The following is a 203,726-nucleotide window of genomic DNA, read 5'->3' as shown; positions in this document are numbered from 1 at the left end:
TTTTTTGTAGATTTTTAATTTCTTTGTTTTATTTTAATTGCAAGTGGTTACTTGCTTTCTTCAACCATAGTCCTGATGGATATATTTTGATGTAACTATGATAACACTTTGGAGACTTAGAGAATCAAAAGCAGTGAAACAACATTTGCGTCTCATCCTTCAAAATATATTCCATATACGTAATATGGTTAAATATTAATTTGGGGATAAGAAAGGGCTGTGTTTACTTTATTCTATTTGGATTTCATTTCTGTGACATTAGCCTATTTGTGTTTGGAAGGAAAGATGCCTTTCCTTAAATCCTTCACACTGGTTATTTCTTCATACCGAGTTAAGAGACTATCATCCCTTCAAACTGCTAAATAATTAAAATGTGAGCATAAGGGAGATGGTACTTTATGTCCTTTCCTAACATCATTCCATGATGTTGGAATGTCACAACCATTTGTGGGAGCCATATTGTGAAATTAAAAACAAATTGAGGTTTTACTAGCCTGGTGAGGAAATTTAAAATTTAAGACATTTAAAGAATACTTGCAGAATTTGAGGAGACTCAGCTTAGTAAACAGTGCATTAGAGCAAGATGCTCTATGGTTAAAAGAGGTGGAATGAGGTCCACTGAATGAGGCTATAGTGCCACAGATTTGGGCTCCTTGTGAATGGGAACATTCTCAAAATGTCATTTCAGCATGGAAGGAGTTGCCTCAGGTAATAGGTTCTCTCAAGCAGAAGCTAGAGATGAACTTGGCAAAAATGATGTAGAGAGAATCCTAGCACTGGCTGGGGATTAGACCAGATGATCCGTTTGTTAACCTAAAATTCTGTATTGCCATACTTTGGTTTTCATAACATGTTCAGTTAAAGGTCTGTTGACCCATCGCTAGTGATTTTTTTTTTTTTTTTTTTTTGAGGAGCTTTTCTCTTCTGCTGCCAGTGCATTCTGCTTTCCAGGGAGAAGGTTGGTTACAACTCAGTAGGCCAAGAACCTGGCTCACCATTATGATGTAGGCTATGATTGCCTTATCAGTCCATTCATTAATAACATTGAAATAACAAAATGGCTCTTGAGGCAAAAATTAAAAAAAAAATTTTGTTAGTAGACGTTACATGAAATTATTCATTCATCATTTGCCAAATATAGGTCTTGCTCAGTTTAATGAAGAATAGGTGTCTTTTCAGGATTTTAGGATAGGCATTTTTAGCACAGCAAAATCTGTTAAAGATCCCACAAATAGGGCGGCACCTGTGGCTCAGTCGGTAGGGCGCTGGCCCCATATGCCGAGGGTGGCGGGTTCAAACCCGACCCCGGCCAAACTGCAACCAAAAAATAGCCGGGTGTTGTGGCGGGTGCCTGTAGTCCCAGCTACTCGGGAGGCTGAGGCAGGAGAATCGCCTAAGCCCAGGAGTTGGAGGTTGCTGTGAGCTGTGTGAGGCCACAGCACTCTACCGAGGGCCATAAAGTGAGACTCTGTCTCTACAAAAAAAAAAAAAAAAAGATCCCACAAATAGACCAAATGAAGTTTTGCAACTACCATGAGAGAAGGGCTGTTAGGTTACCAGCATTTAGAAAAGTTTCCAATAACATTTGGTTAGCTGGTTTGATTTTCTTGAGAAAGTATGTGTTTAAAAGAACTGAGGCCAAATTCCTTCATACAGAAACTAGGACTAAAACATAGGATTTTGATTTGAAAAGCAGATATCAATTTTTGCTAATAAAGCCTATGACCCAAATGATTCTACTACAAAATAACTTTCACTTTTGTTAGGCTAATAAATGGCTCTTCATTGGTCTTAAAAAATAAAAAAAGTCTTTGGTCTTGAATCTGTATGGTGAGAAAGAAACATACTTGAGGGCGGCGCCTGTGGCTCAGTCGGTAAGGCGCCGGCCCCACATACCGAGGGTGGCGGGTTCAAACCCGGCCCCGGCTGAACTGCAGCCAAAAATAGCTGGGCATGGTGGCGGGCTCCTGTCGTCCCAGCTACTCGGGAGGCTGAGGCAAGAGAATCGCTTAAGCCCAGGAGTTGGAAGTTGCTGTGAGCTGTGTCATGCCATGGCACTCTACCCGAAGGGCATAAAGTGACACTCTGTCTCTACAAAAAAAAAAAAAAAAAAAAAAGAAACATACTTGAACTTGGGTGAGAATTTGACTCTTGGATAAGAGGTCAGAGCACAAAGGCTAGCCATTGCTTCTTTGATTTCCTAAAGTATGAGTCAAAATCTTACTTTCTTACTGATTTGATGTAGAATTTTTGGAGATATTGTGTTCTAGTTCCTGATGGAATCTTTGGTGAATGGTGACTTTGACAATTCAGAAGCAGGTGTGAGGAGTCTTAGCTGCAACTTTAGGCAAAGCACAATTTTCTCATCTATGAGATAGACATGTCATATTACTGTGAAAATCAGATGGGATAAATTCAAAGTACAATACACACTCAAATATTAGTTTTCGCTGATTAAGAGCAGGCTTAGGATGGTCTGTATATGAAACCTTCCTGGCTTCAAAGAAAAGAACTCCATTTCTGAAAGGGTGCCTTACAAGGAAGTCACTTATTTGATTCATCCTTTTTTGCCTTTGGCCTTTATAGTCAGAGTCACCCCTCCATGTCTTTAAATATTTCAGGAAAGTGTTTTTTCTGTCTCTCTCAATAGGCAATTCCAGGGTTGTAAATTCATCATTATCAGGAAATTTAATCTTATAACTGAAATACCTCACAGTGCAATTTAAGCCTCTCTCTTCTCCATCCCATTCTACATGGGAAGAAAGTGGTTTGATACCTATCTTCTTTTTAAGGGGCTACCTTTGCCATTTTTCATTGCCCCTTTGCCTAGTTAAAAAAAAAAAAAGTAAAACTCATTAAGGTGAACATCATTCCCTGGTGAATGTCAGAATAGGTGTTTATTAACTCTTAACTTCTTATTGCCACCAGCATTAGGCCATAATTTTACTGATTAACTCTTCAAGTATGTATTTTTATTCTTTAGTTATAACACGTAATTGCTAACAGTGTGCTTCTAAGTAATTATTCTGGTTATGTGGCTCTTGTTTCCTCCCATTAGTAAAAATCGAATTATGAACCCCAGTTTTGTGATCTGCTTTTGGAATTTAATTTCACATATAACATAATTTGATAGACATAATTACCAACACCAAAAAGGGTTTCTTTCCCTTTCTATGTGTGCACTAAGTTCTGAAATAAAAATTGGAATACCAATGACCGGGTGTGATGGCTCATGGCGTTCAGGGAGGCTGAGGCGGGTGGACTGCCTGAGCTCAGGAGTTTGAGACCTGCCTAACCAAGAGCAAGCCATCTCTAAAAAATAACTGGGTGTTGTGGTAGGCACCTATAGTCCCAGCTACTTGGAAAGCTGAGGCAAGAGGATCTCTTGAAACCAGGAGTTTGAGGTTGCTGTGAGATATGATGCCACGGCACTCTACCCAGTGGGACAAAGTGAGATACTGTCTCAAAAAAAAAAAAATTGGAATACGAAATACCAAATAAAGCAAAAATTCATGTACAGAATAACAAAAGATAAGAATCTGTTGTTAGGATAATTTGTCACTACTTGGTTGAATGGTGCACAGCTTTTGTTTAAAGTTACACAGTATGCCTGGATTAAATAATAATAGTAAAACTTGACAAGCCTTCTGCAAAACAGCTGCTAAACATATTGCTTCCTGGAATGTAATCATAAAGAATAAATATTTTCTTTTCCTATAAAACTGCAGTGTGCTAGTAGAACTTTCTTACAGACTATTTGACAATGAATGTCAATTAATTTATTTTTAAAAATGTTTTTAAGTCCTTTAAGGTTTATGAGGCTTTCATGTCCCTGGTATAGAAAATTTCAAATAACTGGAATGTTGGCTTCTAATTTCTACCCTCTGAAATGTCTTCTAGACATACCAGATGCTTGGAGCTCCTTTGATAGTATATGATGGCGCTACATAAAAGTATTCGGATCAGCACATAAGTAAAATTGCTGTTTTCAACAACGACAAAAAAAAATTCTCAATATTTCAGGTAAAAAAGGGGTAAGAGAGCTTTTTGATGAAGGGAAAAAAATATGCCCGATATATATTGTTGCACATACTTTTTTTTCTGAAGAGACAGAGTGTCACTTTGTCGCCCTTAGTAGAGTGTGGTGGCATCACAGCTCACAGCAACCTCCAGCTCTTGGGCTTAGGCGATTTTCTTGCCTCAGCCTCCCAAGTAGCTGGGACTACAGGCACCCACCACAACGTCCGGCTATTTTGTTGTTGTTGTTGTTGCAGTTTGGCTGGGGCTGGGTTTGAACCCGCCACCCTCGGTATATGGGGCCGGCACCCTACTCACTGAACCACAGGTGCCGTCCCTGTTGCACACACTTTAATGCATGACTTTTAGTATAGCGATGAAATAAAATACAAAATACATAATTCTGGAGATCTCAGCGGCTAGTTAAAATATTTAGAGAAGCAGCTTTATAAAGATTTAGAGAATCATGAGTTCCCTAACCCCCTTTCCTATCTCTCCATTAAAACATGGATCTTTAATATACACATAGGTTTAACAAACAAGTTAATTATTGAGTTTTATGGACTCAACTCTTAATATTTGGCTATTGGTTTTAAGCATAGGATCTCAGTAAAAATTTGTATACACCAGTATATATAAAATATAACCAACTTCAATACAAGAATAGTACTTGACTTTAAATGTTAATATGCAAATATTAATAGTATACTACATCATATTTTATGTTCATATATTGATTTTTTTACTTAACAAAAAACTTATTAGCCACTAATGACCTGAGTGCAATTAGCTGAAAACATTTGGTAGAAAGGTGGTTTTAAGAAAAATTCAATCAACATCTAAAAAGAAGGATGAAGAGGGAACAAAAAGTTCTGAACAAAATATTTTTAAATGAAGTTGCATCTCTTTTAAAAATTAAGATATAATTTACACACCATACAATTCACTCCTTTAAAGGTGAATTTTAATTACATTCACTAAGTTGTGCAATGGCACCACCACGTAACTTCAGAACATTTCATTGTCCCAGAAAGAAACCTGTACCATTAGTAGTTAGTCACTCCTCCTCCTTACCCCAGTATCTGGCAACCACTAATCCACTTTCTGTCTCTGTGGATTTGCCTATCCTGGACATTTCATATGAATATAATAATACAATATGTGCCCTTCTATGTCTGACTTCTCTTACTAAGCATAATGTTTTACAGGCATATCCAAGTCATAACATGAATATGTTCTTTTCATAGTTAAATAATATTCCATTGTATGTATACATCACATTTTATTTGTTCATTCATCAGCTATGTATATTTGGGTTGTTTCTACTTCTAGGCTATTATGTCATAAATAATGCTGCTATAAATATGTATGTAAAATTCTTTTGTGGGGGTGTATATTTTCATATCTTTCTCAAAAGCAATTAGTCTAAAAAGTCATTTGTCTTATAATCCTATCTGGAGAATGCAACTTACGATCTTAGTTCAAAGGCTCAATTAGGAGACCCCTGAATAAAAGCTAATTCTTCAATACATCCATAAGAATTTTTCTATGAGCCTATCGTTTAGATATGATAATCAATTTTATCAAGACTGTTTCACTCTTGTAGATATTGAATTGTCATCACATACAGAATTTTTAAAGTCCTTATTGTTTTAAAGGACAGCTACAAATCATACTGGAGAGGAGTATTCATTCAATCTTTTAGGATTCAAATAAGGAGCATTTTTTTTTTTTTTTTTGTAGAGACAGAGTCTCACTTTATGGCCCTCGGTAGAGTGCTGTGGCCTCACACAGCTCACAGCAACCTCCAACTCCTGGGCTCCAGTGATTCTCCTGCCTCAGCCTCCTAAGCAGCTGGGACTACAGGCGCCCGCCACAACGCCCAGCTATTTTTTGGTTGCAGTTTGGCCAGGAGCATTTTTAATATATAATTTCTTTTGTATATTAACTGTCTTTTAAAGTTTGGACTTTCTTTCTTGAAAAGAGTTTGTCAAATTGCCAAACCACCTGACTGTCCATTGTAGCTTAAGTTTTTATTAAGAATAATTCATACTGAGAGTAAAGAATATATTTTGTGTGCAAAGGATGAATGTATTAAAAATCTTTTTATTTGTAACAATTTTTTTAAAAAGCTGAATGGAAATTGCTTTCCCATGTACTTTATATAAATAAACATTTCCTCTTGTCCACATCTGGAGAGTCATATACCAAAATGTATGTTAAAAGCAAATAAGCTTCAAGTATACTAACGTCCTTTTGCATGATGTGGACTGTGCCCTGCATCGGGGGGATCTGGAGACCTGCATTTGAGTGTTGATTCTCTAACTGGATAATCTTAGACAAACCTAACATTTTGTACTAGGGTTTTCTCCTCTGTAAAATAAGGGGCTAGATTAGATAATGTAAAGCCTCCACCAATTTTAACATGAAATAAGACTACTTTGTTACATTCAGGATGTGAAAATTATTTGCAAATTATTTCTATTGGTGAGAAAGATGCTCTATCCTATGATATATATTGAAAGGAGTATTAGGCTCAGGACCAGGAATCATAAATTCTAGTTCCAGTTCTGACAATGAGAAACCATAAACTCTAGCTCCAATCAGTGTTACTTTAGGTTAGTCATTTCATTGCAATCCTTATTTTCCCAACTACAAATATAGATGCTAGATTAGTTATCTTCTAGGTCCCTTCCAATAAAAACACATTAAATGTTCCTATATAATCTTTAGAGACATCACTTAAGATGTTGTCTTTCATAATTAGGAATGACATTAATTACTAGTAAGACATTTATTCATTCACCCATTTTTTCACCATTTATTGAACATATACCATGGAGCAGGCATAGGAATCTGCCTGTTACATGCTTCCCACCTTGACTGCAGGAGTCATGGACTTGCAGCTTTTCTTGAAATTCACCCACCCCAATCCATGCTTCTCATTCTCTTCCTTGGGATATGCACTTGAGATGACATGTCTTAGATTAAGAGTACAGTAGGCCCTGGAGCAACGTAGAATTAACAGGGTAAGAACGAGATTGAACCTATGGCCTTGGGATCATGCTATGACTTCCCTAGCATGGTATTCTTTAGTTAATTGAACATAGGCAATCTGTAACCTTATCTGTCATTATCATTCAGCATTTGTAAAGTATTGGGCTTTGAAAATCATTTGCTATAAATTACTATTATTATCCAATGATAGCTTCTTTGCAGTTGGTATAAGACTCAATTTTACTATTTAGTACCTTCTTTAAAAGGATGTGCTTGCAGAAATTTTCCTGAGTTTGCACATGTTGTGCTTTTTAGGTTTCTATTATTAATATTAGTTTGAACCACATGAAATTGCTCTTCTTAGCTTGGCACCTGTAGCACAGTGGTTACGGTGCCAGCCTCATACACCAAAGGTGATGGGTTCGAACCTAGCCTGGGCCATATAAACAACAATGACAACTGCAACAACAACAACAAAAATAGCTGGGCGTTGTGGTAGGTGCCTGTAGTCTCAGCTCCTTGGGAGGCTGAGGCAAGAGAATTACTTGAGCCCAAGAGTTTGAGGTTGCTGTAAGCTGTGACACCATGGCACTCTACCAACGGCAACATAGTGAGACTCTGTCTCAAAAAAAAAAAAAAGAAAAGAAAAGAAAAGAAATTGCTCAGGGCGGCGCCTGTGGCTCAAGGAGTAGGGCGCCGGTCCCATATGCCGGAGGTGGTGGGTTCAAACCGAGCCCCGGCCAAAAAAAAAAAAAAAGAAATTGCTCTTTTTATAGGTCAGAAAGCAGTCAGATATTGGCAATTTCATATGATCTTGATATGATCTGGTAAGTAATAAGCAACAAAGACTGGCAGGTAAATACTATTAGCTGGAGAAAAAAACTTTTACATTTTTCTATTCTGGTTTTTCATTAAGGGAATTTGGACAAGTTAGTTCACCCTGTACATTTTTTTTTCCATTAGTTAATGGGGACAAATTGCAAACTTGCATAGATTTTGAAATTTTCGTTCGTATGTAAATGATTATAGATCACTGGACAAAAGGTGTAAGTATAGTTTATTCAGAAAATGCATTAAGTGTTCAGACCATAGTGCTTCTCATTTGGACAGTACAGTAATACTCCAGATACACAATTTTTTGGCAAATTGGAAAGCAGTGTTTTGATAATCTTTCAGGATTGCTATTATTAATTGACAATTACTCCATGTCTACAAACTGGTGGACTATACCTGATAAGTGTATATACCATCTACATGCCCCCAAACACATCTGCAACTGAAATATGAAGCTATTCATATATCTAAACCACAATCTTATGGGTGTGCTTTTGCCTAGGTGCTCACATCTAAGTATTTCAAGATCTGTAGTACATTTCAGGAACTGAAATATCTTATTTCCATTACTTGCAAGTTGTATTTTCATATCTAGATCAAACTAAGATGAAGAAACAGTCTTTGATCTTAGAGATGAACCTGTAAGACCAAACAACTGTGTAAGACCTAACATTCTACAAAGTTTATTGATGTACATATTTATATTTAGCCTTCATTACAACCCTGTAAAGTATTTTCAACAGCAGGAGTAGAAAGTAGACAGATTTTGAGGGTAGGCAAAGATGAAGAGCTTGCTTTGAATGTGGGAATATTCTGGGTAAGGAAATGAAGAGTACAAAGGCTTTAGGACAAAGTAACTGTATTACTTGGGCAATTTATCTAAGCTTATTTTATCTCAGTTTCCTTAGTTACAAAATAAGGATTTCCAGGCTTGCCTTCATTTGTCAGCCACCTTCTATGTACCAGATAGTTTTCTAGTCACTTAATAATAGCAGTGAAGAAAATTTAAAGAGATACTTTCATGGAATTTACATCATAGCATGGAAGGGATAAAAAATAAACAAATGTATAGTATGTCAAGTGGTGATAAATACAGTGGATAAAGTAAACCAACAAGGGAGAAAGGTCATGATGGTGATGTGTCGCTATTTTATGTGGGATGGTCAAGGGAAGGCAACAACTGATAATGCATTATTTGAAAATAGACCTGAGCAGAATCCAAGATGGCGGCCGAGTAACAGCTTCCCTGCAACAGGGCACCATGAGTCTAGGGAGATAAGACTCCAGGCATCTCTGGCTGGTGGCATCTGCCTATAATCATCCCTTTGAGGATACAGGGAGTCAGCAAGGGACTTCTGGACCCCAAGAGGAGGACAAAAACAGTGGAAAACTGGCAAGTGGTTGCGTGGGTTTGATCAACCTAATCCCACTGGCAGCTGTAAGTACAAGCAGCAGTGAGACTGCAAACCGGAAAGGCCTTACCTGTGAACTGTTTCGTTGTTTTTGGACTTGGCACTCAGCTGAACTGCCTTGGGAAGAGGTTGAGCAGAAGTGCGGAGAAATTTGGGCATTGTCTAGGGCCCCAGACTTAGCAGCTGAGTAGGATGGAGCTAATAGTGTTCGGCTGTGGGCCTCAGAGAGCCATTGTGAGAGAACTGCCCTGGCAAGCTCCGCCCTCAGGGTCACAGAGCAAGGATTGGGTAGGAGCTAGTAACCTAGTGACTGAGCAGCCTAAAGGTGGGGACTGAGCTGCCTTACAGCCTTAACCCTCAGGGGCAGAGTGAGACCGGTTTTGGCACCGGGCTGTTGCCCTGGGTAGAGTGCCGTGGCATCACAGCTCATAGCAACCTCAAACTCCTGGGCTTGGCGCCACCCAGACCTCCATAAGAGCTGCGCCACAACCCACGCTTGCCAGGCCTCCGCATGCCCTGACCAGGAACTGCAAGAGCCTAGCAACCCTGTGTCCTCCATCCTATACCCTCCCTGCCGCCACACCAGCCTGCTCGTCTGGCCAGGGACTCTGGTAGCCGCGTGCCCTCCGGAGCCCTCCCTGCTGCTGTGCAGAGCCCTTCTCCTGGCCAGAGACTGCTGGAGCCTTAGGCTGTCTGTGCCAAAGTCACTGGATGCCAGGCACTCCCAGAACCATGCACATCACCTCCCGCCCTGTTGCTGGATCTGGGTGTGTCACACTCTGGAGCTGCTTCCACAACCAGAACTCCCTGGCTGGGGCAGCCCCAGAGGAACTACACAGGGTCACTCCCTATAAAGATCCAGCAACAATAGAGTGAGCCCACTGGGTCGAATCTTGGAGAGACATCTCCCCAACTCTGAGGATGGCCAGAGGCAATGGCGAAAAACAATCATGAGGTAAAATCAACAGAAAAATTCTGGCAATATGAATAATCAGAGTAGATCAACTCCCCCAAGGATCAATGGGGCAGACACGGCACAAAATCCCATGCACAAACAAATAGCTAAGATGTCAGATATCGAATTCAGAATCTGGATAGCAAATAAGATCGAATTAGAATTCCAAGCAGAAACCCAAAAGATATCTCAAGAATTCAACAAATTCAAAGGCCAAATGACCAAAGATTTTGACACATTAAGACAAGAAGTTGCAGCCCTCAAAGACCTGAGAAACACAGTAGAATCCCTCAGTAACAGAATGGAGCAAGCAGAAGAAAGGATTTCTGACATTGAAGACAAAGCTTTCGAATGCTCCGAGACTCTCAAAGAGGAAGAGAAATGGAGGGCAAAAACAGATCACTCTCTCAGAGAGCTCTGGGACAATTTGAAGAAAACCAATATTTGTCTTTTAGGGATCCCCGAAAGCAATGAAGTGGCTTCACAAGGCACAGAGTCTCTTCTCCATGAGATTATGAAGGATAACTTTCCAGACATGCCAAGAGATTCTGAAATTCAGATAGCAGACAGTTTCAGAATTCCAGCACGACTCAACCCAAATAAGACATTCCCCAGCCACATTATAATCAATGTCACTAAAGTTAATGTGAAGGCAAAAATTCTGAAAGCAGCCAGACGAAAGAAAACCATCACCTACAAGGGCAAGAATATTAGAATAACTGCAGATCTCTCTTTGAAGCTAGAAGAGGATGGTCATTGACTTTTAATCTCCTAAAACAAAATAACTTTCAACCCAGGACCCTGTACCAGCTAAACTGAGTTTCATTTATGATGGACAAATTAAATACTTCAATGACATTCACATGTTGAAGAAATTTGCCATAACTAAACCAGCTTTCCAGGATATTCTCAGACCTATCCTCCATAAAGACCAGCGTAATCCTCCATCACAAAAGTAAACCCACCCAGAAAATTGTGATCAAATTACAACTCCCACAGTCGCAAAAGGATTAAAAATGTCCACCAGACTCTCGAAAGCCTTATCAATATTCTCAATTAATGTGAATGGTTTAAATTGTCCTCTAAAGAGGCACAGGTTGGCTGACTGGACACAAATGAATATAATATTAATACTATTTTATATAAAAGGCAAAATGTTTAAAGCAGTTGCTATGCCATCATAAGTATAGGTTTACTTTTGATTTTCTTCTCTAATGCTTTTTAAATTATTTGCCACATATGCAATTACCAGTTAAGCTAAAACTAATTCTTTTTTTTTTTTTTTATTGTTGGGGATTCATTGAGGGTACAATAAGCCAGGTTACACTGATTGCAATTGTTAGGTAAAGTCCCTCTTGCAATCATGTCTTGGCCCCATAAAGTGTGACACACACCAAGGCCCTACCCCCCTCCCTCCGTCCCTCTTTCTGTTCCTCCCCCATAACCATAATTGTCATTAATTGTCCTCATATCAAAATTGAGTACATAGGATTCATGCTTCTCCATTCTTGTGATGCTTTACTAAGAATAATGTCTTCCACGTCCATCCAGGTTAATACGAAGGATGTAAAGTCTCCATTTTTTTTTAATGGCTGAATAGTATTCCATGGTATACATATATCACAGCTTGTTAATCCATTCCTGGGTTGGTGGGCATTTAGGTTGTTTCCACATTTTGACGATTGTAAACTGAGCTGCAATAGACAGTCTAGTACAAGTGTCCTTATGATAAAAGGATTTCTTTCCTTCTGGGTAGATGCCCAGTAATGGGATTGCAGGATCAAATGGGAGGTCTAGCTTGAGTGCTTTGAGGTTTCTCCATACTTCCTTCCAGAAAGGTTGTACTAATTTGCAGTCCCACCAGCAGTGTAAAAGTGTTCCCTTCTCTCCACATCCACGCCAGCATCTGCAGTTTTGAGATTTTGTGATGTGAGCCATTTCCTCAATGTTTGTATATCCGTAAATGATTTGATTTCTCCATCAATTTTGAAGCTTAGCTTAGCAGGGTACAGAATTCTGGGCTGGAAATTGTTCTGTTTAAGTAGATTAAAGGTAGATGACCATTGTCTTCTTGCTTGGAAAGTTTCATTAGAGAAGTCTGCCGTCACTCTGATGGATTTGCCCCTGTAGGTCAAGTGGTGCTTACTCCTGGCAGTTTGCAGAATCTTTTCTTTTGTCTTGACTTTGGACAGGTTCATCACAATGTGTCTTGGAGAAGCTTGGTTAGAGTTGAGGCGACCTGGGGTCCGATAGCCCTCTGAAAGCAGTGTGTCAGAATCTTTGGTGATATTTGGGAAATTTTCTTTTATAATATTCTCTAGTATGGCTTCTATTCCTCTGGGGCATTCTTTTTCCTCTTCTGGAATTCCTATAGCTCATATGTTGGAACGCTTCATAAAGTCCCATAATTCTGACAGTGAACGTTCTGCTTTCTCTCTCTTCTTTTCTGCCTCTTTTACTATCTGAGTTATCTCAAAAACTTTGTCTTCTACCTCTGAAATTCTTTCTTCTGCATGGTCTAACCTGTTGCTGATACTTTCCATTGCATCTTTAAGTTCCCTAATTGACTGTTTCAGTTCCTTCAGCTCTGCTATATCCTTTTTATATTCTTCATATCGTTCATCTCTTATTTGATTCTGTTTTTGAATTTCCTTTTGGTTATTTTCCACTTTATTAGCAGTTTCCTTCATTGTTTCTATCATTTCTTTCATTGTTTTGAACATGTGTATTCTAAATTCCCTTTCTGTCATTCCTAACATTTCTTTATAGGTGGAATCCTCTGCAGTAGCTGCCTCATGGTCCCTTGGCAGGGTTGTTCTGGACTGGTTCTTCATGTTGCCTGGAGTTTTCTGCTGATTCTTCCTCATGAGTGATTTCTTTTACCTGTTTCCTTGCCCTAATTTTCCTTTCACTTCCTCTTGCTCTTTAAGTTCTCGTGCCTGTGGAAGTTGCGGGCGGGTTTAGACGGATTGAACACACCCGACCACATGCCAGTTTTCCACTGTTTTAGTCCTCCTCTTGGGGTCCAGAAGTCTCTCGCTGACTCCCTGTATCCTCTCAGGGGTGATGATAGGCAGATCCCACCAGCCAGAGATGCCTGGAGTCCTATCTCCCCAGACTCACGGTGCCCAGATGCAAGGAAGCTGTTAGTCAGCTGCTATCTTGCTCCACCGCTTTTGCTCAAACTAATTCTTTATATTCAATACTTATTTTAAAAAGTTAAAGGGAAAACATTGTCAATTTATTAAAAAATTTATTATATAACTATTCCTAGAAATAAATGTATTTGAAGTAAAAAAACAAACAATCAAACAAACAACAACAACAAAAAAGAAAATAGACCTGAAGGAAGTAAGGGAGATTGGTGTCTGGGACTAGTACTGTGGTCTCCCAGTGCTGTCAGTGACCTGGGCTCTCTCTCACTCTGGTCTCTATTTTCAAGATCAACTTAGGGTACACAATGGCAGCTAGAGCCCTATGTCATCCTGTCCTAGTCTCAGCAGCAGAAGAGAAGGGCCTGAATGCTTCATTTTAATGAGACTTCTTAGAAGTTCCATGCAACCTTTCTATCTGGCCAGAGTTTGGCCTGCAAGGGAGCATGGGAAACATTCTTTTAACAGAAAATATTGCTACCCTGAATAAAATAGTTTTGTTACAGAGAAGAAAGCAGAGAATGTTATTTTAGACAGTTAGCAAGTTTTGCCTTAACATTTGTGGGAAGAGCAGGGTTTTATAGACCATTTACTGATTATGACCTTTAACAAGTTATTTCACCTCAGGGCCTCAGTTTTTAATTCTGTAAAACTGAGCTAACATGACCATACAGGGAAAGAATCATAGTGTATGACATATAATAGGCATATACAATAAGTGGTAAGTAATACTATGTATATGAAATACATTATTTATCTAGCAGGCCCTTGAGAGATGGTGTCTAGTTCATCAGACTCACCGGTTTCATATCAGAGTCACCATACTCACTTCCCCTGTGTTATATAAGAAAGAAATGCCCCAAGAGCAAGGAAGAAGAGTTATAACATATTTTTAATGGCATTTATTGACTCCAATTAACTTAATCATGTCTGTTCAGCTTCTCCAAATTAATATTTGTTCAAATGCTTTCAATCAATCTTTCTTCATCTGTTAGCAGCAAAACTGAAAGTTCCTTAGACAGGAAATCTGTTTAAGGTCTGCTCAAATGTAGTTATATTGTCAAACATACCTTCAGTTTAGATCTTCAAAGGGCGGTTCTCCAGCCACTTGCTGGTTTGGGGGCCTCTGTTTTAGCCATCTTGCCTAATATCCATTTTCATGATTCTTTTGGTTAGCTGAATTTGCAATTACTAGAGTCAGAGTAGCCATATGCAACTGGACCAGATTATAGATGTTTTTGCATCTACAAATCTGGCCTTGAGCCCTTAAAATTACTTATGGAAAAATGAAAGGCTGCTGGTCAGCTTTAGGTTTTGCTATGTCATTAACATTTCTCACTCAAAGTAGGCAAAGGCTGGACAAACATTTGACTTTTGGAAGAGCTGATGCTGCTAGTCAGCAGAAAGAGCTTTAGCCTGGGAAGGAACCGTGACCCAGGAAGATGAGCCAAATGGCCATGCACTTCAGCGTGGCGCCTAGAGGGAACTGCAGAAAACAGACTGGATTTTATTGAAGGAAAGGTGAGATTTTTACAGGTGAATTCATTTCTCCCCCTTGGAGCCAATTCTTTAATCACATCAAAAATTACTTTAGGCTGAAAAGCAAGTGATGCATCAGAGGAAAACACTGCAGAATATTTCACCGATATTTGACCTTAAGTTATTCAAGTAGACCTTAAGTTATTCAAGTGGTTGCAACCATTAGTCAACAAAAAAAGTGTTTTACAGAGAAATGCCTAGCTTGAGAGATGGGCGGCTCATGCAGCATTTCTCCTCAACCTCATGAGAAGAAGTGCAGCATACTAGAAAAGTCAGTTCTTTGGTTCTGCCACTTGAGCAGAACCTTGAGTGAGTTACTTGACTTCTGTAAATTCAGTTAGAGTTTAGACTCTAAACCTGTGGGTCACGACCCCTTTGGGGGTCTCCTGCATATCAGATATTTACATTATGATTCATAACAGTAGCAAAATTACAGTTATGAAGTAGCAATGAAAATAATTTTATGGTTGGTGGTCACCATAACATGAGGAACTGTATTAAAGGGTCTTGGCATTAGGAAAGCTGAGAACCACTGGTTTAGAGGGAAGTTATTTTCCTCCATCCTCTTAGGCTACTTGCAAGGAATAAGTGAAAAAAATATGTAAAATACTTAAGAGATGGCTCAGAGGGAGATGTTCCATATGACAGTGATTTTTGCTTCCCTCAGTACAATGCACACATATTTAACTTCTTTAATATAAACTATAACATGAACACATTCAAAAAGTATCAATTAATGATTGTAAGGTAAACACCCTTGCATTTGGGTCAAGAAAAAGAACTTTGCCAGCCACTTCAGAATGTCTTCTTTCCTCCTCAAAGTATAGTAGAACCTCCGTAAGTTAACCACGAAAGAGACTGTAACAAACTGGTCATCACATCGTGGTCGTCAGCATAAGGATCTACTGATACTACATGTGGTGCATGTCTATTCTATAAGAATTAAGTCAATTTGTCTTTCAGCTGGAGATGCTATCTTCCAGTAATTCACCAAAATGACAAACACAAAGGGAAAGAGGAGAGGCACCCGATACATGTTCTCTAGGTGTTTTAGAAAACAAGGAATTGTTGCTTTGGCCACATATATGCAAATCTACAAGAAAGGTGATATTGTAGACATCAAGGGAATTGGTACTGTTCAAAAAGGCATGGCACACAAATGTTACCCTGGCAAAACTAGAAAAGTTTACAATGTTACCCAGCATGCTGTTGGCATTGTTGTAAACAAACAAGTTAAAAGGGCAAGATCCTTGCCAAGAGGATTAATGTTCGTATTGAGCATATTAAGCACTCTAAGAACCAAGATAGTTTCCTGAAACGTGTGAAGAAAAAATGATTAGAAAAAGAAGGAAACCAGGGTGGCGCCTGTGGCTCAAAGGAGTAGGGCGCTGGCCCCATATAATGGAAGTGGTGGTTCAAACCCAGCCCCAACCAAAAACTGCAAAAAAAAAAAAAAAAAAAAAAAGAAGAAGAAGGAAGCCAAAGAGAAAGGTATGTGGGTTCAACTGAAGTGCTAGCCTTCTCCACCCAGAGAAGCCCACTTTGTGAGAACCAACGGAAAGGAGCCTGAGCTTCTAGAACCCATTCCCTTTGAATTCATGGCATAATAAGCATATAACATAGCACACAGGAATACCAGTAGACCCATGTTTTTAGTTACAAGAACCTATTTATTCCCCATGAGCTCATGGCATAATAGGTGTACAGCATAGCACACAGGATAACCAATCGACCCCATGTAACAGTGACACAAGGTGCTGGAACCTATTTTCCAGGAATTCAAAAGTTAATCAACACTTTGTCACATTCAATGGCAAGGTGCCTCCCTGAACTACTGGAACCTCTCCCCTATGAATTCATGGCATGGTAGATAAAAATAATACCATAAAAATGTTTCTTGTTCATCCACTAAAAGTGTGATATTTTTCCCCCCAAAGAAGTATTAAAGCAAATTTTAATGTGTCAAAAAAAAAATTAGGTCAATGTAGAGAGGTGGTCAACTGTGGAGGTTCTACTGTAATGGCTATTTTGACTTTCATAGTAATTAAGGAAGTGATGCACCCAAGTGTACATCTCAAGTCACTTAATTTCTCATCTTTTTATTTTTTTGAAGTGACTTTGTCTTCTTTTTTTAATTATTTTTTATTAAATCATAACTTTGTACATTGATGCATTTATGGGGTTCAGGGTACTGCTTCGATATACAATGTGAAATGTTTACATTGAACTAAGTAACAAATTCATCACAATTATACTCATTTCTTAATAGTCTTTCTATTTTTTTTTTTGAGACAGAGCCTCAAGCTGTCACACTGGGTAGAGTGCTGTTACGTCACAGCTCACAGCAACCTCCAACTCCTGGGCTCAAGTGATTCTCCTGCCTCTGCTTCCCAAGTAGCTGGGACTACAGGCACCTACCACAACACCCGGCTATTTTGGGGTTGTAGTCGTCATTGTTGTTTGGCAGGCCCAGGCTGGATTCGAACCCACCAGCTCAGGTGTATGTGGCTGGCGCCTTAGCTGCTTGAGCCACAGGCGCCGAGCCTCATTTCTTAATAGTTTTGAAATGTACCATTGCATCATGTACATTAGGCGAGGTTCCTCAAATACCCTCCCTCCTCCCATGTCTCCCCTCCCCCTCTCCTCTTACCTTCTACTTTCTGGACTTTAGTTATGTTTTGCCATTCATGAGTATGTAGATGGCTATATATTGATTTCATAGTAGTATTGAGTACATTGGATACTTTTTTTTTTCATTCTTAAGATACTTTACTAAGAAAATGTTCCAGCTCTATCCAGGTAAACATAAAAGATGTGAAGTCTCCATCCATTTTTACGGCTGCATAATATTCCATGGTGTACATATACCACAATTTGTTAATCCGTTTATGGGTCGATGGGCACTGGGCTCTTTTCATGTCTTGTTTATTATGAATTGGGCTGCAACGAACATTCTGGTGCAAATGTCTTTGTTGTAAAATAATATTTGATCATCTGGATATTTACCTAGTAGAGGAATTGCAGGATTGAACAGTAGATCTACTTTTAGTTCCTTGAGTGTTCTCCAAACTTCTTTCCAAAAAGGTCACATTAGCTTGCATTCCCACCAGCAGTGTAGAAGCATTCCCTTCTCTCTGCATCCATGCCAACATCTGTAGTTTTGGGATTTTGTAATGTGGGCTAATCTTACTGGAGTTAGATGATATCTCAAAGTGGTTTTCATTCACATTTTTCTGATGATTAAAGATGATGAGCATTTTTTCATGTGTTTGTAGGCCATGCGCTTGTCTTCATCACAGAAGTTTCTGTTCAAGTCTCTTGCTCACATAGAAATGGGGTTATTTATTCCTTTCTTATTGATTAGTTTGAGTCATCTGTAGATTTGACCTTTGTCAGAAGCATAACCTGCAAAAATCTTCTCCAATTCTGAAGGTTGTCTGTTTTCTTCACTTACTGTGCTCTTGGCTTTGCAAAAGCTTTTTAGTTTGATCAGAACGCAGTAATGGATTTTTGTGTTGCTTCAATTGCTCAGGGGGCCCTCCTCATAAAATATTCTCCCAGGCCAATTTCTTCAAGTGTTTTCCTTGCACTCTCTTCTAGTATTTTTATAGTTTCATGTGTTAAGCTTAAATCTTTTATCCAGTGAGAATCAATTTTTGTTAATGGTGAAAGGTGGGGGTCCAGTTTCAGTCTTTTACAGGCCACCAACCAGTTCACCCAGCACCATTTGTTAAATACGGAGTCTTTCCCCCACTGAATATTTTTGATAGACTTGTTGAAGATCAAATGGCAATAAGTAGCTGGTTCATCTCTTGGTTGTCTAGACTGTTCCATAAATCTAACCCTCTGTTTTTGTGCCAGTAACATGCTGTTTTGATCACTATAGATTTATGGGATAGCCTGAAGTCTGGTAATGTGATACCTCCTGATTTGTTCTTATTTCTGAGTAATGTATTTCCTATTCAAGGTTTTTTTCTGATTCCATATAAAATGAAGCACTATTTTTTCAAGTTCTTTAACATATGACAATAATGCTTTAATAGGGATTGCATTAAATCTATAGATTGCTTTGGGTAGTATGGACATTTTATTTATTTATTTATTTTTTCAGTTTTTGGCTGGGGCTGGGTTTGAACCCACCACTTCCAGCATATGGGTCCAGCACCCTACCCCTTTGAGCCACAGGCACCGCCAAGGGTAGTATGGACATTTTAACAATGTTGATTCTTCCCAGCCATGAGCATGGTATATTCTTCCATTTGTTAACATCTTCAGCTATTTCTTTTCTCGGAGTTTCATAGTTCTTCATTATAGTGATCTTTCACATCCTCTGTTAGGTAAATTCCCAGATATTTCATCTTGTTTGGCACTATTGTAAAAGGAATAGAGTCCTTGAATACTCAGCTTGAGTATTGTTGGCGTATATAAAAGCTCTGACTTGTAAGTATTGATTTTGTATCCTAAGATGCTGCTTTATTCCTTGATCACTTCTAAGAGTTTTGAAGTTGAAAGTTTGATCTCCTCTGACCCTGTCTGGATACCCTTGATCACCTTCTCTTGCCTGATTGCGATGCTAAGACTTTCATTCCTATGTTGAATAGCAGTGGAGACCATGGGCATCCTTCCCTCATTCCTGATCTGAGTGGAAACGTTTTCAATTTTACATCATTCAATATGATATTGGCTGTGGGTTTGCTGTAGATGGCCTCTATTAGTTTAAGAGATGTCCCTTCTATGCCTATTTTCTTAAGAATTCTGACCATCAAAGGATGCTGAATCAATTGAGAGAATCATATGGTCTTTGTTTTTTATTTTATTGATGTGATGTATTATATTTATAGATTTGCATATGTTGAACCAACCGTGTAACTTTGGAATGAAACCAACTTGATCATGGTATATAATTTTTTTTTGATGTGCTGTTAAATTCTGTTTGCTAAGATCTTATTGAATATGTTTTGCATCAGTATTCATTAATGATATTGGTCTTTAATTTTCTTTTTTTGCTGGATTCTTTCCTGGTTTGGGTATCAGGGTGATATTTGCTTCATAGAATGTGTTGGGAAGTATTCCTTCTTTTTCTATGCTTTGGAAAACATTGTATAATATAGGTACTAGTTCCTCTTAAAAGGTTTGATATAATTTGGATGTGAAGCCATCTGGTCCTGGACTTATCTTTTTAGGGAGATTTTGTATTGTTGATGCTACTTCAGTGGTTGATATAGGTTTATTCAAGATTTCTAATTCTTTCTGGTTGAGTCTAGGAAGGTGACATGCTTCCAGGTATTGGTCCATTTCCTTCAGATTTTTATATTTCTGGGAATGGAGATTTTTGTAGAAATCATTGAGGATTTTTTGAATTTCTGAAGTGTCTGTTGTTATTTCTCCTTTATCATTTCTGATAGATGATATTAGAGATTTTACTTTTCTATTTCTGGTTAGGTTGGCCAAAGGTTTATCAATTTTGTTAATTTTTTCAAAAAACCAATTTTTTGTTTCATTGATCTTCTGAATGATCCTTTTGTTTTCAATTTCATTTAATTCTGCCCTAATTTTGGTTATTTCTTTTCTTCTGCTGGGTTTGGGGTTGCAATGGTCTTCTTTTTCCAGTTGCTTGAGATGATTCATTAAGTTGTTGGCTTCTTCTCTTTCTGTTTTCTTGATGAAGGCTTCCAATGCTATAAATTTCCCTCTTAGCTCAGGGCACCAAACTCGGCCTGCAGGTCTCAGGCCTCACCTGGTAAGCCTCTGCTCACCAAGCCCACTAAAGGCAATGGGCTATGCCTTAGCCCTCAGGTCTTGGTTCACACCCAATAAGCCACTGCTTATTGGTTCTGTTGGAATCAGGACCAAGCCCTTGCTCTCAGGTCACAGTCCATGCCTATCAAGCCTCTGCTCGGGGCCCAGCAGGGGCTGGGGACCAGCTCTGTTTACCAAACTCAGTTCACATGGGGCAACCACTCTCCCACTGTGGTTGCAGTCAGAGCCGGAGGTTCTACACTCTGTCCTGCCAGACACAGCCTGAATCAAGGGTCAACACTACCACTGGCCAGGCATAGTCATAACCAGAGGACTGTTCCTCCTCCCACTGAGTGTCCCTTTTTCTCTATACCTCTTTCTTCCCTATTAGTCTCAGATTCTGTCTTGATGGTTGGCAGTTCACTCTATGCCCACATCTCTCAGGATAAGACCAAACACTGTATGCTTTGCAGGGGGCAGAATGTCAGACTACCATGTGAGAGGGAAAGAGTGGACTGGGAGTTTGGACTTGTGGGGGAAAATATGTCTTCAATTTTTTGCCTGGTGGGGTGGTGGCTAGGTTCATAAGTGGGACCTCTCTGGAGAAAAAGACCTGGAGTTTAGCAGCTGTCTCTAGCAAGGTAAAACGAGAGGTCTTTTGTTCCCTGCTCATTTGCAGACAGCCTGAGGCAGGCCTCCTGCTTGGGGGAGAGGTCTCCTGTCCTCTAGTAAATAGGCTTTGTACCTGTAATTTGTTTTCTTGAATGCTCTTCCTTGGAGTTACAGCTTACCGAACTTCTTTCTTGGCTCAGCTCCCATCTTTGGCTTGATAGTCTGATTCTGTCCAGTTTTTCTTCCTCTCCTCAGGAGCCTCTGCTGAGGATTGCTACCAGTTGGCCATCTTCCCAGAATTTTTTTTTTTTTAGAGATAAAGTCTCACTTTGTTGCCCTCAGTAGAGTGCTATGGCATCACAGCTCACAGCAACCTCCAGCTCTTAGGCTTAGGTGATTCTCTTGCCCCAGCCTCCAGAGTAGCTGGGACTACAGGTGCTGCCACAATGTCTGGCTATTGTTTTGTTGTGGTTTGGCCAGGGCCGGTTTGAACCCACCACCCTTGGTATATGGGGCTGACACCCTACTCACTGAGCCACAGTTGCCGCCCATTCCCAGAATTCTTAAGTTCTTATCTTGCCCACTAAAAAGAAATTCACACAATAAAAATAAAAAAAAGAAATTCACATTACCATTTAAGTGAATTTAAAGATTTCTCCTTCATCCTTTTCTTCTTATAATAATTGTTTTGATGGACATCACATTCAGTATGTTAATGAACATGGGCTGAAGTTTGGCCTGAAGTTTCCCAGTTTGGATTTTATTTTTATGCTGCAGGTTCTGCCAGTTGTATATTTTGCAAATTGACAGCTGGAATCAAAGAAATGATAGACTCGTGTTCAATCCCATTGGCAAGATTATAGGAAGAGGTATATTCTTACATCAGGAAGCATATAATATATTCTTATCTCTTTTTGAAATGTTAGCAGCCATTAATGCTTAATGAGTACAGCCATTATTTCTTAGAGGTTGTAAAATGGCGATATTCCATTTCTATCATTTAATTAATGCATTGAAACATTTTTATAAAGAGAACCTCCCTTCATCTATTTGATTGTTCAATGGTACAATTTACATAATAAAAGCAAGATAAAGTTAAAATTTTTCCCTTGTTTTTATCAGTTAATGAATTGGCTCTGTACTATCTGAAGGTGACTAGTTGTTAAAATCATCATAACTCATGATATATATATATCTTTATGAAAGTACTATATATCCTGATGTCTAATTTTTTTCACCTGTTTTGGGGATATGTCTTTCCAGCAATATTCTGCACATATAAAATCCTTTATGCATGATGATGAATATTTGTTTTACTACTTTGCTTTATGGAATTTTTAAATACTTCCTCATGTATTTGTGGGACAACAAATTCCTAAATTCCCAGGAGCTCACCCATGTAGAACTCAATGAGCAATTTGCTACTTTTAATGAATAATATAAACTAACACAGGGCCTACCATATATATACGTATGTCCTCAACAAAAGAATGGTTATTGACCCTAAAGATCAGCAACTAGAAGGAAAATGTGGTTGGTCATAAATTCTGGTCACATAAAATTCTGATACCAATGGATAATAAGTCTGCAACAGAATAGATATGGCTTTAATTATCACAGAAAATTGGAAAAAAATAAATAATGCTGATGTAAAAAATCATGTATCTCACATTTTTCTTATAAACTTAGTAGTGTTTTATATTGTCCTTGGTAAACACTCTTATCTCTTTATCTCCCCAGCACTTGACATCTATTTTACTAGCTTTTTGTTTTTTTTTTATTTTTGAGATGATTCTCACTTTGTCACCCTGGGTAGAGTGCAATGGCATCACAGCTCGCAGCAACCTCAAAGTCTTGGGCTGAAGACTTCCTGTTGCTTCAGCTTCCTGAGTAGCTGGAACTATAGGTGCCCGCCAAAACACCAGGCTAGTTTTTCTATTTTCAGTAGAGAGGGGATTCTTGCTTTTGCTCAGTCTGGTCTCAAACTCCTTAGCTCAAGCAGTTCACCCAGCTCGGCCTCCCAGAATGCTAGGATTACAGGCATTAGCCAGTAAGCCCAGCCGTGGACTATCTTTTTAAATTTATATATACTCATACATAAATTTACCACTCTCTTTCAAAAATAATCTAAGCATTCTATAATAAAAAACACATACCATATAGTAATTTAGTAAAAAAAAATTTTTCTATTACTCGATTCTGCCATCTTTGTTATTAAATGTCAAATAGATTGGCAGCATCTCTGAATTTAAGAATTCATACAACAAACACCATTTGTGTTCTATGTACTTGGCACTAATGATAGACCAACCAAACAAAAAGATACTGTAGAAACATGATGTTGTAAAAGTAGCTGAGTCTACAAAGATTATCTAGTTAGTATGTGTTCCCTAAAGTTGAGGTAGAAGTTTCTAGTCTGGATCTTTTACCCAAGGTCCCATTAAATGTCTTGCTTAGAATTCAATGCTGGGGATGCCATAAAAACTATCTCCTATTAAAGCTGATGTGCTTAATTATATTCTAATAATGAGAACTCTATTTGTGACTATTTGCCCTTTCCTGCAAGAAATTACAAGCCAAATATGATGCTCAGTGATAGCCACTGTAGTACCAAATCACGTTAAAGTATTTAGGGGTGAAAATGTCTTGCCTAAAGCAAACACACATACAAAAGACAATTTTTCACAATGAAAAATTGGTATGGGACAAAGACTCAATAGAACAAGAATGTAAAATACAGGAGGGAATATCTGGTACAAGATTTCAAAGACGGGTGCAAAGAATCAATAGACCAAATAGAAAGATTAGCACTAAGAAGGTATGCATTATTTTCTGAGATTAGAAGACAGAAGCGGTTGGTAAGTACAAATATAGACAGGTGGGTAGTTATGGGTGCAAAAAGTTGAGGGAATATCAGGTGATCTCATTATTCTCCATGAAGACACCAAGGGTAGTAGATTGGTGACATGAAGAAAGTGATGATTTGGAGGAAAGGAATGGTGGCTCATGCCTGTAGTCCCAGCTATGTGGGAGGCTGAGGCAAGAGAATCACTTGAGCCTAGGAGTTTGAGGTTGCTGTGAGCTGTGACTTTACAGCACTCTACCAAGGGTGATAAAGTGAGATTGTGTCAAAGTGATGATTTGGGCTGGCACAGTGGTTCACACCGGTAATCTTAGCACTCTGGGAGGCTGAGTGTGGATTACTTGAGCTCAGGAGTTTGAGATCAGCCTAACCAAGAGTGAGACCCCACTCTACTAAAAATAGAAAAACTTGCTGGGCATTGTGGCAGGCATCTGTAGTCCCAGCTACTTAAGAGGCTGAGGCAAGAGGATCACTTGAGGCCAAGTCTGAGGTTGCTGTGAGCTGTGTTGCTATGGCACTCTATCCAGAGCAACAAAGTAAAACTCAAAAAATAAAGGGGCAGGGGATGAGTTGGAATGGCTGTTGTGGGGAGTAACCAAAAGAAGCTGCCCAGGGATATGTAAAAAGTTTTCACAGGGGTACAGTTGAGATGCCACTAAGACTCAAGTGTCTGAAAATTGCCCATTTTGCTCCTGTTAGCACTCCAAGTTCATTTTCTTTAATAAAATCTCCTGCCAGATTCTGAATATTCTAACTAAGGGGTCCTCAAACTTTTAAAAAAGGGGGCCAGTTCACTGTCCCTCAGACCGTTGGAGGGCCGGACTATAGCTTAAAAAAAAAAAAAACTATGAACAAATTCTTATGCACACAGCACATATCTTATTTTGAAGTAAAAAAAACCGGGAACAAATACAATCACACCACCTCACTTTGAGGACCCCTGTAAATCTAACTGACCTTGACTTTCATCTTTCAGTTTCCAGCACTGAGCAGTGCTTAGCAGGTAGTAAATATCCAATGAATACTTAACCAAATAAAATGGTGAGTTTCACACATAACTTCTAAATAGTTTTAATTTTTTTTCTAGATTTATTCTTTTTCTTTTATTAAGTTATATACATATAGATCATGAATAAGTAACTTTTTATTGACCTCTTTTAGCCCTAGATGATAACTGCTTTTCTTCCATGCTGCCATAGCAACGTGATTGCCATGTCCATTGCAAATCTGTGCCATGCAGTATTGAAACTAATCTTTAGGCTCAGTGCCTGTAGCTCAGTGAGTAGGGCGGTGGACACATATGCCAGGGCTGAAGGGTTTGAGCCTGGCCCCAGGCCTACTAAATAACAATGACAACTGCTACCAAAAGTAGCTGGGTGTTGTGGTGGCAGCCTGTAGTCCCAGCTACTTGGGAGGTTGAGGCAAGAGAATCATTTAAGCCCAGGAGTTGGAGGTTGCGGTAAGCTGTGATGCTACAGCATTCTACTGAGGGCAACATAGTGACACTCTCGTCTCAAAAAAGAAGGAAAAGAAAAGAGAAGAAAAGAAATTATAGATGTTTGTCTTATCCAGGAGAATAAAATATTTTGAGATCAGTGATCCTGTAGCTGTGTATCACAAACCCAGCACAGTACTTGGCCTACCAGGCATTTCTGGTCTGTACTGAACCATTAAGAAAGACTATTGTTCTGGTTTGAGAAAACTTTATTTCTGGTTGCATATGCAATTTTAATAAATACTTTAAAAAGCAATATTAACAATATCACTAATATACAATGAACAGTGCATAATAAAGTGCACAAATATTTGAATCATAGTGTTGTCAGAAATTGGGTTCAGGTGATTTTTTCTGAAAACAATTCTGGTGACCAAGAGCTTTTAGTTTCAGACATGGAAGGTGGACAATTTTCTGAAAATAGAAAGGAACGTTTGACTTCCGAACAAGAAAGTCCAAGAACAGGGTGCAACTGAGGTGCTTCTAAGTCTCGAGCATCTGGACATTTAGAAATCCAACCTGGACTTTTACAGTCATATTTTGGAGTATTCTGTTTTGTAACTGTTGCTGTAAGCATATTGTTGAACCCCTTTTTAAAAGATTTGCCAGTTCTCTGCCTAACACATTTTGATTTCTTTCTTGGTAATTCTTTTTGATCAGGGGAAATAAGGGTAGCAAAATATTTCCTTACAGCCGTGATTTGGAATCCATGCACATCTGAAAGAAAAACTTTTTGTGTAGTAGGAGGGATCCATTCATCAATACCAGTTTCAATGCACTCAGCAACAGGAGAGTGGTTAAAAACCTCTGATTCTGCAATACCAAACATAATACGGCTTCTGGATTGCTGCCCAGGTGCTTTTATATTTTTTTGACAGCTGGGGATGGGTTGCTGTTTGTCACATTCAGGGGAAATTCTTGTTTTTTCATAGTTAACATCAAAATCGATATCAAAGGTAGGTAATTTTTTGAAAGCTCTATTTATCCCATGAATTCTTGTTTGGTGGAACCCTGTAATTGGAGTTGATTGTGAACATGGAACAAAGTCTTGGCTGTCTTCAAAACTACATTCTGAATGTGAATGAAAACGGGGTGGTGGAGAGGATGTTCTTAGATGCCTGGGGGTAGATACACTTTGCAAGGAAAATTTTTGTGAAGGCAGACTGGAATTTTGAGAAATTGATCTCAGTGAAAAATCAGACTCTGAAGGATGACTTTCTGCCAAAGACATTCCACACTGTGACAAAATATCCTGTGATTTTTCGGTAATTTCTGTTGCAATGTTCATTTCTTTAACAATATCAAAGAGATCAGCAGAAGCATTGTAGCTACCTTCGTAATCAGTAGGATAGCTTTGTGTTATGTTACTACCAGTATGTCCACAAGGCTTTTCTTTCATTGTACTTGTACTTCTATTTAGACTATTACAAAGAGTTTCTAAAGGATATGAGAGTTTCCTGCAAACTGTAAAACTGTCATCTTGTTTCTTTGGCCACCTATAAGATTGTTTATTTTCTAATTTACGAAGATCAAAGAGGTTATTGTATTTCCTAGACCACAAAGTTATCTTTTCATTCATTTCTGAAATTGAGTTTTCTTGTGACCCCTTATATTTGATATTGAGAAAAGGATGGTCACTCTCTGAAGTACTGGATTTAAGTAGAATTTCATTCCTATGTGATAGAATTCTTACAGTTTTCTTAAGAGTAATTGCTGCTTCTGAATCATTTGAAGATGAAAACAGAGCTGACAGATAACTGTTTGGTAGAAAATATCCCAAAATATCTTTTCTATTGCTACTTATAGAGATAACCTCTTCTGTGTTATCTGATTGTGACTCCTTTTGAACATGAGGACTTGGATTTGCCTCACAGTTAAAAAAGAAGTTATCTTTGCTGGAGTTTGCTTTGATTGTTACTTGTGATGATTTTAAAGCTACAAGTGGTGTATGCAGTGCAGTTCTTTGGGGAGATATAGTTAACTTGCTGTGGTCTGCTTGCAATTTATTGATGTCATTATCTATATGTTCCCTACTACTAGCATTTGTCTGGTTTACAGGGATCTCACTTTCAATAACTGCCAGAAACTTGTCCAGGCTTTCAGAGAATGGTAGATCATCCCAAATTTCAGAGTCATAATTCTGGGAGCTGCTGGCTATCCCCTCAAATCTGAGTGATGAAAGTGGACAACATGCAGATCTCTCTTGAAGGCTGGTGGGGGTATTGACATCCTGGTAACATGGTATCTCATGCTGGGAATATCTATTTTTAATTTCCACTGCATTGTAGAAAAACTTTGTGTCACTTGACTCAAGGGGCTCTCCCATTTTCAAAGGTAATAAATTAGAGTCAGTAAATCCAATTTCATGATGATTGCTGTGACTTGCACTTGGATGACTAGCTTGTAAGTCAAATTCTTCACTCAACTTTTCTGCTGTACTCTTTTTATCCATATATGAAACAAGGCTCCATGAACCCTGAATGGGATCATGGCAGCTCTTAGATCCAGAGGCCTCTGCATTGGAGATGCACTTTCTGTTCTGGTGAAGAATACCAAAGACCTTGCTTTGCTCTGCAGCTAAAAAATCATCATTATCTGTTAGTTGTGAAATCATGGAAGTAAGTTCAAGTGATGGCTGCCAAAATCTTGAAAAATTACTTCTGCTGAACTCAAAAAAATAAGAGGTGCTATCAGAACCACATATGCTGCTGAGACCACTGTTTGAGTGATCTAAAGCAAGTAAGTGGCTATTAGGTACCTGGGAGCTACAGTGTAGATTCCTGAAAGTCTGCAAAAACTGATGGAAGTAGTCAATGACAGTGAAGCCTACAAGACTTGGGTCTGGTAGAACAATCTGGCAAGCTATCAGTGTTTTCACTTCTCTTTTGTGGTCAGGGCAAGGCTGTAAGAAGTAACTGACACCTGAAACTTGTCCATGTTCGTTTTCAAAATTCTGTGAAAGTGAACAAATAGGATAAAATGTTCTTTCTTTGACTCAAATATAAAACAGGGATTAAAAAAGTTAAAGCAGATATAACCATTACCCTCCCCCCATTTTAATTCCTTTTATGTTATGTGTATAGGCAAAGTAGCATACATAAAAGAATATAAATCTTGGAGTAAAAGCCTATCTTCAAATCCTAGTTCTGGTGTTTACTAGTAATTGTGGGACTTTGGACAAATTATTTCACCTCTCTGAGCCTTAGTTTTCTCATTTATAAATTAAAGATAATAATGTGTTAGCAATAATGTGGGAAAACAGGACTGGGCTCAATAAAAAGTATCTACTATTGTATTATCCATTAGCTTCCATAAACTTTGAGTGTTTAAGGAAATGTCTTCACTTGAGAAATAAAGGAAAGAAAGACAGGAAGAAAGAAAGGAAAGAGAGAAAGAAAAAGAAAGAGGGCGGCACCTGTGGCTCAGTGGGTAGGGCACAGCCCCCAAATACCAAGGGTGGCAGGTTCAAACCCAGTCCTGGCCAAACTGCAACAAAATAATAGCTGGGCATTGTGGTAGGCGCCTGTAGTCCCAGCTACGTGGGAGGCTGAGACAAGAGAATCGCCTAAGCCCAGGAGTTGGAGGCTGCTGTGAGCTGTGTGACACCATGGCACTCTAAGGAGGGCGATAAAGTGAGACACTGTCTCTATTAAAAAAAAAAAGAAAGAAAGAGAGATAAAGAGATAGATTAGGTTTCACATTTCTTTGTGTTTTTCTCGCTATTCAGTTACGCAGTGAGTTATTTCCCTTTTTAAAACATTGAGTTCAGTGTGAACAAAATTTCTATTTGTTTCCATTAGCATAGATGAAACAGAAAATTGTTACTCCTTCAGAGTCAGTACATTCTTTTACTTCTCACTTTTAGAATTAGGTAAAACTATCCTTCTTAATCTATTCTTTTTTTTTTTTTTTTTTTTTGTAGAGACAGAGTCTCACTGTACCACCCTCGGGTAGAGTGCCGTGGCGTCACACGGCTCACAGAAACCTCAAACTCTTGGGCTTATGCGATTCTCTTGCCTCAGCCTCCCTCCTGAGCAGCTGGGACTACAGGCGCCCGCCACAACACCCAGCTATTTTTATGTTGCAGTTTTGGCCAGGGCTGGGTTTGAATTCGCCACCCTCGGCATATGGGGCCGGCTCCTACTCACTGAGCCACAGGCACCGCCCTTCTATTCTTACCATTCTTATCAATACACAGATATTTTGCCTTCAATGTTAATTCCTTCTTATTTTACAGATAACAGAATTGAAAAGCTAGACAGTTGATGAAAGTTTTATTACAGAATTTGAACAATATTTGGAGAAATAACATGTCAAATCAAATATCTAAACATTTTGAATTTATAATAAATTTATATTTTTCAAGCTATGAAAGCATTTGAAGCAGCCTCTTCTGAATTTTGAAAGAGGAAGTTGTCACACACTATGTTTTAACAAATCATCTACAGGCTATTTTTATAATGCCTAAAAGTGCTTCTGTAGGTCTTCACACATATCCTAAACACTATTTAGAAAATTAAAATAATTGAATGAAAATGTTAACATACTAAGAAGAAAGCTAATCCCAATTACCGTCACTCCAAAAATAAAGGTTTGTCCAACAAAGCAAGTTTCAACTGCTTTAGTTAACAGGTTCTGAGTTATATCATTGTCCAATGTTTCTGAAATTTTTTTAGACTCCTGAAGGTACCTTGATTGGAAAGGACACAAAAAATGTTAAGAGATAATCTTTAAACTTTTAACTTTGTCATAAAGTCAGAAGATGTAATTAGTTTGAAAATGTAGCATTGAACTTTTTGAGTTATATATAGGGTGGCCATAAAAGTTCATGTACAATTTTAAACCAAACACTATTTTAAATTGCACACAAACTTTATGGTCACCTTGTATAGATAAAAACGTGACTTTTAGAGTGAGGCATTTTGTTCCCTCTAGTTTTTTATAGTATAGAAAGCCCAAACCCACCTGCCTAATCAGCAGTTATTTTAGGGAAAAATAAAAGTGGCAGTGGGAGTAGTGGTGGTATCTCTGGCCCTTCACTTAAAAGTAGATGGAAATCTTTCCTTGTCTCCAACAGTTCTGGCTGTGTGGTTCCTTTACTGTCCCTTTCTCAAGTTAGTTTGTCCTCAACTACTAGAACATGGATATGATATATTTTTTTTCTGCCAAGTGTTTAGGGGAGAAAGGCAGAAGATTGAGGGAGAGAAAAGCTTTAATTGCTTCTGTCTATCCTAATGCTCTCAGGCAACATCTTGCTAGGTCAAACCATGCAGATGACATGGCAATGAAAGTTAAAAAAAAAATAACAGAATTTCAACCTCTGATATGCAAATATTCTCTCAAATAGCTTCTCCTGCCTCAGGGGAGTTGAACCACTAGAATACTAACCGTTGGCTCTTCCTTCAATTTGAAATAATTTTATTTTCTTAGTCTATATTTCTTTAACTTAGAATATTATAATTTAATAACCCAATTACAGCTTAGTTACTCTGAATAAAAGGAAACTGGTTTAACATCCTCAAATATATACATACAGAAAATAAATTATGTTTCTTTTCCTCACTTGATTATATTTTAAAGAAACTGATGACCCAAGGTGGTAAGATAACTCTTTTCCAAATGGATATTTCCCTAAAAATACAGATCTTCAAAATCTATTGTCATTCTAAAGGAGCAGTCAGAAAAAAAACGCTTTAAATAATCTTACTTGTGCAAATCAGTGGCAGTAAGACCAAAAAATGTATCTAAGCAGCTTCCAAATATGGTAATGACAAACAATTTGTTTGATTCTACAACTTGTAAGGAAAGTTTGTATCTGTAGCTGGCATTTTCATCTTCACCAACAGCGCCACATTTTGGACAATTAGACCTGGAAAAGTAGGGGGAAAAAAAGAGTAGAGATGTTTAGTAATTTTGTGTGTGATGATAAACCTATCCAGACAAAAGTTAAAACATTTTGTGTACAAATACTCCTATAAAACCAGTATTATTCTTAAATGATTTCAGATCTAATTTTTTGAGTTTCTCTATTCATAAGAGATGGCCTTCCTGATTTAAATTAAGAAGACACAAATCAATAGAAAACTGAAGAAAAATCTGTATATGAGAATATTAAAATGTTTAATAAATATTTATATATAAACACTTTAATTGTATTTTTCTCGTTATAAAAGGAACTTTTATTATTTATTTATTATTATTATTATTATTTTTAAGACAGAGTCTCACTTCGTTGGCTTCAGTAGAGTGCTGTGGCTCAGAGCTCACAGCAACCTGAAACTCTTGGACTTTAGCAATCCTCTTGTCTTAGCTCCCCCAGTAGTTGGAACTATAGGAGGCTGCCACAATGCTAACCTATCTTTAGAGACAAGGTCTCGCTCTTGCTCAGGCAATCCACCTGCTTCAGCCTCCCGGAATGCTCAGGATTGCTGAGCCTGGCCCATAAAAGGAACTTTAATATAATTCATTGAAATACATGGAGAGTTTATCGGATTATAAAAATTAAATACAAAAACCATGCAATTTTGAGGACAATATCTATTGTGGCCAAAGGCTTTCTAGTCAAAAACTACCTATCAGTATTAACACTACTGACATGAACTTGTTGCTTTATAGTTACTAAATTCTTAAAACTTTTAGTTGTCTGTAAAATCTAGGATTGAAGACTACAACGAGAAAAAAAAAGTCTAGTGCAACTATTGTCATATTTGTAAGTGCTGATTTGCATTTCCCTCCTAATTATCTTAAATATTGTGAGAATTAATGTCACTTCTACTTAGTGTTTCCTCTCCTTTTTAGTTTGCAATGTTTTACAACGCCGATTTCTATCTTTCATGTATTTAATTTAGCAAATTGAAGGCTTGAAATATCTTATGGTAATAGGCTAATACTAGAACTTTGTTTTTTTCTTCATGTTACTAATGATCTGGCTTTAAAAAGCAGGCAAAAAAGCAAATAGAAGGGAATGTTTAAGATAGTTATGTAAACCTGATTGCGGCCAGATCACCACTAGGGGGAGTCTAAAATTCATAGCTCTGATTTTTTTTTCCACTAAAGTCAATACTTCATAAATTACTGATTCACTACCATTGGATTTGTGGCAATTATTTTTTGTCACACTAAGGATGGATCTGTACAACCCATTTCTGTAATATTACTCGGACTTGCTAGATTTTGTGCTATAGGTTGGCCACAGACTCTATTTGGGATGTAACTCTTTGGTAACAGATTCTTTGGTAACTCTTAGGTAACAGACTCTTTGGTAACTCTTTGGGACATAAAACCTCATTAGTACTAAGTTCTAGTGACATGAGTTCTGTTCTAAATGTGTGTGTGTATCTATTTAAATATATATATATGAAGGAAATTACCAAATTTTTGGAACAAAACGACAATGAAGACACGAATTATTAGAACCTCTGGGATAATGCAAAGGCAGTCCAAAGAGGGAAATTTATAGCACTGCAAGCCTTCCTCAAGAGAACAGAAAGAGAGAAAGTTAACAACCTAAAGGGACATCTCAAGCAACTGCAAAAGGAAGAACATTTCACCCCTAAACCCAGTAGAAGAAAAGAAATAAACAAAATTAGACCAGAATTAAATGAAATTGCAAACCAAAGGATTATACAACAGATCAATAAATCAAAAAAATTGGTTTTTTGAAAAGGTCAATAAAACAGATAAACCTTTGGCTAACCTAAACAGGAAAAAAAAAATAGTAAAATCTTCAATTTCATCAATCAGAAGTGACAAAGATGAAATAACAACAGACTCCTCAGAAATTCAAAAAAATCTTTAATGAACACTATAAGAAACTTTATTATCAGAAATATGAAAATCTGAAGGAAATTGACCAATACTTGGAAGCACGTCACTGTCCAAGACTTAGACAGAATCAGGTAGAAATGTTGAACAGGCCCATATCAAGTTCTGAAATAGCATCAACCATACAAAATCTCCCTAAAAAGAAAAGCCCGGGACCAGATGGCTTCATGTCAGAATTCTACCAAACCTTTAAAGAGGAACTAGTACCTGTATTACTCAACCTGTTCCAAAATATAGAAAAATAAGACTACCCAACACATTCTATGAAGCAAATATCACCCTGATCCCCAAACTAGGAAAAGACCCAACAAGAAAAGAAAATTATAGAACAATATCACTAATGAATATAGATGCAAAAATATTCAACAAGATCCTAACAAACAGAATCCAGCAACACATCAAACAAATTATACATCATGACCAAGTCAGTTTTATCCCCGGGTCTCAAGGCTGGTTCAATACACATAAATCTATAAATATAATTCAGCACATAAACAAATTAAAAAACAAGACCATGATACTTTCAATTGATGCAGAAAAAGCTTTTGATAATATCCAGCATCCCTTCATGATCAGAACACTTAAGAAAATGGGTATAGAAGAGACATTTCTTAAACTGATAGAGGCCATCTACAGCAAACCCACTGCCAATATCGTATTGAACGGAGTGAAACTGAAATCATTTCCACTCAGATCAGGAACCAGGCAAAGTTGCCCATTGTCTCCACTGCTCTTTAACATTGTAATGGAAGTTTTAGCCATCGCAATTAGGGAAGAAAAGGTGATCAAGGGTATCCATACAGGTTCAGAAGAGATCAAACATTCACTCTTCGCAGATGATATGATTGTACGTCTGAAAAACACCAGGGATTCTACTACAAAACTCTTAGAAGTGATCAAGGAATACAGCAGCGTCTCAGGTTACAAAATCAACATCCATAAATCGGTAGCCTTTATACATACCAACTATAGTCAAGCTGAAAAAACAGTCAAGAACTCTATTCCATTCACAGTAGTGCCAAAGAAGATGAAATACTTGGGAGTTTATCTAACAAAGGATGTGAAAGATCGCTATAAAGAGAACTATGAAACTCTAAGAAATAGCTGAAAATGTTAACAAATTGAAAAACATACCATGCTCATGGCTGGGAAGAATCAACATTGTTAAAATGTCCCTACTACCCAAAGCAAGATATAATTTTAATGAAATCCTATTAAAGCTCCACTGTCATACTTTAAAGATCTTGAAAAAATAATACTTTGTTTTATATGGAATCAGAAAAAAACCTGGAATAGCCAAGACATTACTCAGAAATAAAAACAAAGCAGGAGGAATCATGCTACCAGACCTCAGACTATACTATAAATCAATAGTGATCAAAACAGCATGGTACTGGCACAAAAACAGAGAGGCAGATGTATGGAACAGACCAGAGAACCAAGAGATGAAACCAGCTATTTACCATTATTTGATCTTTGACAAGCCAATTATAAACATTCAGAGGGGAAAAGATTCCCTATTTAACAAATGGTGCTGGGTGAACTGCCTGGCGGTCTGTAGAAGACTGAAAGTGGACCCACACCTTTCACCATTAACTAAGACTTTCACTGAATTAAAGATTTAAACTTAAGACATGAAACTATAAAAATACTAGAAGAAAGTGCAGGGAAAACTCTTGAAGAAATCAGTCTTGGCGAATATTTTATGAGGAGGACCCCCCGGCAATTGAAGCAGCTTCAAAAATGCACTACTGGGACCAGATCAAATTAAAAAGTTTCTGCACAGCCAAGAACACAGTAAGTAAAGCAAGCAGAGAGCCCTTAGAATGGGAGAAGATATTTGCAGGTTATGTCTCCAACAAAGATTTTTTTTTTTTATTGTTGGGGATTCATTGAGGGTACAATAAGCCAGTTAAACTGATTGCAATTGTTAGGTAAAGTCCCTCTTGCAATCATGTCTTACCCCCATAAAGTGTGACACACACTAAGGCCCCACCTTCCTCCCTCCATCCCTCTTTCTGCTTCCCCCCCCCATAAACTTAATTGTCATTAATTGTCCTCATATAAAGATTGAGTACATAGGATTCATGCTTCTCCATTTTTGTGATGCTTTACTAAGAATAATGTCTTACACTTCCATCCAGGTTAATACGAAGGATGTAAAGTCTCCATTTTTTTTAATAGCTGAATAGTATTCCATGGTATACATATACCACAGCTTGTTAATCCATTCCTGGGTTGGTGGGCATTTAGGCTGTTTCCACATTTTGGCAATGGTAAATTGAGCTGCAATAAACAGTCTAGTACAAGTGTCCTTATGATAAAAGGATTTTTTTCCTTCTGGGTAGATGCCCAGTAATGGGATTGCAGGATCGAATGGGAGGTCTAGGTTGAGTGCTTTCAGGTTTCTCCATACTTCCTTCCAGAAAGGTTGTACTAGTTTGCAGTCCCACTAGCAGTGTAAAAGTGTTCCCTTCTCTCCACATCCACGCCAGCATCTGCAGTTTTGAGATTTTGTGATGTGGGCCATTCTCACTGGGGTTAGATGATATCTCAGGGTTGTTTTGATTTGCATTTCTCTAATATATAGAGATGATGAACATTTTTTCATGTGTTTGTTAGCCATTCGTCTGTCATCTTTAGAGAAAGTTCTATTCATGTCACTTGCCCATTGATATAAGGGATTGTTGGCTTTTTTCATGTGGATTAATTTGAGTTCTCTATAGATCCTGGTTATCAAGCTTTTGTCTGATTGAAAATATGCAAATACAGGAGGCGGAGCAAGATGGCAGCCGAGTAACAGCTTCCTTGCATCTGGGCACCGTGAGTCTGGGGAGATAGGACTCCAGGCGTCTCTGGCTGGTGGGAACTGCCTATCATCACTCCTATGAGGATACAGGGAGTCAGTGAGAGACTTCTGGACCCCAAGAGGAGGACTAAATCCGTGGAAAACCGGCAAGTGGTCGCGTGTGTTCAATCCGTCTAAACCCGCCCACAACTGTAAGTTCAGTAGCAGCGAGACTGCAAACCAGAAAGGCCTTACCTGTGAACTGTTTTGATGTCCTTGGACTTGGCACTGAGTTGAACTGCCTTGGGGAAGGCCTGAGCGGGAGTGCGAGAACTTTGGCCGTTGTCTAGGGCCCCAGTCTGAGCCGCTGAGCCAGACGGAGCTAATAGTGTTTGGCGGTGGGTCACACGGATCCATTGTCAGCGATCTGCCCCGGCAAGCTCCGCCCTCAGGGTCGCAGAGCTAGAAACGGGTGGGAGCTGGTAACCCAGCAACCAAGTAGCCTAAGGGTGGGGTCTGAGCCGCCTTGCAGCCCTAACCCTCAGGGGCAGAGTGAGACCGGTTTTGGCACTGGGTAAGTGGATAGCCACTTCAGCAGTGATTCCAGCAAGAAAGCTGGGAAAGCTTCTGCTCAGCAAGTTTACAAGTTCAAAGTGCCTTTTAAGTAGGCTGAAGAGAGATTCAGGGTGTCTACCTGCTGGGGTTTGAGTAATCAGCAGCCTCCAGTCGTATCTGAACTGTGACTAACATCTCATACCCCAGAAGACCACGTGTTGCCCAGACAATATTCAATAACATATACAAACTGCTTTGTTTTTGGTTGTGTATTTTTTTCTTTCTTTTTTTGCTTGGTTGTTTTTTTTGTTTGTTTATTTTGACGTTGCTGATATTCTTTTGTTTTTTTAATTTCAATCTTTTCCACACAGATCCCTTTTTCTTTCTCAATTTTCCTAGTTTAATTATAATTTCCCATTGCTGCTTTTTTTAATAACTTCAACTTCATTTTTGCTAGTGTTTCTACCGATATAATTTGGTTTTTCACCCAATTTTATCCCTGTAAAGTTTTCTGTTTGCTTCTTTTGGTTTGATTTATAGCATTTTTGTCTTTCCTCTCTACTTGGTGGAGGTGGGATACTGTGTCTGATCAGGTTAGCAAAGAGCTGCTGACCTCAAGGGAACCACGCAACTGGGCACCCCCAGAAGGTGGGGTTTTTTAAGGTTGTGTCAAAGTACCCTACTGTACACCTATATTGCCCTGTCTCCCTCTTTCTGTGCCTCTCTTCTTTTTGTCAATATTCCTTATACCGACCCCCTCTCCTTTCTCTATCTTTCTTTTATTCTTATCACTCGGTCCTCCTTTCTTTCATCCCCTTTTTTTTTGCTCTTCAACCTTCTCACCCTTCTGGTCCTGTAACCTTTAGTCCACAGGCACAAGAACTTAAAGAGCAAGAGGAAGTGAAAGGAAAATTAGGGCAAGGAAACAGATAAAAGAAATCACTCATGAGGAAGAATCAGCAGAAAACTCCAGGCATCATGAAGAACCAGTCCAGAACAACCCCACCAAGGGACCATGAGGTAGCTACTGCAGATGATTCCACCAGTATAGAAATGTTAGGAATGACAGAAAGGGAATTTAGAATACACATGTTGAAAACAATGAAAGAAATGATGGAAACAATGAAGGAAATTGCTAATAAAGTGGAAAATAACAAAAAGGAAATCCAAAAACAGAATCAAATAAGAGATGAACGATATGAAGAATATAAAAAGGATATAGCAGAGCTGAAGGAACTGAAACAGTCAATTAGGGAACTTAAAGATGCAATGGAAAGTATCAGCAACAGGTTAGACCATGCAGAAGAAAGAATTTCAGAGGTAGAAGACAAAGTTCTTGAGATAACTCAGACAGTAAAAGAGGCAGAAAAGAAGAGAGAGAAAGCAGAATGTTCACTGTCAGAATTATGGGACTTTATGAAGCGTTCCAACATACGAGTTATAGGAATTCCAGAAGGGGAAGAAGAATGCCCCAGAGGAATGGAAGCCATACTAGAGAATATTATAAAAGAAAATTTCCCAAACATCACCAAAGATTCTGACACACTGCTTTCAGAGGGATATCGGACCCCGGGTCGCCTCAACTCTAACCGAGCTTCTCCAAGACACATTGTGATGAACCTGTCCAAAGTCAAGACAAAAGAAAAGATTCTGCAAGCTGCCAGGAGTAAGCGCCAGTTGACCTACAGGGGCAAATCCATCAGAGTGACCACAGACTTCTCTAATGAAACTTTCCAAGCAAGAAGACAATGGTCATCTACCTTTAATCTACTGAAACAGAACAATTTTCAGCCCAGAATTCTGTACCCTGCTAAGCTAAGCTTCAAAATTGACGGAGAAATCAAATCATTTACGGATATACAAACATTGAGGAAATTCGCCACAACAAGACCAGCTCTACAGGAAATACTTCAACCTGTTCTGCACACTGACCACCACAATGGATCAGCAGCAAAGTAAGAACTCAGAAACCAAAGGACAGAACCTAACCTCCACACTGATGCAAAAGATAAAACTAAGCAATGGACTCTCACCAAATAAGACGAATAGAATACTACCACACTTATCCATTATCTCAATAAATGTTAATGGCTTGAATTCCCCACTGAAGAGACATAGATTGGCTGACTGGATTAAAAAACACAAGCCATCCATTTGCTGTCTGCAAGAAACACACCTGGCTTCAAAAGACAAATTAAAGCTCCGAGTCAAGGGTTGGAAGACAATTTTTCAGGCAAATGGAATTCAGAAGAAAAGAGGAGTTGCAATCTTATTTTCAGATACATGTGGATTTAAAGCAACTAAAGTCAAAAAAGACAAAGATGGTCACTTTATATTGGTCAAGGGAAAACTACAACAAGAAGACATTTCAATTCTAAATATTTATGCACCCAATTTAAATGCTCCCAGATTCTTGAAGCAGACCTTACTCAGTCTGAGCAATATGATATCTGATAATACCATCATAACAGGGGACTTTAACACACCTCTTACAGAGCTGGACAGATCCTCTAAACAGAAATTAAACAAAGATGTAAGAGATTTAAATGAGACCCTAGACCAACTATGCTTGATAGACGTATATAGAACACTCCACCCCAAAGATAAAGAATATACATTCTTCTCATCACCCCATGGAACATTCTCCAAAATTGATCATATCCTGGGACACAAAACAAATATCAACAGAATCAAAAGAATTGAAATTTTACCTTGTATCTTTTCAGACCATAAGGCACTAAAGATGGAACTCAACTCTAACAAAAATGCTCAACCCCACCCAAAGGCATGGAAATTAAACAATCTTCTGTTGAATAACAGATGGGTGCAGGAAGAAATAAAACAGGAAATCATTAACTTCCTTGAGCATAACAACAATGAAGACACAAGCTACCAAAACCTGTGGGATACTGCAAAAGCAGTTTTGAGAGGAAAATTCATCGCTTTAGATGCCTACATTCGAAAAACAGAAAGAGAGCACATCAACAATCTCACAAGAGATCTTATGGAATTGGAAAAAGAAGAACAATCTAAGCCTAAACCCAGTAGAAGAAAAGAAATATCCAAAATCAAATCAGAGATCAATGAAATTGAAAACAAAAGAATCATTCAGAAAATTAATGAAACAAGGAGTTGGTTTTTTGAAAAAATAAATAAAATAGATAAACCATTGGCCAGACTAACTAGAAATAGAAAAGTAAAATCTCTAATAACCTCAATCAGAAATGATAAAGGGGAAATAACAACTGATCCCACAGAGATACAAGAGATCATCTCTGAATACTACCAGAAACTCTATGCCCAGAAATTTGACAATGTGAAGGAAATGGATCAATATTTGGAATCACACCCTCTCCCTAGACTTAGCCAGGAAGAAATAGACCTCCTGAACAGACCAATTTCAAGCACTGAGATCAAAGAAACAATAAAAAAGCTTCCAACTAAAAAATGCCCTGGTCCAGATGGCTTCACTCCAGAATTCTATCAAACCTTCAAGGAAGAGCTTATTCCTGTACTGCAGAAATTATTCCAAAAAATTGAGGAAGAAGGAATCTTCCCCAACACATTCTATGAAGCAAACATCACCCTGATACCAAAACCAGGAAAAGACCCAAGCAAAAAGGAGAACTTCAGACCAATCTCACTCATGAATATAGATGGAAAAATTCTCAACAAAATCCTAGCCAATAGATTACAGCTTATCATCAAAAAAGTCATTCATCATGATCAAGCAGGCTTCATCCCAGGGATGCAAGGCTGGTTTAACATACGCAAGTCCATAAACGTTATCCACCATATTAACAGAGGCAAAAATAAAGATCACATGATCCTCTCAATAGATGCAGAAAAAGCATTTGATAAAATCCAGCATCCTTTTCTAATTAGAACACTGAAGAGTATAGGCATAGGTGGCACATTTCTAAAACTGATTGAAGCTATCTATGACAAACCCACAGCCAATATTTTACTGAATGGAGTAAAACTGAAAGCTTTTCCTCTTAGAACTGGAACCAGACAAGGTTGTCCTCTGTCACCTTTACTATTCAACATAGTGCTGGAAGTTCTAGCCAATACAATTAGGCAAGACAAGGAAATAAAGGGAATCCAAATGGGAGCAGAGGAGGTCAAACTCTCCCTCTTTGCTGACGACATGATCTTATACTTAGAGAACCCCAAAGAGTCAACCACAAGACTCCTAGAAGTCATCAGAAAATACAGTAATGTTTCAGGATATAAAATCAATGTCCACAAGTCAGTAGCCTTTGTATACACCAATAACAGTCAAGATGAGAAGCTAATTAAGGACACAACTCCCTTCACCATAGTTTCAAAGAAAATGAAATACCTAGGAATATACCTAACGAAGGAGGTAAAGGACCTCTATAAAGAAAACTATGAAATCCTCAGAAAGGAAATAGCAGAGGATATTAACAAATGGAAGAACATACCATGCTCATGGATGGGAAGAATCAACATTGTTAAAATGTCTATACTTCCCAAAGCAATCTACCTATTCAATGCCATTCCTATCAAAGTACCTACATCGTACTTTCAAGATTTGGAAAAAATGATTCTGCGTTTTGTATGGAACCGGAAAAAACCCCGTATAGCTAAGGCAGTTCTTAGTAACAAAAATAAAGCTGGGGGCGTCAGTATACCAGATTTTAGTCTGTACTACAAAGCCATAGTGCTCAAGACAGCATGGTACTGGCACAAAAACAGAGACATAGACACTTGGAATCGAATTGAACACCAAGAAATGAAACTAACATCTTACAACCACCTAATCTTTGATAAACCAAACAAGAACTTACCTTGGGGGAAAGACTCCCTATTCAATAAATGGTGTTGGGAGAACTGGATGTCTACATGTAAAAGACTGAAACTGGACCCACACTTTTCCCCACTCACAAAAATTGATTCAAGATGGATAAAGGACTTAAATTTAAGGCATGAAACAATAAAAATCCTCAAAGAAAGCATAGGAAAAACACTGGAAGATATTGGCCTGGGGGAAGACTTCATGAAGAAGACTGCCATGACAATGGCAACAACAACAAAAATAAACAAATGGGACTTCATTAAACTGAAAAGCTTCTGTACAGCTAAGGAGACAATAACCAAAGCAAAGAGACAACCTACACAATGGGAAAGGATATTTGCATATTTTCAATCAGACAAAAGCTTGATAACCAGGATCTATAGAGAACTCAAATTAATCCACATGAAAAAAGCCAACAATCCCTTATATCAATGGGCAAGAGACATGAATAGAACTTTCTCTAAAGACGACAGACGAATGGCTAACAAACACATGAAAAAATGTTCATCATCTCTATATATTAGAGAAATGCAAATCAAAACAACCCTGAGATATCATCTAACCCCAGTGAGAATGGCCCACATCACAAAATCTCAAAACTGCAGATGCTGGCGTGGATGTGGAGAGAAGGGAACACTTTTACACTGCTGGTGGGACTGCAAACTAGTACAACCTTTCTGGAAGGAAGTATGGAGAAACCTCAAAGCACTCAACCTAGACCTCCCATTCGATCCTGCAATCCCATTACTGGGCATCTACCCAGAAGGAAAAAAATCCTTTTATCATAAGGACACTTGTACTAGACTGTTTATTGCAGCTCAATTTACCATTGCCAAAATGTGGAAACAGCCTAAATGCCCACCAACCCAGGAATGGATTAACAAGCTGTGGTATATGTATACCATGGAATACTATTCAGCCATTAAAAAAAATGGAGACTTTACATCCTTTGTATTAACCTGGATGGAAGTGGAAGACATTATTCTTAGTAAAGCATCACAAAAATGGAGAAGCATGAATCCTATGTACTCAATCTTGATATGAGGACAATTAATGACAATTAAGGTTATGGGGGGGGAAGCAGAAAGAGGGATGGAGGGGAGGGTGGGGCCTTAGTGTGTGTCACATTTTATGGGGGCAAGACATGATTGCAAGAGGGACTTTACCTAACAATTGCAACCAGTGTAACTGGCTTATTGTACCCTCAATGAATCCCCAAAAATAAAAGAAAAAAAAAAAAAAGAAAGAAAAAAAAAAAAAAAAAAAAAAAAAAAAAGAAAATATGCAAATATCCTTTCCCATTGTGTAGGTTGTCTCTTTGCTTTGGTTATTGTGTCCTTAGCTGTACAGAAGCTTTTCAGTTTAATGAAGTCCCATTTGTTTATTTTTGTTGTTGTTGCAATTGCCATGGCAGTCTTCTTCATGAAGTCTTCCCCCAGGCCAATATCTTCCAGTGTTTTTCCTATGCTTTCTTGGAGGATTTTTATTGTTTCATGCCTTAAATTTAAGTCCTTTATCCATCTTGAATCAATTTTTGTGAGTGGGGAAAGGTGTGGGTCCAGTTTCAGTCTTTTACATGTAGACATGCAGTTCTCCCAACACCATTTATTGAATAGGGAGTCTTTCCCCCAAGGTAAGTTCTTGTTTGGTTTATCAAAGATTAGGTGGTTGTAAGATGTTAGTTTCATTTCTTGGTGTTCAATTCGATTCCAAGTGTCTATGTCTCTGTTTTTGTGCCAGTACCATGCTGTCTTGACCACTATGGCTTTGTAGTACAGACTAAAATCTGGTATGCAGATGCCCCCAGGTTTATTTTTGTTACTAAGAACTGCCTTAGCTATACGGGGTTTTTTCCGATTCCATACAAAACGCAGAATCATTTTTTCCAAATCTTGAAAGTACGATGTAGGTACTTTGATAGGAATGGCATTGAATAGGTAGATTGCTTTGGGAAGTAGAGACATTTTAACAACGTTGATTCTTCCCATCCATGAGCATGGTATGTTCTTCCATTTGTTAATATCCTCTGCTATTTCCTTTCTGAGGATTTCATAGTTTTCTTTATAGAGGTCCTTCACCTCCTTCGTTAGGTAAATTCCTAGGTATTTCATTTTCTTTGAAACTATGGTGAAGGGAGTTGTGTCCTTAATTAGCTTCTCATCTTGACTGTTATTGGTTTATACAAAGGCTACTGACTTGTGGACATTGATTTTATATCCTGAAACATTACTGTATTTTTTGATGACTTCTAGGAGTCTTGTGGTTGAGTCTTTGGGGTTCTCTAAGTATAAGATCATGTCGTCAGCAAAGAGGGAGAGTTTGACCTCCTCTGCTCCCCTTTGGATTCCCTTTATTTCCTTGTCTTGCCTAATTGTATTGGCTAGAACTTCCAGCACTATGTTGAATAGTAAAGGTGACAGAGGACAACCTTGTCTGGTTCCAGTTCTAAGAGGAAAAGCTTTGAGTTTTACTCCATTCAGTAAAATATTGGCTGTGGGTTGGTCATAGATAGCTTCAATCAGTTTTAGAAATGTGCCACCTATGCCTATGCTCTTCAGAGTTCTAATTAGAAAAGGATGCTGGATTTTATCAAATGCTTTTTCTGCATCTATTGAGAGGATCATGTGATCTTTATTTTTGCCTCTGTTAATATGGTGGATAACGTTTATAGACTTGCGTATGTTAAACCAGGCTTGCATCCCTGGGATGAAGCCTACTTGATCATGATGAATGACTTTTTTGATGATAAGCTGTAATCTATTAGCTAGGAGTTTGTTGAGAATTTTTGCGTCTATTCCAACAAAGATTTAATAACCAGAATCCACAGAGAACTCAAATGTATTAGTAAAAAAAGAACAAGTGATCCCATCTCAGGCTGGGCAAGGGACTTGAAGAGAAACTTCTCTGAAGAAGACAGGCACATGGCCTACAGACATATGAAAAAATGCTCATCATCCTTAATCATCAGAGAAATGCAAATCAAAACTACTTTGAGATATCATCTAACTTCGGTAAGATTAGCCCATATCACAAAATCCCAAGACCAGAGATGTTGGCGTGGATGTGGAGAAAAGGGCGCACTTTTACACTGCTGGTGGGAATGCAAATTAATACATTCCTTTTGGAAAAATGTTTGGAGGACACTTAGATATCTAAAAAGAGACCTGCCATTCAATCCTATAATTCCTCTACTAGGTATATATCCAGAAGACCAAAACTCACATTATAATAAAGATATTTGTACCAGAATGTTTATTGTAGCCCAGTTCATAATTGCTAAGTCATAGAAAAAGCCCAAGTGCCCATCGATCCACGAATGGATTAATAAATTGTGGTATATGTACACTATAGAATGTTATTCAGCCTTAAGGAAAGATGGAGACCTTACCTCTTTCATGTTTACACGGAACATGAGCTGGAACATATTCTTAGTAACGTATCTCAAGAATGGAAGAAAAAGTATCCAATGTACTCAGCCCTACTATGAAACTGATTTATGGCTTTCATATGAAAGCTATAACCCAGTTATAACTTAAGAATATGGGGAAGGGGGAGAGGGAAAGGAGGGGGGAGGGGTCGGAGGGAGGGATTGGTGGGATTTCACCTATGGTGAAACTTAGTAAATGTAGAATATAAAATCTTAACACAATAACTAAGAAAATGCCAGGAAGGCTATGTTAACCAGTGTGATGAAAATATGTCAAATGGTATATAAAACCAGTGTATGGTGCCCCATGATTACATTAATGTACAGGTATGATTTAAAAAACCACAAAATTATGTCTTAGAATTATTATAAAAATAGGCTTGAGCTCAAAGAGTCTCTGAAATGATCTATCCGAAATATTATTTGTAATTTGGTATTTTTTATTTGATCTCAGGTCAAACACCAAGTTTCATTTACTTATTTTTCTGGTGTACTTTTACCAGAAGTAGAACTGATTAGATCAATGATCCTTTGTGTATTCTTGGTCGTAGAACCCTTTGAAAATGTGATGAAAGCATTGTACTCAGTCTCTCCCCAAGAAAAATGTACAGACCATAGCACACAAGATTTTACATATTTTGGGGATTGGAGGATTCATACCAACTATGACTTATTCAGAAATTCTAGGTTAAGAAAGTCCAGCCTAGATGATTATATAACATCCTTTCTAAGGTTATAAACCCAGATTCAATTGAATGTATATAAAGTAATAAACATTACAAAAAGAGCATCTCTACAGCTAGGCGCCTGTGGCTCAAGCAGTTAAGGCGCTAGCCACATACACCTGAGCTGGCGGGTTCGAATCTAGCCCAGGCCGGCCAAAAACAACAATGAGGGCTGCAGTCAAAAAATAGCCAGGTGTTGTGGCAGGCACCTATAGTCACAGCTACCTGGGAAGTGGAGGTAGGAGAATCACTTGAGCCCAAGAGTTGGAGATTGCCGTGAGCTGTGATGCCACAGCACTGTACCGAGGGCGACAGCTTGAGGCTCTGTGTCTAAAAAGAAAAAAATCTTTAAGGCTTCCATATACTATTTTCTCCACAAAAGAAAACTATGATCTGTATGTGTGAAATTCAATTGGAATTGCTTATGTAAATGATACAAACTTTTGGGGTGATTGGGATGGGGGAAGCATAGGTAATCTGTGAGCTATGATTCCCATTTAAGATAAGAAAAGGTAGTCATTAATGTTAGAGATAGATTTCTACACTAAACGAACTACAGGCTCCATTAAGTCACCCAGAAGGGCAATTTGCATGTTTGTGCTGGGTGGATAGCTTATCTAAATAAATATATTCCCTTGCTCATAATTTTTGAGAGAGTACACATATACATAATTTTGGGTGTGTGTCTATACAGTTAAGTACTTCATATCAAGGACGAAACTTACTTGATATACAGGTATTTTTAAATATTTGTATGTCTATATATGACAATACCCTTTTTCAAAAGAAATCTAACTTTTAACTCTAATGCAAGGATGAGAATAGAATGGTGTTCTTGCTGAAACTAAGATTGGGGCCCTAGAGGCCTATTTACCACTCAGCATTACCCATTATTGCTACTCTAATACTATCTCCCTCCAGAGGCACTTCATGGAGAGCCTAAGCCTCTGCAGAACATGTATAGTTTGAAAACCACCAGTGCTCTAATCTTAGAGGTTAAAAAAAAAGAAAAAAGCTAATTCCATAAAATACAAAATACCTATTACAACTGTAGTTACTAAGGATTTGGGGTTCAAAGAAATCTGGGAATAGTCTCTTTGCTCTTCAAAACTCTAAATCTTTTCCAGGGCTAGAACTCTGTCATAAATTTGCTGGGCTATAACAGTGGGGAAATGAATGTGAGGAATTTCTGTTTCCTATGTTAGCTTACAACTTTCCAAGTAAGGAAAGCAAAAACAGCAGAAGAGATAAGCACCAGAAATTATGGGAATTTTATTTTAGTATTGTCAATGTAATATATGCAGAGAACAGGTTATATTTCTGTGAGCTATGTTTCCACAGACAAATATCACATGCTGTGGGTTTTATGTGCCTCAATGGTCTAGTCAGAGATCCTTTCCCATGGCATCTTAAACTCTGGGAAAGATAACATTCTGAATACAAGTTCTACTGCTAATTTGGAGGTAATATGGTGATTATGAATGTAGATAGCAGTCACATTAGTTAGGCTTGAATATGTTTCTACCCCTAACTAGCTGAGTATGTGATTTGGGGCAAGTTACTTAACTTTTCTAAGCTGTAGTTATCTGCTTTAAAGGTTGGGCATTAGCAATAGCGTCCATTTCATAGCGCTGCTGTACTCAAAGATAAAACACCTACAAAGTTGCTAACACAGTGCCTATGTAGAGGAAATACTCATTTAAGGTTACGTATTGGTATTACCACTCTAAAGAGGTAACAACGGTATTATAGTTCAACCTAACATTTTGTTGCAGATTATTTTTAAAAGAAATAACTTGGAAAAAAGTTTATACACATATATGCATATATATAAAACACTGATAATGTACCAGACAATGTTCTAAGCATGTTATATTTCATAACTCTCTAACTTCACAATTATCCCACTTTACAAACAACTCACAGAAGTTAAATATCTTGTGCCAGGTCATACAGTTAATGAGTGTCAGAGCTCATCTGTAACACTGCTGGTTTTGTTTTGTTTTTTTACTGAAACAGAATCTCACTATGTTGCCATTGGTAGAGTGTGGCGTCATGGCTCACAGCAACCTCAAACTCTTGGGCTAAAGCAATTCTTTTGCCTCAGCCTTCCAAGTAGCTGGGACTACAGGCGCCAGTCACAATGCCCAGCTAATTTTGATTGTAGTTGTCATTGTTTTGAACCCTCCAGCCTGGCTGTATGTGGCTGGCCCCCTACCCAGTGAGCTACAGGCACCAGCAACACTGTTGTATTTTTAAAGCTTGAAATTGTCCCATTACAGTAAGTCTTCACTTTACATCACTGATAGGTTTTTAGACACTGTGACTTCAAGAGAAATGATGTATGGTAGGTCCTTAATGCAATTTCCTCATAATATTAATGAGATTAAAAAACTGGTTTCATTGTAAGTCATTTCACTTAAAGTTGCAGTGTCCAAGAACTTACTGACAACATTAAGTAAAGGCTTACTGTATACCACACTGCTTCTAAGAATAGATTCTGATCAAAGGCAAAGCCCACCATATTGTCATTTAACAAACATTTGTTGAGCATTTCTATGAACTAAGCCATAGGTTAAATGCTAGGGATTTAGTGAAGAATAATAAAAGTAAAGTCTTCCTGAGAGTGCTTATAAAAGAGTACTTGTGAAAGCAGCTCAATAAAGGAACAGTGATAATGACTGCAAGGATCTCAAGATCTAGATGTAAATTAGAACTGCTAATTCCAGTCAGCTTCCCTGTTTACTGCTAATGGTTAATACTGCTGGCATGCTACTCTTTCTTACATACCACTAGGTACTTACTAAATATCCTTATCTTTTCTTGATGAATTATGTGCAAAATACCTTTCTAGCTGCTGAAGGATACAGATTATTATAACATAGTCTGTGTCTCAAAAACTTTATTTATATTAAAAAATAGTCTGGGAGGGAGAGCAAGATGGCAGCTGAGTAACAGCTTCCTTGCATCCAGGCACTGTAAGTCTGGGGAGATAAGACTCCAGGCATCTCTGGCTGGTGGGATCTGCCTATAATCACCCCTTTGAGGATACAGGGAGTCAGCGAGAGACTTCTGGACCCCAAGAGGAGGACAAAAACAGTGGAAAACTGCCAAGTAATCGCGTGTGTTGGACAGGTCTAATTCCGCCAACAGCTGTAAGTGCAGTAGCAGAGAGACTGCAAACCAGAAAGGCCTTACCTGTGAACTGTTTTGGTGTTTTTGGACTTGGCACTCAGTTGAACTGCCTTGGGGAGAGCTTGAGTGGGAGTGCGGAGGCGTTGTCTGGGACTCAAGACTGAGCCACTGAGCCAGAGGGTCAGAGCTAATAGTGTTTGCCTGTGGGCCACAGGGAGGCATTGTGAGAGAACTGCCCCAACAACGTCCACCCTAGGGGTTGCAGAGCAAGGATCGGGTGGAACCTAGTAACTGAGCAGCCTAAAGGCTGGGTCTGAGCCGCCTTACAGCCCTAACCCTCAGGGGGAGAGTGAGACCGGTTTTGGCACACAGGGTAAGTGGATAGCCACTTCACCAGTGATTCCAGTGACAAGCACTTTCCTGGAAAAGCTTCTGCTTAGCAAGTTTAGAAGCTTAAAGTGCCTTTTAAGAGGGCTGAAGAGAGACTTAGGGTGTCTGCCCTGAGGGGTTTGAGAAATCAGCAGAGGCCTCCAGTCGTATCAGCATTGTAATTAACATCTCATACCCCAGAAGACCACCTATCACCCAGACAATATTCAACAAGATATATATACTGCCTTGTTTTTGGTTGGTTTTTTTTTTGTTTATTTTGATGTTGTTACTATTGTTTTGTTTTTTAATTTCCACCTTTTCCATACAGATTTTTTCTTTCTCCAGTTTTCTAGCATAAATACAATTTCCCATTGCTGCCTTTCTCAATAATGAGAACTTCATTTTTGCTAGTGTTTCTACCCCTATTATTTGGTTTTTCACCCAATTTTATCCTGTAAAGTTTTCTGTTTGCTTCTTTGGGTTTGATTTATAGCATTTTTGTCTTACCTCTCTACTTGGTGGAGGTGGGGTACTGTGTCTGATCAGGTTAGCAAAGAGTTGCTGACCTCAAGGAAACCACCCAACAGGGCACCCCAAAGGTTGGAGTTTTATAAGATTGTGTCAAAGGACCCTACTGTACAGCTATATTGTTCTGTCTCCCTCTTTCTGTGCCTCTCTTCTTTTTGTCAATATTCCTTTTACCCAACCCCTCTCCTTTCTCTATTTTCTTTTCGTTCTTTCCTTCTTTCTTTTATCCCTTCTTGCTATTCAACCTTCTCATCCTTCTGGTCCTATACCAAAAGGACTCATTGAAACCTTAGTCCACAGGCATGGGAACTTAAAGAGCAAGAGGAAGTGAAAGGAAAATTAGGGCAAGGAAATAGATACAAGAAATCACTCATGAGGAAGAATCAGCAGAAAACTCCAGGCAACATGAAGAACCAGTCCAGAACAACCCTGCCAAGGGACCATGAGGTAGCTACTGCAGAGGATTCCACCTATACAGAAACATTAGGAATGACAGAAAGGGAATTTAGAATACACATGTTGAAAACAATGAAAGAAATGATGGAAACAATGAAGGAAACTGCTAATAAAGTGGAAAATAACCAAAAGGAAATTCAAAAACAGAATCAAGTAAGAGATGAACGATATGAAGAATATAAAAAGGATATAGCAGAGCTGAAGGAAATGGAACAGTCAATCAGGGAACTTAAAGATGCAATGGAAAGTATCAGCAACAGGTTAGACCATGCAGAAGAAAGAATTTCAGAGGTAGAAGACAAAGTTCTTCAGATAACTCAGATAGTAAAAGAGGCAGAAAAGAAGAGAGAGAAAGCAGAACGTTCACTGTCAGAATTATGGGACTTTATGAAGCGTTCCAACATACGAGTTATAGGAATCCCAGAAGGGGAAGAGGAATGCCCCAGAGGAATGGAAGCCATAATAGAGAATATTATAAAAGAAAATTTCCCAAATAATCACCAAAGATTCTGACACACTGCTTTCAGAGGGCTATCGGACCCCAGGTCGCCTCAACTTTAACCGAGCTTCTCCAAGACATATTGTGATGAACCTGTCCAAAGTCAAGACAAAAGAAAAGATTCTGCAAGCTGCCAGGAGTAAGCACCAGCTGACCTACAGGGGCAAATCCATCAGAGTGACCGCAGACTTCTCTAATGAAACTTTCTAAGCAAGGAAACAATGGTCATCTACCTTTAATCTACTTAAACAGAACAATTTCCAGCCCAGAATTCTGTACCCTGCTGAGATAAGCTTCAAAATTGACGGAGAAATCAAATCATTTACGGATATACAAACATTGAGAAAATTCGCCACAACAAGACCAGCTCTACAAGAAATACTTCAACCTGTTCTGCACACTGACCACCACAATGGATCAGCAGCAAAGTAAGAACTCAGAAATTAAAGAACAGAACCTAACCTCCACACTGATGCAAAAGATAAAACTAAGCAATGGACTCTCACAAAATAAGATGAATAGAATACTACCACACTTATCAATTATCTCAATAAATGTTAATGGCTTGAATTCCCCACTGAACAGACATAGACTGGCTGACTGGATTAAAAACACAAGCCATCCATTTGCTGTCTACAAGAAACACACCTGGCTTCAAAAGACAAATTAAAGCTCCTAGTCAAGGCTTGGAAGACAATTTTTTAGGCAAGTGGATTCAGAAGAAAAGAGTTGCAATCTTATTTTCAGATTCATGTGGATTTAAAGCAACTAAAGTCAAAAAGACAAAGACGGTCACTTTTTATTAGTTACAGGAAAAATACAACAAGAAGACGTTTCAATTCTAAATATTTATGCACCCAATTTAAATGCTTCCAGATTCTTCAAACAGACCTTACTCAGTCTGAGCAATATGATATACGATAATACCAATAATAAAAGGGGACTTAAACACTCCTCTTACAGAGCTGGGCGGATCCTCTAAACAAAAATTAAACAAAGATATAAGAGATTTAAATGAGACCCTAGAACAACTGTGCTTGATAGACTCACATAGAACACTCCATCCCAAAGATAAAGAATACACATTCTTCTCATCACCCCATGGAACATTCTCCAAAATTGATCATATCCTGGGACACAAAACAAATATCAACAGAATCAAAAGAATTGAAATTTTATCTTATATCTTCTCAGACCATGAGGCACTAAGGGTGGAACTCAACTTTAACAAAAACGCTTCACCCCACACAAAGACATGGAAATTAAACAATCTTCTGTAGAATAACAGATGGGTGAAGGAAGAAATAAAACAGGAAATTATTAACTTCCTTGAGCATAACAACAATGAAAACACAAGCTACCAAAACCTGTGGGATACTGCAAAAGCAGTTTTGAGAGGAAAATTTATCGCTTTAGATGCCTACATTCGAAAAACAGAAAGAAAGCACATCAACAAACTCACAAGCCATCTTATAGAGTTGGAAAAAGAAGAACAATCTAAGCCTAAAACCAGTAGAAGAAAAGAAATCTCCAAAATCAAATCAGAGATCAAGGAAATTGAAAACAAAAGAATCCTTCAGAAAATTAATGAAACAAGGAGTTGGGTTTTTTGAAAACATTAATAAAATAGATAAACCGTTGGCCAGAATAACAAGAAATAGAAAAGTAAAATCTCTAGTAACCTCAATCAGAAATGATAAAGGGGAAATATCAACTGATCCCACAGAGATACAAGAGATCATACTACCAGAAACTCTATGCCTAGAAATTTGACAATGTGAAGGAAATGTTTTTTTTTTTTTTTATAGAGACAGAGTCTCACTTTATGGCCCTCAATAGAGTGCCGTGGCTTCACACAGCTCACAGCAACCTCCAACTCCTGGGCTTAAGCGATTCTCTTGCCTCAGTCTCCCGAGTAGCTGAGACTACAGGCGCCCGCCACAACGCCCGGCTATTTTTTGGTTACAGTTTGGCCGGGGCCGGCGCCCTACCGACTGAGCCACAGGCGCCACCCAATGTGAAGGAAATGGATCAATATTTGGAATCACACCCTCTCCCTAGACTTAGCCAGGAAGAAATAGAGCTTCTGAACAGACCAATTTCAAGCACTGAGATTAAAGAAACAATAAAAAATCTTCCAACCAAAAAATGCCCTGGTCCAGATGGCTTCACACCACAATTCTATCAAACCTTTAAGGAAGAGCTTATTCCTGTACTGCAGAAATTATTCCAAAAAAATCGAGGAAGAAGGAATCTTCCCCAACACATTCTATGAAGCAAACATCACCCTGATACCAAAACCAGGAAAGACCCAAACAAAAAGGAGAATTTCAGACCAATCTCACTCATGAATACAGATGCAAAAATTCTCAACAAAATTTTAGCCAATAAATTACAGCTTATCATCAAAAGTCATTCATCATGATCAAGTAGGCTTCATCCCAGGGATGCAAGGCTGGTTTAACATACACAAGTCCATAAACATTATCCACCATATTAACAGAGGCAAAAATAAAGATCATATGATCCTCTCAATAAAGGCAGAAAAATCATTTGATAAAATCCAGCATCCTTTTCTAATTAAAACACTGAAGAGTATAGGCATAGGTGGCACATTTCTAAAACTGATTCAAGCTATCTATGACAAACCCACAGCTAATATTTTACTGAATGGAGTAAAACTAAAAGCTTTTACTCTTAAAAATGGAACCAGACAAGGTTGTCCTCTGTCACCTTTACTATTCAACATAGTGCTGGAAGTTCTAGCCAATACAATTAGGCAAAACAAGGAAATAAAGGGAATCCAAATGGGAGCAGAGGTCAAACTCTCCCTCTTTGCTGACGACATGATCTTATACTTAGAGAATCCCAAAGAATCAACCACAAGACTCCTAGAAGTCATCAAAAAATACAGTAATGTTTCAGGATATAAAATCAATGTCCACAAGTCAGTAGCCTTTGTATACACCAATAACAGTCAAGATGAGAAAGGACACAACTCCCTTCACCATAGCTTCAAAGAAAATGAAATACCGGGGCGGCGCCTGTGGCTCAGTCCGTAAGGCACCGGCCCCATATACCGAGGGTGGTGGGTTCAAACCCTGCCCCGGCCAAACTGCAACCAAAAAATAGCCGGGCGTTGTGGCGGGCGCCTGTAGTCCCAGCTACTCGGGAGGCTGAGGCAAGAGAATCGCTTAAGCCCAAGAGTTGGAGTTTGCTGTGAGCTGTGTGAGGCCACGGCACTCTACCGAGGGCAATAAAGTGAGACTCTGTCTCTACAAAAAAAAAAAAAAGAAAAGAAAATGAAATACCTAGGAATATACCTAATGAAGGAAGTGAAGGACCTCTATAAAGAAAACTATGAAATCCTCAGAAAGGAAATAGCAGAGGATATTAACAAATGGAAGAACATACCATGCTCATGGATGGGAAGAATCAACATTGTTAAAATGTCTATACTTCCCAAAGCAATCTACCTATTCAATGCCATTCCTATCAAAATACCAACATCGTACTTTCAAGATTTGGAAAAAACGATTCTGCGTTTTGTATGGAACCAGAGAAAACCCCGTATAGCTAAGGCAGTTCTTAGTAACAAAAATAAAGCTGGGGGCATCAGCATACCAGATTTTAGTATGTACTACAAAGCCATAGTGGTCAAGACAGCATGATACTGGCACAAAAATAGAGACATAGACACTTGGAATCGAATAGAAAACCAAGAAATGAAACTACCATTTTACAACCACCTAATCTTCGATAAACCAAACAAGAACATACCTGGGGGGAAAGACTCCCTATTCAATAAATGGTGTTGGGAGAACTGGATATCCACATGTAAAAGACTGAAACTGAACCCACACCTTTCCCTACTCACAAAAATTGATTCAAGATGGATAAAGAACTTAAATTTAAGGCATGAAACAATAAAAATCCTCCAAGAAAGCATAGGTAAAACACTGGAAGATATTGGCCCGGGGAAAGACTTCATGAAGAAGACTGCCATGGCAATTGCAACAACAACAAAAATAAACAAATGGGACTTCATTAAAGTGAAAAGCTTCTGTACAGCCAAGGAGACAACAACCAAAGCAAAGAGACAACCTACACAATGGAAAAGAATATTTCCACATTTTGAATCAGACAAAAGCTTGATAACTAGGATCTACAGAGAACTCAAATTAATCCACCTGAAAAAAGCCAACAATCCCCTGTATCAATGGGCAAGAGACATGAATAGAACCTTGTCTAAAGAAGACAGATGAATGGCTAACAAACATATGAAAAAATGTCTATCATCCCTATATGTTAGAGAAATGCAAATCAAAGCCACTCTGAAATACCATCTAACCCCAGTGAGAATGGCCCACATCACAAAAATCTTAGAACTGCAGATGCTGGCGTGGATGTGGAGAGAAGGGAACACTTTTACACTGCTGGTGGGTCTGCAAACTAGTACAACCTTTCTGGAAGGAAGTATGGAGAAACCTCAAAGCACTCAAGCTAGACTTCCCATTTGATCCTGCAATCCCATTACTGGGCATCTACGCAGAAGGAAAAAAATCCTTTTATCATAAGGACACTTGTACTAGACTGTTTATTGCAGCTCAATTTACAATTGCCAAAATGTGGAAACAGCCTAAATGCCCACCAACCCAGGAATGGATTAACAAGCTTGGTATATGTATACCATGGAATACTAGTCAGCTATTAAAAGAAATGGAGACTTTACATCCTTCGTATTAACCTGGATGGAAGTGGAAGACATTATTCTTAGTAAAGCATCACAAGAATGGAGAAGCATGAATCCTATGTACTCAATTTTGATATGAGGACAATTAATGACAATTAAGGTTATGGGGGGGGGAGGAAAAGCAGAGAGAGGGAAGGAGGGAGGGGGTGGGGCCTTGGTGTGTGTCACAGTTTATGGGGGCAAGACATGATTGCAAGAGGGACTTTACCTAACAAATGCAATCAGTGTAACCTGGCTTATTGTACCCTCAATGAATCCCCAACAATTAAAAAAAAAAAAAAAAAAGTCTGGGGAAGGTCATGCAAAAATAAATAATAAACAAACAAAAACCTCCTACATTACTCTCAGGGATATCCCAGAAGTGACCTATGTTTTTGCACCAAGATTGGGACTTACTCTCTTGAGAAGTTATTTTTCTTCTCTGAGGCAGGTAATTAGTGAAGATTTGGCAGCAATTTAAAACTTTTCCCTAGTAATAGAGGATCATCACCAGCCTATTCTGATCTGGAATTTACATAAGAACCAACCCCTGAGAGAAATCACATGTCCTGGCAGGGTGAATTTAGTCCTTACTTGCCCTTGAGTGTACATTTGTATTTCCTCTCTGATTGTTTATAGGCTTTACTTTTACCTTTTGGAGACTAGAATTACCCGAGAGAGGCACTTTTGACACGAGGGATATATAAAACTGAAATTCTGGAGAGCAAGTACTGAGGCAAGAAGAAATTTTCTTCTTTTATTCATGCGGCCTGCAAAACAAAATAGCCATTTGGATGAATGGCAAATTGTTCATTGTACGCCCATACTCATTTCTTAAGAAAACCACCTAACCTTTACTGCAAATCCACTAAATGTCTTTTGTTTCACTTTCAAAGGGAAGGAAGTGTCAGTGTACTGGCACTTTTTTCTGCTTAATTAAAAGTATTAACAGAAAGATTTTAAACATATTGGCTTGACTTATATCTACCATTTAGAGGAAGGAAATTATTGGTTGAGCAGCCCTAACCCCCAAAATCCAAAATTTGAAAAGTTCTAAAATCTTTTGAGTACCAACATGTTGTAAGTAGAAAATTCCACACACTTGTATAAGTACTTAGTACAAACTTGGTTTCATGCACAAAAAAATTATTAAAACATATTGTATAAATTACCTCCAGGTTTACGAATAAGAAACAGAAATAAATTTTGTAGTTAGACTTGGGTTTCATCCCTAAGATATTACTTCATTATGTATATGCATATATTTCAAAATCTGAAAATATTAGAAATCTAAAATACCTCTGGTCCCAAGCATTTCAGATAAAGGATATTCAACTTGTATGTGAACATACCTGAATTTTTAAAAGAACCTAAATAGATGGGAAATGATTCTTTTTAGCTAAGAAGTCAGTTAAGATTCCAGTATGCACATTTTTTTTATTTTTATTTATTTATTTATTTATTTATTTTTTTTTTGTAGAGACAGAGTCTCACTTTATGGCCCTCGGTAGAGTGCCGTGGCCTCACACAGCTCACAGCAACCTCCAACTCCTGGGCTTAAGTAATTCTCTTGCCTCAGCCTCCCGAGTAGCTGGGACTACAGGTGCCCGCCACAATGCCCAGCTATTTTTTTTTTGGTTGCAGTTCAGCTGGGGCCGGGTTTGAACCCGCCACCTTGGTATATGGGGCCGGCGCCGCCCCCAGTATGCACATTTTATACAGCATGAAGAAAAAAAGACCAGATTTATTAGTAGAAATAGGAAAATATTACACAGTCAAAGGGAAGGTCAGTGTTTTAAAATCTTTGTATAAAACACATCAAAGTAAAATAATAAAATGCAGGTATACATCATTTTATTATATACTTTGTTTTACCGTACTTTACAGATAATTGCATTTTTTACAAATTAATGGTTTATTGCAACCCTGTGTCAAGCAAGTCTACCAAAGCCATTTTTCCAATGGCATGTGCTTACTCTATGTCTCCATTCCATATTTAGGTAATTCTCCCAATATTTCAAACTTTTCCTTTTTTTTTTTTTTTTGGTGAGAAAAAAAGAAAAATATGTTGCCCTCAGTAGAGTGCTGTGGCATCACAGCATTTTTTTTTGTTGTTACAGCTGTCATTGTTGTTTAGCAGGCCTGGGCCAGGTTCAAAGCCACCAGCCCCAGTGTATGCGGCTGGTGCACTAACCACTGAGTTCCGGTGCCAAGCCAGAACTTTTCCGTTATTATTACATCTGTTATGGTGATCTGTGATCAGTGATCTTTGATGTTAGTATTGTAAATGTTTTGGGGTGCCGTGAACTTAATTGAGAAATGTGTGTGTTCTGCTGGTTCCACCAACTGGCTATTCATACCCTCCATCTCTCTTCCTCTCCTCAGGCATCCTTCTTTCCTAACATACACAATAAATATTAAAATTAGGCCAATTGATAACCCGCCTCTATAAGCGTTCATGTCTAAGGAATAGTTTCATGTTTCTCAATTTAAATAAAAAACTAGAAATGATTAAGCTTAGTGAGGAAGGCATATCCAAAGCTCAGACAAGCCTAAAGTTACGCCTCTCACGCCACTTACCCAAGTGTAAATGAAGTTATTTGTAGTGAGAATAAGATTTAACAGCAACTTCAAAATCCTGAGCCCAAGCAATTCTGCCTCAGCCTCCCAAGCAGCTGGGACCACAGGCACCCTCCACAATGCCTCTGTTGCAGTTGTCATTGTTGTCTAGCTGGCCTGGGCTAGGGTCAAACCCGAAACTTGGGTGCATGTGTGGTGCTGTAAACACTGTGTTACAGACATCAAGCGAGAATCTTGCAATTTAAGAAAATTTTTATAACATAGGCATATACCATACAATACCAGAATTTTCTTCCTTTTCCATTTAAAGCCTCGCTGAAAGTATTTATTAACAAAAAGAGGAAGGCTTTTCTTCCTTTTTCTTTATCTTACACTACTGTACTCCTACAGTCCTACCTTTTGTTTTATCTATTCTACCCTATTGTCTATTTGGTTTTATTCTCTCTAATGCCTATTCTCTTGACTTTCTCCCTTGCTTTTGATGTGCTAGTAATTTATGCTCAAGGAAACAGCAAAAAGTAATGAGCTGTGTTTCTTGCTCCCCTGCATACATAGTATGGGTCACATTTCTGTGACTCTGCTTTGTATCCATTTTTCTCTCTAAAATGTCCTTTCATTCTCCTAGCTAATGCTCGTTGTTCTTTGAGAGCCTTCCTCAGGGACTGTCTTCTTCAGAAAGTTTTTCTAGATTAAGTGATTTTATTTTTTCATTTATCATTTACCACTTTGTATTAAATTAATCTGTTTACAATATATTTTTCCACAACCAGAGTAAGATCTTAGAACTGTTTCTTAGTATCTCTAGCACCAAGCTTCAAAATTGTCAACCTGACTTTCAACTATTAACCTTCTTCATGATTTCTAGTTTGCCACAGCTTTGCTATATAGCATGAAATATAAAACACAATTTTATAGCCGGGCGTTGTGGCGGGCGCCTGTAGTCCCAGCTACTGGGGAGGCTGAGGCAAGAGAATCGCTTAAGCCCAGGAGTTGGAGGTTGCTGTGAGCTGTGTGAGGCCACGGCACTCTACCGAGGGCCATAAAGTGAGACTCTGTCTCTACAAAAAAAACAAACAAACAAAAAAAAAAAAAACACAATTTTACCAAATCATAAAATACTGTTTACCTATCTTAATCATTATTTACATTTTATTCTTCTAATTTTTCTTGATTGTGATCATATTATGAGCTGAGACTATGGTCTTTAGGGCTATAAAACAGAATTTTATATTGTGCCACAACTATAAGGACATTCATCAAATCATATTCCTTAGACAACTGTTGTCAAAGTCAAATTTTAAGAAATGGATTAAACACGTAAGATGACCAGGATACTATGCTAAGTATTTTGGGTTAAACAATTAAAAATAAGACACTTTCTGTCTTAAGTTTACTGTTCAACTGGGAAGACAAGTCATCAATAAATGAAAAACTTAAATAAGTAGGAAAATTCCGGATTCCTTTCTACATAAATTGTGGTGGCACTAATTGCCATATTTTTAAAGAAAGTTTAGTTAAATTGTCTTTATTTACGGGTTTACTGCCCTCTGGTGGATCACATATGTCTAAGAAAACTACATGTCTATAACTATCTAAAAAAAAATAGTACCTTACCAGTAAATTTGAGAAGTAAAACAAAAGAGGTCAAATGGTTAAAAAACAGTGAACCCCAGCAGAAAGATTTCCCATTTATTGTCTAGTGGACAATAACACAAAAAGACCCTTTCAAACAGTCATTTAGTTACCGCCATTGTTATTTCTGGAGTATTTTCTTCATGATACTTGTCACCTAGTTTATCTTTTTCTACTGCTTGACTTGTATTATGGTGAATGCATCCAACTCCAAAGTTTGATTCAGTAAGTCTTGAACAACAGCCTGGAAATTTGCATTTCTCTAAGTTCCTATGTAATGGCCACATAAATTGTCCACACTTGAAAACCAATGGTCTAGCCATTGAGACTATGTGATGGTGAACATTTGCAATTAACATGGTTATAGTTAAATTCCAAGACCTAGAGAACATTTCAGCCTCTTTTATATTGTTTTGCTGTAATCCGTTATTTGGTGCTCTTTCAGCTTAATTCCCTCATAACCAAGTTCTTAGAAAAAACCATGCCCATACTTGCACACATACCAATGCACTATTTTTCTCCTTAGAAAATCTAGAATAATTCTTACTAAATGAAAGATCAGAGAGAAAAAATTCAATGAATTATTTAATGTGAACTGGCATTTGGGGATGAGGATGAAGAGAAGATAGAGACATGTAAGATGTGGATCCTATCTTAAGGTTTATAATCCAGTTGGGTTCATTTGCCTGCTTTACGGTTTCCAAAGTGCTTTTACATCATTATCTGATCCACTCCAAGAAATTAAATAACTTGTTAAAGGTCAAGAAACAGGTGGAGTCAGGTCTGGAATTCGAGCATTCTGATGAGTAGTTCATCATTGCTCAAGTTTCATATTAAAGAAACCATTTGTATTGGTTTTAAGACTCTGCCCAAAGGATGAAATCACCCCTTTCAAAAACTAGTCCCTAGTTCTAATGAGATAAGGAGGTATACCTAATCTCCCTCTCTTTCTTTTTTTTTTTTCTGTAAAGACAGAGTCTCACTCCTGTTGTTACCTTTCGAGAAAATCTTTGTCACCTTATTGCTCTCAGATTTCCTATTTCATATTTTATAATAGGTAAAGAGGCCACAGCTATGGGAAGGGTGGATATTTTGAATTGTTTTCTTTTTTTTGAATTGTTTTCTTAATACTCTCTAACAGTCTCCCATGTTTTGTCTAATTTTTCTAAATGCAGTCATAACAAATCCCTAAAAAATAGTTTACTGACATTAAAATGAAAATTCTAGAAAGAAAAGAGACAGGCAGGCAGAAGACCAAAAGTTAAATAAACAAAACTAAGGAGATAAAACCTTCAGTGAAGGAGGAAATAGTGGTAAAAAGTGCTTTTAAAACATTAACTAGGCTGGGTGTGGTGGTTCAGGCCGGTAATCCTAGCACTCTGGGAGGCCAAGGCAGGTGGATTGACTGAGCTCCTGAGTTCAAAACTGCCCTGAGCCAGAGAGAGACCTTATCTCTAAAAAAATAGGTGTTGTGGCAGGCGCCTGTAGTGTCAGCACTTGGGAGGCTGAGGTTAGAGAATCACTTGAGCCCAAGAGTTTGAGGTTGCTAATGCCACAGCACTCTACCGAGGGTGACAAAGTGAGACTCTGTCTCAAAACAAACAAACAAAAAAACCATTAACTAGGAAAATTTTTGTGTTTGTCAACTGATGCCATCATCAAGAATTCATAATACAATCTACTGGGTAAGATAGACCATGTGTAATCATCAATTAAAGGATATAAACAATATATGCAAACCAACTTCCCAGAAAGCCAACTGTACTTGGATGTCTCATAACCATATGAAGCTTTAATAGATTAAAAAAAAAAACTAAATTCTTGGTTTCCTCTCAAACATCTTTCATTGCACAAATGTCTTCTCCATCCTCAGTAAATGGTTCTACTCTCTAGCTAGTAACTCAGGCCAGATACTAGGAGTCATCCTTCATTTCTCCCTTTCTCTCACATCCCATATCACACTCATCAGTAAGAACTTGAATCTATTTCCATATCTAGAAACCATCATCCACTTTTCTCCCATATATTTTACCATTACCTTAATCCAAACCACCATCGTCTCTCCTGCTTATGTTGAGCATTAGCCTCCTAACTGCATGATCTTTGCCCATCTCCAGAATCATCTCCTACAACCATCCATTCTGAGTATGTTTCAGCAACACTGGTCTTTTCTTAGGTTTTTGGACATTAAGATGTAAAATTGTTGCTTGCCTCAGGCCTTTTTGAATGTCCTAGTTACTCTGCTTCTTTGAATGTTCTTCTTTTCCTCTCTAGCAAGGCTGAATCAGTTTCATCTTGTGGGCCTCAATTTAAATATCAACTCCGTAGAAAGGCCTTCCTAGACAAGTTTAACTAACTGTGTTATTCTCCTTAAGTCCATCTATAAAAGGCAAGTTCCATTAGAACAAAAATCTACTTTGTTTACCATTGTATTTCAGTACCTTAAAGTTCTTGGCACAGAGGAAAGAGGAACTTTAAAACTATGTGCAGAATAAATAATTACTGAGTGCTCCGTGATCCAATCTTGCCGGGTCAGGAGGCTTTGCAAAATGAGACCTAAGGAATGAGTAAGAATTAGGCAGATCAAAGACAGAGGTTAGAAGAGGTCTGGAGGTGAGAGAAAAGATAGTGCACTTGAGGAACACAAAAGACATTCTGTATGGTTACAGATGGTGTAAAACCACAGGAGCAGGAGAGGCAGGCAAAGCCCAGACAAGGAAGCTGTAAGCCATGTTAGGGGAAATAGTGTCGCAAAACAGCGCCGGGAAGGGGAGCGAACCAGAGTGGAACTGGTGGAGACTGAGAAAAATACAGCATAAGAAAAGACACAGAGACAAAAGATAGGATTGGGAGGACTGACTGAGCTGATGGCTGCAACCAGCCCCAAAGCACAAAATCAGCTTTATTTTATAGTATCTGTACAGGGTTGTCCAGGGGGAAGTGACATAGACAATAATGGGGAAATGGCTTAAGCAAATGATAGAATTTTGGTTTTACAGTACAATTGGAAAATGTAAATGACTTTAATAAAGACAAATCATCTTGTTAATTGTTTCTACTCAACTGTGTTAACATATGACAAGAAGTAAGAAGGGAAAGATCTTGAGGATCTCAGCATAGTTGACAAAACAAAGGAAGAACTATGTGACTTAGTGGTTTCTACCCAACTTTTTTAGCATATGACAAGGAGAAGAAAGGGAACAATTACAAGGATCTCTGCATAGTTAACTAGACAAAGAAAGAGCTTCTGGTAGAGGGAGCATGAAGAAAGGAATATGGCTGTTTTGGGAACCGAAGAGAAGCAGTTGGGGGTTCATTCCTTTAAAGTTCCGCAGGCTGTGAGGACCCTGCAGTCTCACAGCCCGCTCTCCACAAAAAAGGAAACGTTTTAAATGTGGAGTGTCTGGCCATATTTGAGCCTTATCAGCCGGGCAATGTGGAGACTGAATTGGAAGGTAGCAAGACTGAAAGTAGAACCAGCGGTGAGGCCACTGTCACAGCCACATAGCAGTCATAGGGTTGAATCAAGGTAATGTCAGTTAAAGTGGAGAGAAGTGAACGGATTTGAGATAGTCAGGAGACTGGTTTGACTGCCTAGATGTGAGCTGTGAGAAAGAAACCTAAAAACTTATAAGTTTCTGGTTTGAGTATATGGCTCAGTTAAGCGCTTTCCCTCTGGGCCAACAAAGCAGCTTGGGAAAGACCCATTTCCAGCAAGTACCGCTCTTCACAGCCCGGTGAATATGTCTTTGCAAATCAAACTACAGAAGCGAGAACTGCGCTTTTTCCTGTGTTTATCCTTTTAGGAGATCACCCCGAGTATACCTTGACGGCACAGTTAAGTGTCCAATAAGTGTTCGTAAAGTGATTTCAACAGCACTGACTAAAAATAAAATGAACTTTCACTCTCATGGCCACCCTTTTGTAGAGAATGAGTCCTGAAAAAAAACAGGAAAAAGTGCAGGACTCTTTAAGTCTCAATCATAATGAAGTTAAGGGCTTTGTTAGGAGTCTCCCGCCCTCGAGCGCCCCAAGAACCTCTCTACCCAGCTCCTCACCTGGGGCAGAAGACCCGGACCCAGCCCAGGAGGTCCTCAGGGCCGCAGACCCGCGGAAGACCAAAGCTCGCCCAGAGCCCTCCAGTCAAATCTCCCGCGTTCTCTTCCGCCGGACATGACGTTCTGGCCGGTGCTCCTCAGGGCCAATCAGGAGAAGGCGCCGTAAAGCGTGGAGAGGAGCCGGGAAACCCAGCCCACAATTGCAATCTTCAAAGTTGGGGCGGAGTCAGGATTTGGGGGATTTACACACACACACACACACACACACACACACACACACACACACACACACACACACACACACACACACACACACACACACACACACACACACACACACACACACACACACACACACACACACACACACAACAGTCGTGCAGTCTGTAAAGTTGGTTTGGAGGCAGATCTGAGTCGCCTAGGAGAAGGTGCCGCGGGAAGGCGTGGGAGAGGGCTGTAGCGTCCCCCCCTGGTTCGGGAGGCGTGACTGGAAGAGGGCGTGGAAGCCAACTCACCCGGGATGGCGGAGCCTTAAAGGCAGGAGGGGACGCTGTGCTGGAGGCAATAGTACAAACGCGGGCGGAGGGAGAGAGGCGGGGCCTGGGGTGGGTTACTGGGTGCCCGGAGAGGAAAGGGGAGTAATCTGAGGAACAGACTGGAACCTGCCCGGATTCATGAGACCCGGGAAGGATGAGTTGTGCCGGCAACAGGAAGGTTTTGGTAATTCAAGAACAGTACCAAAGGGGGTGGATGGACTGGCATAACGGAGGCAAGGATGCAAAGAGTGTAGTCTTTGGAGCCGGACCAAGCGGTCTGCGAAGCAGTGCTGCACTTTTGTTGTCTGAGTAGCTCACTGCAAGTCCCCGCATGTCTCTGAGTCTCTGTTTCCTCATCTGTAAATGGGAATAACAATCACACAGGAGGCACAGATTGCTCTGATCATTGAGTTAAATGAGATGATGTGTGTGCCATCATGCGTATGCTAGCATGTAGTGAACTGTCAAGAAATAGTCATGGTAGGCATGTTTTTTATTATTATATGGGATTTGCGGAGAACGGGGGGTATCCCCATGGAATCGAGGTGGCCAGGGCAGGTTTTGGCGGTGATGATAAAGGTAGCAATACAGGGTGACCCAGAGAAGAGATGGGCTTGGTGGGACGCCAGAGGTTAAGGATGGGAATACGGCGATGAGGAAGGAGGAGGCCCGGGCATGATAAGGGCAGACCTGGGGTGTGACCTCAAAGAAGATAAAACTCTAAGGAGCGGATGGCACGAGAGGGAAGTGAGTGAAGGCAGTGGCCTCGGGGGCGGGGGCCGTGTAGGTGGAGTGACTTGGTTTGGGCGGCTTGGTTGAGTAGATGGTTGGCTTTGGTTTTCCCCGGGGAGGAGCCTGTGGTGGCGGGCGGAGCTGCGGGCTGGGCCGGGCTTAAGGCTGGCTCTTCTGCCAGTCTCCCTCCCGCCTTCCCACCCGCACTGCGTCCGCCAGTCTCAACTATGGGCTGCCTAGCCCTTCAGCTCCTGCTCCTGGCTTTCTTAGCGTCCGGGTCCGTCAAAGCCCTCCAGCCGGCCTTAATAGCCCTCGGTAGCCTGCACTTGCCAACTAACCCCACATCCCATCCGGCTGTAGCCAAGGACTACTCCGTTCTCTACTTCCAACAGAAGGTAAGGGGGGAAGGGGCTTCGGGATCCCAGGCCCAACCGCCAGAACCTCCGCCCCGCAGAGTCCAGGCAGCGGAGGCCACGCCAAAATTCAGATCTCCTAATGCCTAGTCTTTGGCTCACACACTCTAGATGGTAGCCCCAAGTCCCAGTTCTGTTTAAAAATTCTCCTTTAGTTGCCGATAATTTGATATTAGTCCTGGCTCCCCATGCTCTTGATTCAGGTTCTTTTGTAATAGGCCACGATAGTAACTTGAACTCCCCCTGCTCCCAGAGGATGCGCCGGTGCAAACTCCCTTGACCACCCAAATTCAAATTATTGAGTGTCAACTCCAGCCCCTAGTATATGTCTAGAGTCATCTTTTGCCTAAAGGTAGCCCCTAAATACATATTTTACTATCTTTACCTATTAGGTAATATCAAATCTTTATCCAGCCCCAAAGCCATCGTGTCATTTTAGGATCAGTACAAAGTGATTTTATAGCCCTGTTACTAAGAATTGTTGACAGTTCTTATCCTCTGTAAGACTGAACATATGTAGCCTATACTTGTAAAGGAAGTTATAGGCATATGTCAGAATTTGGGGTGGAAATGACGTTAGCCTCTTTATGGTTTGTATCTTGAGTTTAGAGGTTTAAGAAAGGCTTGATGCTTTTGTGGTTGGCTGCAGTGTGGGACCTTCCCCACAGGACTGGATAGAAAAGTACATCCTTTGTGAAATGACAAGGAACCTTTACAGTTCTGCATTTCTGGAAGCCAGTATAGACAAAGAATTGGAAAAAGGCAGGACTAGAAACCAGTACAAGAGTCTGAATCTTGGCTTTAGGCAGTAAGATAAAACAGGATCCCACTTTGCTATCTCTGTGACTTTGGGCAGGTAATAGTACTTCCCTGAGCCTAATTCCTTGATCTCCTGGGATTATGGTGATGATTAAATGAGAGCAGGTGACAAGAGTATCTGGCCTCAAGTAGGCACCGATTATGTGGTTAAGACCTATCTGAATTTTGAGTAGGAATTTGGGATAGAGAGATATGAACCCAGAGAATAACTTAAAAGAAACAGTTTTAAAGCTAGAAATTCAAGTTTATGATGAAGAAAAAGCATTTTAGGGCGGCGCCTGTGGCTCAAAGGAGTAGGGCACCAGCCCCATATGCTGGAGGTGATGGGTTCATACCCAGCCCCAGCCAGAAACTGCAAAAAAAAAGAAAAAGAAAAAGCATTTTAATTTTAGCAAAAGTACCAAGAAATAAAGGTTTTTTCTGTCAGGCAACTTCCTTAAATCAACTCTCTGGGGCACAGTTCCCTCTTTTGTAAATTGAGAGGATGGGAAAGGGACCCATGTGTTTTATACTTTACTGAGAAAAATTAATGGGTCTCTGGGGAGCTGTCTCAGGAAGGTGAGTGAAAACTGAAGTGGGCCAGGCCAAATTAGGTGCCTCAAGAGCTCCTGCCTGAACTCTTTCAACTGGAGCTCTCTGCTTTGCTAAAGTAACATTGTAGGGGGAACTTTTGGAATAGAAGATCTCTAAATTACCACTGGGAATGATGTTAAAGAGAGAGCTGTCAGCAGAAAAGGGAGGGATAAAAAAGTAGAGGGAATGAGTGCTCTCCTAGTTTCTTTTTTATATTCTTTTATATTATAGATTACTTTGTTGGCCACTTCCTGTTTTAGGAATGTACTTTAAGGCTGTTTCTTTTTCCATTTTGGTAATTTACAAAATCCGTTTGGCTTCACCCAGCCACCTTTCACCCACTGGTTTATGTTTAGTTTGTATTTTAGGACACCGATTCCATATGTGTATTTATTTATTTATTTTTTGCAGTTTTTGGCCGAAAAAACTGCAAAAAATAAATAAATAAATACACATATGGCTGGGTTTGAACCCGCCACCTCCGGCATATGGGGCTGGCGCCCTACCCCTTTGAGCCACAGGCACTGCCCTCCTTATGTGTATTTGTTACCATAATAACAATTTCCCTTGCATAAACTCTAATTAGTTTTATTTTCTTTTTTGAGAAAAACTTTTAACATAAGTATTTGTTACTTAATCATAATAGTTGCCAATTTCTGGACCATAGACTTTTTATAGTTGGGGCTGACTGTATAAACTTGAAATTCTCTCTGGAATACCATTCCTTTTGTCTGCTAGTTAAACTCATACTTCTACTCCAGTGGAAATACCAGCACTTCTGTGAAACTTTGACTTGTGTGTGTGACAGAGTCTCACTGCATTGCCCTGGGTAGAGTGCTGTGGCATTATAGCTCACAGCAACCTCAAACTCTTGGGCTCAAGTGATCCTCTTGCCTCAGCCTCAGTCCCAAGGAACTGGGACTATAGGCACCTGCCACAATGCCTGGATGGGGTCTCTCTGTTACTCAGGCTAGAAACTTTGACTTCTTTCGGACAATATAGTTAGTCTCTTTTTTATCCTGCACTATTACTTTTTGTCTGTGTCCCTCTAGCTAGACAGCACTCTCCAATACCTAGAAGAGCCTAATTAAAAAGTATAAAGCACAGGGCGGCCTCTGTGGCTCAGTGGGTAGGGCGCCAGCCCCAAATACCGAGTGTGGCGGGTTCAAACCTGGCCCTGGCTAGCTAAAACAGCAGTGCCAACTGCAACAAAACATAGTCTGGCATTGTGGCAGGCGCCTGTAGTCCCAACTTCTTGGGAGGTTGAGGCAAGAGAATTGCTTAAGCCCGGGAGTTGGAGGTTGCTGTGACGCCACGGCACTCTACCGAGGGCGACAAAGTAACAAAAAGAAAAAAATATATATAAAGCACAAAATAAAGAATGCATGACTATTCAAAAATAACCTAAACAAAGCAAAGTCTACTATCATTTAATTGACATAAATTATTTTTAATTTCTCTGATCTTTTAATTTCATTCTTTATCAATTATTTTTATTCCTTTTTCAAGGGCCTTCAAATATTTTTGATTTAGTAGGAATATTTAATTTATTTTATTTGAAATAACTGAATCAGAAAAAAGATAGTATATCAGTTGGGTACATTAAGACTCTGGGTACCTGTCTGATCCCAGTTTCATAAAGGATTCTCTTGTGGTTACAATATTGTACTGCTTGTTACCTTCTACCTCCCACCTGAGTCCTTTAGGCTAGAATGTGAGCCTTGAGTCATACATTTCACTGTGTGGTGTGGTGGAGAAGGAGAATGGATCTTGTCATTTTTCTCAGTAAAATAGGGATAATATCTAAGGTGTTAATTAGGGTTCTTTAGAGAAACAGAACCAATAGTATGTGTGCATGTGCTTCTCTCAGAAACCACGAGGATGAGGAGAGAGAGATTGACTGAGAGATTTGTATTAAGGCTCCTCTACTTGTGGAGGCTTAGAAAGTCCAAAATTTGCAGGGTAGGCTGTCTGAAGACTCAAGGAAGAGTTGCAGTTGGGATCCATAAGCAGTCTTCTGGTAGAATTCCTTCCTGCTCAGGGGAGGTCAATCTTTGTTTCACTAAAGTCTTAAATTAATTGGATGAGGCCCATCTCAATTATGAAGAGTGATCGACTTGACTCAAAGTCCACTGAATTAAATGTTAATCTCATTTAAAAAAAAATACCATGTGGACTAATACTTCTAGACTAATGATTGACCATATAATCTAGGCACCATGGCCTGGGCAAGTTGACATGCACAGTCCTAGAGCATGGTAGGAATTTAAGAGATTTAGATCAAATGGTAATTCCTTCTTTATTCTCTCCTAAAATGACACTGTCCATAGTGGCTGTATATTTCGGATTGTTACAAATGCATGACAATTGTAGTAACGCCTTGCAGGAAACTGATGGTCAGCTGTCTGTACCCAGCTGTTCCTCTTTATCCACTGATCAATGTTTCTGTAAAAAGTCTGTATCTTGGCCCAGAGTTGAGCTTATTGCCACTGCAGGGTCTTCCTACAACACCTTCCTTGTCTGCTGTGAATTTTGTTGTGACATCACTGGGCTGAGCTGTTTTGATTTATATACATCCCTTAGAGTTCTGCTTTCAATTCCTATTCTTAGTTTCCCTTCCCTCCTTTGGTCTCAGTGGCCCTAAAGTCTTAGTGATGTTTAGCTCTGTTAGGCCCTTTGGAAGGGCATACTGATATTGATCTTTTTCTTCCTTCTCTTCCTTTTTTCTTTTCCCCCTTCTCCTATTCTTATTAATTCATCTATTGATGGCTTTCCCCTCAGGCCTAGAAAGTACTGTCATAAATACTGTGTGAATTCTGACCTGTTCTGTATTTTGTGACATAGAATCATTTTTGGAAGGAGTCTGAGAGATCATATAGCTGGGACTATAGGCATATGCTAATTTTTCTGTTTTTTATAGAGATGGGGTCTTGCTATGTTGCTCAGGCTGGTCTCAAACTCCCAGCTTCAAGTGATCCTCCCACCTCAGCCTCCCAAAGTGCTGGGATTATAGGCATAAGCCACAGCACCCAGCCCATGATACTTATAAATTAAGATCTTATGAACTGAAAAAATTGACCATAAATTGAAATGATTAAGAAGTAAAATGCAGGATAGTAAAACTATGCTTAAGTGTTTAATGCATTAGTAATGATAATAGTCTACTACGATTTATTTATTTTTAACTTAATCTGATTTTTCTTTTCTTTTCTTTTTTTTTTTTTTCAGAGACAGGGTTTAGCTCTGTTACCCATGCTAGAATGTAGTGGCGTGGTCATATCTCACTGCAACCTTGAATTTCTGGGCTCAAGTGATTCTCTTACCTTGGCTTTCTGAGTAGCTGGGACTACAAGTGAGTGCCTCAATGTCCAGCCAATTTACAAAGAGATTTTTGGTAAAGTTGGGGGTCTTGCTATGTGACCCAGGCTGGTCTTGAACTCCTTGGTCCAAGTGATCCTTCTATTTCTGCCTCCCCAAGTGCTGGTATTACTGGCATGAACCTCTGATAATGCCTGGCTCATTTGTTGGAAAACTTTAAATGCTAAATAATTAATAGGCATTCACTTATTTAATCCCTATAACTGTTCTATAAGGTAGATGTTGTTATTATCTTATTTTTTTATATAATTATTTTTTATTCAATCATAACTTTGTACATTGATGCATTTATGGGGTTCAGCGTTATTATCATATTTTATAGGCAAAGAATTATTGGGGAGGTTAAGTTACATATCTGAGCTACATTGTTTATCTGTCAACATTTTATTTTTCTGAAAATAAACTAGTGAATTTCTAGTTCTAAAGATATCATTGCCTTGCTTGTTGTACTAGTCATAATAGGCTAGGTTATGCTGCTGTTAAAAAAACAAAACTAAACTAACTTTCAGTTAATTAATCCAACAAAATTTATGACTTTTATTGTGTTTCCAATGGAACGAGCAGGGAGCTGTCCTTATTATATTCACTCAGACTGAGTGGCTGGTGGAGGCTTCCTTTCAGCATATGCTTTTATGATCACTAAAGCAGGAGGAAAAGAACATGGAAGGTCTTTTATAAATGCTCCAAATTCCTTGGCCAGAACTGGTTAAGTGACTACACCCAACCACAGGACTGGGAGACAAAAAGTATTGGCTTTGGGCGGTGCCTGTCGCTCAGTGAGTGGCGGATTCGAACTCCTCCTCAGCCAAACTACAACAAAAAATAGCCTGGTGTTATGGTGGGTGCCTGTAGTCCCAGCTACTTGGGAGGCTGAAGCAAGAGAATCGCCTGAGTCCAAGAGCTGGAGGTTGCTGTGAACTGTGACACAACGGCACTCTACCGAGGGCGACAAAGTAGAACTCCATCTCTAAAAAAAAAGTATTGGCTTTGTAATGCCTCAGCCCTAATGACTACTATAGTCAATCAGTTACTTACCTACCCACCCACCCACCTACTCTGCTCCTTCAATGCCTTTTATATGTCAGGCACTGGACTAAGTCCTGGGGAGACAGAGATGACCACATGCTGAAGAAGCTTAAATTATACCTGTTGACATTCTGATTGCACATACTTAAATCTGTATCTGAAGAACATGGAAAAGCACTGAAACCTTTGTAATGTCTTAGCAGTCCTGTGGTTACAACTCAGATTGTTTCAAAACACATCCTTGTGTTTTGAAGGGAGATTGATTTAATATTTTCTTGCTCAACTTGTCATTATAATAGTTTACTGACCTCATATATGTACCCATTAAAATGCACGATAAAAAAGGACTTATTTATTCATACCACTGTTCAGTAATTAAACATAGTTTTGCCTATCTTTAGTATATGGAACAAAATTGATGTAGAGATTTATATAAAAAAACCTTAAGTGTGCTTTGGTAGGTGTTGGGTATTCATTAAAAAGGAAAATTCTGCCCTGATAGTTTTTTTTGCTTACTTAGAAAATATGTATGTAATGGGAGAATTTATAAAAATCTTTTTATTTCTGGTTCACAATATAAGAAAAATCCTCGTTATTATTTATGAGCAATGAATGAATAAACATTTATTATCTACTCTGGCCAAAGTAGTATGCTAAACTTTATTGTGAGTCATATTTTAATCTATTGCCTTTAAAATCTATGATCTTTCTTAACATCATGATGGCTCTGTGTTCAAAGCAGTAGTAACAAAACTGATATCTCTGTATCTTTTTATATTCCATATTTAGTCTTTACAACAATCTTGTGGGGTAGATATTACCCTCATATTTAGAAATGGAACTACTAAGGCTCAGAAAGATCAAAGGAGGAAACATCCAAAATATGCCATTTGTAAATCTCTAGGTTTTTCAATCCCAAATAACTTATGGTATAGTCATAAAATAGAATATCATTAGTCCTTAAAAATTATGGTCTTAAAATATATCTGACACTGTGAGAAAATGTTCATGCATTAATGGTGAATGAAAAAAGCAAAATAGAAAACCAATGTACAATGTGTTTCCAAATTCATTTACCCAATTCTGTATTAAGCACCTACTATATGGTAGTTACTATTTTAGCACTAGGGAAGAGCACTCTAGGCATGAGGAAAAATATTCCAGGCACAGGAAATGTCTAGACAGGGAAGGTCAAGTAACAAATCCTGAGGTAGGTATGTGCCTGGCAGAGATAGTATGGCTGGAGGGACATGCCCATGGGGGAGAGAATTAGGGGAGGAGGAAGGCAGAAGGGAAAAGGAGCCAGATAATGGGGAGACATATAGACCATTGTAAAGAATTTGGCCTTACATCTAAATGCAATGAGAAACCTTTGGAGCTTTAGGGCAGAAGAAAGACTTATTCTCGGTCACGTTTTAATAAACATTGGCTGTTGTGTTGAGAATAGGCTATAAAGGGGAAAGGGGGGAAAACAGAAAGATTAGGCTGTTGCAAAAGTTCACATTAGAGATGATGGCAGCTTGGATTAGTATAAGAAATGCTCAGATTCTACATTTTTTGTTTTTTGAGACAGGGTCTCACTATGTCGCCCTGGGTAGTGCTGTGGTATCACAGCCTACAGCAACCTCTAACTCTTGGGCTTAAGCAATTCTCTTGCCTCAGCCTCCCAAGTAGCTGGGACTACAGGCACCCACCACAATGCCCAACTATTTTTTGTTGTTATTGTTGTACTTGCCATTGTTGTTTCGCAGGCCCAGGTCGAGTTCAAACCCGCCTGCCTCAGTGTATGTGGCCTGTGCTCTAACCACTGAGCTACAGGTGCCGAGCCAATTCTAGGTATTTTTGAAGGTGTAGCTAAGAGTTATAGTTGATGAATTAGATGTGGCATGTCAAAGACTCAAAGATGACTGTAAGATTTTTAGCCTGAGCAGGTGGAAGGATGGAGTCATCATTTACTAAGATAGAGAATGTCACAGGAGGAGTAGGTTTGGGGAAGGAGAGAGACAGAGATGATACTTAGTTTGAGACCTGATATTTGAGCAAGAGTTTAGAAGCAAGGTGAGGCAAGTATTAAAAAATTGAAGCTGTCAGTATACAGATGGTGTATAAACCATGAGATTGCAAGAGATCAACAAAGGAGTTAGCTAAAGTGATCTTCTCTTTTAAAGATGGTCTTCTGCGCTGTAGTCCCAGCTACTAGGGAGGCTGAGGCAAGAGAATTGCCTAAGCCCAGGAGTTGGAGATTGCTGTGAGCTGTGGCACTATGGCACTCTACCAAGGGTGATAAAGTGAGACTCTGTCTCTAAAAAGAAAAAAAGAAACAACAACAACAAAAAGATGGTCTTCTGAACACTGCAGTATTTAGTTATTTACTTTTAGTCACTTTGTTGTTGTTGTTGTTGTTTTTAGAGACAGAGTCTCACTTTATGGCCCTCGGTAGAATGCCATATCGTCACAGCTCACAGCAACCTCCAACTCCTGGGCTTAAGCGATTCTCTTGCCTCAGCCTCCCAAGTAGCTGGGACTATTGGCGCCCGCCATAATTCCCAGCTATTTTTTGTTGCAGTTGTCATTGTTGGTTAGCTTGCTCAGGCCAGGTTCGAACCCACCACCTTCGGTGTATGTGGCTGGCGCCGTAACCATTGTGTTATGGGTGCCAAGCCCAACTCTAATAACTTTTATAATGAAATACAAGGAAACCAACCTAGACAATTTTGACTTTATTTGATAGGAATTAACATCAAAGTAGTCTCCATTCTAACAATGCAAAATGTTTAAACAACAGAAAAGTGATTTTCACTTTAACAAAATATCTAAGAGAATCATTAGAGAATAAATCATATCATCAGAGTAACCTTTACTCTACCGAAATGACAACACCTATTGTCTACATGTGACTACTTCCTTATGTCTTCTGAGATAAACATCTTAACAATCATGGTGAATCCTTAACTAGGTAATCTCAGAAGGTGTGGAGGGAAGGCTGAGCAGACTAGATTAGCTGTACTGCTTCAGTTTAGCTTCTCCAATCCCATCTTGCAGGCCACTTTTCCGGCTTCATTTTAAAGTCTCATGCAAGATAGTAAGACCACTTGATTGTCTGTGTTTCTCTAGTTGCATTCAGTTTCTTGGTGTGGTTGTGGAGTTGGTGGAGAGTTCTTTTTAGCCAAGATTGCCGTTTTGCCAAATGAGAACAACAAAGTGAAAGAGACGGGTGTGTGAGGAGATATGAGGGTTGTATTCAAGGAAGTTATACTTCATTCAGGAGATTTACAGTGTGAGAGGGTTGAGGGATGGTGAAAAGTTGGATTATAGGTCACAGTGAGGCTTCAGGATTTGGAGAATCATAGTAGAAGGGGTGAATTGGAAAGGTCAGAGGAAGTGGAATGATTCTGTATAGTAGGATTATAGTTAATGGCAGTGGCAAGAGGGTTTAACCTTGGGTTAGTGATCAAGGTTAGTGGAGGACAACATCATTGGAGGAGAGGGGAAGAAGAAACTAAGGGACTGGGGTAATGAAATCATCAAGAATTTTGAAAGGAGTCAGGTTAGTGTGACAGCGAGCAAGGAGCTAAAACTGTCAAGGGGTAAGGAGAAGTGAATAGCGGTCAGGAGATGATTATGCAAGAGGGGTGGTGGGTGGCATAGCTTGATGACAATATTTTAAGGCAGAGGATTGTGGAGGAGAGTTAGGAACAAGAAGAATATCTACCCTATCTCCAGTATTGGGAAAGATTTGAGAGAGATATCATTCATCACTTGAGAGGGTCAGATATATTTACAGGTATGTCCGTGCATACTTTTTGTGCTACCTGACACCAAAAGTGTTTGGTAGCACAAAACAGGCCTCAAATAATCTGTGTGTGGCCCATGGGCCACATGTTGGACACCCCTGCATTCTTTTCTGTATTTTTATACTTATAATGGATTGTCATCATTTTATAATACATTAAAAAAGTATATATTTTTTTAAAGCAGTTGACCTGTCTGGCTAACCTGGGCAATGTGTGGCAGTATCAGAGCCTAGGCCCTTGAACTATAGTCTCTGTGCCCCACCAGGATCGCACTTCTGGGAAGAGACTTGAATGACTGTTGTTCCTCTTTTCACTGTGGCTGTGTTTGCCATCTTTCCCTTCCAGTATCTGATATCCTTGTCTTCTATACACAGCTGAGACAAGGATGGAGAACTCATTTGAGTGGAGTTGGGGGGAAAAAAAGAACAATGTCCGTTTCTACCCTATTTCAACCTAGGGTTCTACTAAATGTAAGAGAAGAAAGGGAAGGAAAGAAAGGTTTCCAGAGGAGCTTGCTCCTGTGTGGAAGATAGGGAGAAGAATAAGGTCACCTAAATAGGACCAGCAAGTATTTTCCCTAACCCTGCAAACCCTCCTATCTGTCTGCTCACGGTCCCTTTTGCTACCTGTAGCACACGGGAGCTCATACATTTAACTTCCATGGTTTCCTGCAGGACTGCTTTGCACATCATTTCCAAATCCATAATCATTGATCTCTCTCTTCTTTGATTCATTTCTCTAAGAATAATCATAATAGTAATAATAGATAATATTTGTTGAGGTCTTACTGTATGCTGGCAGTATTCTAAGCTCTTTACACACTCTAGCTCTTTAATTCTGACAGTGACCCTGCAAGGTTTGGTACTGTTATTTCCAGTTTATAGATGGGGAAACTAAGGCACAGCATGTTATATGTTATACCTCAATCTGCCTTTTAAATTTTCTGCCTGGAGGTTCTGTAGGTCTGACTCACAGCCAGGCTCATCTGGATTAGATGACTTGGTCTGATTTTCTTCTGGTGACACAATTATTTCCAAAAAATATTTATTAAGTTTCTTAGATATATGCCATGCATTGTTCTGGAGACAACAGATGGATTGCTCATGTTGAGCTCACTTTCTGGTTGATAAATAAAAGTATAATAAGCAAATAGATGTAAAATAAGATTATAAATTATAATGATTGCCTTGAAAGAAATAAGCAGGGTGTTATATGCGTGACTATGGTGTATGGTGAATGGAAAAGCCTTTATGTCAGGAAGGTTTCTCTGAGGAAGGTATGTTGGACCTGAGAGAGGGTGTGAAGTATGCTGTCCCTTGATAGATGACAGATAACAGGGGCTCTAACACTCCCTTGTAGGTCTGGTTTGGTTACTCTGTGGAGCTAGCAAGTTCAGCTGAGTGACAGAGATAAATGGGAGTGTGGAAATGAAGTAGCTAGGACTCCAATCCGTACTGAACAGTTTTTACTTAAAGCAAAGTATAGGTAAGCATAGACTTTTCCATTAGAAAAGGGTCCCCCTTGCAAGTAAGAAAAGACATTGACCCCCGAAATAACATACCAATATGCATGTCATCCAACTCCCCCCCATAATCATCTGTCAAAGTTTTTCATTGGTCCCCTGAGGTCTTTAGGTATTCTTGTCTATGTCTCACTGGTCACAGATTACCTCAGTTGCAGCATGTGCCCATTTTCTTTCTCTTTTTAGCCACAAATGCTACCTGTTATTTCCCTGACAATTGTATGGTGGTGTTTGTTAGTCTTGGGATGTTTGTGACATTTGCTGTGTGCACTATTCTGTAACTGTGACCATTACTCCACTTTGTGTTACAAAGTAGAAACTGCATTTTGTGGAGAATAGGACATACTTGATCAACTGAGTCACAAGGTTCCTGAGACTCATTGTTTGCTGTACAGCCCTTTTTAACTTTCTGGTCTAGGAGGCCAGACTTTTCTCTTACTTCCCTGTAGCCCCTTTCTTTCCTTTTTTTTTTTTTTTTTTGAGACAGAATCTCACTATGTTGACCTCGGTAGAGTACTGTGGCGTCACAGCTCACAGCAACCTCAAACTCTTGGGCTCAAGCAATCCTCTTGTCTCAGTTTTTTCTATTTTTAGTAGAGACAGGGTCTTGCTCTTGCTGAGGCTGGTCTCGAACCCGTGAGTTCAGTCAATCTACCCACCTCAGGCTCCCAGAGGGCTAGGATTATAGGCCTGAGCTACCACACCCAGCCAACTTTTTGTATTCTTATTGCACTTTCAAAGCAGAAATCCTGTTTTATAATTTTCCAAACTGTATAAATCTCCATACTATACATTGTTTTCCTGAGTATCATCTTTACAAATCTGACACATCTACATCTTTCCCCCTCTTTCTTTGTCTCACTTCCCTGCTTCCCTACACGTGGAGGTAAGGAAGACAGATGCATGCGTATGGAGGGGAGTGACAGGGTGGATCCCCTTTGTGTCGTGTTCTTTTGGACAGCACAGTAGAATGTAAGACAAAACAGACCTGTTAGCTTTCATTCTCTTATTTTGGTGCTCTGGAAGCTCTGGCAAGAAGTTTGTGCTGACACTTTTTTCCAATATTTCTACAGAGAAAGGTTATAGTAAGGCACTCTGCTGCATTTCTTGTTTTTTCTTTGTTTTGTGTATGGGTGAGGGTGGGGGAAGGGTAAAGACTGAACTTAAGAAAAATGACACCATAAAGGCTACTAATGTGGTACTGCCCGTATTTACTAGAAAGCTAACTTGGTGATTTTAGCTTTTCGTTTGCAAATGGAAGCCAATGAAATGTGTGCTTTATAAATCCTTACTTCCTGTGGTAATACATGTCTGTCAGTTCACCTCACACTGCAGCGCTGCTACTGAAGAGCAGCAGCAGCAATGTCTCTGTCTAGCCCATGAAGTTAATCTTTCTTGCTACTCAAGTCATGTGGATTGCCCAAATGGATGATGAAGAATAGATTTGTTAAAGACAGATTTCCTTAGAGATTCCTCTGAGCAGCTTTGCAATTTGGTTACATGATATGTAGGGGTGGAAATATGTGATACCTTTTCTTCCCCATCAAAAGGGTCATGGCTAATATTCCTCTACTAAAGGGAAGATTAATAAGAGAAAAGCATACCAAGTTTATGTAATCAAAGTTTTATGTGATATAGGAGGCTTCAGAAGCAAAGACCCAAAGATCAAGGGAAAACTTCATTTTTATGCTTAAGTTTGCTGAGAATGGACAGCCATGTAGAAATGTGATTGGACAAAAAGGGAATGATCTAATGGTAATAGACTGGGGAAGGAAAATCAGTAGTAAGTCTGTTCTGATCTTCTTGGTCTCTTTGTGTGGCATTCCTTTCTCTTGGGCATAGGACAAGACCCCTTCTGGAAAGAAGGTCTTTGAACCTGCTTTCAGATAAGGTAGGCAGAGAATTTCTTTTTGGCCAGCTCCTACACAAAAAGGTGAAGAAAGGTTAGGCTTAATGTTTCTAGGTTTTATGGCTAGCTTTTGGATATAGGAGTTTAGTTTGTATGTCCTACTATGAGAAAGAAAAGAGAACAGGAAAAAGAAGGATAGGAAAAGGTCAAAAAGAGTGTTTGCTTCCAAGGCCCTTCCAATGTCTTTCAGTTCAAAGTATGCCAAAGCACCATAGTTAGGGGTGTCATTTTCTGAGCCCCAAAAGATACAATGAAGTATCACTCTATTATAGCAGATATAAAATCTAAGAGTTACATGGTAAAACAACACAGTCCTCTAGTCATTTGACAAATAAATATTTAATTCTGTATGCTATGTGCTATATTACTAGCTCGGGATAAGTGGAAAGGAAAGACAGATTCATGGAGTTTGTAGTTTAGTGGGAAAGAAGATAGTCACAATGTGTATATTAAGGAAATAGAGGATGTCTGCAATGGGGTCCTGATTTTGGAGTGTTAGGAATCCTATAGGTGGCCATGATGTTGAAGCAGAGACCAGAAAGGTGATTAGGTCTTAGCTAGGAGATAAATGATAGAGATTTCTGTCTAGGCAGAAGGTGTAGCATGTACAAGATTCTAAGCTAGAAAAGATCAGGCCATGCTGGAGGAACTGAAAAGCAATCAGTAAGACTGAGATGGGGGTCAGAGATGATGAGGGTGGAGGTGGGCTCCCAAAGCTATTGTCAGTATTCCCATTTACCCCTTGTATGGGTATTCCTTCCCTGTAGTTTTCATTGACTTTTAAGAACATAAATTGGTGTTGAAATAGTGTGGGACATAACACAGTTGATTAGAGTGTGGTGGCTTTCGTATTTATCTTTTTACCTGCAAGGAGGGTACTACTCCTATTTTATAGAGTAATAAAGGGCTCAGAGCTGAAGTGATTTATATATGATCACATTGCTGATAGGTAATAGAATGAGGACTTAAACCCAGCTCTACTGACCTTGGAGCCCTGGACGTGCTTTCTCTGTACTGGCTGTATTTCTGAAATAGAGGGTTTTATAGTTCATGACTTACATTTAATTCATGGCTGGTTTAGATAGCAACCCGTATTAGACAGTAATAAAGTTGAAGAAGAATTGCGATTTTGATTCTTCTTCTTAGACCAGGTTGGATAATTTTAGAAAGCAAAAAAAGTCATAATGCGAGTTTCAATGTTATAGAACTTTTGTTCTGACTTTGGCTTTGTGTTATGGAAAGAAGAGCTTTAAGTTAATGGGAACTGTATTAGCAGCAGAAGGGAACTATAAAACTTTCTAAGGTTTTATCTAAGATAAAGCTGACTATGAGATATTTTGCATAGCTCCATGCATTCATAAAGAATATTAAGAGGCCTCCATCGATGATCACAAAAAGGGACTGTCCAAGGAAATAAAGGAGACTAGAGAGGTATGTGCTGATAATACTTGACAAAATATATTCATAATACATCAAGCCTTCACTTCCTGCAGGCCCTTGCTGGGAACCTACACATGAGTATTATCCAACTCAATCATCACAAGACCCCCTGGGATAAATATACAGTATTATTTTTTTTTCATTCTATATGTGAGAAAACAAGCCCAAAGACATGAAATAGCCTTTTCAGGTTCAAATAGCTGATAAATGGCAGAGTTGGCACTCAAAAGATAGATCTGACTTCAAATTTCTTTCTCTATTTCTGTTACATCCCAGAACATTTGTGGTCTTCAGAAGGAGGATAACAAATTTTTTAAAAGTGCTGTAGGTACTGGTTAGATTTTATCAGTACCAAAGTGTTTGTGTCTGTGTGTTTAAGCCTTGACACAACTGGCGTGTTTTGATAAGTTTTCCTGGTGGCTAGCATCATTGTGATTTAATAACCTAATTTAAACAGGGAACTACAACCCAACAATGGCTCTGATTAAGCAGATAAGAAAGTAAGGAAGTACTTGTTATCATTTGTCAATGAATTTTTATTTTTATGCAATTTGAACCACAGGTCACTCTGCAGACACTGTCCTTTAAAACTGTGGGAAACCTCTGCTACTTCCTGAGCACTGATGGCCTCTTCCTCTGAGGCAGCAGCTTTGGGAAAGCAAGGACTCTCTTCTCCTTAGTGTTGAATGCTTCCTTTCTCCTCTTGAACAATTGGCTTTAGATGACAATGACCGGTGCAGACCTAAACAGGCTTTTGGTTTGCATTTTTATGTAGCCTAATTTCTAAAAATTGACCACCCCTTAAAAGAGAAGGGAATTCTTGTTTACCACAACCTCTCTGTGATCTCCTCAAGGGCAGCCACTCATGTGGATTTCAGAGGCCTGCAGCAGCACCAAGGCTCATCTTTGCTCACACACCTCTACTTAGTGCAGGCAATGCTGATTGATGTTGTAGATTCCCTGTGTTTTTTTTTGTTTGTTTGTTTGTTTTGCAGTTTGGGGCTGGGACTGGGTTTGAACCCGCCACCTCCGGCATATGGGGCCGGTGCCCTATTCCTTTGAGCCACAGGCGCTGCCCTCGTGTGTTTTATTTTTAAATTCCAAACTGACTGACCCCTGCTACTCAAGATATCTTGAGTACCCACCCCTAGCTTAGATATAAAGGCTTATGATGCAAATGCATTTTAGGATTAACCTTTAGAAAACATAATCAGAGAAATATATCTGCCAGAAAAATATCTCTAATGTTCATTATTTATTGCTATTGATTGCTAATAACACTATATCCTAGGCATTACCCAGTATGCTGGGAAGTGGCTTACACAGTGCTGGTGTCTCTAAGCTTGGAGTAGTTTGTTTTTCTCCTCCCTGTGCCAGGTGAGCTCCTGTTCATTCCTCGCTGCTCAAGTCTTACTATTACCTTCTCTGTGAAATTTAATGAAACTGCTTTGCTTCCCTTCCACAGGCTGGGTAATCACCCACTCTCCTTTTTGGGCTTCACGTTGAACTTTATAGATGCTTTTTCTATACTGCTACTCTGGATTACAGTGATTTATTTATATGTTGGTGTACCCACTAGACACCAGCCTAAGTTGCAGCTTGAAAGCTGACACCAGTGGAGCCTCAGTGTATGTCCTCAATAGCTGTTAGGATGAAAAACTGGCTCAAGCTGAAGTTATTCTTCTGAACACTGTGAGCACTTGGTTTTATCATATTCTGCTAGTACCGTACCATCAACGTAGCACAGACACAGCCCAGTCGGAACAGAAGCTGGTCAGAGTGGTTTTATCATATTCTGCCTAGTTCTGTACCACCAATGTGGCACAGACACAGCCCAGTCGGAACAGAAGCTGGTCAGAGAGGTGAGCCTCAGGGTGCTCCAGTAATTTTTTTGCTACCTGGTGTGGAAATATTTCAATATTTGAAGAGCAGATTGAGTATCAGCTTTGGTCCTCCCAGGTAGAGAGCACCTAAAGAATTAGGATACCGTTTAGTGTCCCCAGTGTAGATAACTCAGTGTAACTCAAACGTGTAAGTATTCAGAACAGGTTAAACTTTTATAACAAATACCAATGTTATCATATAACACTTCTTTCTAAAAATCTGAATTTTTCACATTATTGTCAATCGCATTCCAGTTGACCCTTGGGCAACATGGGTTTGAACTGTCCATGTCCACTTACATACACAGATTCTTTTTCACTACATCTCTTCTGCCTCCCCTTTACCTCCTCTGCCTCTTCTACTTCTGCCACCCCAAGGCAGTAAGACCAACCCCTTATCTTCCTCTTCCCTGCTCAGCCTACTCAACATGAAGAGGATGAAGACCTTTATGATGAGCCTCTTGTACTTAATAAATACACTTTCTCTTCTGTGTGATTTTATTTTAATTTAATTTAATTAATTTATTTTTGGGGACAGAATCTGACTTTGTTGCCCTGGATAGAGTGCTGTGGCATCATAGCTCACAGCAACCTCTAACTCTTGGGCTTGAGTGATCCTTTTGCCTCAGCCTCTCCAATAGCTGGGACTACAGGTGCCCAGTTATTTTTCAGAGACGCAGTCTCACTTTTGCTCAGGCTGGTCTCAAACTCCTGAGCTCAGGGTGGCGTCTGTGGCTCAGTGAGTAGGGCGCCGGCCCCACATGCCGAGGGTGGCGGGTTCAAACCCAGCCCCGGCCAAACTGCAGCAAAAAATAGCCGGGTGTTGTGGTGGGCGCCTGTAGTCCCAGCTGCTTGGGAGGCTGAGGCAAGAGAATCGCATAAGCCCAGGAGTTGGAGGTTGCTGTGAGCCATGTGACGTCATGGCACTCTACCCAAGGGTGGTACAGTGAGACTCTGTCTCTACAAAAAAAAAAAACTCCTGAGCTCAGGCAGTCCACCCACCTCGGCCTCTCAGAGTGCTAGCATTACAGGCGTGAGCCCATACCCAACTGCCTTAGGATTTTATAACATTTTCTCTAACTTATTTTATTGTAAGAATATAGTATATAATATGTATTATATACAAAATGCATGTAATAGACTATGTTATCAGTTGTCAACAGTGGTCTGTTAGTAGTTAAGTTTTAGGAAGTCAAAACTTTTATACCAATTTTTGACTGTGCAGGTAGGGAGGGATCAGTACTCCAAACCCCAGTGTTGTTCAAGGCTTAGTTGAACTATCCTGGTCACACAGGAAAGAAAGCTTTGGAATCATCTGATTTCCTCACCTTCACATAAAAACTGAAGTCCTATCAATTGCCAAGACCTTCCCATGATTATTTCCTAGTTTCTATCCCTTCTTTACATTCCAAGGATTGCCAACTTGGACCATATAATTCCAGGCCAAATGATTATAGTACCCTTTTTAGTCTCTCAGCATCTTCAGTCCAGACCAGCTGGCACAATGGTTTTTTTCAGCTCTCTTCAAGTCCAGGCCTTCCTGGGCCCTGGTTAAATTTTACCTCCTCAGGGAAACCTTCCCTATTTCACCCAGCTGAACAAGAGCTGTCCTTTCCCTGGCTATCCTGTAATTGTAGCACTCATTTGGCTATTACTGTCCTCTACTTTGTGAGATTACCTGAGTTTTAATTACATCTTGGAATGTGATTTCATAGGTAGTTGTCCCTCAAGTAGTGAGCACACATGCCCTAGAACTAATACACTTGTGGGGGCATAATGGTTCAGACCACTTAGATTTTAAAAACTTGATAGAAATACTTTCAAATTCTGTTAGCTTGTTTGCTGAATAGCATGTAATTTTGTTAAATAAATTGAATTTCTAACCTGCTAATGGATCACAAACTCCCATTTTATAAAACCTGATCTAGCCCATACAGGCCTTACAAAGATGAATAGTTCTCTCATAATGGAAATGTAAAGCCTGGAAACAAAAATCTTTACTGTATCGTGAATGTAGTAAAATATTGCACGAGAGGTTTAAAGCATGAGAGTTCAGAGGAGAGAAAAATTACATGGTGAAAATGACTTCCTATTATAGAAAGATGATTTTGTGTAGGAGAGAAGGGACTTGGCTATCTCTTAGCAGTTTATAAATTTATTTTATTTTTATTTTTATTTTTTTTGAGACAGATCTCACTCTGTCACCCAAGCTAGGATATTAGGGCATCAGCCTAGTTTACAGCAACCTCAGACTCCTAGGTTCAAGCGACTCTTCCTACCTCAGCCTCCGGAGTCTGTGGGACTACAGGCACAATTCCTGGCTAATGTTTCTATTTATAGTAGAAATGGGGTCTTGGTCTTGCTCAAGCTGGTCTTGAATTCCTGAGCTTAAGTGATCCTCCCACTCCGGCCTCCCAGAGTGCTAGGATTACAGGCATGGGCTACCAAACCCTGCCTGATTTTCTCTTAATAATTAAATCATTTCTAGCCAGGTGCAGTGGCTATTGCCTGTAATCCCAGCACTTGGGAGGCTGAGGCAGGTGGATTGCCTGAGCTCATGAGTTCAAGACCAATCTGATAAGTAAGAGCGAGACCCCATCTCTAAAATGGGGCAGGCACTGTGGTGAGTGCTTGTATTGGGCACCTGTAGTCCTAGCTACTCAGGAGGCTGAGGCAAGAGAATCACTTAAGCCCAAGCATTTGAGGTTTCTGGGAGCTATGACGCCAGGGTAACTTGAGTGAGACTCTGTCTTAAAAAAAAAAATACGCATTCATTTCCTCATTTCTCATTTTTGTTAGACTTTTATTTATTCATCATCTTGTTTTCAATTCTCAATGTTTATATTCTTGCATAATATCGGGGCTTGTTGAGGTTTTCTGTCTTGGACTGTGTTTCTAAACTAAAAAAGGCAAAGCAGGATACTGTAAGGGAGAAGATTTATCTTTTGCTTAATACTCACCATTTGGGCATGATCAAAAGAGATGATTTAAAAAATGGGGAGCCCTACAAGGTTCTCCACTATGGGATGAGAACACCATCACTTGAAAAGAGCTATAATTATCTTCCCATTGTAGGTTGTTAACATTATAGTTTTAAAGGGAGGGAATGCCTTGTAGTAAGTAGCAGTTACAAACCATAATTAATTACCCATGAGTCCGTTTCCCACCAAATGTGCTGTTTTGTTTTCCATTGATTTTTCTTTTTCCCCTAACAAAACAAGCCTTTATGGTAAAGCTTTTTCTTGGTCATATTCTTTGTGGTAACTCTTTCCCTTGCAGGAGATCTTACTTAAAGTCTATCTTAAATTATTTTTATTGTCTAATGAGGACAGAATTGAACCTGGGGAAAATGCATCATCAAACAGCTTTTCAGGTTCTTCGGGGTCACATACCAAATGTAAAAGTATATATATGGTTGTAATGAACTTTTGTGTGTGTCAGGGGTATTTGCTATAATTCAAGTTTTGAACCTTTGCAGGGGTCCTCAAACTGCAGCCCGTGGGCCACATGAGAAGGTGTGATTGTATTTGTTCCCATTTTGTTTTTTTGCTTCAAAATAAGATGTGTGCAGTGTGCATAGGAATTTGTTCATAGTTTTTTTTTTTTTTTAACTATAGTCCAGTGCTCCAACAGTCTGAGGGACAGTGAATTGGCCCCCTGCTTAAAAAGTTTGAGGATGCCAGCTTAGTGTGATCAGGGACTTGGACACACACTACTCGGAATCTTTGCAACCCTGTAAGGAAGATAATAGAAGCCTCTTTTGTAGATGAAGCAACTGAGCTACAGAGATGTGAAAATGTTTTCTGGAAGTCACTTAGCTGGAAAGTGGCACAATTAGCTTTTTAACTTGGAACTTTTTTTTTTTGAGACAGAGCCTCAAGCTGCCACCCTAGGTAGAGTGCCATGACATCACAGGTCACAGCAACCTCCATCTCCTGGGCTCAAGCAATTCTCCTGCCTCAGCCTCCCAAGTAGCTGGGATTACAGGCGCCAGCCACAACATCCAGCTATTTTTTGGTTGCAGCTGTCGTTTGGTGGATCCGGGCTGGATTCAAACCCGCCAGCTCAGGTGTATGTGGCTGGCGCCTTAGCTGCTTGAGCCACAGGCACCAAGCCTTAACTTGGGACTTTCAGGCTATGAACCTGGGCTCTTTCCACTGTACTGAGGAGACCTTCAATGACAACACAACATGAGGGCCACTATACTAGAAGCTGGGATAGGGTCCAAGAAGGACACTCTCCTTTGGGCCCAAGGCTGTCCTAGGAAGCTTTGCAGAGGGGACAGTACTTGAGTGAACACTCAGGTCATTTCGTAATGACCGGAGAGAAGAAGGCATTCCAGGGAGGAGGAAATTCATGAGCAGAAGCCTAGAGACTTGAGAAAGCATATTATGTGCAGGTTATTTCTGAAACGTGAAGTGGGAGAGAGTGAGACCAGAAGAGAGGTGCGCAGAGTCCCAGGACAGACATGTGAGTGAAGTTTGCCTTCACTGCAGCCTGATGTGCTGCTGGTTGGTTGTGTGATGTCTCCTCTTTGTTGTCACAACAAATACCCCATTCCTATCCACACTTATAGTGTGCATTCTTTGTGTAGAAATAATTTCTTTGCTTGCTTGTTCCCTCTGCTAGACTGTGGGCTCCTTAAAAGCAAAGAGTGTGCCTTTTATCCTTCTATCTATTATAGCCCACCACACAGAGCAGGCACCAAGGAAGTGGTGGGAGGCTGAAAGGGCCTTCTTCTTGCTGAGGAGGGTTGGTACTGATCATAGCCACCTGTATGTTTAACTCTCCCCCCCTTTAAGTTGGAGATGGATTTTAAGTGGATGATTTTAGAATCTGTTCACATTTCCTGAGGCTAATCCACTTCTGAAAGAGAAGCTATTGGCCCCAGGGGCTTAGAACAGCGTTAACTGATATAGCCTAGGTCCAGCCTAGGTCACTTGGTTGTCTGGTATCACATCACACTTCACAGGGCCTCTGTGCATGGTCTTTGTGCTGTGTGGGTATAGAGATGACTAAGGCAGGGAGACAGTGTGGCATGGTGGAAGACACTTCAGAGGGTTCCTCTGAAGAACAAATGAGATGGTATACATATACCCCTAGGGCAGCCCTGACAGTATTATAGGGGTGACCTGGAATGATACACATGGGGTGATTAATACATTCTGACTCTTATTAAATAGGGTTTTATTTTATTAAATAGGGTTTTCTAGTCTTACAGTTTCTAGTCTTACAGATATAAGACATGCATATATAAGTAACTACAGTGCAAGGTTACATTTGAAAACCTTGAGAACAGATCAGAAGTGACCATGGAAGCCCAAAGAAGGCAGGACTATTTCATGTAGGAAGTAGCGATAAATAGAATCTCTGGGACCTTTTGGATAGTGGAGGGCTGGGGGGATTAAAGACTTAATTAAATGTTGCCTACTCCAACACCCCTTCTCACCACCCTATTCAGAGTAGGCCTGTCTGTGTTTTTCTCTATCAGAATAAAACCTGTACAGTTACAGTTTCTAAGTACTTATTTTTGTGTTTGCTTGTTCGTTGTCTGTTCCTTGTTTGTATTTTTGCTGTTGTATACGAATCTCTAGCACTTATCCCATGGTAGATACACAAGAAATACTTGTTCCATGAATGTAATCACTGGCTGTCATTTTTCTGTACGTCCTATTACCTCTGGGCAGTGGTTACACAAGCGGGTGATGTAGTGGCAAAAGCACCTGAAAGTAATCAAAGGAAGCAACTTGGTTGCATTTGAACTTGCTGTTATTGTTCTGAGCTTTTTGGTTCCAGCTAAGGATATCCTTTTCCTTTCCTTTATCTTTTTTACAGTGCCATTCTCATTTAGACCAGATGAATGCACAAAACAATGAATAGTCTGTAGAGTATATTTTTAAGATGATAAGTCCCTCAAGGCCATTTTACAGTGAAATTAGAAATGAAAATTTGACGGAGTTTCCCAGGAGGAAAAGACTTAGGCATTACTTTCCTCAGCTGCTTCCTTTTGTGGCTGCTATTCATGTGGGGATCTTGTCAAGTTTGATTTTTCAGAGTGCTTTAAAATCCTGTATTTTTCTTTTTTTTTTGCAGTTTTTGGCTGGGGCTGGGTTTGAACCTGCCACCTCCGGCATATGGGGCCGTTGCCCCACTCCTTTGAGCCACAGGCATCACCTTAAATCCTGTATTTTTCAATGTAATAAAAATAATTCATTTTAAAGCAATCTCTAAAAAGAGAATATCGTAGGTTTTATTTCAGTGGTTCTCACAGTGTGATTCATGAAGATTCTCTGTGGAGGAGGAGGAGTTGATTTTAGCATTATTATGTGATACTATGCTTGTAGGTGCTTTTTCTTTAAACAAACAAACAAAAAAAGGTAGTTATCCCAGTGCAGTGGCTCAGGAGTTTTGAGACCAGCCTGAGCAAGAGTGAGACCCCATCTCTACTAAAAATGGAAAAACTAGCCAGGCGTGGCGGCAGGCGCCTGTTGTGCCAACTACTCGGGAGGCTGAAGCAGGAGGATCTCTTGAGCCTAAGAGTCTGAGGTTGCTGTGACACTGTGGTACTCGTGTTACCCAGGGCAACAGAGTGAGACTCTGTCACAAAAAAAAGAAAAAGAAAGAAAAAGAAAAGAAAAGAGATAGTTTATTAATTCATCAGAGATAAAACAAGTAAAGACTATGGGCCCTGGTATTTTTAGTGTATTTTTAGAGTAGAACAGGGACCAAAAAAATTTGAGAGTAATTAGTTTATCATTCTCTATCAATTTCTTTGAATAGTTTTTAGAGAAAAATGTGGAAGAGGAACACGTACTATGAGCCTGATGGCCTTGGAATTCTTCTCAAGTGTAGTGTCGGAATGCCCACAGTCAGGGCCAGTGAAGCTTCAGTAATCAGTGGGTGGCAGAGGTGGCTACAACTGTTCCTTTTGTTAATTGTTGTTAAATCAATACTACTGATGTCATACACTGGGCCATTTTTCACTGTGGCCTTTCTTGGGTATATATGATGATTTAGGAAGGTAAATTTTGTTATATCTGTGGCTATTGAAGAGAAACCTTGATTTGAAACCTGGCTTGTTCTTACAATCATCTATCGTGTGGTCCTTTTAATAGCCTTCTATTTACTACCCGCACTCCCCTTTCAAAAATCACTTCCAGGCCATCTTTCACAGATCACACAGAGTGATCTTTTAAAGATGGATCAGACTAAGTCTTTTTTTTTGAGACAAGAGTCTCACTATGTAGCCCTCAGTAGAATGCTGTGATGTCACAGCTCACAGCAAGCTCAAACTCTTGGGCTTACACAATTCTCTTGCCTCAGCCTCCCAAGTAGGGACTATAGGTGCCTGCCACAACCCTGGGCTATTTGTTGTTGTTGTTGCTGTTGTTGTAGTTGTCCTTATTAAGCAGGCCTGGGCTGGGTTTGAACCTGCCAGTCCTAGTGTATATGGCTGGCACCCTAACCACTGTGCAATAGACACCGAGCTCAGAATAAGTCTTAAAACTCTTGAAAACATTCGATTGCCCTTGAAATTAAATTTCAGCTCCCCACCATAGCCCACTAAGCCCTAAGCCTCATCCCATGTGACTCTCCCTCTTGTCAGCCACTGTTTTCATTTCCGTTTCATCAACAAGCTCTTTCTAGCCTCTGGCCCTTTGTATTTTCTGTTCTTCTTTCTAAAGTTCTTTCCTTGGCTTGTTCCTTCAGACTTCAGTTCCTGAACCACTTCCACGGAGAAGCCTTCTGTATTGGTGGAGCTATACAGTAGGCCCCTCTTTTCTGTCGGGGATACGTTCTAAGATCCCCAGTGAGTGTCTGAAACCTCAAATAGTACTGACTCGTATATGTGCTATGTTTTGTCCTACATGTACATACCTATGATACGGTTTAATTTATAAATTAGATCTAGTAAGAGATTAACAGTAATGAATAATAAAATATAACAATTATGACAATATACTGTAATAAAAGTTACGTTAGTGTAGGGGTTTCTCTCTCAAAATATACTCACCTATTTTCTGACTGGTATGAGTTACTGAAACTGCAGGAAGCAAATAAATAATTGGCGGGGAGGGGGATCTCTGTATTTGTAAACATACTCAAAAGTTACTTATTCTTGGCCAGTGAAGACCAAGGCACTTCATTAGACCACATCACATGTATTTTATGCAATTCTGGACATACCATCAATAAAAGGGAACATTAATTGAACTAGGGTATGAGTAGAGTTATGAGGATTTTAGAAATATAAGTGTTATGTGGGAATTAGTAAAAACGGGGATTGCTTAGTTGGGAAAGAGAAGATTTGGAAAGTTATCACAGCCCTTGGCAGGAGCAGAGGTCATATGCAAGCCTGGATTGTTAAGTGACACAGATGTCTGAACTCGTGTATATGAGAAGCATGGTTTTGCCTTATTGGGGGTTTGGGGAGTCTTTATCCTTTTACAGTACACCAGATACCATGCAATTAAAACATTGGTATCAGGAGAACTATTTGCATATATAGAAACATTTAGAATAATAGATCATAAAGAAAAACATTAGTGATGCATCGTCTTATAGTTGACAAAACAGAACAATGTAAACTTGTAAGGCTTTGATATTACTTAGCCTTATATTACTTTTATAAGATTATCATTGAGGGCAGCGCCCATGGCTCAGTGGGTAGGGCGCTGGCCCTATATATTCAGGGTGGCGGGTTCAAACCCGGCCCTGGCCAAATTGCAAGAAAAAAATAGCTGGGCGTTGTGGCAGGCACCTGTGGTCCCAGGTACTCGGGAGGCTGAGGCAAGAGAATTACCTAAGCCCAGGAGTTGGAGGTTGCTGTGAGCTGTGTGAGGCCACGACACTCTACTGAGAGCGATAAAGTAAGACTCTGTCTCTAAAAAAATAAAAAATAAAAATAAGATTATCATTGAAATGGTTATGTATTGTACATATGAATTCTGGTAACATTTTTTACTCCTTAACATAAATACAACATAGTTTAGATTGTTTTGCAAATCGGGAAGCATATTATGGCAGTGCTTATATGTGGTGTAGGGGAACTTACAGTCCTGGATATTTAGGGATGGATGGAGATCAGGAATGACCCCATTCTTTTGTCACAGGCTATCTATGAAATTCTCATTCCAATTTATCCATTACTTTGATCTTCTGTGCTCCTACCTTGGTTGTGGATCTCCACCAAGCAAGCCCATAACTATAGGCAGGTTGTTATGCTTACAAATTCAGTCTCCAACCTCAGGGACTCTATAGAGGCCTGAGCATCAGTTCCTTCTTCCATGATACACTTTTAGCTCTATCTTCAAATCATTGCCACACTAGGCTATCTCTTAATCCCTCCCCCTTTTTAAAAAGTCAGATTAATATGAGGGTACAATTAGGTTATAATGTTTGTTGTTAGGTAAGGTCCCTATTGTAGTTTTGCCCCTCACCTAGGAGATGTGCCATATACCCTTACATTGTGCCTTTTAGGGAAGAGGACACCAGTTCCTCTTCCCTTCTCCCCTTTCCCCCCTTCCTCCTTCTCCCTTAATTCCTTTTGATAGATTACCTCACCCATCCCCACTTTACCAATTAAAAAAACAAAGTGTTCAGGGAGGCACCTGTGGCTCGAAGGAGTAGGGCGCCGGCCCCATATGCCAGAGGTGGCCGGTTCAAACCCAGCCCCAGCCAAAAAAAAAAAAAAACCAAAGTGTTCATTAAATCTTTTCCCAGGCTATATCATCAGAGTTTTTCCCACACTTTCTTCTACATTTTTTATTGTTTCGTGTCTTAAATTTAAATCTTTTATCCCACAAGAGTCAATTTTTGTAAGTGGTGAGAGGTGTGGGTCTAGTGTCAGTTTTCTACATGTGGCTAACCAATTCTCCCAGCAACATTTATTAAATAGTTCTTTCCCCATGTATGCTTTTGTTTGGTTTTTCAAAGATCAGATGGTGATATGTGGCTGGTTTCATCTCTAGGTTCTCTATTCTGTTCCATAGATCTATATCTCTCTTTTTGTGCCAGTGTCATGCTGTTCTGATCACTATAGACTTACAGTATAACCTGAAGTCTGATAATGTGATGCCTCTAGATTTGTTTTTATTTCTTAGAATTGCATTTGCTCTTTGGGGGTATTTCTGATTACATATGGAATGAAGTACCCTTTAGCAATTGCAGCAACACCAAAAATAAATAACGGGAACATGATCAAGCTAAAAAGCTTCTGCACAGCTAAGAGCACAACGACTAAAGCAAACTGACAACCTTTAGGATGGGAGATGTTTGCATGCTATGAATCTGACAAAGGGCTGATAACTAGAATCTGCAGAGAACTCAAACTAATGAAAAAGAAAAGAATAAACAATTCCATTTAGAAATGGGCCAGAGACATGAATAGAACCTTCTCTGAAGAAGACGGATGAATGTTCATCGTCCCTAATCAGAGAAATGCAAATCAAAACCACTCTGAGATAGCACCTACCCCCAGTGACAATGGCCCACATCACAAAGTCCCAAAGCTGCAGATGTTGGGGTGGATGTGGAGAGAAGGGAACACTTGAACACTGCTGGGGGCAACTAATATAGCCTCTTTGGAAAGAAGTATGGAAAATCCTCAAAGCAGTAAAAGTAGACCTTTCATTTGATCTATCTTTCTTTTTTGGAGACAGTTTCACTTTGTCGCCCTGAGTAGAGTACTGTGGCATCACAGCTCACAGCAACCTCCAACTCCTAGGCTTAGGCAATTCTCTTGCCTCAGGCTCCCAGGTAGCTGGGACTATAAGCGCCTGCCACAATGCCCAGCTATTTTTTGTTGCAGTTTGGCCGGGGCTGGTTTAAACCCACCACCCTTCCCACTGAGCCACAGGTGCCACGCCTTTCATTTGATCTTAAAATCTCATTACTAGGTATCCACCCAGAAGAAAAAAAAATCATTTTACCATGAGGACATTTGCAGTAGAATGATTATCGCAGCTCAGTTCACAATTGCCAAGATGTGGAATCAACCCAAGTGGCCATTAACCCATGAATGGATTAATAAACTATGGTATATGTATAACATGGAATACTATTTAGCCATAAAAAAGACAGAGACTTTACATCTTTTGTATTAATCTGGATAGGGTTGAAAAACATTCTCCTTAGTACAGTATCACAAGAACGGAAAAGAAGTATGCAGTGCACTCAATACTAGTATGAAACCAATAGAAAAACAACTGCATACCCACATGAAAAGAAAAACATAAGTATTTCAAGTGGGGGAGAAGGAGGGAAGAGAAAGGGGAGGAGAGAGAGGGAATTGGTAAACTCTCACCTAATGGGCACAGTGTAAGGGTATACAGCACACTCCCTAGGTGAAGAGCTCAACTATAACTTGGACTTTACCAAACAAATACAAACAATGTAATCTAATCATTTGTACCCTCATATTAATCTGGAAAAAAAAAAAACTAAAGTGTTAGATGGGAGACATTTTAGCTAGAACCCCTTCACTTTCTTCCTTCTCTACTTAGAAGGGTGACTCCTTCTGCACCTGTTTCCTCGCCTTGCCCAAATCAAATCCTTCCACGTGTGCTGTTGACACCATTATCTCCTGCCTCCTCAGGATCCCCCGTATGACATACCCACACTCACCAGTCATCTCAACTATCCCTCTAATTATTTTGTATCCTAGTGCATTATACCTCTCCCACGTTTTTTCTTTCTTCTTAAAACTCTACTATGGAAAGTGTATTTTGCACATTGATCAAATCAACATTTTGGGTTCACCAAACACTGGTATCTGCTAAATGGGCCATTTGTTAATCATTTTATAGGAATTTGATATGCAGGTCAAGATATCACGTCCTGGCTGAAAGCCACAGCTTTCAAGTTCTTTCAGCCATAACAACTTTAACTATGACCATGCCCCAAGGTCAAGTATATTTTAGGTAATATGCTTTGGTATAATACTGATTAGTCTTTCTCCTGCCTACACTCAGTGCCCTCTGTGTTACTGGTAGTTATCTCCATGTTTCTTACCCCAGCAGAAGACAGTTTTTGCTTGCTCAGTAGCCTGCAAAGACCAAAACTGTTGGTCTTAGATTTGGGGCTTGGATTCTCCCTTAGGTATGTATTTGTTACTGGGCAAAAAGCACATTCAACTATAGCATTGTGCAACTTTTCCAAAGCCCGTAACAGACCCACCCAATAAATAAGCCTGCACAAACTTGATTTTCATGGAAACTTTACCTCCATTCTCATTGCTGTAGGTCATGTTGTTCTCTGAAGTCATCTTGGGTCTGCTTTTATACCAACCACAGGGTCATGATTTATGCATGCGTTCACTTATTCTCTGTATGTCCATTGATCTACTGTGTGCCAGGCATTGTTCTCGTCACTGTGGACCTAGCAGTGAACAAAACAAAGCCCTGTCTCTAAGTCTCTAGTCCCAGAAGACCTATTTCGTTCACTATTGGTTTATAGAAACAATTCAGATTTTAGCTGGGTTTCTCTTTATAGGGAGATTTTCATCCAAATCTGTGGCAGCCCAGTGAATCTAATCTCATCTCCCATGTCTTCCTGTCATAAACCATATACCTTCTGCCATAAAGCAATTCTTGAATTTATGCTTGTTCTGCACAGTTCATCAGAGATTTGCACGTTTTTGCTCCCTTTGCTCTTGGGTCTCTTCTGTACCTGAAAAATTCTTGGTATCCTTCTAGCTTCAGCTCAGATGGAACTTTCTTGGTAAATAAGGTCTTCGGTGATTCCCCTAGGCTGAATGATAACTTTGGCTTCTGAGCTTCCACAGTGTTCTGTATATAGAACTGAACCAACCATTGTGTGATTGTTACTAAGTTCACTACTTTCATTACATTCAGTACTTGAGAGATGGAATTATATCTTACTCAGTTCTTTCCTTGATGTCTGCCATTTAGTGGATAATCCATAAATAGTTTTAAATGAAATTAAAGTTTAATACTGATGTGATTTAGTGTTATATGATTTACATATGACTGAATGGTGAAATAGACATGTAAACATATATAATAATCTTAAATGAAATTTTTAATGTTTGCAAATATGTTTTCTTTTTTTCCAAATGCTCTCAGTTTATTCTGAGTGTCCCTGGTTAGGGACTCTTCAAAAGTCTGGAGTGTACAAGTTATTTTTCAAGAGAAATCCTTCCGAGATGCAATGGTACATTTCAAAACTATTAAGAAATGAGTATAATTGTGATGGATGTGTTACTTAGTTCAATGTAAGCATTTCACATTGTATATCAAAGCAGTACCCTAAACCCCATAAATGCATCAATGTACAAAGTTATGATTCAATAAAAAAAAAATAATAAAAAAAAGTCCTTCCGAGACACAGTTGGTGTTTGGTAAATGCAGAGGTTAAAGAAAAAAATGGTGTGAAAAAATGGAGGATCACCATTTCCATCTGGAACTGAATAAAATGGGGTGAAAGAGAGAAATACAACTTCAAAAACTGTTCCCTGCTAGGAGAACATTGACCTGAGACTGGTGCTGCCCTCTCACTGCCACCACTAGCTTTAGAAACAGGTGCAATTAAAGGAAACTTAGGCCTTCATCAGAAAAGTAAGAGGATCCCCTAGAGCCAATTTAAGGAAATTAAATGGTCTGGGATAGGGTCCCAATATTGGTACTCTTTTTTTTAAGCAACCAAGGTGATCCTCATGGACAATCAGGGTTGACAATCATTAACCAAGATTGTCTCCAAGGTGTGTCTCCAGGTTCTAAAATTTTATTGTCCAGGTTTCTCTATTAATCTGTCACTTAAGTGAAACTTTTTTTTTGAGACAGTCTCACTTTTGCAAATATGTTTAATCATGTTACTATTATACATGTAGGAAAATGCACAATCCTAGCTTCAGAATCCCCTCATTGTCTTTTATTTTATTTAATTAATTTATTTTTTGAGACAGAGTCTCACTTTGCTGCCCTTGGTAGAGTACTGTGACGTCACAGCTCACAGCAACCTCAAACTCTTGGGCTCAAGCACTTTTCTTGCCTCAGCCTCCCAAGTATAGCTGGGACTACAGGCACCCACCACAACACCTGGCTATTTATTTATTTATTTATTTTTTTTAGCAGGCCAGGGCTGGGTTTGAACCCATCAACCCCGGCAGCCCTGGTGCATGTGGCCAGCACCCTACCCACTGAGCTATGGGCACCACCCCCCTCATTGTCTTTTAGAATCACTTTTTCCCTGCAATGTAACCAACTCTCCTGATTTTTAACAGCATAAATTTTTTTTTTTTTTTTTTGTAGAGACAGAGTCTCACTGTACCGCCCTTGGTAGAGTGCCGTGGCGTCACACGGCTCACAGCAACCTCTAAGTCTTGGGCTTACGCGATTCTCTTGCCTCAGCTTCCCGAGCAGCTGGGACTACAGGCGCCCGCCACAACGCCCGGCTATTTTTTGGTTGCAGTTTGGCCGGGGCTGGGTTTGAATCCACCACCCTCGGTATATGGGGCCGGCGCCCTACTCACTGAGCCACAGGCGCCGCCCAACAGCATAAATTTTGAACCTTAACTTTAAAAAGGGAGGTGATTGCCATATTTCAATGATCTATATTTATTTAGAAATAAATACTTCAAATAGTTGGTATCTGTGTTTCTCCTTTTTTTTTTTATCTAAGAGTTTGAACTTGAAATATAATTACCTTGTCCTAAAATTTTATGAATCTAATTGAAAACTTAATGGTCTCTCCCACTCTACTACTTATACAAGAGCGCCCTCTGATGGTGTAACATTTCCGAAAATTTATGTACCGTATTTAACAATTGAAGCAGCACTTAATCTCTAATTTGAGAGCTAAAGCTGTGGCCAGGTAATTCAAGCTTTCTGAAGCCATCAGAAATATTGTGGTGCTCTCGTGGAGCTGTTTGGCCAACAGTTGATTTCAGTATCTAAAATGATGAAACACTTCACAGTGATGAAACACTTGTTTGACAAAACATGCTATTTCTTGAGTACTGGAACATTCTAGGTGTCCTTAAGGACAGGATATCTCCACTTCTGTTTTAGCAGTAGAGCAGAAAGTATTTTATTTCATAACATTTTGGTAGTTTAGAATGTGATGCCCTCTCTGGGGCCCAGTGTTCTTGGTCAGGAAAAGGGTGGTTACTGAACATTACAGTTTTTGGAGAGGGTGTTTGAATCCATTTTCCTACCAAGCATATGCAGTTTTTTCAAATGTAATTAGTTGTTATGGTATTCATTTATACCAATATGGTATTTATAATAGATTTCATATTTTCTCAAGCACTGGGCTTCTAAAATATAATACATCTATTATAGTTTTAACATTAACAAAGGGACCTCATACTCAGAAACATGGAAAACTGCTGATTTAGATTTGAACTGCTTTCGTTTAACAATTATTTGTAAAGTGTCTGTCTTGTCTGAGGGCACTGTGGTAACTATTGTGTTCTTGCTTTTCAAACTACCCACTTATAAGCATAGGAGGCTGAGTCACCAGACTTTTTCCATGGGAGACTCTTCCATTTTTACTTCTTTTTTTCTATTCCTCATTTACCATCTTCTCTTTAAATAATTTTTTTCTAAGAGTCTCCTTTTTAAAATTAGCATGTTACAAAAGGCATAGAAGGAAGGGAATGCAGTTGTCTCTTAGTTAATATGAATGGAAGGATGTATAAAACGAGCAGTGTCTTAACGGCATGCAGAGATGATTTTATTTGAAGAATGTCTCTGAGGAAACTTCTACCTTCCTTGTTAAAATCTGAGCTTGGCAGTGAAGAGAGCATCCCTGTGGGGAGGGAGGGACAATTCCTGTTTCTTAGACTCATCTTCCTCTTGGAAGGACTTGTCATTATTTCCCTTTCTACCACCATGTTATCTTCAAGGGATACTATTTCTTCTTTAATTTTAAGTCGAATTTAGTCTCCAGTGCTTCCTGGCATCCCCATTGTACAAATGAGTAAACATAGAATATTTAAGCAGGGTTTTTGAAGAGCCCAGACATAATAAAATGGAAATAAACAGGGAGTCACCTAACAGCAGGTGGTCTGACTCAAGATTTGGCATGGTCTCTGATCTTGCCCTAACTCTGGGGCTTTCCCTGAATGACAGAAAACAGTAGAACCTTGTCCCTCACCATCCACCTTTCTTCAATATATATTTTTTTCAGATCGTTTTGATTGGGATTTATTGAGGATACAGAGAATTAGGTTACACTGATTGCATTTGTTAGGTAAAATCCCTCTTATAATTGTGTCCCATCCCCAAGAAGTGTGCCATACATCGTGACTCCCCATCCCCTTCCCTCCTCCCCTTCTCCACTCCCTCATTCCCCTACCCCCTACCTTGTATTAGATCATTTACTGCCTTCATATTAGAATAGAGCACATTGGATTCTTGCTTCTTCATTCTTGTGATGCTTTACTAAGAAGAATGTGTTCCACCTCAATCCAGGTTAATACAAAAGATGTAAAGTCTCCATCTTTTTAAATGGCTGAATAGTATTCCATGGTATCCATAAACCACAGCTTGTTAATCCATTCCTGGGTTGGTGGGCATTTAGGCTGTTTCTACATTTTGGTGATTTTAAATTGAGCTGTGATAAACAGCCTAGTGCAAATGTCCTTAAGATAAAGTGATTTTTTTTTCTTCTGTGTAGATGGCTAGAAATGGGATTGCAGGGTCAAATGGGAGGTCTAATTTCAGTTCTTTGAGGATTCTCCAAACTTCCTTCCAAAAAGGTTGTATTTGTAGTCCACCAGGGTAAAGGTGTTCCCCTCTCTCCACATCCACACCACCATCTGCACCTTTGAGACTTTGTGATGTGGGCCATTCTCACTGGGGTTAAGTGATATCTCAGGGTGCTTTTGCTTTGCATTTCTCTGTTGATTAGGGATGATGAGCATTTTTTTTCATGTGTTCACCCTTCTTTAATTTTAAACCTAGGTCCTGCCTACACGTCACCTGTCTTCCAGGTTTTGTTCTCCATGTAAGAACTCTAACAGAATATAACACCACAATCATCACATTAATACAGGACACACACATCAAATGGGAGAAAGATTTTTTGGTTTTTATTTATTTATTTATTTATTTATTTGAGACAGAGTCTCACTTTATTGCCCTTGGTAGAGTGCTGTGGTCACAGCTCACAGCAACCTCCAACTCCTGGGCTTAGGCGATTCTCTTGCCTCAGCCTACCAAGTAGCTGGGACTACAGGCACCCACCACAATATTCAGCAATTTTTTTTGTTGCAGTTTGGCTGGGGCTGGGTTCGAACCCCCCCACCCTCAGTACATGGGGCCAGTGCCCTACCCACTGACCCACAGGCACCACTCTATTTGTTTGTTTTAGCATCTCTGAATTAGAGTTGGAAATTGGAGAGCCCTCCTTCCTGGAACTTTGATTTATTGGAATTGCGAGTCCATTATTTTTGGTCATGAATATCTCTGAGTATGCTTTTTGTATCTTTTAGTAAAATTTCAGGGAGCTATTGTTAAATGTCTGGATGCCTAAATAAAATCAACTATATAGTGAGTTTTTTAAAACTAAAGGTTTCTGAGAAAGAGTCGATGTGATTTGTTTTTTATCAGTAGCCTAATAGCATTTAAAAAATAGTATAGAATGATTATTGAGTCAGGTTGGTGAAAAGATCAACATTCCACATATTCTTCAGTGTAACTGTTAACAAATGGCTGGGGTGATTTGTCCTTCAGTTTGCAAATTTAGGAGAAAGGTACTCATTCTAGTGTTCTTTTCTGAGGATTGAAGTTTAGTCTGTCATATCTGCAGAAGTGTGTTACTACGTAGAATGAAAAGAAGAGACAGATCAGGATTAGGAAGGTGTTAAAAGCTCCTGAAAAGAATCATACTTGTAGCTAGGTGTGGTGCTCACGCCTATAATCCTAGTACTCTGGGAGGCAAAGGCAGAGGATTGCTTGAGTTTAGGAGTTTGAAGCCAGCCTGAGCAAGAGTGACACTCTAGTCTCTACTAAGAATAGAAAAATTAGCCAGAGACTGTGGCCGTTGCCTGCGTTCTCAGCTACTCAGGAAGCTGAATCAGGAGCTTGAATTCAGGAGTTTGAGGTTGCTGTGAACTAGGCTGATGCCATGGCACTCTACCCTGGGCAACAGAGTAAGATTCTGTCTGTCTGGAAAAGAGAAGGGGAGGGGGGAGGGGAAGAGAGCAAAAAAGAATCATACTTACTTTGGGCAAGTTATCTGACCTCTCTGAGCATCAGCCTCCTAGCTGTAAAACTGGGGCAGTGGAAGTGCAGGTGGGGAGGGGGGAGGACATCTCCATAAGGCAGTAGTAGCACTAAGCCAGGCCTGAAGTTGGCTCTGTGTTATTTTTCCCCATCTCTCCCCCTCCCACTTCTACTGCTCCCAAATTGCCACCAAAACTGTTTCTAACAGATGTAATGTTCTTACTTATTTTTCTGAATGTGAAGTTTATTCTTCAGCAGTTTTAAAGTCCAAATAATTATTTTTGTCACAATGAACTTTATTTAAATGATGGTCTCTTTGTTTCTTCTTGCCTACTAGTTCCCACAGATACATTTCTTCACTCCATGGTAAAGGGGTGGGGGGGGGCGGATTTCTTGAACCACATTCAAGAAAGCACTGTTGTGCATGACTAGAGGTGTCTTTCCTTTTTGAGGTTATGCTTGTCTTGTTACAGCACTATTGTTTGTTTCAGTTTCAAAAAATCAAATTACAAAAATAATTTAAAGCTTCAGCTCTGACTCTGATTTGTAACCTTGGCCAAGTCACTTGACTTTCTCGAGCCCAGTTTCTTCAGCTGAACAATAGAGATTGTGTAGTGATTTATATGTGTAATGATTTATAAAATCGTTCTTGATTGAGGAGCCTGGAACTGGAAGTGGCATGTGGCTCCACTTCTCAGCAGCAGAGGGCGCACTGCCCCCAGTGTGCCTGCCATTAGGCTTTGAAAACTATTTCGTAGCTGAAAGTTGATGTCCGTGATGATGGAGAGGAGCAAGAAAATTTTGCAAATTAATATTGTGCAAAGAATATTTTCCTGTGTGTTTCTGCTTGTTTAATATTTAAGTGAAGCACTCACAAAACTGGGGATTTTGACAATCAAAGGATACTTCCTGTAATTCTGTAAACAGCGTCGTCATCTCTCTCCCATCTAAATACTCCGTGTTTAGGATTGTGTGCAAATGGGCTGAAGAGGAGAACTAATATTTACTGAGCAGTTTATACATAGGAACTGCACCTAGTACTTTAGGTACACTTTCTTTATCCTCAAAACAATCTTTTCAACCTGTATTATCTTAATTTTATGTAGGAAGATCCCAGGGCTCAGAGAAGTTAAGTGATTTACCTGAGGGCTCACAGCTAATAGAGATTCAAGTTCAGGTTTGTTAACTCGCCAACCTACTTGCTTTCTACCATACCAAGGTTCCTCCTCCTTTTTTCCCAGTCATAGCAATTAAGGCTGATTCCTGGAATGCCCTGGGGGTAGTAGCCACATGAGGGAATTTGGCTTTCCCTTTTCCTGAAGTTCTCATGGCCCTTGTAATTCTAAGATGAAAGCTATTTCCACTGGCAAGAATGTTTTACCAATTTAGCATAACATATACAAACACGTACCTATGTTTTCAAATTTGAATCCTTTTAGGTTACTGAATGTGTTTTCGTGTGGGCTGCTTTTAAAAACTACAGCAATATCTCATTTTATAAGGATAGGTTCTAAAGTTGGTGGGTAAGGTGAAAATCATTATGGCAGAATTGTCATCAAGAATCCAATGGGAGGTCAGGCATAGTGGCTCATGCCTGTAATCTTAATGCTTTGGTTGGCAGAGGTGGAAGGATCACTTGAGGCCAGGAGTTGAGACCAGCCTGGGCAACATGGGAAGACTCCCCCTTCCCTTCCCCCAGCCTCTCCCAGGGCCCATCTTTACAAAAGATATGATTTAGCCAGTGTTATGATAGTCCAAGCTACCAGGGATGCTGAGGCAGGAGGATTGTTTAAGCCCAGGAATTTAAGGTTATGGTGAACTATGATTATGCCACTGCAGTCCAGCTTTGGTGACAGAATATGATTCTTTCTCTTAAAAAAATAAAAAATCCCATGGGAAGGCATCTTATTAGAGAGCCAAGTACTTGATTTCTTTTTTATTTTTTTGCAATAGAGTCTCACTATGTTGCCCACAGTAGAGTGCTGTGGTGTCACAGCTCACAGCAACCTCAAACTCTTGGGCTTAAGCAATTCTCTTGCCTTAGCCTCCCAAGTACTTGATTTCTTAAAGGTTAAGACAGCCAGTGTTTCTTCCCTTGTTGAAAGCTGTTGAGCTTCAACAAGTCCTCTCATTTGCTTTTTTCCTGTCAAGCTTCAAATGATACAGTTGGCTTGTATTTGGGGCTGTCTTGGGTGATAATTCAAATCTTTAGACACCAGAGTCTCATTCAGCGTGATGGGGAGCTTGTACCATTTTAGATAGAAGAGAAAACTTGTGTCTTATTTTGGTGCTTATTTTTACTAAGTGGTTTTTAAAACGTTTGCTATATGTCAGAATCACCTGGAGGGCTTGTTAAAGTGCAGATTACTGGGTTCTGTCTCCATAGTTTCTGATTGCCGGAGTCTGGGATTTGGCCACAGGGACTGCATTTCTAACAGGTGTCCAGGTGATGCTGATGCTGCCAGTCTGAGGACTGCACATGGTCTAATAGAATGGAAACAGATGGGATCACTTGTTTATCTTCCCTTCACTATCTGTTTGTTTTTCTTGCTCTGTTTTATTTTTAGGCTGACTGGATGTAGATGAATTAGTTTAAGAAATACAGGGGCTATAGCCTAGCCAACTCTTTATCCCATTGCTAAGCTCAGTACTTGGCCCAGAATAGGAGTTCAATAGATGCTTGTTGAATGAGTGAGTAAATTAATATATACAGGCTTGGTGCTGTAGCTCAGCAGCTAGGGCTCAGGTCACATGCACAGTTGCTAGGGGGTTCGAACTTGGGAAGCAGAGGCAAGAGAGTGGCTTAAGCCCAAGAGTTTGAGGTTGCTGTGAGCTGTGATGGTACAGCACTCTACTGAGGGTGAGGCAACATAGTGAGACTCTGTCTCAAAAAAGAAAGAAAGAAAGGAACATATACAATGGGAGGGATTTATAGTACCTGGACATCATAACTATGTACCTGTTCCTTACAAACTGCTTATTTTCCTGAAAAGTAGGCAGTCTGTAGGTTAGAATAGCCTACATTATAGGACTACATATAATGATGACAGTGGATATCAGGAAGAATGCAGTTAAGGTAGTATTGAGACACCTGCATTTTAGGACGTGTGGTATGAATATGAAGTGTAACTGTGCGTGTTTGTGTATGTGTGTGTTGATAGAACTGGGTGCAGGGAGTCCATCTGTTTTACTTATTTCATTTTATTTTATATTTATAGATATGGTCTTTGTCACTCAGGCTGGAGTGCCGTGGCATGATCATAAAAAGTCCATAGTACAGTTTGAATATCCCTTATCTGGAATATTTGGGACTAGAAGTAGTTCAGATTTACTATTTTTTTTTTATTTTGGAATATTTGATTATCATTACTGGTTGAGCATTCCTGACCCCAAAATCCAAAATTTGAAATGAGTATTTCCTTTGAGCATCATGTTGACAATTCAGAAAGTTTTGGATATGAGAGCACTTCTGATTTCCAATTTTTGGATTAGACATATTTTACCTGTATCATTTAATACCTAGTCCATATTAAAATTAACCCAATTGTAGCCAGTGTCATTTGTATCTTGTTTGTTCAAACTAGAAGCTAATCCAGGATCATGCATTGTACCTGATTATGTTTCTTAAAATCCATTTGATCCCAAACAGTCCTTTTTTCATGACATTGCCTTGCCATTGTCTTGTAAAATGTCTCACCTTCAGATTTATCTGATTGCCTCTTTAGTGTGTTTTCAACTTGCTTTCTACCCTCTAATTTCTAGAACCTAGAAATTAGATCCAACGGCTGGGTTAAGATACAAGTTGAATGTTTTTGGCTGGAATACATCAAAGGTGATATGTGCTTCATTCTGTGCCACATCAGGAGACACGTAATCCCAGCCTACCCCACATTAATGATGCTGACACTGATCATTAGATTAACCCTGATCCTTCCATTATAAAGTTACGTTTTCCCCTGTGACAAGACAGTGTTTCTTTTTTTTTTTTTTTTGAAAAACAGTGTTTCTTATGGTGCTACATTGATACTCTATGAATGTCTGTCTTTCTGATATCTATTCTCCTAATGTGTCTCAGACCAATTAATAAGTTTTGCTTGAAAAGGCAAATTTAAATGATCATTTTTTCTAATTTTGTCATTCCTAAATTTGACCTCATTTGACTACACTCAGCTTTTCTTAATCAACTGGAACTATCTGGTAACCTCAAATATAATTCCGTTGGAAAGACAGGTTATGAATTTTTAACCTTTTAATCGCCAGTTTAAAGTAAGGAGTCTAAGTGAACATGTCAAATAATTTTCCTTCTTTCTTTTTTCAAAAAATATTTTCCTGACAAATGGGATTTATATGAATTGAATGTTTCAGTTAACTTCAATTATTATTCTTTTTAGGTTCAATTTGTTGGTGTTCAGTTTATTAAAATGTTAGCCAATTGATTGTCTCTTGTGGGTTGCTTCTGTGTCCGTTAGGTACTCCATTCTTGAGTACTTCCTTTCTTCCTTGCACAGCAAGATGTAGGCCTATCTTTTAGCCTCCTTGTCCCAAATATCAATCAGCCACTTTACTAACAAGCTCTACTTTCTTTTAGTGAGAATAGTATTAGACATCAAAATCCTGGCACTTGGACACTACCTGGGGGACAGGGTTTATCGACCTTTTCTATGGTCTATTTAGTTCTTGAACTTTTGTTAACTGAAAGCCTTTATTCAGATAGTAAGGGATATTTGTAGTTTGAAAAATAATGGGATGTACTCTATACTTGAAAATTTCTAAGTGAGTAGAATTTTTTTTTTTTCTTTTTGGAGGCAGAGTCTCACTCTGTCACCCTTGGTAGAGTGCCATGGCAACATCATAGCTCACAGCAACCTCAAACTCCTGGGCTCAAGTGATCCTCCTGCCGTAGCCTCCTAAGTATCTAGGATTACAGGTGCCAACCACAACTCCTGGCTAGTTTTTCTATTTTGAATAAAGATGGGGGTCTTGCTCTTGCTCAGGCTGGTCTCGAACTCCTGAGCTCAAGCTATGCACCCACCTCAGCCTTCGGAGTGCTAGAATTATAGCTGTGAGCCACCACACCCAGCCATGCTAAGTGAGATTTTTGTGTTCTCACCACAAAAAAGGATAAACATGTGAGATAATGCTTACATTAATTAGCCCTATTTAGCCATTTTACAATGTATATGTATTTGAAAATATCATGTTACATACCATAAATATATATATGCAACTTAAGAAATGAGAAAATAGGCCAGGTGCGGTGGCTCAACACCTGTAATCCCAGCACTTGGGAGGCCGAGGCAGGTGGATTGCCTGAGCTCACAGGTTCAAGACCAGCCTGAGAAAGACCTTGTCTCTAAAAAAAAAAAAAGAAAGAAAAGAGAGAGAGAGAGATAAAATATGGGTTTTTATTTGTATTAGCAATTCAATTTTTAACATGTTTTAAAAGCAGCTACCTAATTTTATAATTGTATCTTTTCTTTTCCTCTGAAAATCATGACCTCCAATAACAAATATTGCTTTTATATTACAATATAAAACTGTAATCCCAGCACTTTGGGAGGCTCAGGCTGGTGGGAGGATCACTTGAGGCCAGGAGTTTGAGTTGAATGTGAGCAACATAGCAAGACACTGTCTACTAAAAAAAAAAACAAAAACAAAAATTAGATGGGCATGGCATTGTATACCTACAGTCCTTAGCTTCTTGGAAGGCTGACGTGGGAGGATCACCTGAGTCCAGGAGTTCAGGGTTGCATCTATGATGATGACACTGTACCCTAGCCTGGGCAACAGGGCAAGACCCTGTCAAAAAAAGAAAATAATTTTAAAATACTAATATTAATATTAGTATTAATAGCAAAACTAATTTTTTGTGATTATTTTTATAATATAGGTTGATTTTTACTGGAAGAAGTAATTTAATTTCATTTATGTCCATCTCATTTAATTACTTTCCTTTAAATCTGTTTTGTCTATTTTTATTATAGATTGATCATTTTGGATTTAATTCTGTGAAAACTTTTAATCAGCGGTATCTAATAGCTAATGAATACTGGAAGAAAGATGGTGGGTCAATACTTTTCTACACTGGTAATGAAGGGGACATCATCTGGTTTTGCAATAATACGGTATGTGTAGATTTGTGAAATTCCAGTATCAATTTGCCTTTTATTATGATAATACGGAAAACTGTTCTGCAATATATTTAACCAACCATTTCTGTTCTTAATGGTAGTTCTTTAAAGTTAACAAAAAGATAAACTCACTAATAATAGAAAAATAGCAAAAGTAATAAATAGGCAGTTCATAGAAGAATAAATACAGATATCCAGTAAGTCTCCATGTTTAGCCTAAAAGAATTACAAATAAAAAGAATGACATACTATTTTTTGAAAATTGAATTAGAAATGTTTTATCTTATTTCTGGAGTGAACAGGGATATAAGGGAAATAGGCATAAGATTGTTTTTGCATATAGTTTGTTTGATTATGGGCTCTGGAAGGTAAACACAAGGGTAGGGATTTTTGTATGTCTGTTCATTGTTATGTTTTCGGAGTTCAGGACTGTATTAGGCACAAACTAATATTTATTATTTAACATATAATAAATATTGGTTAAATGAATGAATGAATAAAACTTAAAGCCAATTCAAATAAGAAAAAGTATTTAAGTTTGATGGTCAAACAGGGATGGGAAAATGTAAAGTGGTAACTATATTTTAGTTTAGCTTTCTGGTTCTACCATTTTCTTGTGTTTGTAAGGGTTAAAATAGAGTTGCCTGCTAGTTTGCTTCCTTGACTACACTATCAACTTCTATAATAATACTTTATTAACAAAATTTAAATTATAAGGACATGTGAAGGGAAGAAATTCTCCTTTTCAACGTGTCAGTGCTGTGACTAGAAAATGTCAACTCTTTACCAAAAAGCTAGTATGTGAAATGCCTTAAAGTGGGGACTGAATCTTATTATCTCCAATGCCTGTGTCTGGCCTGGTGCCTTGTATTCAGGAGGTCTTAGTCAATGTTTGTTGAACAGATAGGAATTGAGAGTAAAGATATTAATCCACCTATATTGTTAATGCATTCTTCATTCCTATTTTTTTTTTTTTTTAGGAATGTTAAGAATCTAAATATAGTACTTTACTTGAAGATAAGTAATTCCCTGAGACATGAGATCCTAAGATATCTTGTTTCTTTTAGATCAGTGACAAATGAAATCAGAACTTCTTTCCAGCAGATTTCTGCTCTGTTCTATGAAACAACAGAGGCTGCTTTGTCTCTTCTTTTTTTGGTGTGTGACTTTTCTTTTATGCCAAGGCCACAGGGTAGCTTCTCCTGTTCAGTGATTTTCCTAGTTTTTATTTTTCTTTATTATAGGCAGGTAGCTACTCCTGCCTCCCCCAGACTCCATAGTTCTGACAGGCACTATGGCAAAACGTAAGGCTTGCTGAGGAATCTCCGTCTTCAGAAGTGGCAGGAAGGAGGAGATACACAGTGCTGGAACAGTTTTAGGGAACTGACTAGAGGCAGACCCCAGAAGGGCAGATCCTGGCACTTCCACAGCCCCATATACCTTTCTTTACATACCAAAGTGTTCCAATGCACACACACTTTAGGACTTTAATTTATTGAGAGGCAGTGCAGCACAGCAGTCAAGAGTGAAGACTTCAACCAGACTAATGAGATCTGAATTTGGCACTTTGCTTTGTGACTTTGGGAAAATTTCTTATTCTGTGACTCAGTCTTGTCATCTGTTAAATGGGTATAGGAACAATATCTACTTCACAGAGTTGTTGTAAAGACTAAATAAGATCAAGGGACTTGCAAGCATATAATGTTCATAAATGTTAATATATTACATGAACCTTTTTTGAAAAATAAAAATACCCCTGAAATAGATGTAAGCAAATAATCATTTATTACATTGTGAACCAGTTTAATGAAATTGCTTCCTTTCAAAGCCTGAGGTCCATTCCACAGAGGTCTGGATATTTTAATGGAAAGTCTTTACTCTTAAGATTCTCACAATCAGATAGAGCAGCGGTTCTCAACCTGTCAGTTGCGATTTCTTGGACTGTGTTAAAGAGTTGCGACAATAGGAAGGTTGAGAACTATTGTGGTAGAGTAAGACACCCATGTAAGCAAATATTGTAACACAGTACTGTTAATCTATAGCTAGCTCGGTGGTGAGAAGGAGGGAGTGATCAGTATTGTCAGGGTTAGGCAGACAGAGGAGGGTGTGCTTGAGGTGGCTGCTGCACGATCTATAGATAAATGAGCAGGCATTGAGTACATCCTAAAGAGAGAAAGTGAGGGTCATTGAAACTAACAACAAAATAACTAGTTAAATTCTTTATCTTCTCATATATACAGCTCTTGTAATTGTTCATTTATTGATTGTAACAAACAAAAACATTCTGAGCTTCTTAGTCCTTGTTAGAGAGTAGTAACTCATTAAAAAGCAACAAGATACACTAGGAATGACAAATAGTTTTAATCTGTGCTAAATCTAAATCTAATCGATTGATGTTGGTTGCTTAGGATGCTTTATTGAAAAAGGATTCTGAGGCCATGACTGATATAAATGAAAAAAAACGTATTGGAACAAAGAGATTGAACAGCGCTTGGTGATCACAAGCCAGGCGACCTGTGTTTGTAACTTGGCTCTGTCAAAGGTTGTACAAACTCTGTGTCTCAGTGACCTTGTCCGTAAAATGGGGATCATCAAAGTACCTGTTTCTCATGGGCAGCGCCTGTGGGTCAGTGGGTAGGGCACTGGCCCCGTATACCGAGGGTGGTGGCTTCAAACCTGGCCCTGGACAAACTGCAACAAAAAAATAGCCAGGCGTTGTGGCGGGCACCTATAATCCCAGCTACTCGGGAGGCCGAGGCAGGAGAATCGCCTAAGCCCAGGAGTTGGAGGTTGCTGTGAGCAGTGTAATGCCACAGCACTCTACCAAGGGTGATAAAGCGAGACTCTTGTCTCTACAAAAAAAAAAAAAAAAAGTGCCTGTTTCTTAGATAGTTATGACAACTAAGTGAATTAATGCATATAATGTATTTAGAACAGTATCTGACACATTATAAGCACTCAGCTAATATTAACTATTGTTAGCTGTGACTTATTTTCCAATAAATAAGATTAATGTAAGCTTGGTGCCTGTAGCACAGTGGTTACCGTGCCAGCCACATACACCGACAGTTGGCAGGTTCGAACCTGGCCCCGGCCAGCTAACCAACAATGGCAACGGCAACCAAAAAAAAAAAAAACACACACACAAAAAGATTAATATAAAACCCAAGTGAGTTTAGTGTGCTTGTTTATACTGTTTTATCTTTTATCACAGGCATCTTACTTAGGTAAATTTAACCTTTTCCTAGAAGATTGGGCACATAGTGCAATTTGAAGACTGTTATAGACATAATGTTGATTCTAGGGCTAGTGTATTGAGTTAAGAAGAGTTGAAATGACTAGTGGATGAGGGATCTGGGATTATTTTTTATGTTTTACTCTAATACAATGTGAGATTGATGTGCAACAGTGAAACAACCATTATATCATTTATCTGTAGAACAAATGAATTGTGTAACTTTTCAGTGGTCTCTTATTGGTCCAGTTTGGTATCTATTTCATCCAGTATGCAAAAAGGTTCATTGACTTTTTTTCACTTCCTGATTCTAGCCTGTGTGTTTGGAAATTCTTCCTAGGGGTTCATGTGGGATGTGGCTCAGGAACTGAAAGCTATGTTGGTGTTTGCTGAACATCGCTACTATGGGGAATCCCTACCATTTGGTAAAAATTCATTTAAAGTAAGTATTCTTTTTACTTTTAAGTTTAAAAGTTGTTGTTTTTTTAACTTTATGATATTTTCTAATTACATGTGCCACTATGAGATAACTTTATCTTGAACTGCTTGAAATCTGAATAATTTGTATTTAACTTCCCTTTTCATATACAATTTGAAGAGATTGAGTTTTTTTAGCCATATTATTACAATTCCTAATGTTAGTTTTTAACTCAGTGTGCCTAGGCCAGCCTCAGCCAGGTAAATCTTGCTCTGTGGCTACAGAGACAGTATAGGGAGCTTTTCATTATTTAAAAAATATCAGCAAATAATTCTGCTTTATAAATTATACACTTAAATTATTGAGCTTTCCACTGGAAAAATATAATGAGTATATAAATATTTATCTACTAAAGTGATTTTCAATCTGTAAAATAAGGATAAATAAGTTCTATAATTCAGTGAGGCCAGTTGGCCACTTGGATTCTCTGTTGGCCCTTTCTGTACCCACAGGGAACTATGGCCTCTGCTACAGACTCTCTTCCTTATAAAACAGGATCCTTTTCTCAACTGAGTCACTCATGTACTACCCTTGTGTTTCTAGCTGTATTAATTTGCCACTTGTCCTGTTAGTTACTTAATGTTTTTCTTTAATCAATTATTTTTTAAACTTAGCATTATCTTTTTTTAGAGATAGAGTCACTTTTTTTTTTTATTAAATCATAGCTGTGTACATTGATATGATCATGGGGCATCATTCACTAGCTTTACAGACCATTTACCAAGTTTCACATATACCCTTGTAAGATGCACCCCTGGTGTAATCCCACCAATCCCCTTCCCTCTACCCCCTCCTCCCTCCCTCCCCTCCCTTTCCCCCTTCCCCCTATTCTTAGGTTGTAACTGGGTTATAGCTTTCATGTGAAAACCCTAAATTAGTTTCATAGTAGGGCTGAGTACATTGGGTACTTTTTCTTCCATTCTTGAGATACTTTACTAAGAAGAATATGTTCCAGCTCCATCCATGTAAACATGAAAGAGGTAAAGTCTCCATCTTTCTTTAAGGCTGCATAATATTCCATGGTGTACATGTACCACAATTTATTAATCCATTCGTGGATCGATGGGCACTTGGGATTCTTCCACGACTTAGCAATTATGAATTGGGCTGCAATAAACATTCTGGTACAAATATCTTTGTTATGATGTGATTTTTGGTCTTCTGGGTATATGCCTAGTAGAGGGATTACAGGATTGAATGGCAGATCTATTTTTAGATCTCTAAGTGTTCTCCATGTCTCTTTCCAAAAGGAATGTATTAATTTGCATTCCCACCAGCAGTGCAAAAGTGCTCCCTTTTCTCCACATCCGCGCCAACATCTCTGGTCTTGGGATTTTGTGGTATAGGCTAGTCTCACTGGAGTTAGATGGTATCTCAAAGTAGTTTTGATTTGCATTTCTCTGATGATTAAAGATGATGAGCATTTTTTCATATGTCTGAAGGTCGCGCGCCTGTCTTCTTCAGAGAAGTTTCTCTTCAAATCCCTTGCCCAGACTGCGATGGGATCCCTTGTTCTATTCTTGCTAATGCGTATGAGTTCTCTGTGGATTCTGGTTATTAAACCTTTGTCAGAGACATACTCTGCAAAAATCTTCTCCCATTCTGAGGGCTGTTTGCTTGCTTTACTTACTGTGTTCTTGGCTGTGCAGAAGCTTTTTAGTTTGATCAAGTCCCAGTAGTGTATTTTTGAAGCTGCTTCAATTGCCGGGGGGGTGCTCCTCATAAAATACTCGCCCAGCCCGATTTCTTCAACGGTTTTCCCTGCACTCTCCTCTAGTATTTTTATAATTTCATGTCTTAAGTTTAAATCTTTGATCCAGTGAGAGTCTGTCTTAGTTAATGGTGAAAGGTGTGGGTCCACTTTCAGTCTTCTGCAGGTTGCCAGCCAGTTCACCCAGCACCATTTGTTAAATAGGGAATCTTTTCCCCACTGCATGTTTTTAATTGGCTTGTCAAAGATTAAATAACGGTAAGTAGCTGGATTCATCTCTTGGTTCTCTATTCTGTTCCAGACATCTACTTCTCATTGGTTTTTGTGCCAATACCATGCTGTTTTGATCACTATTGATTTGTAGTATAGTCTGAGGTCTGGTAGCGTAATTCCTCCTGCTTTGTTTTTATTTCTGAGTAATGTCTTGGCTATTCGAGGTTTTTCCTGATTCCATATAAAATGAAGTATTGTTTTGTCAAGATCTTTAAAGTATGACAGTGGAGCTTTAATAGGGATTGCATTGAAATTATATATTGCTTTGGGTAGTATAGACATTTTAACAATATTGATTCTTCCCAGCCATGAGCATGGTATGTTTTTCCATTTGTTAATATTTTCAGCTATTTCTTTTCTTAGAGTTTCATAGTTCTCTTTATAGAGATCTTTCACGTCCTTTGTTAGATAAATTCCCAAATATTTCATCTTCTTTGGCACTACTGTGAATGGGATAGAGTCCTTAACCGTTTTTTCAACTTGACTGTTGTTGGTATATATAAAGGCTACCGATTTATGAATGTTGATTTTGTAACCTGAGACACTGCTGTATTCCTTGATCACTTCTAAAAGTTTTGTAGAGTCCCTAGTGTTTTCCAGATACACAATCATATCATCCACAAAGAGCGAAAGTTTGATCTCTTCTGACCCTATATGGATACCCTTGATTGCCTTTTCTTCCCTAATTGCAGTGGCTAAAACTTCCATTACAATGTTAAAAAGTAATGGAGACAATGGGCAGCCTTGTCTGGTTCCTGATCTGAGTGGAAATGATTCCAATTTAACTCCATTCAATATGATATTGGCTGTGGGTTTGCTGTAGATGGTCTCTATCAGTTTAAGAAATGTCCCTTCTATACCGATTTTCTTAAGTGTTCTGATCATGAAGTGATGCTGGATATTATCAAAAGCTTTTTCTGCATCGATTGAGAGAATCATATGGTCTTTATTTTTTAATTTGTTTATGTGCTGAATTACATTTATAGATTTACGTATATTGAACCAGCCTTGAGATCCTGGGATAAAACCGACTTGGTCATGATGTATAATTTGTTTTTTTTTTTTGTTTTGTTTTTTTTTATTGTTGGGGATTCATTGAGGGTACAATAAGCCAGGTTACACTGATTGCAATTTTTAGGTAAAGTCCCTCTTGCAATCATGTCTTGCCCCCATAAAGTGTATAATTTGTTTGATGTGTTGCTGGATTCTGTTTCTTAGGATCTTGTTGAATATTTTTGCATCTACATTCATTAGTGATATCGGTCTATAATTTTCTTTTCTTGTTGGGTCTTTCCCTGGTTTGGGGATGAGGGTGATGTTTGCTTCATAGAACGTGTTGGGTAGTCTTCCTTCTTTTTCTACCTTTTGGAACAGGTTGAGTAATATAGGTACTAATTCCTCTTTAAAGGTTTGGTAGAATTCAGACGTGAAACCATCTGGTCCTGGGCTTTTCTTTTTAGGGAGGTTTTGTATGGTTGATGCTATTTCCGAACTTGGTATGGGCCTGTTCAACATTTCTACTTGATTCTGGCTAAGTCTTGGAAGGTGACGTGCTTCCGAGTATTGGTCAATATCCTTCAGATTTTCATATTTCTGAGAATAAAGTTTCTTGTAATATTCATTAAGGATTTTTTTGATTTCTGAAGAGTCTGTTGTTATTTCATCTTTGTTGTTTCTGATTGATGAGATTAGAGATTTTACTCTTTTTTCCTGATTAGGTTGGCCAAAGGTTTTATCTATTTTATTGAGCTTTTCGAAAAACCAGCTTTTTGATTTATTGATCTGTTGTATTATTCTTTTGTTTTCAATTTCATTTAGTTCTGCTCTAATTTTGGTTATTTCTTTTCTTCCACTGGGTTTGGGGTTGGAATGTTCTTCCTTTTCCAGTTGCTTGAGATGTCCCATTAAGTTGTTAACTTCCTCTCTTTCCATTCTCTTGAGGAAGGCTTGCAGTGCTATAAATTTCCCTCTTAGAACTGCCTTGCGGAGTCCCAGAGGTTCTGATAGTTCGTGTCTTCATTGTCGTTTTGTTCCAAAAAATTGGCGATTTCTTTCTTAATCTCACATCTGACCCAGCTATCCTTCAGCATAAGGTTATTTAACTTCCATGTTTTTGTATGAGTATGCAGATTCCTGTTGTTACTCAGTTCAAGTTTTATTCCATGGTGGTCCGAGAATAATAATTTCTATTCCTTTAAATTTACTGAGGTTAGACTTGTGACCTAAGATGTGATCGATTTTGGAGTAAGTTCCATGGGCTGATGAGAAGTATGTGTATTCAGTTTTGTTGGTGTCTGCTAAATCCAAATGTTGGATGGTTAGGTTTAAATCTAAGATTTCTTTGCTCAGCTTCTTGTTGGAGGATGGATCCAACACTGCCAAAGGAGTGTTGAAATCTCCGACGATTATGGAGCTGGAGGAAATCAAGTTGCTCATGTCTGTTAGAATTTCTCTTATAAATTGAGGTGCATTCTGGTTGGGTGCATAGATATTAATAATTGAGATCTCATCATATTGAGTGTTACCCTTAACAAATAGGAGGTGACCATTCTTGTCCTTCCTTACTTTTGTTGGTTTAAAGCCTATTGTATCTGCAAATAAAATTGCAACACCTGCTTTTTTCTGATTACCATTTGCCTGAAATATGGACGACCATCCTTTCACCCTGAGTCTGTATTTGTCTTTTAATTTAAGATGTGACTCTTGTATGCAACAGATATCTGGCCTGAGTTTTTGTATCCAGTCATCTAACCTATGCCTCTTTAGAGGACAGTTTAAGCTGTTCACATTAATGGAGAATATTGATAAGTCTGGTGAAGTTTTGGGTATCGAGTTTTTCAAAAGTCCAGTGGCCATTTTTAATCCTTTCACCAGTGTGGAAATTGGAGTTTGATCCAAAGTTTCTGAGTGAGTTTACTTTTGTGGTATAGGATTGGGTTGGTCATTATGGAGGATAGGTCTGAGAATATCCTGAAGAGCTGGTTTGGTTATGGCAAATTTCTTCAACATATGAATGTCATTAAAGTATTTAATTTCTCCATCATAAATGAAACTCAGTTTAGCTGGATACAAGATCCGGGGTTGAAAGTTATTTTGCTTTAGGAGATTAAAAGTCGGTGACCACCCTCTTCTGGCTTGAGAAGTTTCAGCAGAGAGATCTGCAGTCATTCTAATATTCTTGCCTTTGAAGGTAATGGTTTTCTTTCTCCTGGCAGCTTTGAGGTTTTTCTCCTTCATATTAACTTTAGTGAAGTTAACTGTGATATGCCTGGGGGATGTCTTATTGGGATTGAGTCGTGCTGGGGTTCTGAAGCTGTCCGCTATCTGAATTTCAGAATTTCTAGGCATGTCTGGAAAATTCTCTTCCATAATTTCATGCAGAAGGGCCTCTGTGCCCAGCGAGGCCACTTCATCTGTTTCTGGAACCCCTATGATTCGGATATTCGCCTTCTTCAAATTATCCCAGAGCTCTCTGAGAGAATGATCCGTTTTTGCTCTCCATTTCTCTTTCTCTTTGAGAGTTTGGGAGCGTTCAAAGGCTTTATCTTCGATGTCAGAGATCCTTTCTTCTGCTTGCTCCATTCTGTTATTGAGGGATTCTACTGTATTTTTCATATCTTTGAGGGCTGCCAATTCTTGCTTCAGTGTGTCTAAGTCTTTGGTGGTTTTGTCTTCAAATTCGTTAAATTCTTGAGACAACTTTTGAATTTCTCCTCGAATTCCTAATTCCACTTTGTTAATCTTGTCTGCAATCCAAATTCTGAATTCGATTTCTGACATCTCAGCCAGTTGTTTATGAATGGGATCGTCATTTGCATCTGCCATATCTTTCTTTGGGGGGTTGATCAATTCTGGTTATTCATGTTACCAGAGTTTTTCTGCTGATTCCGCCCCATGGTTGTTTTACTCCCCTGATTTTTTCCCCTGGGGCTTTGTCGAGGGCCTGTACAGTGTTGTGGCCTGAGAAACTGGGGCCCTGTCTGGTGTGGTGAAGCTAAGTGGTTCTGTCTTGTTTTCAGCTGGTTTCTGTTCCACCCTAGTGAAACAGATACTTTGGATTGAAGTCTCAGCTGTGGAGAATAATCAGCAATTAAGTCACCCCGCCCCCCACTGGTAAACAATTGGAAAAGAAAAATCAAACCTTCCTATCACTGTGCACCCAGGGCACCACCTGATTTGTCCTCAGGAGATTGGTTCAGTTCAAAAAGGTCCAAATCAATTGTCTCAGTCTGCACCTGTCTCAGGTGAGAGAGTTTAAGAGGTCTCTGGGAACTGGATCACAGGGGTCTGGTGACTACTCTGGTGTGGCTTGCTCCAGTGCTGCGTGGAGTCAGGAGAAGCCACCCAGCCAATAAATCAGTCTGGGAAGGTTGCTGCCTCCTTCCCCACCTTGCACCACTTCACACCCAGTCACTGATAGCCCTGCAGTTGGCTGACCCAGTTGCCTGTAGTGAATCGGTACTCCAAGAGTTTGTACCTGCCTGAATCACAAGGAAGTCTGCCAGGCGGCTGCGCTCTGCCTCTCTCCAGCAGGAGGAGGTGAGGCCTGACAAACTCAGGCGCTTGATGAAGGTTGAGGGGTTTTCAGTCAGGTCCAGTCTCTCCCCTCATTAATGTTACTGACAGAACAGAACAGAACAACTCTGCGGTTCCCCTGCAGAAGAGAAGCTGAATTGAGCTCCAAATCAGCTTGTCTTTGCTCTTTTATTGTCTATAGGCTGACGATCCCCTGAGGGCCAGGTGAGTCTTAGGTTTAGTAAAGCAGACCTCTGGGTCAGCCCCACCCTGGGAGTTTCCCTGGTTTGCAAGTTGGAGTTGCCTCAGGCAAACTCAGAGACTCTGGTTGCCCAGGGAGACAGGGGGTGTGGCTTCAGAATATTGGGTAGTGAGCCGTATTGCTAGCAAAAGAGGGCTGCTGCTTTATGACTCAGGCAACTGTCGCTCCAGTGTAGCTCCCCTCCTCCGCTCCCGTACCCCAGAGTCTGCACCAACAGGCTGCAGCCCAGCACTGTCTACACCCCTCGAGCAATCTCCCAATAGTCTGGACCCCTGGGGGACAGGCCTCCAGACCTTGTAGCGACAGCAGAGGGGAGTGCAGGGAGCGCTGGGAGCCTGGGATTACGGGCAGAAAACACACAGAGCTTTACACAGTTTTATGCCTGGCCGTATACGGCTGTCGCACTGTGCCTCAGGGAACTGCCACTCCGGTGCTGTCCCTTCTCTGCCCACCGGGACTGGCCTCTAGACCCCAGTGTGAGCAAAGGGGAGCGCTGGGAGCTCAGAATTCCAGGTAGAGACTATATACAGTTTATACAGTTTTATGCCTGGCAGGAGGCCGCCGTGGCACCCTAGTAGGGGAGGTAGGTCCAGTTTTTAGAGGGTCTCTCCCGTGGAGTGTAGTGGGAGGACCTTTGAACTCTGCCCGGTTGTTTGTGGGGCACTCTGAGCTGTTCTCATGAGGGAGGGGACTCCCGTCCGCTTGGTGATGGATTTTGTACCTTTTGTTTGTATCCTTGTGGTTGCAGCTCGTCTCAGTGGGGTTGACGTGCATTCTACAACCTTCTCTCTTAGTGCAGCTGAAATCCACCAGGTTACTTGCTGAATTTTTATCCTTTAACTCTCCTTCTGGACGGGAGCCTCTGTGGAAAGCTGGCTTTAGTCAGCCATCTTGTGTCCTCTGATAGAGTCACATTTTGTCACCCTTGGTAGAGTGCTGTGGCATTACAGGTAACAGCAACCTCCAACTCCTGGGCTTAGGCGATTTGTTGCAGTTAGGCTGGGACTGGGTTTGAACTCACCATCCTCGGTATATGGGGTGGTGCCCTACCCACTGAGCCACAGGCACCACGTCTTAGCGTTATCTTAACCAAGGGCTTCATGTACTAGACTTTATCCCCTCCCCAAATTATATTAAAATAAAACGATAAATGTTACATTAAAAATGTTTGTGAAGGCCTGGGTGCAGTGGCTCACGCCTATAATCCTAACACTCGAGGAGGCTGAGATGACCAGATAGCTTGAGCTCATGACTTCGAGACAGCCTCTGGAGATCAAGACCAGCCTGAGCACCAGCAAGACCCCGTCTCTAAAAATAGGCATTGTGGTTGTCGCCTATAGTACCAGCTACTCAGGAGGCTGAGACAAGAAGATCACTTAAGCCCAGGAGTTTGAGGTTGCTGTGAGCTATAACACCATGGCACTCTGCCAAGGGCAACATAATGAAACTCTGTCTCAAAAAGAAAAAAAAAAATGTTTGTGCACTACCTACACCACCAGTATTCACATATCATGCTTTTTTGGAACTCTCAGCTAGGGGCTCTTTTTGGTATGCTTCTTTCCCTTTGCTCATGATGGATGTTACAGATATTATGAGAGGACTGGAAACAAAAATTGTACTGAACTATCCATAGTGCCATAAAAACTAGAAGCAAAGAATAGTAACAGTGGCTCAGTGACCATAGCACACCGATGGTAGCAGGTTTGAACCCAGCCTGGGCCAGCTAAAACAACAATGACAACTGCTACAAAAAATAGCCAGGCGTTGTGGCGGGCGCCTGTAGTCCCAGCTACTTGGGAGGCTGAGGCAAGATAATCACTTAAGTCCCAGAGTTTGAGGTTGCTGTGAACTGTGACACCATGGCACTCTACTGAGGGCAACATAGTGAGACTCTTGTCTCAAAAAAAAAAAGAAATCCTTGTGCCTTTTCAGTTCCTACCTCCTCATCTACCCAGCATTCATGACACAGTAGGACTCTGTCTCAATTAAAAAAAAAAGAATAGTAACAGTGAGAAAGGAAAACTTAGAAAGCATATATCTTGGATAAAGGGAAAGGTTAAAGGAGGAGGCAGCATAAACAGGAAAGAGGAAAAATGGGAGTTATGTGAATCCATAATAAGCCAAATGATACAAGGAATCAGAGTGGTGAGACCAAAGCATGAAGGTCAAATGGGACAGCCTAATACAGATATGTAGCTGTGCTATTATCTAACATCATGTAAAAGGTTACCTCACCCTCTAGAGGCTTAAAACAGCAATAAGCATTTATTACCTTACAGTTTCTGTGGGTGAGGAATTAGGGGTTGCTTAGCTAGGTAATTCTGTTTTAGGAGGTTTCATGGGGTTAAGATGTCAGCTGGTGCTATGGTCATCGAAAGCTTGACTAGTGACTGGAAGATCCCTCTGTGCGTACAGAGGACTACTCTCATGGTTGATAAACTGGTGCTGGATGTTGACAAGAAGCTTCATTTGAGGGCAAAGTCAGCAGTTTGAGAGAGCAAGGTGGAAACTGTAGAGCTTGGTTATGATCTAGCCTTGGCAGTCACATGTCACTTCTGCCACATTCTGTTCATTAGAACCAAGTCACTAAGTCTAGCCCAAGTTCAAAGGAAGTAGGCTTTACCTTTTAAAGGAAGGAGTGTCAAGAATTTGCAGACATATTTTAAAAAGACCTTGTTAGCCTCCTCAGCTCAGCAGGACTCTGAGCTTCACCTTCCTATATTGCAGGAGAGAAATTGTCCCCACACTGATAGCTAGACTGTCATGGAAGTCCCTTGAAGAATTTCTCTCAGGGATAATAATTGTGTTGCCTGTTTTCTTTCTAATGCCTAAAAATAGTATGTTTTTCCTTTTCAATTTTATACTAATTTACGGTAGACAGACTAGTTTGTTCCAGGGGTTGTTATGGCCTATATAAATAAATAAATAAATATAATTTATATAAATATAAATAAATATATAATAAATAATATAAATAAATAATAAATATAATCTTTCTGATGGGAGAGGATGAGTTTTATTTTTACTGATGATTCTTATCTAAGTTGTCCACAGGATTTATCTTTGCCTATAATGGTACACATTTTAATGTGTTAAAATTTGAAATAAAATTTATAATAGTTGTCTGTTATGCTTACTTTATATTCTATCACATTTGTTGTTAAATGTTACTTAGAGTTTGCTTCTACTACTTTATAACCTCAATAGGTTTTGGTAAATAGCATTTAATAGACATTACTTTTGAATGCATAACACGTTATGTTCTTCCACAAACTTAAAATCATTTTTCCATGATTGGGCATTTTTAGCTCAATTACCTAGACATTCTGTTTGGAGGAAAGCTTATCTGAGTCTGGCCCTTTTCTGGATGTAGAAAAGGGTACTGTGCCTGAGCTGCTATTATGTGCATGCTTATAGTTGTGTTCTTTGTTATTTTTCTTTAGGATTCCAGACACTTGAATTATCTGACATCGGAGCAAGCTCTGGCAGATTTTGCAGAGTTAATCAAACACTTGCAAGAAACAGTTCCAGGAGTTAAAAATCAACCTGTCATTGCTATAGGGGGGTCCTATGGTGGCATGCTTGCAGCTTGGTTCAGGATGAAATATCCTCATATTGTCGTTGGGTAAGTGCATTTGTCTTGGACATAAGCACTTCTCTTTTTTTTTTTTTTTTTTTTGTAGAGACAGAGTCTCACTGTACCGCCCTCGGGTAGAGTGCTGTGGCGTCACACGGCTCACAGCAACTTCTAACTCTTGGGCTTACGCGATTCTCTTGCCTCAGCCTCCTGAGCAGCTGGGACTACAGGCGCCCACCACAACGCCCAGCTATTTTTCTGTTGCAGTTTGGCCAGGGCTGGGTCCGAACCTGCCACCCTCGGCATATGGGGCCGGCGCCCTACTCACTGAGCCACAGGCACCGCCCAGACATAAGCACTTCTTAATGATTTTCAAGGCAAACTTAGAGATTCGTTTTGGGTAAAAGATGTTCCTTTCTATTGTATTGAGATTTGTAGTTTATGTTTCACATATTATTTTTCTCACCACTTTTGTTTGATATTAGTTTTGATTTTAAAAGTTGATTTAGATGTTACATATATATTCTTTTCTTTTTTCCTTTCTTGTTTTTCTTGCCATTTAGAGCTCTTGCTGCTTCTGCCCCCATCTGGCAATTTGAGGATTTGGTCCCTTGTGGTGTGTTTATGAAGATTGTAACTTCAGATTTTAAGAGAAGTGGTCCATATTGTTCCGAGACCATCCGCAAGTCCTGGAATGTCATTAATCAACTCTCAAGTACAAGTAAGCTTTTATTAAGAAAATAGAATTGTGGGGTTTTCTTAAACCTTGCATTTGTTAAATTCAACACTTCTCACTTTTTAAGTAAACATTTTATTAAAGTATAACATAGGTACAGAAAAGTACACAAATCAAAATGTGTAGCCTGATGAATTTTGACAAAGTGAGAACAGAATATAATGAGCATCCTGATTGAAAAAGAACATCGTCAACATCTTAGAAGTCTTTGTGCTTTTTCAGTTCCTAACTCCTCATCTGCCCAGCTAATTGCTCTCCTCACTTTTAGAACCATAGGTTAATTCTGCTTGTTCTTGACATTTTAGTCATTGAAGTTGCATACTGTGTGTTATTTTTGTGTTCACTGTACTGCTCAGTGCTATCTGTTAAATACATCCATTTGTTTTATTCAGTTGTAGTTTATGCATTTTCATTGTTCTGGAGAGTTCCTATTTATTTATTTATTTCACTAGTGTCTTAACAGTGAGGAATAGTTAGGAATACTAATTCTGGTAAACTCCATGAGGATAGGCAACTTATCCAGCAGGGTGTTCTCCATTTGCTCTAAAAATACTTTAATGAATGTTGAAAAAAGATTCTTAGAGAAGTGGTATGGAAGATTTGGTTTTTAAAAATCCGATGTGAAGAATAAATGATCTGTAAAGCCTTCTGTTGACTAGTACTTTTTAGATTCCAACAGTATGATCCTATTTCCAGGCAAAGGCTTAGAGTACCTTACTGAAGTCCTTCACTTATGCAGCCCATTAACTCCTCGGGACGTCCAACATTTGAAAGATTGGATCGCTGAAACCTGGGTGAATCTGGCAATGGTCGACTACCCTTATCCATCTAGCTTTTTACAGCCTTTACCAGCTTGGCCGATTAAGGTAATAGGAAGGTGCCCCCTCATCATTTTTAATAACATAATTTTTTTTTGTGTGTGTGTGTGTGTGTGCATTCACTGACTTTCAGCATCAGGGAAAATTTTAGTACCACAGGGGCTCTGGAACCTGGGTTGGAAATTTGGGTTCTGCTACTTTCTGGTTACATGACCTTGGTCATATTACCTTACTTTCCTGAGCATCAGTTTCCTTATTTGAAAAATGGAGACAGACTGTATTAATTATAATTTGTGTGAATAAGAAATAAGACCAAGCACTTTTGTGTGAATTTGAAATAAGACCCTGTGCTGTTAATGGAATAATTGCTATGTGTCAAATTCTGGGCTGTGCACTTTGCATACATAAACATAATTTACTCTCTGTTAATGCTGTATATAGGCAGTCCCCAGGTTATGGACAAGCTAACTTATAGTGTTCTGTACTTATGAACAAGCTCCAGGGCTCCCTTTAAGGATACTTTATAATTAAATTAATACACATAATTCAGGAACTAGGAATTTTGACAAAGTGAGAGTTTCTCCCACACTTGTGAACAAACCCATGTGGCATGAATGGTGTATTAGTGTAGCATCCTTATGCTAGTGGCAGTCTCTGTTGTCTGTTTGGTGACTTACACATACCATCATTTTTGTTTTTACTTTTTTGTTCAATTTTATAAATCTGTGTTTACACTTATGACCATACATCCAAAGTGAAAGCCCACTGCAAATCCAAGTGAGTTTGCAGTAAAGAGAAAGATGATTATAAAGGAAATGAAAGTAGAAATAATGAAATATTCAGAGAAAGGCCAGATGCCATCATTCACTGGGCAAGCATAAGGCTTCAATTGCTTGAATATCAGAACAGTTTACAAAGAATAAAGTGGGAATAATAGAACATGTGGAAAGCTGTGCTCCCATGAAAGAATTAATTATTACAAAGCAGAGTAGTATATTCATTATTGAAGTGGAAAGGTTATTATTGGTTTAGAAGATCAAAATAAGTATAATATTTCTTTTTTTTTTTTTTTTTTGTAGAGACAGAGTCTCACTTTATGGCCCTCGGTAGAGTGCCGTGGCCTCACACAGCTCACAGCAACCTCCAACTCCTGGGCTTAAGCGATTCTCTTGCCTCAGCCTCCCGAGCAGCTGGGACTACAGGCACCCGCCACAACGCCCGGCTATTTTTTTTTTTTTTTTGGTTGCAGTTTGGCCCGGGGCTGGGTTTGAACCCGCCACCCTCGGTATATGGGGCCGGCGCCTTACCGACTGAGCCACAGGCGCCGCCCAAGTATAATATTTCTATTAGCCCAGTGTTGATGCAACATTAAGTGTCACCCTTTAATATTCTTTCTTGAAATTTTTCTTGTCTCCTATATAAAATTTTTGAATGAGTCTGTTTTTATGTTTTATTTGTTTGAATTAAAATAAAAAGCACAATGGTTTCTGTAACTTATCATTATAGTACAGGGGTATCATTGTTATTACACTGTATTATTACAGTGGCTTATATATGACCATTATAGTATTATTATTATTGTGTATGTGCTATTCATCAGGGATCTGAGTTACATACAAATCCAACCTAAAGACATTCGCAGGAATGTAGCTCATCCGTAACCCTGGTACTGCCTATCTCTATGTGATTCCTGGATCTATGTAATACATGGTAGATGCTTAATAAATGGCAGCCTTTATCACAATACGATGTGATCCAGTCAGCTGCTAAAGCATTCTGAGTGCTACATGGTGTTGTGAAGGGGTGATCCCCGTGCAGATTGCAGTGGAAAGAACATTGAGTTGGATTCTGAAGGCAAGGGTTTGGTCCAGAACTGCCATTTACCAGCGATATGATCTTGGGCAAGGTGTTTTTCTTTCCCAGACTCTGTATCTTCCTCTGCAAAATGGGATAATAATACTTACATACTGACTAGGGTTGTACTGAGGATCAGATATAATACTGGAGGTGAAAACACTTTAGAAAGTATAAAAACACACTATACTCTGTATTTTAAGGTTTTTTTATATCAGAATTCTTTCGTGTATTTGTTCTTTATAAGCATTCCTTAGTTTTAAAAACAAAATGTTAGTCAACTTAATGGTAAAGTTTAGAGAATGTAACTGGCTCTACAGCTAGAATGGGTGCTGGGAGTGAAAATAGAATTGATAATATGAGAGACAAGTTTCAAAAGCACTTTAATTTAACTGTCTTTTTAAACAGTTATATATACACCTTACTTAAAGCCTAAAATGGAAAAGGTTTGAAATATGTATCAAATTGAATTGAATTTTGACATCACAGAGTTATTTAAAAGAACAGATCTCTCTCAAATTAAGGAAATCTGGATCAAAATAATGAAAGAAAACTAAATCTAGACCAGTGAGTTTCCATAAATGCCTATGTTCTAATAATGCCTTATCTGTCTATATTATTTTATTATTTTCAAAGTACTTGCATATATGCTGTCTCATATAATCCTTACAAAGATACTGAATGAGAAAAGAGGCATAATCCCAGATTTGGGGGGAAGAAATGGAAGCTCAACTAAGAGGTGGTGGAAGTGGGGTTGGAACTTAGATCTGCCGTTGTCCAGAGTCTGTATTGTTCTATGTTGCTCTGAATTAGGACACTTGACTGAGGTTTGAGCAGATTGCTGCTCACAGCGTGCCAGCTATCAGATTTAACTCAGTACTCTATGTGCAAAGTGAGAATTACATTTGCATCTTTATTTCTACTTGAAGAACAAATGAGTTGTCAGATGATAAAAACATATGGGAAATCCCCTTATTATTTAGAACAGAGGTTGGCAAACTTTATCTGTAAAAGGCTATATTTTAGGCTTTGCTGACCATATGGTTTCTGTTACAATTACTCAGCTCTGCAGCTGTAGCATGAGAGTAGCTATAGATAATATGTAAATGAATGAGGCTGGCTGTGTGCAATAATACTTTATTTATAAAAACAGGTAATGGGTTGGATTTAGCCTGGTGGTTACCAGTTTGTTTACTGCTGATCTAGAAAGAGAGCCAGAGGAGTATAGCTGTTTAGTGTTAGTTGGTTTATCATGATTTGGAATGGTGAGCAGTCTAACTTTTTCTCCTGACTTCTTCAGTGTTCCTTTTGAGGTATTTCGCTATTGAGTCTTAAACATAAATAATTATTTTATCCTTTGCTCTCCTAAATAATTACTCAAAACCAGTAGAATACACTTAAAATATTTTGTCATCTATTTTTGATTTAGCATAATCCTTTTTTTATCTTTTGCACACAATAAAAGTTTATTTTTAAAGTAACCTAACTTTGTGTCTTTCCCTCACAATCACTTTTTACTTTTTTTATCCAGGATTAATATTTGTCATTCTTTTCAGTTATTTCTTACCAATGTTACCCTTTCTATTGACAAATTCTTGACAAATCAAAGAATTCTTGGTTGCTTATATTTATGATTCTGTTTCTTGCCTGTACTCCACCAGAAGTAATCTCTCTTGCCTCTTGCCTGAGAACGTTCCATTGCTTCTCTTTCATCCAATAGTTAGTTACCCATCTGATTTTCAGAATTTTTCCACTACATCTATCTCCCAAACTTGTAACTTCGGATCACTTTCTTTCACTGTTCATTCTATATCTCTTTTCTTGACCTCCCTCTCTGTTCTCCCAACCCACTAATCTCTGGAACATTACCCAGTTGGGGACCACTATTTCACTTGATAGTTCCATTTAACCAGGACTCCCCCACCCTCTGACATACTTCCTCCTCTTTAAAGGGCTGACAAACAACGGTCCTTTTCTAAGTCTACAACTCAGGCTTAGGAAAGTCTACAACTCAGGCTTAGGATGGTGAGATAATATGTAACATTTGGTTTATGAAAAAAAGCAGGTGATTTCCAATTCTGTCTGGACCTTGCACAGTTCTGAAGGATCCATGGGCAGTAACTAAATGCCATTTTCTGTGTCAATTCAAGTATCATTCTTTTTAATTTGTCTTTGGGCTTTGCACACTCAGACTCCATTTGCTTTTGTTTACTGTTAACAGAAGCTGCAACATTCATGCAGAAATAATCATGGACTTGGCTGGTAGAACACAAGGAAGAAGAGAAAAGGGAAATAGAAAACCCCTCTGTCATTTGACTGTTCTGTCAGCATAAAAAACTACTAGGTTTCTTCTCAGCTTAAAGAGCAGTTTTAAAGGATACTGTAGCCTTTTCTTAATGTTGAAGTCAATTTTTAGCTGATAACTGATTAAATAAGCACTATGTCATGCAGATAGTAGAATGAAATAATAAGACATAAGATGGAAAATCTCTTCCGTTTGTCTTGATGCTTGGTAATGTATGCGACCTCTCTGGGTGGTTTAAGCGGTTTAGGTGCATTCTGTGAAAAGAGAGCTTTTAATGACAAAACTAATGTGATTATCTGAGTGAGTGTGAGAGGGGTATTGAAGCCTTAGAGAAAGAAAATCTGTTAGAAAAGCTGAATGTATCTGTTTAATCCTTTCTCTAATGTGGATGCACCACGTTCTCTGAGAGAAGATTGGTCTTTTTTTTTTTAATCTATCTTCTTTTCTTGCTCTTTTAAAAAAATTTCATCCCCCCCTTTTCTTTCTCTTATTCGAATGCTTAGGTAGCAACACTTAAAGCTTTTGAACAAATCATTATCTTTACCATATCTGCTGTTTGTGGGGTCAAAGGGCAAAATCTAAATATTTGGGTGTAGATCTGATTAGTGTAGTACTAAGATCGTGTGAATGCTCTACTTTTCCCACCATTTCTATGTTCTTTAAAATCCAGAATTATTAAGATGGGCATTTAATGTTCTTTTTAAAGATTTCCTGCGAGCTCATCTGTATTCTAGGAAATAGAAAGTGAGTTAAATCTGTCCATTTCAAGTGTTTATTCTTGAGCCTCACCTTAATCTACTATTTTACAGTTTTCCTCTTACTATTAAATATTTAGAAAGTTTTATGATTTTATGTTGCCACAGAATTCTTTCTAATTTTTTGCCTAAAATAAACTTAGGAAAATATAACGCACCCTAGGAATAAAAACAAATTTGTTAAAAAATTAAGCATGAGACTGCAGGTATATTTAGGTACTGTTTGTATTATTTTTCTCTTATCCTTTTCTAAAAGTTAATTTTCTATAACTTTTAAAGGTAAGTATGGGTAGTACAGTGGTTACAAATGGAAGCTCCAAAGAGTCTGCCTGTGAATTCCAGTTCTGCCGGTTTTTTTGCTGTGTGGCTTTGGGCAAATTTCTTAACCTCTCTGTGCTTTGATTTCCTCATTTGCAAAATGGGGGTAATAGCAATTGTAATGCTTGTTAGGGTCCTTATGAATATTTCATAGGATCTGGTGTATAATAGTAGGCACTAAATTAATGCAGGAAGGGAGTTATACGTCTCAAGCCGTGGGTAGAGTGTCGTGGCAGCACAGCTCACAGCAACCTCAAACTCTTGGGCTTAAGCCATTCTCTTTCCTCAGCCTCCAAGTAGCTGGGACTACAGGTGCCCACCACAGTGCCCAGCTATTTTTTTGTTGCAGTTGTCATTGTTTAGCAGGCCTGGGCTGGGTTTGAATCCGCCAGCTTTGGTGTATGTGGCTGGCACCCTGCCCACTGAGCCACGGGCCTGCCCTGCATATCTCCTTTTGAATTTCTATAATCTTTGAATAAGCATGAGAAAATGCTGGTCTTGCTAGTATGACTTCTGTATTTTTTTTTAAGGTTCATTCATTCTGCTACCAAAATTGTTAAGGAAATGCATAGAGTCATGAGCGATGTGTATTTTATGCTAGAGAATTATGCTCGGATCACAGAATCTTTGAGTTAAAAAAGAACTTTAAAACTATCTAAAATAAAATTTCCATGGTAAACTTGCAAATATTTTGCAAAAAAAATTATTGAGTGACATTTTGGGGGCTACCTATCTAGCAGGCTGGTAGAATTATAAATTGGTCCTTATACAGTTTGATGGAATGTACCAAAGGCTTTAAGAATATTTTATCTTCTTTGAACTGGTAATTCCTCTATGAGTTAATCACAAGAAAACAAGGATATGTGTAAAGATTTAGCCCTAAGGATTTTGACTGTAACCTTGTTTGTAAAAATGAAAGATTGGGAATGACCCAAATGACCAATTTTAGCGTTGCTTCAGCCATTCTTCAGCTCCTCATCCTGACTGCTGCCTTTGAGATTTTCTAACCTCAGTCAGAGCCCTCCTTAAGGTATGGTGCTCAAAACTGGACCTAGTACCCAGAGGTGATCTGACCTCCCAGAGGACAGTGGGCCTAGGAGTGCCCTTAATCTGGCCATGGAATTTCTATCAGCAGAGGCCAAGTTTCTGACCACGATGTTCTCTCTGTGTAACTGGGGCTGCCAAAACCCAAGTATTGTCAGCCAGTGCTGGTCGGTTTCCAGTCATGCTTGTGTCTTTTAAGGAGTGACAGTAACTGCTATTTGTGGAGATGGCTATTCATAGGGACTCCTTTTCTTTGCCTGACAGAGACTCAGTGTTCTAAGCTCTTAGAGAGGCTCTGATGCCAGCATTGAGTCACACTCACTTGCTGCTGTTCTTTTCCAGAATTTGGGGCCACTTGTTGCTGCATATCAGCACCTCCTTCCCCCGCCCAGCTTGAGTTTCACCCTGCCTGGTCTTCCATGCTGTGCTCGAACATAAAGCTCTCCTCTGCTCTTCTGTGCATTCCATGTGTCTACTCTGTAGTTTTATGCTATATTTTGAAAGAGCTGAATCCCTGCTGGTGTCCAGATTCAGAAAAGAATGCTGATCAACTGTTGGCTAAAAGCAGTTTAATAAATCTTGTGATTGGTTCTTGGTTTTTCATAATGTTTTGAGTACTTCTAATTGGCACATTTCTTAGGAACAGTTTTCTGGGAAAATTGCTGTGCAAATGTTGAGAGTTTTTTTGTTTGTTTGTTTGTTTTTTTACTTACCATGAATAATCAAGAGTTGTCAAAATAGTAAAATACTTTTAGTTTTTCTTTTAGTTTTTCTTCAGTTTGCATTTCCTTAGTGCTTTAGGCTGGATAGGTTTGTGAAGCTCTCAGTTAAACTCTATTCTTTTTATACATGAATAAAACCCTAGTATACCTCTTATGACCTCACAGCTACTTTTAACAGCATGTTCTATTATTTGGACATCATAATTTCTGACTTTTCTCACACCCAGCATTTTCTCCCACTCAGAATCTTATTGGGAATGATGTACATTCTGTCTTCCTTTTGGAAAGTCACATTGGCAATTGAGCCTGTTAAAGGCTCTGAGAATTACTGCAGTTAAGATACCCATTTGTGTTTGCTAATACAACATTTCTTAAAATTAAAATAATTTGACTAAGAAAAATTTTTTCATAAACCACCAATTAACATTTTATAGAAATATTGCTGTACCAAATACATTTTGGGAGAGGCATCGAATATCCCCTACAATTCATTTCTTTGTCTTTTCAAGTTTCCCCTTTTTCCATGAAAGTATTGCAGGCAGCTGGTACCAAGTAGAATTGGGTTGAGGGGCTGGTTTGCTTGTAGCTCCTTACTATCCTTTCTTAGTACCTTTCTTTCCTGACTGGGACCGTGTCCCTAGCCCAGGCCTTGGTATTGCTCACACTGCCAAAAATCTCTCTCTGAGATAGAGTAACTAACTGACTCTTTCTCTGGACTCATGTCCTTTTTTTCAGACCTTGTCTATTATATGTATATATATTTTTCCATATGAAATGGGAAAGGACCATATCTCTGAATTTATATCAAGTGTAAATTTAATGTGTTTCCTTGCCACGGGGGCTATTTATAGTTTTACAAGAGAATACTTCCTAAGCTGTGTGGCACAGTGGATAAGAAGTATATTTCAAAAAGCAGAGACATGGGAGGGGGCAAATCTGGATCCTACCATTTACTAGCTGAGTGACCTTAAATAAAGTGATTTAGCCTGAGAATCAGTTTCTTCATGTAAAATAGTGGATGATAATCTATCTGATAGTGCTTTTTGAGAATTAAATAATATAATGGTTGTAAACCCAGGGTTTATAATCAGTAGCTATTGTAGTTGTTATTATGTAGCTAGGATTCCATGTGCCAGCCTAGTCAGTCCCTGCCTTTACTCCTAATTCTGAGTATTGTCTGTGAGTTTTAGAGTTAGAATTTCAGGCACTGATTATGTGCTAATGATGGGAATATTTGGGCTCTGGGGAATTGCAGAATACATTTCTTTTGTCATAGCATAGGTATTGGAGTTTCATGTAGTTCTTCTATAAAAAAGTCTATAAAATTTGCATTTTCATAAAAATATAATCATAATATATCTTGCTAAGGGCTGGGGGAGACATTCTGGAATCAAGTGAACACGATAGAATGTTACAGGGGCTCTGATGGGAATAGGTACAGGGCATAGTGGAGGCACCAAAAGTGATTAGTTTCGTTCTTCTCAACTTGGACATGTAGGCACAGGTGCCTCAGAGAGGAGGTGATATTTGAGCTGAATATTGTAAAAGATGAGTTGGTGTCTGCCAGGCAATAGTGGAGCAGGAGAGTGGAGAAAAGGGCATTTCAGGGTGAGTAAGGGCAAAAAGGAAGGGGCTTGATGTGGTGGGAGTGGTTTTACTGGGCTGGAGCAAAGGCAGCAAAGATGAAGCTAGAGTGGTGGGTAGATGGAGAGGACTTTACACACCATGCAAATTCTGCAGCCTGGGAAGTAATTTCAGAGTTTTATAAAGGAGGTTATACTCAAGGAATAGAAATTGTTAAGCAGTGCAGGTAGATGCTTAAAAATGTTTTATGACCAATCAAAATCATATTTCTTCTCAGTGTCTAAACTGTCACTCATTTTATATTTATGTCCTCACGCTTCTCCCATTTCTCTCTCTAAAATGATAGGTAGTGTGCCAGTATTTGAAAAATCCCAATGTTTCTGATTCACTGATGATGCAGAATATATTCCAAGCTCTGAATATCTATTATAATTATTCTGGTGAGGCTCAATGCCTGAATGTTTCAGCGACAACAACTAGCAGTTTGGGATCCCTGGGTTGGAGCTATCAGGTAATTGTATATGTAGTTTCCCCACGAGGAACTTTCTTTTCACTGCAATTATGCTGCAACTAGGTACACAAGGTTTTCTTATCCAACCTGGATCCAGTTCTGGCTCTATTACTTAAAACTGTAAGACCTTGGACGAGTTTCCTCATTCATTCATTTAATTATTGCTGAACATATATAAAGTGCTTACCAATGTCGGACACTCCTCTAGGCTTCAAAGATACAAAGATAAATATTACATGATCTCACCATTAAATATAGCCTATGAGAAAGGTAGGTAACTGAACTAATATTGCAAAACATCTTGATAAGAGCTATTAAAGTAACATAAAAGAATGGGGGGCCTACTTTGTCTCCTTCTGAACTCCTATTCCTTTACCTGCACAGTGAGACTAATAACAATACTTTCCTTCCAGAGTTGTTGTGAGGATTAAATGTAACTGATGTGAAGGAAAGCATTTTATGAAGAAGGAATGTGGGGTGCCACCTGTGGCTCAAGGAATAGGGCGCAGGCCCCATATACTGGAGGTGACAGGTTGAAACCCAGGTGCAGCAAAAAACTGCAAAAAAAAAAAAAAGAAGGAATATGTAGTCCTAACTTCTGTGACTTTTCAGCCAAGTGTTTCTACACATAGTGAGAGGTTGGAAGACACAGAAAGAAAGAGCAGGGACTCGGGCGGCGCCTGTGGCTCAGTGAGTAGGGCGCCAGACCCATATGCCGAGAGGGTGGCGGGTTCAAACCCAGCCCCGGCCAAACTGCAACAAAAAAAAAAATAGCTGGGCGTTGTGGCGGGCGCCTGTAGTCCCAGCTGCTCGGGAGGCTGAGGCAAGAGAATCAAGTAAGCCCAAGAGTTAAGAGGTTGCTGTGAGCCATGTGACACCATGGCACTCTACCCGAGGGCGGTACAGTGAGACTCTGTCTCTACAAAAAAAAAAAAAAAAAAAAAGAAAGAGCAGGGACTCTGAAGCTGGCTTGCCTGAGTGCAAACCCTGGCTTTGCTACTTTCCAGCTATGACTTTGGATAATTTATTTAGCCTCTTTTTGCCTCATCTCCTCATTGGATCTTCTCTTGGCTTGGTTCTTAGGCTTGTACGGAAATAGTCATGCCTTTTTGCACTAATGGTATTGATGACATGTTTGAACCTCATGCATGGAACTTGAAGGAATTTTCTGATGAATGTTTTAAACAGTGGGGTGTGAGACCGAGCCCTTCCTGGATCACTACGACATATGGAGGCAAAAACATCAATTCACACACGAACATTGTTTTCAGGTGAGTGTTTGCTAGTCTAAAGGGAAACTTTGGTTGACAGAGACTTTGTAGAATAGCTGAGGAAACAGAACCAAGGAAATGCTGGGCAGGAAAACTATAAAGAATGCAGAATGGGGTGGTTCAGTGGGTAGGGCGCCGGCTACATATACTGAGGGTGATGGGTTCAAACCCGGCCCCGGCCCAACTGCAACAAAAAAATAGCCGGGCGTTGTGGCGGATGCCTGTAGTCCCAGCTACTTGGGAGGCTGAGGCAAGAGAATCGCCTAGCCCAGGAGTTGGAGGTTGCTGTGAGCAGTGTGACACCACGGCACTCTACCAAGGGTGATAAAGTGAGACTCTGTCTCTACAAAAAAAAAAGAATGCAGAATGGTACCCATCATGTCTTCCTAAACCTGGAGAGATGGAGGATACTGAGAAGAGAGATGATTTTATGCCCTATTACCAGTGTATTTCATTAAATGACTAAAAACCAACAACAACAAAATTTAAAAGTATTTTTAAAAAACTGTCCAACACAAAATGAAGCATCACCTGTTGTTCACAATTTGTCTTATTATTGTTACTATTATTAATGATAATTAAAAATTGCAGTATTTATTCAACAGACTTTTGAAATGCCCACTTCATTCTGTTCGTGACATCCTCAGAGCAACCCTGGGAAGTAGCTGTTATACTTTTTTTTTTTTTTTTCTGCCGTTTCTGGCCGGGGCTGGGTTTGAACCCGCCACCTCCGGCATATGGGGCCGGGCCCTACTCCTTTGAGCCACAGGCGCCGCCCTGTTATACTCCCTTTTTGATGAAGGTGGAAACTGCGGGTCATTGTGTTCAGTCACTTGCCAAAACTTAACCAGCTTTGTTTTAGCTACTAAATGGTAAAGCCAGATTTCTACCTTGGCTTGTTGGACTGTAAAACCCATGTTTGTTCTTCTCTGTTACACTGCTCCTCAAGAAGTGACATATATGCCCTTGGTTCACATTAGAGTGAATTGAATAGACTCTATGTGTATCAGACTACAACTTTGAAATGTTAATGTTCTGGCTTAAACATTAGGTTGTTACCTATTAAGATAACTAGTTAATCAAACATTTCTCCAAATCCATATGAAAATAGGAGAGAGATACCACTACATACCTGTTAACTAGAGCTGTTGTTTAAATTGTAACTGTCATTCTCTCACAAGCCCTTTTAATTGAGTCAGATTTGGCCCTTGTTGCCCAGGAGTAGCTTTTAGGAGGGAAGATTGCTGCTTGTCTGGAGGTGGGCTTTCTGAGGTTAGGCTGGTGGCACTGTCCACTTTGCAAAAAGCCTCTGACTTATTGGACTCTTGCTATTTTCTAACCTAGCAGGATACCTGTCTCCAAAATAAAAGATGAGACACTTTAGTGGAAAACTTAGAATCTATTTGCTTTATTTTCTTAAATTGTGTTTCTTGTCCTCTACAGAATTCTTCAAAACTGTATCCTTCAACTTAGTCATATAAAGTGATAGTCGAGCCAATTAATCTATTTAGGGTGTTTAAGGAAGCAGTGCCAAATTTAGCATGTTTGAAATGGGGAAAACATGAAAGGATTGAAGAAGACTACGGCATAAGCCTTTGTATCTCTCTTAGTCTGTTATTGATGCTATAACAAAAAACCTGACAGCTGGGCATTGTGATGGGTGCCTATAGTCCCAGCTATTCAGAAGGCTGAGGCAAGAGAATCACTTGAGCCCTGGAGACTGAGGTTGCTGTGAGCTATGACACCATGGTACTCTACCGGGAGCAACAAAGTGAGACTCTATCTCAAAAACAAACAAACAAATAAACAAGACCTAAGGCTGGGTAATTTATAAACAGCATTGAATTTATTTCTCACAGTTATGGAGGCTGGTAAGTTGAAGATCCAGGTCCTGTCAGGTTCAGTGTCTGGTGGGGGCCTGGTCTCTGCTTCCAAGATGGCACCTTAAAGGCAGCATCCCTCCACATGGCAGAAGGTCTAAGGGCAAACAGGGGCCTGAGCTGGTTTCCTCGAGCCCTTTAATAAGGCACTAATCCATCCATGTGGATGGATCCCTCGTCATTCCCCAAAGGCCTCACCTCTTAATACTACTATGGTGGGGATTAAGTTTCAGCCCATGAATTTTAGGGGACAGTCAGACCACAGTAATCTCCAAGCTCTCTTTGTCTTGTTAAAGGAAGTACTTTGTCAACGTTTTGTTCTTCTTTAGAAACATCTCCATGGCGTATTTATGTGGATTTTTCTAGCATTCTAAACTTCAAGCACATCTATCCACACTTTGACCCTACAAAACTAAAGTTCAAACTGAATTGTTAAGTGGAGTCTTTAGTCTTTGTATGAGGTTTTATTATATGAGCTTTGGTCAAATACATTGTCCTTTTTTGTTGGTTTTAACCCTTACAGATAAGTATTTTAGTTATCCATTTGCTCTTTTATATTATTTTTCTCAAGCTAGCAAAATCATCATCATTGTTATCATTAGAGGAGGGGGCATTCATCATGAGAAAAGTTTTGGGAATAGACCAGAAGTCAGTAAGTGGAAATTCTCTTTGTGACCAGTGTAAGAAAGGACTTTGAAAAACAGCTATGCAAACGTACAATCAGCTCTCTAAAATAAAATTTTTAAGCTAGATGCATGGCTCATGTCTGTAATTCTAGCACTCTGGGAGGCCGAGGCTGGTGGATTGCTTAAGCTCAGGAGTTCAAGACCAGCCTGAACAAGAGTGAGACCCTGTCTCTAAAAATAGCTGAGTATTGTGGTGGGCACCTGTAGTCCCAGCTATTTGGGAGACTGAGGCAAGTGTATCACTTTAGCTCAAGAGTTTGAGGTTGCTATGAACTATGTAAGTACCAGGGCACTCTACTGAGGGTGAAAAAGTGAGACTCTGTCTCAAAAAAAAAAAGAAAAAAGAAAATAAAATTATGTAAGTTCTTTGATCCTCAGTTTTATCTTCTGTAAAATGAGAATAATAATAGCAGTCACTCCATAAAGTTGTTCTGATGCTTAAAACAGTTAACCCAGGGCGGCGCCTGTGGCTCAGTGAGTAGGGCGCCGGCCCCATATGCCGAGGGTGGTGGGTTCAAACCTGGCCCCGGCCAAACCGCAACCAAAAAATAGCCGGGCGTTGTGGCGGGCGCCTGTAGTCCCAGCTACTCGGGAGGCTGAGGCAAGAGAATCGCGTAAGCCCAAGAGTTAGAGGTTGCTGTGAGCCATGTGATGCCACGGCACTCTACCCGAGGGCGGTACAGTGAGACTCTGTCTCTACAAAAAAAAAACAGTTAACCCAGCAAAGAACTTGGCCCAGACCTCGTAAATATATATGCTCAAAAAATATTTGCTGAATGAATTAATGGACATACACCCTTCACCTTGCACTTTACCTTCAAGCCACCAGGAACTGAGTATTTGTCCATGAATGTTCTTTTGTTTCCTCTTTTTCCCCTTTTTTTAGGACTCAAGACACCTCCAAGAAATCTTTCTTGACTCCTCCAGGGAAAGTAGGTTTCTCCCTCCTCCTTAGCTCCCCTAGCACCTGTGAATACCACTTATCACTCTGTGTGAAAATGATCTGTTTGTGTTTCTATCTGCCACATGAGATTGTGAACTTCTCAGTGTCCAGAACCTCATCTTCACCATCTCTGTGCCTGCAGCACGTGCAACAGTGACTGGCACATAATGGCTGCCCATTAAATGTGTGTGTGCTGATAAGGATGGGTAATGCAAAGCGCAGCTCAGGAAGTGTGTGAAGCTTTCAAGCTAAGACTATGTGAAGATGAAGGTTTATCTTTCTGCAGTGGCAGGTCTACTTTTACAAAGAAATCTTTTTCGAAGGCTGCTAGGTATCAAAAATCCAATGCCAAATGTTCAAGTCATTAAAAAATTCAAAATTCTCCTGCTTTGTTGAAGAAAGTACATTCCCAAAGTACAGGAGCAGCCTCAGGTGTCTCTGTTCTTTGGACTGAGTGGCTACCAGCTATATAACAGTTCTGGTTGGTGAGAAAGAAAATGTCGCACAGTGGAAAGTTTCTTTGTGACCAGGCTTCTCTCTTTAGGTTGCTTCACACAGAAGCTTTTCTGGTTGGAAAATTCAATTATTGATTGTTGGGTTGGAGATTTGCCAGTGAAGGCTTTGAAGTCAGGTAGACCTTGATGCCATTCTGCTGCCTTTCTGGATTAGCAGCATGGCCTTGGGCAAATTGCCAATTTATATACATTAAAAAGAATAATACTTCTCTAACAGGGTTATTTTAAGGAGTAAATAAATTGTTGTGGAAATGTACACCACGAAAGTAGGGATGTTGTCAGTTTTCTTCACTGCTAAATCCCCTGTGCCTATTCAGTGCCTGATATAGAGTAGGTACTCAGTAAACATTTGTTGAATGAATGAGGCCTTAATAAACAGTAGCTGTTTATTATAACAGTAGCAACCAGTAATGACAACAGAAACCTGTAGCTAGCTGCTAATGTCTGAGAACAATTTATTTATATGAATAAATAGTTGTAAACAAACAAAAAATAATAATAAATAGTAGCTGTTAGTAGTTTCACTTTAGCAATTTTTTTTTTTTTATTTCACAGTAGTTTTGTCAGGAAGATTTATTTTCTTTCCCAGCTTATAGACATCATTTTACCGATAGTCACTCTCAATTGTTTGAATATAAATCCAAAAGAGTATCCCCGAGGAGCTGATTAGTTTAATATCATTGCTCAGACAAATTAATTGTTGCCAGTGATTAGATGAGGCTTCCTGTTGGGAATTTTACCCAGGCATCTAGATACTCTCATGAAAGCAGAGTTTTTTCCTTTCTTTTTTTTTTTTTTTTGTAGATTTCCCAATGATTGGTTTAGCTTTCACATGTCTAGGACCAAAAAATTCAAGTCCATGTGCATTTTAGGTCTCTCAGCAACTCCAAACACTGTTGCTAAGCCACTAGGCTATTTCAGATGACCTTTTAAATCAAATGCAGTTTGCTTATTATGTGGCTGTTGGGATAGCTTTTTTGTTTTGCAAATAGTGGAGAGTTTTCTATCTGGGTTAGGCCTGTCAAATTGGAATAATGGTCTATGGCCATACCACCCTGAATGCGCCCAATCTCGTCAAATTGGAATAATGATAAAGGCTATTAGTTCACTTAAGAGAATGTATCTCCTTATGTAGTTTACTTTAAAAATATATCTGGTATTAGGGCTTCTATTTTGCATGGGAGTTTTTTCTTTTTTTGTTTTGTTTTTTGAGTTGAAGTCTCACTGTGTCACCAGGCTGAAATAGCAGTGGCTATTCACAGGTGTAATCCTGGTACACTGCAGCCTCAAATGGACTGATATTTTTCCAAGAAAGATGTTATTAAGTTGTAGTTGAATGGAACAGAGAATTTAAAAGTGTTTTCCTTTCTTTCTTTCCTTTTTTCTTGTGTTTTTTTTTTTTTTTTGTTGTTGTTGTTGTTGTTAACAGAGTCCCTTCTGTAGCCCAGGCTAGAGTGCAGTGTGGCCTCATCAGAGCTCACTGCAACCTAGAACTCCTGAACTCAAGTGATCTTCCTATCTCAACCTCCCAAGTAACTGAGACTACAGGTGTGTGCTACAACGCCTGGCTAATTTTTCTATTTTTTGTAGAGATAGCATCTCATTCTTGTTCAGGCTGGTCTCCAACTGCTGACCTTAAGCAATCTTCCTGCCTCAGCCTTCCAAAGTTTTAGGATTACTGGCATGAGCCACAACACCTACTAAAAGTATATTTCAAGCACACATATACTTGATGTACCTAAATGCTTATTTTCTTGTTTAATTTGTACATTTACCTAGAAGAAGCTAATCAATTAGTATTCTGATCAAATTTTTATGAGTGGCAGTCACATCCATTTTCATGATTCATTTAACTCTTAGAGGTGTTAACACTATCATACTTATAGAATATAATTATAATAATATTGTATATTTGTGTAGTATTTTATAGTTCACATCTATTTCTAGATATATCATTTAACTTGGACCTCACAGTATCTCTGTGAGGAAGGGGCATTATCTTTCTTTTAAAACTTTTTTTTTCCTGTAACCCACATGGGAATTGAGGTTCACAGGGCTACTTAACTTACCCAGGGCAATGCAGCTAATAAAGATGTAACACTTAGATCTGCTGACTTAATTTATTATTCTTTTCACTACTCCATACAGCTGAAGGTCAGTCTCTATATATTTATGTCATTATTTATGTTAATTCTGCTTTCCCATGTGAAAAGTACTGAAGTGATTTATAACATGTTCATGAACTTACATGCACGTAATTATAGATATCTATGCAAGGATCCAGTGCAAGGCCACAGACAACTAGGCACTTAAATTCTTTTTTTCATTCACTGGGTAAATACTTGTTTGGCTCCTCCTGTGACCCAGGTCTGGTTCCAGGAACTGAGGATATAGAAATAAACAAAACAGACAAAATAATCCCTGCCCTGTGGAGTTCTATACTTAGAGATAGGATAGGTAATACAAGATAGTACCTGTAAACACATTACAAATGTATAAATGCTAAAGAGAAAAAAATAAACCAGGAAAATGGGCTGAAATGTCAAGGAGGAAAATTGTTTGGAATTTTAGATTAGAAGGACAGGGACAACCTCACACAGGGGTGACTTTTGAAAAATTATGTTGGTAGGATGAGAGAAATAAGCAAGGGTGAAGGCCTTGAGAAGTAAGTGTCCCTGGCATGTTCTCCTGGTAGAGGAAGGAGAGGCCAGTATGTCTAGAGTGGACTCATCAAGGGAGAGAGTAGCCGAGATAAAATCAGGCAGAGGGCACAGGGCCTGGATCAGTAGAGACTTGATGGTTGTAGTAAGGACTTAGGTTTTCACTATGAACAAAGTGGGAAAACTTGTACTGTTTTGAGCAGAGGAGCCACATAATCTGGTTGGTTGCTTTATAGATCTAGATTGTAGATGACAAGAACAAAAGCAGGAAGATCAGCTAAAAGGCTATTGCAGTAATTTGGGGTGGAAAGAACAGTAACTTTGATCAGGGTGATGGCAGAGATATGGTAAAAAGTCAGATTCTGGGTGTATTTAAAGATACAGCTGATAGGATTTGTTCATGGATGATGTTAAATATTAAAGGGTGACACCATACTTTTGCCTGAGCCAGTAAAAGGATCAAGTTGCCATTAATAAAGAAAGGCTGGCTGGCATTTTGGGAGTGTTAGGAACCGAGTTTTGGACCTTATGAGTTTGAGATGTCTAATTTGACTTCCATGTAAAAATGTGAAGTAGACATTTGAATTTTGGTTCTGAAATTTAGAGAAGAAAAGTCCAAGCTAGAGATCTTATTTGGTAATCTTCTGTGTATAGATTATACTTAACAGCTGGAGGGTTTTTTTTTTTAATGATTATACAATTTGTGGGAATCTTGATATATGTGAAGATTTTTTATTTCAAGCTTTGTAAATAATACTGACAAAATGGAGTGTGCATTAAACAAATGTTAGAACACACATAAAAATGTTCCATAAGTGATTTCAACTGGTATGTAGATAAAGATATGCCAAGAGGTGTTATACAAGGGAAAAGTGCCTTGGGCCAAGTACACCAGTGTGTCTGTTTCTGAAGCTCATGCTCTTCTTACTCTGCACACCAGTCAAGAAGGTACAAGCTGTTGATTTCCAGCAGTAATCATGTGTTCACAAAATGCGATGTAGTATACAATTGCACATTAGACTAGGGTTATAAGACCTGAGTTTGCATCTCAGACTTGCCAACCTAAATGATCTGGGTAAGCATTTTGACCTTTTGGGGTATTTGTTTTCTCATTTATAAAAGGGTCATAATTAGGGCAGTGCCTGTGGCTCAGTGGGTAGGGCACCAGCCCCATATACTGAGGGTGGCAGGTTTGAACCCCGCCCCGGGCCAAACTGCAACAACAAAAAAATAGCCAGGCCTTGTGGCAGGCGCCTATAGTTCCAGCTACTCAGGAGGCTGAGGCAAGAGAATGGCTTAAGCCCAAGAGCTGGAGGTTGCTGTGAGCTGTGACGCTACGGCACTCTATTGAGGGCAATAAAGTGAGACTCTGTCTCTAAAAAAAAAAAAGGTCATAATTAAATCTACTTCATAGAGTTGTTACAATGATGAAATATGAAACGCTTTGTAAACTCTAAACCACTCTAGCATGTGTGGAATTACTAGGGAACAATTTAATTTACAGTTGTATCAAGAATGAGATACTTATGTCATCATCCTCTTTCAATAAACCTGGCCTGACCATCTCAAAAAGAAAGAAAGAAAGAAAAAGTAGTGTGATACTTAGGGACAAACTTAATGGAAGAAGTGTAAGATGTTTACATTGAAAAATGCAAAACGTTGTTAGAAGAAATTAAAAGTCACTTTCTTTAAATGGAAAGACATCTCATGTTCATGTATTAGAAGAGGAAATACTATTAAGATGGCAATACTTGGCCAGGCACAGTGGCTCATGCCTGTAATCCTAGCACTCTGGGGGGCTGACATGGGAGGATCTCTTGAGCTCAGGAGTTCGAGATCAGTCTGAGCAAGAGTAAGACTGCGTCTCTACTAAAAATAGAGAAAACTAGCCGGGTGTTGTGGTAGGCACCTGTAGTCCTAGCTACTTGGAGGCTGAGGCAAGAGGATTGATTGTTCAAGCCCAAGAGTTTGAGCTATAAAGCCACAGCACTCTACTTATGGTGATAGAATGAGACTCTGTCTCAAAAAAAAAAAAAAGCTGAAGAAACTGGATATTCACATGCACAAGAATGAAGTTGGATCCTTATTTCATACAACACAAAAAATTTAACTCAAAATAGACCAAAGACGTAAATCTAAGAGCTAAAACTACAAAACTCTTAGAAGAAAATATAGGAATAAATTTTCATGACTGTGGATTAGACAGTAGTTTCTTAGATACCATACCCAAAACACAAACAACAAAAGAAAATGTAGATAAATTGGACTTAATGAAAATGAAAAACGTCAGAAGGGAGGCGGAGCAAGATGGCAGCCGAGTAACAGCTTCCTTGCATCTGGGCACCGTGAGTCTGGGGAGATAGGACTCCAGGCATCTCTGGCTGGTGGGAACTGCCTATCATCACTCCTATGAGGATACAGGGAGTCAGCGGGAGACTTCTGGACCCCAAGAGGAGGACTAAAACCGTGGAAACCCGGCAAGTGGTCACGTGTGTTCAATCCGTCTAAACCCGACCACAACTGTAAGTTCAGTAGCAGCGAGACTGCAAACCAGAAAGGCCTTACCTGTGAACTGTTTTGATGTCCTTGGGCTTGGCACTGAGTTGAACTGCCTTGGGGAAGGCCTGAGCGGGAGTGCGGAGAACTTTGGCCGTTGTCTAGGGCCCCAGTCTGAGCCGCTGAGCCAGACAGAGCTAATAGTGTTTGGCGGTGGGTCTCGCGGATCCATTGTCAGTGATCTGCCCCGGCAAGCTCCGCCCTCAGGGTCGCAGAGCTAGAAACGGGTGGGAGCTTGTAACCCAGCAACCAAGTAGCCTAAGGGTGGGGTCTGAGCCGCCTTGCAGCCCTAACCCTCAGGGGCAGAGTGAGACCAGTTTTGGCACACTGGGTAAGTGGATAGCCACTTCAGCAGCGATTCCAGCGAGAAAGCTGGGAAAGCTTCTGCTCAGCAAGTTTACAACTTCAAAGTGCCTTTTAAGTGGCCTGAAGAGAGATTTAGGGTGTCTACCTGCTGGGGTTTGAGAAATCAGCAGCCTCCAGTCGTATCAGAACTGTGACTAACATCTCATACCCCAGAAGACCACGTGTTGCCCAGACAATATTCAATAACATATACAAACTGCTTTGTTTTTGGTTGTGTATTTTTTTCTTTTTTTTTTTTTGTTTGGGTGTTTTTTTTGTTTGTTTATTTTGACGTTGCTGATGTTCTTTTGTTTTTTTAATTTCAATCTTTTCCACACAGATCCCTTTTTCTTTCTCAATTTTCCTAGTTTAATTATAATTTCCCATTGCTGCCTTTTTTAATAACTTCAACTTCATTTTTGCTAGTGTTTCTACCGATATAATTTGGTTTTTCACCCAATTTTATCCCTGTAAAGTTTTCTGTTTGCTTGTTTTGGTTTGATTTTTTTTTTTTTTTTTTTTTTTTTAGAGACAGAGTTTCACTTTATTGCCCTCGGTAGAGTGCCGTGGCGTCACACAGCTCACAGCAACCTCCAACTCCTGGGCTTAGGCGATTCTCCTGCCTCAGCCTCCCGAGCAGCTGGGACTACAGACGCCCGCCACAACGCCCGGCTATTTTTTTTTTTTTTTTTTTGGTTGCAGTTTGGCCGGGGCCAGGTTTGAACCCGCCACCCCCGGTATATGGAGCCGGCGCCCTGCTCACTGAGCCACAGGTGCCGCCCTTTTGGTTTGATTTATAGCATTTTTGTCTTTCCTCTCTACTTGGTGGAGGTGGGGTACTGTGTCTGACCAGGTTAGCAAAGAGCTGCTGACCTCAAGGGAACCACGCAACTGGGCACCCCCAGAAGGTGGGGTTTTTTAAGGTTGTGTCAAAGTACCCTACTGTACACCTATATTGCCCTGTCTCCCTCTTTCTGTGCCTCTCTTCTTTTGTCAATATTCCTTATACCCACCCCCTCTCCTTTCTCTATCTTTCTTTTTTTCTTATCACTCGGTCTTCCTTTCTTTCATCCCCTTTTTTTTGCTCTTCAACCTTCTCACCCTTCTGGTCCTGTAACCCTTAGTCCACAGGCACAAGAACTTAAAGAGCAAGAGGAAGTGAAAGGAAAATTAGGGCAAGGAAACAGATAAAAGAAATCACTCATGAGGAAGAATCAGCAGAAAACTCCAGGCAACATGAAGAACCAGTCTAGAACAACCCCACCAAGGGACCATGAGGTAGCTACTGCAGATGATTCCACCAGTATAGAAATGTTAGGATTGACAGAAAGGGAATTTAGAATACACATGTTGAAAACAATGAAAGAAATGATGGAAACAATGAAGGAAATTGCTAATAAAGTGGAAAATAACCAAAAGGAAATCCAAAAACAGAATCAAATAAGAGATGAACGATATGAAGAATATAAAAAGGATATAGCAGAGCTGAAGGAACTGAAACAGTCAATTAGGGAACTTAAAGATGCAATGGAAAGTATCAGCAACAGGTTAGACCATGCAGAAGAAAGAATTTCAGAGGTAGAAGACAAAGTTCTTGAGATAACTCAGACAGTAAAAGAGGCAGAAAAGAAGAGAGAGAAAGCAGAACGTTCACTGTCAGAATTATGGGACTTTATGAAGCGTTCCAACATACGAGTTATAGGAATTCCAGAAGGGGAAGAAGAATGCCCCAGAGGAATGGAAGCCATACTAGAGAATATTATAAAAGAAAATTTCCCAAACATCACCAAAGATTCTGACACACTGCTTTCAGAGGGATATCGGACCCCAGGTTGCCTCAACTCTAACCGAGCTTCTCCAAGACACATTGTGATGAACCTGTCGAAAGTCAAGACAAAAGAAAAGATTCTGCAAGCTGCCAGGAGTAAGCACCAGTTGACCTACAGGGGCAAATCCATCAGAGTGACCGCAGACTTCTCTAATGAAACTTTCCAAGCAAGAAGACAATGGTCATCTACCTTTGATCTACTTAAACAGAACAATTTTCAGCCCAGAATTCTGTACCCTGCTAGGCTAAGCTTCAAAATTGACGGAGAAATCAAATCATTTACGGATATACAAACATTGAGGAAATTTGCCACAACAAGACCAGCTCTAAAGGAAATACTTCAACCTGTTCTGCACACTGACCACCACAATGGATCAGCAGCAAAGTAAGAACTCAGAAATCAAAGGACAGAACCTAACCTCCACACTGATGCAAAAGATAAAACTAAGCAATGGACTCTCACAAAATAAGACGAATAGAATACTACCACACTTATCAATTATCTCAATAAATGTTAATGGCTTGAATTCCCCACTGAAGAGACATAGATTGGCTGACTGGATTAAAAAACACAAGCCATCCATTTGCTGTCTGCAAGAAACACACCTGGCTTCAAAAGAAATTAAAGCTCCGAGTCAAGGGTTGGAAGACAATTTTTCAGGCAAATGGAATTCATAAGAAAAGAGGAGTTGCAATCTTATTTTCAGATACATGTGGATTTAAAGCAACTAAAGTCAAAAAAGACAAAGATAGTCACTTTATATTGGTCAAGGGAAAACTACAACAAGAAGACATTTCAATTCGAAATATTTATGCACCCAATTTAAATGCTCCCAGATTCTTGAAGCAGACCTTACTCAGTCTGAGCAATATGATATCTGATAATACCATCATAACAGGGGACTTTAACACACCTCTTACAGAGCTGGACAGATCCTCTAAACAGAAATTAAACAAAGATGTAAGAGATTTAAATGAGACCCTAGAACAACTATGCTTGATAGATGCATATAGAACACTCCACCCCAAAGATAAAGAATATACATTCTTCTCATCACCCCATGGAACATTCTCCAAAATTGATCATATCCTGGGACACAAAACAAATATCAACAGAATCAAAAGAATTGAAATTTTCCCTTGTATGTTTTCAGACCATAAGGCACTAAAGGTGGAACTCAACTCTAACAAAAATGCTCAACCCCACCCAAAGGCATGGAAATTAAACAATCTTCTGTTGAATGACAGATGGGTGAAGGAAGAAATAAAACAGGAAATCATTAACTTCCTTGAGCATAACAATGAAGACACAAGCTACCAAAACCTGTGGGATACTGCAAAAGCAGTTTTGAGAGGAAAATTCATCGCTTTAGATGCCTACATTCGAAAAACAGAAAGAGAGCACATCAACAATCTCACAAGAGATCTTATGGAATTGGAAAAAGAAGAACAATCTAAGCCTAAACTCAGTAGAAGAAAAGAAATAGCCAAAATCAAATCAGAGATCAATGAAATTGAAAACAAAAGAATCATTCAGAAAATTAATGAAACAAGGAGTTGGTTTTTTGAAAAAATAAATAAAATAGATAAACCATTGGCCAGACTAACTAGAAATAGGAAAGTAGAATCTCTAATAACCTCAATCAGAAACGATAAAGGGGAAATAACAACTGATCCCACAGAGATACAAGAGATCATCTCTGAATACTACCAGAAAGTCTATGCCCAGAAATTTGACAATGTGAAGGAAATGGATCAATATTTGGAATCACACCCTCTCCCTAGACTTAGCCAGGAAGAAAGAGACCTCCTGAACAGACCAATTTCAAGCACTGAGATCAAAGAAACAATAAAAAAGCTTCCAACTAAAAAATGCCCTGGTCCAGATGGCTTCACTCCAGAATTCTATCAAACCTTCAAGGAAGAGCTTATTCCTGTACTGCAGAAATTATTCCAAAAAACTGAGGAAGAAGCAATCTTCCCCAACACATTCTATGAAGCAAACATCACCCTGATACCAAAACCAGGAAAAGACCCAAGCAAAAAGGAGAATTTCAGACCAATCTCACTCATGAATATAGATGGAAAAATTCTCAACAAAATCCTAGCCAATAGATTACAGCTTATCATCAAAAAAGTCATTCATCATGATCAAGTAGGCTTCATCCCAGGGATGCAAGGCTGGTTTAACATACGCAAGTCCATAAACGTTATCCACCATATTAACAGAGGCAAAAATAAAGATCATATGATCCTCTCAATAGATGCAGAAAAAGCATTTGATAAAATCCAGCATCCTTTTCTAATTAGAACACTGAAGAGTATAGGCATAGGTGGCACATTTCTAAAACTGATTGAAGCTATCTATGACAAACCCACAGCCAATATTTTACTGAATGGAGTAAAACTGAAAGCTTTTCCTCTTAGAACTGGGACCAGACAAGGTTGTCCTCTGTCACCTTTACTATTCAACGTAGTGCTGGAAGTTCTAGCCAATACAATTAGGCAAGACAAGGAAATAAAGGGAATCCAAATGGGAGCAGAGGAGGTCAAACTCTCCCTCTTTGCTGACGACATGATCTTATACTTAGAGAACCCCAAAGACTCAACCACAAGACTCCTAGAAGTCATCAAAAAATACAGTAATGTTTCAGGATATAAAATCAATGTCCACAAGTCAGTAGCCTTTGTGTACACCAATAACAGTCAAGATGAGAAGCTAATTAAGGACACAACTCCCTTCACCATAGTTTCAAAGAAAATGAAATACCTAGGAATATACCTAACGAAGGAGGTGAAGGACCTCTATAAAGAAAACTATGAAATCCTCAGAAAGGAAATAGCAGAGGATATTAACAAATGGAAGAACATACCATGCTCATGGATGAGAAGAATTAACATTGTTAAAATGTCTATACTTCCCAAAGCAATCTACCTATTCAATGCCATTCCTATCAAAGTACCTACATCGTACTTTCAAGATTTGGAAAAAATGATTCTGCGTTTTGTATGGAACCGGAAAAAACCCCGTATAGCTAAGGCAGTTCTTAGTAACAAAAATAAAGCTGGGGGCATCAGCATACCAGATTTTAGTCTGTACTACAAAGCCATAGTGCTCAAGACAGCATGGTACTGGCACAAAAACAGAGACATAGACACTTGGAATCGAATGGAACACCAAGAAATGAAACTAACATCTTACAACCACCTAATCTTTGATAAACCAAACAAGAACTTACCTTGGGGGAAAGACTCCCTATTCAATAAATGGTGTTGGGAGAACTGGATGTCTACATGTAAAAGACTGAAACTGGACCCACACCTTTCCCCACTCACAAAAATTGATTCAAGATGGATAAAGGACTTAAACTTAAGGCATGAAACAATAAAAATCCTCCAAGAAAGCATAGGAAAAACACTGGAAGATATTGGCCTGGGGGAAGACTTCATGAAGAAGACTGCCATGGCAATTGCAACAACAACAAAAATAAACAAATGGGACTTCATTAAACTGAAAAGCTTCTGTACAGCTAAGGACACAATAACCAAAGCAAAGAGACAACCTACACAATGGGAAAGGATATTTGCATATTTTCAATCAGACAAAAGCTTGATAACCAGGATCTATAGAGAACTCAAATTAATCCACATGAAAAAAGCCAACAATCCCTTATATCAATGGGCAAGAGACATGAATAGATTCTCTAAAGACGACAGATGAATGGCTAACAAACACATGAAAAAATGTTCATCATCTCTATATATTAGAGAAATGCAAATCAAAACAACCCTGAGATATCATCTAACCCCAGTGAGAATGGCCCACATCACAAAATCTCAAAACTGCAGATGCTGGCGTGGATGTGGAGAGAAGGGAACACTTTTACACTGCTGGTGGGACTGCAAACTAGTACAACCTTTCTGGAAGGAAGTATGGAGAAACCTCAAAGCACTCAAGCTAGACCTCCCATTTGATCCTGCAATCCCATTACTGGGCATCTACCCAGAAGGAAAGAAATCCTTTTATCATAAGGACACTTGTACTAGACTGTTTATTGCAGCTCAATTTACAGTCGCCAAAATGTGGAAACAGCCTAAATGCCCACCAACCCAGGAATGGATTAACAAGCTGTGGTATATGTATACCATGGAATACTATTCAGCCATTAAAAAAAATTGAGACCTTACATCTTTCGTATTAACCTGGATGGACGTGGAAGAGATTATTCTTAGTAAAGCATCACAAGAATGAAGAAGCATGAATCCTATGTACTCAATCTTGATATGAGGACAATTAATGACAATTAAGGTTATGGGGGGGGAAGCAGAAAGAGGGAAGGAGGGAGGTGGGTGGGGCCTTAGTGTGTGTCACACTTTATGGGGGCAAGACATGATTGCAAGAGGGACTTTACCTAACAATTGCAATCAGTGTAACTGGCTTATTGTACCCTCAATGAATCCCCAACAATAAAAAAAAAAAAGAAAATGAAAAACGTCTGTGCTATCAGACATTGAAAAGAATGTTATAAAGAATGTTATTCTATTATGAAGAATGTTAAAAGACAGTGTATAGAATGGGAGAAAAATATTTGCAAATCATATATTTGATAAGGGACTTGTATCCAGAATATATATGAAATATTACAAGTCAAAAATAAAAAGATATATAATCCAGTTAAAAAATGGGCAAGGATCTGAATAGACGTTTTTCTAAAGAAGATGTACAATGAAGATGCACACGAGGCTCCGTGCCTGTAGCTCAGCGGTTAGGGCGCCGGCCACATACACCGGGGCTGGCAGGTTTGAACCTGGCCTGCCAAACAATGACAACTACAATAAAAAAGAAATAGCGGTGTGGCGGTTGCCTGTAGTCCCAGCTACTTGGGAAGCTGAGGCAAGAGAATCACTTAAGCCTAAAAGTTTGAGGTTCCTGTGAGCTGTGATGCCATAGCACTCTACTGAGGGCGACATAGTGAGACTGTCTCAAAAAAAAACAAAGAAGATGCACATGAAAAGATGTTGAATATCATTTAGTATCTTGGAAAATGTAAATCAAAACCACAATGGGGGCGTCGCCTGTGGCTGAGTGGATAGGGTGCCAGCTCATATAGCAAGGGTGGCGGGTTCAAACCCAGCCCCCACCAAACTGCAACAAAAAAATAGCCAGGCATTGTGGTGGGCGCCTGTAGCCCCAGCTACTCGGGAGGCTGAGGCAGGAGAATTGCCTAAGCCCAGGAGTTGGAGGTTGCTGTGAGCAGTGTGACGCCACAGAACTCTACCAAGGGTGACAAAGTGAGACTCTGTCTCTGCCAAAAAAAAAAACACACAATGGGAAATTATTTCACAGCTACTAGGATGGCTGTAATCAAAAGCCAGTTAATAATAAGTGTTGACAAGGATATAGCATTGCTTATGTTGCTATTAGGAATGTAAAATGGTGCAATCTGGCAGTTCATCAAAAGATTAAGTTATCATATGTCCCACAAAATTCTGGGTATATACCCAAAAGAAATTAAAGCATACATCCACACAAAAACTTATATGTGACTGTTCAAAGGAGCAATATTATATTTCCAAAAATGGAAACAATTCAAATGTATATCAACTAATATTAATTAGGGTAAGTAAAATATGAGCTATGAAGCCACAGCACTCTACCTCTGGTGACAGGTAAATATCTTTATAAAATGGAGGATTATTTGGCAATAATAAGAAGTGATTTCCAGCCTCCAAGCAGGGAGGGTATTTGGTGGGACCTCACCTTATGTGCATAATGCAATGGAACATTTTAAAACTATTGAGAGTAGAGTATAAATGTCTCATCACAACAAATAAGTAAGTGAGGTTATGGTTATGTTAACAAGTTTGATATAAGCTTTCCAGATTGTATATCAAATCTGCACATTGTACCCCATAAATGCATTAATGTACACAGTTATGATTTAATTAAAAAGAAATAATAAAAAGAAAAGCAAAAAAATGAAAAAGAGTGACTTACAGATTCATGCTACAGTATGAATGAAGCTTGAAAACATTATGCCAGGTGAAAGAAGCAAGTCACAGAAGACCATCTATAGTGGCCTTTTTATGCGAAATGTCCAGAATAAGCAAATGAGGCACTTTTCTATATGATAAATTAGATCCTTGGATCAAATCTCTGACGTTGTAATAGGTTCCTCTTATCTGAGTATAGATATGAAAATCTACCCCTAAGTTTTCTCTTCTTCTTTCTTGCAGCAATGGTGAACTAGATCCCTGGTCAGGAGGTGGAGTAACTGAGGACATCACAGACACATTGGTTGCCTTCACCATCTCAGAGGGGGCTCATCATTTAGATCTCCGAGCCAGGAATGCCTTAGATCCCATGTCTGTACAGTTAGCCCGCACCTTGGAAATTAAACACATGAAGAACTGGATCAGAGATTTCTTTCGCTCAGGACTGCAGCATTGAGAGACTTTTGATCGTTTTCATTTTCTTCTTTTATGTTCATACCACCCACATTCCCGTTTACTTTGGTTTTCTATGTGTAATTACTTTCCCTCATTTATCATTAGTTTTGGTAGGAGCAAGGTTGAGTTAGAAGAGAGGGTGATGGTGGTGGCACAGCCATCCCACAAGTTGATTTCTGGGTCCTTGCCGTCTTTGCACCACCTCCAGGAGGCATTGCTTCATGATAGCTCTCCCACACCATTGGTGGTCCCTTGTAAATTTTACAGACCACCTTTTATGAGAGAGAGAGAGAGTCACTTCTTTGTTTCTCTGCAAATGGAGATTTCTCCTTGGTTTTGAGGTTGAAGTCTCTTTGGCCCACAAGTCCTCACCTCTACCCTCCAAAAAGGAAAAACAGAGGTTACATAAAAATGATGTAATTGCAGCTGGTAAGAAGGATGTCTGATGCCAATCCAGGAAATGGGAGCCATTTCTTTTGTACTTGATTTAATGACTTTGAACCGTGCTATAAATAAAGAATAGGGCTGGACCTTATACCTGTGTGTTGCTTCTGAAGCTCACTCCAGCTGTTGGGAATGCTGTGTGCACTGGGCTTAGCTGTTTTTGGAAAGTCCTTTAATTTTTCTCTCTTCCACTTGGCAGCTTTTCTTAGTTCTGGGATATCTGCCATTGTGGTACTGCCGTTCAGAAATGTGGCCTTTTTCTACTTCATTTCTCTTTGTTTCAAAGGTCAGTTTTGTGGTAATTTGGTTAACTTCTGCCAATTTAGGAAAATAACTCTGTTTTGCCTTTCACTTTAAATCTGAATAAGTTTTATGCTGTGGTCACTGATGACATTTTAATAAGAAGCCTTTAAAAGTTGATAATCAGCTATTCAGAAAGTAGAAAATAGTTATGTTCAGCTTTTTAACTTTTATTTTCTAGTGGTGGTTAGTACTATCATTAAAGTCAGACACATCAGGACACGAGGAGGCAGGTGCACGGGAACTTTTCTGTGTGGCTTCCAAAGACAAGCTGACTAATTCATGCAGGCAGCATATTTGACATTAATAAATAGCCAAGCCATTCCTATTTCCAAGGGGTTGGCTTCTTTCAAACATTTCTTACACTGAGACCTTTCTTCGGAAGAGCTTTTCTAGGATAACAAATAGGGTTGGATCAAAACCTTTCAGGGACGCCTAGAGAGACTAACAGTTTCTACTCTGTTGTAAGATTTTCTCTCCTTGTTTCTTTTTATTTTTCTCTCAGTAAATTCCTTTTTCTTCATCTTGCTTGGGAACATTTTCTGCTTTTTAAAAACTGTACCTTGAGCTGGATCATGTCTAAAGCAGTTATTTTTTTAAAGTGCAGATATAGAGTTCATTCCTGGATGGGAGACTGAAATATTTCCCTTACTTTTCTGGCATCTAGGAGATACAGGAAAATCTTTATCTTGTTTTGGAAGCCTTCACTTCTCATTGTAATGTGTTGTTTGTCAAAGCATTTGGTAACTATTTCAGCGTCAGAGAACAGTCCTCTGGGGTGGAAATTTAAGGAAATTTAAAAACATTACTAGTTTTTATTTGTCAGCTAAAAAGTTACATAATGCAGGGTTTATGGGCTTAATAGAGGATACCCTTATAATTTATTTTAGGACTGTGGGATGTTTTCCATGAAGCTTTTTTACTTGTTTAAACTCTTTAACATATTTTGGCATTTCATTTAATATTGATTGTTTAGATGAGTTGCATTTTTCTGAAGAAACAAATTCTCAAAAAAAGGCTCTTTTTTATTACTTTATTTTTTTTATTATATAGGGTAATAGGGCTCTTACCTTTTTGCAAGTATAATTTGGTCCTATTACTATATACATCTTATGTGTATAGACAGCAGCCTTAAGTGAAGTTAGCCTAATTATATTCTGCTGAAAATTTAATTTCAAAATGAAAAAGAATCAGAAAATCAAGTAAGCCTTATTATTTAAAGCACACCTCTAATAGTCTGAGTTTTTGCAGACAGGGTTAGAGAGACATGGAAAATTGGGGTTTTTTAAATTTTCTTTAACTGCCTGGAGACAATGGGCAAAACTAAAGAAACTTAGGGAACTTTCTTAGGGGATCTGTAGAGCTAAAATATTATCCAGAGAAGCCATGTTTAAATCAGCATGTTAGAGAGTGAAAGTATCTCAGATATCCAGTCCAGCCCCAGCAGTTTCTAAGTAACTCAGAGAGAAAAGGACTTGTCTCAGGCCTCACAGCTAATTTTTGGCAGAACACGGGCCAGAATCCAGATATTAACTGTACAAAGAGATTGATGGAAAGGCTATTGAGACACCAAATGAGTCCTAGTTCAGCCTTTGTTTAAATTGGGATCTACCTGGCTGAACTCATTTCCCATTTTTCCTGCCACTCTTCACTTTCCTAATACTATGTATCATACTGTGCACTTACCACACTTGTCATCATTCTGAAATGCTGCTCTTCTGTCTGATACTTCTTTCCAAGCACCAACACAATATTTTTTTAGTGACAGATGTCTGTGCCTCTTTTAGACTCCAGATCAATTTGATTATCCTTGTGAAGTCTTTCCTAATTTTCCTAAAGGAAGTCATTCCCTATCAATGCTCTTGCAGAACCCGGTTTACACCTCATATGTCAGTGAGAATGTAAACTACACCAATGTGGGGATTGTCTGTCTTCATCTCTAGCACCTTAAACAATACCCCTGACCACCTTTAATTTAGCACACATACCCTAAAGTATAATATAATATTTTGCTCCATGTTTTCACCCTGTTTTTAGGAATATCAAGCTCTCTGAGGTCAAGGAGTGTGTCTTATTCCTTCTAGTAATTTGGTTCTGGCAACCAAGTCTCAGTAGCTCCTCTGTAAATTTTTATTTACTCTTTTTTTTTTTGTTTTTTTGCAGTTTTTGGCCGGGACTGGGTTTGAACACGCCACCTCTGGCATATGGGGCTGGTGCCCTACTCCGTTGAGCCACAGGCACCGCCCTGTAAATTTATATTTAATAGATGTATTTCAGGGTTGAAAGATAGCCTTTACTCAATCTCTTTTTTTTTTTTTTGTAGAGACAGAGTCTCACTTTATAGCCCTCGGCAGAGTACCGTGGCAGCACACAGCTCACAGCAACCTCCAACTCCTGGGCTTCAGCGATTCTCTTGCCTCAGCCTCCCGAGTAGCTGGGACTACAGGTGCCCGCCACAACACCCGGCTATTTTATTTTTTTGGTTGCAGTTCAGCCGGGGCCGGGTTTTGAACCCGCCACCCTCTGTATATGGGGCCGGCGCCCTACCCACTGAGCCACAGGCGCTGCCCCCCATCAATCTCTTTATATAGTTAAGTACCTTTCACAACTCTGATGTGCTTAAGTGACCTCCTATCTTTGGCTTCCCTGGATTTTGGAAAGGGGATCTCCTAGTACTTAATATCTCGGCAACTTGGGTTCATGAGTTATTCTCACTTCAACTGCATGTGCCCTGGTTCCCTCTCCCATTCTGTCAGTCTGATATTCTTTGTCAAAGGAGCTGAATGTTAGATGATCACAGAACATTAACCAAAAACAGAACCATTTAAAGGGTTAAGGAAAAACTTGGTTCCAATAGATTTTGCAGCTTTTAATAATGGGGATAGAAGAAGCTTACAATAGCAGACCTGGAAAGCAGTCTTGGGATCATTTAGCTCAATGTGATTACTTAACATGGCTAACATCAGGCTCACCTGTGAAAATTAACTGCCCCATGATATAGGTCAACATGTTTACTTATTCATTCATTTATTTTTGTCACATCTGGTTCTAAAAGTACTTCAGTTAATCTGAAGATACACATTAAACGTAGCATAAGCAGGATAAAAGACATTTAAAAAGATTAGAGATGTGTTACATAAAAAGGGGGTGCAATGATAAAAAATGTTTGAAAATGGTTGAAAGAAATGTAAACAGGTTATCCTTACATCACAGTCTCTTAAATCTTTGCTACTGTGTGCATTGTGAATTAACAAGAATGCAACATTTCCAAAAATTTTTTTAACTAGAACTCTTTTTTTTTTTTTTTTTTTAAGAGACAGAGTCTCACTTTATCGCCTTGGGTAGAGTGCCATGGAGTCACACAGCTCACAACCTCCAACTCCTGGGCGATTCTCTTGCCTCAGCCTCCAGAGCAGCTGGGACTACAGGCACCTGCCACAATGCCCAGATATGTATTTTTTTCTTTATGTTGCAGTTTGGCCTGGGTCAGGTCTGTGTATGGGGCCGGTGCCCCACCTACTGAGCCACAGATGCTGCCCCAGAACTCTTTTTTTTTTTTTTTTAACATTTAATTTATTTATTTTTATTGTTAAATCATAGCTGTGTACATTAGTGCAATCAAGGGGTACAATGTGCGGGATTCATATACAATCTGAAATATTCTCATCAAACTGTTCAACGTAGCCTTCATGGCATTTTCTTAGTTACTGTATGTAGGCATTTGTATTCTGCCTTTAGTAAGTTTCGCCTGTACCCATTCTAAGATGCACGCAGATGTGGCCCCCACCTATTACCCTCCCTCCAACAAAACCTCCGCCCTCCCTTCCCCTTCCTTGGCCCTTTCCCCATAGTCTTGTTCTATAGTTGGGTTATAGCCTTCATGTGAAAGCTATAATTTAGCTTCATAGTAGAGCTGAGTACATTTGGATACTTTTTCTTCCATTCCTGAGATACTTTGCTAAGAAGAATATGTTCCAGCTCCATCCATGTAAACATGAAAGAGGTAAAGTCTCCATCTTTCTTTAAGGCTGCATAATATTCCATGGTATACATGTACCACAATTTGCTAGTCCCAGAACTCTTTTTTAATGTAAAATTTCATGCATTGTGAATCAACAAAAATGCAACATTTCTCAAACTTCTTTGATCTGCTGCTTGTACATTTTTTTTTTTTTTTTTGAGACGGAGTCTTGCTTTGTCGCCCTGGGTAGAGTGCTATGGCATCACAGCTCACAACAACCTCAAACTCTTGGGCTTAAGCGATTCTCTTGCCTCAGTTTCGCAAGTAGCTGGGACTACAGGCACCCACCACAATGCCTGGCTATTTTTTTTTTTTAAAGAGATGGGAGTCTGGGCCTGTGGCTCAGTCAGTAAGGCGGCGGTCCCAATGTACCAGGGCGCCAGTCCCAATATACCAGTTCAAACCCAGCCCTAGCCAAACTGCAACAAAAAAAAGCCAGGCATTGTGGAAGGCACTGGTAGTCCCAGCTATTCAGGAGGCTGAGGCAAGAGAATCACCTAAGCCCAGGAGTTGGAGGTTGCTGTGAGCTGGGTGATGCCACGTCACTCTACCGAGGGTGATAAAGTAAGACTCCGTCTCTACCAAAAAAAAGGAGAGAGAGAGAGAGATGGGGGGGTCTTAGTTATGATTTAATAAACAAATATTCATCACTCTAAAAAAATTAAAGAAATAGGGCAGCACCTGTGGCTCAAGGAGTAGGGCACCAGCCCCATATACCGGGGGTGGCAGCATCAAGCTTGTTTCAATGTCTGTTCATGTGGTCAATCTACCTGCCTTCAGGAAGGTATCATATATAAGCCATCCATCCACCTGCTCCATCTTTAAAGAACGCTGCATTCTACCATTCTTTTGTATCTTTTCTGATGCCATAAAACCTTCACCTACAGGAGTTTGTTGCTTAGGTCTAAATCAGTGGTTCTCAACTAGCAGCAGTTTTGTCCCTCAGAGAACAGATGGTTTTGGTTGTCAAAACTGGGATGGGGTATGCCACTGAGTTCCCTGATAGGTGAAGGTGGTGATGTTAAACATCTTACAATGTGTGGGACAGCCCCCCCCCCAATTATCTGGCTCCAATGAATGGCAATATCGTTGATGGAGGGGTGTCCAACCTTTTGTCTTCTCCATGTCACATTAGAAGAAGAGTTGTCTTGAGGCCCACATTAAATACATAAACACTAACAAAAGCTGATGAACAAAAAAACCCAGAACCTAAACAAAAAACAAACAAAAAAACAGATTCCTGCATAATTTTCATGATACCTGCCACCACAGATAAGCAAAAAAATCCTCACATAGGGACTGCAAACTAGTACAACCTTTCTGGAAGGAAGTATGGAGAAACCTCAAAGCACTCAAGCTAGACCTCCCATTTGATCCTGCAATCCCATTACTGGGCATCTACCCAGAAGGAAAAAAATCCTTTTATCATAAGGACACTTGTACTAGACTGTTTATTGCAGCCCAATTTACTGTTGCCAAAATGTGGAAACAGCCTAAATGCCCACCAACCCAGGAATGGATTAACAAGCTGTGGTATATGTATACCATGGAATACTATTCAGCCATTAAAAAAAATGGAGACTTTACATCCTTCGTATTAACCTGGATGGACGTGGAAGACATTATTCTTAGTAAAGCATCACAAGAATGGAGAAGCATGAATCCTATGTACTCAATTTTGATATGAGGACAATTAATGACAATTATGGTTATGGGGGGGAAACAGAAAGAGGGAAGGAGGGAGGTGGGTAGGGCCTTGGTGTGTGTCACACTTTATGGGGGCAAGACATGATTGCAAGAGGGACTTTACCTAACAATTACAATCAGTGTAACCTGGCTTATTATACCCTCAATGATTCCCCAACAATAAAAAAAAAAAAAAAAAAATCGTCACATAATCCACATGTGGCCCATGGGCCATGGGTTGGACACCCCTGGCAATCCTTCTCCATCATAATTTAAGGTCCTTTCCTAAGTTTTACCTTGCAAAGGAGCTGAAAAATGATTGTTAATTCAATAACCTTGTACTTTACCCGCTAAACAGCACAATAGCACAATGTCTAGTGCAGATACCTTCTGCTCTAAAATTTAATAATCTTTATTTTGGAGACTGATTCTTAAAATACTTCCTCTTCTCTGGGCCAAATAACTCCAGTTCTTTGGATTGTTTACTCACTTATCATTCATTCATTTAAACATTTATTCAACAGCAACTCTGTTCAGGTATAGCATTAAGGAGTAAGAGGTAAAAGCTAAAGCTCAGTGTTCTCTAGGACCTCAAGGTTAATGGGGAGAGAGAGTCACAATGTCAGAGGATTAAATACATTAAGCTAAGAATTTGTGTTGCATTAAGGATGCTATGGGAACTTAAAAGCAGACATCATGAATTCATTCCAGAGGTCTGAGGAAAGCTTTAAAGGAGAAAGAACATTCCAACTGGGATTTGAATAGGAGTTTGCAGCACAGCTGGGGACTGGGGAGAAAGGTGGTAAAAACATTATTCATTGAGAAGAAATTGTTAAGCACACTTAGGTGCCAATACTTAGGCACCAGTCATATTATTGTGTGGGGGGGTGGGGTGGGGGAGGGTTGGTGGTGGACAAAACAAACCAGACATACCTCTCTCATTATGGGGTCTATAAAAAGAGAACCAAAGAAAAATCCTCCTTTTTTTGCTGGGATCATACTTCATAGATCTTAGAAATCTTCTGCCTATATTTCCTCATTTGAGCCCCTCAACATCCTGGATGAAAGGAAAAATAACTATTATCTCCATAATAGGACCATGAGGACTAGAGAAATGAAGTGACTCCCTTCTCCGACAACCATGACCACAGATCTAGTAAGTGGCAATTGTATAATGCCAAATCCTGAGCAAAAGCTGTCCCTTGGTTCTGTGTGGTTCCAAATGCAATTTCCTGTGGCAGAGAGGGAAGCACATCTTTCTTCCCACTTCTTGCCCTGCTGTCTTCATCTCTGTCTTTACTTTTGTTTCCTGCCAGCTTCAGCATGGAGGTTGTTTTCCAGCCTTCCCAGTTGTGATTGTAGAGGGACTTCCCATGGAAGGAAGGAGAGGGGGTTGCTGTCCAGCCATTGACCATTTGCAAAAATATTTCTACCATGATTTCCCAATTTTTTTGGAGGAATAAGGAAAACTGAGATGTGGGACAGAAAATTCCTTTTGTTTGTCTTGGTGTTTGATAATGTATGCAACCTCTCTGGGTGGTTTAAGCGGTTTAGGTACTTTCTATAAAAGGGATCTTTTAATGACAAAACTAATGTGATTATCTGAGTGAGTGTGAGAGGCATATTCAAGGCTTAAAGAAAATCTGTTAGACTAGCTGAATGTATCTGCTTAATCCTTTCTCTAATGTGGCTGAACAATGCTCTGGGAAGCCATTGGCCCGTCCTTTCTTCTGGTAAATGCCTGTCTCCAGAGGTAGAAACTGTTTGCAGCTTTTGATACCCTGATGCTTCACCTTCTCAGCTGCACAAAAGCACAGGAAAAGCCTGGAGGAGTCCGAAGCAGGGACAGAAAGCAATTTCTCACCTACATGCTAAAGGCAAAATGTATAGCACATGGCATGCTTTCTTTAGGGCATCCTGCAAAATGAGAAACTGGTTTTTGTTTTTACTTTTATTACTTTTACTTAGAATCAATGAATCAATGAAATCACACACATATGATGTCATAGCAATAATATTGTACAGAATATTTGAGATAAATTCATAAATCAGGGAACTATTTTAATTAGAACTGATATGCAGGACAAATATATTTCTTTTTTTAATGACCAATGAAACACGATGCATTTTTTTTACATGTATCAATTTTGTTATGCTTGAGTCAGAGTTATATAAATGTGTCCATTACCCAGATGGTGCTCATTGTACTTCTTAGGTAAATTTTTGGCCCATCCTCTCGTCTTTCTTCCCTCTTCTCCCCTGCTTGATTTTCACTTTGTACACATGTGTGTTCATCAATTAGTTCTAATTTAATAGTAAGTACACATGGTGTTTGTTTTTCCATTCTTTAAATATTTCATTTAGGATATGTCTCTTCTTTTATCCAAATGTTTGCAAAAGTCCTTAATTCATCCTTTTTCATGACTGAGTACTATTTCATAGCATACATATACCACATTTTGTTAAATCACCATGAATTAATGGGCACTTGGGTTGGTTTTCCTATCTTTGCATTGTGAATTGTGCTGCAATAAACATTCAAGTGCAGCTGTCTTTTTTTTTAGAGACAAAGTCTCACTTTGTTGCCCTTGGTAGAGTGTTGTGGTGTCACAGCTCACAGCAACCTCCAACTCCTGGGCTTAGCTCCAACTCCTTAGCCTCCCGACTACCTGGGACCACAGGCGCCTGCCACAACGCCTGGCTATTTTTGTTGTTGCAGTTTGGCCGGGGCCAGGTTTGAACCCGCCACCCCTCAGTATATGGGGCCAGCGCCCTATTCACTGAAGCACAGGTGCCGCCCGCAGCTGTCTTTTTGATAAAATGATTTGTTTTCCCAGTAAATACCCAGTAGTGGGATTGGTAGATTTAATGGTGGGTCTACTTTTAGGTCTTTAAGGCATCTCCATAATATTTTCCATAGAAGAGGAACTAATTTGCAGTCCCACCAATAGTGTCTCAGGTTACAAAATAAATGCACATAAATCAGTAGCGTTTGTATACACCAACAACAGTCAAACTCAGAGTATAATTAAGGACCCAATACCATTCACAGTAGCTACAAAGAAAATAAAATACGTAGGCATATAGTTATCAAGAAGGTCAAAGATCTCTACAAAGAACCACAAAACAATGAGGAAAGACATCATGGATGATACAAACAAATGAAAAAAATATCATGCTCATGGATCAATAGAATCAACATTGTTAAATGTTTATACTACCCAAAGTAATTTACAGATTCAATATAATCCCCATCAGTATACCAACATCATATTTTACAGATCCATAAAAAATCCATAATTTTGCACTTCGTTTGAAACCAAAAAAAGAGCTGAATAGCCAAAGCAATCTTAAGCATAAAGAATAAATCCGGAGGCATCGTATTACCAGACATCAAACTATACTACAAGGCTACAGAAACTGAAGCAGTATAGTTATGGGCACAAAAATAGAGACATAAACCAAAATAGAACAGAATAGACAGTCCAGATATAAAACCATCCATATACAGCCAATGCAGTTTGACAAAGCAGACAATATGCACTGGGAAAAAGAACCCCAATTCAATAAATGGTGCTGGTAAAATTGGATAGTCACCTGCAGAAGAATGAAACAGGATCCACATCTCACACTATTCACAAAACTTGTTTCAAGATCGAAGAATTCCAGAAGAAAATGTTTGAAAAATTGCCTTAGATATCAGCATAGGTGAAGAATTTATGAAGAATATCCCAATGGCAATTATAGCAACAATAAAAATAAAATAAATACATGGAACATGATTAAATTAAAAAGCTTCTGCACAGCTAAGGAAATAATCAACAGAGCAAATAGACAAGCTACAGATTGGGAGAAGATATTTACAAGCTATACATCAATAAGGAACTAATAACCAGAATCTACAAGAACTCAAGAAAATCAGTAAGAGGAAAAAAACCCATTAAAAAGTGGCAAAAGACATCAATAGCATTTTCAAAAGAAGATAGAAAAATGGCCAATAAACATATGAAATTTGTTTATTATCACTAACATCAGGGTAATGCAAATTAAAACCACAATGAGATATTACATTACCTCAGTTAGAATGGCTTTTATCAAAAAGCCCCCCAACAATAAATGCTGGCAAGGATGTAGAGAAAAAGAAATGGGAAGTTTGGTCCACCCTCAGGAATGGCATTTCAGACATGGGCCCCCCTCCTGGCACCTGCTTTCCCTAGATGCTTGGTGTCAGATGATATCACCATTTCAAATCTTACACCTGAGTTTTAAGGAGTGGTTAAGCTACTACTTTGGGGGGTAATTAGTAGGCAAGGTAAGTAAAGGAAGGGAGGAAAGTGATACAGGTTTGAGTTCTGGGACCTGCTCTGTGACTTTGGGCCAAAATTGAATACTGTGGAGCATCTGGTCTCTCATTTGTGAACTAGAGATAATATTAATTGCCATATTAATTTATTAAAAGAATCAAAGTGAAAATGGGAACATGAACTCAAAAGCATCACAACCAATCTGGAATATTTTCACATAACATGTTGTATACTTGTTTCTTCGTTGTTTTTTTTTTCTTTCTTTTTCTTTTGCGACAGAATCTCTGTTACCCCTGGCTAGAGTGCTGTGCCATCATAGCTCAAAGCAACTTCAAAGTCTTAGACTAAAGTGAACTTCTTTTTTTTTTGTAGAGACAGAGTCTCACTGTACCACCCTCGGGTAGAGTGCCATGGCGTCATACGGCTCACAGCAACCTCTAACTCTTGGGCTTACGCGATTCTCTTGCCTCAGCCTCCCGAGTAGCTGGGACTACAGGCGCGCGCCACAACGCCCGGCTATTTTTCTGTTGCAGTTTGGCCGGGGCTGGGTCCGAACCCGCCACCCTCGGCATATGGGGTCGGCGTCCTACTCACTGAGCCACAGGTGCCGCCCTCAAGTGAACTTCTTGCCTCAGCCTCCTGAGTAGCTGGAACTACAGTTGCTTACCACAGTGCCCAGCTATTTTTTTCTATTTTTCGTAGAGATGGGGATGGGGGTCTCACTCTTGCTCAGGCTGGTCTAGAACTCCTAAGCTCAGGTGATCCACCACTTTGGCCTCCCAGAGTGCTGGGATTACAGATGTGAGCCACCACACCCGGCCTATGTTGTACACTTTTATTTCCACTTTATTTTACTGTAAAGTTTAAAATTCTTGTTCTTTTAAGAATATTTTTCTTTTCTAGATGTATAATTTAATTTAACTCCACAAAGTATTTGTTGACTACTTATGTACAGGGAGTGATGGACAGTTCTGGGGATGCAGATGTGAGTAAGTCTCTGATCTTTAAGGTGGTACCATCTTTTTATTTATTTATTTATTTATTTAGAGACAGAGTTTCATTTTGTTGCCCTCGGTAGAGTGCTGTGGCATCATAGCTCACAGCATCCTCAAACTCTTAGGCTCAAGCCCAATTCTCTTGCTGCAGCCTTCCGAGTAGCTGGGACTATAGGTGCCCGCCACAATAACACCCAGCTATTTTTTTTAAGATGCAAGGTCTAGCTCTTGCTCAGGCTGGTCTAGAACCTGTGAGCTCAGGCAATCCACCCGTCTGGGCCTCCTGGAGTGCTAGGATTACAGGCATGAGCCACTGCCCACAGCCTGAGGTACAATCTTATAGGGAAACAGACATGTAAGATGCAGCTTGAAAAATGTCTATCAGAAATGATTAATTCTAACTTAGGATAATTTATAACAATAGAAAACCTTATATAGTGTTTATTATTTGCTAGGAGCTAAGCCAAATGCTTTGAGTTACCTCATTCAGTCCCCATAGTCCTAGGAGATAGGAACTACTATAACTCCCTTTCAGATAAGCAAAGTCAGATTGAGCAAGTCACTTTCTTACGGTGTGAGAGTTGGTGTGGGGTGGGCCATATGAGACCCTCAGATCTGTTTGACCTCCCAGTCCAGACTCTTACCCACTGTGCACTGTAGCTTTCCAAGTTAAGAAAGACTTCCCAATGGAGGTGACCACAGGTGGAAGTCTGCCGGGTGCACAGAGGGGAAAGAGTATCATATTCCAGGTAGAGGGAACAGCACAGGTAAAAGCACATTGGCCAGGGAAGTCTTTGAGCACAGAGGAACTAGAAGCAGTTTGGGGTTAGCAGAGATGTGGGGCAGGTTAGGGGAGTGAGCAGGGTTCAGATTATGAGCCCCCTCATCACATCTTTGTGAAGAAAGTTAGCTAATTATTTATTTTAATTCATTACTTTGTTTATATACTGTTTGTCACAAAGGGTTTTGCAGCCAAGTGGGAACTTTTGCTACTCTTTTGGTGCAGGATCACAGAATATAGTTCAAATTTTAGAATAAGAAAGCATTGAGGGGGAGCACCTGTGGCTCAAAGTGGTAGGGTGCCGGCCCCATATGCCGGAGGTGGCGGGTTCCAACCCAGCCCCAGCCAAAAACTGCAAAAAAAAAAAAAAAGAAAGAAAGCTTTGAGGATAAAAGGCACTTACTAGAAGATGAACTTGTTCCCTACAAGAGGAAATCAAGGCTGAATGTGTGTAAATGTTATAATCAAGGTTGAATAGCAGTTTAACCAGCCAAACCTGGAATACCTGTATTTTTAGATTAATTATCTAAAAATTATCTTCAGATGAATTTATAGAAATCAGTGAACTGAAAACAGAAATGCAGTTGATAATCCCAGGGACTGGGAATGAAGTCCTTTGCTGAAGCTATCGGTTTCCCATTGAGTATCCTTGGGACAACTGTCTTTGGGGAATGATGTTGAGTGTATAAATGGGTGCCTTGGCTGGGTTAAAACTGGGAATGAGATTTGCCTAGAAAGCAGAGTTTAGAAATATCATTCTATGTCTATTTATTCATTCTCATTGGGTAATTTAAATGGGAGGCTGATAGGTATGTAGGCAGGCTCTTGTTCTCATCAAATGCTTGATCTGAAAGACACAACAGACAAGAAATTAGGTTAACTGAAACAAACTAGGATTAGTCATCTATTATGGAATAGAATGCTATCAAACCTATGGCAACCTAGAAGGGGTGAGTAACCGGATGGGTTAGGAAAGCTTTCCAAGGAGGGTGCAGTAGAGGGGGAGGCAAAAAGTACTTTAGGTAAAGGAAACAATTTGTGCCAAGGCCCCAAAGAGGGAAACTACTGCATTTGGGAAAATTAACTTATATGTGCTACTCCCATTTGCTATAGCTGGGGTGGAGCGTGTGAGTTGGGAATGACTGCAGGGTTTTCTCTGCTTTTTTTTTTTTTTTTCTAATATGCAAGTTTACATATATAGGCAGTGTCCAAAGAGGGTTACAGTTCCTACAAAAAAGATTGAAATATGTTTGGGAACATCGCAGAGGTTAGGTGCTGACATGCTGGGGCACACTAAATGATTACACAAAACAAAATCTATAACATTCCCCCTTCCCATGTCACTACAGCCATCCACCTGACCTGGGAACTAGGCTCCCAAAGGAACTACTTCTCACCCTAATATGGAAAACAAAAAGGCATGAAATCAGTGCTCTGAATGTAAACTAGACAGATAAATATCAGTGCAGCAGGAGGGAAGAGCAATAAAGCAAGTGAGCCTGAGTGATGGTAGTAACCTGCTGGATTCCCAGATCACAGCGTAATTTACTGACTGGTCCTAGGCCACTGGATAATCACCCAGACAGCCCTGATTCTGGTGTGAAGCCTCCTGCTGCTTATGTTATTAATACCGGCAGCAACCAGCGGGTGTTGGTGAGAGCAGAGAGGAGCAAATGAGGCCCCAGGCTGCTGAGTGAGTGAGGAGGCTGAGTGAGTGAGGAGGCAGCTGTACCTCTCACCAGGAAAACTGACCAACTCTAGCATTCACCTCTTGGCTCAGACTGGCACGGGCCTCAGGGAGAGGCACCCCAAGGAAGACTGAGGTTTGAGCAAAGGAAGGAGGCACCCAAGTTCTGGAGTTTGAGCTGCTTATGTCAAAGAACCTCTGCTCTTTTCCCCCTTGGAGCTGACTGGAAAGTAATTTTGAGGTCTTCGTAGAATAACTTAAATTAATATCCACGGAGCAATGTCAAACCCTCCTCTTTTGGAAATTAGACTTCACTGCTCAAATGGGGCCAGGGCAAGCGATGGTTTGGTCATTTAGGAGCTTGATCTCAGGTAACCCTAAAGGGATCTTGAGGGGCATCTGGGTTGGGGGGGTGGGCTCACTTATCCCACACTTCTATTTAAAATGGTATACCATATGTAAAGTACTCATTACATAGTAGACATTTTGATGAAAGAAGCACTTCCTTCTTTCTCCTATAACATTATCTGGTGAATGGCATCCTTCTGATTAATTTTTCATCTTCTTTTCCCTTTTAGGACACTGGTTCTCAACCAGGGTAAATTTTGCCTCACATAGGACATTGGCCATGCCTGGAGATGTTTTTGGTTGTCATAACTGGGGGAGGGGTATGCTATTGGCATTAGTGGGCATAGCCCAGGCACGCTGCTGAATATCCAGTAATGCCCAGAGCAGCTCTCACCATGAAGAATTATCCAGTACAAATATCAATTGTGCTGAATTTTAGAAACTTTGTTCTAGGAGATTCTGGATACTATACCATATATCAGATAATCATTTTAAATATGAATCTTAAGACATTTGTCTGCTTTTAAAAAATTATTTTTTTATTTATTATTATTTTTTTGAGGCAGGGTCTGGCTCTGTTGCCCAGGCTGGAGTGCAATGGCATGATTATCACTCACTGCAGCCTTGAGCTTCCATCCTCAAATGATCCTCTTGTCTCAGCCTCCTAAAGATCTGGGACTACAGGCTCACACCACCATGCCTTGCTGATTTTTCTTGTTCTTCTTTTTTTAATAGAGACGGGGTCTTGCTGCGTTGTCCAGGCTGGTCTTGAACTACTGGCTTCAAGCAATCCTCATGTCTTGTCCTCCTAAAGTGCTGGGATTACATGCATGAAACACTGTGCCTGGCCAACTTGCTTCCTTTAAAAAAAAAAAAAAAACTCCAGCGATTTAGTCATCATAAATACATTCCCAATTATTAAGTCAGTAGGTGTGGAGCACATGCCCCGTGGTAGGCACTGTGCTAGGGAGTGAAACTGCAGAGGTACCGCTACGTGATCCTGACATTGAAGAGAAAGTTACAAAACCCTGGCTTCCTATCATCTCCAGAGTAAGGTCCAATAAACTGAGGGTAGAGAGGGGTGTAGGAAAACGGAAAATGAGAACTTGGTTTTGGGACATGAGGAGCAAGTTTGCTGGTGGGACATAAAGGCAGACGGGGCAAGAAACAGCACGCTGGATGTGGCAGAACTTTTGACACCAATAAGTGGGGAATATGTGTTTCTCATTTCAGTGACTAGAACTCCCAGCTTCTAGGGTTCCAAGCAAGGAACCTATAGTTTCTTTTTGACACTTTCCTCTTTTTTAGGCTCTTGGTTCAAGCCCTTCTCATGTGTCCTGTGAAGGAATTTCAACTCGATGATGTAAAGTACCTATTGTGTGTAATGAATTACTTCTCACTATTGCATGCTAGAAATGCTATGGACTATAATTGAAAGAATTTTTTTAAAAAGTCATTTGGTGTTTTTGTAAAATTTAATTTTCTCAGGGAACTCTTGTTGAGAAAGATTGCCAAACATCACGTCTCTATGGCTTGCGTATTAATCTTAACATTTTGATCTGTAAAATATTATTTCTTTTTAAAAATAGCAATCTCTCACCAGTCACACTTCTTGAGGCATATTACCTAGGCGCTTTTTAGACATTACAGTATTATTTTCAAAAAGGTCATAGGAGTTCACACTCATGTAAGTCCTGTAAAAGGAGGCCCATGTTCTCACCTCCTCCACAGCTCTGGATTTTACTGTTCTTTGGAGTATTGGCCAATCTGATAGTTTCTCATTGTTGCTTTGATTTATATTTATTGACCACTAGCAAGGTTGAAATGATTTTCATGTATTTGCTGACCTCTTGTTCTTCCTCTTCTTCTCATCACTTTGTCCATTTTTTGTCTTTTTCTTACCACTGTGTAGAATATATAAATGTATATTTTCCCAGTTTGCTATTTGTCTGTTGACTGTTTGCACATGGCATTTGTTTTCTTTTTTTTTTGAGACAGAGTTTTAAGTTGCTGCCCTCGGCAGAGTGCTATGGAGTCACAGCTCACAGCAACCTCAAACTTTTGGGCTTAAGCAGTTCTCTTGTCTCAGCCTCCCAAGTAGCTGGGACTACAGGCGCCCACCACAAAACCTGGCTATTTTTCTGTTGCAGTTGTCACTGTTGTTTATGGGTTCGAACCCCCAGCCCCAGTGTATGTGGCTGGCTCCGAAACTACTGTGCTATAGGCACTGAGCCAGCATTTCTTTTCCTATAAAATTTTAAGTCTTTTTTTTTTTTTGTGCTTTTTGGCCGGGGCTGGGTTTGAACCGGCCACCTCCGGCATATGGGACCGGTGCCCTACTCCTTGAGCCACAGGGGCCACCCTAAGTCCTTACATTAGTCAAATTACTCTTCTTCTCATGCTAATTATCCCTACAGAGTTTTCAGAATAGACTAAATTTTCCCTGTTGATTGAAATGCTACCATTATTATACACCAGCAATCTCCCCCTAAAAGTCACCCCTAAGTCACCATACATAAGGAAATTGTAGTTAAACGTACCTTTATTTAAAGATATTCATTACAAAATTTTAAAAAGAGGTGGCCAACACCTCTTTTTAAAATTTTGTAATGGATATTCTGTAAATAATAGTACATTTAACTACAATTTCCTATTTCCCTATGTATGGTGATTTTAGGGGTAACTTTCGAGATAACCTGCCCTGTAGATGTGAATCTATTTCTGGACTTTCTTCTAGTCCATTTATTTATTAATTTTCATTAAATAGAAAGTGATTGAATAATTTATGGTACATCTGTTATATTTTTGGTCATAATTAGAAAATTCCTAAGTTTTCTTCTAGTACAACTGAGGTTATATTTTTACTTTAAAATGTTTGGTCCGATGGTTTCACTTTGGTCAAGAGTGAGGTAGGATTTCAACTTTTCATTTTCTAGATAGTCATCTAGTTTATCATAGGCCTTGGTTATAATATAATTTGCCATATAAAATATTCAATATGACAATAAAATGTATTTGTTGTCTGCTTCTTGTCCTGGCTTTGTGTAAGTTCTCCTTTATGCAAATATTACACAAATATTCTCTGAGAATTCCTCCTAATTTTTCTGTTGGTTTATTTTTCATATTTAAAAAATCTTTAAAACTTCAGGATATGCTTTTTGGTTTTTTTTTTTTTGCTGTTTTTGGCCACGGTGGGTTTGAACTTGCCACCTCCACTATACTGGGCCAGCGCCCTACTCTTTTGAGACACAGGTGCCACCCAGGATATGTTTGAATATAGTATGAGATAGGACACTTTGCTTTTTCCCAGGTGGACAGACAATTAAGCTGCACCATTTGTTAATTGAACCTCCTTTCCCAATAAGCTGGAATGCTATCTTCAGTGATTTTAAGTTCCCAGGATACTTTGATCTGTTTCTAGACTCTCTCTTCTGTTCCCAAATGGGTTTCTGCTCTGCCTGCAGATTTTTAGATGAAAAGCCTTTTTTTTTTTTTTTTTTTGTAGAGACAGAGTCTCACTTTATGGCCCTCGGTAGAGTGCCGTGGCCTCACACAGCTCACAGCAACCTCCAACTCCTGGGCTTAAGCAATTCTCTTGCCTCAGCCTCCCGAGTAGCTGGGACTACAGGCGCCTGCCACAACGCCTGGCTATTTTTTGGTTGCAGTTTGGCCGGGGCCGGGTTTGAACCTGCCACTCTCGGTATATGGGGCCCGCGTCTTACCGACTGAGCCACAGGCACCGCCCCGGGAAAGCTTTTGTTGGCCACCCATCTCCAGCCACTCTCTATTTTGTGACATACAGTGTTATCTCTGCAGTCCATTTCATTGTCTAAAGCGTCTTGTTTGTTTTTGTCTGCTTCCCCTGGAAATATAAGTATAAGCCTTGAAATCAACCACTTCTCTAAGGAGACCTAGTTTTTTTTGTTTTGTTTTGTTTTGTTTTTTTAGTGGAGAGTGTTATTTTAAAAACTAAACACTGATACAAGTTGTACTTACTGCTACTGAGGTGTTGCTGGTCCCAGAACCTCTCAGTGGACAGAGTTAGCAAAGATAAATATCTTCCCAGAATTATATATATACTTATATATATGTAATTTATCATATATTTATTTCTGTCTTTCATTATATGTATTATATTGAAAACCACGCTGCCTCCATTTTCAATTCAGTATCACAGTGTTCCCTCTAGTTTTCTCTCTTTCCGTAATTGTAACTCTCTTCTCTGACAGTGAGAAATCTGGCTCCTGATATTGCTAATATATTTACTTATTTAATCAGTCTCCACATGTGTAACTAATCTACCATTAATGACACCATCCTCTTGATCATATATTACTTCTCACCCTGCTTGAGTGCAACATCCCTGTCTCAATCTGTTCGACCCACTGTAACAAAATATCACAGACAGGGTGGGTGCTCAACTACAAACATTAACTGCTCACAGTGCTGGAGACTTGAAAGTCCAAGATCAAAGCACCAGTAGGTTTGGCGTTTGGTAAGGACCCTGTTTTCTGGTTTATAAATGGTGATTTTAGCTGTGTCCTCACATAGTAGAAGAAAGAGCAAGCTCTCTGGGGCCTCTTTGGTAAGGGCACAAATCCTGGTCCCCAGAGACTCCACCTCTTAATGCCATGGGGCTTAAGATTTCAACATCTGAATTCTGGGGGTATTACAAACATGCAGACCATCACACCCTCTACCCCAGTGGAGTCTCTTCTCACTCTTCAGGGCACCACACATGACATGGACACTCTCTTCACTCCCATCAGGCTCTCATATCCCATGCCAGCTTGTGTAGGTGCTCCCCAACTCATCGTCATCCTCATCTTTACACCCAGCAGCTCTTCTGTGTAGCCAGACCCACTTCTCATTCTGCTTGAGTTTTGACACTCAGCCTGTGCCCATCCCTTTGTTGAAGCCCTTCTCACCCTGCTCAGACTCCACCTACCTGACACTCCCTGCAAGGCCTTCTCCCTGTAAGGATGTCCTCACCCTGCTCTGCTCTGCCACCTCATACCAGGCTGCTTCCAGCTGTGGATGTCCTGCTCATCTCCCAGGGGTGCGAATTTCCCATGCTGGTTCATCCTGCTGTGCAGACAGTCCCCTCTCTCTGTTTGGACCCCAGCAACCCCCTTTGTGTCAATCCCTTTGGTCTTACCTAATGTCTTGGCACTGAATTATTAGGGAAGGAAAAGAAAGCAGAAAAGGAAGAGGGCTGCAGTAAATTTTAATATCTGTAAGGCAAGTTCCTCTCACTATTTTTACTTAAAAAATTATTTTTTCACTTTTTTTTTGATAGATTTCTTAAAATTATTTCTGGAGGCAAAAACCAATTGAAATTCTGATTAAAATTGCATTAGGAAGGACTGAAATTATTATATTGTGAATGAAATCTTATATAGGAGCTTGGTAATTTTCTTCACTTGTTTTATATTTTCCTATGAGAAATATGATTTTTCATTATATAGATTGTATACTTGTTAAATTTATTCCTAGGTGTTTTATAGATGTGAGTGGGAATTTTCTCCCGTTTTCCTTTCTGATGAATTACTGTCATAAGTGGAAAGGGTAGTGAGTTTTCTGTGGACATCTCCCTCTTTTTTTTTTTGAGACAAGAGTTTCACTCTGTTGCCCAGGCTAGGGTATCATGGCACCAGCCTAGCCCACAGCAACCTCAAACTCCTGGGTTCAAACCATTCTCTTGTCTCAGCCTCCCATGTGGCTGAAAATACCGGTGTCCCCTACAACACCTGGCTTATTTATCTACTTTTGGTAGAGATGGGATCTTGTTCTTGCTCAGGCTGGTCTCGAACTCCTGAGCTCAAGTGATCTTGTCTTGGCCTTCCAGAGTGCTAGGATTACAGATGTGAGCCAGGACACTAGCCTCCACCTCCCTGTATGCTGAGAATCTCCTGATCATCTTGACTTTTTGATATTGATATGAGCCAGGACTCAGCCCTTGTACTTCTCTTTTTAGTCTATACTCACTCAGTATATTATACATACTAAGTATATATGTACTCAACAATATATATTCTGATAGAATTTAATATATATAAATACATACTGATAGAATTCTGGCAGCTATACATTAAAAGGTATTTCACCACTTTCTCTGTTATCACCTTTCTCTGTGCATTTTTTCTCTTCCAGTCCTCATCAACTAATAATCAATATATTTTACTTATTTATTTTGTTTGTTTCTCACGATCAGTGGAGTGAAAGCTCTATGAGAATAAGGATATAGTTCTGTTTTTTCAATGTCTGTGTCCTCAGCTCCTAAAACAATTCCTGAAAAATAGTAGGGATTCATTAAATATTTGTTGAATAAGTGAATGATTATCTTATATTCTATTATCTTGAGAAATGTTGATAATATATTGAGAAGTCCCTTGAGTGTTTAAAATATAAAAGGATTTTAAAGTATTGAACCATGTCACTTATAAATAATGATAGAATTGCCTCTCCTTTTCAAACATTATGCAATTCTTTTTTTTTTTTTGAGACAGTCTCCTTTCGTTGCCCTTGATAGAGTGCTATGTCATCATAGCTCACAGCAACCTCAAACTCTTGGGCTCAAGTGATTCTCTTGCCTCAGCCTCCCTAATAGCTGGAACTATAGGCGCCCACCACAACACCTGGCTATTTTTTTTTTTTGCTTTAGCAGGCCAGGGCTGGGTTTGAACCCACCTGGAGCATGTGGCTGGTGCCCTAACCACTGAGCTACAGGCGCCCAGCCAACATTATGCAAATTTTATATTTCTTATCTCTTTGCATTAGCCCAAAGCCTTCCAAAATAATTCTGGGTTATAGTGGTGATAACAAACTGCTTTGTTCTTTATTATAATGGAAATATTTCTCATATTTATTTGTTTAATAGGATATATGCTTTTGGATTTTTGGTTTCTTTATTGAATTTATGAAGTTAATTTCTCAGAGTAAAAAAAAGAATGTGAATACCTGCTGATCAACAAATACCTTTTCAGGATTCTGAGGATACTGGTGTGTCTGTCAGTGAGGATGGGAAGTTGTTTTCCCTTTTCCCCTACTATCACATGTGGACTTGGTTGTCATCCTTTTTCTTGCCTGCATCATCTCAAGGTATGTATCATTCCTTTTTTTCTTAATTTCTCTTTTTTTTTTTTTTGAGACAGAGTCTCACTGTACCGCCCTCGGGTAGAGTGCCGTGGCGTCACACGGCTCACAGCAACCTCTAACTCTTGGGCTTACGCGATTCTCTTGCCTCAGCCTCCCGAGCAGCTGGGACTACAGGCGCCTGCCACAACACCTGGCTATTTTTTTTGTTGAAGTTTGGCCGGGGCCGGGTTTGAACCCACCTCCCTCAGTATATGGGGCCGGTGCCCTACTCACTGCCTATCAATTTTCTTTCTTTCTTTCTTTCTTTTTTTTTTTTTGAGACTGAGACTCATTTTGTTGCCCACAGTAGAGTACCATGGCATTATAGCTTACAGCAACCTCAAACTCTTGGGCTCAAGAGATCTTCTTGCCTCAGCATCCCAAGTAGCTGGGACTACACAATGTCCAGCTATTTTTAGAGGAGTCTCACTCCCACTCATGCTGGTGTCAAACTCTTGAGCTCAAGCAATCCACCCACCTTGACTTGCCAGAGTGCTAGGATTACAGGTGTGCCTGACCTCTCAATTTTCAACACTCAGATTAAATTTTTTTCTTTGTGAAAGCTGCAGTGAAATTTCCCCTTGGGAGTTACTAAACCTAAAACTTCTATGTGGTGCCCTATATTTTGCGTACACAACATAATTATGTGTTTTATATGTTTGCTGTTCTCACTGGGCAGGGAGCACCTCTGGGGCAGGGACAGACCCCCGTCGCCTTTCTAAACGCTCATTTATCAATTACTTTCTGTTTGATACGTACTGCATAGGAATTTTATCTGAGCTGTCTTATTTCATCACATCTTCAACTTGTGGAAATAGGTATTATGATCTCTACTTTCAAGGTGAAGATTCAGAGAGTGTTCAGAGATTCAAAGTTTGGACTTTATATTCTGCTGCATCATTCAGCCCCAGGACCAGGCCTGTGGCAGATGTTCCACGCCGGGTTACCAACTAATAGTATTGACTATTAATTAGTACTTAGGGTGGAGGCCACCTATTTTAGGAATCCTCTGTAATCTATTTGTGCCAACATTGCCTCCTCTATTTTCCACTTCCCATGTTGACTTTGGTCAGGCCAGTTTTCTAAGTCTGTCAGGTGGACTTTGTGGATTTTAGATATATGTATCTTTCAGCAGGAATGGGAGATAGCTCTGGAAGAAATGCTCCCAGTGTACCCAGGGTCGAGACAGTTAATTTGCCCCAGTGGTGAGGAGGAAATTTCTTGTAAAAGCTAGCTCCCCTCAGAACAATGTGGCCTTTTATTTTTTAGCTTTGGAATGGAGCCTAGCTGTCGATGGAAACAAAGAGAGGAGAGAATCACTGAACCAGTCTTGCACATAAAAAACTGACCATGTCTGTCTTTGAAGTCTCCTTTATGTCATTTAGAAAACTTTGGATTATAGGGGTGTTTTTTTCCTCCTTTTCTCCCTCAGTTCCTTATTCTACCTCAATTTTTTTTTTTTTCCAGAGAAAAGAGAGAAACTGGGTATAAGGGAACCTTTCTTTGAAACAGGGCAGAAGTCATTAATTAAGGTTCCCATTCATTCCCACTGACACTTGCTCATCAATCAGATTTCCTCTTCGTGTTCTGATGACCTTGCTGACCTGGGTCCTCCATACTGTCTGCCAGACAAAATTGAGACTCAGACCACACACCAGAAAAGAGGGAGTTGGCTCTGACTCTTGGCTTCCTGAGATTGAGGAGAAAGAGGCTAGGAACAAAGCTGGCTGGTCCCAAGCTCTTCTGGGTTGAGGTGAAGGTGAATAAAGAAGACATTTTCTCTGCGGAAGCAAGTGCTGCTCACTTCACACAAGGAATGATGTATAGCAGCTTTTCATTTTTTGCCCAGAACCTGGGGCTAGCCACTGAGCCTGAGCCCAGGAAACGAAGCTAACAATTCTTCCCTGCCAACTCAGCACTGCTCAAAGAAGTTAACAGCTCTAGTCTTCTCTCAGAGAAGTGCAGGAAACTGTTCTGGATGTGGGGTAGCATCTGGGGGGATTGTCAGCCTGAGGGGTGGAACTTTTATTCTATTATTCATTTGTTCATTCATTCATTTGATAGGCATTTACTTGATAGCCACTCAGTACTAGGCAAATTTTATGTTATGTATGTTTTACCACAATTAAAAATAATATGATTAAAACCTTATATGTATAGACAAAAAACCTGGCAATAAAGGAGACTTTGTGGGAAATGATGAAAAAAAAGTGGAATCTATAGATTATATGTCTCCGTGGGGTTGAAGAGTTCCTGGAATTTGGATAATGAAGCTGGAAAGATAAGACATGGTGATAATGAAAGAGGGGCAGCTTGAAACTGAAATTAATTTAATGTTTCAATTACTGGTAATAATACCATCATGGGGGTGAGTGGCACAAACATCACTGGAGGAGATGAGGTCAAGGAACACATATGCCAGGAGATGAGGAGAACCATCTATATCATTATCGACATTATGTCTCAGTGAAATTATTGAATTATAACTAAATGAGAGTAAAAGTGAGATATAAGCTTCAAGAAATGATGGAACTTGACTTAGATGTCAATAGATGACATCTACCTTGATTGCAGCAAAGAGCTTTAGGGAGGAGGGGTGAGAATGGACAACAGGCATCTGTTTATCCTTCCTGGGCTCTACAATACAAGGAATTTGGAGGTAAAACAGCAGCCACTTGAGGGGATGTCTGGGGAAGCCCTCCTGGGAGAGTCAAATTTCTGTTAGAATAAGGCCACTGGAAAGTACAAGATTGACGATATATGGGACTTGCTGATGACTGGCCCTGATTTTCATGGGTGGTGATGAAGGGTTTCCTGAGGTAGATGGCATCAGAAAGAGGCATAGTATAGAGAGACCCACGTGGGGAAGAGAGCCCAGAGGACGAAGATGCCTCAAACTCCTTTTAGTGTCTGACCTAAGCAAAGTGTAAAGGGCACATGAGATTAACCTGATAGTCTAAAGGCAGATGGGAGATAAAGCTGTGAATGTTGGGGGATGGGAGGGAGGGAGAGCACAGAGGTCTGGGAGGGGTGGTATTTTCTCAATCAACCCAACTCTGAGGCACTATTCTCACTTATATAGTATAAAGCAATGTGGCTTTCTCCTGAATCCATGCATTTGTCTTTTCCTGGTGAAATTGGGCTGTAGTCACTTGTCAAATACCATCTGTAGACATTATGTGGTTCAGACTTGCTTTGGCTCCCCTTATGAATGGGGGCATTGGGAAGTGTTTTAGCTGGCTCATTCTTAATGCCTCTAGAAATACTGAATAACCCAGTTTGATTGAAGATAATCTCTGGATTACTAATAGGCCATTTATGATGGGATGTAAGTCAGGGCATCATGAGTTCTGAGATGTCTGGCAAAACACCAGGGAATAACAGGTTGCTGAATCTTAGCAAGTTCTTTGGGTCAGCTCTGCTAGTAGTGTATACACTTTTTTTTTTTTTTTTTTGAGACAGAGTCTCACTATGTCACCCTGGGTAGAGTGCTGTGGCATCACAGCTTACAGCAACCTCAAACTCTTGGGCTTAAAACATTCTCTTCCCTCAGCCTCCCAAGTAGCTGGGACTACAGGTGCCCACTACAATGCCTGGCTATTTTTTGGTTGTAGTTGTCATTGTTGTTTGGCAGGCCTGGGCTGGATTCGAACCTGCCAGCTCTGGTGTATGTGGCTGGCACCCTAACCGCTGAGCTACAGGCGCCGAGCCCGTATACACTTTTCTAAAAGGTGTACTGGGCATCATACCTTTTAGACTAGTCAGATGATTTCGATGTATTATATATATATATTTTTTTTTTTAGCTCTTTGCTCTGTCATTATCTTTCATTGAAAGGGAAGATAACACCTAAAGCAAAGGTGTCTATTATTCAGAATACAATTTCAGACTTGAATTCTTTGATGAATCCTTGATAGGATAATAGTTTTGAGAGTTATGCATTTTTTGATGGAAAAGATTGATTCCCCTAGTCCTGTCTTTTTTTTTTTTCTTTAAAAAGATAGGGGTCTTGCTATGTTGCCCAGGCTGGCCTTGAACTACTGGATGAAACAACCCTCCCATCTCAGCCTCCTAAATAGCAGGGACTGTAGGAATTTGTTATTGTGCCTGGCCTGAATTGATTTTTCAAAGTCTTAAGCTACCTTTCTATATCAAAAGCGCTGATAGGATTTCTTGACATAGACATTTAACTTTAGCCAGTGGTTTTCAAACATTTTGATTACAATCTATTGTACAAAATACATATTTTATTATCATCTAAGACATGACGTACGTACACACACATATTGATGTAAAATTGAAACCAAAATTTCAGTAAAGAGCCCTTATTTCAGAGGATGCCCTCTGATACTTTCTGTTCTGTTCTGTGTATGCTATTTTGTTTCTAAAAATGCTGACCTTGACCCACTAAACTGATTTTATGACACATTAGTAACTGGTAAAAAAAAAAAAAAACTACCATAAACCGTAATCAGGGGACACCCAGGGTAGGTAGAGAAAGACTCTGACTCATAAGACTAGAGAAACTCCAATTCTGTAGCACATTCAAGTTGAAAGGAGATGAGAGTGCATGGGAGACGCAGGGTAAGGCAAATACCTTCTTATGTTATAACCTTGAGGTCTAGTTATGAAGGCTGTGTGTGTGTGTGTGTGTGTGTGTGCACATGCCCTAGAGGTCTTCAGATAGCTATAAGGGAACTGAAAGCACTGGAAATGGTGGCATGGGTCCAGGACTTGGGAAGGCAGCAGACAGAGGCAGAGAAGTTAGGCATTCCAGTTAGCACTGAACCTACGCAGCTGCAGGAGCTGCATAGTGCAGCTGTGGCCGAGAAGTGGTCCAGATAAACAATGGGTAAGAGAGAACACTGCTGGTTCTCCTGGCCCATGCAGGGCCCTCGGGGAATTCAAAAGTTTCTTCTCAGCTTTGCAGTGGGGCTCTGATGTGTGGAGGGAATGGGTAGACTAGCAGATCTGGGGCTGAGGAATGTAGGGATAGGAATTTTACAATCTGGGCAAATAACCAATACCAAGAATTTCAGCAGCAGTAGGTATAACCTCCAAAGATCTGATGGAGTCAGCCACATCTCACTGTGTACCAGATGAGAGTACAATGTAAGGAACCTCTTGGAGAAATGGGAGGGCCTTCCTCCCTGTATGCTGCAAGTTCAGGTGACCCTCCTCCCTGACCCAAATGCTGTTTCTCAGTGCATCAGAGGGAGAGAATGCTGAAAGCCTGAGCATTGGCTCCAAAGACACCAATATACAGAAAAGAGATGGTTGATTCTAAACAGGAAGAGGTACCATCAATGGAAAAAGTTAACTCTTCTCCCTCCTGTAACTTCTGAGAATTGGAATAATTAAAAAAAGCAAGAAATAGTTTGTTAAATCTCAATCCAGTTAGCTACAAGAGTGCTAATTTCTATATGTTTGTCTTAGCAACTTGGACAGACATGGTCAGGTTTATCTTTCCCTAACAACTGGGAAACTTAGCTCACACATTTCTCTAACTCAGAAAGTGTGTGCTATTAGCCTCACAGATAAGAGCTTACAGAACTTAGAGACACAATAATGTTCCCCAGTGTACATGGCTGGTAAGAGCTTATCATACCTCGGGGCCTGTGTGCTTTCCTTTGTACTTTGCAGTCTCTTGCAGTGATCTGATCAGATCATTGTCCTAGGCAGCCCTCTGTGATTCCTTCACTTTGGATAAACCTGGTCCTCTGTAGGATGGATTGGGCAGAGGGGATAGTATGATAAACACCCTTAGAACCAGACTCCAGAGAGTCTTTGGATTCTCTTAATAATCCTTCTATAGTGCTATATAGTGCTTTATAGCTATATAGCTGTATAGCTATATAGGTCATTACATAAAGCAGAGCTTCTCTGGTGGAAATGAAGATGCTGGGTCTGGAATGCCACCTGCTCAATCCCCCCTCCCCCTCATGCCTTGAGGGTGGGCAGACAAGGAGAGCCAGAAAAGAACGAGGAGCTTATGGTTCATAAAGAGAAGCGGCAATGCTGCAGAGAACTGGGGATTTCATATTCCTTCAGGGTTTTATATGCCAAATCGATGGTGGGAGAGAACAGTCAGGAATGAATGATAACTGGCTGCCAGGATCCTTGTTAACCATGGTGATTATCTCCAAGCCAAAGTCTACAGGCAGCAGACTGATAAGAGAATAAGAGACATCACTTCTCTTTACAATTCATTTAGAGCTTTTTTTTTTTTCTTTTGCCTTTTCATTCATGTGGAAGTGACTTTATTCAGGCTTCCAATCTAGGTCTCTGGCCACTGCCCAGGGCATTTGTCCCTTTCCGGGAGGAAAGGTGTCAGACCAGATGATAAGATAGGTCTGAGTGCTCACAGAACCTCCTTTATATAAAGGAGGGCAGCACATCAGCTGCCTCCTTTATATAGGCTGGGCAGCACATCAGCCTGTGTCCAAGCTTCTTCCCGGGACCCTACTCCCACCACAACCTGTCTGGGCAGCTGCTTCCCAGCTGCAGTTCATGCCAACCCTCACACTGGAGGGAGAGAAATGAAACCATTGCCATTTATCACCTGATTATGTTTATGAAGCAGGTGAAAATCGTATGCAGTCAAATGTTCACAATCTCTAGCTACAGAAAAGACAGGAATTGTTGGGAAGAGGGTGAGAAGGATGGATTCGAGCTTCCTGTTCTCCACCTGCTATGTACATAAGCACAGATGATTGTTGACCTTGTCATCTGTTCTTTCCCCACCAACTATGGCACCAGAAGGAAGGTGAAACAGCCTGGAATATGCTGTTTGTAAGGTCTCCCACAGATACTTTTTCTTGATCAGTTCTGAGTCTCTGGAGCCCCCCTAATTTTCCTGTCCATCCTGAAGTTTAATCAAGAGACCACAGTTTTTTGGTCTTTGGGGAAGGTTTGAAGTTCTATAGCGTAACAATGTCCATGCAGTTATGTTCTTTTAACTAAACTGGGGCCACTTACAAAATCCACCTTGGGAGAATACAAAAGTACTGGCAGGATTGGCCCCCTGCCTCGAGTGTTAATTTAATCACTCCCACACATTTGCTCCTCACTCCTTGGGCCCCTGTTTGACTGTCATTGATCACTTGGCCTTCTTTAGTTGACATTCTATTTTGGATTCATTTTTCTGTTAGCAGCATTTTTCTTTAAGATACTTTAATTTTATATTTGTTTTATTTTTTTGGCTTTACTAAGGTTTAATTGGCAAATAAAATGTTGTACTTATTTATAAAGTATAATGTAATATTTTAGTGTATATATACATTCTTTAATTTTATTTAAAAATTTTACTTTCTGGATCCACAAACTGCAACTTGGAGTTAAGTGTATCCCTAAAAAATCTCCTATCTCCTATTTCTGCCAGATCTTGATGGTGGATAAATTCTAGGGCAGCCTCATGCCTGAATTTCTTGTTAGGGGGAGATAAACAGAAATGTAAACACTTAATGAAAGCTCAAAGGAGATAAAAATCTCTTTTGGAATTTTGTCGTAAGTCATTGGGAGGCACTGGTCCAAGTGCTAGAATATTGAGGTGAACAAGACCCAGCCTTTGCCCTCATGGTGGAGGGCAGTGCAGGAGGCCTCCTCACAGGCCAGTGGAAGAGGCAGCTTCCAAAGCAAATAGTTCCAATACAGTTTACACAATGTTATAATAGACCACATATAACAATATGTAGAAAGGAGAGAGTGATTGCTGGACTGTGGGCTCCATGAGGGCAAGAATCCTGAATACCTTGCTATCATTTACCTAGAACCTAGCAGAGTGCCTAGGACATAATGGATATTTAATACACTCTATTTGTTTAATTGAATTCTTTCTTTTTTTTTTTTGTAGAGACAGAGTCTCACCTTATGGCCCTCGGTAGAGTGCCGTGGCATCACACAGCTCACAGCAACCTCCAACTCCTCGGCTCAAGCGATTCTCCTGCCTCAGCCTCCCGAGTAGGTGGGACTACAGGCACCCACCACAGCGCCCAGCCATCTTTTGGTTGCAGTTCAGCCGGGGCAGGGCTTGAACCCGCCACCCTCGGTACATGGGGCCGGCGCCTTACCGACTGAGCCACAGGCGCCGCCCTAATTGAATTCTTTCATTTGCAGTTATATCCAATGGTTTGACTCATTAATTTACTTAGTCATCATTAATTCCCTTAAATAGTGTTAGCTGTTTATAGGTGATAAGCATTAAACAATTATCATCATTTAATTTGGATATAAAGTTACTTTTAACTAACAGTGGGGCAATTTTGATTATATAACATGTAAAAGAGTTATGACCTTGAACAGACCTTGGGGGATAGCTGCCAAGTAATGAGAATACCTACCCTTTTTTTCTGTATCCATAGTGTACCAGCTTCCTCGTAAGGTAAGTAGAATTCGCTTTCATATGCCTATTAAAAAAATAGAAGTATATAGAGGTGAAATAACTTGTCCAACTCATAAGATGGAATTCAGACCCTTGTTTCTGTCTAACTAACTCTGAAATCTATGGTCATTCTTTCCCCAACTCTTCCTCTGCTAGAGGGTGTGTCCAGTCAGGCCCTAGAGCAGTGAGTGGAGCTTGGCCCTCAGAGGACCCATGCTGGCCAACTAAGCTGTTTCTAGGTCTGATCCCTGAGTGGAATGGCTGAGAACTTGATTTGATCTAGGCTGATATCAAATGGGCAGGATTTTTGTCTAGAAATCAGGGTAGGGCATGATATAGCAGCAAGGGTTCTTGGCAGTGATAATACTTAGACAACAGGGAGTGAGGTAAGGCCCAGACAGGGTTTGCATGAAGACTGACTAGTGCTAGCAGTAGGTTGGGGGTGGTGATGAGAGAGATGGAATGGAACCCATCCCTTTGAGAGAGGAGGCTTGTTAGCAAAGGTTAAGAGGGCCTTGGAACCTAGGTTGAATAGGCTAACATGAACCAGGAACTTGCTGAATTGCATTAGAAGTTAACTTTTTAGGGTACAACTCTCATTTCATCATTTTGCCAGCACAGCATCAGTGAGGTACAGTATAAGGGATTTTAGACTTTTCCCTCTTGTAGCTTTCAAAAAGTGACTTCATCTTCCAGGATTTTCTTTTCCTTCTCTTTAATCTTAAATTGATTTTAACACTTGACTTAATCTGGTTATGAGGATCATATGAGAGAGTTTGTGAAGTATCACACTGGATGCTGAGGCTCTGTGACTACTGAAGTCTTCTTCTGATGTGCTACATCTCCAATAGAACCAGGGTTTGAAACTGTGTGAGTGGATGATGGTCTGGAGAGCAGAAGAGAGCAGAAGCTGGCGGAGTGGTACGTGTCATTGATTGTACGGCAATGGGGCATCGATTAAAAATGGACCTTCTTTGGGGGAGGCAGTGAGGCCTAACTGAAAGTAACAAGAAAGGCTCATAAAACAGCTCTTTATGTGGAGAGGAGACTTGTTGCTAGGGTCCCGATTGTTTCCTGGCTGTGTTTTGTGTGTCTGTGTCAGGTCATTCTGTGGGCTTCTTTCAGGAACTTGGTGATATCAGCCTACAGATAATTAGATCAGTGTCATCACTGTCACCACCACCCTTTTTATTCTGCTGGGACTATTTGCATGAAAATGGAAGTGGGTGATATTCCTTTCCCATTAATAAGGCTCAGCTTCTTACTTGGGGAGGGGGTCATCCATATATAAGGACTTTGGAAAAAAGTTCCAAGTCAATGTATGAGTGAGCCTTTTTGAAAGGGTCTTAAAGACCCAAATGTTCAGTCATGCCATCCACTTCCCAAATCGGCCTTTCAAAAAGTTCTCCTGATATAGAAGATCTGCATCTGGGATGCAGTTTTTTCAAGAGAAAGTTTCAGGAGACCTGCATTCTGTAGTAAAATTTCCTCGGATGTCAACACACATACATGTATTTTTACAGATCTTCCATCAGCTTAGATCTTATCACAGAGCTAGCCCTACTAAAAACCTCAGTTTGTGACAATGAAGTTTATTTATTTTTTTAATTAAGTCTTTTGTGCATAGATCATAAAATACATTTATGCCCATTTCAGTGTGTTGATTATTTGTACAGATTGGAGTGCTTAAATCATGCTAATCAGCATAGCTTTCATCTCATTTACCCATTTATAGCGTTAGGACATTTGTGTTCTACCCATGATAGAACCAACTTGTACTTGCAATGTGCTCCATAGTTGTGGTCCCCCTACTATCCCCTACCATCCCTCCCACCCCCTCCCCATCCCTCCCCCTCCCCTTCTCTCCTTCATCATAGCCTAAAGTTGTGTTTCATTTTTCATATGCAAGTGTGAGTTATTATAAATTGGTTTCACAGTAGTGCTGAATACATTGGATACTTCTTTTTCCATTCCTGAGATACTTTGCTAAGAAGAATATTTTCCAGCTCCATCCATGTAAACATAAAGGAGGTAAAGTCTCCATTTTTTTTACTGCAGCATAGTATTCCGTGGTATACATATACCACAATTTATTAATCCATTCATGGGTCGATGGGCACTTGGGCTTCTTCCATGACTTGGCAATTATGAATTGAGCTGCAATGAACAGTCTGGTGCAAATATCTTTATTGCCAAATGATTTTTGGTCCTTTGGGTATACACCTAGTAGAGGAATTGCAGGATCAAATGGCAGGTCTACATTGAGATCCCTGAGGGTTCTCCAAACTTCCTTCCAGAAGGAATGTACTAACTTGCATTCCCACCAGCAGTGCAGAAGTGTTCCCTTTTCTCCACATCCATGCCAACATCTGTTGTTTTGGGATTTTGTGATGTGGGCTACTCTTACTGGAGTTAGATGGTATCTCAGAGTAGTTTTGGTTTGCATTTCTCTGATGATTAAAGATGATGAGCATTTTTTCATGTGTCTGCAGGCCATGCACCCATCTTCTTCAGACATGAGCTTCTATTCATGTCTCTTGCCCACAATGAAATGGGATCACTTGTTTTTTGCTTGGTAATAAGTTTGAGTTCTCTGTGGATTCTGGTTATTAGACCTTTCTTGGTAGCATAACTTGCAAAAATCCTCTCCCATTCTGAGGGCTGTCTATTTGCTTTACTTAGTGTGTTCTTGCAGTGCAGAAGCTTTTTAATTTGATCAGATCCCAGTAATGTATTTTTGATGTTGCTTGAATTGCCCGAGGTGTCTTCCTCATGAAGTATTCTCCCAGGCCAATTTTCTTGAGTGTTTCCCCTGCACTCTCTCTAAGAATATTTATAGTTTCATGTCTTAAGTTTAGGTCCTTTAACCAGTGAGAGTCAATTTTTTTTAGAGGAGAAAGGTGTGGGTCCAGTTTCAGTCTTCTACAAGTTGCCAGCCAAGTCATCTGGCACCATTTATTGAATAGGGAATCTTTCTCCCAATTTATGTTTTTAATAGGCTTATTGAAAATCAAATGACGATAAGTGTCTGGTTCACCTCTTGGTCTTCAATTCTGTTCCACACATCTACCTCTCTGTTTTTGTTCCAGTACCATGCTGTTTTGATCACTATCGATTTATAATAAAGTCTGAAGTCTGGAAGCATGATTCCTCCTGATTTGTTTTTATTTCTGAGTAATGTCTTGGCTATTCGAGATTTTTTCTGTTTCCGTATAAAATCAAGTACTATTTTTTCCAGGTCTATAAAACATGAGAGAGGTACTTTAATAGGGATCACGTTAAATCTGTAAATTGCTTTAGGTAGTATTGACATTTTAACAATGTTGATTCTTCCCAGCCATGAGCATGGTGTATTTTTCCATTTGTTAACATCTTCAGCTATTTCTTTTCTCAGAGTTTCATAGTTCTCTTTATAGAGATCTTTCACGTCCTTAGTTAGATACACTCCCAGATATTTCATCTTCTTTGGCACTATTGTAAAGGGAATAGAATCTTTGATTGCTTTTTCCCCTTGACTATTGTTGGCGTATATAAAGGCTTCAGATTTATGAGTGTTAATTTTGTATCCTGAGATGTTACTATATTCCTTGAGTTTTGTAGTTGATTCCCTGGGGTTTTCCAGATATATAATCATATCATCTGCGAAGAGTGACAATTTGATCTCCTCTGGTCCTATTTGGATCCCCTTGATTGCCTTTTCTAACCTGATTGCGGTGGCTAAGACTTCCATTACAATGTTAAAAAGCAGTGGAGACAGTTGGCATCCTTGCCTGGTTCCTGATCTGAGTGGAAATGTTTTCAATTTTACTCCATTCACTATGATATTGGCTGTGAGTTTGCTGTAGATGGACTCTATCAGTTTAAGAAATGTTCCTTCTATACCTATTTTCTTAAGTGTTCTGATCAAGAAAGGATGCTGGATATTGTCAAAAGCTTTTTCTGCATCAATTGAGAGAATTATATGGTCTTTGTTTGTTAATTTGTTTATGTGATGTATTATATTTATGGATTTACATATGTTGAACCATCCTTGGGACCCTGGGATGAAACCCGCCTGATCGTGGTGTATAATTTGTTTGATGTGTTGTTGGATTCTGTTTGCTAGGATCTTATTGAATATTTTTGCATCAATATTTATTAGAGATATTGGTCTATAATTTTCTTTTCTTGTTGGGTCTTTTCCTGGTTTGGGTATCAGGGTGATATTTGCTTCATAGAATGACTTGGGAAGTATTCCTTCTTTTTCTATGTTTTGGAAAAGATTCAGTGATATAGGTACTAGTTCCTCTTTAAAGGTTTGGTAGAATTCTGAGGTGAAGCCATCTGGTTCCGGGCTTTTTTGGGGGGGGAGTTTTTTTTTTTGGCCGGGGCTGGGTTTGAACCTGCCACCTCCGGCATATGGGACCAGCACCGTACTCACTGAGCCACAGGCACTGCCCTGGGGGGGGAGTTTTTTTTATAGTTGATGCTATTTCAGAGCTTGTTACAGGCTTGTTCAACATTTCCACTTCTTTCTGGCTAAGTCTGGGAGGATGACATGTTTCCAAGTATTGATCTATTTCCTTCAGATTTTCATACTTCTGAGAGTAGAGTTTTATGTAGTATTCATTAAGGATCTGCTGAATTTCTGAGGAGTTCGTTGTTATTTGGCCTGTATCATTTCTGATGGATGAAATTAGGGATTTTACCCTTCTACTTCTGGTTAGGTTAGCTATCTGTTTATCTATTTTATTGACCTTTTCAAAAAACCAACTCTTTGATTGGTTGATCTGTTGTATGATTCTTTTGTTTTCAATTTCATTAAGTTCTTCTCTAATTTTAGTTATTTCTTTTCTTCTGCTGAGTTTAGGGTTGGAAAGTTCTTTCTTTTCCAGTTGTTTGAGATGACTCATTAAGTTATTGACTTCCTCTCTTTCTGTTCTCTTGAGGAAGGCTTGCAATGCTATAAATTTTCCTCTTAGGACTGCCTTTGCTGTATCCCAGAGGTTTTGATAGTTCATTTCTTCATTATTGTTTTGTTCCAAAAATTTGGCAATTTCCTTCTTGATCTCGCCTATGACCCAGCTATCATTTAGCATGAGGTTATTTAGTTTCCATGTTTTTGTACGCATGTGGAGATTCCTATTGTTACTGAGTTCAACTTTTATTTCGTGGTGGTGCGAGAAAATACAAGGAATGATTTCTATTCTTTTAAATTTGCTGAGGTTGGACTTGTGACCTAATATGTGATCAATTTTGGAGGATGATCCATGGGCTGATGAGAAGAATGTGTATTTGGTTTTGTTAGGGTGAAATGTTCTATAGATGTCTATTAGATGCAAATGTTGAATGGTTAAGTTTAATTCTAAAATTTCTTTGCTGAGCATCTTTTTGGAGGATCTAGCCAACACTGCCAGAGGAGTGTTAAAGTTTCCAACAATTATGGTGCTGGGGGAAATCAAATTGCTCGTGTCAGTTAGAGTTTCTCTTATAAATTGAGGTGCATTGTGGTTGGGTGTATAGATATTGATAATTGAAATCTCATCATACTGAGTGTTGCCCTTAACAAATAAGAAGTGACCATCATTGTCTTTTCTTACTTTGATTGGTTTAAAGCCTATTGTATCTGTGAATAAAATTGCAACACCTGCTTTTTTCTGATTTCCATTTGCCTGAATTATAGATGACCATCCCTTCACCCTGAGTCTATATTTATCTTTTAATTCTTGCAATTCTTTAATGCAACAGATGTCTGGCCTGAGTTTTTCTATCCAGTCAGCCACCCTGTGTCTCTTTAGAGGGCAATTTAAGCCATTCACATTAATTGAGAGTAATGATAAACCCAACAGAGTTTTGGGTATCGAGTTTTTCAAAAGTCCAGTGGACATTTTTAATCCTTTTGCCACTATGGAAGTTAGAATTTGATCAAAGTTTCTGAGTGATTTTACTTTGGTGGTGGAGGATTGTGTTGTTCATTATGGAGGATAGATCTGAGAATTTCCTGAAGAGCTGGTTTGGTTATGGCAAATTTCTTCATGTGAATGTCATTAAAGTATTTAATTTCTCCATCATAGATGAAACTCAGTTTAGCTGGATACAGGATCCTGGGTTGAAAGTTATTTTGTTTAAGGAGATTAAAGGTCGATGACCACCCTCTTGTAGCTTGAAAGGTTACAGTGGAGAGATCTGCAGTCATTGTAATGCTCGTCCCCTTGTATGTAATAGTTTTCTTACTTCTTACAGCCTTCATAATTTTCTCCTTCATATTAACTTTAGTGAAATTAATTATAATATGTCTATGAGAATTTTTATTCAGGTTGAGTTGTGCCGGTGTTCTGAAACTGTCTGCTATCTGAATTTCCAAATCTCTGGGCATGTCTGGAAAATTCTCTTTAATTATTTCATGAAGGAAAGCATCTATATTCTTTGCAGCAAGCTCATCACTTTCAGGTATTCCTATAAGGCAAACATTAGACCTCTTCGAATTATTCCAGAGCTCTCTGAGAGAATGATCCGTTTTTGTTCTCCACTTTTTTTCCTCTTTGAGTGTTTGGGAGCGTTCAAAAGCTTTGTCTTCAATATTGGAGATTCTTTCTTCTGCCTGCTTCATTCTGTTACTGAGGGATTCTACTGTATTTTTTAGATCTCTGAGGGGTGCAAATTCTTGCTTTAATGTGTCAAAATCTTTGGTCATTTTGTCTTTAAATTCGTTAAATTCTTTTTTTTTTTCTTTTTTTTTTTATTAAATCATAACTGTATACAATGATATGATTATGGGGCATCATACACTCACTTCATAAACCATTTGACACATTTTTATCACAGTGGTTAACATAGCCTTAAATTCTTGAGGCATCTTTTGAATTTCTGCTTTAAATTCTAATTTCATCATTTCCTCCATTTTGTTGATCCTATTTGCTATCGAAATTCTGAACTCAATTTCTGTCATCTTGGCCATTTGTTTGGGAATAGGATTTTGTACGGTCTCTGCTTTATCGTTGCTTGGGGAAGTTGATCTATTCTGATTGTTCAAGTTGCCAGAGTTTTTCCACTGATTCCGCCTCATGATTGTTTTTCACTGTTGGCTAAGTGGACTGGTAAGGTGAGATTGGATTGGGGTTTCCTGGGGTTGTGATTAACCAGCCCTTTGTTAAGGATCTGAGACTGATGACTGCAGCTTTTTCCCCTTTAGCTTTGCAAAGGACCTGTACAGTATTACTGTTTGAAGCTGGGAAAACCTGCTTGGTGTGGTGGGGTTAGGTGGCTCAGTCTTGTATTCAACTGGTTCTTGTCCTATCCTGGTGGATCTGTGACTCTGGAGAAGTTTTAGCTGGAGATTGTTGTCTTGGAATCACAGCTTGCCTCCGCAAGGGTGACCTGTAGTTATCTCTCTTCTCTCTTGGTTGGGCTTCCTGTCTTCAGCTCAATTGGATACCCTCTGGACATTATCCTTCTCTCTGGACAGGAGCCTATGCTGGAGGCTGCATCCAATTGGCCATCTTGCCCCTCCTTCGACAATGAAGTTTAGGATAAAGATTCTCATATTATCATGAATTTGCTGTAAATCAGTGGAGGTGTAGTAGAAGGGTTAGGTTTAGGCATCAATCAGAACTAGATTTAAATATTAGCTCCATTGTCTACTGGCACTGTAACATCACTAACCCTGTGTTCATCCAAACAGGATAATTGAAGTTATTTATATCTGTGAAATGGGGATAGAAAACTTAACTTTCTGCTATCATTCTCTTTATAAAAATGTAAATTGAACTGGCTGCCATAGGTTAGTGGTCAGTGCATGGTGAATTTGAGCCTTACCTGTGCCTGATTAACAAAAAAAATTCTAAAAATGTGAATTGTATATGAAAGGCCTAATAAAGCAAGAGTCACCTGTTAATTTCTTGTTGGGCTTATTTTTGCATTTGTTTTCTTTATAGTCTTCTTTTCTTCCTGTTTCTTAGTAATTAATGAGGAGATAATGTATAATTTCTGCACCAGACTTTACATGTTAATGCTTCCAGCACAAGAGAAATCCATGATGTGGAGTAATTTGATGCTGATATAGCTCCTGACTTTGTCTTCTACCTGTTAAACATGGCGGGGGGAAAGCCTCCAAAAAATGCTCCCACCCTGAATTTTTTTTTTCTTTTTTGAGACAGAGCCTCAAGCTGTCACCCTGGGTAGAGTGCTGTGTCATCACAGCTCACAGCAACCTCTAACTCCTGGGCTCAAGCGAGTCTCCTGCCTCCGCCTCCCAAGTAGCTGGGACTACAGGTGCCTGCCACAATGCCCAGCTATTTTTTGCTTGCAGCCATCATTGTTGTTTGGTGGGCCTGGGCTGGATTCGAACCTGTCAGTTCAGGTGCATGTGGCTGGCACCTTAGCTGCTTGAGCCACAGGGTCCAAGCCCCACCCTCAAAATTTTATGGGCACTTTTTTTGTTTTGTTTTGATGATTATTCTTGTAGTACTAAGAGAAGAAAGAAAAAGAAAAAAATTTTCTGAGTAATTTATGAAGCTAGGTTTATTCTTTGATCAGGATAGACATTTGAGATATTAATTTATGTTTTTTCTCTACATTTTCCCCCATTTCCTTCTCCCTTTAGAGCAGATAGCCAGTCTTTCTTTTCCCTTTCCTCAGTATTTGTGGTAAAATAGATGACAGAGCCTACCCATGTATTTCTTGCCTGGCTTTTCCCCCTGAAAGTCTGAGCCTGCTGAAGGAATTTTGCTATGTGGCCTGGTAAGTAAGAGTGAGGGAGAGGACCCTTTGAGAAACATCAAATCTCATGAAGGAGAGGCTCCAGGAAACTGGGTAGGGAATAATGATTTGTGGGTCCCTGAACAATGAGGACTCCTGCTCCTTGGCAGCACCACCCAGAAGAAGCAAAACTTTAGTGACGTTCTTAGCTTTGCCCAAGGTTCCTGTGTTATAATTAATTTTTAAAAATTGCTAGCACTTCCAACTCTTATATTTTAACATGTATTGCTAAAAATTTTACATCTTACAATTAATTTATTCCTCACATAAACTCTGTGGGTTAAGTATTATTATTCTCTCCATTTTATAGATTAGAAAATTGAAGCTTAGGATTTAAATGGGATAATTGGCTCTTGAGTCCATTTTTCTGTAATTCTATATAGGTCCGGAGATTATGTGAGACGGTATCAGCAAGAATAACCTATGCCTTAGCATGTTCCAGTGTTGATGCAATATGTGTGGAAAGAGTGATCGAGGTGAAATTTTGCTGTGGTGCTGGATGGAAGCTTAGTGCTGAAGTTAAAATGATTTTTTTTAAATAAAGAAATACGTGCATGTTTTTTGTGTTTGTATGTGTTTATACATTGAGATTCTTACTTCTTCCATTACATGTAATGTAAACATTGAGATTCTTATCTGCTAACCTCTGATATTAAAATCTGTCAAAAGGAGTATAAAAAGGTATCATGTATAGTATCACCTAAAATATTAACACAATAATAAATTGCATTTATTGAGTCTTTACCTTGTGCTCTGAGTTATAATATCTTATTTAATCCCACAGCCTAATGTGGAAGGTATTAAGGTCTTAGGGAAATTAAATAACTGGTCATTAAGTTGCAAACAATCATCAAGTTATGGAGTTGGGATTCAGATCCAGGATGATCTAATTCAAAGCCCTTGCTCTTTTCCAATATAAAGCACTCTAATGCTTCCAGACCACTACCATTAGATAGAAATATTCTCAATGCAATAATCCAAGTTTAGTTTATGATCATATTGAAAGATGAATACATCATGTAATGTGTAGTTTAATTGAAGAACTCCTAGTAAAACCCAATATTAGTAAATGCAACAATAAAATTATCATCTTGATAAAAGTTAAAAAGTCATTTAAAAAGAATGATACACCATGGTTAAGTGGATTTATTCTAGGTACATAAGGCTGGTCAATACTCAAAAATGAATTAATGTAATTCATCACATCAACAGACTAAAGAAGAAAAACTATGATTTTTCAAACACAGAGAAAGCATTTGACAAAATCTAATACCCAGTCATGATGTATATTCTCAGCAAACTAGGAATAGAGAACTTCAAGTTTGAGAATAAGACTATCTCCCACACCACTTTTATTCAACTTTACACTGGAAATATAAGTTAACATAATAAAATGAAAAAAGGATTTAAAAGTTATACAGACTGGGAAGGAAGAAAAAAAAATCTTTGTTTTTAGATTATATGCTTGTCTATTTAGATAATCCTAAAGAATTAGCAAAAATACTCCTGGAACTAGTAAGTGATTATAACAAGCTTGCAGGATAAAAGATTAATATACAAAAGTCAATTTCTTTTCTATATACTAGTAATAAACAATTAAAATTTTAAATTAAAAATATAACACCACTTATATTTGTACCAAAAAGACATACCTATTTATAAATTTAACAATATATGTATAAGATCTATATGATAAAAACTATAAAGCTCTAATGAAAGAAATCAAAGAAGATATACATAAATGAAAAGATATTTCATACTCATAAATATAGATATTTATAGATGATCTATAGATTCAACAAAATTCAAGTCAAAATCCCAGCAATTTATTTTGTGGATATTTGGAAATAGATTCTAAAGTTGACATGGACTGGTAAAAAAATCAGAATAGCCAATACAATATAGAACAAAGAAAAAACAAAATCAAAGGATTAACGCTGTGTGAATTCAAGACTTACTACCATACCATAATAATCAAGACATTGGCAAAAGAATAAACAAATTAATCAGTGGGACAGGGTAGATAAATCAAAAATAGACCTATGCAAATATAGTTAACTGATACTTGACAAAGGAGCAAATGCAATTCAAGCGAGAAAAAATAGTCTTTTCAACAAATGATGCTTGAACAAGTGGACATTCACATGCCAAAAAGAAGGAAAAAAGAATCTAGACACAGACCTTATACCTTTCACAAAAATGAACTCAAAATGAATCATAGTCTTAAACATGATACATAACTACACAACTTCCAGAGGATAGAATGGGAGAAAATCTAGGTGACATCAGCTTTAACAATGATTTTTTAGATACGACACTGAAAGCATGATCTATGAACGAAAAAGTTGACAATGTCGACGTCATTAAATTTAAGAACTTCTAGTGTTAAGAGAAGCAAAAGATAAGCCACAGACTGGGAGAAGATGTTTGCAAATCACATATCTGAGGAAGGACTTGTGCCTGAAATATACACAGGACTCTGTGTATAACAATAACAACTGATTAAAACAAACAACCCAATTAAAAAATTACAGATCTGGAGGCGGAGCAAGATGGCAGCCGAGTAACAGCTTCCTTGCATCTGGGCACTGTGAGTCTGGGGAGATAGGACTCCAGGCATCTCTGGCTGGTGGGATCTGCCTATGATCACCCCTAAGAGGATACAGGGAGTCAGCGAGAGACTTCTGGACCCCAAGAGGAGGACTAAAACAGTGGAAAACCGGCAAGTGGTCACGTGTGTTCAATCCGTCTAAACCCGCCCGCAACTGTAAGTTCAGTAGCAGCGAGACTGCAAACCAGAAAGGCCTTACCTGTGAACTGTTTTGGTGTCTTTGCACTTGGCACTCAGCTGAACTGCCTTGGGGAGACCCTGAGCGGGAGTGCGGAGAACTTTGGCCTTTGTCTAGGGCCCTAGTCTGAGCCGCTGAGCCAGACGGAGCTAATAGTGTTTGGCTCTGGATCACAGGGAGCCATTGTGAGCGATCTGCCCCGGCAAGCTCCGCCCGCAGAGCTGGAATTGGGTGGGAGCTGGTAACCCAGCAACCAAGTAGCCTCAGAGTGGGGTCTGAGCCACCTTGCAGCCCTAACCCTCGGGGGCAGAGGAAGACTAGTTTTGGCAGACAGGGTAAGTGGATAGCCACTTCAGCAGTGATTCCAGCGACAAGCACTTCCCTGGGAAAGCTTCTGCTCAGCAAGTGAACAAGCTCAAAGTGCCTTTTAAGTGGGCTGAAGAGAGATTTAGGGTGTTTACCTGCTGGGGTTTGAGAAACTAGCAGCCTCCAGTCCTATCAGAACTGTGATTAACATCTCATATCCCAGAAGACCACGTGTTGCCCAGACAACAATATTCAATAACATATACATACTGCTTTGTTTTTGGTTGTGGTTTTTTTTTTTTTTTTTTGGTTTGGTTGTTTTTTTTGTTTATTTTGATCTTGTTGATTGTTGTTTTGTTTTTTAAGTTCAACCTTTTCCATACAGATCCTTTTTCTTTCTCAATTTTTCTAGTTTAATTATAATTTCCCATTGCTGCCTACTTCAATAATTAGAACTTCATTTTTGTTAGTGTTTCTACTGCTATTATTTGGTTTTTCCAGCCAATTTTATCCCGTAAAGTTTTCTGTTTGCTGTTTTGGTTTGATTTATACCATTTTTGTCTTTCCTCTCTACTTGGTGGAGGTGGGGTACTGTGTCTGATCAGGTTAGTAAAGAGCTGCTGACCTCACGGGAACCACCCAACTGGGCACCCCCAGAAGGTGGTTTTTTTTTTTAAGGTTGTATCAAAGTACCCTACTGTACACCTATATTGCTCTGTCTCCCTCTTTCTGTGCCTCTCTTCTTTTTGTCAATATTCCTTATCCCCACCCCCTCTCCTTTCTCTATTTTTCTTTTTTTTTTTTTCTTATCACTCGGTCCTCCTTTCTTTCATCCCTTTTTTGCTCTTCAACCTTCTCACCCTTCTGGTCCTGTAACCCTTAGTCCACAGGCATGAGAACTTAAAGAGCAAGAGGAAGTGAAAGGAAAATTAGGGCAAGGAAACAGATAAAAGAAATCACTCGTGAGGAAGAATCAGCAAAAAACTCCAGGCAACATGAAGAACCAGTCCAGAACAACCCCGCCAAGGGACCATGAGGTAGCTACTGCAGAGGATTCCACCTATACAGAAATGTTAGGAAGGACAGAAAGGGAATTTAGAATACACATGTTGAAAACAATGAAAGAAATGATGGAAACAATGAAGGAAACTGCTAATAAAGTGGAAAATAACCAAAAGGAAATCCAAAAACAGAATCAAATCAGAGATGAACGATACGAAGAATATAAAAAGGATATAGCAGAGCTGAAGGAAATGAAACAGTCAATCAGGGAACTTAAAGATGCAATGGAAAGTATCAGCAACAGGTTAGACCATGCAGAAGAAAGAATTTCAGAGGTAGAAGACAAAGTTTTTGAGATAACTCAGATAGTAAAAGAGGCAGAAAAGAAGAGAGAGAAAGCAGAACGTTCACTGTCAGAATTATGGGACTTTATGAAGCGTTCCAACATACGAGTTATAGGAATTCCAGAAGGGGAAGAAGAATGCCCCAGAGGAATGGAAGCCATACTAGAGAATATTATAAAAGAAAATTTCCCAAATATCACCAAAGATTCTGACACACTACTTTCAGAGGGCTATCGGACCCCAGGTCGCCTCAACTCTAACCGAGCTTCTCCAAGACACATTGTGATGAACCTGTCCAAAGTCAAGACAAAAGAAAAGATTCTGCAAGCTGCCAGGAGTAAGCGCCAGTTGACCTACAGGGGCAAATCCATCAGAGTGACTTCAGACTTCTCTAATGAAACTTTCTAAGCAAGGAGACAATGGTCATCTACCTTTAATCTACTTAAACAGAACAATTTCCAGCCCTGAATTCTGTACCCTGCTAAGCTAAGCTTCAAAATTGATGGAGAAATCAAATCATTTACAGATATACAAACATTGAGGAAATTCACCACAACAAGACCAGTTCTACAGGAAAAACTTCAACCGTTTCTGCACACTGACCACCACAATGGATCAGCAGCAAAGTAAGAACTCAGAAATTAAAGGACAGAACCTAACCTCCACACTGATGCAAAAGATAAAACTAAGCAATGGACTCTCACAAAATAAGACGAATAGAATACTACCACACTTATCAATTATCTCAATAAATGTTAATGGCTTGAATTCCCCACTGAACAGACATAGATTGGTTGACTGGATTAAAAAACACAAGCCATCCATCTGCTGTCTGCAAGAAACACACCTGGCTTCAAAAGACAAATTAAAGCTCCGAGTCAAAGGTTGGAAGACAATGTTTCAGGCAAATGGAATTCAGAAGAAAAGAGGAGTTGCAATCTTATTTTCAGATACATGTGGATTTAAAGCAACTAAAGTCAAAAAAGACAAAGATGGTCACTTTATATTGGTCAAGGGAAAAATACAACAAGAAGACATTTCGATTCTAAATATCTATGCACCCAATTTAAATGCTCCCAGATTCTTGAAACAGACCTTACTCAGTCTGAGCAATATGATATCTGATAATACCATAATAACAGGGGACCTTAACACTCCTCTTACAGAGCTGGACAGATCCTCTAAACAGAAATTAAACAAGGATATAAGAGATTTAAATGAGACCCTAGAACAACTGTGCTTGATAGACGCATATAGAACACTCCATCCCAAAGATAAAGAATATACATTCTTCTCATCACCCCATGGAACATTCTCCAAAATTGATCATATCCTGGGACACAAAACAAATATCAACAGAATCAAAAGCATTGAAATTTTACCTTGTATCTTCTCAGACCATAAGGCTGAAGGGGAAGGGATCCAGGGGTCCTCAAACTATGGCCGGTAGGCCACATGAGGCGGTGTGATAGTATTTGTTCCCGTTTTGTTTTTTTATTTCAAAATAAGATATGTGCAGTGTCCATAGGAATTTGTTCATAGTTTTTTTTTTTAAACTACAGTCCAGCCCTCCAATGGTCTGAGGGACAATTTAAAAAGTTTAAAAAGTTTGAGGAACCCCGGTAGGCAATTCAAGAATCTCTTTTCTGCTCTTTTTACTGCCTCTCTCCTTGACATAATTTTAAAACCAGATATTGTGGTTGCTCACCCTATTTTGAGTTCTTCTTCTTGCTAGTATAGTTGTTGAATTTGCTGTTTGTATGGAGGAATAATCATTCCTGGAGGTTTCTATTCAGCCATCTTGTTTTGTCCTCTCACTCACCTCCTTTAAGTTTATTCCTAGGTATTTTATTTTTATTGTAGTTATTGTGAATGGAATTGTTTTCTTCATTTCTTTTTCAGATTATTCAATATTAATATATAGAAACACTACTATTTTTTGTGTTTTTATCCTTTAACTTTATTGAATTCATGTAATAGTTCTAACAGTGTTTCGATGGGGTCTTTAGAGTTTTCTTACATAAGATCATGTCACGTGCAAACAGAGACAGTTTGACTTTTTCCTTTTAAATGTCTTTTATTTCTTTCTCTTTCTTGCTTTGGCTAGGATTTCCAGGACAATGTTGAATAAGGGTGGTGAAAGTGGGCATCCTTGTTTTTGTTCTTGCTGTCATCATGCTTACAAGGAAGAAAGCTTATTTATGATAACATTCAAAATTTGTGGGGAAATTAGAATAGCTTGAGTTTATTTGGCCTACAATTATATCTAAACTCTGGTCTCCATTTTCGTTTTTTAAAAACACTACAAACCTTCCATCTCTTACCCAGTCTCCTGTCTCCTCAGTTGTCCCATAGTTTATTAACAAAAAGAAGCCATTACATGCATTTTTTCTTCTTTTTTACATCATACCTGTATATCTATATCTTTCTACTACCTCTGCCCATCATTTCTCCTTTTCTGTCATAATAGATAAAGTAGCCTTCTTTCTACCTTTGTACCTATTATTTTGCAAACTCATAATTTCTGTGCTAGCTTATTTCCTTTAGCATAATGTCCTCCCAGTTGACTTAAGTCATTGTAAATGATAGGATGTTTTTCATTTTTCAGGCTGAATAGCATTCCATTGTGTATATACATAAACCATATTGTCTTTATCCATTCATCGATTGATGGTTGATTAGGTTAATTTCATTGGAAAATGTATTCCAAAAGAATTGTATTCCAAAATGTATTTGAAATGTATTCCAAAAGAAAGAACATTTTCACTAGTGACATACAGGGGTTCCTTCTCTCTTTTGATAAAAGCCATTCTAAGAGATGTGAGATGATATGTCATTATGGTTTTTGTTTGTTTGTTTCAGTTTTTGGCCGGGGCTGGGTTTGAACCTGCCACCTCCAGCATATGGGGCTGGCAGTCTACTCCTTTGAGCCACAGGTGCTGCCCTCTCATTTGGGTTCTAATTTGCATTTTTCCTTCAATTTGTGATGTTTAGCATTTTTTCCTGAACCTGTTGCCCACTTGTGTATCTTCTTTTGAGAAACATCTATTAATGTCACTTACCAGTTTTTTTTTTTTTTTTTGGTTACAGTTCAGCCGGGGCCAGGTTTGAACCCGCCATCCTCAGTATATGGGGCCCGTGCCTTACCTACTGAGCCACAGGCGCCGCCCCACTTACCAGTTTTTAAAATCAGGGTGTTTTCTGATTTTAGAGTAGCAGGAGTTCCTTGTATATTCTTGACATAAACCTCTTATCAAATACATGGTTTGCAAATATTTCCTCCCATTGAGTAGATTGTCTCTTCACTCTATTGAATGTTTCCTTTGTTGTGCAGAAGCTTTTTAGTTTGATGCAATCTCACTAGTGTATTTTAATTTATTTCCTGTGCATTTCTCAGACCAATGCTATGGAGAATTGCCCCTATATTTTCTTCTATTAGTTTTATACTTTCAGGACTTAAATCTAAGTCTTTAATCCATTTTGAGTTGATTTTTGTATATGGTATGAATATGAAAAGATTGCCTGTTCTTGGCACCTTTGTCAAAAGTCAGTTGACCACTAATGTATAGATTTATTTCTGGGTTCTCCACTCTAGTCTGTTTCATTGGTTTTTGTATCTGTTTTTATGCCAGCACCATGCTGTTGTGATTATTTTAGCTTATATACCATGAAGTCAGGTAATATGATGTCTCCAGCTTTGTTGTTTTTGCTCAAGATTACTTTTGCTATCCAGGGTCTTTTATAGTTCCATGTAAGTTTTAGGATTATTTTCTTACTCCTGTAAAAAATGTCATTGCAAATTTGATGGAGATTGCATTGAATTTGTAGATAATTTTTGTGTATTATGGACATTTTAAACATTATTATAATTCCTTCAATCCATGAACGTAATTCTTCTTTACATTTATTTACATCATACTGAATTTCCTTCATCAATATTTTATGGCTTTCGGTGTACAGATATTTACCTCAGTTAAATCTATTCTTTAGGATTTCATTCTTTTTTGTGCTGTTGTATGAGATTAAAACAATTTTTTTAGGTAGTTTGTTGTTAGCCATGTATATTGATTTTGTATGTTGATTCTATATACTGCAGTTTTACTGAATTTGTTTGTTCTAGCAGGTTTGTGTCTGTGTGTGAAGTCTTTAGGATTTTCTATATATAAGGATACGTCATCTGCAAACAGAACCATTTTTACATCTTTCTTTACTTCATCTAATTTGAATGTCTTCTGTTTCTTTTTCTTGCCTAATTGCTTTGGCAAGGACCTTGAGTGCTATCTTGACTAGAAATGAGAATGAGCATCTATATTTTGTCCTGGATCTTAGATTAAAACATTCAGCTTTTCAACATTGAGTAATATGTGAACATAAGTTTTCCATTTAATTGGGTAAATATCTGAAAGAACAGTTGCTGGATCATATGATAAGAGTATGTTTAGCTTTGTAAGAAACTGTCTTCCAAATTGTTTTCAAAAGTGGCTATTCCATTTTGCCTCCCTAGCAGCAGTGAATGAGAATTCCTGTTGCTCCATATTCTCTTCAGCACTTGGTATTGTCAGTGTTCTGGATTTTTATCATTCTAATATTTGTGTAGTGGTATCTCATTGCCATTTTAATTTGCAACTCCCTAACAACATATGATCTTGAATATCTTTTCATATAATTATTTGCCACCTGTATATCTTCTTTTGTGTGGTGTCTGTTCAGGTCTCTTACTCAATTTTTCATCATATTATTCATTTTATTATTGAAAAGTTTTAAGGATTCTTGGCATATTTCAGATAATAGTCTTTGGTTCTCGGATTTTAACACATGTATATAGTCATGCAACCATCAACAATCAGGACTCAGCATAATGCCTTTAATATTCATTCCAGATGTTGTATGTGTTCATTGTTTTCTCTTTTTTTTATTGTTCAGTAGTATTTCATTGTATGTATATACACAATTTATTTATCCATTTACCCACTGAAGGTTATTTGGGTTGTTTTAAGCTTTTGGAGATTATGATAGAGTTACTATAAAAGTTCATGTAAAAATATTGTATAAAAGTAAGTCTTCATTTCTCTAGGGTAATTCCTGAAGGGGGATTCCTGAGTCATATGGTAATTAGATGTTCATCCTTATAAGCAACATCTAAATTATCTTACCATTTTGCATTCCCATAAGCAATGTATAAACATTGTAGTTCCTGCTGGAAGTTTAATTGCGATCACACAAATTTATAGAACAGTGTAGGGGGTAATTGACATATTTACTGTGATGTTTTTGTTTTTTTTTTTGCTTATATGAATATCTCTTTATCTTAGTTTTTAAAAATTTTTTAAAATTTCAGGTTAATGTGAGAGTACAATCAATCAGATCACAATATTTGAATTTGTTAGGTAGTCCCTCTTGCAGCTATGTCCTACACCCCTAAAGTGTGCCATACACCCCTGTATTGTGCCAGTTCAGTGGCAGCACCCTAAAACCCCTTGTTCCTCCTCCCCCCAATTGAATTGAAACAAGTTTTTCTCCTATGTGGATGTGAATTAGATCATCTCCTGGCTTCATATTAGTATTGAGTACATTGGATATTTGCTTTTTCATTCTTGTGATACTTTACTGCGAAGAATGTATTTCAACTCCATCCAGGTTAATACAAAAGATGTGAAGTCACCATCTTTTTCATGGCTGAATAATATTCCGTGGTATGCATATACCACATTTGTTAATCTATTTCTGAATTGATGGACATTTAGGTTGTTTCCACATCTTGGCAATTTAAATTGAGCTGCAATAAACAATCTAGTGCAAATGTCCTTATAATGATTTTTTTTCCTTCTAGGTAGATGCCTGCCTAGTAATAGGATTGTGGGGTCAAATGGGAGGCCTAATTTGAGTTCTTTGAGGATTCCCCATACTTCTCTCCAAAGAGGCTGAATTAGTTTTCAGTCCCACTAACAGTGTACATCTGTGCCAACATCCACAACTTCTGGATTTTGTGATGTGGGTGTGATGAATCTTTCAATCTATGAATACAATATGCCTCTCCTTTTATTCTGGGCTTTGTTTAATTAAGATTTTATAGTTTTCAACAAACAGATCCTTTACATATTTTGAAAGAGTTTTGGTAGTTTTTGCTGGTTTGGTGGTACTTCTGGTTTTGATCTTTCTGAACCCAATTGCTATTATTTACTCTTCAGAGTCCTCATAGCAGCTTCATGCATCTTGCCCAGATTTCATAGGTGCCTATTGTGGGAGAGACAGGATAAAGTGTGTTTATCTTACCTGAAACTGGAACCTTAGAATATATTTTATTTAGCAGTGTGTTAGTATGATATATGAGCATAGAAGTTTTGGTATGTGAATGTTCATGTGTATCCTTGCCCTAGGCCCTATAATGTAGGGGAAAACATGGTTGAGAGGATTAAATGAAGGGTATAAGTACAGGGAACAGTATGTATTTGCAAAATATCTATGTATATTAGACACCAAAGAAGTGGTTTTCATTTGCTATCTGATATCTGTATCACTTCTATAAAATAGGATATGGTCTTCTAACTAAGGTTGAATTACCTTCAGTTCAGGAAACTCACTGTCTTCTGAGATAGTTGATCTCATTTTTAGTTCAGCTGTAATGGATTTCTTCATTATACTGGTTTAAAATTTCTCTCCTTCTAGCTTTTATTCATAGCTCACAGTATTTTCTTTCTAAATAATAAATGTAATCTCTTTCTCAGATGAGGTACTTCAACTCTTTGAAAAAATGATCATAATGTACACAGCTATGATTTAATAAAAAAACAAAAACAAAAACAAACAAAAAAAAGATCATGTTTTTTCTAATTTTCCCTCAGCTAACATTCTCCTTCCATTGTCTCATATCTCTTTTTCCCCCTCTTTTCTTGCCTTATTTACCTTCTCTCCTTTTTCTTATTCCCTTCTCAAATATTTATTAAATCTTTACTGTCATATGTTCTGTCACGTACAGAAGAAAGCTTCCTTTTTTTCCCCCTCAGAAAGATTTTACACTGGTTTTAAAAAAAGGGGAATTAAAAAAATTTTCAATAGTGTGATTAAGAGATGTTCTGAACCTTATGGAAGCATCCTTTCTCCCACAATTTGATTTCTGATCACCATCACTCTACCAGTCATTTTCCTCTCTATATGCTATAACATATTAGCATTCTTCTTACCTTGTAGTATGACTGTGGCCTAACCAGTGCATATCTGGGAAGTCCTCTTATCTCACATCTTGTAAGGCTAAATGTCTTCTGAATAGGTTTACAATTATTTATGTAGGGATAAGTCAGGATTGGAAGAGTGCATTTAAATGGCTGATATTATATACATTTTCTAATGAATATTCAACCCACATCTAAATGCCAAACTGTAATCTGGTGCACAAAATCCACATAAGATGGCATAGTTATTCTGGACTCGGGCAATTTTTAATGCAAAGTGAATGAAAGTTTAGGAGTTGCTCTGATGGAGGTGAAAACCCCCATAACCAACAGAGCTGAGACTGGGCAAAGTCCCTCCCAGAAGTTGTCACAGGCAGTGGTTTTATTATAAACTCAGAATTTTATGATGTGAATAGCCCGTGACTTATACTGGTTAACTGTGATTCATTTGTGGTAGACAGATGAAGTATAAAACAAAACTGTTTAGTGGGTCACCATAGTTACTATTAAAAATAAAGATGCACACAGATTTAATTTTTTAACTTCAAAATTATTTCAAAGTGACTTTAAATTGCCTGATATCACAGCCTACATGTTAATTCAATGGCTTGTAATTCTAAGTAAAAAATAAAGTAGCTTCTAAAAAGACAGCTTAAAACTTCTTAGAAAAGAAGTTTTGCCTTTTCTATACAGCTTTGCAACTGAAATTTAGTGACCCTGAACAATGAGGGTGGAAGTGGGCCTTTATTTTTTTCACACTGCTTTTCAGGTTTCTCTTTAAATTCCCCTTGATGAGTGACTCTTATTTTTTATGGCAAAAATAAGCTTAAAGATGAAAATTAGAAAAAGCCTTGAATAGGGTAATAAAATCTGTAATATACCCAGGAGCAGACTATATAAAAATTGGAGAACAGATGAGGCAGAGAGGAGCATATTAAGAATTCCCAGCTCACAGCAGCTTAGAAAAGAAAAGTTAAGATCACTGTATGGTTATTTTATTTGCCAAAGCACAGTGGACTTTGCTTCTTGAACAAGAAAGTTATCAGAAGCCATAACATTCTAACACATGCTAAGAAAAGTTCTATCTTACCATGCTAAGAATTATAGAACTCCGAAGACAAAGTTAAGGAGAAAAATTCTTTGGAGCACTGACACATACTTGTGGAAAGCTCAAATCTAAAAGAGAGGCTACTGAGTCAGATGTTAGAGCAGAATACTCAAACCAAATATAGGTCTGAGCAGTACTGTGAGAAGAAATAATTGGATTTCTTCCGAGAGAGATTTCTTATCCCTGAAATAGCAGAAAAACTGAAAAGAATGGCTCTTGGTCCTTCAAGTGTTCAAAAAATGAAAGAGAAATCCTAGTCTTAAATAAAATTCTTCTTCTTTTTTTGCTTTTGTTTTACAAATACTTCTTGTGGCATATCGCAGAGTCCCCTCATAGTTCCTTCTTAAAATTAGATCATTCCTCACTGACACACTCTAAGAGCCTAAGACCCACTTTTGGAAGACTCTGCTAAACAAAAAGTAAGCACTATCTCAAGCCTGCATTTTGAGCTTTTATGTCCCATTGCCTGTCACGGGGAAGCTTCCTGGACATTTAGGACTTTTAAAAACTGCAATTCAATAAAAATGAGGATTTTCCTTTTAGGTCACCATTTCTTCTGGCAGACTGAGCCTAAAGTGCACTTTATTTCCCTTTAATTTAACAGCTCCAGCAGCTTTTCCAGTTAAATCGACTGTTCATTATTGAGCTCCATTTAGGAAGGGGCTGTGCAGCGCAGTTTAATGAATCCTTGGCACAAAGCTCCCTTTCAGGACTGGGAAAGAATGGGGCTGTTCAGGCCCTGTAGGGCTGTATGTCAAAGCCAGCCCATAATGCCTGTCAGCCAAGGGCAGAAATTCCCACTGATATAAGAATGTGCAAGAAATCAACTTTCACCATTGGCGAGCAGATTAAGACATGATCAGGAAATGAGACTGTAGGTTTAGAACAGTGACACCTGTTTGAACAGAGTGATTTTCCCATCCCTTGATCACTGTGTGGCTCAAGCGGGGGTTGGGGGGAGCTGCAGCACAGCCCAGGCCTCAAAGCCCTCCAGGTCCTCAGAAAGGAGAAGGGAAGGCGTTGAGGGTTGGATGTCTTTGGGCCAGGCCCTGTGCTAAGTGCCTTCACGTATTTTTTCCCACTTTAATACTTACAACAAGCCTGTGAGGATTATTTGCCTATGAGAGGGAAGGAAGTTGAAGCTCAGGTGCTTTCATTTCTGGTTCAAGGTTACGCTGCTTAATTTGGCCACTAAAGTGCAAGGACAGAATAGAGCATAGACCTGTTTGGCTCTGGTATGTCTGTCTTTAACAATGTTCTGAACTGAGGTTCATCAAATATCTTTGGTCCTTCGGAAATATCAAAACTCTAGTGCCTAGGAATACTTGAACATTTTCAATTGCATAGGCAGGCGTCCTCAAACTTTTTAAACAGGGGGCCAATTCACGGTCCCTCAGACAGTTGGAGAGCCGGGCTATAGTTTAAAAGAAAAGCTACCATGAACAAATTCCTATGCACACTGCACATATCTTATTTTGAAGTAAAAAAACAAAACGGGAACAAATACAATCACACTGCCTCATGTGGCCTACGGGCCGCACTTTGAGGACCCCTGGATAGAGTATACATTGAATGTCTATGTGCTGGGCAAATGTGATATGTGTTGGGAATACAGGAACATGAGACATTGTGTGCTACTAAGAAGAAGGGTAGTTAAGGTCCTGTCTTTAGTGCTAGACAGGTCTGAGTTTGATGCCAGCTCTGACAATATCTAACCTTTATATCTTTCAGACCTTGGGAAATTTTCTCAAAAGTCCCTCTCACCTGTGCTGTTCTTTCTCCTAGTTCCACCCCAGCCACACAGAGATTAAGGCTGGTGGCCACAGTTGGTCTGGTATTGGTGACTACTCTCTCAAGGTTAAAATGGCCCATGAGATTTCTATAGAAAGGAGTTGTAGATGCCCTTGTATTATGTTAATATCATGAGATTCTGAACCTTCAAGATGAGTGTGTGGATTGGTTGTCTTCTAGTATCATGGAGTTTCAAGCCTATTAAAGTGTAATTTCCAAAGAAATAAAATTATGAGTGCTAGGCAATTATAATATGAACCATTTGTAAAAGATTCTATTTGGTAAGGGAACCACTAAATGTTTTTTTTTTTAATTTTTTTATTAAATCATAGCTGTGTACATTAATGCGGTCATGAGGTTTTATAGACCACTTGACATATTTTCATCACATTGGTTAACACAGCCTTCCTGGCATTTTCTTAGTTATTGTGTTAAGACATTTATATTCAACATTTACTAAGTTTCGCATGT

At 39.3% G+C, this 203,726-nt stretch overlaps 2 protein-coding genes across 7 annotated transcripts; one reads left to right on the top strand and one right to left on the bottom strand.

The window, feature by feature from the left end:
• Positions 1-25,823: 25,823 nt before the first annotated feature.
• Positions 25,824-63,879, bottom strand: DDIAS (DNA damage induced apoptosis suppressor). 2 transcript variants are annotated; one of them, XM_053561373.1, is made up of 5 exons: positions 63,749-63,879; positions 56,131-56,248; positions 31,323-31,484; positions 30,188-30,305; positions 25,824-28,568 (listed from the first exon to the last, which is right to left on the bottom strand). In XM_053561373.1, the coding sequence occupies exons 2-5, from the start codon at positions 56,241-56,243 to the stop codon at positions 25,956-25,958; spliced, it is 3,006 nt and encodes a 1,001-aa protein (XP_053417348.1). In that variant the 5' UTR covers positions 56,244-56,248; positions 63,749-63,879; the 3' UTR covers positions 25,824-25,955. The 2 variants fall into 2 exon arrangements, with proteins under 2 accessions (XP_053417348.1, XP_053417347.1); XM_053561372.1 differs by lacking the exons at positions 30,188-30,305; positions 31,323-31,484; positions 63,749-63,879 and having other exon boundaries at positions 56,131-56,138.
• A 517-nt stretch (positions 63,880-64,396) lies between these two features.
• PRCP (prolylcarboxypeptidase) lies at positions 64,397-182,032 on the top strand. 5 transcript variants are annotated; one of them, XM_053561158.1, is made up of 11 exons: positions 64,397-64,764; positions 65,287-65,411; positions 105,949-106,089; positions 109,671-109,772; positions 120,013-120,194; positions 120,710-120,867; positions 121,579-121,748; positions 130,629-130,793; positions 131,877-132,064; positions 171,480-171,594; positions 179,483-179,698. In XM_053561158.1, the coding sequence occupies exons 1-11, from the start codon at positions 64,722-64,724 to the stop codon at positions 179,591-179,593; spliced, it is 1,500 nt and encodes a 499-aa protein (XP_053417133.1). In that variant the 5' UTR covers positions 64,397-64,721; the 3' UTR covers positions 179,594-179,698. The 5 variants fall into 5 exon arrangements, with proteins under 5 accessions (XP_053417133.1, XP_053417138.1, XP_053417137.1 ...); XM_053561160.1 differs by lacking the exons at positions 64,397-64,764; positions 179,483-179,698 and adding an exon at positions 173,098-173,808 and having other exon boundaries at positions 64,848-65,411; XM_053561162.1 differs by lacking the exons at positions 64,397-64,764; positions 105,949-106,089 and having other exon boundaries at positions 64,822-65,411; positions 179,483-179,701.
• The last annotated feature ends 21,694 nt before the right edge of the window (positions 182,033-203,726 follow it).

The sequence above is a fragment of the Nycticebus coucang genome, chromosome 14 (genome assembly GCF_027406575.1).
Source record: "Nycticebus coucang isolate mNycCou1 chromosome 14, mNycCou1.pri, whole genome shotgun sequence".
NCBI classification, from domain to species: domain Eukaryota; kingdom Metazoa; phylum Chordata; class Mammalia; order Primates; family Lorisidae; genus Nycticebus; species Nycticebus coucang.
The sequence above is the reverse complement of the archived record's forward strand: the minus strand, read 5'-3'. Positions and strand labels throughout refer to the sequence as shown.

Excerpts from the sequence above, each read along its gene's own strand:
- DDIAS (XM_053561373.1), bottom strand. The coding sequence starts at position 56,243 with ATGAATAAAAGAAGAAAATTTCTTCTTGCCTCAGTACTTGCTCTCCAG. Across the intron at positions 30,306-31,322 it reads ACTGCCACTGATTTGCACAA|GTACCTTCAGGAGTCTAAAA; the intron begins GTAAGATTATTT and ends TTTCCAATCAAG. Across the intron at positions 28,569-30,187 it reads CCTTTATTTTTGGAGTGACG|AATTTTGAAAACGAACATGG; the intron begins GTAATTGGGATT and ends TCACTTTCACAG.
- PRCP (XM_053561158.1), top strand. The coding sequence starts at position 64,722 with ATGCGTATGCTAGCATGTAGTGAACTGTCAAGAAATAGTCATG. Across the intron at positions 132,065-171,479 it reads CACACGAACATTGTTTTCAG|GATTCTGAGGATACTGGTGT; the intron begins GTGAGTGTTTGC and ends ATACCTTTTCAG. Across the intron at positions 171,595-179,482 it reads CTTGCCTGCATCATCTCAAG|AGACAGAGTCTCACCTTATG; the intron begins GTATGTATCATT and ends TTTTTTTTGTAG.